The 227,226-nt window shown below is 39.7% G+C and overlaps 2 protein-coding genes and 1 long non-coding RNA gene across 9 annotated transcripts; 1 reads left to right on the top strand and 2 right to left on the bottom strand.

Annotated features, from left to right (window-relative positions):
- The first annotated feature begins 40,188 nt into the window (after positions 1 to 40,188).
- On the top strand, positions 40,189 to 184,063 carry LOC105489147 (uncharacterized). The gene is made up of 5 exons (XR_011612540.1): positions 40,189 to 40,291; positions 43,323 to 43,408; positions 79,191 to 79,326; positions 98,035 to 98,118; positions 183,903 to 184,063. It is a non-coding gene; the product is annotated as an uncharacterized lncRNA (long non-coding RNA).
- On the bottom strand, positions 57,278 to 60,345 carry LOC105489146 (TPD52 like 3). Its single transcript, XM_011753845.2, has 2 exons — positions 59,736 to 60,345; positions 57,278 to 58,528 (listed from the first exon to the last, which is right to left on the bottom strand). The coding sequence occupies exons 1-2, from the start codon at positions 60,268 to 60,270 to the stop codon at positions 58,515 to 58,517; spliced, it is 549 nt and encodes a 182-aa protein (XP_011752147.2). The 5' UTR covers positions 60,271 to 60,345; the 3' UTR covers positions 57,278 to 58,514.
- LOC105489145 (interleukin 33) lies at positions 112,391 to 210,719 on the bottom strand. Of its 7 annotated transcripts, XR_011612539.1 has the most exons (9): positions 175,793 to 175,894; positions 144,481 to 144,582; positions 135,007 to 135,132; positions 134,345 to 134,470; positions 132,662 to 132,787; positions 132,048 to 132,098; positions 131,101 to 131,192; positions 125,828 to 129,670; positions 112,391 to 125,723 (listed from the first exon to the last, which is right to left on the bottom strand). XR_011612539.1 is itself a non-coding variant. In XM_071077761.1 (8 exons), the coding sequence occupies exons 2-8, from the start codon at positions 144,569 to 144,571 to the stop codon at positions 129,470 to 129,472; spliced, it is 813 nt and encodes a 270-aa protein (XP_070933862.1). In that variant the 5' UTR covers positions 144,572 to 144,582; positions 210,699 to 210,719; the 3' UTR covers positions 112,391 to 129,469. The 7 variants fall into 7 exon arrangements, 6 of the variants coding, with proteins under 6 accessions (XP_070933862.1, XP_011752143.1, XP_011752141.1 ...); XM_071077761.1 differs by lacking the exon at positions 175,793 to 175,894 and adding an exon at positions 210,699 to 210,719 and having other exon boundaries at positions 112,391 to 129,670; XM_011753841.3 differs by lacking the exon at positions 175,793 to 175,894 and adding an exon at positions 176,429 to 176,489 and having other exon boundaries at positions 112,391 to 129,670; positions 132,662 to 132,769.
- Between the last annotated feature and the right edge of the window lie 16,507 nt (positions 210,720 to 227,226).

Below are 227,226 nucleotides of genomic sequence, written 5' to 3'. Positions count from 1 at the left end.
TTTGGGAGGCCGAGATGGGCGGATCACGAGGTCAGGAGATCGAGACCATCCTGGCTAACACGGTGAAACCCCGTCTCTACTAAAAAATACAAAAAACTAGCCGGGCGCGGTGGCGGGCGCCTGTAGTCCCAGCTACTCGGGAGGCTGAGGCAGGAGAATGGCGTAAACCCGGGAGGCGGAGCTTGCAGTGAGCTGAGATCCGGCCACTGCACTCCAGCCTGGGCGACAGAGCGAGACTCCGTCTCAAAAAAAAAAAGAAGTCTCAGGATCTCTCCATGTGATCTCTCTCTGTGGGCTAGTTTGGACAGTCTCACAGAATTGCCACCTCAGGGGCAGTCAGACTGCTTACATGGTGGTTGAAGACGTCAAAGAAGGGGGAGAATTCCAGTGAGCAAAGTGCAAGTTGTATGACTTTGTGTATGGCTTAGCTTTGAAAGTCACATAGTGTCATTTCTTTTTTTTTGTTTTGTTTTTGTTTTTGTTGTTGTTCGTCTGTTTTGAGACAGGGTCTCACTCTGACTGGCTGGCTGGAGTGCATGGCGTGATCTCAGCTCAATGCAACCTCCGCCTCCTTAATTCTTGAATACACAGTAGATCATCTTTAGTCCAATAAACATTAGGTTGAAACTAATGACTGTTGCTTTTTGGTTTTGTTTGGTTGGTTGTTTTGTTTAGTTTGAGATATGATTTCACTATGTGGCCCTGGTGATCCTCCTGCCTCAGCCTCCCAATTAACTGAGACTACAAGTGCACACATCACACCCAGCTAATTTTTAAAATTTTTATTAGAGATGAGTTCTCACCATGTTGCCCAGGCTGGTCTCCATTTCCTGAGCTCAAGCAGTCCTTCTGCCTCAGTCTCCCAAAGTGTTGGGATTACAAGCATGAGCCACTGTGCCCAGCTGACTATTGCTTTTGGCAAACTTAATGAGTCCATCTTGCTCCCAATTGCACTGTCATTTTAAGCAGTACTTTCACTTTTTCTATTTTCTACTAAGTGGTATAAGATAATATACACAAAATGCAACAAATTATCTAAGTAATTATCCAAACAAATCCCATCATAATACAATAAAATGATGATATTAATAAAGCTAAACTGTCAGGCAGGCAAGGATTTCAGGGCTTCGACAAAAATGCATTTATAAAAAGGTGGGCAGAATTTTCCTTGCTCTTGTTGATACTCAAATGCTTTCTCAAACTCCTGACCTCAAGTTTTTTTGTTTTTGTTTTTTTTTGAGATGGAGTCTTGCTATTTCACCTAGGCTGCTGGAGTGCAGTGGCACAGTCTCGCCTCACTGCAACCTCTGCCTCCCAGGTTCAAGCGATTCTCCTGCCTCAGCGTCCCAAGTAGCTGGGACTACAGGTGTGTGCCACTGCTTCCGGGTAATTTTTGTATTTTTAGTAGAGACAGGGTTTCTCCGTGTTGGCCAGGCTGGTCTCAAACTCCTGACCTCAAGTGATTCACCTGCCTCGGCCTCCCAAAGTGCTGGGATTACATGCGTGAGCCACCAAACCCATCCTTAAATGCTTTCCTTTATAAATTGCAATACAATTTATAACCCGTCAAACTTGTCTCCATGCACATCTCAGGATCTTCTGGCAGAGTATTTCTCACCTGAGATAATCTGTCAGTGCACCATGTGGGTCTAGCCTAGACTTATTCACACAGTGACTGGATAAGGTTCTAAGAGAGCCAGTGGAAGCCTACAAGGCCTCTTGAGGTCCAAGGCTGGAATTGGCACAGGATCACCTCAACAGATTTTATTGGCTAAAGCAAGTTACAAGGCCAGCCTAGATTCAAGGAGAGGGAAAATTGATTCTTCCTCTTGATAGGAGGAGCTGCAAAGTCTCAATGCAAAGGAGTGTGTATATTGGGAGGGGAATAATTACGGTCACCTTATGTATTTATTTATTTTTTGAGACAGTCTTGCTCTGTCGTCTAGGCTGGAGTATAATGGCGTGATCTCAGCTCACTGCAGCCTCCTCCTCCCGGGTTCAAGTGATTCTCCTGCCTCAGCCTCCTGAGTAGCTGGTATTACAGGCCTGCGCCACCACACTTGGCTAATTTTGCATTTCTTTTTTTTTTTTTTTCTTTTTTCTGAGATAGTGTCTTGCTCTCTCACCCAGGTTGGGGTTCAGTGGCGCCATCTTGGTTCACTGCAAGCTCCGCCTCCCGGGTTCACGCCAATCTCCTGCCTCAGCCTCCCGAGTAGCTGGGACTACAGACAGGTGTCCGCCACCACGCCTGTCTAATTTTTTGTATTTTTAGTAGAGATGAGGTTTCACCGTGTTAGCCAGGATGGTCTCAATCTCCTGACCTCGTGATCCGCCCGCCTTGGCCTCCCAAAGTGCTGGGATTACAGGTGTGAGCCACTGTGCCCGTCCTGGTCATCTTTATAATTAATCTAAAACACCATCTCTTCCTAACCCTAATTATAATAGATTCATAGGTTACCCACTGATAACCTTTTATAGCTTTGGTAACATCTTGTCCTCTATTTTTCATAAGCTTTCAATCCCTCAGTCTACCACAGATTATTGTTGTATGTTTCACACAATTGCTGGCTCAGGCTGAATTTTCTTTTTGGCCGATACTGATGACCAGTTAATGCTGATAAACTCTGATCTACCTCAACCTTTGTGACTCAGTATAATTTTTTCTAAGCCTAGCTAAGGGAAAACTATATACTTTCTTGAGTGACTCCTCAGAATATGTCATAGTGAAAGACATTAGGGATTATTGTTTTGACTGTTTAAAATTAATGGTAATTGCTATGAATAGCAATTCATAAAAATTGCTTTTAAAAAAATCACAATACAGTTGATCCTTGAACAACACAGGTTTGAACTGTATTGATTCACTTATGTGCAGATTTCCTTTTCAATATAACACAGATAAAAAGTACAGTATTGGAGGGACTCAAAATGCACTTATATGGAGGACTGACTTCAAATATGCACAGGGCCTATAGTGGGATTTGAGCATGTGCAGATTTTGGTATACATGGGAGACCTGGAACCAATACCCTGTAAACCCAGGGATGACTGTCTTTAGTTTCTTAAAATGTGTCACAAATAAGTACAATTTTAATAATATGGGTGAACAACAACCTAATTAAAAATAGGCTCAGTGGGAGACGGGCAGAGAAAAAATAGGCGCAGGCCCTTCACAGAAGAGGACATCTAAATGGCCTCCACACCTATGAAAAGATCCTAAATATCACTATCAAGGAAATGTATGTCCCGCTAGAAAGTACTAATGATTAGAAGGCTGATAATATTGAGTGTTAGCAAGGATATAGAGCATCTGGGACTTTCATATATTGCTGGTGGAGTGTGAGTTGATTAAACCAAGTTGGAAACCTGCTGGGTAGTTTCTATATACCTATTCTAGGAGCAGTTCTACTCGTAGTTATACATGCAATAGAAATTAGTGCATATGTCTGATAAAATAGGTATAAGAATGTTTGTAATAGATTTAGTTGTAATAGGCCCAAATTGAAAACCACCTAAATGTCTACAAATATGAGAATGGATGAGCAAATTATGGTATGTTTACATAATGGAATACTACATAGCAATGAAAAAGAATGAACTACTGATACACACCACAACATGAATTACTCTCTAAATCATTACACTGAGTAAAAAATGCACATTCTGTATGATTAACTTCATGTAAAGTTCAAAAATATGCAAAATTAATTCATAGTGTTAGAAGTAAAAGCTTTGGGGAGTGGAGAAATTGGTGGTATTAACTGGGAAAGGTGCAAAGGAACCTTCTAGGTGATCATAATATTCTATATTATGACCTGGGTAGTGACCACAGGGTGGTTTATATATATAAACATTTATTGCACTATACACCTATGATTTGTTTGCTTTAATGTATGTACATTAAATGTTTATGCATGCCTATATTCACATAATTATATAGATATTCTTGTTAGAAAAATGGGACTTTTTATTTTTATCTATTGATGGTATAAATGAAAGCATAAATTCTATCCCTGGCCTCAAGATTGACCTGTATTGAGATATTAAAAAGGAAAAGATTTCTTCCCCCTCTTTCACAGTTTAATTAGGGTGAAAACCAGCATAATAATTTGATGTGGAGGCTGGGGGCAGTGGCTCACGCCTGTAATCCCAGCACTTCAGGAGGCTGAGGCAGGTGGATTACTGAGGTCAGGAGTTCAAGACCAGCCTGGCCAACATGGAGAAACCCGTCTCTACTAAAAATACAAAAATTACCTGGGAGTGGTGGCACACACCTGTAGTCCCAGCTATTTGGGAGGCTGAGGTGGGAGAATCGCTTGAACCTGGGAGACAGAGGTTGCAGTGAGCCGAAATCATGCCTCTGCACTCCAGCCTGGGGATAGAGCGAGACTAGGTCTCAAAAATAAACAACAACAAAAAAAAGTTAATGTGACCAAAGGTAAAGAAAAACTAACTTTATAATCTTCTATAGGTTCTGCAGCTAAGGATATTGATGAGAGATTGATTAGTTCTGATTTTTGAAAGGTATGGTGCTGTGCATACTTGCACACACAGGCATGTATGTATGTATACACTCACATATGTGTGCTGTGTATATGCACACATATATGGGTAGATCTGAATGTGTGAATACGTGTGCTATGTGTGCATGTGTGATGCAGGTGCATGCATGCACGTGTGTTTTCCACCAAATTTACACAGGAGTAAGGAGGCATAGCTTCATTCTAAACTAACAAATATTTTATGAAAGTGTGCATACTTTGAGTCTCCCAAAATCAAACAATTCTGCTGAAGCTTCTGTGTACTATCTTTCTAAACACAATGAAAATTTAGGGAAATGTTTAGCTTCAGATGAATTGCCCTAGGGTGTGGTAGGGCACAAGGCACAGAGTCTAGGACAAGTACATCACTCCTGTGTTAGGGAATAGGATAGTCCTAAAGTGGCAAAGTGTAGAATCTCACTGAGAAGGGTAAAGAAGAAGCTCTCTGTGCAGAGTGAACTTTGAAACAACGTGGGAACAAGTCTAGAAACTGTGGTGCTCACCCTAGGAGACTCATATGAAAGGCTAATTTCCTTTGGACCCATAGCACCAGTTCTGTCTTTTCTTTAATTTTTTTTTCTCAGTTGTGCTTTTTTTTTTTTTTTTTTTTTTTCCCCCAAGACAGACTCTTGCTATGTTGCCTAGGCCACTCTTGAACTCCTGGGCTCAAGCCAGGAATTTAGCCTTGGCCTCCAGCCTCAGCCTCCCCAGTAGCTGGAATTATAGGCACAAGCCACCATACCTAGTTCTATGCTTTTCTTACACTGTAATTCACTCTAGCTTTTTCCCAATTCTTCAGAAAACTGTTAGCCATTCTTCAGCCTCATGTTAGTCCTGTTATGGGTGCAGTGGACAGATAATTAAGAGACAGGCTGTAAACAGCAGAGCAACCTGACCTGCTTCACCTCTCTCCCAAAACCAATATAACTGGAACCACATGATTCAGAGAGGGAAGGTGGTGATTCTAAAATTTACAAGGTACCCCAGGAGTGAAATAAGCTGAACTCCATTGCAAAGAAGTGGTTAGGAGCTATGTGAACACAGACTGCTGCAGCATCGACAAATGCAGGACTGGATGGAGATGAACCCCTTGAGGTGAGACAAGGGTAGGGAAAGTAGAGGAGAATGAGCTTGACTTACAATGTGGTTTAGGTTCTTCAATGAAGGGTCTAAAGGGGCATGTGAAAGAGAAGATAGAAAAGAATGAGACCTACTGGTGTGTGTGTGTGTGTGTGTGTGTGTGTGTGTATTGAAAATATCTGATGTGTGTAATTTTTAAAAGCCAAAATAAAGAGCCAGAATGCATTTTCATTTAGCTTTCTGAAATTGAGATGGGCAGGGATAAACTGAAGCAAGATACAACTTTTTTTAAAAGAGGGGATTATACCTAACATATATTCCTTGAGGATTTCAATTATTCTGAAATTCATAGAGCAATGGAAGAAAAGTCATAGGTTAGGAAATGAATGTGGTTGAAATTGGCACATATCATCAATAACTTTATACAAAAATCAGCAAATATGCTAAATGAATTTTAATTATGAAAAGGTCAAAAGACAGAGTGAATGTAATTGAGGCAGTGAATGTGCAGTTGTCAGATTTTGTATTCAAGAACTTCAGATAAACGACTTTCACTACAACTATGAAAATATCGATAAACAATTTTTTATGTCCCATTGTTTTTTTCATTGTTTTTTGTTTTGGACAGGGTCTTGCTGTGTCACCCAGGCTGGAGTGCAGTGATGCAATCACAGCTAACTGCAGCCTTGACTGCTCAGGCTCAAGCGATTCTCCTACCTCAGCCTCCTGAGAAGCTGCAACTACAGGTGTGCACCATCATGTCCAGCTAATTTTTTTTATTTTTAGTAGAGATGAGGTCTTGCTATGTTGCCCAAGCTGGTCTTGAACTCCTGGGCACAAGCAATCCTCCTGCCTTGGCCTCCCAAAGTGCTGGTATTACAGGTGTGAGCCACCGCACCTGACGGTTCTGTAGTTTTAGAAAGCAAGTAGATGTAGAATAGAGACTCCTGACTGTCTCCATCAAAGAAGAAAGTCTAGTCAGGCCAATATCAGATATAATAGCAGTGCATAGAGGAAATAGAATTCCTCTAATTTCCTTGTATCTTTTCTGGATCAGTTCCAGTCCATAGTGACTAGGATGATAGCTCTGAAGAGGGCTCAGTTCGGGAGCAGTCAATTCAATCATGGTGTCATCATTAAAGCATCCAGATCCATGGTCATTCTACTCTCTATTGTGTATAAACCCATTTATTATAGTCTTCAGTTAGTTACTTTATATTGTAGCACTTGTAAGAAGTTCGTTCGTTCTTTCTCTTTCTCTTTCTTTCTTCCTTTCTTTCTTTCTTTCTTTCTTTCTTTCTTTCTTTCTTTCTTTCTTTCTTTCTTTCTTTCTTTCTTTCTCTCTCTCTCTCTTTCTTTCATCTTTTCCTTCCTCCCTTCCTCTCTCCCTTCTTCCCTTCCCTCCCTCCCTTCCTTTCTTTTTTTTTTTTTTTGAGACAGAGTCTCACTCTGTCATCTAGACTGGAATGCAGTGGCATGATCTCAGCTCACTGGAGTCTCCACCTCCTGGGTTCAAGCAATCCTCCCACCTCAGCCTCTTGAGTAGCTAGGACTACAGGCAAGTGCCACCATGCCTGGATAATTTTTGTATTTTTAGCAGAGATGGGGTTTTGCCATGTTGGCCCGGCTGGTCTTAAACTCCTGACCTCAGGTGATCCACCCCTCTCAGCCTCCCAAAGTGCTGGGATTACAGGTGTGAGCCACCGAGTCCAGCTGGAAGTGTTTCTTTCTATTCTCATTGGCAGGCATTTATCTATGGCTTTAAAATATTGGTGATTTAAATGCTTCAGACATTGTATTGGCTTGCTAGGGTTGCCACAACCAAATACCACAAACTGGGTAGCTTAACAGCAGAAATTTATTTTCTCATAGTTCTGGAGGTTGAATATCTGTAAATATCTTCAAGATCAAGGTGTCAGCAGGTTGGTTGTCTCCTGAGGCCTCTCTCCTTGGCTTGCAGATGGCTGCTTGCTTTCTGTGTCCTCACACAGCCTTTTCTCTGTGTGTGTGCATCCTCAGTGTCTCTCCCTCTTCTTCTAACAACACAAGTCAAGTTGGACTAGGGCCACACCCTTATGTCCTCGCTTAGTCTTGTTACCTCATTAAAGACCCTCTCTCCAAATATAGTCACATTGAGGATTAGGACTTCAACATAATGAATTTGGGTTTGGGGGCACAATTCAGTCCACAATTGATGTCTAACTCCATTTCAGGACTGCCTGGCTTCATTCTTAAAGGCTTTCTTCAGTCTTGGAGACTCTCCTGAACTTCCCTATTTTTCTCCTTTATTTCCTATCCACAAACAGGGATCTAATGTTTGTCCATGAAGTAGGCAGCTAGAAAAGCCAATGAGGTAATGCTACACTCATAAACTTGAAATTCTCTCATTAACCACCTTCCTTTTAGGATTACAACTTACTCCCAATTATAAAGAACAAAATGCCTTAAATAAAGGATGAATTACTATTAGAAAAACCCCTGGAACAAATTTAGGGATTTAAAAATTACTTCAGCCAGATAGATCTTCAGATGGCTAAAAATGGAATAAATTGTAGCCAAATGTTGAATATTGAGCTTAGAAAATTCGGTCAACTTATCTAAACTAGAAATAAGATCATTGGCAAATAACAACAACTGAATAGGAAGCTGACGCTGTGAGAAAGAATACTGATCTTTTTACTTTACAAGTTAAAAAACAAATCTAGATGTGATTATTTTCAAAGCTCCTTTTTTTAGTGGTTCATATTAAATCCTAAATTAGTAAAAAATTTTGCTTTTTGGAAGGCCAAATCGGGAGGATCACTTGAGCCCAGGAGTTCAAGACCAGTCCTGGCACCATAGTGAGACTGCCCTCTTCTTTACAAAAATTTTTTAAAAATTAGCTGGACATGCTGGCACATGCCTGTAGTCCCACCTACTTGAGAGTCTGAGGTCGTGATTGCTTGAGCCTGGGAGTTCAAGACTGTAGTGAACAGTTGTCATGCCACTGCAGCCCAGCCTGAGTGACAGAGTGAGACCTTGTCTCAAAAAAAAAAAAAAAAAAAAAGAGATTTTGCTTTCTAAAAAGCTAGGTAGTTAAGATTAAATCTTTTCCTTGAAAAAACAAAGGACCCAATAATTCAAATGAATACATTCTAAAAGTATGCAGTGAGAAAACAAATATGTAGTGCACACAAAACTCAAAGACAAAGAGTATGCTGAGATAAATTGTTTTGAAATGAAACGTGATTGTTGTTCTGACTTGGCTTTCCTGCTTTATAAATAAACATAGTATAGAGACAAGAGAAGAGGCCTGTGTCTGTTCACGCTGCAGATCTGAAGTGCTTCCTGTGTGCTGGCAAGTTTTGGTGTGCTTGCTCTCAGATAATTCTTCCTCTTTTTAAAAAGTCCAAAGCCGTCATCAGAGTTTCAAATATGATATTATGATCACTTAAAGTTATAGATATAGAAGGCATTCTTAATTTTTAATTTTCAACATTCAAGTCAGAAAAATTTACAATCCGTCCTTTTCCCCAGCAACTATAACCACAGAGTTTATCTACTGTAAATATCTTAATTTTCTTTGAAAATCCAGGTAACATATCTTTATTGCTTTTGCTCTATAATGTGTTCTGAGAGAAAATAAATCTGTATATACATGTATGCCTCACCTTAATATTCTCCAGAACAAAGAATATTTCTCCCCTTTTCCCCCTGTCCACCTCTTTCTCCCCTCTGCACCCTTTCTCAGACATTTTTCTATGTGTATATAACTTTCACTTAACACTTAACAGAATAACCTGAACATTTCCTTCTCATTATATGTAAACCTCTTTTAATATTTTTGACGGTTCTGCATAATATTCCATTATAATACACCTCAATTGATAGACATTTTAGGAAGCTTTTAGAGTTTTGCTACTATAATCAATGCCAACGTGAACACACACACACACACACACGTATATTTATGAACATAAATGATTATTTTCTTAGACTAAATTCCTAGATGTACATGTTTTTTTATTTTGCTTTTTGAAACAGAGTCTTACTTTGTTGCCCAGACTGGAATGCAATGGTGTGATCTCAGCTCACTGCAACCTCTGCCTCCCAGGCTCAAGTGATTCTCCTGCCTCAGCCTCCCAAGTAGCTGGGATTACAGACGCCTGCTACCATGCCCAGCTAATTTTTGTATTGTTAGTAGAGACTGGGGTTCACCATGTTGGCCAGGCTGGTCTTGAACTCCTGCCCTCAAACGATCCACCTGCCTCAGCCTCCCAAAGTGCCAGGATTACAGGTGTGAGCCACCATGCCCAGCCTAGATGTACATATAATTATTGAATTAAAGAACATGAATATTTTGACACAAAGAATAGAAGCTCACTTAACCAAAGAGACAGAAGCTGGTAAATGGTCTGTTAATAAAAAGAACTGGTTAAATAGAGAAATATAATATTTTATAAATATATATATATAACATTCTATTTTAACTTAAAAATACGTTAAAATGTAAATGTACAGTGGCTCATCTTTATAATCTCAACACTTTGGGAGGCTGAGGTGGGAGACTAGCTTGAGCCCAGGAGTTCAAGACCAGTCTGAGCAACATAGTGAAACTCAGTCTTTACTACATAAATAAATAAATAAATAAATAAATAAATAAATAAATAAATAAAATTAGCCTGGCATAGTGGCATGCACCTGTAGACCCAGCTACCTAGGAGGCTAAGATGGGAGGATCTCTTGATTTTGGGAGGTCGAGGCTGCAGTGAGCAATGGTTGAGCCACTCCCTGGGTGACAGAGCAAGACCCTCTTTTTCTCTCACTCTCTCTTTCTGTACACACACACACACACACACACACACACACGCACATTCACTCACTAAAATTAGATGAAATAAAAAATAGTGTTTAATTTTTGTGGGGACATAGTAGGTGTATATATTTATGGGGTACCTGAGATATTTTGATACAGGCATACAATGCATAATAATCACATCAGGGTAAATGGGGTATCCATCACCTCAAGCATTAATCCTTTCTCTGTGTTACAAACAATCCAATTGTACACTTTAGTTGTTGTTGTTGTTGTTGCTTTGTTTTGTTTTGAGATGAAATCTCAGTCTGTCTCCCAGGCTGGAAGGCAATGGCATGATCTTGGCTCACTGCAACCTCTGCTTCCTGGGTTCGGGCAATTTTTGTGCCTCAGCCTCCCGAGTAGCTGGGATTACAGGTGTGTACCACCATGCTCAGCTAATTTTTGTATTTTTAGTAGTGATAGGGTTTCACCTTATTGGCCAGGCTGGTCTCAAATTCCTAACCTCAAGTGATCTGCCTGCCCCAGCCTCCCAAACTGCTGGGATTACAGGTGTTCACCGCTGTGTCTGGCCACTTTAGTTATTTTTAAATGATCGACAAATTATTGTTGACTGTAGTCATCCTGTTGTGCTATCAAATACTTGATCTTATTCATTCTATCAAACTATGTTGTTATACCCATTAGCCAATCCCCTCTTCTCCCAGCCACTACCCTTCCCAGCCTCTGGTAACCATCATCCTATTCTCTATGTCCGTGTGTTCAATTGTCTTAGTTTTTAGCTCCCACAAATAAGTGATAACATGCAAAGTTTGTCTTTCTGTGGTTGGTTTATTTCACTTAAAATAATGACCTCCAGCTCCATCCATGTTGTTGCAAATGGCAGGATCTTGTTCTTTTCTATGGCTGAATTGAATAGTACTCCTTTATGTATATGTAGCACATTTCCTTTATCCATTCATATGTTGATGGACACTTAGATTGCTTCCAAATCTTAGCTGTTGTGAATAGTGCTTCAAGAAACGTGAAGACAATGCAGACATTTGTTCCATATACTAATCTTCTTTCTTTTAAGTATATACCTAGAAGTGGAATTGCTGGATCATATGGTAGCTCTATTTTTAGTTTTATGAGGAATCTCCAATCTGTTCTTCATAGTGGTTTTACTAATTCACATCCCCACCAACAGTGTACAAAGGTTCCCTATTTTCCACATCCTTGCCAGCCTTTGTTATTTCCTGTCTTGGGGGATAAAAGCCATTTTAATGGGTGAGATGATATCTCATTGTAGTTTTGAATTACATTTCTCTGAGGAACAATGATGTTGAGCACCTTTTCATATACTGATTTTCCATTTGTATGTCTTCTTTTGAGGAATGTCTATTCAGGTCTTTTGCCCATTTTAATTGGATTATTAGATTTTTACCTACAGAGTTGTTTGAGCTCCTTTGGTATTCTGGTTATTAATCCTTTGTCAGATGGATAGTTTGTAAATATTTTCTCCCATTCTGTGGGTTGTCTTTTCACTTTGTTGATTGTTTCCTTGCAGTGCAGAAGCTTTTTAACTTGATGTGATCCTATTTGTCCATTTTTGCTTTGGTTGCCTATGCTTGTGGGATATTACTGAAGAAATCTTTGCTCACTCCAGTGTCCTGTAGAGTTTCTCCAATATTTTGTTTTAGTAGTTTTATAGTTTGAGGTCTTAGATTTATGTCTTTAATCCAGTTTTATTTGACTTTTTGTATATGATGTGAGATAGGAGTCTAGTTTCATGCTTTTGCATATGAGTATCTAGTTTTCCCAGCACCATTTATTGAAGAGACTGTCATTTCCCCGATGTATGTTCTTGGAACCTTCATCAAAAATGAGTTTACTGTAGATGTATGAGTTTGTTTCTGGTTTCTCTATTCTGTTCCATTTGCCTATGTGGCTGTTTTTATGCCAGTATCATGCTGTTTTGGTTACTACAGTTTTTGTAGTATAATTTTGCTCAGGATAGTCTTGGCTATTCTGGATGTTCTGTGGTTCCATATAAAATTTAGGATTGTTTTTTCTATTTCTGTGAAGAATGTCATTGATATTTTCATAGGGAGTACACTGAATCTGTAGATTGCTTTAGGTAGAGTAGACATTTTAACAATATTTATTCTTCCAATCCATGAACATGGAATATCTTTCCTTTTTTTGTGTGTCCTCTTCAATTTATTTCATCAATGTTTGATAGTTTTTATTGTAGAGAACTTTCACTTCTTTGGTTAATTCCTAGGTATTTAATTTTATTTGTAGCTGTTGTAAATGATATTACTTTCTTGATTTCTTTCTCAGATTGTTCACTGTTGTCATATAGAAATGCTACTGATTTTTGTATGTTGATTTTGTATCCTGCAACTTTACTGAATTTATTTATCAGTTCTAATACTTTTTTGGTGGAGGCTTTAGGTTTTTCCAAATATAATGTCATATCATCTGCAAACAAGGATAATTTGACTTCTTCCTTTGCAATTTGATTGCCCTTTATTTATTTCTCTTGTTTAATTGCTCTAGGTAGGACTTCTAGTACTATGTCGAATAACAGTGGTGAAAGTGGGCATCCTCGTCATCTTCTAGATCTTAGAGGAAAGGCTTTCAGTTTTTCCCCATTTGGTATAATACTCACTGTGAGTCTGCCATATATGGCTTTTATTATGTTGAGGTAGGTTCATTCTAGGCCCAGCTCTTTGAAGGTTTTTATCATGAAGGGATGTTGAATTTTATCAAGTGCTTTTTCAGCATTGATTTAAATGATCATATAGATTTTGTCCTTCATTCTGTTGCTATAATGTATCGCAGTGATTGATTTACATATGTTAAGCTATCTTTGCATTCCTGGGATAAATCCCACTTGGTTGTGATGAATGGTCTTTATATTTATTTACTTGTTTATTTACATATTGTTTTGAGACAGGGTCTCACTCTTTTGTCCAGGCTGAAGTACCATGGTGCAAACATAGCTCATTTCAGCCTTGACCTCCCAAGCATAAGCAACCCTCCCACCTCAGCCTCCCAAATAGCTGAGAACAGGCATGCACCACCATGCCTAGCTGATTTTTTATTTTTTATAAAGACAGGGTCTTTACAAAACTAGGCTGGTCTCAAATGCCTGGACTAAAGCGATCCTCCCATCTTGGCCTCCCAAAGGTGGGCGCCACCACATCTGGCTTGAATATTTTTTTTGATGTGTTGTTGAATTTGCTTTCTTAGTATTTTGTTGAGGACTTTTGCATCAATGTTCATCAGGGATCTTGGCCTGTAGTTACCTTTTTTTTTAAAAAAATATGTCTTTGTCTAGTTATGGTACAGGGTAATACTAGCCTCATAGAATGAGTTTGGAGGTATTCCCTCCTCCTCTATTTTTTAAAAGTAGTTTGAGTAGGATTGGTACTTACCAAACATCTTTAAATGTTTGGTAAAATTCAGCAGTGAAGCGATTAGATCCTGGGCTTTACTTTGCTGGGAGAATTTTTATTACAGCTTTGATGTCATTTCTTGTTATGTGTCTGTTCAGATTTTGGATTTCTTCATGGTTCTATTTTGGTAGGTTGTATATGTCTAGATATTTATCGATTTCTTCTAGATTTTCTGATGTATTGACATATTGTTGCTCATAGTAGCCACTAAGGATCCTTTCAATTTCTGTGGCATCAGTTGGAGAAAAGCATGTTTCCTTTTTCATCCATAATTTTATTTATTTGGGTCTTCTCTCTTTTTTTTTTTCAGTTAGTCTGGCTAAAGTTTTATTGATTTTGTTCATTTTTTCAGAAAACTAACTTTTTGTTTTATTGATTTTTATATTGTTTTCTTCATTTCAGTTTCATTCATTTCTGCTCTGATCCTTATTCTTTCTTCTCATAATTTTGGATTTGGTTTGCTATTGCCTTTTTTTTTCTTTAAGATACATTATTAGGTTGTTTATTTGAAGTTTTTCTTCTTTTTTGATGTTGGCACTTCTTATAAAGCTTTCTCTTTGCACTGTTTTGGCTGTTTCCCATAGGTTTGTTATATTTTGTTTTCATTATCATTCGTTTCAAGAAATGTTTAAATTTTCTTCTTAATTTCTTCGTTGACCCACTGGTCATTCAGGAGCATATTGTTTCATTTCCATATGTTTGTATAGTTTCCAAAATTCCTTGTTATTGATTTCTAGTTTTATTTTATTGTTGTCAGAGAGGATACTTAATTTCTTTTTTTTTTAATTTTTAAGACTTGTTTTGTGGTATAACATATAGCTTCTCCTTGACAATATTCCATGTGCTGAACAGAAGAATGTATATTTTGCAGCCATTGGATGAAATGCTCTGGAAATATCTATTAGGTCCATTTGGTCTACAGCACAGATTAAATCTGATGGTTCTTTGTTGATTTTCTGTCAGGATGATGTGTCCAATGTTGTAAGTTAGGTGTTGAGGTCTCCAGCTATTACCATACTGGGGTCTCTCTCTCTCTCTTTTTTTGTTGTTGAGATGGAGTTTCACTCTTTTTGCCCAGGCTGGATTGCAATGGCGCAATCTTGGCTCACCGTAACCTCTGCCTTCCGGATTCAAGCGATTCTCCTGCCTCAGCCTCCCAAGTAGCTGGTATTACAGGCATGCCCCACCACGCCTAATTTTGTATTTTTTAGTAGAGACATGGTTTCTCCATGTTGGCCACACTGGTCTTGAACTCTTGATCTCAGGTGATCCACCTGCCTCAGCCTCCCAAAGTGCTGGGATTATAGGCCTGAGCCACCATGCCCAGCCTGGGTCTATCTATCTCTTTAGCTCTAATAATATTTGCTTTATATATCTGGGTGCTCCAGTATTGGGTGCATATATATTTACAACTGATATATCCTTTTGCTGAGTTTACCCCTTTATTATTATATAATGACCTTCTTTGTCTCTTTTTATAGTTTTAGTCTTGAAATCTAATTTGTCTGATATAAGTATAGCTACTTCTGCTTTTTTTTTTTGGTTTCCATTTGCATGTCACAGAATATTATAATACTGTAATTGTGGTGTGTAAACTACTTACGTCTTTCTTGAGTAGAAAGACTAAAAGATGAACCAGTCTATGTGTATCTTTACACAACAGACCATTGGGTCTTTTTCTCTCTCTCTCTCTCTGTTTTCCTTTTTGAGACAGGGTCTCACTTTGTCACCCATGCTAGAGTGCAGTAGTGTGAACATGGCTCACTGCAGCCATGACCTCTGTGCTCAAGAGGTCCTCTCACCTCAGCTTCCCAAGTAGCTGGGACTACAAGCACTTGCCACCATGCCCATCTAATTTTTAGTATTTTTTTTTTTTTTCCAAAAAGAGGGTTTTTGTCATGTTACACAGGCTGGTCTTGAACTCCTGAGCTTAAGCAATCTATTCACCTTGGCCTCCCAAAGTGCTGGAATTATAGGCATGAGCCACTAAGCCCAGCCTCTATGTCTTTTTGTTGGAGAGTTTAGTCCATTTACATTCAATGTTATTGGTAAATAAGGATTTACTCCTGCCATTTTTTTTTCTAATTGTTTTGTAGTCTTCTCCTCCTTCTTTTCTTCCTTTCTGTCTTCCTTTTAGTAAAGGTGATTTTCTCTGGTGGTATGCTTTAATTTCTTGTTGTTAATTTTTTTTTTTGTATACGTTCTATGTTTCTTGATTTAAGGTTATCATAAGACTTGCACATAATGAGACAGCCAGGTGGGAGGTACTACTTGGAGAAACTCCAACCAGCCTTTCCGCTGGCTGGAGTCTCAGAAGGTTCATGCCATTTTCAGCGAGATGGAGGCTGACCCTTCCTCTTCCTGTGTGGAACCTGAGATTCAAACAGTGGGTGGGAAGCACTCTAACAAGGACTCTGTTTTAGCAAGAGTCCCTCTTTCCTCCTTTTCTTCCTTTTCACCCAATAAAACCCCGCTTTACTCACCCCTCAGTCTGTGAGCCTAAATTTTTGTGGCTGTGGGACAGACATAGACCCCATCCTTAGCTGAACTAAGGAAAAGTCCTGCAATATTTTTGGCGCCCAATGTGGGGCTCAAGTGGTGAGTGAAATGGGAACTCAAAATCTCTCACTGTTGCTTCTAAGCCTTTTCATCCTCAGACTTCTAAGGGTAGGGGAAACCATACCTCCACCCCTCATTGCTCCCAGGTCTTTTCATGACCTTTTCCTTCCTTTTTCGGGACTGACTGGTGAACAGCAAATACCCTTCACCCCCCAACTCCCTGCCAGGCTTGGACATATGGCCCAAGGCACCGGGGGCAGCTAACTGGCGTTTTCTGCCATGAGCCATTGGAGCCTTCCCCTTCCCTGGCCAAGAGATTCAGCTCCATTAGAAAATAATTAAACTTTTCTCCTTGGTAGAAAAACCACTTCCATAAGAATAAGGTTCTTCCCCAGTCAATTTTAAACTATATTTTTTTCTTTCCCCTTCTCTATCCCATCCGCAAGTTAACTTTTGACGTTTATTTGTTTTTTCTTTTAGAAGATGTTTTGCTAGGCCAGTCCACCCAACTATCACTGTTTATATTTTCTGCAAAGTTATGGTTGTAAAATCAAGCTTCCATCTTGTTTTACATTCTAAGGGCGTGGCTTGTAACTTTGGTGGCAGGGCTTTGTTTAGCAATCCTGTCTTAGGGAATAAGTTTCTTTCTGGTTTGATATCTGCATGTTTTCCTAGTGCTGTCTCTTAAAGGGCCCCACCCAGTGCCTGAGTTTTCTTCTGTCTATCTGTGTGTGTAATGCGTGTGATGTCTGTAAAAAGAGCTCTAATTAATTTGACCTAAAGAAAGACAAGCACTTAGATCTAATATTTTTTAAAGGGAAGTTAAAAACTGTGGTACTTTTCAGTTCACATGAGTTTAATCTTTTTTTTTTTTTTTTTTTTTTTTTTTTTTTTTTTTTTTTTAGATGGAGTCTCACGCTGTCACCCAGGCTGGAGTGCAGTGACGTGATCTCAGCTCACTGCAATCTCTGCCACCCACGTTCATGCCATTCTCCTGCCTCAGCCTCCCAAGCAGCTGGGACTACAGGTGCCCATCACCACACCTGGCTAATTTTTTGTATTTTTAGTTGAGATGGGGCTTCACCATGTTAGCCAGAATGGTCTCGATCTCCTGACCTCGTGATCTGCCTACCTCGGCATCCCAAAGTGCTGGAATTACAGGGGTGAGCCAGACTTTAGTCTTTAAGAAAAAAAAGCAACCCTAAGGACTATTGGTAAAATGCAAGTCAGATGCAAGATTTGCTAAGTGTTTTGAGATTACAAATTGCTTTTTGGGTTTTGAGAGCTATTTGACTTGCTAGCTTCACAATTGGTAAGGCCTGGGGACATGTGGAACTAACCATGTCCTTAACTAAGAAGGCTAACCTTGGCTGCAGTTGGCACACATTTAAGGCAACCAAGTTTTACCTTAAAGTTAAAAATTGCTAGTAGTTAATTGGAGCTACTGGAAATAGATTTACATTTAAGGTTTGTAAGAACAGTAAAATGTATTTTTTAGTAAAAGGTTATAAGAAGGCATGGAAATATAAACTTTTGCTTAGGGTTAAAGGATTGTTTTGAGTTAAATTAGGAAAAAACTGAAGGTTCAAAGAAGTGGTGGAAGAATTGTGGAAATCTTGCAGAAGAGGTTCTTTGTGTGAACATATTGACTAAATTCAAAAAAGGGCATTATCTGGTTTTTCTGTAAATTGAGCATTGAAATAAAAGCACAACAAGGTTTTCCTAAGGCACCAATCTGCTCTGTGGCAAAATTTGTACAGGGTTATAAGAGGTTTGTGCTCTTTAAAATTTCTGAGTCGTCATTTTGGCAAAATAAATAACTTATGGTAGTCTGGAATTCTATTTCATGATATGAAACCTCAAACACTTAACAACCTTCCCAAAATAAAACTTCAGTTTCAAAATTGTCTTCCCTGGCACCTGGCTTTTTGAATACATCAGAGGGCCCCTGAAGTGTCCAGAAAAGAGACATAAACAGGATTTTTCGACATGTCTAGTTACATGGGATTGCCAAAATGATGCTCAGTCTTCTTTAGGTTATATCTTGGTGAATAATGCTAATATACGTTCCAAAATTGTATGGCATTTCCAAACTTCTAGTGTCTGAGTTTATGCTATTGATCATAATTAAGGTTTTCATGTTGAGTTATTGTAAACCATGGAGACAACCAAACTTCTTGGTCAATTTTGTTTCTCACTGTAACTATCCTGGCTATTTTCCTATTCACAGACAATTTTTGTCTTGTTTTAATCCTTTTGAAAGATGGTTAATAATAAGCTATAGAACTTTAACAGGTGCTGTCACATACAGGCTTCTGATAACTTTAGAGATTTGGAATAAAGGAAAATGTACATGGCTCATAAAGAGCAGAAATGTTCATGAATATCAAGCAAAACAAGATTTAACTAAATGGACTAACTCAGGAAGCTAAAGCAAACCTTTTCTTTTTTTCTTTTTTTTTTCTTTTTTCTTTTTTTTTTGAGACGGAGTCTTGCTCTGTCACTGAGGCTGGAGTGCAGTGGCGGGATCTTGGCTCACTGCAACCTCCACCTCCCGGGTTCAAGTGATTCTCCTGCCTCAGCCTCCTGAGTAGCTCAGAGTACAGGCATGTGCCACCACGCCTGGCTAATTTTTGTATTTTTAGTAGAGACGGGGTTTCTCTATGTTGTCCAGGCTGGTCTCAAATTCATGACCTCAAGTGATCTGCCTGCCTGGGCCTCCCAAAGTGCTGGGATTACAGGCATGAGCCACTGCGCCCAGCCTTAAGCATTTTTTTTTTTTGCTTTTGCTTGGAATATTACTGCTTCTTGTTGTATTTTTCAGAGTCAAGGAAACTTATTTTGAACTATTTATGGCCTTTAATAATTAAGTAAGGTATACACTCCTGTAATCAAAATTTGGAGCATGTTTGTTCCTCTGTGCCTGGTTCCTCTAGAATTTGGAAACTATCTGTGAGTATTCTTATGGCAATATTGTTGTTTGCATTAGTACAGTAAGAATTCATTTTTCTTTTGCAACAGAACACAATTGGAGAAAGTGGTTATTTTACCGAGGCTTTGCCTGGAAGGGTATGCTTCTGTTTAAGGAGTCAATCTCAACTTGCAGAGCCAATAAACGTCCAGTGGGGAAACTGGCCTCATACCTTTGTCTATCCAGTCCCTGCATAGGGTTCCTGACCTGTGGTCAGTAAAGAATGTCACTTTCTAACAGGTTCAGGAGCTCCAAGTTTATTATGGGACCTTAAGAGGAAAGGATCACCCAAATCACAGGTGTTTAAGGATACAAACCCATGATTGGGCTCAACTTTAAAAAGTATTATCTGAGATTACTTGTAGAAGAAAATTCCATCAAAGCCAATCTAAAAGGCCTATGTAGAAATAATTATTCTTGCCACACTTTATGCAAATAATCAGGCCAAGTATAAAACTAAAGTCTATTTTGCAAACCATTCAGTCTTATGATGATTTTTTAACAAAAATGAGGACTGGAGAGAGAGAAATCATGTTTCAAAACTTATCATATATTTATCATTAAATTCTAAACTCATTATTTGTTTTTAAGTTTTCACCTACATTTTAGACTAACCCTGCTTACTCCTGTGAACCAACCAGCAATCCCTGGCTGCAGCTCAGAAAGAACAAAAGGGATGAGAAATGTTAAAATCTGAATCAATATTCTAGTTGAGCAATTATCCTGCAAATCTTGCAAGGTGATCGGAATAAATAGGATACCCAAGACTCGGAGGTTTCCTTTTTGGGAAAGTAAGACCAAAGGAGCTAACCAAAGTCAAACACCATGCACCCAAATCTTAGCAAGCATAACTATAGCCACCAGTTTTCTGGGTGTGTCACAAGACATTCTTTCCTGTCCGTTGTTGGAGGACTTAGTTCCACAGTTTCATCTTAGCATTTGGCTTATGACAAGGAGTCCATGCAACCCCCCGAGACATATTTTTGTCCCAAACTCAGTTCCAAGCTTTGGGTCAAAGCCCTATGAAAGACAACTGGACCTAATGGATCCAGAGCCAAATGACAACAGAGGTTAAAAGGCACAGTGCAGGTGAGCATGGCTGATTCCTGCCAACTAAGCCAAGCCCAAGCTTCCTGTTTCATGGATAAAGGCCACATTAGTATCCATGACATAAATGAGGTCTAGGGAACTCCAAGTCTACTGATAGTAGGACAAATAGAGGCATGCATGAGATTGGATAATTCCTATTCTCTAGGCATACCCTGCTTCATGGGTGGAAGCTGGTTTGGCACTCATGGTGGGACCTGCCAAGGTCACCGGGATTCAGGGATGCAGGGATGGAAGAGGGAAAGAGGACACTCTTCCTTCCCTCCCTCATGTACCTTGGGTATCTGCTAGGAAGAGAAGGAAACCAGGGATACCTGCTTCCCTCTTTCTGGATGGGTAGCCATTCATCTTCAGTCTGTACCTCTTTTGAATGCATCCTGAACCCTGAGACTCCTTAAAAAAAAGCCCTCTTTTTTTCCTTCCTCCTCCTCTGTCCTCTTTTCACAATTAGGCAATTGTGCCTCCAGGACACTCGCCTCAGATGGATCTTCCAAATGGGAAAAAGTAAATTTCTCAAACCTTAAACTGGTTGGCTTAGGATTGGGCTCAGGGGAAGAGAACCCAGAAGCCCAACATGCCGGCAAAAGGATAAAGTTTCTTTGCCAGTCAGCCTTTTGGCTTCCCTCTCTCTATACAAACTGGTAAAAGGCCACGGAATTTTCTAGCTATCCTTACCCCTCCCCTTGTTTCATTTTATACGTGTTTTCTAATAACCCGGTTTGTCTGTTCTTGCCTTCAGGCCATCAAACTCCAAACAGTCATGCAACTGGAGCCTCTGATGATGGCCTTTCTGCTGGGAACCCTTAAATAGGCCTCTGAGGGAACTTTGATTACTGTTTTCCCAAAACAGTGCCCCCTGTCAGCAGGAAGCAGTTAAGATCAGTCTTCGTCCTATCCTTAATCTAACGGCAGTTAGATGTACTTCTTTAGAGAGGGGAATGAGACAGCCAGGTGGGAGGGGTTCCCTGGAGAAACTCCAACCAACCTGTCCACTGAGGTGGAGACTACGGCCTCATGCAAATCCAAAATCCAATAGGGCAGTCATTAAACCTTAAAGTTCCAAAATGATCTCCTCTGACTCCATGTCTTACATCTAGGGCATGCTGATGCAAGAAGTGGGCTCTTACAGCCTTGGGCAGCTCCACCCCTGTGGCTTTGCAGGGCATAGCCCCCTTCCCAGCTGCTTCCACAAGCTGGCATTGAGTGTCTGTGGCTTTTCCAGGCACGCAATGCAAGCTGTTGGTGGACCTACCATTCTGGGATCTGGAGGATGGTGGCTCTCTTCTGATAGCTCCACCAGGCAGTGCCCCATTGGGGACTCTGTGTGGGGGCTCTGACCCCACATTTCCCTTCTGTACTGCCCTGGCAGAGGTTGTCCATGAGGGCCCCACCCTTGCAGCAAACTTCTGCCTGGACATCCAGGTGTTTCCATACATCCTCTGAAATCCAGGTGGAGGTTCCCAAACCTCAATTTTTGACTTCTGTGAAACTGCAGGGTTAACACCATGTGGAGGCTGCCAAGGCTTGGGGCTGCACCCTCTGAAGCCATGGCCTGAGCGCTATACCTTGGCCCTTTTAGCTACAGCTGGAGCTGCTAGGACACAGGGCACAAGTCCCCAGGCTGCACACAGCAGGGGGCCCTGGGCCCATCCCAGAAAACCATTTTTTCCTTCTAGACCAGTGGGCCTGTGTTAAATTTATCTGATAGGGCTAGGTGCAGTGGCTCATACCTGTAATCCCAGCATTTTGGGAGGCTAAGGCAGGTGGATCACTTGAGCCCAGGAGTTTGAGACCCAGCTGGGCAACATGGCAAAACCTCATCTCTACCAAAAAAAACCATACAAAAATTAGCTGAAAATGGCGGCACCCACTTGTAGTCCCAGTTACTTGGGAGGCTGAGGTGGGAGGATTGCTTGAGTCCAGGAGGCAGAGGATACAGTGAACTGGGATCATGCCACTGGGCACCAGCCTAGGTGACAGGGTGAGACCCTGTCTAAAAATAAATAAATAAATAAATAAATTTATCTGATAGGATTCTGAATTCCTTCTCTGTGTTATCTTGAATTTCACTGAATTTCTTTAACACAGCTATTTTGAATTCTCTGTCTGAAAGGTCACATATCTCTGTCTCTCCATAATTGGTCCCTGGTGACTTATTTAGTTCAATTGGTGAGGTCATGTTTTCCTACATGGTCTTGATTCTTGTGGATGTTTGTCAGTGTCTGGGCATTAAGGAGTTAAGTATTCATTGTAGTCTTCACAGTCTGGGCTTGTTGTACCCACCCTTCTTGGGAAGGCTTTCCAGGTATTCAAAGGGACTTGGGTGTTGTGATTTAAGCTTTTGCCTATGGCAGCCATATCTGCATTTGGGGGCACCCCAAGCCCAGTATTACTGTTGCTTTTGCAAGCTCATAGAGGTACCATATTGGTGGACTTGGATAAGACCCAGAAGAATTCTCTAGATTACCAGGCATAAGACTCTTGTTGTCTTCCCTTACTTTCTCCCACACAAACAGAGTCTCTCTTTTTGTGCTGAGCTGCCTAGAGCTATGGGAGGGGTGACAAAAGCACCATTGTGGCCCCCAGCACTGGGATTATGCTGGGTCAGACCTGAAGCCAGCATAGCACTGGGTCTCGCTCAAGGTCTCTGGTAGCCACTGCCTAGCTATACTGCCTATGTTCACTCATGGCACTAGGGCTCTTCAATCAGCAGGTAGTAAAGCCAATCAGGACTTTGTCTTCCCTTCAGGGCAGCAAGATCCCCCCCAGCCCCAGGCAGGTCCAGAAATGCCATCTGGGAGACAGGGCCCGGAGTTTGAAACCCAAGAAATCCACCTGGTTCTCTATCCCACTGTGGCTAAGCTGGCACTGAAACAAGTCAAAGTCCTTCCCACTCTTCCCTCCCCTTTCCGCAGGCATAGGAGCCTCTCCTTGCATCCATCATCACCCCAGGCCCATGGGCCAGGGTGCTATTGATGTTCACTTAAGGCCCAAGGGCTCTTCAGTCAGCTTGTAGTGAATGCTGCCAGGCCTGGGACTCACCCTTTAGGGCAGCGTGCTCCCCTTTGGCTCAAGGTAAGCCCAGAAATGCCATCCAAAAACCAAGGCCTGGAATCAGGGACCCTAAGAGCCTGCTTGGTGCTCTACCCCATGGAGGCCAAGTTAGTACCTAAGCTACAAGACAAAGTCCTCTTTACTCTTCACTTCCCCTTTCTCAGGTAGGAGTCTCTCCCCATAGCCACCACAGCTAGGAATGTGCTGTGTCACACCTGAAGCCAGCACATCTCTGAGTCTTACTGAAGACCCATGGAGAGTACTGCCTGGATATTGCTGCTGATTATTCAGGGATCAAGGGCTCTTTGGTCAGCAAGTGATGAATCCTGCCAGAACTGGGCCTTTCCCTTCAAGTCACTAAGTTCTCTTTTGGCCCAGGGTGTGTCTAGAAATATCATCTGGTAGCTAGAGCCTGAAATAGGGGTATCAGGACTCTGCCCAGTGCCCTATCCTACTGTGTCTTAGCTGGTATCCAAAATGTAAGACAAAGTCCTCTTTACCCTACCCTCTTCTCTCCTCAAATGGAGGAAGGAATATCTCCTGGAGCTGCAAGCTGTGCTGCCTGAGGTTGAGGGAGGGGTGATGCAAGCATTCCCTTGGTCACCCTGGCTGGTGTCTCATCAGGTTGCTTGTCCCCCAAATCCAGTGGTTCCGAGCCCAGTATAGCACCAAGACTTGCCCAGTAATTGCAGTCTTTGTGGCCTAATAAACTTGAAACTGCCTTCAAGTTTGTTTAGGACCCTGGAGCACTTTAGCCTATGGCAGCAAGGCTTGCCATAACTTAGGTTCCAACCACTGGGATGGGTGATTCTCCTCTGGGTATGGCTGGTCTAAATGCTCCTCTGCAGATGTCAGCTAAGTTCTGCCAAGTGTTGCTTTCCACTGTGACAGGGCAGCACTGAGTTCCAATGCAAAACTGTACTCCCCCTCCCTCAAGTGCACAGATTCTCTCCATGCCACACAGCTGCTACCCTGGGATGGGGGAGTAGTGGCCCTGGAAATTCAAAACTGTCTTTCCTAACCTCTTCAGTGCCTCTTTCTGTGATATGAAGTTAAAACCAGGTATTGTGATCACTCATGTGATTTTGGCTCTTATGAAGATGCTTTTTTGTATGGATAGTTGTTTGATGTGGTGTTCCTGTGGGGAGAATGATTGGTGGAGGCTTCTATCTAGCTGTCTTGCTCTGCCTCCTCCTCATTTAAATGAAATTTTAAAATTTATTTTTAGTGCCAAGGAATTTATTATTGTTGACAATGGGTTCCCTGATTACAACGGTCTATGTAATCATTCCTAGATAAATGACATCTACAATAAATTGTCAAATATTTTTACTTTTTCTGTTTTTAAGGCAGAGCAAGAACTGAAAAAATTTATAAAGCAATCTGAGTATACAGTCATTCAAAATTGCTACCCCTCCCCCAATCTTTTACTCCTGATTTGACATGATTTGTATGTGTACAATTTGCCTTTAGAATCTGTCCAAAGTATTCAAATTTCTTTTCCCTGAAACAACTCTTTTTCTTTTATTTTACATAATATTATAAATCAGTCAGCATAAAAGTTTTTAAAAGACACACACAACTGACCCTTAGTTAGCAGATGATTCATGATTTGAAGAGCAGATCAAATAGTAGCCTATTGCCATTAAGAACTTGATGGGCCATGGCCAGCAGTGTGTTTTATAGAGAGAAAAGAGTGTCAGTTTATCTGGTGACTTGGGTAACTTGGAGTTGCTTGAGAGTGTCTACTAAACTGCCTTCCAGGAGAGTTTTGTTGATTTGCCCTCTTAGCAGCAGTGTATGGGGGTGCTCGTCTCCTTTTACCCTGGTTCTCAAACTCTAGTGTTCACAAGAATCACTTAGAGAACTTTGTTAAAAATATGTAGATTCTTGACACACCATACTAACAGATTCTGATTTGGAGCAAGTCCAAAATGTCTGCAAAAAAGCACACCAGGCATTTCTTAAGTAGGTGATTAGTAAAAATGTTTAACTCAAGGATAAGATACTATGATTCTTATTTGCCCACAGTCTTCTAATCATTTGGTTATAATAAGAAAATAACCCATATAGCTAATTCCTTCTCTTTATCAAACCTATTATTCCCAACCTATTTTTTCTAGATAAATGACTCTCAGGAAAAGAATTCTCTTGGCCCATGTTTTCTGGTGATAGTGATTTTGACAATCTCATGTTTAGATTTCTTAGAACAATTGAAGCTAGAGGTTTGAAAAGTCTAAATGCATCTTAGTAGTAGAGGTATAACCTCTGAGGCACACCATGTAGGTTTTTCACAAAGTTGGATTAGAATTTGGAGGTAACTCAGCTAACTTAGATTCTTGACTATAATATTAAACAGTTTCTGAATAGCAACCTCCTCTTAGTTGTATCACAAAGTCACTTTGCCATTAAACTGAATTTAAATAAACCTAAAGCAGATAGACTGAGGGTCTCCCTCCCTCCCTCCCTCCCTTTCTTCTCTCTTTCTCTATCTTTCTCTTTCTCTTTATGATGAGGTCTCAATTTGTCACCCAGGCTGAAGTGCAGTGGCGTGATCTTGGCTCAGTGCAACCTCCACCTCCCAGGGTCAGGTGATCCTCCCACCTCAGCCTCCCAAGTAGCTGGGATTAGAGGCACATGCCACCACGTCTGGCTAATTTTTCTGTTTTTTTCCTTTTTTCTTTCTTTCTTTTTTTTCTTTGGTGGAAACAGGGTTTCGTCATGTTGCCCGGACTGGTCTCAAACTCCTGGGCTCAAGGGATCTGCTTGTCTCAGCCTCTGAAAGTGCTGGGATTACAAGCGTGAGCTACCACACCCGGCCCAGGAGATTGTTTTCTTAAAATCACATATCTAATAAGTCAATAATGCTAAAACCTGAATTTGTAATAAGTAGGAGGTGATGCCTGTTATGCCCTAAATAACAACAACAATAACAACACCCATTTCTCTTTGGACAGTGGAAAACCAGAGCTAATTTACTAACTCCTTTAGAGGTTCAATGGCTTCATCCATCTTGACTAAATTGCAGTGTAGCTATCCAGTGCTTTGCAGAGAAGAGTGGGAAATATTTATGAGGTTTTCTTGCTGGTTTGTAAAGGTTGAGGGAATGGTACCCAGCTGCAAAGGAAGATGCTTTTCTTACTTGGGTGAAGGTTTTTTGAACTTTCCTTTCCAAACCAGGGCCCTAGGACACTGGGTCGGCCTGAAGAGCCAGGGCTGGCCTGCTAGAGTCAATGAATGTTAGCAAGAGAATGCCCAGGGGTCTGGGCAGAGTTGAAATCTAAAGAGAGCATCTGTAGCTCTAGAAGGCCAAAGTAGGAGTCACAGAAGGCCTGACTCCATCTGTGAATCAGGCAGGAAACTGTTAAATGCCCTAGCCTACTCAGAGAAGTGTGAGACAAAATACGTGAACATGAGTCAGAAAATCCAGGGCTCCACTAAACAGGAAATTTGGTGAGGGAATCACCTGGGAAAACAAAGAGTTGGTATCAGAGGATCTCTTAGTGAAGTTTGACAGAAAAGAGAACTAATGTTTATTGATGCTATCTTATATATATCTAATTGAACATAATCATCATTTCTCCAGAAGTTAAAAAATGCTTGAAATAAAAGGCCAAAGAAAGTTAGTAAGTAGTAAGTAAGTAAATTATTGAATGAATGAATAAATGAGTGAAAGGCAGTAAAGGTACTAGCTTTATAAGGCTAACTTTTGCATCTGTGGTATTGTATGACGGTATGGAATATTCTAGACAAGAGAATTGGCTGATGCCAGATAGTGATATGTATTAGACACTATAAAGCCCTTAGTTCATGGATGTCCTGACAAAGACTCTATTTGACCAAACTCAGGCTCTTCTTGACTAAGCCTCAACCTTGGCCTATAAGAGTTGCAGACACTCAGTATAAATGATTTCATTCATCCCCTTTCCCACCTCCCCCCACAGCCTCTTGCCACCTAAACACACACTAAGAGAACTGAATAAACCCTAGCATAGTTCGTTGCTCAAGGTCTTATCCTGGGATGACCTGCAGCCCTCTCCTTCCTTTTAAGTTTCTACTTGGGAAAGCTCAACGCTGCCAAAAGAATTTGTTTCAGTCAACACCTGAAGATAGGGCAACAATCTCCTAGTCTCTGTGGGAGGGTAGGAGCCTAACTTAGATAAGCACCAGTTAGCAAACCCACATGGCTTAATCACATTGACCAACCCACCAACCTAGTTTTTGTAATTTCTCACTTCCCTGACTGCTCAAGCCCCAGCTCGTTTCTCCTCCTTACTCCCTCATTCTCCCTCTAAAACACCAGTGACTTCCATATGGACTGAAGTTGAGCTCTGACTACACTGGACTGTCTTCCCTACTGCAGTAATTACTGAGTAGAATCTGACTTTAGTTTCTTTAACCACCGTGTCCAGCTTTGTTTCTCTTTGACAGCTTTTATAAGTTTGTGTGGCTCTAGTTGTGAGATTTCATTTTCCCCTCACTTGTGCTAGGTTATGTGCCTTTACAGATCCATCTAACCCTGTGGGTTCCATGGTTCTTGGCTGCTAATGGCAGGAACTTTAGACCCCTGTCTGATCCATCTGGAACCAAGGGATGTCCAGAGAGAACATGGAAGTACAGAGGCATTATGCCATATGGGGCAAACTGGACTAAAGAGAGACAGGAGTCAGAAAGGAGTCAGCAGATAAATTGTCTACCTACTTCTCCCTGACAGATGATTTCAAGACACATGACTCATGGGGTCTTTCTTGAAAGATCCCATGACACTGAGTGACTAGTTGTGTGCCTTGTAAAGCTGTGGTCAGCTTAGTAATACATTCCTTTGTGTTTGCCCTTTCTCCTTCCCTGCCCTACTCTTTAATTAATTAACTAATTTATTTATTTATTTTCGAGACAGAGTCTCACTCTGTTGCCCAGGCTGGAGTGCAGTAGCGCGATCTCTGCTCACTGCAACCCCTGTCTCCCAGGTTCAGGTGATTCTCCTGCCTTAGCCTCCCAAGTAGCTAGGAGGTGCCTGCCACTGCGCCCACCTAATTTCTGTATTTTTAGTAGAGACAGGGTTTCACCATGCTGACCAGGCTGGTCTTGAACCTCTGATCTCAGGTAATCCACCTGCCCCAGCCTCCCAAAGTGCTGGGATTGCAGGCGTGAGACACCATGCCCGGCCTGTTTTTTATTTTTATTTTTTTTGAGACAGAATCTTGCTCTGTTGCCCAGGCTGGAGTGCATTGGCGGGATCTCAGCCCACTGTAACCTCTATCTCCTGGGATCAGGTGATTCTCCTGCCTCAGCCTCCCAAGCAGCTGGGACTACAGGTATGCACTACCATGCCCAGCTAGGTTTTGTATTTTTAGTAGAGATGGGGTCTCATCATGTTGGCTAGGCTGGTCTAAAACTCCTGGCCTCAAGTGATCCACACACCTCAGCTTCCCAAAGTGTGGGGATTACAGGCATGAGCCATCACGCCCAGCCTTTTTTTTTTTTAAAGACAGCGTCTCTCTTTGTCACCTAGGCTGGAGCATAGTGGCATGAGCACAGCTCACTGCAGCCTCAAACTTATGGGCTCAGGCAATCCTCTCACCTTAGTCTCCTGAATAGCTAGCACCACAGGTGCATGCTACCATACCCAGCTAATTTTTTTTTTTTTTGAGACTGTGTCTCGCACTGTCACCCAGTCTGGAGTGCAGTAGTGTGATCTCTGCTCACTTCAACCTCTGCCTCCTGGGTTCAAGTGATTCTCCTGCCTCAGCCTTCCGAGTAGCTGGGATTACAGGCACCCACCACCATACCTGGCTAATTTTTTGTATTTTTGGTAGAGATGGGGTTTCACTATGTTGACCAGGCTGGTCTCAAAACTATACAAGAACCTCACCTGAAGCAGGTGCCTAACAAGATGATACTTGCTCGCCTCACAAGCTGCATCCAGCACACCTGACTGCTTCCAGGCCATAACCAGGATTGTACTTCAGCATAGCCTCCGAGGGAAGGTACAGTCCTTGCTCAGGGAAGAAATAGCTTACTTATCAAACAAATGACTGAATTTTACCATTATATACAAGCAGGAAACCCAGCAACATGTGTAGGAGTTGATTTTGAGGATATCGCATTGGGAGAAGAATATAAAGATGAATAGAAGAGAATTCACTGGTTATGGGAATAGTCTCCCATGACTTGGGATTCAATGTTCTGGGACCTAGGGCTGGTCTAAATATACTATTAGGTTGGCTCCTTGAAGCTTGGGCATGATAATGCCCTAGAGTATGTGAGGTAAAGTTGTCAGACATCTTGGCATTATATTGAGTAAAGGGGACATATGAATCAAAGACGTAGGAACTTTAGAATGGATATATCTGAGAACCCATTACTGTCTTCTCTGGAAGGACCCTGAGAAAATTCCAATTTCCAAAACAATGGGAGATATACTAATATTGGGTATATCATTTCTTTAGGAAGCTTGGTGGTACCTGTTCTCTGCAGTTCATGGAATCAGGCTGCCTAATATCAATGGGGATGATGGGATTCCAGAATGATAGAGACCAGTGGCAGGACTTAATTCTTAGAGGTGGGATGGGCATAATTATTGTAATGGGCATCAAAGTCAGGGTGGTAATTAGAGTGTTTTGACCTACATGGATATGTGGCAATTTTTTTTTTTTGAGACAGAGTCTTACTCTGTCGCCCAGGCTGGAGTGCAGTGGCACGGTCTCAGCTCACTGCAACCTCTGCCTCCTGGGTTCAAGCAATTCTCTGCCTCAGCCTCCCAAGTAGCTGAGATTACAGGCACCTGCCACCACACCCAGCTAATTTTTTGTATTTTTAGTAGAGACGGGGTTTCACCATCTTGACCAGGCTGGTCTTGAACTCCTGACCTCGTAATCTGCCCACCTCGGCCTCCCAGAGTGCTGGGATTACAGGCGTGAGCCACCGTGCCCGGCCTGATATGTGGCAATTTTAGGGGCAAGATAAATGGATAACTGACCAGGTTGTTGCCTGATTTGTATGACAAAAGAGAATTGAAAGCTGGAAAGTAGAAAGCTGACATCAATACTGCTATGGAAAAATCACCCAATCCCAAGAACTAAATTGATTTATAGGCCTAGAGTCCATTGACTCAAGAGGAAATCCTCCCCTTGAAGAAGAACCTGGTAATGCCACCAAATATTTTTGTGATCCTTCCCTAAAAGGACCAGTGGCCATTTATCAGAGTAACTATGCCAGAGGGAAGGGGAATATCCAGGCTTCTAAAATCAGTGAGATATAAAGCCTAAGCTGGTACATATATTAGGAGATCCTGGATGCCATTCTGGTCCTCTAGTTACAATAGGAGTCATGGTGGTCAGATGATAAATGGAGTTTTAGCTCCAATTCACTTCACAGTAGAATTAGTGAGTAGTTATTTTCCTAGTCCTTGAATATATAAATGGAAAGGGTATCAAGTGGAACAGATATCAGACCCCTCACATGATTTCCCCACACTGTGTAGATGAACAACTGTTATTTTCAGAAAAGCCAAGTAGAAGTGTCAGAAACTGACTATACCCTCACCCTCAGTCAAGAATGTAAATTAAAACCATATCTTAACCCAGAAAATATTGCAGGAATTAGCACCACTATCAGACTTGAAGAATGTATGCCTGTAGGAGAGGGTTAGGGTGGTCCATCATCCCACTCCCTTTCAATTCTTGCCACTTCTCTTAAAACCAGATGGATCACAGCAGATGATGGTGAGCCCCCATATGAACCGGTGGTGGTTCCACTCATGGTTGGGGGTAGGATATGATGATGATGGTGATGATGATTGTTTTTTGAGATGGAGTTTTACTCTTGTCACCCAGGCTGGAGTGCAATGGTGCAATTTTGGCTCACTGCAACCTCCGCCTCCCAGATTCAAGTGATTCTCCTGCTTCAGCCTCCCCAGTAGCTGGGATTACAGGTGCCCGCCACTACGCCTGGCTAATTTCTGTATTTAGTAGAGACCAGGTTTTACCATGTTGGCCAGGCTGGTCTCGAACTCCTGACCTCAAGTGATCCACCCGCCTCAGCCTCCCAAACTGCTGGGATTACAGGCGTGAACCACTGCGCCTGGTGGATATGATTATCTTTACAGAAGCACATCAATTTATCCTCTAGGATTTATGCAGAATCAGTTTAATGCTTTTGTTTTCTAATTTCCATTAGTAGGAGGAATCAAATCAATTTGCCTTTATAGGACAGGCAGGCAAAGCATGAATTTAATGTCCCATGGGGCAAATTTTACCAACCGGAGAAAGGACATGGGAAAAAGCTGGTAGATAAACTGCTTGCCCTTCAAAGATTCCAAGAGGGCCAGGTACGGTGGCTCACGCCTGTAACCCCAGCACTTTGGGAGGCTGAGGCAGGTGGATCACTTGAGGTCAGGAGTTCGAGACCAGCCTGGCCAACATGATGAAACCCTGTCTTCACTAAAAATAAAAAAAATTAGCCATGTATGGTGGCTTACACCTGTAATCCCAACTACTTGGGAGGCTGAGGCAGGAGAATCACTTGAATCTGAGAGGTGGAGGCAGAGGTTGCAGTGAGCTGAGATCGCACCACTGCACTCCAGCCTGGGCAACACAGTGAGACTCCATCTCAATAAAAAACATAGCAAAACAAACAAAACCAAACCAAAAAACCCCACAAAGATTCCAAGGGACAGGAATTCCAACTAGCCTCTCTGGAGATATCCCACATTACCAAGAAACTTGTTAAATCTCTTTCACAGGTGTGGTCAGCTCAGTAAACACACAATCAATCTTGTGTTATTATTTTCTCCTTTCCTGCCTCACCTGCCTTTTCCCCTCACTCTTGCCTCCCTGGGACTGAATCGCTAACAAAGAATTAGCACAAAGTTTGCTTCATGTTCTGTTTTCTAAGAAAATGGCCCTCACCCTCACCTTACCCAACCAGGTGGTTGACTTTAGAAAAGAAAACAACTATGTAGATAAGCAGAAGTGCGTTTTGAAATACAGTTTCTCTCTGCTATTTCTATGAAAATTAATAGAATGAAGTAAAAATCAAATAGTTTGCTTTTAAAAGTTAAAAGCAGTGGCATTTAGACATACTTGCACAACAGAAATATGAATTCTATTTTCCTCTGGAATAACGAGCCAGATATCTTAGCTTATAAATTGACTTACTATTCCTTAATAAAATTAACATTGCTTGGAGGTATAGAGGCTTTGAATAGCCATGTAGCATCTGATAACTTTTACTTACATTTATTATGTAATATGTGTCAGCAAGCCAGTGTTCATGAACAGTTCTTTTTAAGATAACAAGTACTAAATATTTAAAATCTCTGCACCAGAATCCAAATATGATTGGCATTCTGATTTGGAAAATATTTTAAGGAGACAGTCTCTACCATTAATGATAAAAGTTGGGTTGTAGCATTAGTTTAGCAGCCAACCTGTGAAATGCTGAGTTTAATCCTCAAACCTCTGAGGCGCTGGGCATATTTGGAAGACCTGGAGCAAGTTCCTTGATTTTTCAACAAAAAAGGCAAGAATTAAAGGCCTCTTGGGGGAGACAAGCTCTGAGGTTCCCAGGCTTTCTGGTTTAACAAAGCTTTAGTGAGTTGACCTTCAGGGCACAGCTGAAGGTACAGCTTTTAATTTAACTCTATTTTTCTGAGCAGAACTAACTAAACACATTGAGTAATTTTATTTCTTTGTTTAATTGTCATTTTCCATTTCACTGTATTCCATGATATGCCGTGTAACAGAGTCTAGAGATGTACATACCAGTGAGAGTGGTCTCCGCAGGTGGTTGGACCTAGGGAAGAGGGTTTTGCAGGCCCTAGGAGCATTTTTGAGGCTACTTGGGCAGAGCATTCTGTGGTCCCAGGAAGCCCAAGTGTGATCTGGAAGTGTGGGAGGTATTGGGTCCTGCTAGGCGTGTCCCTTGGCTTGTAGACCTCACCCTACAGTGAGGGAGTTTGCAGAAATAAATACAGCAGGATGGGACCCTATAAAGTTTGGGACTCAGGGCAGGGCCTGGATCTAGAGGTAGTACCAGAGCTTGGCATAATCAGGGAACAAAAAGACTGTTGAGGCTGGATGAAAGTAAGCATAGGAAACTTGGTAATAAGATAAAATTGATGAGCCTAAACCTTGAAGACCATGAGAAGGTGTTTGGATTTTTGTTTTGTTGGGATGGTTGTCTGCCAGTCAGACGGCACTTAACAGCTGCAGACCCTTAAGTGGGAGCTGACTTGGGATCTTGTCTGAGTTTATCTGCAAAGCTTTGAGCTAAGACCTTCTGCAAAAAGAACTTGAGATTTTAACTAGTCTATGGTCAAGTAGAGGTTAAAGTAGGCCACAGTATAAGGATGTAGCCAAGGTGATATCACAGCCCTGAGGAAAGAGCTTTTCTATTATATGACTCACTGATGCACACACTTGGACCTAGAACTGGAAACAGTACCTGTTCCAACTAACCCAAGAGCTGGGCAGGAGGTAGAAGGCTGCACACTTTGCTTTGAGGCTGACAAATCTGGCTGAGTATCCTTTTGTGTTCCGTGATGTCTTCACCTTACTTACAAACACCCTGAGATTTTTTTACAACAATGCCCTTGGACGCCTTCATTTGCCTCTTATCTTTTTATAAACTGAATCCAGTTTGCCTGACATTTCAATCTCTGGCATTTGGGTTACATATTAGTTCTCTGTCTTGTCAGCTTTCAAATGTAGTCTTCTCTAATGGATTCTGACTTACTTGGCCTTTCTGACCTCCTGATGCCACATAGCAAATACTGTTCCACTTCTGCCTCCTTGGAAAGTACCTTCTACCCTAGCTAGAACAACCTCTGCCTCTCAGCAAGGTGAAATTGAATATTTTGTTATGAGCCACTGAATTCAGAGAAATCTGCTTGAAGGCAATGGTCTGTTTTTTTTGTTTTTTTTTTTTTGTTTTTTTTTTTCCCTCCCTGAACCTAGGGAATAAGATATTACAGGGGGGAAAATTCAGACCCCTGAATACAGGCTTCTGCTGGGTCCACCTAATCAGTTGAGGTTGGGATAGAGATACAGCTGGGGCTAGCAGCTGCTGTGGGAAGCCAAGTCTACCTCTATTCACCAATCCAGAGGAATTTAGAGGCAATTCAGCAAAAACTCTCTGAAATCAAACAGTCATGATGATTTATGAATATCCAGAGCTTTGGTTGGGAATGGACAAGGGCATTGGTGTGTGCAAACTGATTATGTTTCCAACATATTGTACTTTAGGAGACATGGAGGCGATGGTCCTGCTCCTGAAGCCCCACAGTCATTTTTAGAGGGGGTAAATGAAGGTCCACCCACAAGAACTGATAGGGATTGCTCATCTACCAGGAGGAAGGGTTAAGACCTCCACAGCTTTTTCAGCTATCCTGGGGGAAGTGAGAGGGGACTAATACAAACTTTCACAGTTCGGCCACAGCCTCAAGAGAGGATTATGCAATGAGCTGGCTCAGGTCACCAGGCTTGAGCTTCCCCATATTAACAAGCTTCTGTGCAAGGCTAACGGTGAGACTGGCACACAACCATTCCTCTTCTTTCTCTTGGGTGGTAGCAGAGTAGTGTGTATGTGCATGTCCATTTGTTTCTGCCTGTCTCCCTACCTCTAAGCAGGTCATCTATATTCCTACAAGATATAATGCCTGTTCTTGATGCAGACTGCATTATTCATACTCTACTTCTAAAAGATGCTTGCTTAAAGAATACCTATTGCATAAAAAGTGTATATTATTTTAATTTTAGAGGTTTTTTTAACTGGTGATAATATTCAAGAATGCCTTCCTTTAGCAAGTGGCCTCTTCCTTATACCAAAAACCTTTGGAAATGCTTTGCATGTGATGTTGCATTATACAGAAGTCCCTGGGCAATCTTTGGTAATAATGGCTAATGTTTAATAGTGGCAACAGAACTTCTGCCATTTGGGAGGCGACAGAGTAGCTAAGAACTTGGCCCTGAATCAGGTGGACCTGGATTCAAATGTCTGCAGTGCCATTTATAAGTTATGAAGACTTGGGCAAGTTCCTTAACATCTGCCTTGATTTTCTCATTTGTCAAATGGGAGTATTAATTCCTTTCTCAAAGGGCTTTACTGAGAATTAAAGAAGATAATATATGTGAAGTCCTTGGCACATAGCAAGTACTCAAATGCATGATATGGACATTTACTAGACTCTGTCACTGTCCTCACACTTATTAATAATCTCTAAATATTTGCAGAACATAGGTGCAGTGCCTGTAAGCCGAGCTACTTGAGAGGCTGAGGTGGGAGGATAGCTTAAGCCCAGGAGTTCAAGTTCAGCCTGAGCAACACAGTGAGACCTTAATTTCTTAAAAAAAAAAAAAGTGCAGGACATTTCTTTTTTCTTTTTTTTTTTTTTTTGAGACAGAGTCTCGCTCTGTGGCCCAGGCTGGAGTGCAGTGGCCAGATCTCAGCTCACTGCAAGCTCCGCCTCCCGGGTTCACGCCGTTCTCCTGCCTCAGCCTCCCGAGTAGCTGGGACTACAGGCGCCCCCCACCTCGCCCGGCTAGTTTTTTTTTTTTTTTTGTATTTTTTAGTAGAGACAGGGTTTCACTGTGTTAGCCAGGATGGTCTCGAACTCCTGACCTCGTGATCCACCCGTTTCGGCCTCCCAAAGTGCTGGGATTACAGGCTTGAGCCACCGCGCCCGGCCCTAGGACATTTCTTACATGTGAAAATGTTTGTTACTGAAGTGTCATATGAAAAAGCCTGTTTCATCTCTTGCTGTTTTCAAATCATGATATGGTTTCTTTTTTTCAGAAAAACTTGCAGTGTGGAAATATTCGCATGTACTAGAAATTGATTGCATTGTTTTGCTAAGGGCCTCCCAAAAAGGATAAGTATGATTTGGTGGCTAGCTTACATATAAACAATGAGCTAGAACTCACTTAGTAATGGCATCTTTTCAGGGTTAACTAGACTTTCAGATTCACTGAGAAGACTGCATGAGTCATTTTCTCTGTCTCTGTCTCATGTGCTCTCTCTCTCACACAGTTATGCTAAAGCAGCTAAAATGCAGTTTAATAATTTGAATTTAGACAAACTTAACTCTCTGAACTTCAGTAAAGAAGTGTATTTGTATCAGATATGCTTTAGTTTTCATGATCAAAAAGCCCAAAGAAGCTAAAATTAAACTTCCTTCCGACTTTTACTCGTTCCTTTACATTTCTAAGCAAGTGAGACTCAAAGTCATTGCTTTGATTCTGTAGGTATCAGTGAATGTGCCAGCCAGAGGCCTCAGAATTCTTTAAAACCTGACCAGAAGGAAGGGAATGTATTTCTTGATCTCCAGAATGATCAAAAGGCAATATGAAAAACTCTCAAGCAAAAAGGATACAGAATTATTCCTTGTCTTATGAATCTAATAGGTCCAAAAGATGTCAGTGCATCTTCCTCCCTCATTTGAGAGTTACACAACAGCCCCCATATCAGAATGGCAGAATTCCAGCAGTTCGTTTGCAGAAGTGAGTTATGTGGGACTTAGAATGCGTTCTCCATAGTAACCATATTATGCCTCTACTTCTAATCCTCTGAAATAGAGTTCCAGAATTACAGGACTTGACCACCTCATGAAGAGTACTTTTTTTTTTTTTTTTTTTTTTTTTTTGAGATGGAGTCTTGCTCTGTCACCAAGGCTGGAGTGCAGTGGCACGATCTCGGCTCACTGCAACCTCCGCCTCCTGGGTTCAAGTAATTCTCCTGCCTCAGCCTCCCCAGTAGCTGGGATTATAGGTGCATACCACCATGCCCAGCTAATTTTTGTATTTTAGTGGAGATGGGGTTTCACCATGTTGGCCAGGCTGGTCTTGAACTCCTGACTTTGTTATCCGCCCGCCTTGGCCTCCCAAACTGCTGGGATTACAGGCTTGAGCCACCACGCCTGGCCCATGAAGAGTATTTTTACAGGAAGACGTGTGGGACCAGCTAAGGATGCCAGGAATGGGGTACTCTTCCTTTCCCCAACTTCCCTCGCTTCTGAGCCTCTGTAGCCTAGGGCAGAAAATTCTCCCTACAAGATGATTAGGAGGAAGGTAATGAGGTGTGGAGCTGGAGGCCTTCGGAGCTTGGGAGTTGGAGGATGCCACCTCGTGAGAAGCTATGAATCTTTCTTGATCAGCTTCAGCAGCTCCTGGCTCACTTCCTTTCTTTTCGTCTGCTGACCCTCAAAATTGATCCTCTTGCTTCTCCCTTCACTGCCACAAACAACCTTTTCCTTGAGAGAAGCATTTTTCTCTTTTCATTTTAGATCAGAATAGAGTCCCCTCTACTTGCCTGACTTGGAAGTAAATACTTGGATTAGTCCCATACTCTATAGAGTTAAAAAATTTCCCTGACCCTTTTCTTGTATTGCAAATTATTCCTACAAGTAAGGTTGAAGCCCTCATTAATGGCAAATATTTTTCTACTTAAGGAGCTGTGTAAAATTCATCCACATTTCAGGGGGAATCCTAGATTTAGGCTTTCATAAACATTTCTTCAAGAGTTATTGCTAATGGAGGTATGGGGGTGAAGAGCATGATAATGAAGTTTGTGTAGTGCAGAATAGTGTAAAACGACCATGTGAGTAGCACCCCCTAGTGTTGAAGAAGAGGTGTGAGTGTGGGAGGTTGCTGGAAGAAGGGGTGTATTACAGATATTCTTTTTATTCCTTTTCACTAAATCCCTTCCTGCAGGGGCAGGAGCCCGGGATGCAGGGTTCGGCTGCTCAGAGACTGCTGAGTAAAGTAATTCAAGAGACAGTACGTAGGAGTAAAAACCACAACTAAGATGCCATCAAAAGTTACCATGGAGAGAGGTGAAATTCAAGTGGCAATGAGATGGATAGTGGGGGAAGGTTGACCCAAGCAAGAGGTTTCCAGTGGAGTCTGAAGAGACTCCTTGAGCTGTCACTTGGAAGAGCACGCTAAGGATTTTGTTTTCTAAAACTCTGAAGCTCTAGAAGGGAAGGAAACTTTTTCTTTTCTTTTAGAGATGGGGTGTCACTCTGTCACCCAGGCTGGAATGCAGTGGTGCAATCATAACCCATTGAAGCCTTGAACTGAGGCTCAAGCAATCCTCCCACCTCAGGCTCCCTGGTAGCTGGGACCACAGGCATGTGCCACCGTACCCAGCTAATTTTTTTTTTGTAGAGATAAGGTCTTGCTATGTTGCCCAGGCTGGTTTTCAGCTCCTGGGCTTAAGCGGTTGTTCTCTCAGCCTCCCAAAGCACTGGAATTATAGGCACTATGCTCAGGCAGAAGGAAACTTTTGAAGGAGCTGAGTAGACATGTATATCTTTCCTTAGATCACCATCAATCCTGCCTGGGCTAAGGTCAAAAGAGTGTCAGAAGAGAATACTTTAAAGCATTCTGGAGGCAACACCCGAGCAGTTGAGGTGAGCAGAGGATTAAGAGCCATGAGGCTTAACAACCAGGTCTATGGCAGAATTAGACTTTGGCTTCCTTCATGCCCTTCAGTTTTTAGCGACTTAAGATGCCTTCTTGGTTTGGATCCATTTGTCTTTCCGACTCCAGCTACCCTGATCTTTTGTTGAAGCTGTAATTTGTCATCATGCTTACCCCATTTCTAAGCACAAGCCAGGTCCCTCTTCTTGGCTCAGCCCTACCTCCTTCCTGTCCCATGGAGTTTGGTCTGAGAAAGACTCAGCCAATTCCTGAACTTTCTTTCTTCCTGTCATTTATTTATTGATCACTTGCTATGTGCCAGATACTGCACTGAATGCTGGGGATTAGGGATTCAACATATAAATTTGGGGAGGGACATAATTTATTCCATACAGATGTGAGGGAATTAGCTGTATGGATATCTGAAGGAAGAACATTTATTTTAATCACATACAAAAAAATTAGGACATCCATTGCCTTTCAGACAAGGCCCAGGTCGATTAGTTGGTTGGAGGGTCAGGTGTTATAAATATGCCATATAATGGATAAGGAGGGTGGTGGTCTAGATTCAGAATCCTTGTTCAAACCCCAGTTCTGCCACTTATTAGCAGTGTGTTTTTGGGAAAGTTACTTTACCTCATAGGGAAGGAAAAATATCTTTCCTTCTACGTATTTTAGGTTCATGGCTAAGGTCCCTGTACAAACAGGCAGATTAATAAGAGAAAAGCCTGCAAATTTACTTAATGTAAGTTTTACATGACTTGGAGACTTCATACAGAAATAAAAATCTGAAGAGACCATTAAACCTGAGGGTTGTGTGTGGGTTTTTTTAATGCTAGGTTTGATGAAGATTGGATAGTTGTGGAGAAATATGACAGGCAAAAAGGGTGTGATCTAATGGTAATAAACTGGGGGAAACTTAGCAAGTCCTTAGAATCTTAACAAGTCAGATTCTTCTCTGTGACCCTTCATCTTCAGAGATAAAGATGTTCCTCTCTCCCAGGCATAGGAGGATACTTCTCACATGAGGGTCTTATAACCTGCTTCAGGGGAAGGTCAGAAAATCCTTCCTAGGTTTTGTGATCTGCTTTATGGGAGAAGGGAGGTGGGGAAGGTGAGACTGGCCTTCCTGCTTCTGCTGTTTTCTCTAATTTCTTTTCTTTCTTTCCTTTTTTTTTTTTTTTTTTTTAAGGGATAGTGTTTCACTCTCTTGCCCAGGCTGGAGTGCAGTGATGTGATCATAGCTCACTGTACCCTTGAAACCCTGGGCTCAAGCAACCTTCTTCCTGCCTCAGCCTCCTGAGTACCTGGGATTACAGGTGGGTGCCACCACGCCCAGATTGTTTTCTCAAATTTCTTCAGCTGAAAATGTTCACAATGCCCAGGTGCCATATTTTTGAGGTAGCATGTCCTGAGCCCCATTAATTTCTTTGAGTCTTGGTTTCTTAATCTGTAAAATAGGAATAATTAAAAACCTATCTTAAAGAGCTATAATAAGGGTTAAATGAATTAAGGCATGAAAAACATTATAATAGTTCCTGGTCCGTAGTAAGTGGCATATAAATGCTAGCTTTTATTTTTATAAATATGTTTGCCTCCTTGACAAATGTACATATTGCAAGTTAGCCAATCTTTGGTGACCCCAAACACGTGAGTTGCCAATCTTCTTCTATAAGATTCTGATGGGCTTATCAGGCTTTCTTAGAGAGCAAGAAGGTCAGAGATCAAGGGGCAAACTAAGTCAGAAAAAATCTGTTAGGAAAAGATAAGAGGCGTTTGATGGGAATACCTGGTTTAAATACCAAGTTTTAAGGGCCACAGGTAGGCTCAAAATTTGGGCTGTACAGAGCCAAAGGTTTGGAGTTAGACAGAAGCAAGGACAGAGTTTAAAGGGAGAAAAAAGGTTCAGCGTGACAGCAGGCCAGGAATAAATGAGAAGGTGTCCACAATGACTGCTGCGAAGGCGCACCCTTTTCTCAGCTCCTCAACCAACCCCATCAGGAGGCTACATGAAAGGCTCTGGTGAGAGTCAAGGGTATGTAAATAGGCTGGTAAATAGTTATGCTGGGTCTTAAGCTTGCAAGGGATATATGGATGTTTATCTTATTATCATTTAATTTACTTCGCCCCTATTGTGAACATAAACTCCATGAAGACAGTTATTTTTTTTTTTTTAAGAGGCAGGGTCTTGCTCTGACCCTGTCTGGAGTGCAGTGGTGTGACTATAACTAATTCACTGTAATCTCAAACTCCTGGGTTTAAGCCAGCCTTCTGCCTCAACCACCTGATTAGGACTCTAGGCATGCACCGTAGCTCCTGGCTAATTAAAAAAATTTTTTTTTTGGTTGGGTGCAGTGGCTCACACCTGTGGTCAATGTGGGCAGATCACCTGAGGTCAGGAGTTCCAGGCCAGCCTGGCCAACACGGTGAAAGCCCCGTCTCTGCTAAAAACACAAAAATTAGCCAGGTGTGGTGGCTCGTGCCTGTAATGCCAGCTACTCTAGAGGCTGAGGCAGGAGAATTACTTGAACCCAGGAGGCAGAGGTTGCAGTGAGCCGAGATTGTGCCACTGCACTCCAGGCTGGGCGACAGAGCGAGGCAGGGTCTTGCTATGTTGCTGAGGCTAGTCTTGAACTCCTGACCTCAAGTCATCCTCCTGCCTTGGCCTCCCATGGGATTATAGGCATGAGCCACCACTCTGCCTAAAACAGAATTTTGGTCTGTTTTGCTCCCTGCTGTATCCCTGGCACCTAAACAGTACCTGACACATAGTAAAAATGCAACAAATATTTGTTGGGTGAACAAATAAAATTTTCATAAAACAACAACGATATGCTATGAACATAGGCTCTTCCTCCTGGTCAGGGTGGTAGTATTTCTCTAGCTTTCCCAGTGGTTCCCAAGACTGCCCTTCTGACCCATAACTTTCTAGTGAGAACAGGTACCAGATTTTTGACAATGGTGACCCTAAATCCAGAACCCTGTTAATGAGATACTCAGGTTCCCCTCACAGGGTTGTTAAGGGAAACTGAAGTGGCATAGGGTTAAGAATATGGTCTGAAGGCACCAGAAAACTGAGAGAGTAGATATACATGAAGATGTTCAGGGAGAATCAGAAGACAAGGATTGGTGATTTCTATTACCTTAACCTTGGTGACCCTTCTCATTTCCAGCAGGGATATGAGATTTAACAAGTAGAGAGGGTTTCTGTGGTAGATAAGTTCATGACCTGATTCATACTCACTTATTTGGAATTGTATCCTGTCCCTAATCCTGGCTAAGGTGTGAGTCTAGGTGGTCACACAAGTCTCTGCACCTTTCTTAAAGGAAATGCTTCCAGTCTTTTGTCATTGAGTGTTTGCTGAGAGTTTGTCATATGTGGCTTTTATTACGTTGGAATAGTTTCCTTTTGTTCCTAATTTGTTGAGTGTTTTTTTATCATGAAAGGGTACTGAATTTTGTCAAATGCTTTTTTTTTGCTTCAATTGAGATGATCATGGTTTTTTTTTTTTTTTTTCCTCCATTCTGTTAATGTGGTATTTATATTGATCGTTTCTATGTTGAACCATCCTTGCATTTCAAGATTAAACCCCACTTGGTCATGATGCAAAATCTTTTCTACTATCCTGCTAAATTCAGTTTGCCAACATTTTATTGAGGATTTTTGCATCAGTATTTATAAGGGATATTGGTCTGCAGTTTTCTTTTCTTGTAGTGATTTCTTGCTTTGATATTAGGGCAATACTGGCCTCATAGAATGAGTTAGAAAGTGTTCCCTCCTGTTCAACTTTTTTATGAAAAGTTTGAGATGGATTGGTATTAATTCTGTAAATGTTTGGCAGAGTTTACCAGTGAAGCCATCGGTCTTGGGCTTTTCTTTGTTGGGAAATTGTTTTCAACACTGATTCAATCTCATCACTAGTTGTAGGTCTATCCAGATTATTTATTCATAACCCAGTCTTGGTAGATTTTGTGTTTCTAGGAATTTGTCCATTTCATCCACTTTCTCCAATTTGCTTATGTAGTCTGTTATAATCATTTTTACTTTTGTAAAATCTATGGGAATGTCTCCATTTTCATTTCTGATTTCAATAACTTGAGTCGTCTGTGTTTTTTCCCCCCATCTAGCTAAAGGCTTGTCAGTTTTGTTGATCTTTCAAAAAATCAGTTTTAGTTTCATTGATTTTTGCTATTGTTTTTCTATTCTCTGCCATTTATCTCTGCTGTAGTCTCTATAATTTCCTTCTGCTAGCTTTGTGTTGCGTTTGTATTTCTTTTTTCTAGTTTCTTAAGTTGTAAAGTTGTATTGTATAAAAAATTTGATATCTTTTTAATTTTTTTTTGTTGTAGGCATTTATAGCTATAAATTCCAACTGAGGACTGCTTTTGTGGCATCCCATCAGTTTTGGTATATTGTGTTTTGGTTTTCATTGTTGGTAAGTATTTCATTTGTTGATAAGTTGGTATCATTTTAGCTCATTGATTATTTAAGAGTATGTTGTTTAAATTCTACAAATTTAAGAATTGTCTAGTTTTACTTCTGTTATTGATGTCTAAGTTTATTCTGTTGTGGTCAGAGAAGATATTTTTTATGACCTCTATCTTTTTTTTTGAAATGGAGTGTCTCTCTGTTGCCCAGGCTGGAGTGCAGCAGGGCGATCTTGGCTCACTGCAAGCTACACCTCCCGGGTTCATGCCATTCTCCTGCCTCAACCTCCTGAGTAACTGGGACTAGAGGCACCCACCACTAGGCCCGGCTAATTTTTTGTGTTTTTAGTAGAGATGGGGTTTCACTGTGTTAGCCAGGATGGCCTTGATCTCCTGACCTCGTGATCCGCCCACCTTGGCCTCCCAAAGTGCTGGGATTACAGGTGTGAGCCACCGCACCTGGACTATGACCTCTATCTCTTAAAATTGATTGAGACTTAACTCGTGGCCCAATATATGATCTATCCTGGAAAATGTCCCATGTGCATTTGGGAAGAATGTGTATGCTGCTATTGTTGGGTAGAGTGTTCTATATATGTTAGATCTAGTTGGTTTATTGTGTTAAGTCCTCTATTTCCTTGCGTATCTTCTGCCTGGTTTTTCTTTTATTTACAGTGGGGTATTTAAGTCCCCAACTATTATTACAGAACTATCTATTTTTCCCTTTCATGCTGTAAGTTTTTGCTTCATGTATTTTGGTGGTCTGTCATTACATGAGTAAATGTTTACCATTGTGTATTTTCTTTCTATATTGAATCTTTTATTAATGTATATTATCCTTTCTCTCTTATGAGCTTTTTTGATTTACAGTCTATTTTGTCTGATATTCGTATAGCAACCCCTGCTCTGTTTTTGTTACTGTTTGCATGGAATATCTTTTTCTATCTTTTCATTTTCAATCTGTTTGTTTTTGAATCTAAATTGAGTCTCTTACAGATGGTATATAGTTAGGTTACATATGTTTTACTTTTATCATTGTTTGTAAATGATACATGATAATTGTACATACTTATGGGGTACATTGTGATATTTTGATACATGTATACAATATGTAATGCTCAAACCAGGGTAATTAGCATATCTACCATCATAAACATTTATCATTTCTTTGTGTTGAAAACATTCCAAATCAATTCTTCTAGCTATTTAAAAATATACAATAAATTGTTATAGTCATTGTATAATGCTATAGAACATTAGAATTTATTCTTCTTTTCTAGCTGTACTTTTGTATCTGTTAATCAACCTTTGTCTATCCTTCCCTCTCTCCTATCCTTCTCTGCCTCCAGTAACCAATATTCTATTCTCTACTTCTATAACATCAACTTTTTTAGCTTCCACATATGAGTGATAACATGTCACGCTTATATTTCTGGGCTTAGCTTATTTTATTTAACATAATGCTATCCCATCCAAACTCATTCATATTGCCATGAAAGAAAGAATTTTGTGCTTTTTAAAGATACTGGCTAAATAATATCTCATTGTGTGTATATACCATATTTTCATTATCCATTCATCTGTTGGTAGACACCTATGTTGATACAATAACTTGGCTATTGTGAATAGTGCTGCAGTAAACCTAGAAGTGCAGATATCTCTTCAACATACTAATTTTGTTTCCTTTGGATATGTATCCAATAGTGGGATTGCTGGATCATATGGTAGTTCTATTTTTAGTTTTTTGAGGATAATTTATACTGTTTTTGATATAACTATATTAATCCACATTCCCACAATCCACTGTTGGTGGGAATGTGGATTAATATAGTTATATCAAACCCTTTCTCTATCAGTGATTTTGGTTTCTTTTTGGTTCTCCTTACTCTGAATCCTCAACAGCATTTTAAAAAAATAATCATTCAAATTGGGATGAGATGATATTTCATTGTGATTTTGTTTGTATTTACCTGATGATTAGTGATGTTGAGCATTTTTTTTCACATACCTGTGGGCAATTTGTTATATATCTCCTTTTGATAAATGTCTATTCAGTTCATTTGACCAGTTAAAAATTGGTTTATTTGGTATTTTTGCTGCTGACTTGTTTTAGTTCCTTGTATTTTCTGGATATTAATCCCTTGTCAGATGACTAGTTTGTAAATGTTTTCTCCAAGTTTTCTGTATGTTGTCTCTTCACTCTGTTGATTGTTTCTCTTGCTATGTCAGTTTGGTATAATGTGATTCGTCTATTTTGTCTTTGTTACCTGTACTTTTGAGGTCTTCAACATGAAATATTTGCTCAGACCAATGTCTGATGTATTTCCCCTATATTTCATTCTAATAGTTTCATAGTTTCAGGTCATAAGTCTTTAATCCATTTTGAGTTGATTTTTGTACATGGTGAGAGATAGGGGTCTGGTTTGCTTTTGCTTTTTTCTTTTTCTTTTTTTTTTTTGAGACAGGGTCTCACTATGTCACTCAGGCTGGAGTGCAGTGGCATGATCTCAGCTCACTGAAACCTCTGCCTCCCAGGCCCAGGTGATCTTCCCACCTCAGCCTCCTGAGTAGCTGGGATTACAGGCTTGTGCCACCATGCCTGGCTAATTTTTTGTAGAGACAGGGTTTCACCATGTTGCCCAGGCTGGTCATGAACTTCTGGGCTCAAGTGATCTGCTTGCCTTGGCCTCCCAAAGTGCTGGGACTACAGGTGTGAGCCATCATGCCTGGCCTGGTTTTATTGTTCTCTTTGTGGATATCCAGTTTCCCAGCACTATTTGTTGACAAGACCATCCCTTTCTCTATCAGTGATTTTGGTTTCTTTGTCAAAAATCAATTGGCAGGCTGGGCATGGTGGCTTACAACTGTAATTCCAGAACTTTGGGAGGCCAACACAAGAGGATTGCTTGAGGTCAGGAGTTGGAGAACAGCTTGGTTCACATAGCAAAACCTCTCTCTAAAAGAAAAAAAAAAGCCAACAAAAAATTAGCTAGGTATGGTGGCCTGTGCCTGTAATCCAGCTACTTAGGAGGTTGGGGTGGGAGGATCATTTGAGCTCAGGAGTTCAAGTCTGTAGTAAGCTATGATCCTTCCACTGCACTCCAGCCTAGGTAATAGAGTGAGACTTTGACTCAAAAAGAAAAGAAAAAGAAAAAGAAAAAAAAATAGTTGGTTTTAAATACATGGATTTATTTCTGGGTTTTCTATTCTGTTCCACTGGTCTATATGTCTGTTCTTATGCCAGTACTATCCTATTTTGGTTATTATAGCTTTATAGTATATTTTGAAGTCTGGTTGTGTGATGCCTCCAGGTTTGTTCATTTTTTTCTTTTTTCTTTTTCATACAGATGGGGTCTTGCTATATTGCCCAGGCTGGCCTTGAACTCCTGGCCTTAAGCAATACTCCTGCCTCGGCCTCCCAAAGCACTGAGACTACAGGTTTGAGCCACTATGCCTGGTTTCAACTTTATTCTTTTTGCTCAGGATGGCTGTTCAGGATCTTCTGTGGTTCCATGCATATTTTAGTGTTTTTTTTTTTTTCTATTTTTAAAAAGAAAGAGTGTCTCTTCATTTTGTGTGTCCTCTTCAATTTCTTTCATTGTGCTTTATAGTTCTTCTTATAAATATTTTTACCTCCTTAGTTAATTTTTTAAGGTATTTTTTGGTAGTGATTGTAATTGGGATTGCTTTTTTGATTTCTTTGTCTGATAGTTCTCTGTTGGTGGATAGAGACATTACTGATTTTTTAATGTTGATTCTGTATCTTGCAAATTTACTGAATTTGTTGATCGGTTCTAAGAGTTTTTTTGGTGGTGCTTTTAGGTTTCTTTACACAGAAGTTCATGGTGTCTGCAAATAAGAACAATTAGACTTCTTCCTTTCCAATTTGGATGTGCATTATTTCTTTATTTTCCCTAATTGCTGTGACTCAGACTTCCAGTATTATGTCTAGTAAAAGTGGTGAAAATAGGAAACCTTGTGTTATTCCTGATCTTAGGAGAAAAGCTTTTAATTTTTCCCAATTAGGTGTGATGTTAGCTTTGGGTTTGCCATATATGGCCTTTATTATTTTGAGGTATGTTTCTCCTATACGAAGTTTGTTGTGGGTTTTTATCATAAAGGGATGTTGAATTTTATCAAATGCTTTTTGAGCATCTATTGAAATGATTATATGGTTTTTGTTTTTGGGTCTGTTAATCTGATGTATTGCGTTTATCGATTTCCATATGTTGAATTATCCTTGCATCCCTTGGATAAATCTTACTTGATCATAGTGAATTATCTTTTTAATGTGCTACTAGATTTGGTTTGCTAGTATTTTGTTGAGGATTTTTACATCTGTCTTCATCAGGATATTGGCTTATAGTTTTCTTTTTTTGTTACGTTACTGTCTAGTTATGGTATCAAGGCAATGCTGGCCTCATAGAATGAGTTTGGAAGAATTCTATCCTCCTCAATTTTCTGGAAGACTTTGAGAAGAATTGGTAATTAGTTCTTTAAATGTTTGGTAGAGTTCAGCAGTGAAGCCACTGGGTCCTGGGTTTTTCTTTGATAGGAGACTTTACTTCTGTGGTATCAGTTGTAATGTCTCCTTTTTTATGTTTCTGATTTTTATTATTTGGATCTTTTCTCTTTTCATGATTAGTCTAACTTGTGGAACTTTACTAATTTTATCTTTTTTTAAAAACCAGCTTTTTGTTTCATTGATACTTTTTTTAGTCTCAGTTTTATTTGTGCTTTGATCTTATTTCTTTCTTTCTCACTTTAGGTTTAGTTTGGTCTCACTTTTCTAGTTTGTTGAAATGCATTGCTATGTTGCTTATTTGAAAGCTTTCTATTTTTTGATGTAGGCATTTATTGCTATAAATTTACTTCTTAATACTGCTTTTTCTGCATCTTATAGGTCTTGGTATGTTGTTTCTATTTTCATTTGTTTCAAAAAATTTTTAAATTTCCTTCTTAATTTCTTTATTGACCAGTTAATTATTCAGGAACATGCTGCTTAATTTCCATGTATTGGTATGATTTCAAAAGTTTCTCTTTTTATTAATTTCTATTTGTACTCCCTTATGATCAGAAAACATACTTAATATGATTTAAATTCTTTTAAATATATTGAGTCCTCTTGTTTTATAGTCTAACATGTAATTTATCCTGGAGAGTGGTCTATATGCTGATGAAAATGATTTGTATTCTGCAGCTGTTGGGTTAAATGTTCTGTAAATGTCTGTTAGACATTGGTCTACAGTACAGCTTAAATTCAATGTTTCTTTGCTGATTTTCTAGATTATCTGTTCAATGCTGAGAGCAGGGTGTTGAAGTCTCCAATTATTGTGTTGGAGTCTATCTCTCCCCTTAGATCTAATAATATTTGCTTTATATATCTAGGTGCTCCAGTATTGGGTGCAGGTATATTTAGAATTGTTATATACTCCTCTTGCTGGATTGAGCCCATTATCATTATATAATGACCCTCTTTATTATGTCAGCTCAGCCCTAACACAACTGCTCAACTTGATCCAGGGTATTGATTCTTCAGGGAGCAACATGCCACTTCAACTCAGGCCTGGTTGTGTGTGATTGTTCTGGGCAGCCCAAGTGCTATTTCCCTGGATGCAGGGTACCACTTCAGGTTAGATACTGGGGTCACGACTACTCTGAGCAACCAAGGCACCATTTCCTGGAATGCAGAGCACTGATTCAACTTAGGCACTGGGGAGGTATGACTGACTTGCGTTGCCAAGGTATCATTTTCCCACGAAGCAGAATACTACTTTAGCTCCAGCCCAAGGGGGCAGTGGGAAGGGTAGGTAGAGTGGCTCCACCTCTGCTTGGTTCTGTGGAAAAGGGTATAACAGCAGCTTGCATCTTGGCTTGAGTGTGTCAGGCCACTGGGATGGGGTGGTTTAGTGGTGGCTTAGCCTCAGAGCTGAAAGGGAACCTTGGCTACTCAACCCCAGAGCAAGACACACTCCAACCATAGTACCAATACTAAAATAGTATAGTGCAGTAGCTGTGTGAGCCACAGTGTCTGCTCCTTCTCTGGGAAGAACACAGCTATGTGGACTCCAGGAATCTCCCTTAGCTGGGTTTAGTGTCTGTGAGGACTCCAGAGGACTCCAGTGCTGAGGTCTGTAGGTGTCCAAGGAGTTGATGGGGGCTGCTGGGAATTTCTTGCTTTATTTCCTCACTGTAGGAAGAAGTTCCTCCTTGTTCCCAGCTGATTCCAGTTGGGGAATGAGATGGTTCAATCCTGGCATTTTCTTGTATTCTTTATATGGCCATCCCAAGTTTCTGTTATTCCTCTGGTGTACTTCTGCTCTCTCTCTCCATTATTTTTGTTAAAATATAGCTTATTTGTTGTTCTGGCTGTCTTTGTGAGGAGGACAAGCACTAGGGCTTCTAGTGAGCCATCTTGCTTAGATCAAGTATTTTTTTTTATTATTATACTTCAAGTTCTAGCGAACATGTACACAACGTGCAGGTTTGTTACCTATGTATACATGTGCCATGTTGGTGTGCTGCACCCATTAACTCGTCATTTACATTAGGTATATCTCCTAATGTTATCCCTTCCCCTCCCCCAACCCCATGACAGGCCCCAGTGTGTGATGTTCCCTGCCCCATGACCAAGTGTTCTCATTGTTCAATTCCCACCTATGAGTGAGAACATGCAGTGTTTGGTTTTCTGTCCTTGCAATAGTTTGCTCAGAATGATGGTTTCTAGCTTCATCCATGTCCCTACAAAGGACACGAACTCCTCCTTTTTTATGACTGCATAGTATTCCATGGTATATATTTTCCATGTAGTTGAGCGGTTTTGAGTGAGTTTCTTAATCCTGAGTTCTAGTTTGATTGCACTGTGGTCTGAGAGACAGTTTTAATTTCTGTTCTTTTACATTTGCTGAGGAGTGCTTTACTTCCAACTATGTGGTCAATTTTGGAATAACTGTGATGTGGTACTGAGAAGAATGTATATTCTGTTGATTTGGGGTGGAGAGTTCTGTAGATGTCTATTAGGTCCGCTTGGTGCAGAGTTGAGTTCAATTCCTGGAAATCCTCGTTAACTTTCTGTCTCATTGATCTGTCTAATATTGACAGTGGGGTGTTAAAGTTTCCCATTATTATTGTGTGGGAGTCTAAGTCTCTTTGTAAGTCTCTAAAGACTTGCTTTATGAATCTGGGTGCTCTTGTATTGGGTGCATATATATTTAGGATAGTTAGCTCTTCTTGTTGAATTGATCCCTTTACCATTATGTAATGGCCTTCTTTGTTTCTTTTGATCTTTGTTGGTTTAAAGTCTGTTTTACCAGAGACTAGGATTGCAACCCTTGGTTTTTCTGTTTTCCATTTGTTTGGTAGATCTTCCTCCATCCCTTTATTTTGACCCTATGTGTGTCTCTGCATGTGAGATGGGTCTTCTGAATACAGCACACTGATGGATCTTGATTCTTTATCTAGTTTGCCAGTCTGTCTTTTAATAGGAGCATTTAGCCCATTTACATTTAAGGTTAATATTGTTATGTGTGAATTTGATCCTGTCATTATGTTAGCTGGTTATTTCGCTTGTTAGTTGACGTAGTTTCTTCCTAGCATTGATGGTCTTTACAATTTGGCATGTTTTTGCAGTGGGTGGTACTGGTTGTTCCTTTCCATGTTTAGTGCTTCCTTCAGGAGCTCTTGTAAGGCAGGCCTGGTGGTAACAAAATCTCTCAGCATTTGTTTGTCTGTAAAGGATTTTATTTCTCCTTCACTTATCAAGCTTAGTTTGGCTGGATATGAAATTCTGGGCTGAAAATTCTTTTCTTTAAGAATGTTGAATATTGACCCCCACTCTCTTCTGGCTTGTAGAGTTTCTGCCAAGAGATCCGCTGTTAGTCTGATGGGTTTCCCTCTGTGGGTAACCCGACCTTTCTCTCGGGCTGCCCTTAACATTTTTTCCTTCATTTCAACTTTGGTGAATCTGACAATTATGTGTCTTGGAGTTGCTCTTCTCGAGGAGTATCTTTGTGGCGTTCTCTGTATTTCCTGAATTTGAACGTTGGCCTGCCTTGCTAGGTTGGGGAAGTTCTTCTGGATAATATCCTGAATAGTGTTTTCCAACTTGGTTCCATTCTCCCTGTCACTTTCAGGTACACCAATCAGATGTAGATTTGGTCTTCTCACATAGTCCCATATTTCTCGGAGGCTTTGTTCATTTCTTTTTAATCTTTTTTCTCTAAACTTCTCTTCTTGCTTCATTTCATTCATTTGATCTTCAATCACTGATACCCTTTCTTCCACTTAATCAAATCGGCTACTGAAGCTTATGCATTTGTCACATAGTTCTCATGCCATGGTTTTCAGCTCCATCAGGTCATTTAAGGACTTATCTACACTTTATTCTAGTTAGCCATTTGTCTAATCTTTTTTCAAGGTTTTTAGCTTCTTTGTGATGAGTTTGAATATGCTCCTTTAGCTCAGAGAAGTTTGTTATTACCGATCATCTGAAGCCGCCTTCTCTCAACTCGTCAAAGTCATCCTCCATCCAGCTTTGTCCCTTTGAGCTATGTTCCTTTGGAGGAGAAGATGTGCTCTGATTTTTAGAATTTTCAGCTTTTCTGCTCTGGTTTCTCCCCATCTTTGTGGTTTTATTTACCATTGGTCTTTGATGATGGTGATGTACAGATGGGGTTTTGGTGTGGATGTCCTTTCTGTTTGTTAGTTTTCCTTCTAACAGTCAGGACCCTCAGCTGCAGGTCTTTTGGAGTTTGCTAGAGGTCCATTCCAGACCCTGTTTGCCTGGGTATCACCAGCAGAGGCTGCAGAACTGCAAATATTGCAGAACGGCAGATGTTGCTGCCTGATCCTTCCTCTGGAAGCTTTGTCTCAGAGGGGCACCTGGCTGTATGAGGTGTCAGTCAGCCCCTACTGGGAGGTGTCTCCTAGTTAGGCTACTCTGGAGTCAGGGACCCAATTGAGGAGGCAGTCTGTCCGTTCTCAGATCTCAATCTCTGTGCTGGGAGAACCTCTACTCTTTTTAAAGCTGTCAGACAGGGACATTTAAGTCTGCAGAAGTTTCTGCTGCCTTTTGTTCAGCTATGCCCTGCCCCCAGAGGTGGAGTCTACAGAGGCAGGCAGGCCTCCTTGAGCTGTGGTGGGCTCCACCCAGTTTGAGCTTCCCGGCCACTTTGTTTACCTACTCAAGCCTCAGCAATGGCGGATGCCCCTCCCCCAGCCTCGCTGCTGCCTTGCAGTTTGATCTCAGACTGCTGTGCTAGCAGTGATCAAGGCTCTGTGGGCCTGGGACCCTCTGAGCCAGGTGTGGGATATAATCTCCTGATGTGCTCTTTGCTAAGGCTGTTGGAAAAGTGCAGTATTAGGGTGGGAGTGTCCCAATTTTCCAGGTACCATCTCTCATGGCTTCCCTTTGCTAGGAAAGGGAATTCCCTGACCCCTTGTGCTTCCCGGGTGAGGTGATGCCCTGCCCTGCTCCATGGACTGCACCCACTATCTGACAAGCCCAGTGAGATGAACCTGGTACCTCAGTTGGAAATGCAGAAATCACCTGTCTTCAGTGTTGCTCATGCTTGGAGCTGCAGACTGGAGCTGTTCCTATTTGGCCATCTTAGAATCTCTCTAGATCATGTATTTTTATGCATTCTGGCAATCTGTGTCTTTTGATTAGAGAGTTTACTCCATTTACATTTAAAGTAATTACTGATAAGGAGGAATTTAATTCGTTCATTTTGTTACATGTTTTTTATATGCCGTGCATCTTATTTACCTTTTGTTTCCTGCATTATTGTCTTCTTTTGTGTTTAGTTCATTTTTGTAGTGAAATATTTAAATTCCTTTCTCATTTTTTGTGTGTACATTCTACAGCTATTTTCTTTAAGGTTGCCATGGGAATTACATTTTATATTTAAAGTTATAACACTCTAGGCTGGGCGCAGTGACTCACACCTGTAATCCCAGCACTTTGGGAGGCTGAGGCGGGTGGATTGTAAGGTCAGGAGATTGAGACCATCCTGGCTAACATGGTGAAACCCCGTCTCTACTAAAAATACAAAAACAAAATTAGCCAGGTGTCGTGGTGGGCATCTGTAGATCCAGTTAATTGGGAGGCTGAGGTGAGAGAATGGTATGAACCCGGGAGGCGGAGCTTGCAGTGAGCCGAGATCACGCTACTGCACTCCAGCCTGGGCAACAAAGCAAGACTCCATCTCGAAAAACAAACAAACAAACAAAATAAAACAAAAAGTTATAACACTCTGAATTTATACCATCTTAACTTGAGTAACATACAAAATCTTTGCTCCTTTATAGCTCTGCCCTCACCTCTTTTGATTGTTAATGTCACAAGATTACGTTATTAAACGTTGTGTGTCCAAAAATGTAAATGAATACTTTCTTTAAATGCATTAGTCTCTCAAATTATTTGAAAATAAAATGTGGAGTTACAAAGCAAAGTTACAATAATGCTAACTTTTAGATTAATATGTTTTTAAATGTGTTAATCTCTTAAATTGTATAGAAAACAAAAAGTGGAGTTACAAACCATTAGCTGATGAATTTGTAAAACCACTGGCTTTTATAAGTGCCTCTGTATTTACCTTTATTAATATCTTCATTTCTTCATGTGGTTATGAGTTACAGCCACAGGTCTAGTGTAATGAGCTAACTCAGCTTTTGCTTATCTGGAAATGTCTTAATTTCTCCCTCACTTTTAAAGGACGGTTTTGCCAAATATAGGATTCTTGGACAACAGTTTTGCTTTTTTTACTTTTAGCATTTTGAATATATTGAACCACTGCCTTCTGGCCTTAAAGTTTTTGATGAAAAATCTGCTGATGATCTCATTGAGTATCTCTTGCGTGTGATGAATTGCTTTTCTCTTTCTGATTTCAAGATTCTTTCTTTGTCTTTGTCTTTCAAAGTTTGATTATAGTGTGTTTTTGTATGAGTCTCTGTCAGTTCATTTTTCTTGGAGTTTGTTAAGCTTCTTGGATGTTTATATTTACATCTTTCCTCAAATTTGTAAAGTTTTCCACCATTATTTCTTTAAATATACTCTCTGCTCATTTCTCTCTTTCTTTTCCTTTTGGAATTCTCACATTGTATTTGTTGGTCTGCTTGATAGTGTCCTATAAGTCCCTTAGGCTCTATTGACTTTTCTTCAATTTTTTTTTCCTTCTGTTCTTCAGACTTAATAATTTTAATTTTATTTTCTCAGATTCACTAGTTCTTTCTTCTGTCTGCTCAAATCTGCTTTTGAATCCCTCCAGTGAATTTTTCATTTCAATTATTGTTCTTCTTAACTCCAGAATTTCTTTTTCTCTCCTTAGGTTTTCTGTATCTTTATTTATATTTCCATTTTGTTCATGCATAATTTTCTTTTCTCCACATCTCCCTTTAGTTCTATGAGCATCTTTAAGCTATTTTTAAGGTATTTGTCTACTGTATCTGCCATGTGTTTTTTTTCAGGACATGTGGTTTATTTTTATTCTTTAAATGGACCATACTTTCCTGTTCTTTGTATGCCTTCTGATTTTTTTTGAAAACTGGACTTTTGAATCTAGTAACATGGTAACTCTGGTAATTAGATTCCCCTCATTTCCCAGAATTTAATGTTTTTTTGTTACTGTTTTTGTTGATTGTTATTATTTTTTATTGTTGTAGGCTATCTCTGTTCCAAGGATTAACCTGAAATATAAATTTAAGGTCTTCTCAGGTATTTCCTGAGCTTTTTCCTGGACATGCACAATCACTTTCTAATTTCTCCCATATATGCAGTTGTTTTTGAATGTCTGGCTCCCAAAAGAGGAAAAAGAGAAAAGTGAAGGGGAGAAAAAAGAGCACTGGCCCTTTAAGTCCCTTAAAAGTCACTTCAGCTAGTAGGGAGGTGCTTGCCACAGTGGGGCTAGGTACAACAACAATGGCTGCCCACCTCTGTCTGTACCTCTGTGAGCAAAAGCAGCAATCAATGATTGATCAGAGCACAGATCTCTACTATTTGGAAGACAGGGTCCTTTTTGCCAACCCTGGCTCTCACAAGCTATGTACAGGTTGTTCCAGAAACATATGCACATTTACCAGTTACAGGGCTGGGACTGGGAATGGGTAGATGGTACTGTGTTCAGAGTACTGAAATTAACTACAATTTATTGTTCAAGCCTTCCCCTGGAAGTTGCAAGCCTTCAGTATATTCTAATGTTCCAAAATTGTTACATCACACTGATTTGCCAGCTCAATTGTTATCTAAGTAGAGAGACAGGTTCCTTGTGCTTCCCACTCTGTCATCCTTCTGGAATCCTCTTTCCACAGTTGTTTCAATAGAGTGATGCTCATCCTTTTTCCTTACATTACAGTCCACAGGCAAGAAACTGAAATTCTGTGCCCAGATGCAAATCCTTAGCAGAATCAACCTGTGCCATCATTGTCCCCTTGATAGGTGGAGCCATCAAGCACATTGCCTGCCACTATCAGGAAACCTGCACAGTTCTGGATCAGTGATTGCTAATCACCTCTCTGTAGTCCACACAAGCCATTAAGAGTAGAGCATGTAATAAAAGTACTTTCTTTCAAATATGGAACTTGGCATTTTGATGAATCAGAAAGCAGAGGAGCCTCTAGAAAATGCTGGCGAATTTCTTTGGGAGCAATGCTAGTATTTTTCCGGGACATGTATGATAGTAATGAACATAGGGATTGGTATTCTATCATCATCCTTGCCAGCAGCATGGAAAGTGTTATCTCTGGGAAGCATAACTTTCAATTCTTGTGTCTTAGTCATCTGGGCTGCTATAAACTGGGTAGCTTGACAGAAATTTATCTCTTATTTTTCTGGAGGTGGATCAAGTTATCTGTAGATTCAGTGTCTGGTGAAGGCCTATTTCCAGGGTTATTAATGGTGCCTTCTCACTGTGTTTTCCCATGGTGAAAAGGGCAAACAAGCTCCCTTTGGCTTGTTGATAAGCCATTTATGAGGGCTAATCACTTCCCAAAAGGCCTCATCTCCCAATACCATCACCCTGTGGTTAGGATTTCAACCTATGAATTTGGGGTGGGAAGACATAAACATCAAGGCCGTGTCATCTTGTCTCAATTTTCTATCCTAATCCCTTCACTCATATGGGCAATTAAAGTCCCAGAAAACTGAGGGCCTCAGGAAATTTTGTTTCAGTGTCATTCCCATCTGGTAGTTCTCAGGTATTGAGCGAAACCTAGGGATGTGAATCTTTGGGTGTACACATATTCTAGGAACTATTGAAAATTGCATCCTGAATTGGCCAAGTTAAATAGACTTAAGCTGGGCTACAAAATCCAAATAGGCCTAGATGAGTGGAGATGATCAAGTTATGAAGGCAGACAGGGTAGAGGATGAAGAAAGCCAATACATAGGAAGGGTAGAAGCAGGTGGAAAAAAGAAATCTCGAGGAAACTTTAGAGCCAGAATCCAAATGTTCATGGAAGCATTTTATTTGGTGCCCATGACCACTGATACAAAAAAGCCAAAGCAAAATGAATGTGCAACTCCAGTTTCAATAATATCAGGCCTTTTCAATGCTACAGCCTTATTATCTTGCAAATTTATCCCCCTCTCCCGACCTCATGCAGTTGGTTCCTAAGTCTGATTCTACCTCTTTAATACTTAATCTATTTCTCTGATGACGAGAGTAATCTAAAACAAAAATTTGATAGTTACTTTTTTAACTTAAGTGCTTCAATGCCTCCCATTTCCTAAAGGCTTAAATATTAATATCTAAGGTAGTATGTAAGACTACTTATGATTTTTGCCCCCTGCTTATTTTTTCTTACTCATGTAACACCATTTCCCCTTCCTCTCTAGCCGCAGTGATGTACTGTTAGTTCCTAGAATATGCCATTCTTATACATTCCTTTGTGACTCAGTTCCTCTGGATGTTGTCTGGAATATTCTATTCTTGTCTGTCTGCAAACTTCTCCTGGTCCTCTAAGACTTTCTGTCTCTCTAAAGGCTTTACTGACCTACCAAGACAGAGTTGAACACCCCTTCCTCAGGACTTCTTTTATATCTGGCACACAGCTCTATTTTAGCACTCACTGAATTATAATGATTTGAAAGTCTGAGTGTTTCTAGAGAGCACATACAATGTCTAATTTACTTCTATGCCTTGAGAACCTGGGACAGCTCTTGATACATAGTAGGATCTCAGATAGGCTTTGAATAAACAATATATTTTTGTTTAAAAGCAAAAGGAACTTGTCAACAAGTTCATGTTGTTGATAATCTCTTAGATTCAATATTTGATGTCTGAAGTATATGATGTTAATTCCTTCCTTGATTTAACATGTGTTTATTGAAGATCTATCCTAAGCCAGAAATGGACAATAATCAACAAAAATAAATATGTACTTTACTACTTTTACAGAGTTGAGAATTTATTGGGGAAACTTACTACTATTTTAGAAATTATTAAAGAAAATATAACATCTCTCAGGTTTGGCCCATGATAATAGTCTGAGATTGTCCCTAACACAAGCTTTCCTGAAATATGTCAAAGCCTTTGCCTGTTGGACTACTTTCATTTCTTGTATGCTGCAGGCTCGCCTCTTGTTCTTCAGCATACAAAGCCATTTTGGTTGATAAACACAACAAATTAAAAATCAAACATGCAAAATAGTAAAACATCTTGTTTTAATCCAAGCAAAATTTTGTCTTCAGAAATGTAGAGGGTTGGGATACATGAGTAACTTTACAGTTTACCAAATGCTTTTATATTTATAGTGGTATTTGGTTTTGCTTATAGGAAAACCAAAGGAATGTTGGGGGAGCATTCAAGAGTCAACAAAACAGAATCATCTTCTTAGGCTGGAGGGACTACTATTTTAGGCAGTGAGAGGTTACTGAAATGTACCCAAGCAAATAAGAGTCCTAGTCTCTGCCCACAGCCAATAAGACACTAACTTCTGTCGCAGGCAGTGTGACTAGAGGAATGAAAGAGGCTCCCAGATCTTGGCATTTTGGAAATGGAAAAGGAAAACAAAAAAAATGTATATTCCTGTGAAAATCAGATATCAGAAAATTGAAACAAACACAGTCCAGGTTCCTACTGTCTTGAGCTCTCCAGAGGGTTATATTCTGCTTCCTTCTCATTTAGGATTACCTAAAAAGAAGGGCAGAGTTAAGAGCAAAAATGTATAGTTAGGTCCATTCAAAGACATAACAGCCAGCTCACAGGGGACAGACATTCTTTTTAAAATGTTCCTTGAGACAGGGGTGTATCTTTCTTGAATTTGGCTATACCTGTTTTCCTCCAGCCCCTCAGCTGGAGGTGGTAACTAACTAGGAATTACTGCCAGAGAAGCAATTTCTTCCTTTTAAGTGAAGTGCTGCTATGGCAAAGACATGCTGCTTCAAGGGTTAAACTTTAAAACACTCATTTTGATATATAAAGAAATTGTAAATAAAGCACAAGGCAAAGTTGCAATTTCAGTTTGTGTGCAAAGTAGTAACAATTTCCTAAACTGATGCTGTTGTTTTGCTTAGTCCAGAGCTTTGAAAACAAACAAGTTTTACAAAACCTGTATTAATAATGTAACATTAAGTGCACTATTACTATTTTCCTCTCTTTTTCTGGGTCTCAGAGAAGATGAAGTTTTCTTGATTATCTTTTTAAATAAAAGTTGTAGGCCAGGTGGAGCTTTCAAGGTGACTTTGTCTGAGACTGAGGGAAGGAAGGAAATGAGGAAGGGAAAAAAACAAAAACCAAAAAACTACAGATTACTTCATACCTCTTTCAAGCTTAAACAGAAATCTACTTTGGCTTTCTAATAGACTAGTTTTCCAAAAGAGAGCTTGGGCTTTGGCTAAGACCCCTCTGGAGTCACTGACTTGTCCATTAGATACAGTCTCAGGAAAGCTAATATAATGACACATTTCGTCTATAAACTTAAGTGCAAAATAACCAGGTACAAAACTTTGGGTTCTCTATCTTAAGAGCAGCAAGTATCTATGTTCTTTTCTCAAAACTGGATCCTGTCAATTTCCGGAATTAACCACTTTACCATTGTGGTTTACTTGCTTGTTTTTGTTGGGCAGAGTTGCAAATGTAATGAGGGAAGGGGGTTCTTGCCCTGGTTTAGTACCAGGCAAGGTTACCAAGGGGGCTCATTCTGGTTCCAGAAAGCAGAGCTGGTCATCTTCATTCTCCAGAACTGGGAGTGGATCATTCCCACTCCCCGGAATCTGGAGTGGGTCTTCCCCACTCCCCAAAACTGAGAGCGGATCATCTCCACCCTCTGCAGAAGAAAGACAGTCAGGGCCAAGCTCTTTGCCCCCTGCCACTTTGGACTTGATTGTCCCCATCAGACCTTCAAAAGATCTGAATGTGGCCGACTTCTTTATGCCTCCAAGCTTCCTGCAGAGGGCAGTGCCCATGGTGGACAGAGCAGCTGACACCTTCTGTTCCACATAGGTGTTGGAGACCTGAACATCAAGCCAGCTCTTGGATAGATTCTGTCTCAGCCCTACCAAAGCTGTGAAGCCTAACTTCCTCTTGAGCTTCCCACAGCGTCTATCTTTGGCTGCTAGTACGTGGCGTAGGGTTACAATTTCAGCCTCCAATTTCGTGAGTTTGGCTTTGAGCTCTCTTTGCTCAGGCTCTGTCAGATCCTCCAGTTCAGAAGTCGAGTGGGATTCATATGTGCCCACAGAGGTCTCTGTCCTGGCATGTGGCATGAACTGGGAAAGAAGATCTTCATTAAGAGAGTCTAGGTTCAATTCTTGGTAGAAAGAGTCGAATTCTTGGGCTGCAGAGAAATAATCTTGGCCAGCAGAGTCGAAATCTAGGCCTGCAGGCTCAGACTTTTGGTGGGTGGAGTCAGATTTCAGGCGGGAGAGATCCATGACCCAGCTGGTACAATGGACCCCTTGGCAGTTGAGTTGATGGCCTGGCCTGTGAAGTAGACGCGCTAGCTCGTGGTGTTCACTTCCGGGTGGTGGGGGTGGGTAGCCGGTCAGGTCAGGGTTGCGGAGGTGGGACTTCCCGTCCAAAGTGCGAGGCTGCAGAATCTGTGCTCAGCTGAGGCGCAGCCCACACTGGCGGCATCTTGGCATCGCAAGGACCTCATGAGGTAGGCAGTGCAGAGATTATTGTCGAAAGGAGATAAATTTCTCCTGACGCGGTAAGTGACAAGCCCTGGCCTTCAAGCCAAAGCGTCAGGCAACTCTTTTCCACACCAGCGGTTTTCCAGCACTTGAAAATCATTTAAACATCATTGTGCTAGTTATGAGTTTTCAATTTTGTAGTTGCATTTTCTTTATTCCCCCCTGCCTCCACTCACATTTCTGGAAGCATGTCTGCCCACATTCAAGGTTACCAGTTGTGGGAGGTAGTCTGCACAGTAAAGTAAAACTAGTTAAATAGGATCTATCAGAGTGTGGATCCACTCTTCCCCTCCAACCTCCCACCCTAACCTCCCCCCAACCCTAATTTTGCCCAGAGTAAACTTATGCAATGGAAAAATCAGGACATTAATCCAGTGAGGTGTTGTGGTCTGGCTTCACTTAACTCATTCTATGGCTGCCTATTCTCAGAGAAATATTCTTGAGCAAGTCTTAGATTCTAGTGATTTTGTTGGATATTCTGGTAGTTCTTGCGAGCATGATCTTGTGGAGCATAATTTGATCCTCAGCAAATTTCACCAGTTTGCCCTACTCATGCCTATGTGGCTACAATGAAGCATCTAGCTATGCATTCAAACCAACTTCAGCCCTCCTTTGAGTTTATGTTCTATAGCCCTTTCACATAATTTAGTAGTGTTTATTATTGTCTTGTCCTGAATGGTGTGTTTCCCTAAGTTAAAAAATGAGAATTGTTCTTGTTGTAAACGTGAAGGCTGATGGGGGATTTGGCTGTGTGTTTAAAGGCGTGAAAAGGGCAGCAAGGGCTCCCTAAAAACCAATTTGTTCTAAAGGCTAGGCTTTTCCTCCATTGCCTGTAGAAACACTGGTGGCTTCAGGAACACTCCCAGACTCTGAATCAGAACTCCTCTTTCAAACCTGAGACGAAAGGGTAAAGAAATCCCTGAATTATGCTACATAATATGGAACATACATTCTCTATTCAAAGTTGAGACTCCAAGTCACCAAATCTGAACTTGCACTTGATTTTACTTCTCTGCATTATTTCAGCCACCAACCTTGATGCCTATTTTCTTTATATGCTTCCTCATCCTTCAATGTAAAATATGAAATATTTTATTAAACCTTGATTCATTTTGATAGAGTAATGGTTTTTTTCTCATAGCAAAACTGAACTTTTCAGATACTTGGTTTCCAGATCCCACATCAAGACATACCCTCTCATTCAAACAGGAAAAGAAGAAGTGGAATTATTTCATTTTGCAGATGATATGATTCCATATCTAGAAAACCCCAAAGGCTCTACCAAAAGCCTCCTGAAACTGATAAATGACTTCAGTAAAGTTTCAGGATATAAAATCAGTAGCATTTCTATATATCAATAATGTTCAAGCTGAGAACCAAATAAAGAATGCAATCTCATTTACAATAGCCACAAAAAAATTAAATACCTCAGACTACATCTAACCAATGAGATGAAAGATCTCTACAAGGAGACCTACAAAACACTGCCAAAAGAAATCATAGATGATACAAACTAATGGAAAACATTACATGCTCATGGATTAGAAGAATCAAAATTGTTAAAATTGCCATACTGTGCAAAGCAATCTGTGGATTCAGTGCCATTCCTTTCAAATTATCAATGTTATTTTTCACGGAACTAGAAAAAAAACTATTCTAAAATTCATATGGAACCAAAAAAGAGCCTAAACAGCCAAAGCAACCCTAAGCAAAAAGAACAAAGCTGGAAGCATGCTGCAGTAATCAAAACAGCGTGGTACTGGTACAAATAGATCAATGGAGCAGACACATAGACCAGTGGAACAGAGACTCAGAATAGAGACTCAGAAATAAAGCCACACACCTATAACCATCTGATATTTGACAAAGTCAACAAAAATAAGCAGTGGGGAAAGGATTCCTGATTCAATAAATCATGCTGAGATAGGTGGCTAGCCATATAAAGAATAAAACTGGACTCCTATCTTTCACCATATACAAAAGCTAACTCAAGATGGATTAAAGATTTAAATGTAAACCTCACACTATAAGAATCCTAGAAGAAAACCTGGGAGACACCATTCTGGACATCAGTCTTGGGAAAGAATTTATGACTAAGTCCCCAAAAGCAATCTCAACAAAAGCAAACATTGACAAGTGGGACCTAACTAAAGAGCTTCTGCACAGCAAAAGAAACTATTAATAAAGTAAACAGACAACCTACAGAATGGGAGAAAATATTCAGAAACTATGCATCTGACAAAGGTCTAATATCTAGAATCAATATGGAACTTAAATAATTGAACAAGCAAAACCCAAATAACCCCATTTAAAAATGGACAAAAGACACGAACAGGCACTTTGCAGAAGAAGACATACAAGTGTCTTCAAGCCAACAAACATATGAAAAAACATGTGAAAAAATGTTTCACATCACTAATCATCAGAGAAATTCAAATCAAAACCGTAATGAGATAACATCTCACACCTGTCAGAAGGGCTATTCTTAAAAAGTCAAAAAACAACAGATGTTAAGAAGGCTGTGGAGAAAAGGAAACGCTTATACACTTATACACTGGTGGTGGGAATGTAAATTCAGCTACTGTGGAAAACAGTTTATAGATTTCTCAAATAACTTAAAACAGAACTACCATTAATCCAGCAATCCCATTACTAGGTGTATATGCAAAAAAAACCAAATCATCCTACTGAAAAGACATGCACTCATATGTTCATCACAGCACAGTTCACAATAGCAAAGACATGGAATCAACTTAGGTACCCATCAATAGTGGATTGGATAAAGGAAATGTTGGTATATATACAGCATGGAATACTACACAGGAATAAAAAAGAATAAAATCATGTCATTTCCAGCAACATGGATGCAGTTGGAGGCCATTATCCTAATTGAATTAATACAGGAACAGAAAACCAGATGCCATATGTACTCACTCATAAGTCAGAGCTAAACATTGGATACTCATGGTCATAAAGAGGACAACAATAGACCCTGGGGACTACTAGAAGGGGGAAGTGGGTGGGCGGGGAAAGGGTTGAAAAACTAACCATTGGGTACTATGCTCAGTACCTGGCTGATTAAATCATTCGTAACCCAAACCTTGGCATCACACAATATACCCAAGTAACAAGCCTGCACATGTACCTCTGAATCTAAAATAAAAGTAGAAAAAGAAAAAGACAATAGCCTCTGGAAGAGATGCTCCTTATTGGCAATGTTCTAATCTCCTGAGTAAACCTGGCTAAACAATCCATTTTATTAGGCGTATGCATAAGCACATACAAAACAACATATATATTTTGAGAACATAGATCTATCAAATGAAAGTTTATTTAATTTATAGTGATAGTAACCAACTGTTTGTATAAGCTATCCTGTTAAGGTGTAAAATACCAAACACTCACCCCATGATTGTAAAATTTCACATCTCTAGATTAGACAATGGAATCCTCTATATTACACAAAAAGGCTCATAAAACTTCATATAAAACCAAAGGCTTTTTGATGCTATTTATTTAAGTACTAAAAATAGCCAAAGTATTTGATTCAGGAACTATAAAGAAAATGCTTGAGATTATTTGTAATCCTACAACGGTTTGATATCCTTTATTTCCAAGGAGGACACCACTGACCCATTTTTGATAAAGAAAGAACTGAGTTATTTCTCTGGTAAGGGTGATGGATTATAATAATCTTTTGTAAAGTAAAGGTAAGTGGTATAATAAAATGATTTTTTTCTCTTTATGTGTAGAAGCCTGTATATGTTATGTTCTATAAATAATTTCCTAAAGCTTGAATATGAAAACAAAGCCATATCCTCCACCAGGTCTGGGTTATTTGGGAATAGAAGTTAGATCATAGCGAGTGATACTCAAGTTTGGATATGATTAGGAACTTGTATCAGTGCCGGCAGTTTTAACCATTTGACTTCTTTTGTTATAAATGATCAATATAGAGCTTTCTGATTACATTGATGATTCAGATTGCTTCTAAATAACTGACAACTCACCTTGCAGTCTGGTCATTTGCACTGCTAGATTTAAGTGAGTTCTCTAAGGCTTTATTTCTAATATTTAAACACTCTTTTCTGGTATTCAACTACCATAATTTTAACTGAATGCAAGGAAAAATATTTAAATATCGAATTGAGCCTGAAAATAAGGCATATAACTGAAACCCTACTCCAGTCAGAATGTTTTTTTTTTTTTTTTTTTTTTTTTGAGACGGAGTCTCGCTGTGTCGCCCAGGCTGGAGTGCAGTGGCCGGATCTCAGCTCACTGCAAGCTCTGCCTCCCGGGTTTTTACGCCATTCTCCTGCCTCAGCCTCCCGAGTAGCCGGGACTACAGGCGCCCGCCACCTCGCCCAGCTAGTTTTTTGTATTTTTTAGTAGAGACGGGGTTTCACCGTGTTAGCCAGGATGGTCTCGAACTCCCGACCTCGTGATCCGCCCGTCTCGGCCTCCCAAAGCGCTGGGATTACAGGCTTGAGCCATGGCGCCCGGCCCAGAATGTTTTAAGAGTAAGAGAAAATTGGTAGTTGGGCTTTTCTTGTGGAAAGTCAGAATATTTTATTTTATTTCAATTTGCAAGTTATTTTCACTATTGTCTCACATCATAGCCCAGCTCCATCAATAATATATGTAGTTAGTCGCCTCTCCATAGATACTCTCCAGCATGAACAGGAATATTGACTGAACTTTATAGCAACAAGCATTACTGCTATCAGTTTTCATATTTCAGTGGTTAAGTTGATCATCATTTAGGATAAGGATGATATTTTCTTTCAGCAGCTCTCCTATTTGAACTAATTAGCTTAAAAATAAATAGGATAGGATTTTCTTCTCTGATACCAAAATACACTATCGGTGTATTAAATCAACATTAGAGCTTATTGCTGTTATTCATCCTCTTTGGTGGTATATAAAGGTGGTAGGGGTACTGGGGGAATCAAATTAAGATTCAGAGTCTGGTTGTGCCTGAAGAACTGTATTCCCCTCCTCTGTCATGCCCACTTACATGGGTTAATATGTAAAGGAGGAAGGGACTTTCAAAGAGGAAGTTTGTTTGTTTGTTTGTTTCAGGTCTTAGAGGTAGAAGAGGAATCATAAGGAGAATGAGGGATGGAAAGAAGGGAAAGAAAAATGATCAAATGATGTAGGAACTTCCCTAGATTAAAAAATGAGGATTCTTCTTGTTGAAATATAAAAGATTTGTATATAAAGGCCTATATAGACTAGTAAGGACTCTGTAAACACTGTATTTTGTTCCAGAGACTGGAGTTTTCCTCCAATGCTTGCAGAAACACTGGTAGATCTAGGTATGTTTCTTTAGTGATGATCTAGAAATTTGGAGGATGCCTTAAAATGGAGCAGGGGATTGAAAAAGGATATGACTGTCACTTGCTTCTCACTCTCCTTCACCCCCTTCAGCCCAACCAACACTCTCCTTGAATTACATGCAGTTACAGCAAAGGCATAGATTGTTGCTATGGTTTGAATGTGTCCCCCAAAACCTATGTGTTGGAAAGTTAATACTCAATGCAACAGTATTGAGAGGTGGGATCTTTAAGAGATGGTTAGGTCGTGAGAGCTCTGCCCTCATAAATGAATTAATGCAATTATCACTGGAACAGGTTAATTATTCTGGGAGTGAGTTGATAATAATTGGAGAGTTTGACTCTCTCTCCTCTCATGTTCTCTTGCTCTTTTACCTTCTTCCATGGTACGATGCAGCAAGAAGGCCCTCACCAGATGCTGGTGCCTTGATATTGGACTTTCCAGCCTCCAGAATCATGAGAAATAAATTTCTATTGTTTATAAATTATTCAGTCTGTGATGTTCTGTTATAGTAGCATAAAACTGACTGAGATAACTGTTGCTAAAAAGTCTGTAGGGGATCCAGATTACTTGAAGGAGCTAGTAGTAGCTTTCTGTATGTATGACCCTTAACTAAGCAGGAAAATTTAGCAAGACATTTATTGGAAAGATGTACAAATTTTGAGTACCAGGAGATACATCTCCTAGATCGGGCATATATATATTTTCTCTCCTGGGAAGGTAGGGTTCTCAGAGTGCAGGGTTAAGAGTGGCAGCAGAAGATACTTCCATCAAGTGGCTGGACACAGAATGGACATCTACAGAGAGGACAGAGCAGAAGCACGTGGAAGAGTTAGTCCTGAGCATAGAGGACTCCCAGAAGTAACTGGGGATATTCAGGAAAGGGAGTCTTGAAGTCCTGAAGCTTGGCACTGAGGGGTTGGAACTAACAAAATGTAGTGGCCAGAGTAATTAGATTCATTTGTATCTACAGGCTGTAGAAGCCTGAGGACAATCAGGTTATTTTACATTTTTATTTTGTTTTATATTTTTGAGACAGGGTCTTGCTCTGTCACCCAGGCTGGAGTGCTGTGTTGCAGGTTCCTAAGCTCAAGTGATCCTCCCACCTCAGCCCTCAGACTCCCAAGTACCCAGGACTATAGGCGTGTGCCACCACATCTGGCTAATTAAAAAATTTTTTTTAGTAGAGACGGAGTTTCACCATGTTGCCCAGGCTGGTGTTAAATTCCTGGGCTCAAGTGATCCTCCTGCCTTGGCCTCCAAAGTGCTGTGATTGTACATACACAACCCTGGCGGCGATCAGGCTATTAATGGAAAAGTTACAATCTTTTTAAAGGTTATAACCATTGTGGTGAATTTGCTGCAATGTAATAAACCTACAGCCTGTACTCTACTCCCTAGGAGCTTAGCTATTTTTGTCTTAAAACAGTCATGCCTTCTATAGCATAATAACTATTTTATTTCCTTGATTCTGAGGCACAATCAGTTGTAAGACATATCTTTGCTTTATTAGGAGGTTTCTAGGAGGAAAGATCTATATTGTACATTTATTTTAAGATACAATCCTGCCTTAGTCTGTTTGGGTTGTTATACAGGAATACGTGAGGCTGGGAAATTTATAAAGAAAAGGGATTTATTTGGCTCATGGTTCTGCAGGCTGTACAAGAAGCATGGTGTCAGCATCCATCTGCTTGGCTTCTTCAGGGCCTCATGTTTCCTCCATTCCTGATGGAAGTTGAGGGGGAAGCTAGCCTCACATGGCAAAAGAAGTGCCAGGCTCTTTTCAACAACCACTTTTCTCGGAAACTAAGGGTGAGAACTCACTCCCTCCTTTGAGAATGGCACCAAACCATTCATGAAGGATCCAACCCCATGATCCAGACACCTCTCACCAGGCCGCACCTCCAACACTGGAGGTCAGATTTCAACCTGAGACTTGACAGGGCCAAACAAACTGTATCCAGGGCTGAGTGTGGTGGCTCACACCTGTAATCCCAGCCATTTGGGAAGGGTGAGAAGATTGCTTGAAGTCAGGAGTTCAAGCAATGACCAGTCTGAGCGAAACAGCAAGACCCCTCTCTACACAAAATTTTATTATTATTACTATTATTTTTATTTTTCCATAAGTTATTGGGGTACAGGTGTTACTTGGTTTCATGAGTAAGTTCTTTAGTGGTGATTTGTGAGATTTTGGTGCACATATCAACTGAGCAGTATACACTGCATCATATTTGTAGTCCTTTAATCCCTCACCTTCCTCACACTCTTCCCCCTGAGTCCCCAAAGTCCATTGTGTCATTCTTATGCCTTTGAATCCTCATAGCTTAGCTCCTACGTATCAGTGAGAACATATGATGTTTGGTTTTTCATTCCTGAGTTACTTCACTTAGAGTAATAGTCTCCAATCTCAGCCAGGTCACTGCAAATGCTGTGAATTCACTCCTTTTTATGGCTGTCTAGTATTCCATCTCATATATGTATACGCACCAGTTTCTTGATCCACTTGTTGGCATTTGGGTTGGTTCCACAATTTTGCAATTGTTAATTGTGCTGCAATAAACATGGGTGTGCAAATATCTTTTTCAAATAATGACTTCTTTTCCTCTGGGTAGATACCCAGTAGTGGGATTTCTGGATTAAATAGTAGTTTTACTTTTAGTTCTTTAAGGAATCTCTGTACTGTTTTCCATAGTGGCTGTACTAGTTTACATTCCCACCAGCAGTGTAGAAGTGTTTCCTTTTCATTGCATCCATGCCAACATCTACTGTTTTTTGGGTTTTTGATTATGACCATTCTTGCAGGAGTAAGGTATCATATGGTGGTTTTGATTTGCATTTCCCTGATCATTAGTGTGTGATGTTGAGCATTTTTTCATATGTTTGTTGGCCATTTGTCTATCTTCTTTTGAAAATTGTCTATTCATGTCCTTAGCCCACTTTTTGATGTGATTGTTTGTTTTTTTCTTACTGATTTGTTAGAGTTCATTGTAGATTCTGGGTATTAGTCTTTTGTCAGATGTATACATTGTGAAGATTTTCTCCTACTCTGTGGGTTGTCTTTTTACTCTGCTGACTGTTCCCTTTGCCGTGCAAAAGCTCTTTAGTTTAATTAGGTCCCAGCTGTTTATCTTTGTTTTTATTACATTTACTTTTGGGTTCTTGGTCATGAAATCCTTGCCTAAGCCAATGTCTAGAAGGGGTTTTCCAATGTTATCTTCTAGAATTTTTATAGTTTCACATCTTAGGTTTAAGTCATTAATTCATCTTTACTTGATTTTTGTATAAGGTGAGAGATGAGGATCCAGTTTCATTCTCCTACAGGTGGCTAGCCAATTATCCCAGCACCATTTGTTGAAAAGGTTGTCCTTTCCACACTTTATGTTTTTTGTTTGCTTTGTTGAAGATCAATTGGCTGTAAGCATTTGGGTTTATTTTTGGGTTCTATATTCTGTTCCATTGATCTATGTGCCTATTTTTATACCAGTACCATGCTGTTTTGGCCTTACAGTATAATTTGAAATAAAGTAGTGTGATACTTCCAGATTTGTTCTTTTTACTTTGTCTTGCTTTGGCTATGTGGGTTGTGGGCTCATTTTTGGTTCCATATGAATTTTAGAATTGTTTTTTCTAATTCTCTGAAGAATGATGGTGGTATTTTGATGGGGATTGCATTGAATTTGTAGATTGCTTTTGGCAGTATGGTCATTTTCACAATACTGATTCTACCCATCCATGAGCATGGGTTGTGTTAACATTTGTTTGTGTTGTCTATGATTTATTTCAGCAATGTTTTATAGTTTTCCTTGTAGAGGTCTTTTGACTCCTTTGTTAGGTATATTCTTAAGTATTTTTTTTTTGCAGCTATTGTAAAAAGGGTTGAGTTCTTGATTTGATTCTCCACTTGGTTGCTGTTGGTGTGTAGAAGAGCTACTGATTTTTGTACATTAATCTTGTATCTGCAAACTTTGCTGAATTCTTTTATCAGTTCTAGGAGCTTTCTGGAGGAGTCCTGAGGGTTTTCAAGGTAAATGATCTTATCGTCAGTAAACAGTGACAGTTTGACTTCCCCTTTACTGATTTGGATTCCCTTTATTTCTTTCTCTTGTCTGATTGCTCTGGCTAGGACTTCCAGTACTATGTTGAAGAGGAGTGTTGAGAGTGGGCATCCTTGTCTTGTTCCAGTTCTCAGAGGGAATGCTTTCAACATTTCTCCATTCAGTATTATGTTGGCTGTGGGTTTGTCATAGATAGCTTTTATTATATTAAGGTATGTCCCTTGTATGCTGATTTTGCTGAGAGTTTTAATCATAAAGTGATGCTGGATTTTGTCAAAGTCTTTTTCTGCATCTATTGAGATGATTATGTGATTTTTGTTTTAAATTCTGCTTATGTGGTGTATCACATTTATTGACTTGCATATGTTAAACCATCCCTTCATCCCTGGTATGGAACCCACTTGATCATAGTGGATTATCTTTGTGATATGTTGTTGGATTCGGTTAGCTAGTATTTTGTTAAGGATTTTAGCATCTATGTTCATCAAGGATATCAGTCTGTAGTTTTCTTTTTTGGTTATGTCCTTTCCTGGTTTTGGTATTAGGGTCATGCTGGCTTCATAGAATGAATTAAGGAAGGTTCCTTCCTCGTTTCTCTATCTTGTGGAATAGTGTCAAAAGGATTGGCACCAATTCTTCTTTGAATGTCTGGTAGAATTCATCTGTGAATCCATCTGGTCCTGGACTTTCTTCTGTTGGTAATTTTTTAATTACCATTTCAATCTTGCTGCTTGTTACTGGTCTCTGTTCAGGGTATCTAATTCTTCTGGATTTAAGCTAAGAGTGTTGTATTTTTCCAGAAATTTATCCATCTCTTCTTGTTTGTTTTTTGAGATGGAGTTTCACTCTATTGCCCAGGCTGGAGTGCGATCTTGGCTCACTGCAACCTCCACCTCCCAGGTTCAAGTGATTCTCTTGCCCTAGCCTCCCGAGTAGCTGGGATTACAAGGCATGTGCCACCATGCCTGGCTAATTTTTGTATTTTTAGTAGAGTTGGGGTTTCCCTGTGTTGGCCAGGCTGGTCTGGAACTCCTGACGTCAGGTGATCCACCTGCCTTGGCCTCCCAAAGTGTTGGGATTACAGACGTGAGCAACTGCACCCAGCCTGTATTTTTTTGTTGTTGTTGTTTCAATTTCATTTAGCTCTGGTCTGATCTTGGTTATTTCCTTTATTCTGCTGGGTTAGGGTTTGGTTTGTTCTAGTTTCTAGTTCCTTGAGGTGTGATCTTAGAACGTCTGTTTGTGCTCTTTCAGACTTTTTGATGTAGGTGTTTAGGGCTATGAAGTTTCCTCTTAGCACCATCTTTGCTGTATCCCAGAAGTTTCTTTTCTTTTTTTTTTTTTTTTTTTTTTTGAGACGGAGTCTCACTCTGTCACTAGACTGGAGGGCAATTGTGCGATCTCGGCTCACTGCAACCTCCACCTCCCGGGTTCAAGTGATTCTCCTGCCTCAGCCTCCCAAGTAGCTGGGACTACAGGTGCATACCACCACACCCAGCTAATTTTTGTATTTTTAGCAGAGACAGGGTTTTGCCATGTTGGTTGGGATGGTCTCGATCTCTTGTCCTCATGATCCACCTGAATCGGCATCCCAGAGTGCTAGGATTTCAGACGTGAGCCACTGCGTCCAGTCCCAGAGGTTTTGATAGGTTGTGTTATTATTGTCATTCAGTTTGAAGAATGTTTAAATTTCCATCTTGATTTCGTTTTTGACTCAGTGCTCATTCAGGAGCAGGTTATCTAATTTCCATGTATTTGCATGGTTTTGAGGGTTCCTTTTGGAGTTGATTTCCAGTTTTATTCCACTGTGGTTTGAGAGAGTGCTTGATATAATTTCAATTTTCTTAAATTTATTGAGGCTCATTTTATGGCCTATCATATTATGGTCTATCTTGGAGAAAGTTCTGTGCGCTGTTGAATAGAATGTATATTCTGTGGTTGTTGGATGAAATATTCTGTATATATCTGCTAAGTCTGTTTGTTCCAAGGTATTGTTTAAATCCATTGTTTCCTTGTTGACTTTCTGTCTTGATGACCTGGCTAGTGTCAGTGGAGTATTGAAGTCCCCCACTATTATTGTGTTGCTGTCTATCTCATTTCTTAGGTCTATTAGTAATGGTTTTTTTTTTTTTTTTTTAACGGGGTTTCACCATGTTGGCCAGGCTGGTCTCAAACTCCTGACCTCAGGTGATCCGTTTGGGGCCAAAATTTTTAAACTTTTTATTATAGAGCATTCACATATATACCATCAGAGTGAACAGGCAACCTACAGAATGGGAGAAAATTTTTGCAATCTACTCATCTGACAAAGGGCTAATATCTAGAACTTACAAAGAACTCAAACAAATTTACAAGAAAAAAACAAACAACCCCATCAAAAAGTGGGCAAAGGATATGAATAGACATTTCTCAAAAGAAGACATACATACAGCCAACAGACACATGAAAAAATGCTTGTCATCACTGGCCATCAGAGAAATGCAAATCAAAACCACAATGAGATACAGTCTCACACCAGTTAGAATGGCCATCATTAAAAAGTCAGGAAACTACAGGTGCTGGAGAGGATGTGGAGAAATAGGAACACTTTTACACTGTTGGTGGGATTGTAAACTAGTTCAACCATTATGGAAAACAGTATGGTGATTCCTCAAGGATCTAGAACTAGAAACACCATTTGACCCAGCCGTCCCATTACTGGGTATATACCCAAAGGATTATAAATCATGCTGCTGTAAAGACACATGCACACGTATGTTTATTGCGGCACTATTCACAATAGCAAAGACTTGGAATCAACCCAAATGTCCATCAGTGGCAGACTGGATTAAGAAAATGTGGCACATATACACCATGGAATACTATGCAGCCATAAAAAAGGATGAGTTTGTGTCATTTGTAGGGACATGGATGCAGGTGGAAACCATCATTCTCAGCAAACTATTGCAAGAACAGAAAACCAAACACCGCATGTTCTCACTCATAGGTGGGAATTGAACAATGAGATCGCTTGGACTCGGGAAGGGGAACATCACATACCGGGGCCTATTATGGGGAGGGGGGAGGGAGGAGGGATTGCATTGGGAGTTATACCTGATGTAAATGACGAGTTGATGGGTGCTGATGAGTTGATGAGTGCAGCACACCAACATGACACAAGTATACATATGTAACAAACCTGCACATTATGCACATGTACCCTAGAACTTTAATGAAAAAAAAAAAGTAATTGTTTTATAAATTTGGGAGCTCCGGTGTTAGGTGCATATATGTTTAGGATGGTGATATTTTCCTGTTGGACAAGGCCTTTTACCGTTATATAATGTACCTCTTTGTCTCTTTTAACCACTGTTGCCTTAAAGTTTATTTTGTCTGATATAAGAATAGCTACCCCTGCTGGCTTTTGGTGTCCATTTGCATGAAATGCCTTTTTTTTTCCCCCACTCCTTTACTTTAATTTTATGTGAGTCCTCTTGTGTTAGTTGAGTGTCCTGAAGGCAGCAGATAATTGGTTGTGAGTTCTTATCAATTCTGTGGTTCTGTATCTTCTTAGTGGAGCATTTGGGCCATTTCCATTCAATGTTAGTATTGAAATGTGAGGTACTGTTGCATTCATCATGCACTTTGTTGCCTGTCAACTTTGTTTTTTGTTTTGTTTTCTTCTCTCTTGTTTTTCCTTTTTAACTTATATTTTTGTTTTATAGGTCCTGTGTGACTTATGCTTTAAAGAGGTTCTGTTTTGATGTACTTCCAGGATTTGTTTCAAGATTTAGAGCTCCTTTTAGCAGTTCTTGTAGTGGTGGCTTGGTAATGGCGAATTCTCTCAGCATTTGTTTATCTGAAAATGACTATATCTTTCCTTCATATATGATGCTTAGTTTCACTGGATACAAAATTCTTGGCTGATAATTGTTTTGTTTGGGGAGGCTGAAGATAGGGCCCCACTCCTTCTAGCTTATAGGGTTTCTGCTGAGAAATCTACTGTTAATCTGATAGGTTTTCCTTTATAGGTTACCTGGTGCTTCTGTCTCATAGCTCTTAAAATTCTTTCCTTCATCTTAACTTTGGATAACCTGATGACAGTGTGCCTAGGCGAAGATCTTTTTGCGATGAATTTCCAGGTGTTCTTTGTGCTTCTTGTGTTTGGATATCTAGGCCTCTAGCAAGGCTGGGGAAGTTTTCCCCAATTATTCCCCCAAATATATTTTCCAAGCTTTTAGAATTCTCCTCTTCCTCAGAAACACTAATTATTCTTAGGTTTGGTCATTTAACAGAATCCCAGACTTCTTAGAGGCTTTGTTCATGTTTTTTTATTCTTTTTTCTTTGTTGCATTGGGTTAATTTGAAGACCTTGTCTTCAAGCTCTGAATTTCTTTCTTCTACTTGTTCAATTCTGTTGCTGAGACTTTCCAGAGTATTTCACATTTCTACAAGTGTGTCAAAAGTTTCCTGAATTTTTTGTTTTTTTCTTTAATCTATTTCCTTGAATACTTCTCCTTTCACTTCTTGTGTCATTTTTTGGATTTCCTTGCATTGGGCTTTGCCTTTCTCTGTTCCCTCCCTGATTAGCTTAATAACTACCCTCCTGAATTCTTTTTCAGGTAAGTCAGGGATTTCTTCTTGGTTTGGATCCATTGCTGGTGAACTAGTGTGATTTTTGGGGAGGTGTTGAAGAGCCTTGTTTTGTCATATTACCGGGGTTGGTTTTCTGGTTGCTTCTCATTTGGGTAGGCTCTGTCAGAGGGAAGATCTAGGGCTGAAGGCTGTTGTTCAGATTCTTTTGTTGCATGAGTTGTTCCCTTGATGTATTACTCTCCCGCTTTTTCTGTGGATGTGGCTTCCTGTGAGCCAAACTGCAGTAATTGTTGTCTCTTCTGGGTCTAGCTGCCCAGTGAGTCTACCTAGCTCTGGGCTGGTAGTGGGGGTTGTCTGCATAGTCCTGTGATGTGAACCATCTATGGGTCTCTCAGCCATGCATACTAGTGCCTGTTCCAGTGGAGGTGGTGGTGGGTGCAGTGGACTCTGTGAGGCTTCGTAGCTTTGGTGATTTAATGTTCTATTTTTGTGCTGGTTGGCCTCCTGCCAGGAGGTGTTGCTTTCTAGAAAGCATCAGCTATAGTACCAGCTGTAGTAGAGTGGAGAGGGACCAGTGGTGGGCAGGGCCCTAGAACTCCCAAGATTATATGCCCTTTGTCTTCCGCTACCAGGGTGGATAGGGAAGGACCATTGGGTAGGGGTGGGGCTCGGCGTGTCTGAGCTCAGACTCTCCTTGGGCAGGTCTTGCTGAGGCTGCTGTGGGGGATGGGGGTGAGATTCCCAGGTCACTGAAGTTGTATACCCAGGATTGTGACTGCCTCTGCTGAGTCTTGCAGGTTGTCAGGAAGTGGGGGAAAGCTGGCTGTCATAGGCCTCACCCAGCTCCCATGCAAACCGAAGGGCCGGTCTCAATCCCACTGTGTCCTCCCCAGCAGCCCCTAGTCTGTTTCCAGGTAGAGAGCAAGATGGGCGTGAAAACTGTCCCGACGCTATCCACCTTCCAGCTGCGAAAGAAAAGGGCTTTAGTTCTTCCCCTGTCTGTGAAGTCTGCACGCTGAATTCATGTCCTCCCCTGTGTTCTGACCAGGAGGCTTCTTACCCCATTCAAATTGTTACAAAGTTCAGCTAGAGAATTCCTTCTCCCATGGAGTTTTACCCCCTACTCCTCTGGCCACCCTCCCAATGAATCCCTGTGGTGCCACACAGGGACGGGCTGCTTGGTGACCCAGCGAGCTTGCAGGGCCTTTCTGCTGCTTCCTCTACCCCTGTATTTTGCTTGGCTCTCTAACTTGACTCAGTTCCAGGTAAAGTCAGAAACTTCTCCTGCAAACAGACCTTCAGCTTCTCCAGTGGGGGTGTGTGTTCAAGAAAGGAGGGTCTCCCTTTCCCACTTCTGCAGTTGGGGCACTCACATTATTTGGGCGTTTCCTGGGTCTTGCCGGAGCAGCCTGCTTTCTTCAGAGGGTCTCTGGGTCCTCTCGGGATTGCAAGTTTGTTCTTGCAGTCAATCTGGAGCTAAAATTCACATTGTGACCCTCTGCGTGCTGCTCTGTCTGGAGCTGCAAGCTAGTCCTGCCTCCCATCCACCATTATCCCAGGAGCTCTCCCTCAAAAAAAATTTTTTTAATTAGTTGGGTGTGGTAAAGCAGGATGATTGCTTGAACCCAGGAGTTTGAAGCTGCAGCAATGATCATGCCACTGCACTCTAGCCTGGGTGACAGAGTGAGACCCTGACTCTAAAAAAAATTTTAAATAATAAAGATAAAATTAAAAACCAAACCATATTCAAACCATGCTATGGTTTGAATCTCATCTTGAATTTTACTCCCGTAATTCCCACATGTTGTGGGAGGGACTTGGTGGGAGATAATTGAATCATGGGGACAGTTTCCCTCATACTGTTCTCGCAGTAGTGAATAAGTCTCATGAGATCTGATGGTTTTATCAGGGTCTTCCGCTTTTGAGCCTTCCTCATTCTCTCTTTGCTTGCTGCCATCCGTGTAAGACGGGACTTGCTCCTCCTTACCTTCTGCCATGATTGTGAGGCTTCCCCAGCTGCATGGAACTGTAAGCCCAATTAAACCTCTTTCTTCTACAAATTGCCCAGTCTCAGGTATGTTTTTATCAGCAGTGTGAAAAACGGACTAATACATTCACCATGCTCTCTTGCCTTCAGGTCTTTGTCAGTTTTGTTGTCTCTCCCTGGAATGCTCATTTCCTGCCTGACTCTTCCCCTCCTTTCAGGTGTCTCCTAGTTAGGGAAGCCTCTCTCCATGACATTCTAGTTTAGGACTTTTCCTTAACAGAGGAGATGTCCTACTGTCATCTTAAGGGTTAGTCAGAGTTGCCTTTTCAAAGTGTCAACTATATTACAGAATAAAACCCCACAGTTGCACTTTGGTGCCGGGAAAGACTGTATGAAAGGTCTGTTTTATATAGTTGTAGTTGTAATGAACAGGAAGCATGGAAATACCGCTTAGAATTGTCAGTACCAACTTTTCAAACCTCTTTAGGTTAAGGCACAAATTACGTACTTGTTGGTGAAAAAGAGCAGGATAAATTACATGTTATTTTCATTTGCTTTCGAGATTTTTATCTAGATTTCAGAATTTTTCTAAGAGCAGCAAGACAAAACCCATCCTCTTTGCCTGGAGTTTGTTCTCTGGCATGGGAAACAAAGTCTCATTTGGTTCCCTCGCTGTGTTTATATCACCCTGGCTGCTTATCTGTTGGACATCTCACCAAAAAATGCTTCAAGGGATGGTGGATATGGGAAGTAAAAACCAAATTAGTTGGTTACGTGCTTTTTAAAAAATAAGCTTTTCTTTTTAGAATAGTTTTAGATTTACATAAAAGTTGCCTAAACCCAACCTGAAGCCAAAGGGTGAGGGAACCTGTTTGATGCAGTCTCTAAAGATTAGCCTTCTAGGGCATGGAATACGGTGGAAAAGAATGGAGAAAGTAGAGAAGGGTACAGTTTGAAGTTGCAGAAGCAAACAAAATATACAGTTCAATATTTAATTGTATAAATATGTAATTGTTTAATCATCTACTTTTGAGCATTTAGATTGAGTCCAGATTTTCTTTTTGCTTATTATACACATTCTTTTATTTAAATCTTGCGTGTCTATTCCAATTTACATATGATACATTCATAGAAGTAGATTGTCTGGGCTCTAATTTTAAGATTTTTGATATATATCGTCTCCAGAAAAATTTTAGCAGTTTACCTTCCATCTGCAGAATGTGAGAGAGCTTGTTTTTCTGTGTCCTCATTAATATTAGGTATTATCATTAGTCTTTGCCAGGTTAATAGAAAAATATCTTGTGGTTTTTATTTATATTTCTTTGGTTATAGTCAAATTTAAAAATAAAACTATCTTTACTGGCCATCTGTGGCTTTGTTAAATTATCTCCTTGTTGTGGTATAAAACACTTGCTTTCATTTATGCCTGGTGCTCTTCAATCCACAGACCATCTGTTTTGCCCTCACCAGAGAATAAACATTCAGCATTCTGCAGTGATCTTTACCATGGTTACTTGACTACAGTCTGGGGAAAGTTGTAGGGTGATCTTTACCATGGTTACTTGACTACAGTCTGGGGAAAATTGTAGGGTGATCTTTACCATGGTTACTTGACTACAGTCTGGGGAAAGTTGTAAATCCTTAACCAGATTTTCAACCAGTGTTTTTAGTCCCACTTTCGCACCACTGCCCTTCTCCCTCTCATTTCTAGAGACACCTGGTGCTGCCAGTTCTTGAGCTTTTTGGTGATTATGCAGTGTGATTTGCTTTGATTCTTTACTTTCTGCACTACCACCTCAAATTTCTTATGTCTTCCAAGTAGGTTGCTACTCTTCCATCTACTTTTCAGCTTCCTCATTTTTGTTGTGGTTGTCTCTTCTCCTAATCTCTTTGTCCTTAAAGATTATACCTTAAAAGTATATAATTCCCTCTACTTCATTTTAATTATCTTATTGGAGGATGTGGAGATACATTCTTGTGTTCAGTCTTCCATCTTTAACAGGAAAACCTGAGTTGAAACTGTTTTACTGGGGCTTGTTAGGTTGGTAAATATTACAGATGTCTCATAGACCTGGAAAGATATAAAGGATCGCTGTGTAGACCAGAGAGCCTACAAGTTGCCTCAGATTAGTGTGAGAAAGATCTCTTTATTGATGAAAATTCTTTCCATGACCTCTTGAAATATCTCTGCACTCATATTTATAAAGATATTAAATTGTTGGGTTGCTTATGTAAAAATATTTGTGAATTTGTCCATTTGCATGCAATCGAATGAATCAGACAGGCATACATATATTCACAATGTAGGTTAAGCCTCTCAGGAACATAGCAAAATATTGAATAACTGATGATGCATGAGCATTAACAACCAGAATGGACAGTGACTGCAGCAGGGTCCAAGAGGCCTTCTGCTGGGCCACATGATATCCCTTTATATGCTGGACCATCTCAGGAGGGACTAAGAAGTGGCAGGGTAAGGAAAGGAGGACACTTTGAGGACTTAGTAGAGCTGCCGTTTGCCAACTAGTAAGGAAGTGTTTTTATATTTTACAGTAGGTATGGCCATAATGGTATGTATAAGTAAGTATCAGTCTTTTCCCTTTTGCTTCAACTATGTTGCCCTTATATGAATTATTTTCCCTTTCTAGCATGCTATACATGTTGTCTGTCACTGTCTTATTTCCTCTGCTCGATGTCTGTCCCAGCTTTCTACAGATGGTGATTCCCACTACAGACTCAAGCCTTCACCAATTCCTGAGGCAGTCCTGAAGATGGTGGCAGTCTAATCAGTAACACCAGCAACCTGATGCTTGCTTTCCAAAAAGATCCCAAGCTGCATAGGTAATCTCTGAGTTGTAGGTTTCCCTCCCATCCCTCAACCTTGGCTTTATGGGTATAGTAGCCTTTGGCCTCAGTTTTCCTCCCCAGTAATTGTACCTCTGATATTTTTTGGTGCCTTCTATTTCCTTTGATTCTCCTCTTCCCCAGTCACTTCCTGTAGTATTGCTGCAAGTGGACAGACATAGCCTAGAGTCATGATATAGCTACCTATGTGGTTTTAGTTACACCTGTTACCTCAGCTCTGCTATCCATTCCTGGATTGCATTCCTTTAGCACTGATACTTCCCCAATCCATGGCAAAGCTTTGCTGTGCCCTTTGGATGCTGTATTATACACTGTTTAGCTGCTTCCATGGGACTATTGCATACTTTGTATTGGACAAATTATCTAAAAAAATCAGTGTTCTATTAGCAAAGATGGAAGGGAGAGTGGCTGACAGGTTAGCTACCAAACAGCTTTTGGCATATCACGTACTGATATTGGAAGTTCCCAACTACAAGTGCCCTGTAGAATATCTAATGACAGAGTTCACAAAGGGAGGTGTTACTCAGTTACTCAGTGCTTCCACTTAGCTTTTTAGTCCCTCACTGTTTTTTTTTTTTTTTTTTTTTTTTTTTTTTTGAGACAGAGTCTCGCTCTGTCACCCAGGCTGGAGTGCAGTGGCCGGATCTCAGCTCACTGCAAGCTCCGCCTCCCGGGTTTACGCCATTCTCCGGCCTCAGCCTCCCGAGTAGCTGGGACTACAGGCGCCCGCCACCTCACCCGGCTAGTTTTTTTTTTGTATTTCTTAATAGAGACGGGGTTTCACCGTGTTAGCCGGGATGGTCTCGATCTCCTGACCTCGTGATCCGCCCGTCTCGGCCTCCCAAAGTGCTGGGATTACAGGCTTGAGCCACCGCGCCCGGCCAGTCCCTCACTGTTAAATATGAGAAGGCAACCGAAGATTATCAGACATTTGAGGAAGGCTTTATATACAAAAGAAATAAAACAAAACATATAAACATAAAAAATAATTTGGAAAAGACAAAGACAATGTAGGGAGAAGAATAACAATTTTAAATTATCATTAATATTCTTAGAGACATGAGGGAAGATATAATAATGAAAAAAGAGAACACTATAAAAGAATATTTACAGAATAAAAAGGAGGTCTTGGAAACTAAACATGTGATCACAAAAGCAGTAAACTCAATAGAAGGATTAGGCAATAAAGTTGAAGACATCTCTGATGATAGAGCAAAAAATAGAGGAAATGAAATATAAGAGTGAAAAGAAAAAAAAAATAAGGCATTCTAGGAGGTCTAACACCTGAGTATAAGGGGTTCCAAAAACAAGAACTGGGAAAATAGAGCTGAGAAAACTGTCAATGTAATAATTCAAGAAAATTCCCTGGAACTAAAAGAATCCATTTCAACCTAAGTTTGTAAGGTACATCACTGTGAAATTTCAGAACTTAGGAGACAAAGAGAAGATTCTATAAATTCCTAGAGAGAAAGAGGTTTTCTTTTTTAAAAAGGTCAAATACAACAGGCTAGGAATCTTAATGGCCTCAGATTTTTCAAAAACAGTAGTAGAATCTAGGAGGCAATGGAGCAATGCCTTTAAAATTTAACCTAGAATTTTGTACCCAGTCAAATTATCAATCAAATGTGAAGGTAGAATAAAGACATCTTAAGACATGCAAAGTTTTATAGTTTACCTACCATGTTGACCTTTTCATACTCAGAAAGTTACTGGAGGATATGCTCCACCAAAACAAGGAAGAGGAAGACTTAGGGTACATGAAACGGGTGATACAGATGAGACCAAAGGAATTCCCAGGATTAATGATGTAGACTCTAGGATGAGGGTAATGCACTAAGGCATTGAAGACAACTTGTCCAGATTGGAACATTTCAGAAGACTCTGGAAAAGGCTTCTTTAAGAAGATGTAACTGATAGAATACGTGATACAAATGAATGTGTTAAACAGAGATTTAGGCTGCTCACAAAGAGGTTAATTCAAATTCAAGCCAGAGAGAAAGCTGAAAATGGATACAGACCTGCAGACTAGTTTAAGCAGGGCAGGAGATGTCAGCATAGGAGAGATACCACCTAATAACAGGAAGGAGATTACTTTGTTCCAAGAGCCAGATGGAATATATGATCTTACTGGGCATTTATTAATATTGATATTTGGTTTCTCTATTCATCCTCACTTAAGAAAGAAGTTACCTCTAATGTCAAGGATATTACAATTATGGTTTTATCTTTTTTTTAAACCTTCTTTTTTTTTAGACAGAGTTTCGCTCTTGTTGCCCAGGCTGGAGTGCAATGGCACAATTTTGGCTCATTGCAACCTCCGTCTTCTAGGTTCAAGTGATTCTCCTGCCTCAGCCTCCCTGGGATTATAGGCATGCACCACCATGCCAGGCTAATTTTGTATTTTTAGTACAGATGGGGTTTTGCCGTGTTGGCCAGGCTGGTTTTGAACAGTTTTATTTTCAATTTCCATTAGCACCAAAAACATCAGCCCTTTAGGCCTCAAATCCTAAAACTCTGTTCTTTCTGTCCAGGCAGTTTCCCCAAACAGACTCAGTTTCATTGAAATACTGTGACATCAGTGACAGGAGTTATGTAACAGGTGAACATTTAGGAAACAATAATATCTTCCTTAGTGACTGTGGGTAGCTAATGGAATCTCTGCTGCAACTGTCAAGTTAGAGAAGCATTACTATAGTCTTGTTTTAGCATGCTACCAGATTTAAGTTGGTCTTTTTCTGTGTCTGTTTATTTTAGGGTTGACTTGCTTATTTTCTTATATCAGGGACTTCATAGTTAAACCATTTCTGTTTCTCCACCTGCAATCACTTCATTTAATTCAGAACCTTCAACAACTACATGGAGATTTGGGGTCTTCTCCCTCCCGCTCTTTTTTTTTTTTTAATTAAAAAAAAAATTTATTATTATTATTATTATACTTTACGTTCTAGGGTACATGTGCATAATGTGCAGGTTTGTTACATATGTATACTTGTGCCATGTTGCTGTGCTGCACCCATCAACTCGTCAGCACCCATCAACTCGTCATTTACATCAGGTATAACTCCCAATGCAATCCCTCCCCCCTGCCCCCTCCCCATGATAGGCCCCGGTGTGTGATGTTCCTCTTCCCGAGTCCAAGTGATCTCATTGTTCAGTTCCCACCTATGAGTGAGAACATGCGGTGTTTGGTTTTCTGTTCTTGTGATAGTTTGCTAAGAATGATGGTTTCCACCTGCATCCATGTCCCTACAAAGGACACAAACTCATCCTTTTTTTATGGCTGCATAGTATTCCATGGTGTATATGTGCCACATTTTCTTAATCCAGTCTGCCACTGATGGACATTTGGGTTGATTCCAAGTCTTTGCTATTATGAATAGTGCCGCAATAAACATACGTGTGCATGTGTCTTTATAGTAGCATGATTTATAATCCTTTGGGTATATCCCCAGTAATGGGATGGCTGGGTCATATGGTACTTTTAGTTCTAGATCCTTGAGGAATCGCCATACTGTTTTCCATAATGGTTGAACTAGTTTACAATCCCACCAACAGTGTAAAAGTGTTCCTATTTCTCCACATCCTCTCCAGCACCTGTTGTCTCCCTCCCGCTCTTGACTTCCCCTCCTAAGGTTTGCTCTGAGCTTTTGTACGTAGGCAGAAGGGGTGTTAGGGCCCTCACCTTCTTGAAAAGAAAGAGAACAGATACCAGGTTTTAAAAAACTGTTGACCGGGCATAGTGGCTCTCATCTGTACTCCCAGCACTTTGGAAGACTGAGGGAGGAGGATTACTTGAACTTGGGAGGTCAAGATTGCGGTGAGCCAGGATTGCACCACTGCATTCCAGCCTGGACAACAGGGTGAGACCCTGTCTTTAAAAAGAAGGCAATCCTGGCTGCAGCTGCTTTGCATTTACTGATTGACTATTTCATGCTCACTATTTATAAAGCAGTGCTTCTTAAAGTTTAAAGTACATACAATTCACCTGTGAGAATTTTGTTACCATGCAGATGATTCCAATTCTGGGGTAGAATTTGAGAGTCGATTTCTAACAATCTCCCAGGCAATGCTGATGCTGCTGGTATATGGACCACACTTTGAGTAGCAAGGATAAATACCCCAAATATTCAAAAGTATTAAGAAATTTGGGAGAAAAAGGATTTGGGCTTTGTTTATAAGTATCAAGCCTGATTATGTGGAAAGGAACAATGGCTACCTACTATCTGTTCAGTATAGCTTAATGTGTTAGAAATCGTATTTTGTTTCAGTAGTATATTAGCTACTGTAGATCTTAGATCTGGAAAGTATTGGCACTTCAGTTGGCCTAATTCTTCTTAGATACTAGAGATCTGTACTTCTGAGCTAGCAACGTGCAAGTATATTCCTTTAGGAGGAGTAAAGAGTAGAGTAAGGATAGAGATAGCGGAGAGGATGTTAAGATAGAGATGGATCAACAATATTACCTGCCAAGAGCTCAAGCTCAAATTTCACCAGGTTTAGGATACATAAGAATCATCTAGGGTACTTGAAAACAGTGCAGATCACTAGGCTGTATGCTTAGAGGTCCTAATTTGGTAGGTCTGGTAGTGGGTTAGGGGAGGCAGGATATGTATTTTAAAGAAGCACCCCAAGTGAATCTGAGGCAGTTGGTCCCCGTACCATGATTTGAGAAACAGTGCATTAGAAAGACTGGTGGTAGTCTCTGGAGGATGAAAAGAAAACAAAACATATAAACACAACCAGGCAAATGATTGCATCTATTTTGATTGGAGTCTTTTTGAGTTATAGGTGAGAAATAGAAGATATCGCCCCTGGTCAGCAGACAGTTCTAAGTTATCTCTAACTATAAATTAGGCAGCTATAAACTCTGTATCAGCACTCTGAGGTGGGACTGATATCCACAATTCATAGGAACATGGAATTTTAGAGCTGATAGGAATCATAGAGCTTTCCAACTCTTGTTTTAAAAAATTTTTTTTTCTTTTTTTTAAATTAGACTTTAAGTTCTAGTGTACGTGTGCACAACCTGCAAGTTTGTTACATATGTATACGTGTGCCATGTTGGTGTGCTGCACCCATTAACTCATCATTTACATTAGGTATATCTCTTAATGCTATCCCTTCCCCTTCCCCCTACCCCACGACAGGCCCCGGTGTGTGATGTTCCCCTTCCTGTGTCCAAGTATTCTCATTGTTCAATTCACACCTATGAGTGAGAACATGCAGTGTTTGGTTTTTTGTCCTTGCGATAGTTTGCTGAGAATGATGGTTTCCAGCTTCATCCATGTCCCTGCAAAGGACATGAACTCATCCTTTTTTATGGCTGCATAGTATTCCATGGTATATATGTGCCACATTTTCTTAATCCAATCTATCATTGATGGACATTTGGGTTGATTCCAAGTCTTTGCTATTGTGAATAGTGCCACAGTAAACATGCATGTGCATGTGTCTTTATAGCAGCATGATTTATAATCCTTTGGATACATACCCAGTAATGGGATGGCTGGGTCAAATGGTGTTTCTAGTTCTAGATCCTTGAAGAATCGCCACATTGTCTTCCACAATGGTTGAACTAGTTTACAGTCCCACCAATAGTGTAAAAGTGTTCCTATTTCTCCACATCCTCTCCAGCACCTGTTGTTTCCTGACTTTTTAATGATGGCCATTTTAACTGGTATGAGATAGTGTCTCACTGTGGTTTTGATTTGCATTTCTCTGATGGCGAGTGATGATGAGCATTTTTTCATGTGTCTGTTAGCTGCACAGATGTCTTCTTTTGAGAAGTGTCTGTTCATATCCTTTGCCCACTTTTTGATGGGGTTGTTTGTTTCTTTCTTGTAAGTTTGTTTTAGTTCTTTGTAGATTCTGGATATTAGCCCTTTGTCAGATGAGTAGATTGCAAAAATTTTCTCCCATTCTGTAGGTTGCCTATTCATTCTGATGGTAGTTTCTTTTGCTGTGCAGAAGCTCTTTAGTTTAATTAGATCCCATTTGTCAATTTTGGCTTTTGTTGCCATTGCTTTTGGTGTTTTAGACATGAAGTCCTTGCTTATGCCTATGTCCTGAATGATATTGCCTAGGTTTTCTTCTAGGGTTTTCATGGTTTTGGGTCTAACATTTAAGTCTTTAATCCATCTTGAATTAATTTTTGTGTAAGGTGTAAGGAAGGCATCCAGTTTCAGCTTTCTACATATGGCTAGCCAGTTTCCCCAGCACCATTTATTAAATAGGGAATCCTTTCCCCATTTCTTGTTTTTGTCAGGTTTGTCAAAGATCAGATGGTTGTAGATGTGTGGTATTATTTCTGAGGGCTCTGTTCTGTTCCACTGGTCTATATCTCTGTTTTGGTACCAGTACCATGCTGTTTTGGTTACTGTAGCCTTGTAGTATAGTTTGAAGTCAGGTAGCGTGATGAGGCTTTCCAACTCTTTTAGCTGTGACCCATAGTAACGGATGTACTCTGATTTTTTTGTTCCACTTACATTTTTAAAAATCTGGTCGGGGGGGGTGGAGCAAGATGGCCGAATAGGAACAGCTCCAGTCTCCAACTCCCAGCGCGAGCGACACAGAAGACCGGTGATTTCTGCATTTTCAACTGAGGTACTGGGTTCATCTCACTAGGGAGTGCCGGACAATCGGTGCTGGTCAGCTGCTGCAGCCCGACCAGCGAGAGCTGAAGCAGGGCGAGGCATCGCCTCACCTGGGAAGAGCAAGGGGGAAGGGAATCCCTTTTCCTAGCCAGGGGAACTGAGACACACAACACCTGGAAAATTGGGTAACTCCCACCCCAATACTGCGCTTTAAGGAAACGGGCACACCAGGAGATTATATCCCACACCTGGCCGGGAGGGTCCCACACCCACGGAGCCTCCCTCATTGCTAGCACAGCAGTCTGTGATCTACCGGCAAGGCAGCAGCGAGGCTGGGGGAGGGGCGCCAAGCAAATGGATAACAAAAAAAGCAGGGGTTGCAATACTAGTCTCTTTAAACTTTAAACCATCAAAGATCAAAAGAGACAAAGAAGGCCATTACATAATGGTAAAGGGATCAATTCAACAGGAAGAGCTAAGTATCCTAAATATATATGCACCCAATACAGGAGCACCCAGATTCATAAAGCAAGTTCTTAGAGACTTATAAAGAGACTTAGACTCCCATACAATAATAATGGGAGACTTCAACACTCCACTGTTAACATTAGACAGATCAACGAGACAGAAAGTTAACAAGGATATCCAGGAATTGAACTCATCTCTGCAGCAAGCAGACCTAATAGACATCTATAGAACTCTCCACCCCAAATCAACAGATTATACATTATTCTCAGCACCACATCGCGCTTACTCCAAAATTGACCACATAATTGGAAGTAAAGCACTCCTCAGCAAATGTACAAGAACAGAAATTATAACAAACTGTCTCTCAGACCACAGTGCAATCAAACTAGAACTCAGGACTAAGAAACTCAATCAAAACCACTCAACTACATGGAAACTGAACAACCTGCTCCTGAATGACTACTGGGTACATAACGAAATGAAGGCAGAAATAAAGATGTTCTTTGAAACCAATGAGAACAAAGATACAACATACCAGAATCTCTGGGACACATTTAAAGCAGTGTGTAGAGGGAAATTTATAGCACTAAATGCCCACAAGAGAAAGCAGGAAAGATCTAAAATTGACACTCTAACGTCACAATTAAAAGAACTAGAGAAGCAAGAGCAAACACATTCGAAAGCTAGCAGAAGGCAAGAAATAACTAAGATCAGAGCAGAACTGAAGGAGATAGAAACACAAAAAACCCTCCAAAAAATCAATGAATCCAGGAGTTGGTTTTTTGAAAAGATCAACAAAATTGACAAACCGCTAGCAAGACTAATAAAGAAGAAAAGAGAGAAGAATCAAATTGACGCAATAAAAAATGATAAAGGGGATATCACCACCGACCCCACAGAAATACAAACTACCATCAGAGAATACTATAAACACCTCTATGCAAATAAACTGGAAAATCTAGAAGAAATGGATAATTTCCTGGACACTCACACTCTTCCAAGACTAAACCAGGAAGAAGTTGAATCCCTGAATAGACCAATAGCAGGCTCTGAAATTGAGGCAATAATTAATAGCCTACCAACCAAAAAAAGTCCAGGACCAGATGGATTCACAGCCGAATTCTACCAGAGGTATAAGGAGGAGCTGGTACCATTCCTTCTGAAACTATTCTAATCAATAGAAAAGGAGGGAATCCTGCCTAACTCATTTTATGAGGCCAGCATCATCCTGATACCAAAGCCTGGCAGAGACACAACAAAAAAAGAGAATTTTAGACCAATATCCCTGATGAACATCAATGCAAAAATCCTCAATAAAATACTGGCACACCAGATTCAGCAACACATCAAAAAGCTTATCCACCATGATCAAGTGGGCTTCATCCCTGGGATGCAAGGCTGGTTCAACATTCACAAATCAATAAACATAATCCAGCATATAAACAGAACCAAAGACAAGAACCACATGATTATCTCAATAGATGCAGAAAAGGCTTTTGACAAAATTCAACAGCCCTTCATGCTAAAAACGCTCAATAAATTCGGTATTGATGGAACATACCTCAAAATAATAAGAGCTATTTATGACAAACCCACAGCCAATATCATACTGAATGGGCAAAAAGTTGAAAAATTCCCTTTGAAAACTGGCACAAGACAGGGATGCCCTCTCTCACCACTCCTATTCGACATAGTGTTGGAAGTTCTGGCTAGGGCAATCAGGCAAGAGAAAGAAATCAAGGGTATTCAGTTAGGAAAAGAAGAAGTCAAATTGTCCCTGTTTGCAGATGACATGATTGTATATTTAGAAAACCCCATTGTCTCAGCCCAAAATCTCCTTAAGCTGATAAGCAACTTCAGCAAAGTCTCAGGATACAAAATTAATGTGCAAAAATCACAAGCATTCTTATACACCAGTAACAGACAAACAGAGAGCCAAATCATGAATGAACTTCCATTCACAATTGCTTCAAAGAGAATAAAATACCTAGGAATCCAACTTACAAGGGATGTCAAGGACCTCTTCAAGGAGAACTACAAACCACTGCTCAGTGAAATAAAAGAGGACACAAACAAATGGAAGAACATACCATGCTCATGGATAGGAAGAATCAATATCGTGAAAATGGCCATACTGCCCAAGGTAATTTATAGATTCAATGCCATCCCCATCAAGCTACCAATGAGTTTCTTCACAGAATTGGAAAAAACTGCTTTAAAGTTCATATGGAACCAAAAAAGAGCCCGCATCTCCAATACAATCCTAAGTCAAAAGAACAAAGCTGGAGGCATCACGCTACCTGACTTCAAACTATACTACAAGGCTACAGTAACCAAAACAGCATGGTACTGGTAACAAAACAGAGATCTAGACCAATGGAACAGAACAGAGTCCTCAGAAATAATACCACACATCTACAGCCATCTGATCTTTGACAAACCTGAGAGAAACAAGAAATGGGGAAAGGATTCCCTATTTAATAAATGGTGCTGGGAAAATTGGCTAGCCATAAGTAGAAAGCTGAAACTGGATCCTTTTCTTACTCCTTATACGAAAATTAATTCAAGATGGATTAGAGACTTAAATGTTAGACCTAATACCATAAAAATCCTAGAGGAAAACCTAGGTAGTACCATTCAGGACATAGGCATGGGCAAAGACTTCATGTCTAAAACACCAAAAGCAATGGCAACAAAAGCCAAAATTGACAAATGGGATCTAATTAAACTAAAGAGCTTCTGCGCAGCAAAAGAAACTACCATCAGAGTGAACAGGCACCCTACAGAATGGGAGAAAATTTTTGCAATCTACTCATCTGACAAAGGGCTAATATCCAGAACCTACAAAGAACTCAAACAAATTTACAAAAAAATAACAAACAACCCCATCAAAAAGTGGGCAAAGGATATGAACAGACATTTCTCAAAAGAAGACATTCATACAGCCAACAGACACATGAAAAAATGCTCATCATCACTGGCCATCAGAGAAATGCAAATCAAAACCACAATGAGATACCATCTCACACCAGTTAGAATGGTGATCATTAAAAAGTCAGGAAACAACAGGTGCTGGAAAGGATGTGGAGAAACAGGAACACTTTTACACTGTTGGTGGGATTGTAAACTAGTTCAACCATTATGGAAAACAGTATGGCGATTCCTCAAGGATCTAGAACTAGATGTACCATATGACCCAGCCATCCCATTACTGGGTATATACCCAAAGGATTATAAATCATGCTGCTATAAAGACACATGCACACGTATGTTTATTGCAGCACTATTCACAATAGCAAAGACTTGGAATCAACCCAAATGTCCATCAGTGACAGACTGTATTAAGAGAATGTGGCACATATACACCATGGAATACTATGCAGCCATAAAAAAGGATGAGTTTGTGTCCTTTGTAGGGACATGGATGCAGCTGGAAACCATCATTCTTAGCAAACTATCACAAGAACAGAAAACCAAACACCGCATGTTCTCACTCATAGGTGGGAACTGAACAATGAGATCACTTGGACTCGGGAAGAGGAACATCACACACCGGGGCCTATCATGGGGAGGGGGCAGGGGGGAGGGATTGCATTGGGAGTTATACCTGATGTAAATGATGAGTTGATGGGTGCTGACGAGTTGATGGGTGCAGCACAGCAACATGGCACAAGTATACATATGTAACAAACCTGCACGTTATGCACATGTACCCTAGAACTCAAAAGTATTAAAAAAAAAAAAAAATCTGGTCATGACCTATTATATTGATTTTGGCTAGTATGTTATAATTTACTACTTCAGAAACACCAATCTATTGCAGTCACTTCATTTAACAAATAAGAAACAAAATTCGAGAGGTAAAATAACGTGTCCAAAATCACACAGCTGTGAATAATAGATCTCAGAGCTAGAAGTCAAATCTGAGGCTTTTAATCCAGTAGCTTGTCCACCATGGTCTAATATGTATCTAAGTGTTTGTTTTGTTGATCTTAGCCTGTTTTTTCCTCAGGACAAAGTGGTTTATTTGTATCTACTAGATTGCCTATCTAGCTGAAACATTTTGAAGAGTACAAATGTCTTTTCACTAAGTGAACCACTAGATGGTAGTGTAAACTCTTCTGATGGTGAACTGTTCAACTGAGCCAGGGTGAATTCTGGTTTGTGTATTTGCACATTTATCTTATAATGCTGTAGATTGCTATTCTGTATATATAAGCTGAGCTTTATGCCTATCTTGAAGAAACTTAGGTAAATTACATTATTGTACAAGCAGGATACATTTTGTTGTTTGGTATGTCTTTTTTTCGTGTCTGTGAGAGATTTAGAAAAACAAATAAGTTTTGGTGCAGTGGCTCACACCTGTAATCCCAGCACTTTAAGAAGCTGAGGCAGGAGTATCACTTGAGTCCAGGAGCTCAAGACCAGCTTGGGCAACAATAGGGAGATCCCTGTCTCTACAAAAAATTAAAAACAAACAGGCTGGGCTCAGTGGCTCACACTCATAATCCCAGCACTTTAGGCCAAGACAGGTGAGTCACCTGAGGTCAGGAGTTCGAGACTAGCCTGGCCAACATGGTGAAACCCTGTCTCTACTAAAAATACAAAAATTAGCTGGGCATGGTGGCAGCGCGTGTAACCCTAGCTACTTGGGAGGCTGACGCAGGAGAATTTCTTTAACTCAGGAGTCAGTGGTTGCAGTGAGCCAAGATTGCACTACTGCACTCCAGCCTGGGTGACAGAGCGAGACTCTGTCTCAAAATAAAAAATAAATAACTAAATAAATAAAAATAAAAGCGAACACACACATATGTTGCCAGTATCCCCCAAGAGCCCTCTTGTTTTGTATTCAACAATTTTTTCTTTTCCAGATTCTTATTTTATAGAACTTTAAATAATCAGTTTCTGTTATTTCTACTATTCCAGGTTGAAAACTAAATTTGTTTTAGTATAGAAAGTCTATGTGGGCCCTTTCAGGTTTGAAATAAGCAAACAAAAACTCCAAACAACTTTATAATCTCCTAAGAAACACTCTGCTTTATAAGATTTGTTTTCTTTAGTTACAGCAAGGTTGGCAGCATAATCTATGCATGTACTAGGAGCTTTTGAGGGAAGTGAATATGAACACAATGCTACTTTGCAGGGGCTTCGGGGTCAGTCAGGCAGGCTGAAGAGTTGAACTCTTCCTTACAGCCTAAACCTGAAGAAAAAGGAGGAATCAGATGGTTTGTTCTTGACACATATCCTTTTATCCCTTTTCCCCTCCTCCTACTCAAATTCTCCTTTTTTATAAAAAAAGAAAAGTAGATTCAAGGACATAGGAAACAGAAAGGATAAGAAATGTGATGGTTTGGCCAGGCGCAGTGGCTCATGCCTGTAATCCCAGCACTTTGGGAAGCCAAGGCAGGGGGATCCCTTGAGCTCAGGAGTTCAAGACCAGCCTCCGCAACGTAGTGAAACCCTGTCTCTGCAAAAAATACAAAAATTAGCCAGACATGGTGATGCACGTCTGTAGTCCCAGCCACTAGGGAGGCTGAGGAGGGAGGATTGCTTGAGCCTGGGAGGTCAAGGCTGCAGTGAGTCATGAATGTGCTACTGTTCTCCAGCCTAGGCAACAGAGCAAGACCTTGTCTCAAAAATAAATAAATAAATAAATAAATAAATAAATAAATAAAAGATGGTTAAGTTTATGTGTCAATTTGGCTGAGCCACAATGCCCAGATATTTGGTCAAACATTATTCTGGATGTTTCTGTGAGGGTGTTTTTGAATGAGATTAACGTTTAAATTGGTGGAGTTTGAGTTAAGCAAATTGCCCTCCATAATGGGGGTGGGCCTTATCCAATCAGTTGAAGGCTCTAATAGAACAAAGACTGAGCAAGAAGGAACTCTGCCAGCAGACTGCCGTTGGTCTCTAATTGCAATTCCTATGTAAGTCTGCAGCCTGCTGTCTATCTCATCCAATTTTGGACTCACTAAGCCTCTATAATCATATGAACCAATTTCTTAAAATAACCCTCCCTTTCTCTCTATCATATTCTCTTGGTTCTGTTTCTCTAGAGACCCCTGACTAATACACAAAGTAAAGGGCTAGGTAAGCTAGGGGACTTCAAAATGAATAACCTAGCTTACAAATGAAAAATGGAATGAAAGCAAATGGAAAAATAATTAGTACACGACTATTCTTCCCTCCGTCCCTCTCCCACAGCTTCCACTCTGAAGCCTTGACAAATGCAGGGACTAATTCTGTTTTCTGCACTATTGTATCCTTGTTGTTCACTATAATTTTTGCCATATCCTAGGCTCTTGTAAGTATTTTTTGGCTGGATAAATGAATTGTTAGGAGTCTTAATTGTAGAACTGGGAGAAGGACTCATGCTAGTGTCACAGGAGCATGAAATTCAATGTAATTCTGATCAAAGTCTCAATTGTGTATTTAAGGTCGAAGAGCTAATTTTAAAATTCATATGTAAATGCAAAAGATCAAGAATGGACAGGCCATTTTTGAAGAAATACAGGCTGGGGGGCTTGTTATACTGGAATCCTGGATATTAAGATTTATAAAGCTACGTGTTCAAAGATAGACAAAGAGACTAATGGAATAGAATAGAGAGTAAGAAATAGATCTTTGCATATATGGAAACTTAAATCTAATCAGCAGAGAAAGAGTAGATGTTTGAATAAATGATGCCAAGGAAGTTGACTATCCATCCATGTGATAAAAATGAATTCTAGGTGCATTAAGACTTATTTTTTTATTTTTAAATATTTTTTTGAGACTGAGTCTTGTTCTATCACCCAGGCTGGAGTGCAGTGGCATGCTCTCAGCTCACTGCAACCTCCGCCTCCTGGGTTCAAGTGATTCTCCTGCCTCAGCCTCCCGAGTAGCTGGGATTACAGGCACCTGCCACCACACCTGGCTAATTTTTGTATTTTTAATAGAGATGGGGTTTCACCATGTTGGCCAGGCTGGTCTCAAACTCCTGACCTCAAGTGATCCACCTGCCTCAGCCTCCTGAAGTGATGGGATTGTAGGCGTGAGCCACTGCACCCCATGTAGGTGCATTAAGATTTAAATGTGAAAGACAAAATTATGAAATTGTTAGCAATTATACAGAAAAATATCTTAATGACTTGAAGTAGGAGAGAATTTCTTAAATAAAAGAAAAAAGGACAAACCATAAAGGAAAAGATTCGTAAATTCAATTCTATTAAGAATTTTTATTTACCAAAAGACAGCAAAGAGAATGAAAACACAGGCACAAACTGGGAAAAGGCATTTACAATTGATATAACTGATGAAAGTTCAGTACCCATGATACACACATAACTTTTATATGTCAGTTAGAAAAAGATTCAATAGGAAAATGGGCAAAATCTGGAATAGGCATTTCATAGAAGAGGAAAGCAGAACAGCCAATTAACCTGTTAAAATATTTTACCTCATTAGTAATTAAGGAAATGCAAATTAAAACCATAATATAATACCATGTTATCCCACACATAAGACTGGCAAAAATTAAATCTAACAATAAATAGTGTTGGTGAGAAGATGAAGCAAGAAGAACACATATACTTTGAGTGGGAATATAAACTGGTATAACCACTTTGGAAAAAATGTGGCATAAAAATGCTTATACCAACCATGACTCAGCAGTCCCACCCCTAGAGAAACACTTGCACATTTGCGCTAAGAGACATATGAAGGAAGTGCAGGAATGTTCATAGCAGTGCAGTTTTTAATAGCAAGAAATGGAAACCAACTCAAATGTTTATTGACAGGTATAAGCCTCCCTGTTCATGAACAAGGAGGAAGGATGTTATGACTATCCCAACTGTTATATAGTTCATGAACAGTGTCTGCCATTTCATCTAGCAGGAAAATTCAAAATAAATTATTTCTTAAACTCAAGAAATGTTAACATGGTTTATCATGTTCCTTCCTTTTCCTTCCACTTTAAAAATAATTCACAAGCCTTTAGGGATAAAGAGTACAGTGTCAACAACTGGCTATAAAAGAGGAATAATTTGCTGAATTGAATCTCTGCATTTTGGCAAGTCTAGAGTGGGAGTACACATGAAAATATTTTAAAAGGCAATTTCAAGGCTGACTTTGAAATCAGTTTGTCAGTCTCTAACTTGCATACCTACTCCATCTTCCTTTTGAAGCTGACTTACACCCTAGTAAAATGAGAACACAAAGGCCATGTGGAGGGTGTGGTCAGTTGTTTCTGCAGTGGTAACAGGCTAATGCCTGAGAGGACTACCTTTCCGTCATAGCTGAACCTACTTCAGTAATTAATGAATAGAACAGCAGTTGTAGGACTTGTTCATTTCCCATCCATCAAATCATAAGAGCTTTTCTAGTGAAGGCAGCAGTGTCAGGGTGAATATTTTCTCCATGTAGCTCACATATTTAACAGCACCCTTAAGAAAACATAATTTTACCCACATCATTAAAAGAATTGAATCTTACTCATCTTTCTTTATTTATGTTCCAGATAGAAGCTATGTTTCTATGTTTTTTAAAAGAAAGAAAGAAAACTCTGGGGGAAAACAGGGAGATGGGGAAGGGGAGGAGAGTCATGTTTCATATTCTAAAGAAAGACAATATGAGAGACATTTTAGGTTGTTACATTATGCAAAACAATAAACCCCAAGCAAACAGTGAAATATTGGAGGGGTCAGACACACGTGGCTTCTAAACCATTGTGCTTTGGGATGCTGAGCAGCAGATTCTTAAGTTATTGCACATTTTTAAAATTATGATTTCATTAAGTTATTAAAATATTTAAAAGTATAATTTCATTATTTCAGAATGGTTAAAATATAAATAGGAATGGGAGATTTGGCTGGTCTTTGTCCCTGATTCTTGGAAAAGACCTCCAAATTCTTGGAAATTTCCTGAGTGATGGACTGGATTAAGAAGCGATGGAATGTAATCCCAGCATTTTGGGAGGCCAAGGTAGGTGGATCACCTGAGGTCAGGAGTTAGAGAACAGCCTGGCCAACATGGCGAAACCCCATCTCTACTAAAAATACAAAAATTAGCCAGTCGTGGTGGTGTGCACCTGTAATCCCTGCTACTCGGGAGGCTGAGGCAAGAGAATCGCTTGAACCTGGGAGGCAGAGGTTGCAGTGAGCTGAGATCTCGCCACTGCACTCCAGCCTGGGTAACAGAGTGAGACCCTGTCATAAGATAAATAAATACATAAATAAAATAAAATAAAAATAAATAAGAATGGCAGTATCAGAGGGCTACAAATAGCAGGACATATAATGGAAGAGTTTATTGCTAATATAATTGTTTGATCAATTAGGAAAACTGATTAGAAGTTAGGGTGCTGTAAAATAATAAAAAAAATTGGGGGTTGCTTACACACAGCTTCTAAAACCCTTAGAATCTCTGGAGTCCTAAGAGTATCGGCCAGGCGCAGTGGCTCACACCTGTAATCCCAGCACCTTGGGAGTCTGAGGCGGGCGGATCACAAGGTCAAGAGATTGAGACCATCCTGGCCAACGTGGTGAAATCCTGTCTCTACTAAAAATACAAAAATTAGCCTGGTGTGGTGGCAGATGCCTGTAATCCTAGCTACTGAGGTGGTTGAGGCAGGAGAATCATTTGGAGGCAGGAGAATCACTTGAACTCAGGAGGCAGAGGTTGCAGTGAGCTGAGATCGCGCCACTGCACTGCAGCCTGATGACAGAGACTCCGTCTCAAAAAAAAAAAAAAGTATCTTTTAGGCATACATAGTGGTATAATGGATGTTGGAGATTCAGAAAGAGGAAGGATAGGGGAAGTGAGGGATGAAAAATCACTGTTTGGGTACAATGTACATTATTGGGATGATGTGTACACTAAAAACCCAGACTTCACCACTCTACAATTCGTCTGTGCAACCAAAACCAGTTGTACTCTTAAAGCCATTCAAATAAAAAATTTTAAAAATAAAGGAAATGAGACATAATATAAACAAAAAACAAAAGCGTTGTTATCGTATGTTCAAAAAGGAAGTTCCCCCACTACTTCTGGGGAAGAGAGAGGGACTGGAGATTGAGTTAGTCACCAATGGCCAATGATTTCTTCAGTCATGCCTATGTGATGAAATCTCCATAAAACCCCCTAAATGATGGAATTCTAAGAGTTTTCAGATTGGTGAACACATCGAAGTGCTGGGAGCGTGGCACTCCCAGAGAGGGTATAGAAGCTCTGCACCCTTTTCCCCATACCTTGCCCTATGCCTTTGACTGTTTCTGAGCTGTATCCTTTGTAATAAACTGGTAAGAGCAAATAAAGTGTTTTCCTGAGTTCTTTGAGTCATTCTAGCAAATTATGGAACCTGAAGAGGGGGTTGTGTGAACCCCTGAACTCACGACTTGTGTCTGAAAGTGAGGGTAGTTTTGTGGGACTGAGCCCTTAAGCCTGTAGAGTCTGATGCTACTTCTGGGTAGTTAGTGTCAGAATTGAAGTGAATTGTGTGACACTCATTTGGTATCTGGAGAGTTGGAGAACTGGTTGGTGTGAGAACCCACCCCCTCCTTCCCCCCATTTGGTGTCAGAAGTATTGTGAGTAAAAACAGTTCAGATGCAGTTTGTGCCCATCGGGTAGAGAGAAGCTGTTTGATCCATATGAGACTTGTATTTGGAACCTTGGCCTTCTTGGTCCCCTGTAACCAGAGCTGTCTGACAGTTTCCCTATAAGATAAGGGCCCTCAACAATAATAGGGAAGCAAGAAAAGGCATCTGTGATGTTAATGTGTCATATTGAAAAAAGAGGGGCCGAAAGGTAAACTAAGCATTTATCTGATTTTTTTTTTTTTTTTTTTTTGAGACAGATTCTCCGTTGCCCAGGCTGGAGTACAGTGGCACAATCTTGGAGCCTCTACCTCCCAGGTTCAAGTGATTCTCCTGTTCCAACCTCCTGAGTAGTCAGACTTACAGGCGTGAGCCACCACGCCTGGCTAATTTTTGTATTTTTAGTAGAGATGGGGTTTGCCATGTTGGCCAGGCTGGTCTTGAACTCCTGACCTCAAGTGATCAACCTGCCTTGGCCTCCCAAAGTGCTGGGATTACAGGCATGAGCCACTGTGCCCGGCCACGAACTAAGCCTTTGTCTGATTTCAATTGAGTTTATTAGAGAGTACTTCTTTGCTCTAAGGAAAATATGAAAAGATAATTAATATTCAAACACACATATTTATCAGCCTAGCATGCTAAAAAGATGTGAGCTGTGGGTCCTAGGTGGCTCAGGATAGCTGATTACAGGGACACTCCTCACAGAAGGAAGGGACAGAAGAAAATGCACAGGGACTCTTAGGAAGGTAAGTTGGGCTGGAGGTCAGAGACTGACCCATGGATCATCCATGAGTGTAAGTCACCTACCCTGGATACATGTGTAAATTTCTGGTCTCTACCTGAGTTGGAGACTGCTTTAAAGTTGTCTCAAATGGAGTCCTCTCCAGGAGAGATGCCTGCTGAGAACTCAAAAGAAGGTTCCAGCTATAGTTATATATAGTATAATGGTTCCTGGTCAGGGTGGCTGGGATTAAGAAATTCTTAAAGGTAAAGAAAATAGCAGTAGTACCTGCATGTTAAACTGGGGCTCTGGTATGCTTTATTCCAGGGGCCAGAGCTGGACCATTTTCACAGATGAAGCTCAACCAAGCTGTTTAATGCTTCCCTCATATGTTTGGAAAAGTAATAAAAGGTATGATTGGCCCCCAGGCCACTAGAAAATTAGCTGCTCACTCTGGGGTCAGTCTGACCTTCAGAGAAACTTTTCTAATTGGAACTTTGCTATGTTTTTCCAACATAGACTTAAATCAGACCCTTCCGGAAAAGAATGGTTCAAGGAATTGTTGCTATATAGTCATCAGCTGGAGTGAGGATAGATTTATTTTGTTCACTTATTACTGCATTCATTCAACAGATAATTTTTGAGTACCTACCATATTCTTATATTCTGCTGGAGCTAGGGCTAAAATGGTGAACATGACTGGTGTGATGCCTACTCTAACAGAGAAATGGACAATTATAATACCATCTAAGAAGAGTAAAGGAAGCATATTGCCATGGCAGTATACAGGAGAGGTATTCAACCAGACTGGAGAGGTAGTGAAGATGATCAGAATACTTGTGTGTGTGTATATATACTTTTTTAAAAACAGTAGTGACTATTGTACTTTTTTTTTTTTTACTGTCTCCATAGTTTTGCCTTTCCAGAATGTCATATGGTTGGAATCATATGGTATATAGCCTTTTCAGATTAGCTGCTGCTTCTTTTTCCCCTCCCCTCCCCTCCCTTCCTCTCTCCTCCCCTCCCCTCCCCTTCTCTCCCCTCCCCTCCCCCTCCCCTTCCCTCCCCTCCCCCTCCCCTTCCCTCCCCTCCCCCTCCCCCTTCCCTCCCCTCCCCCTCCCCTTCCCTCCCCCTCCCCCTCCCCCTCCCCTCCCCCTGCTCTCCCCTCCCCTCCCCTCCCCTCCCGTTCCCTTCCCTTCCCTTCCCTTCCCTTCCCTTCCCTCCCCTCCCCTTCCCTTCCCTCCCCTCCCCTTCCCTTTCCGAGATGGAGACTCGCTCTGTCGCCCAGGCTGAAGTGCAATGGTATGATCTTGGCTCACTGCAACCTCTGCCTCCTGGGTTCAAGCGATTCTCCTGCCTCAGACTCTGGAGTAGCTGGGGTTACAGGCGCTTGCTACCATGCCTGGCTAATTTTTTTGTGTTTTTAGTAGAGACAGGGTTTCACCATGTTGGCCAGGCTGGTCTTGAACTCCTGACTTCAAGCTATCCACCCACCTCGGCCTCCCAAAGTGCTGGGATTACAGATGTGAACCACCGTGCCCAGCCCAGATTGGTTTTTTACTTAGTAATATGCATTTAAGTTTCTTTCACATCTTTTTGTGGCATGATAGCTGCTTTTCTTTTAGTTCTGAATAATATTCTATTGTCTGGATGTACCGAAGTGTATTTACCCATTCATCTACCGAAGGGTTTCTTGGTTGCTTCCAAGTTTTGGCAATTATGAATAAAGCTGCTATAAACATTTGTGCAGTTTTTTGTGGGGGCTTGAGTTTCAACTGGCTTTATATTTTATATCTAGTTTACTAATCCATTTGGAGTTTATTCTTATATGTCATGTGATGTATGCATCTAATTTTATCTTTTTCTAATGGCTACTTAGTTCTCCCAGGATAACTATTAAAAAACCCATCTTTACCTTAATGATTTGAGGTGTCACCTTTATCAGATCTGAATTTCCAAATGCTCTCAAGTCTGTTCTGAGCTTTCTATTGTATTAAATTGGTGTATTTGTATATTCATGTACCAGAACCACCCTATTTTTGTTATAGAGACTTCATAGTATGATATAGCGTCTGCTCTCTTATTATTATTTACTTGCTGTCTTTTGCTTTTTGTTTTTTTTGTATTCTTCTGGCTAATTTTTTATATTTGTTTTTCCATATAAGTTGTAGCTTTTATTTTTCTTTCTTTTTTTTTTTTCGAGAAGGAGTCTTGGTCTCTCGCTCAGGCTGGAGTGCAGTGGTGTGATCTTGGCTCACTGCAACCTCTGTCTCCCAGGTTCAAGCGATTCTCATGCCTCAGCCTCCTGAGTAGCTGGGACTACAGGTATGTGCCACCATGCCTGGCTAATTTTTGTATTTTTGGTAGAGACAAGGTTTTACCATCTTGGCCAGGCTGGTCCTGAATTCCTGACCTCAGGTGATCCACCTGCCTTGGCCTCCCAAAATGCTGGGATTACATGCATGAGCCACCATGCCTGGCTAAGTTATAGTTTTAACTTGTCTGATACTATAGAAAAGCTTATTGTTATTTTTATTGAGATTTTGTTGAACTTATAAATTAAAGTAGGAAGAGCTGACAATTTAATATTTAGTTTATTTTCCAAGAACAGGCAATGTCTATTTGTTCAAGTCTACTTTGGTGTCTTTTGAAAGTATTTAAAAAATTTTCCTCGTATAGGTTTTACACATCTCATGCTAAGCTTATTAAATATTTAGTTTTCTTTGTTGTCATCACAAGTGGTATTTTCTCTAACTGGTTGTTTGTATATGTGAAGGCTGTTGATTTTTGTTTGTTAATTTTATATTCTGCTACCTTATTATATTTTAAAATGCTTAAGTTGGTTTTATTATACTTTAGGGTCATCCAGGGATACTGTTTTTCATTGGAATGTAGAAATATTTTTACTTATTCTTTACCCATTCTTATGCTCTGAAGTAATTTCTCTTGTCTAACTGCATTGACCAATATCCCTAATTAAGTATTGAATAGTAATTGAGATGGTGGGCATCCTGGTCTCTTTTCTGATCTTAATGGAAATGCTTCTAGTCTTTCCCAATTAAATAAAATATTGGTTCTAGGATAGATAGATGTAGATTTTAGGTATATATGATGTACATCAGGTTTAGGTACCAGTGCCACTTGCTTTATAAAGGGAATTGAGATGTTTTGCTTGTTTCTTAACGCTCTGGAACAATTTATAGAGCATTGGGACTATCTGCTCTTTGAAGGCTTACCAAGCCTTCCCTGGAAGACCATGTGAGCTTGATAGTTTTTGTGTAAGGAACGATTCTTTCTCTATGTTTTTTCTATGGAAAGTGGTTTGTTTAAGCTAATTATAATTTGGTAATCTGTATTTCTCTAGGAAATGATCCACTCCATCTAGTTTTTCAAATTTATTTGCATAGAGGTATGTAACAAAATAGTATCTTATAATTTTTAAAATTTCTTCTTTCAATAGTTATTTTCCCTTTGTCACTTCTTATTTTGCAGATTTGTGATTTCCTTTTTTTCTGGATCACATTAATTAGTGGCTTGTGTATTTTCTTAGTTCTTTTAAAAACCCAGGATTTTAATTTATTAATTAGGTCTACTGTAATTTTCTATTCCCTCCTCATTAATTTCTGCTTTTATTTGTGTTAGTTCCTTCCTTATGCTGCTTTTTTTTTTTTTTTTTTTGAGACAGTGTCTTGCTCTGTTACCTAGGCTGGAGTGCATAGCATGACCTTGGCTCACTGCAACCTCCACCTCCTGGGTTCAAGTGATTCTCATGTCTCAGCCTCCTGAATGGCTGGGATTACAGGCACCCACCCCCACACCTGGCTAGTTTTTGTACTTTTAGCAGAGATGGGGTTTTGCCATGTTGGCCAGTCTGGTTTCAAACTCCTGACCTCAAGTGCACCGCCCGCCTTTGTTTCCGAAAGTTTTGGGATTACAGGTGTGAGCCACTGTGCCCGGCTCTTCCTTGTGCTTTATCTTGGCTTATTTTATTGTTCTGTTTTTGCTTTTTTTTTAAGCTGAAATTTTAATTGATTTATCTTCAATCATTTATCTTCACTGATTAAAAGTATTCACTGTGCAAAGATTCTTTCCTTGGTAAAATTCTAGTTAGATTCCTTTCAGCTGTTTTTTCAAGTAGACACTGTCTTTAGGCATGTCCTCAAGAGCCCAGTTTTAGCAAGTATCCTGCTAAGTCAGCTTAGCTAGAATCCTCCACCCTCAATATTTGATTACCCTTGAATATATGATCAAATTCCTCATTCTCCACCATCTCCCAGGTAATATCTGATTACTCTGGCCTGTCGTTAGCAATATTCATTTTAGATTAGTTTAGCAAGGATTACCCTACCCTCTTAGTAATTTTCTATCTACTGACCTCCCCTCACCCCCAGCTCTGCTCCCTGACTATAAATTCCCCCTTTTCCTTATTCTTTTTGGAGCTGGGCCCAATCACCCTCCCGTACTTCAAAACCTTACTGTAGTAGTCCCTGTAACTATTGCAATAGTCCTGAATAAATTCTGCTTTACTGTTTTAACAAATGTCATGGGTAATTTTTTTTTCTTAACATCTGCTGTGGATTTTCCTCTGATGGCTGTTATTATGTATCCCACAGATTCTGATATGTAGTTGTTTTCATTGTCATTGTTTGAATATTCTATAATTTCAGTTGTATTTCTTCTTTCACCCAGAGTTGTTTAATAGTAGAAGGTTTTAATATTTCCAGGTAGAAAGACCTTTCTGATTTTATTTTTGTAAGTATTTTCTAGTTTTATCATATTGTGATCAGAGTGTTGTTTGTAATACTTCTACATTATGAAAATTAGTAGTATTTTCTTTGTGATCTAATATATGATCAGTATTTGTGTCACATAGGCTCTTGAAAAGTTGTATTCTCTATTTTGAGGTATAGGGTTCAACATAAGTCTAAAAGATATATGTTATTACATATGTTGTTTGGATTGGCTATCTCCTTACTTTTAATGTTTACTTGTTTTGTGCTGAGAGTTAGTGTTTTAAAATATTCTATTATTAGCATGTTTCTAAGTCACCTTGCAGCTCATGTAGATTTTGTTTCATAAAGTTGGTTTCTGTAGTATCTAATGCATAAATATTCTTGTTATATCTTTATCATGAATTATGACATTTAGCATTAAACATTGTAGATTTGTTAATTTTGCTGTTATTTTTGTTGTATTGAGTGTTTTACAAGATTCTTAATCTAATAATGCCCTGTCCTGTCAATACAGGACAGAAGTGGATTTTTCTCTACTTTGTTTTGGAGTTGGGGAAGGATGTGAATCCTTAGGCTATGGTTAATACTGAGTGTCAACTTGATTGGATTGAAGGATACAAAGTATTGATTCTGGATGTGTCTGTGAGGATGTTGCCAAAGGAGGTTAACATTTGAGTCAGTGGGCTGGGAAAAGCAGACCCACCCTTAATCTTGGTGGGTACAATCTAATCAGCTGCTAGCACAGCTAGAATATAAAGCAGGCAGAAAAATGTGAAAAGAGAGACTGGCCTAGCCCCGGAGCCTACATCTTTCTCCTGTGCTTGATGCTTTCTGCCCTCGAACATCAGACTCCAGGTTATTCAGTTTTGGAACTTAGACTGGCTCTCCTTGCTCCTCAGCCTACAGATGGCCTATTGTGGGACCTTGTGATCGTGTGAGTTAATACTTAATAAATTAACTCCCCTTTTTATGTATATCTATTCCATTAGTTCTGTCCCTCTAGAGAACCCTGACTAATACAGAGTTTGGTACCGGGAGTGGTTCTTGAAGAACAGAATATTAAGGATGGAGTTCTTTCATTGGTTTGGGGGTTTCTGGAGTTGGCTGCTTAATATAATTAGACCCCAAAATGCTAAGGACTCTACTTCTAATAGTATAGAGAACACTGATAGTCCTTGGCATAAATGGGTTAGAGAGTTATGCAAAATAAATACATTTGACATTCCTGATTCATCACTCATGAGAGGCAAGGAGTTTAGTGACTCTATACACAAATACCTTTGACCATATATGGAGAACCAAGGAACATAATGAAGCTGATTGGTTGCTCCTAAGTTTAGTGGACAAAGTGATGAAAGAAAATGAACTCAGGGATTCTGTCTCCTGGCTTCAGAAGCAGATACTGAGCCTCAAATCTGCTAAGATTGCCCTGAGTTGAGAATCTTATCTCCTGTAGAGAAAGAGCTCAAATTGTGGAAAAACACACAAGCTCTTATTGTGCAAGTGGCTGACCTGCAATGAAAGGTGCATGCACAGCCTCACCAGGTGTCTACTGTTAAAGTGAGGGCATTGACTGGAAAAGAATGGGAGCCTGCAACTTGGAATGGGGATGTGTGAGAGGACCCTGATGAAGTTGGAGACACTGAGTTTGTAAACTCTGATGAACCTTTTTTTCCAGAAGAAACAGCTTCCCCATCCCCAGTAGTGGCAACATCCCCTCCCCAAACCCTGCTGCAATCAACCTTTCCACCTTTGTCTGAGGAGATAAACCTTGTGCTGCCTGAGGCAACAATAATGGCCTCCCTTGAGGCACTTACCAGGCAATATGTTGATTCTCCTCAGGAACCATCCCCCAATACCCCTGTTTGCTTCTAGACGTGTAACTAAAGTTCCAGCAGGTCCCTAGAGGTGAAGCTGGGAGTGTGACTCATGAGGAGGTGAACTACACTAGAAAAAGAACTGCTTGAGTTTTCTAATTTATATAAACAGAAATCTGGAGAACAGGCATCAGAAATGGATATTAAGGGTGTGGGATAATGATGGAAGGAACATATAAGTGGATCAGGATGAATTTATTGATTTGGGCCCACTAAGTAGGGATTCTGCATTTAATGTTGCAGCTTGGAGAGTTAAAAAAGGTTCTAATAGTTTATTTGCTTGGTTAACTGAAATATGGATTAAAAGATGGCTCACTGTGAGTGAGCTGGAAATGCCTGATTTCCCTTGGTTTAATGTAGAGGAAGGGATCCAAAGGCTTAGGGAGATTCGGATGGTGGAGTGGATTGGTCACTTTAGACATACTCATCCCAGCTGAGAGGGTCCAGAAGATGCACCCTTGACCAATACCCTTTGAAATAGATTTGTGAGGGCAGTGCATGTATCTTTGAAGAGCTCTGTAATTGCTCTGCTCTGTATGTCAGATCTAACAGTGGGGACCACAGTCACTCAACTAGAAAGTTTAAATACAATGGGAATAATTGAATCCCGGGTGGCAGGGTCCAAGTCCCAGCACTCAACTGTCAAAGGCAAGCTGGGCATAGCAGAGGCAAAGTGGCAACCAGAATAGTCTGAGTGCCGTAGAGCTCTGCATTGGCTAATCATGGTGTTCCTAGAAGTGAAATTGATAGGAAGCCTACTACATTCCTACTTAATTTATATAAGCAGAAAACTTCTAGGTTGAATGGATGAATGACTAATTTGAATTCTAAAAACAGAGAATCACAGCCCCTCAGTCAATTTCCAGACTTGAGCCAGTTTACAGACCCAGAAACCCTTGAATGAAGGGGAGGCCCTGTCCCCTTGAGGAAGGACCCCACTACATTACCAACAATTTATGCAGTGAACCTTTCTCCCATCCTTCCCCAAGGAGACCTGTGGCCTTTTATCAGGGTAACTGCAAGGCCAGCAATATACTTCTACTGTCCTACCTCAGGGATATATCAACTCTCTGGCTTTGTGTCATAATGTTATTCAGAGAGACCTTGATTGTTTTTGCTTCTGTGAGATATCACACTGGTCCATTACATTGATGACATTATATTGATTGGATCCAGTGAGCAAGAAGTAGCAAACACTGGACTTACTGGTGAGACATTTGAGTGCAAGAGGATGGGAAATAAATCCAACTAAAATGCAGGGACCTTCTAGTTCAGTAAAGTTTCTAGGGGTCCAGTGGTGTGGGGCCTGTCAAGATATTCCTTCTAAGGTAAAGGATAAGTTGCTGCATTTGGCCCCTCCTACAACCAAGAAAGAGGCACAACACCTAGTGGGCCTATTTGGATTTTGGAGGCAGCACATTCCTCATTTGGGTGTGTTACTCTGGCCCATTTATCGAGTGACCCGTAAGGCTGCCAGTTTTGAGTGGGATCCAGAACAGAAGAAAGCTCTGCAACAGGTCCAGGCTGCTGTGCAAGCTGCTCTGCCACTTGGGCCATATGACCCAGCAGATCCAATGGTGCTTGAGGTGTCAGTGGCATGTAGGGCTGTTGTTTGGAGCCTTTGGCAGGTGCCCCTAGGTGAATCACAGTGAAGGCCTCTAGGATTTTGGAGCAAGGCTCTGCCATTTTCTGCAGGTAACTAGTGTCCTTTTGAGAGATAGCTCTTCACCTGTTACTGGGCTTTGGTGGAAACTGAACTTTTGACTATGGGTCATCAGGTCACCATGCAACCTGAACTGCCTGTCATGAACTGAGTGCTTTCTAACCCATCTAGCATAAAGTGGGTCGTACACAACAGCATTGTATCATCAAATGGAAGTGGTATATATGTGATAGGGCTCAAGCAGGTCCTGAAGGTGCAAGTAAGTTGCCTGAGGAAGTGGCTCAAATGCCCTTGGTCTCCATTCCTGCCACCCGGACTTCTCTCCCTCAGTCTGCAGCGATGACCTCATGGAGAGTTGCCTATTTTCAGTTGATGAGGAAGAGAAGACCAGGGCCTAGTTCACACATGATTCTGCATGATATTCAGGCACCACCCAAAAGTGGACAGCTGCAGCACTATAGCCCCTTTCTAGCACATCTCTGAAGGACAGCAGTGAAGAGACATCTTCCCAATGGGCAGAACTTTGAGCAGTGTACCTGATTGTGCACTTTGCTTGGAAGGAAAAATGGCCAGATGTATGATTATATTACTGGGCTGTAGCCAGTGGTTTGGTTGGTCAGGGACTTGGAAGAAGTGTGATTGGAAAATTGGTAACTAAGAAATTTGGGGAAGAGGTATATGGATGGACTTCTGTGAGTGGTCAAAAATTGTGAAGATATTTGTATCCCATGTGAGTGCTCACCAATGGGTGACCTCAGCAGAGGAGGGTTTTAATAAGAGGATGGGATGACCCATTCTGTGGACACCACTCAGCCTCTTTCCCCAGCCACTCCTGTTCCTGCCCAATGGGCCCATGGACAAAGTGGCCATGGTGGCAGGGTTAGAGGTTATGCATGGGCTCAGCAATGTGGACTTCCTCTCACCAGGGCTGACCTGGCTACAGCCACTGCTAAGTGCCCAATTTGCCAGCAGCAGAGACCAACACTGAGCCCTCAATGTGGCACATTACTTGGGGTGATCAACCTGGTGGCAGGTTGTTTATATTAGACTTTTTGCATCATGGAAGAGACAGAGGTTTGTCCTCACTGGAATAAACACTTCGGATAGGGGTTTACCTGCCCTGAATGCAGTGCTTCTGCCAAGACTACCGTCTGTGGACTGACGGAATGCCTTGTCCACCATCATGGTATTCCACACAGCATTGTCTCTGAACAAGTCACTCACTTTATGGGTAAAGAACTGCAGCAGTGTGCTCACGCTTACCATGTTCCCCATCATCCTGAAGCAGCTGGATTGATATAATGGAGAAATGGCCTTTTGAAGTCACAATTTTAATGCCAAGTAGGTGACAGTACTTTGCAGGGCTGGGGCAAGGTTCTCCAGAAGGCCATGTATGCTCTGAATCAGTATCCAATATATGGTACTGTTTCTCCCATAGCCAGGATTCATGGGTCCAGGAATCAAGGGGTGGAAGTGGGAGTGGCATCACCTACCATCACCCTTAGTGATCCACTAGCAAAATATTTGCTTCCTGTTCCCACGATATTATGTTCTGCTGGCCTAGAGGTCTTAGTTCCAGAGGGAGGAAAAATGCCAGCAGGAGACACAACAACGATTCATTAAACTGGAAGTTAAGATTGCCACCTGGACACTTTGGGTTCCTTCTACCTGTAAGTCAACAGGCTAAGAAGAAGGGAGTTACAGTATTGGCTGGGGTGATTTACCCAGACTCTCAAGATGAAATCAGTCTACTACTGCACAATGGAGGTAAAGAAGAGTATGCATGGAATACAGGAGATCCATTACGCTGTCTTTTAGTATTATCATGCCCTGCGGTTTAGGTAAATGGGAAACTACAACAGCCCAATCCAGGCAGGACTGCAAATGACCCAGACTCTTCAGGAATGAAGGTTTGGATTACTCCACCAGGAAAAAAACCATGACCTGCTGAGGTGCTTGCTGAAGGCAAAGGGAATACAGAATGGGTAGTAGAAGAAGGTAGTTGTCAGTACCAGCTACGACCACAGGACCAGCTGCAGAAATGGGGACTGTAATTGTCATGACTATTTCCTCCTTCTTTTGTTAAAACATGTTTGTGCATGTATACACTTGTACTAAGAAAATATCTTCATTTTATTTCCTTTCTTCTTTATTATGTGACATAAGATTTATTGACTTCACATCAGCATTTAAGTGTTGTTAACTTTATGTAATAGTATTTGGGTTGGGGATTGGTGCATTTCTGGTTGTACGTAGGATAGTTGTGTTAGGTTAGGTGTAATTATGACCTCATTATTGTCTTTATTTGGAGATTATGTATGATCTCAGGAGATGTGTATGTGTTGAAGTTGACGAGGGGTGGACTTGTGATGGTTAATACTGAGTATCAACTTGATTGGATTTAAGGGTACAAAGTATTGATATTGAGTGTATCCATAAGGGTGTTACCAAAGGAGATTAACATTTGAGTCAGTGGGCTGGGAAAGGCAGACTCACCCTTAACGTGGGTGGGCACAACCTAATCAGCTGCCAGCACAGCTGGAATATAAGCAGGTAGAAACATGTGAAAAGAGAGACTGGCCTAACCTCCCAGCCTACATCTCTCCCATACTGGATGCTTCCTGTCCTTGAACATCAGACTCCAAGTTCTTCAGTTTTGGAACTCGGACAGGCTCTCCTTGTTCCTCAGCCTGCAGATGGCCTATTGAGGAACCTTGTGATTGTGTGAGTTAACACTTAATACACTCCCCTTTATATATATATAAAGTGGTGACTTAAGTGTATTAAGTGTTAACTCACACACTACACACACACACACACATATACACACATTCCATTTGTTCTGTCCCTCTAGAGAACCCTGACTAATACACCATATAAAAAAAAATTAGAGAAGAACAAGGAGACATTAAAACTGATACTGTAGAAATTCAAAGGATCATTAGTGGCTACTGTGAGCAACTGTATGTCAATTAATTGGAAAATCCAGAAGCAATGGATAAATTGCTAGACACATACAACCTGCCAACATTGAACCATGAAGAAATTCAAAAACTGAACAGATCAATAACAAATAACAAGATTAAAGGCATAATAAAATGTCTCCCAGCAGAGAAAGCCTGGAGTCTAATAGCTTCACAGCTGAATTCTACCAAACATTTAAAGAACTATTATCAATTCTACTCAAACTATTCCAAAAAATAGAAGCAGAGAGAATACTTCCAAACTCATTCTACAAGGCCAGTGTTACCCTGATATCAAAACCGGACAAAGACACATCAAAAAAGGAAGACTATAGACCAATGTCCCTGATGAATATTGATGTAAAAATCTTCAACAAAATAGTAGCAAACTGAATTCAGTAGCACATTAAAAAGATCATTCATGGCCGGGCGCGGTGGCTCAAGCCTGTAATCCCAGCACTTTGGGAGGCCGAGACGGGCGGATCATGAGGTCAGGAGTTTGAGACCATCCTGGCTAACACGGTGAAACCCCGTCTCTACTAAAAAATACAAAAAACTAGCCGGGCGAGGTGGCGGGCGCCTGTAGTCCCAGCTACTCGGGAGGCTGAGGCAGGAGAATGGCGTAAAAACCCGGGAGGCAGAGCTTGCAGTGAGCTGAGATCGGGCCACTGCACTCCAGCCTGGGCGACACAGCGAGACTCCGTCTCAAAAAAAAAAAAAAAAAAAAAAAAAAAAAAGATCATTCATCATGACTAAGTGGGATTTATCCTAGATATGCAAGGATGGTTTAACATATGCAAATCAATCAGTGTGATACGTCATATCAACAGAATGAAGGACAAAAACTATGCAATTATTTCAATGGATGCTGAAAATGCATTGATAAAATTTGACATCTCTTCAGGATAAAAACCCTCAAAACCTGGGTACAGAAGGAACATACCTCAACATAGTAAAAGCCATATATGACAGACCCAAAACTAGTATCATACTGAGTGGGGAAAACTGAAAGCCTATTCTCTAAGATCTGGAACATGACAAGGATGCCCACTTTCACCACTTTTACTCAACATTGTACTGCAAGTCCTAGCTAGAGCAGTCAGACAAGAGAAATAAACAAAGGGCATCCAAACTGAAAAATAATTCAAATTATCCTTGTTTGCAGATCATATAATCTTATTTTTGGAAAAATCTGAAGACTCTACCAAAAAAAAAACTGATGAACAAATTCAGTAAAGTTGCAGATTACAAAATCAACATACAAAAATCAGTAACTTTTTAAAAAAATTTTTATTTATTTATTTATTATTATTATACTTTAAGTTCTAGGGTACATGTGCATAACGTGCAGGTTTGTTACATATGTATACTTGTGCCATGTTGCTGTGCTGCACCCATCAACTCGTCAGCACCCATCAACTCGTCATTTACATCAGGTATAACTCCCAATGCAATCCCTCCCCACTCCCCCCTCCCCATGATAGGCCCCAGTGTGTGATGTCCCCCTTCCCAAGTCCAAGTGATCTCATTGTTCAGTTCCCACCTATGAGTGAGAACATGCGGTGTTTGGTTTTCTGTTCTTGTGATAGTTTGCTAAGAATGATGGTTTCCAGCTGCATCCATGTCCCTACAAAGGACACAAACTCATCCTTTTTTATGGCTGCATAGTATTCCATGGTGTATATGTGCCACATTTTCTTAATCCAGTCTGTCACTGATGGACATTTGGGTTGATTCCAAGTCTTTGCTATTGTGAATAGTGCTGCAATAAACATACGTGTGCATGTGTCTTTATAGCAGCATAATTTATAATCCTTTGGGTATATACCCAGTAATGGGATGGCTGGGTCATATGGTACATCTAGTTCTAGATCCTTGAGGAATCGCCATACTGTTTTCCATAATGGTTGAACTAGTTTACAATCCCACCAACAGTGTAAAAGTGTTCCTATTTCTCCACATCCTCTCCAGCACCTGTTGTTTCCTGACTTTTTAATGATCGCCATTCTAACTGGTGTGAGATGGTATCTCATTGTGGTTTTGATTTGCATTTCTCTGATGGCCAGTGATGATGAGCATTTTTTCATGTGTCTGTTGGCTGTATGAATGTCTTCTTTTGAGAACTGTCTGTTCATCAGTAGCATTTTTATATGCCAAGAGTGAATGATGTAAGAAAGAAACAGTGGAGCAATTCCATTTACAATAGCTGCCAATAAAACAATTACCTAGGAATTGATCAAAGAAGTAAGAGATTTCTACAATGAAAACTATAAAATATTAATGAAAAAATTGAAAAGGACCTTAAAATTAGAAAGAGATTCCATATTCATGGATATGAAGGACCAATATTGGTAAAATGTCCATACTATCCAAAGCAATCTACAGATTCAGTGCAATCTCTATCAAAATATCAATGACATTCTTCACGGAAATAGAAAAAACAATCCTAAAATTTATACAGAACCACAAAAGACCCAGAATAGCCAAAGTTATTCTACACAAAAAGAACAAAACTGGAGGAATCACTTTACCTGACTTCAATTTATACTATAGAGCTATAGTAACCAAAACAGCATGGTACTGGCATAAAAACAGACACATAGACCAGTGGAACAGAATAGAGAAGCCAGAAATAAACCCATACATCTACAGTGAACTCATTTTCGACGAAGGTACCAATAACATATTTAATACATTGTGGAAAGGACAGTCTCTTCAATAAATGGTACTGAGAAAACTGGATACCTGTATGCATAAAATGAAAGTAGACCCTATCTCTCATTATATACAAAAATAAAATAAAAATGGATTAAGACTTAAATCTAAGACCTCAAACTATGGAACTACTAAAAGAAAACATTGGAGAAACTCTCTGGGACATTGGAGTGGGCAAAGATTTCTTGAGTAATACCCCACAAGCCCAGACAACCAAAGCAAAAATGGACAAATAGGATCACGTTAAGTTAAGAAGCTTCTGCACAGCAAAGGAAACAATCAACAAAGTGAAGAGACAATCCACAGAATGGGAGAAAATATTAGCAAACTATCCATCTAAAAAGGGATTAATAACTAGAATATCTAAGGAGCTCAAACAACTCTGTAGGTAAAAATCTAATAATCTGATAAAAATGGGGAAAATATCTGGATAGACATTCCTCAAAAGAAGATATACAAATGGCAAATTGATCATCAGAGAAATGCAAATCAAAACTACAATGAGATATCTTACCCCAGTTAAAATGGCTTTTATCCAAAAGTCAGGCAATAACAACCGCTGTTGAGGACGTGGAGAAAAAGGGACTCTCATACACTGGTGGTGGAATGTAAAGTAGTACAATCACTATCAAGAACAGTTTGGAGGTTCCTGTAAAAGCTCAAAATAGAGCTACCATGTGATCCAGCAATCCCACTCCTAGTTATATGCTCAAAAGAAAGGAAATTGATATATTGAAGACATATTTGCACTTCCATGTTTATTGCAGCCCTATTCACAATAGCCAAGATTTGGAAGCAACCTAAGTGTCCATCAACAGATGAATGGATAAATAAAATGTAGCATATATACACAATGGAATATTTTTCAACCATAAAAAAGAATGAGATTCTGTCATTTGCAACAACGTGGATGGAACTGGAGGTCATTGTGTTAAGTGAAATGAGCCAGGCACACAAAGGCAGACTTTGCATGTTCTCACTTATTTGTGGGAAATAAAAATTAAAAACAATTGAACTCATGGAGATAGAAAGTAGAATAGAATGATGGTTACTAGATACTGGGAAGAGTAATGGAACAGGGAGAGTTGGGGAGGAGGTGAAGATGGTTAATAGGTACAAGAAAATAGAAAGAATGAATAATACCTGGTATTTGCTAGCACAACAGGGTGACTATAGTAAAAAATAATTTAATTGTACATTCAAAAATAACTAAAAAGTGTATAATTGGTTTGTAACACAAAAGATAAATGCTTGAGGTGATGGATACCCCATTTACCCTCATGTGATTATTATTATTATTGCATGCTTGTATCAAAATGTCTCATGTAACCCATAAATATACATACCTACTATATACCCACAAAAATTAAAAATTTATTTTTTTTAAAAAAACAAAGGCATCTGTATGGAGGACGGTTGCTTTAGCAAAGAGTTCAGTCAACTGTGGTCTTATTCACTAGAATTTAACTGACACATTATAAATCTTTGGCACACTGAAGGAGCCTTTGTTTTTGAGCATGAGAATGGAAGCTGTGATGGCAATGTCTGGCAGATTGTCAGTATCCTCTCAGTTTTGGCAAGTTGCTTTGTTAGAATTTTAGATTGGCCAAGTCCTAGTATTGTCAAAAACAACCCAACCATGAAGAGTAATGGCTAAAGAGGTTTCCTGGTTGAGAGAGTTCTTCTTTTCTTTTTTTAATTTAATTTTTTTTTTTTTTTGAGACAGAGTCTCGCTGTGTCTCCCAGGCTGGAGTGCAGTGGTGCAATCTCAGCTCACTGCAAGCTCCGCCTCCCGTGTTCACGCCATTCTCCTGCCTCAGCCTCCCGAGTAGCTGGGACTACAGGGGCCCGCCACCATGCCTGGCAAATTTTTTTGTATTTTTAGTAGAGACGGGGTTTCACCATGTTAGCCAGGATGGTCTTGATCTCCTGACCTCGTGATCTGCCCACCTCGACCTCCGAAAGTGCTTAGGGTTACAGGCTTGAGCCACTGTGCCTGGCCAAGAGAGTTCTTTTTTTTTTTAAATGACCATGTTCAGTAGCTTCACTGGCTAGTTTGATGTTTGGGTAAAGTAGCTGCTAACTAATGTGAGGACTGGGGCAGACAGCAAAGGGGCAAAAGAAGATATAAGACAACAAGAGAGAGGAGGAGGGGTTTAAACTGGTTTGCTGCCTTTCTTGGCTTGCCTCTGCCCTGACTTCTAAGTCCAGGAACAAAAATTCATGGAGGAAGTAGAGGTTAAAAATCTCTGGGAGGCTAGGATAGAGCTCAGATTTTATTGTGCTTTCCTCAGAGGCCCCATGTTGCATGACTAGGGAGAACCATTCACATGAATCAGTGCAATAATGTGTGTATAAGTAGTCTGTATATCTCATTAAAATGCTGATTCAGTATGACGAAGATGAGGTGTGAAATTTTCCATTCTCTTTCTTTTTTTTCTTTTCTTTTTTTTCTTTTTTGAGACAGGGTCTTGTTCTGCTACCCGGGCCAGAGTGCAGTGGCAGAATCACAGCTCACTGCAGTCTTGACCTCCCCAGGCTCAAGCGATCCTCCCACCTCAGCTGGGAATACTGGCACGGGCCACCACACTCACTAATTTTTTTAATTTTTTGTAGAGATGGGGTTTCTCCATGTTGCCCAGGCTGGTCTTGAACTCCTGGGCTCAAGCGATTTGCCTGCCTTGGCCTCCCAGAGTACTGGGATTATAGGTGTATAATCCCAGCTGAAATTCTCCATTTCTAATTTGCTCCCAGGTGAATGAGAATGTTGTATGTCTAAGAACCATATTTTAAATAGCAAGTTTCCAAGGAAATTACGCATATTAATCCTCAAAACAATCTTATAATGTAGTAGTCACTGCAGTATTTCTAATTTATACACAAGAAAGTTGAGATTAAATCACTAGCCTAGTTCATCCAACTAAGGAACAAAGCCAAGATTTAAACTCAGGTAGTCTGCATCTATCATCCACATTTACAAATATATATATATATAAATTAATAAAATTTATTTTTAGAGCAGTTTTAGGCTTATAGAAAAATTGAGTGGAAAGTAGAGAGAATTCCCACGTATACTGCTTCCCACCTCCCAACAGCTTCCTTTATAATTAGCATCTTGCGTTGGTGTGTTACATTTGTTATAGCTGATGAATCAATATTGGTACATTGTTACTAACTAGAGTCTGTAGTTATCAATAATGATAATAAACAAACTATTGTGCTTGTTTATGTATCTACCATACTAGGCTTTTTATTATTTTAGTGTGCTCTTTCTATTTGTTTTTTTAAGGGTAACTGTGAAACAGCCTCAGGCAGATTTTTCCAGCTATTCCAGAAAAAGACATCATTATCATAGAAGGTGACAGTTCTGTGTGTGTTATTGCCCCTGAAGAACTTCCAGTGGGACAAGATGTGGAGGTGGAAGACAGTAATATTCATGATCCTGACTCTGTGTAGGCCTAGGCTAAGGTGTGTGTGTCTTAGTTTTTAACAAAAAAGTTTAAAAAGTAAAAAAATTAAAAAATGTAAAAAAATAGAAAAAAGCTTATAGATAAGGATATAAATGAAATATTTTTATACAGCTGTACAATGTTTGTGTATGTACATAAAAAAAGTTATGTACATAATTGCATGTGCTCTGGTTTTATATGCTTGGCAGTGCAGTAGGTTTGTTTATACCAGGATCATCACAAACATGAGGAATGTGTTGTGCTAGGATGTTATGATTATGTCATAAGTAGGTAATAGGAATTTTTCAGCTCCATTATAATCTTCTGTGATACAGTGATATATATGGTCCATCGTTGACTGAAATGTCATTGTGTGGTGTATGACTGTAGTTGGGATCAGAGTATGTAGCCTTTCAGACTAGCTTCTTTCACTTAGCAAGGTAGGGATCCTCCATATTTTTTTGTGACATAATAGCTCATTCCTTTTATTGCTGAATAGTATTTCACTGTCTGGATTGCCCATTCATCTATTGAAGGGCATTTTGGTTGCTTTTAATTTGGGGCAATTATGAATAAAGCTGCTATAAATGTTCATGTGCAGGTTTTTATGTGGATTTAAGTTTTTAACTCAAGTATTTGACTAGAATTTAAATAAGTATTTGAGTAATTATTTGGGAGCATAACTGCTGGATTATATGGCAAGACTATGTTTCATTTTCTAAGAAACTGTCAAATTGTCTTCCAAAGTGGCTGTATCATTTTGCTCCCACCAGCAATGAATAAGAATTCCTGCTGCACATCCTTGCCAGCATTTGGTATTATTAGTGTTTTGGATTTTGGCCATTTGAATAGGTATGTAGTTGTATCTCATTTCAATCATGTTTTCTTTTTAGCCATTATATTCTACCACCTCTCACTATAAGCAGCAGTTCATCTTCCTGTTATTCTAGGCAAAACCAAATTCCATTCCCACTGCGGAATTTAGCATTGCACCAGACTTCAAACTGGTTAATAACAAACAAACAAGGAGACCCTATAAAAACCATTGTACTTTCAGTCCTCTCTAAAAATGTCAAAAGGTTTCACTCACAGGCTAGTACATGAATTCCACACTGCATGGAATCAGTCTGGCTGCCATTCTACTTTACTTTTTAGTCAGGTTTATTGAATGATAATTTTAATACAGTAAAACTCATCATTTTAAAGTATATAGTTTGATGAGTTTTAGCAATATACGGATGTATAACCACCACCACAACCAAGATATAGGACATTTCCATCACTGCAAAAGGTTGTCCTTTTGTAATCCATCCCTGCCCTAGGCAACCACTACTGTCTATATAGTGTTTGGCTTTTTAGAATGCTATATAAATAGAATCATAGAGTGTGTACCCTTTTTAAATAATTTTGTTTCATACTAGTTTTTCTAGGGGTTCCAGTTTCACCTCTCAGTAGATTTTACATATTTCTCATATGCCTCTGTGCTTATTAATTCATCTAGTTCTGAAGGGTTATTCAGTGTCATCTTGATCCACCTACCATCTTCATAACACGATTTGTTGACAAGTCCTGGATTTTCTGCAAGAGCTTCACTAATTTCAGTAACTTCTTCTGATATAGGAGAGTAAAGTTCAGTAGCAGCTTTCACACTTTCCAAAGCACTGAACTAGTTTTGTTTGTTCGATTTTGTCCCAATTTCAGGCAGACTACAGTAAACATCTCCCAAAAAGTTTCCTGTGCAAAATTGCTGATTCCCACTGTTCCAATACCATTTTCTCTTATCCATTCATTATCATTATTATTATTATTATTTTTTGGTGAATTTATGCAACAAGGGCTGAACCTGGCCGTGGCCGCGTCCGTAGTGCCCGCCCTCAGCCCTCAAGGCGGCCGCGGGTTCCTAGGCCCTGTGCAAGGTGCAGGCCATGTCCCATGCTCGGCTGCTCAGTGTCAGGTGCCGATTTTTTCCTGTGTTTTCTTAGGGAAGTTTTATAGTTTTAGCTCTTATATTTAGGTCTGTGTCTTTTTAAATTAATTTTTGTGTATAACGTGAAATAAAGACAGATGTTCATTTTTTCCTTTGCTTCCTTACCTTTTCTTCTTTCCTCTCCTTCCCTTTCCTCTCTCCATGCTTTTGTCCTGCTTCCCTCCCTATCTCCCTCCCTCTTCTTTCTTACAGATGTCCTTACAGATTCTTACAGATGTCTTCTTTCGTACATATTTTTTTCCTGCATTTTCTTAGGGAGGTTTTATAGTTTTAGTTCTTATATTTAGGTCTGTGTCTTTTAAAATTATTTTTTGTAATATTTTATAGTTTTTGTGGTATAGGCCTTGAAATATTTTGTTAAGTATATTCCTATATATTTTTTGTTTTGATTCTATTGTATATATTTTTTCACATTTTAGTTTATAATTATTTTTGATAGTATATAAGAAATGTATACTGTATACATTTTTGTATATTGGCCCTATGTCTTGTGACCTTACTAAATTTACTTGTAAGTTCTAATAGCTTTTTTTCGTTGCTTCTTTAGAATTTTCAATATATAGGATCATGTCATCTGCAAACAAAGATAGTTTTGCTTTTTTCTGATCTATTGCCTTTTATTTCTTCTTCTTGCCTGATTGTGCTGGTTAGTATCTCCAGTACAATATTAAAGTAGACATGGTGAGAACAGACGTCCTTGCTGATTGCTATAGAGGGAAAGCATTCAGCCTTTCAGAATTGAAGATGAGGTTAAATTTATGTTTTGTGTAGATGATTTTTATCATGTTGAGGAAGTTCCCATTTATCTCTAGTTTGCTAATAGTTTCTAATCCCAAATGGATATTGAATTTTGCAAATCTTTTTCTGTATCTATTAAGATATCATTTTGGTTTTGAATTTGTTGATATGATGAATTTGACTGTGATTGATTTTCAAATGTGGAACCAACCCTGCATACTGGAATAAATCACATTTAATGATGTATTATGTTTTATATATTACTGGTTTCAATTTATCAATATTTTGTTAAATATTTTTGAGTTGATATTCAGGAAGGATATTGGTTGTTCTGTTTTAGTTTCTTGAAACATATTTGGTTTTGCTATTGGGGATAATGCTGTCATCATAAAATGAGTTGGTATTTCCCTCCTTTCTATTTTTCTGGAAAAGTTTGTGTAAAATTGGTATAATTTCTTCCTTAATTGTTGGCTAGAATTCACCTGTGAACTCATTTAGGCCTGGAGTTCACTTTGTGTCAAAGTTTTAACTATGATTTCAATTTCTTTAATAAACATGGCTATTCAAGTAATCTATTTCTTCTTCAGTGAGTGTTAGTAATGATTCCAAGGAATTTGTCCATTTCATCTAAGCTTTCAAATACATTAACAAAAATATTTTAAAAGTATTCTATTATTATCTGATGGGATTGATGGTGATGCCTCTTCTTTCATTCCTGATATTGATAATTTACATCTTTTTGTTGTTGTTGGTCAGTCTAGTGGCAGGTTTGTCAGTTTTTCTGAGCTATCCAAAGAACCAGGGTTTATTTATTTGTTTTTTTGTTTGTTTGTTTTCTATTTCACTGATTTCTCCCATTTATTATATCTTTTCTTCTTGCTTTGGGTTTAATTTGCTTTTCTTTTGCTAGTTTTTAAGGTGGAGGTTTATAGCATTGACTTGAGACTTTGCTAAAATAAGCATGTAATATTGTAAATTTCCCTTTAAGCATTACTGTAGCTGTGCCCCACTCATTTTGACATATTTATTTTCATTTAAATAAAATATTTTCTAATTTTCATTAGAAAATTAGTTATGGAAAAGTATTGTTTGATTTTCAAATACTTGCGGATTTTCCAAATATCTTTCTCTTATTGACTTCTAATTTAATTCCAATGTGGTCAGATAATTTTTTTTTGGACAGAAACTTACTCTGTTGCCCAGGCTGGAGTGCAGTGGCATGATGTTGGCTTGCTGCAACCCCTGCCTCCCAGGATCAAGAGATTCTTGTGCCTCAGCCTCCCGAGTAGCTATGACTACAGTCGTGGGGACCACCATGCCCAGCTATTTTTTCTGTATTTTAGTAGAGTTGGAGTTTAGCCATGTTGGCCAGGTTGGTCTTGAACTCCTGGCCTCAAGCGATCTACCCACTTCAGCCTCCCAAAGTGCTGGGATTACAGGTGTGAGCCACCGCCCCTGGCCTGAGAACATACTTAATATGATTTTAGTTGTTTTGTGTTTCTTGGTGAATGTTCTAGGTGCCTTGAAAATAATGGATATTGTTAGGTAGAATGTTCTGTAAATGTCCTACTAGGTCAATTTAGTTGATAGTGTTGTCAGTCTTCTCTATCCTTAATGATTTTTTTTTAGTATAATTATTCTGTCAAATACTGAAAGAACAGTCTTATAAAGTTTCTCAAACTGTTATTGTGACCATTCCATATTCTTTCCTAAACATGCCTTCCCTGGCTCAGTAGTACTTGGGCAGGGCCTGTAGTAGAGCGGGTACCACCCAAGTAATCAAATATTAGTGTCCTTTGGCTGGCTCCCTAAATTTAGCCATATTTTACGATTTTATGGGAAATGTTCACTTTTGGTTTCCAAGAAATAAAGGGAAGGGAAATTTTTTTCTCTTTGCAAACTTGGTGTTCCTCAAAAAGATGACTTTTTGGCCAGGTGCAGTGGCTTACATCTGTAATCCCAGGAATTTGGGAGGGCAAGGGGGTGGGTCACTTGAGGCCAGAAGTTCAAGACTAGCCTGGGCAACATAGTGAGACCTCATTTCTACAAAAAATAAGAAAAAAATTAATCAGGCGTGGTGGCACATACCTGTAGTGACAGCAACTCAGGAGGTTGAGGCAGGAGGATCATTTAATAAGGTTGGAGGTTGAGGCAGCAGTGAGCCATGATTGCCTTTCTGCACTCCAGCCTAGGCAACAGAGCGAGACCCTGCTTCAAAAAAAAAAAAAAAAAAAAAAGTAACATGACTTTTCTATCACCTCCTAGTGCTCTTTTATACGGAAGGGGAAGGATGTGTCATAGGAGAGATTGCTGCCCCAAATAGCTGAATTTCAAATATTGGATACTTTATTGTTTTAGTTTCCAGCAATGGGGTCTTGGTGATAGTTCCAGGGAAAAATAGGAAAAGTTCTATTAAATAAGTTATAGTTGCCTGAAACTGAATTACTAAATCAGTTTATCTTGTTCTCCTTAAAATGCTTTACCGTAATTACTTAAGATTTCTCACTGAGTAGACACTGTTTAGGCCAAACTGGCAGTGTCCCAGCTAAGGCTCATTCCAAAATTCCAAACTGTTTGTTTAATGTCATAGAATAAAATAATTCTTTTCACAGAAGCAAAGGCCAGTATTGTACAATATCATATTATCAACACCAACAAATAGAAACATACTTAGCTCTCTTGGCTGTGTTTAACTTAAAAAATACTGTTTGAGGACTCATACAGCTGCAACGTTCTGACCTAAGGGAACATCTGGCCAGTTCCTCTGAGCCTAAGCAACAGGAAACCTAACCAGTTTTGTTTGTTTTCCTTGAGTGTGACTCTTTGATAAGTAGGCCTCTTTTGAGGGGAAAGAAAAAGGCTGGTGGGTTTTAAATTATAAATGAATGTGGAGGAGGAGAAATAGGATTAACATTGGTTGACCTAATATATGCTAGGCTTTGTGATAAGTGCTTACGGCCATGTCCTTATCCCATCTTCTCAAGATCTCTGTTTAAGTGACATATTAGCCCCATTTTATAGGCAAAGAGACTGAGGTTCAGAGTGGAATGAAGTCCCATAGCTGGAAGAAATTGAAATTAGAACCAGGATCTCTCTAGTGCCAAAGTTCATGCTCTTTGTTGTCCGTCATGCTTTTACTAATATGGAGGCCCATCACAAAAGTAACCCACAATCCATGGCTGATTTATTGATTAGGTCTGTGGTTTCTGGAATGGTCCTGCTCAAATGTGATTGGCAGTTGAGTCCATAAAAATGCCACATTTCTCTTTAGGTTCAGTGTGTTAGGGAAGCTTTGATCATGTCATGTACTTTAAGCAGAACCTGAGTATTTTTGTCTTAGATAAATTTGACCTTGTACAATACTGACATCTCTTTGGACTCCAGCCTTTGCAAATATTAGGCTTGATGTCAGGATTGAACAGTGAGCAGCAGCTTAGGGCTTCAGCCTAGGCAAGAAGGGAGGACTAGGAAAGTCCAAAGATTGACAAAGAGAAAGCTTACAGGCAGACAGGCAACTCCAGGTGTCAGAATTCAGGATAAAACAAATCCTTTTGGGTCTCAGATATTATAGACCCAAAAGGTCTTGCTATGAGAGAGAAGATCATGCAAAGAAGTAACCTAAAGTCCAGGTGATCAGTGACCATGCATCATATCTAAATGGTGCTGTCCCATAGGCAATTGGAAGCACAGTTGACTTGCAACTCAGGAAAGATATCTGGTCTGGAGAGTTATCAGTCAATAAAGGGGCAGCTAAAACCCTGGGAACTGATGATCTTGGGCAGGGGAGTGTGGAAGGCAATGTGGAGTGAGGAATGAAGAGGGTCGGGGTCTAAGAGTCTTTGATGTCTGTTAACTACTCCTTCCTCAACCGGCAGCAGGCTTCCAGCTGTTCTGAACACTTCCTATCCACTCTCTTAGTTAAGGGAAAGGAGGACCTTGAGATGGCTGAACACACAACAGCCAACACCGGTCAGATGAGATTGGCAGTGGTTTATTAGTCACAGGTACACACAGGGTGGGGAAAGAGCACCCCCACATGCCATCAGGGGCCACATAGAGCAAAGTGAACCAGCAGAGGCTTTGGGAGGCTAAATTGAGTTCAGAGGTTTGTCTATTCATGGAACTGGACATTCTAATTATTGAATTGAGGCTATATTTGCAACTTAATATGACAGCAGGACTGTCTACTACTTAAGAATGAATGGAAAACTATAAGAGGGAGGAGTTGAATAAAGGGATAGTGGAAGATAACTAATGTTCTGATTACCAACTGTGCTTCAAGATTTTCGAATGTACCAATTATATTTCCAACTGTATTTCCATTTAATAATCCCATTGTCAGTTCACCCTCAACCTGTCCCAACAAACTCATTATCTTCCTTCGTACTTATTTGTTTCCCACCTCCTCATTTCTGTTTCTGACAGTGTCATTTTCTCAAGCAATACTCCTGCCTCAGCCTCCCGAAGTTCTGGGATAATAGGTGTGAGCCACCATGCCTGGCTGCTAAAAATTTTTATGGAATTCTGTAGAATTCTTGTGTCTATGTTGATGAAAAACATTGGTCTGTAGTTTTCTTGTATTGTTTGTTTTTGATGTCAGTGTATTTTGCCTCATAGAAAAATTCAATAAAACTTCCTCCTTTTCAGTTTTCCTGAAAGAATTTGTGTAGATTTCATATTATTTCTTCCTTAAATGTTTGGAAGAATTCACTAATGAAGGGTGAAGTTTTCTTATGAGACTTTGAGCTTTACATTTAATTTCCTTAATAGATAGAGGGCTATTAATGTTTCCTGTTTCTTCTTGAGTGAATCTTGGTAGTCTGTGCCTCTCAAGGAATTTGTGTGTTTTCATTAGGGGTGTCAAATTTATTGATGTAGTGATGCCTATAATATTTCCATCTTATTCTTTTTAAAATCTTTAGAATCTCTACTCATGTCAACTCTGTTATTATTGATAATGGTAATTTGTGTCCTCTTTCTTTTTTTTTTCCCTGATCAGTCTGGACAAAGGTTTACCAATTTTATTGATTTTTCTTCAATATACAGCTTTTGATTTCTCTATTTTTTTCTGACCTATTTAATATTAATAAATTATTATATAAATTTTTAGTTATCCAATTCCTGTATCTTGGAACATCTGCACTTTTGTCCAATGATCTTTTGAAGGAATATCAGTCTTTCATTTTTACTATTAAATTTTCTTATATTTATAATGTAATATTCGATGCCTATTGTTATGGTCTGAATGGTTGTGTCCCCCCATGTGTTGAAATCCTAACCCACGAGGTGATGGTATTGGGAGGCGAGATCTTTGGGAAGTTATTAGGTCATGAAGGTGGAGCCCTCATGAGTAGGATTTGTGCCTTATAAAGGAGACCCCAGAGAGTTAGGTGGCCTCACTCTGGCCATGTGAGGTTATAACCAAAAGATGCTGTCTAGGGAAAAGGCCCTCATGAGACAATGAATCTGCCAGTGCCTTGATCTTGGATTTCCCAGCCTCCAGAACTGTGAGAAATAAGTTGCTGTTGTTTTTAAGCTGCTCAGTTAATTTTGTTATCGTGGCCTGAATGAACTAAGACATATATGACAGAATTTATGTAACCTATTTGTAGGGTGAGAAGTATAAATAAATACCTATTTGTTTCATAGATTTGTTTTGTAGATTAATACCTGGCAGATTTCATCTTCTAATTTCTGCCTCCTACTTTACCTCTCAGAAAATAAATTCTCTTAAAGTTGTGGAGTCATTTGATTGTCTTTCTGTGTTCTAATTTTACCTAAGAAAAGTCATTATCCTTATCAGTCAGGTTGGTTTGTTTTTCTAAGCTAACTTTCACTGAGTGCTTGCTATGTTCCAGGAAATTCTTATCAGTGGCCTAAGGAGCAGGTGTTAACATCATGTCTTCTATGGGTAAATTTTGCTTTAAGGCATATTCAGCAGAAAACTCAACACTAGCTTAAGCAGACATGGGTTTATTTTTCTCTCTCAACATAAAGTTTGCAGTTAGTACTAGAAGATTGATATGGCAGCTCTCCAATGTCACCTGTGACCTGGTATCATACATTAGGTTCCCCAGGAGCAGATCCTGAGTTAAGGATTATGATAATGTGACTTACTAAGGAAGTATCCCCGAGAAATACTGATAAGGCAGTCAGGGCAGGACAGGGCAAGACAGGGCAGGAACGAACAGGAATCTAAGAATGTGATCTCATGCTAAAGTGCAGCACAGGGCAGATTCAGCATGAGCCCCATAGGAGAATTTTTGAGTGAAATTTAAGACAGAGGTATTCCACCCAAGAACTGGGGAGTTGGGCTTTCAAAAGCCTTGTGAGGCTGGTGGGAGTAATGCACACTCATAGACATTTTCATCTCTCCGTGCAAGGGGGCAAAGCAGCATCACTACAACAAAGGCAATCCTTGTAAGAGCTGCAAGTGCTGGATATTGAAAGAACATGGAAGATGGTGGTGGTATGGGTGTGTGGCACATATGGTAATGGTATCAAATAATCCAATATAAAGAAATTCAAGGGAATTTGAGCAGAGTACCAATATCATCCACTACACCAGGATTCCTTTATCTTTCCCTCCTGCCTTTTTTTTTTTTTTCTAATTTTTTTGAGATATACTCTTGCTTTGTCACCCAGGCTAGAGTGCAGTGGCATGATCTCAGCTCACTGCAGCCTCTGCCTCCCAGGTTGAATCGATTCTCCTGCCTCAGCCTCCCGAGTAGCCGGGATTACAGGAGTGCACCACCACACCCAGCTAAGTTTTGTATTTTTAGTGGAGATGGAGTTTCTCCATGTTGGCCAGGCTGATCTCGAACTCCTGACCTCAAGTGATCTGCCTGCCTTGGCCTCCCAAAGTGCTGGGATTATAGGCGTGAGCCTGGTCCAGCTCCTCCTGCCACTTCTTCTAATGTGGAGGCCTTTGTCCCCATGCTCTTCACCTTGTGGTCAGAAGTTGGCTGCTCTGCATTCAGCATCCTATCTATGGCTCAGGCAGGAAGAGAAGAAGGGGTAAAAGACTGAAAAAGGGCTTGCCAGTCAAATATGTCTTTTTAAAAGAAGTTTTTCTTAAACCATTATCCTGCTTATATTTTATTATCCAGAACTATGCCAAATGGTTACCCTATCTAGCTGCATTGGAATCTGGGAGTGTATTTTTAGTTATGTGCACTATTATCTGATAAAAAAAAATGAGGATCTATTGGTAAAGCAGTAAGGGTGGTGGTTGTGGATATTAGGTAGACAATTACAATATTTGGTGCTCCCTATTTACAGAGGAGAAATAGATATCGAGAGAGGTTACTTACCTTGCCAAAGTTGCACAGCCTATAAGCAGCAAACCAACCCTGTTCTTAATCCACTGGACACTGATTCACGTAATCTCTTTGTGGGAGCATCCTCTGTGCTAGGGACTGTAATTAAGCTTGGATGAGTGTTTCATCTTTGTATTAGTCAGGGTTCTCCAAAGGGACAGAACCAGTAGGATATATATATGTATGTATGTGTGTGTGTGTGTGTGTGTATCTATATATGTGTGGATATATATATACACACATACGCACAATGTATATATACACACTCTATCTATCTATCTATCTATCTATCTATCTATCTATCTATCTGAGTTTATTAAGGATAATTGGCTCACACAATTACAAGGTGAAGTCCCAAAATAGGCCCTCTACAAGTTGGGGAAAAAAGAGTAGCTGGTAGAGTGGTTTAGTCCAAGACCGAAAGTCTCAAATCCAGGGACGCTGAAAGTGTGGCCGTCAGTCTGAGGCCAAAGGCCCAAGAGCCCCTGGGAGGCCACTAGTGCAAATCTGAGTCCAAAAACTGAAGAATCTAGAGTCTGATGTCCAAGGATAGGAGGAGAGGAAGCAAGTACCTGGCAAGGGAAGAGAGTATGAGAAGACTAAGTAAGCAAGTTTATCACCCTTCTTCCACCTGCTGTGTTCTAGTTGTGCTGGTGACTGATTGAATGGTGCCTACCGACATTGAGGGTGGTTCTTCCTTTTTCAGTCCACTGACTCAAAACTCAATCTTGGCAGGATACGGTGGCTCAGCCTGTAATTCCAGCATTTTGGAAGACTGAGGCAGGTGAATTGCTTGAGCCCAGGAGTTTGAGACCAGCCTGGACAGCATAGTGAAACCCTGGCTCTACAAAAAAATACAAATATTAGGTGGATGTGGTGGCACATACCTGTAGTCCCAGCTACCTAGGAGGCTGAGGTGGGAGGATCGCTTGAGCCTGGGAGGCTGAGGTTGCAGTGAGCTGAGATTGCTCTACTGTACTCCAGCCTAGGTGACAGAATGAGACCCTGTCTCAAAAATAAACAAACAAAAATGTCAGTATCCTTTGGCAACACCTTCACAGACATACCCGGAAACAATACTTTACCAGCCATGTAGGCATCCCTCAATCCAGTCAAGTTGACACCTAATATTAACCATCACAGTCATCTTGGCACTTCAGCAGGAAATAATTAATCGATTCTCTCTCTACCAACTTGCATTCACTTTCATCTCTTGATTTATTTCCTCAGATTCCTAAGTCCCTATACCAAATCCTGACCACTAAAGGGGTTAAAACAACTGAATTTACCCCTTTTACCTAAGACCTGCATGAGGAACCTGCTTAACAAGACCTTGAGAATGGATATAAGAATAGATCAGGGTAGGTTTTAGGGTATGGGGATAGACAATTCAGTTATATTTCTTTCCCTGATGACAAACCCACACTGATCTTTCTCACCTTTGCACAACTGTACTGCAGAATTGGAGTTATAATACATATGGTACATGTTTTAGGGGGCCGGGCACGGTGGCTCACGCCTGTAATCCCAGCACTTTGGGAGGCCAAGGCAAGCGGATCCCAAGATCAGGAGTTCAAGACCAGCCTGGCCAATATGGTGAAACCCTGTCTCTACTTAAAAAATACAAAAATTAGCTGGGCATGGTGGTGGGCACCTGTAGTCCCAGCTACTCGGGAGGCTGAGGCAGGAGAATCGCTTGAACCCAGGAGGCGGAGGTTGCGGTGAGCTGAGATCATGCCACTGTACTCCAGCCTGGGCGACAGAGTGAGACTCTGTTTAAAAAGAATAATAATAATACATATTTCATATGTTTTAATTTCCATGTGAACAAGGAGCATGGCTTAGGTTTCTTTTGTGCTGTCATGGTGCCTAGCAAAGTCCAGTACATATGGCACCTATTTGATGTATAACTGCTAGAAGATGAGATTTCAGGGCTGTATAGGCTTATACTTGAAGGGAGAAGGAGTTTTGGGACAAGCCTACTGCTCCAACTCCCACTGGAGTACCACATCTGAAGATTTCTTTTTTTTTGAATTAATTTTAAAAAAATTTTTGTTATAGGTTTGAGGGTACTTGTGAAGATTTGTTACATAGGTAAACTCATGTCATGGGAGTTTGTTGTGCAGATTATTTCATCACCCAGGAATTAAGCCCAGTACCCAATAGTTATTTTTTCTGTTCATGTCCCTCCTCCCACCCTCCTCCTTATCTACATAAGGAGTCAGAATAATAAGATCAAGGTTCTGGTGCAGGTACCTGTTGGCTGTTTGATCCTGAGTAAAAGTCACTGAACACCTTTGTGTCACCCACCAGTATGGGCACTGACAGTACACAGGTGAAAAAGACGCAATCTCTTCTCTTGAAAATGTTACTTAGTTTTGAATCACCAAAATTATCAGGTAATGACCTACTCCGGATACCAACATTGGTAGGTTGGAATATGCTTGCTTTCACTTAAGAATTTCAGAATATTGAGTCATCGTATGATAAAATCATTATAGTCTCACATACTTTTGGAAAATATATTTTATTCAATAATATAAACAATGTAGTAGATATATTTGGTTATTTAATAATCATTTTAAGTTTATCGTACAGATGCACACATCAATAATTAGTGTTTTTCAGAAGGGATGATACACATTCTGCTTTTATTTTTATCTCCTTGGTAACAATTATTGACAAAACAATGAAACAAAGATATATTGTTTTACAATTGTAATACCCTGGTATAGTAATTCTCAGCCTCTTTTATCTTATATTCTACCAGCACTTACATCTAATAGGTTTCAATATAGTAGAAATTTAAAAGTACATACTTTCAGAAAAGGTCATATTTCATATTCTGTTACTATGTTAGTCATTTATCATAACTATTAAGTCTAAGAAAAATTGCAAAAGAAATTGCTAAGACTTTAAAAACTATTCCTTTAGTAGTTAAAAAAATGTTATATATTTGAGTATAAATGTTATTGCCCTAGTGACAGTAAAAAACAAAGATGTTTAGCAAAAAATATTGCCATTAATAGGTTTATCTAAAACTCTACAATAGAAAAAGCAGAATAAATGTGTTGGCATCCAGAGGTCAGGTGATACAGAAATGAAATTCAGGGGGTGCAAAAGGTATATCAAGGACATGGTAGTTAAAAGAAATGAAAAGAGACAGATGTCAAATGAATATTCCACAGTAAGCAGGGTTATCAGGAAGCTGGACAACAAAAAGACTTGAGCACATGGGAAGCAAGGATTAAAAGCAACTTCACCCAGTGTGACTGCGAGTATATCAAAAGACATAGGTCTGTGGAAGCCAGGGTCAGAAGGGATGGTAGGCCATGAACATGAGGGACAGTCAGTTACTGAAATGTTAATGTTAATTCGGTGTCTCATCTAGGCTGTAGTAGGTTAGAGGATTTCTGGCCTTACCATGGATTGTAATTATGTGGTACCTGGATGCTCTAAAACATGTTGTGGCTTAGTACTTTAAAAAAAAAAAAAGTTTTAGCATGTTACATATTCCCAATAAATGAAATTTTATGTCTGAACTAAAATTTACTTCACTTCCTAATGTAAGAATGCCTTGCTTAAAGTAAATTCAATATATAAAAATCAGAATTTTAAAAATTAAACAATTAGAAATGAAGTTATTCACTTTATAAATACTGAATTTATTTGTCTTAATTTTTCAATTATGTTTACTTTTTCACACATTTACGTTACCTGGCTTGCCATGTGGGCCTTTGAAGTTCCGTATCCCCTGACAGTAAGGGACAGCTGCTCTGAGTGTTGCCTAAGACATCTACAAACAAAGCTGGTGTTTTATTCCAGTTGAAAAAATGATAACTCTGTGAAGCATCTGGTCTTGTTTTTACTAGCAGCTCTAGTGTTTGAGCCTATTGTTTGGAACGGGGGAAAATTATTTCTCTAAGTAGCTCTTTAAAATGGATCCCTGTCTACAGAGAGACAAGCTATGGCTCTGTCTCTCCTCAGTGGCCTTAGCTCTAAATGTGAAGTTCTTTCTGGACTGAAACTAGAGAAAAGTGAAAGTCAGATTGTATCTCTTTAGAATGTTGACAGTTTCTTTACCAATACCCTATTTAATATACTGATACTTGCATTGAATATGCAGTTATACAGAGGGAAAGAAAAAAAGAACTGAAGCATTAGAAAAAATATTTTTATGTATAATAAGGAAAACATTCCACAGCATGCTAAGCACTCTTCGTTTCCCTTAGATGTCACTGTCTCTTTCTTTATCTTTCATTCCTTCTCCAGTGGTAGCATTTGGGTACTCAACCCAAGACCCACAAGTTTCCATCAACTAAATTTCAGAGAGCTTAAACAAGATATTCTCACTACCCAAATTCTCAGAATAGTCTACTTTAATCAGAGCAAGATGATTATCCTTTACACCTATAAACACTCCAGGATCAGTCTTGCATTCAAATGAAACACAGTTGAAGGGCCTATTATGAAGGACAAAGAAGGCCTGGTCTGGCAGTGGTTTTTCACACTTATGGAGCTGAGGAAACAAGAGAGAAAGCAATCCATATGTGAATGGGAAGTTCAGAGTCAACGTTACCTGCCTGTATTGGAAACTACAGGGGAATACTTATGTATGACTTGATATTTCTAGCAAGCTTGCTTAGTGAGTAGCGGAGGGGAGATGGGGAGAAGTGAGTACAGGGCCAGAGGGGTGGGGGGTGGATTTGATTTGATTCACTGATAGTCAATATAGTTAGAGAGGCAGTATGGATTGGGGTGATTGGATCTGGATGCAGCAGTTCTGGATTTGTGCCCTTCTTTTGACATGTACTATCTCTGAGACCTTGGGCATGTTGCTTTATCTCTCAAGCCTCATTTTTTTAGTCTAACTAGTTTTCTAGATCAGTCAATCCTCAAAATACCTACAGACATATGAATAAATATAAATGATTATTATTTTGGGTCACTGAGTTTTGGGATGGTTTGTTGCATAGCAACAGTTGACCAATACAACAACTCCATTGTAGAGTTACCGTATTAAATAAAATAATATTTGTAAAACATTTAGCACAGTGCTTGCTATATAATAGAGCTCAGTCTAAGTAGCTCTATTATTGAGTAGTTATACATGCCAAACACTAGATTATATATGTTTAGGAATGTTTTGGTTAGGAAGATGCTGGTTACTATCCACTGTTTATGTTAATAAGGCCTTACATGGCTGTGTTAGTTAGCTTTATAATTTTGTGTATTTACATAATTTATCTTCTATATTATGCTCTTCTGTTTTCTTCCATGCCTCTACCTTTGACTTGTTTGTCAAAATAGTTATAATTACACATCATGACCAATATAATAATGCCATTTACTAACTAAAGAAGAATATGCAATGAATCCTATGTTCAGAATGTAGATGTTAGATTATTTATAAATCTTGGCACATGGAAACACTTATGACCCTCCCTTAAGCAGGCTCAGAATGGAAAATTATTTTTTGATATTTGTTTAAGAAAACGATATTATACAAAGAAATGTTTCCTAGAGGAACATAGTAGTTCCTACAGCCAAATAGCAAGGATTTGAGATCATTCTATATAACAGTGCTTCTCAAACTTTAAGGCACATATGAATTTCCTGGAGATTTGTTAAAATATGCTGATTCCGATTTATTTCTGGGAGGCTTAGAATCTTGCATTTCTAACAAGCTCTCAGGTGATGCTGTGCTGCTGGCAGAGAGCAGACTTTAAGTAGCAAAGCCATACATGCCACTTTCCTGCCTTCCTTACTCTAGAAGAAAGTCATTTGTAGTAAGTGATTGTGCTTTATATACAATAGCACAAAAAAATCCTTCTGCAAAATACCCCAACACCCAAATCTACACAAGTTGGTGGAGTCATTCATGACAGTTCTGTAATCATTTATATATGTATAATTTTTTTCTTTTTTTCCTTTCTTTCTTTTTTTTACCTCCACAGAGTGCTCCTTGTTGTTGGCTTGCAACCAGAAGTCTTTTGTAGGACTCAGGGTTACCATTAACATCTTACCATCAACACCATCACCTTACAATTAAGAAAGTATAAATGATAAAGTTAAGAACTGTAACTCATCTTTATTTAAATGAATTCAGCACCCAGGAAAAGACTCTAAGACATTACATTAAAATAATTACTTCATTCACTAACAGGTAACTTAGAAGTATTTGTACCCAAATTCAAGAGGCACTGATAAGCAGAGGGTGCTTATAAACCGGAGAGAAATTAGTTTTTTTATATGCTTTTTAACTGGAGAGTTGTGACCCTAATGGGTACTTCTTTGGGCATCAGCTTTCCTGTCTGCATGTAAAGCCACTCATAGTGTCCCCCAATATTCATTCCTCTTTTGGGATGGTAATACGACATTCCCCAGCTTGCCTTCCTATGGCTAAGTGTAGTAATACAACCGAGTTTTGACCAATGTGAGATGAGAGGAAGTGTTAGATGCAACTTCTAGGTTGTACCCTTAAAGGGAAATAGAATGCATGCATTTGTTTTTCTCTGTCCTGTTGACCGGACATTATCATGCTCCCAAGTACTCTTGAACCATGTAGATGTTGGCAGAACCACAAGACAGAAGGAGATGGGTTCCTTGGACAACTTGTTGAGCCATTCCAGCCGTGGCTAAGACAGAAAGTTTTATCTAGCATAAGCCACTCTTGTTTTGGATCTCTATTAAGTGTAGCCAAAACTTTATCCTAACGATTAAGCTGTAAAATGGATGAGAATGCATCCTCTGAGAATCTAAGGTTTTACCATGAGCTTGGGTTGGAGATAACCTACTGAGACTATCTTTTTTCCTATGGGGTGAAAAGGATTTTATTTATCTTTACCCCATACTTAAGAATTCAAGCATTATAGCTACCCAGCCCTCCAAATTACCTGATTCACTTGAGGGGTGTTGAGACTCATAGTAACTCAGTAACACCTTATCTGAAAGAGAATACAGAAAATCCCTCTGGTGAGACACAATTTTCTTAAGTTTTCAGTTCCAACACATATATAACATCAGAAAATATCCTCCCATTTTATTATATATCAATAAAAGCAAAACTTTTGTGGTTTTGAGAAAGGTCTCAAAAATGCATGAATATGCTCTGATGAATTCTCCAATATAGTTGTTATTAAAATATTTAAAATATTTTTCATAGCATTGACAAAGAAGTTGTACTTTGGTGATACTAATAAGGCTAGAAAGATCTATTGGATAATTTAGAGATAGCAAATACCTGTGGTCCCTCTTTCCATCTTTCACAACAAATACTACATTTCAATGTCAGCATTCTTTGATGAACCTGACAAAACTTCTGAATCCATCTTGACATACAAGTGGATTCAGGCATCCACTGCCAATGCATTAGAGTTAGCATACAGCATGACTTGTTTGCCATGTCTAAGTTAATCCATTGTTTAAAGTTTGGTAGATTTAGTTTTATTAAAACATTTTACTTTTATTAGTCATTATTACATCGTTATAGAAAAAGAAAATAATCTACCTTTCTTTTTATCTTTTTTCAAGTCTTCAACATATATCTCATAACTTTCATCCTCCAAAGCAAAAGTAATGGATTGATCATTGTATGTGCTTAGAGAAGCAAGAGATTCTGTAATAGGTGAAATTCCTGTTGTTAAGAATTCAAAAACTTGTCAGGTACAATTCTTTTGGCAACCTTTTTAAAAAATGCTCTCTCAAAAAACATTTTTGCAATTTGAGTTGCATTTTGTTTGTCACTGTTGGCTAGATGAAAGCCTTTGGCACAAGTTTTACATAGCTCAAAGGCTGAGATGTGACCCTTGAATGGGATTAAAGGTGCTAGTGTCGTGCACAAAGGCCCTGGGAGGCCATGTGAGTGTGCTTATGGGAGTGTTTGGTGGGGAAAAAGAAAATGGAAACCAACAGACATTGCTTGAAGAAACCTTCACTTCATGACACCACGTGGTCTGGGGACTGTGGTAAAGAAGGAACTGTATTTTGATAGATATGGATAAATAAATGTTCATCTATAAAGTATGGAGTTACCCAGAAGTTTCTGACAGTCCTGGAGAATGTGGGTATGAACCCTGTTCTCTCCTCTGGCTAAATAACAGGGACACTTAGTGCAGTGCTCCTAACTTTTAAAAAGTGTCAAAATACACATAGAAAATGATAATATTTTTATAGCCTGCTGAGGTAAACTGGAGCAGATTTAGGGACTACCTATATGGGGCCTGGAAAAAAATAGTATACAAAATATTAAGGAGAATGTTACATACTGAATTTGTACATGAACTTCTAAAGTAAATGATTTAGAAATACTGAATGAGAAACTTCAGTGTTGCTTCTGGGAATTTAGGACATTTATAGCAGGAATAATGCTTGAAATGGCAACTGCAATTCCAGGAAAAGTTTTTTTTTTTTTTTTTTTCCTGAGACAGCTGCTCTTGTTGCCCAGGCGAGAGTGCCCTGGCATGATCTCGGCTCACTGCAACCTCTGTCAGGGTTCAAGCGATTCTTGTGCCTCAGCCTCACAAGTAGCTGGGATGATGGGTGCACATCACCATAACTGACTAATTTTTCTAGTTTTAGTAGAGACAGGGTTTCGCCATGTTGGCCAGGCTGGTGTTGAACTCCTAACCTCAGGTGATCTGTCAACCTCAGCTTCCCAAAGTGCTGGGATTACAGGTATAAGCCACCACGCCTGGTCAAGTTTTTTTTTTTTTAATGATGATCTCTTCACTTCCTGATAGTCATCATCAACTTGGAACCTTGTACAAGGATGTGATAAAATTTAAAACCATTGTAACTACTACTTAAAGTGTATAAAGTGTTAGAATTACATTTAAAAATACAATAGCTTTTTTCTTTAATGGTCAAAATGTTGAAATTTGGGGGGGAAATGTGTTTTTTTCCCAAAAGATAACATATTTTCACCAAAACTAATGACCATGGGATTCCAATCCATAGCAAGTATTTCAAAATAATGGTGGTGTGCTAACTAGAGAATGCCTGTGCATTATTAGAACAGCTCCCTTGTGCCACTTTGCATACTATTAGATGGGTACATCAGCTACGAATGGGCAGAAGTTTCTGGTACACATTAAAGACACAGACTTGGGACTGCTACCTGGAGTAGCACTTTCCAGGGTCCTGTGTCACACCTCCCTCCTCACTCCCACGTCACTCCTGTAACCAGTCATACCTGTGATACTTGAATCATGAAGTGCTCTAGTATATTTCGGGACCCCTGATATACCAAAGGCAAAGCACTCCACAGTAGACTGCTGTTGACAGGCAGCGAGTACCAGATGTCCTTTGTGCTTTCCACCTGCAGACCAGATGGGATTAGGGATGGACCATCAATCCCCACTCTGCACAAACACCCCTTTGAGAATTCCCAGTTAAGGTTGCTTGCTGAGAGTAGTGCTTGACTCCAGGGCTTTGGCCACTCCGTGGACCAAAGGGATTGATACCTCCTGGTACACTTATACCCCAGTAGAAGCACATTCATTAGAGATCAGGAGGAAGAAAACTAGTCACCCACAATCTCAACACCCAAAAGGTAAGCACTATTAACACTTAAGCCTACTTCCTTTAAATTAAAAAAATTCACTTAAAAATATTGTAAACATATTTATACATAGTTGTGTATCTTTTGTTTTCACTTAACATTATAACATAATCATTTCTCTCATGCAAATTCTTTGTATGCCCTTTTTAAAATAGCTAAAAACCAGTTCGTCTTCCTTAATATTTTCTAAAAGGAACCTTGGAGTGAGGAAAAATAATTGCATATTTAGATGTGGTAAGCAAAGGCAAATAGATACCTACCACTATTGCCAGAGAATGTACGGTTCCCCTTACCTGTTTTCAGTGAAGGCCTTTTGGTGGTTTCTCTCCTAAAGTAACAGGCCTCCTTTTTTATCATAAGGCCAGAGCGGAGCTTCATAAAGTACACGTGGCAAACTTCTTTGGCCTTCTGTTGGGATTCTAAACAATTGAAAAACTTGTGAGACTGTTACATTCCATTCATCTTTATCCTTCTACAAATCGTGAGTGTAGCAGACCCAGAAAGCAAGTACTGATTCACAGTATCTTATCAGAAACCCTTAGGTCAGCTGTGTTTCAAAATTCAGAATTTTTTAGGTTTTAGGGTTGTAATATAGAGCATATACTATATATATGTAGCACCCCAGAAGAGAGGGGGGCAGCACCCCATAATCAAAATTAGTTAATTTTATGTTGAAACATAGGAAAATTTACACAAAGTGAAATAAAGACCTCATGTTAGTTCACATCAGGAGTTAACTAAGAAATGAGTTTAGGTCATATTTTGCTGTCAAATAAGTTCTGAAAAACTTTAGGTCTTTAGAAAAAAATTTTGGTTTTCAGAATTCCATATGAGGGAGTGCGAACCTGTATCCAACATATATCAACCTTTGCCTAATTGAGGGGGATCTTTTACTCATATGAAATGTGCAATCTTTTCTCCTTATCTAGAATACACCTTTAATAATTTTGGGGGGATTGCTGAAGTCTACGAAGGTTATTGATATTAAAATAACTACTGTTTACTAAGTGTCTACAGTGAGCCAAACACCGTGCTAATGATTTTACATATGTCTCCATTTAATTCCTCATAATAATCTTGCAACATAGGCATTATTGTCCCCATTTTACAGATGATAATCTGAGGCTCTCAGGAGTCAGTCATGACACTTGCCCAAGATTACAGGGCTGGCGAGAAGTTGTGATTGAAGCGTGTCTAAAATCAAACCTATTCTTTCCATTACCATCCACTTACCGCCATCTAAGAAAATGCTACACTACAATTTGAGGGACTAACAAAATGCAAATTCAAATTAAATCAGTTGAAGTAAAAAAGTTAATTGATTATTCAGTAATTATTTCATTTTGCTAAAGAAAAATCTAAGTCTCAAAAGGAAAATTAAATTTGCTACTTGGAAAATCATAAAAAATCTTTCAGAATCAGGTAGAAAAGAAAATTATAACACATGAGTCATAGGACCTCAATTTTTAACATTATGTAGTAAATGAATTATCAAGCAATTTATACAGTAAAGTCAAATTTCAATTAGTCACAGTAATTCAGAAAATAAAATGATTATTTGTGACTTTGGGATTCATTTTATGAATTAAAAAAATTCTCCAGAGGATTTGCCTTCCTAAAATAATGCTTTTCAAAGATAAGTGGAAAAGCTTTTATTAGCTATTATTTTGAATTAATCCACATCTTGCCTCCAATTCAGATGAGTAGGTACCTTTAACTATCTTCAACTGATTTAACAAGGGCAGACCACTTAATTATATTCACACCCACTCTGGAACTCTTTACCATTGATTCTCAATTCAGAAATATCAACTGTGGTATCTTGTATTTATATTTTAGTGCTTTTACACTTACAAAGATAATTTATAAAGAAAACTAGTGCTAGAGCCAGCATTGTACTTATTCTCCTAGCAAGTAATTTAATGCAGTACTTTACTGACCCTTGTATTAATTCGTTTTCTGCTACTATCACAGAATACCATAGACTTGATAATTTATAAAGCAAAAAAATTTGTTGGCCAGGTGCTGTGACTCACACCTGTAATCCCAGCACTTTGGGAGGCTGAGGCGAGAAAATCGCTTGAGGCTAGGCATTCAAGACCAGCCTGGGCAACACAGTAAGACAGTAAAGTCAAATTTCAATTAGTCACAGTAATTCAGAAAATAAAAAAAAAAAATTAAAAAAAAAATTAAAAAAAAAATTAAAAAAAAATTAAAAAAAAAAATAGCTGGGCATGGTGGCCTGCTTCTGTAGTCTCAGCAACTTGGGAGGCTGAGACCAAAGGATTGCTTGAGCCTGGGAGTTTGAGGCTGTAGTGAGCTATAATCATGCCATGGCACTCCAGCCTGGGTGACAGAGTGCGACCCTGTCTCTAAAAAAAGAAAAAACAGAGAGAAAATTATTTATTACACTTCTGGAGGCAGGCAAATCCAAGAATATTGTGCAGGCATCTGGTGAGGATCATCTGATGGTGGAAGGCAGCAGTGAGTACATGAGTCAGAGAGGAAATCCGGCGAACTCACTTTTATAACAAACCCAGTCTCTTGATAACCAAACCACTCCCATGATAACAGCAGTAATCTGTTCATGATAGTGGAGTTCTCATGACCTAATTACATCTTAAAGATCCGACCTCTCCAGAGGTTGCAGTGAGCCGAGATAGTACCACTGCACTCCAGCCTGGCGACAGAGTGAGACTCTGTCAAAAAAAAAAAAAAGAAAGAAAGAAAAGAAAAGAAAAAAAAGATCTGACCTCTCAACACTGTTACAATGGTGATTAAATTTTAACATGAATTTTGGTGGAAACATGCAAACCATAGCAACTATACCACATTGTCTTTTCAAAGCTAAAAGGCATAATATGATAACTGAAAGAATGCTCACTCCTTATATTCTTTATATTTTAGTCAGCATCACATGGGAACATGATAGGCATGCCTAATACTGAGTGTGGACTCTGGGGGAACAGGATATCAGTCTGGGTAGTTAAAAGTGAGGGTCACAATACTGAGGAAGTACTAAAGATGTAGAAGACTTTTGGAGATAAGAAGAGAGTTAAAGATACAGGTGTGAGGGCTAGCATCTAGTAGGACAAGCACTGGTTATAGTTCAAGGATGGGGGTTACTACATTTGAAGTATTGAAAACACTTTGCATCAGGAGAATTTTGAAGAACATATACTTTGGTGTTTTGGGAAGCTGAAAGTGTGAGTGTTGTGTTCTGGAGAGGAAAGTGTAAAGCTGGCATGGACATGTGGACTTTGCAGGAGAGAGCATTCCACTGGGGTCAAAGAGCCAGCTCAAATGTATATAAAGGCTGTTACCACTTTCTATGTTTCTATCCTGCCTGCTCCCTGAGGGCAATAGCTTAGTATGAATTTTAAGAAAATTCCCATAGCTAATTTCATCATAACAGCAGCATAAATCCCTCAGGGATTTCTGGTGAGTAAATAGGAAGGACCCTGGAAATCTTTCTATAATTCTGCCATTCAGAGAACAAGACTATGGCTGATAGAAACCACAGAGGTGAAGTACTCCATCTTTCATTTCTTCCCCAAGCACGGATTTTACCAAGGTGTCTTCTTACTGCTTACTACCCTTTACCTGTCTGTGGCAATGGACTCTCAGGACTACTTCTTTCTTTGAACCCCTCTTTCCTTATGCCATGTCACCAGTTTCCCTAGGTTCTTCTTGTTTCTCTCTGACTAGTGCACCTTGTCTCTTTGTTAGTTATCCCTCTTCTGTCTGCTCATAAATGTTGGTGTTCCTCAGGGTTTCGACTTTTTCTTCTTCTCTCACTCTAAACTTTCTTCCTGGGCAATCATACTTGCTTCAATGATTTCAATCACCTTTTTAGAGGCTGATGACTCCCCAGACTGTAACTCTATCTTTGGCCTTTTTCCTGAGCTTTCTATCGGTTGTTCTTTCTCCACAAGTCATTTTGACCCAGCTACTTCAAAGCATCACTGTCTCTTTCTGTGTATATCTTGTGAATTCTGGATATCTCTACCTGGATGACCTATAGCTACCTTAAACTAAGATTCACTGGTCTTAGTCTCTTTTCTGCTGCCATAACAGAATACCATGGACTAGGTAATTTATAAAGAAAAGAGTTTTATTTGCTGTCTGGTTCTGGAGGTTGGGAAGTCCAAGATTGAGGGGCTGTAGCTGATGAGGTCCTTCTTGCTGTGTCGTCACATGGTGGAAGGCATCACATGGTGAGAGTGCACATGAGGCAAAGAAAGGATGGGGACTGAACTTCATCATTTTTATCAGAAACCCAATCCTGCAGTAACTAACTCACTCCCACGACAATGGCATTAATCCATTAATGAAGGCAGAGCCCTTATAATCTAATCACCTCTTAAAGGTCCCACCTCTCTTCTTCTTTTTTCTTTTTTTTTTTTTTGAGATGGAGCCTTGCTCTGTTGACAGACTGGAGTACAGTGGTGCAATCTTGGCTCACTGCAACCTCTGCCTCCTGGGTTCCAGCGATTCTCCTGCCTCAGCCTCCCGAGTAGCTGGGACTACAGGGGTGTGCCACCATGCCCAGCTAATTTTTATATTTTTAGTGGAGACGGGGTTTCACGATGTTGGCAAGGATGGTCTCAATCTCTTGACCTTGTGATCCACCCGCTTTGGCCTCCCAAAGTGCTGGGATTACAGGCATAAGCCACTGCACCCGGCCGGTTCCACCTCTTAATACTATCACAATGATAATTAAATTTCTACATGAGTTTTGGAGGGGACATTCAAACCATAGCAGTACTTACAATAAAAAATTTCTTTTTCTTTTTCTACCCCCAATATATTTCTCCTGAATTGCCTATCTTGAGAAATAGTAGAACTATCTATCATTATCCACCCATTTCTTTTTTTTTTTTTGGTAGATGGAGTCTCGCTCTGTCGCCCAGGCTGGAGTGCAGTGGCACGATCTCGGCTCACTGCAAGCTCCTGCCTCCCGAGTAGCTGGGACTACAGGCACCTGCCACCCTGCCTGGCTAATTTTTTGTATTTTTAGTAGAGATGGGGTTTCACTGTGTTAGCCAGGATGGTCTTGATCTCCTGACCTTGTGATCCGCCTGCCTCGGCCTCTTAAAGTGCTGGGATTACAGGTGTGAGCCACCACGCCTGGCCTCTACCCTATTCTTTAATAAAAAAGCTGAGAATCATTTATTTTTCCTTCTTTCCATTCTTACAATTCATTCAATCTGTCATTAAGTCTTTTTGATTTCACCTTCTGAATATATCTAAAATCTAGTCTGTCCTGTCTATTCTGTTGTCTTAGGTCATGCCTTGATCATTAGTCCCTTAGATTAATGCAGTAGACTTCTAACCAGTTTCTGTTTCTACTCTTGCCTCCTCACTTTATCATCACACTACTATCATCACACTTCACCAATGTGATATCTGTAAAGGAAAAATATTTTATCATTCCTCAGTTCAACATTTTCAATGATTCCCTACTGTCTACAGGATAAAGTCAAATCTCCTTTACTATAACAGAAGATCTTCTATGGATAGACTCAAACTAAAGGGGTTGATCTCTACTCAGATCTAGCTAACTATTGCCATGCAACATATGGACCCAGTGTTTCTAGATTTTTGGATTTTTTAGAGAAACTATACACATTTAGATTTTCATTTAAAATATCCTATTTTTAAAAAATTGACTCAATTAGAAAATATCAATAACACTGTTCAGTCCTTATAAAATACTCCTGCTGGATGGATCTATCCCAAGGCTCCCATATTGTGACCTCTGGCTAGATCCATGAATGAAGACGGCTGGATTTTTAGGGAAGAGAAAGTGTTGACAGATGTGGGGGGGAGAAAGTGGGAGAAGAGAAAAGCCTGACCCTGGGAAGTAGCTTCCTGTAAACTGGGAAGGGAAGGGTTGTGAGAGAGGCTTTCCTCCAGGCCATGAAGTCCTGTACCCTGTTGACATTAGAGGCAAAATGCCCTGGGGGTGATCACAATGTGGGACTGACTGTGGGGACACCTGCAGTGGTTGGCTACTAAGTTTTGTGGCATTGTGAACTGTGACTTGTGTCAGATCCTGGTAGCTAAAGAGAAGAGAAGGCATTAAATGTGCTTTCTTGCCTTGTTTCTTGGGATCTTAGAGAAGAAGCTTATTTAGAAAAACAAGATATGACACATCTTTTGCATTTTGAGTTGAGAATCAGTTTACACCTGTCACATACCCCAGAGATATCGGTCAGATTTTTCACCTGGATTGTTTAAATAATCACAGTTTTAGTGCAGTAGCTCTATCCCACTCGCCCCCATCTGTGAGTTTACTTTCCATGATTTCAGTTGCCCACAGTGAAATACAGTAAGATATTTTGAGAGAGAGAGAGAGAGAGAGAGCAGACATTCACATTGTTTTCATTATGGTATGTTGTTCTAATTGCCCTACTTTTTTATTAGTTATTGTTAATTTCTTATTGTGCCTAACTTATAAATTAAACATTATCATGGGTATGTATCTGTAGGAAAAAACATAGTATATGTAGGGTTAGGTACTATCCATTGTTTAGGTATCTGTTGGGTGTCTTGGTACATATTCCCTGCAATCCAAAATTGGTTGGTAGAAGTACCTACTGTCAGTACCATCAGTAGATTTACTTATCACATGGTAAGTGGAATGTCACTCAGGGCACAGGTAAATTATTTATAGGACTTTTCTTAACAAAGATCATTAAAATTTAGGCCTAAATGAAAGCCTTGCCCCAAAGACATTCCAAAAAGATCAAAAGGCACAGAAGTTTTAGTTTGAGAAGAATGTGTGGCCAATAGTGTGGTGATATTATAAAACAATGAATTCGGAACTATTATAGATTGGGCACCTTGAGGTCAATCCCACCACAATTGCACGGACAAACTCAATTGTGTCCCAGTGCACAAGTGAGTCCAGCTATTGATAGTGACTTAACAAAGTTTAGACGAACATAAGCACAAAAAATTACAGTCTTTCTACCCTTGGGAATGGGGAGAAAAAGGAATCTCTACCCCAAGACCAAAAATAATAAGTCCTGTTTCTGGCCCTGAACATCCAGAATTATGGAGGCATACTGTGGCCTCATACTGCATTAGAATTTGGTCTGGAAATCAAGCTATAGAAACAAGAGATCAAGAGATCGTAAGCCATTTTATACTATCGACCTAAATTCCAGTCTAACAGTTCATTTGCAAAGTTGTATAAAGCCCTCTTATATTCTAGTTCTAGGAAATATAGTTATTAAACCAGACTTCCAAACTACAACCTGTGAAAATTGCAGATTGTTTACTTGCATTGATTCAACTTTCAATTAGCAACACTGTATTCTGCTAATGAGAGCAAGAGAAGGCGTGTGGATCCCTGTGTCCATGGACCAACCGTGGGAGGCCTTGCCATCCATCCATATTTTACTGAAGTATTAAAAGCCATTTTAAATAGATCCAAAAGATTCATTTTTACTTTAATTTCAATGATTATGGGATTAATTGCAGCCACAGCTATGGCCGCTGTGGCAGGAGTTGCATTGCACTCTTCTGTTCAGGCAGTAAACTTTGTTAATGACTGGCAAAAGAATTCTACAAGATTGTGGAATTCACAATCTGGTATTGATCGAAAATTGGCAAATCAAATTAATGATCTTAGATAAACTGTCATTTGGATGGGAGATAGGCTCATGATCTTAGAACATCATTTCCAGTTACAGTGTGACTGGAATATGTCAGATTTTTATATTACACCCCGAGTTTATAATGAGTCTGAGCATTACTGGGACATGGTTAGATGCCGTCTACAGAGAAGAGAACAAATTTTTGAAGCATCAAAAGCCATTTAAATTTGGTACCAGGAACTGAGACAATCGCGGGAGTTGCTGACGGCCTCGCAAATCTTAACCCTGTCACTTGGGTTAAGACCATTGAAAGTACTACTATTATAAATTTCATATTAATCCTTGTGTGCCTGTTCTGTCTGTTGTTAGTCTGCAGGTGTACTTAGCAGCTCCGAAGAGACAGCGACCATCAAGAATGGGCCATGATGACGATGGCGGTTTTGTCGAAAAGCAAAGGGGGAAATGTGGGGAAAAGAAAGAGATATCAGACTGTTACTGTGTCTATGTAGAAAGAAGTAGACATAAAAGACTCCATTTTGTTCTGTACTAAGAGAAATTCTTCTGCCTTGAGATGCTGTTAATCTGTAACCCTAGCCCCAACCCTGTGCTTGCAGAGACATGTGCTGTGTTGACTCAAGGTTAAATGGATTTAGGGCTGTGCAGGATGTGCTTTGTTAAAAAAGGGCTTGAAGGCAGTATGCTTGGCAAAAGTCATCACATTTCTCTAAATACACTGCTGAAGGCTGCAGGGACCTCCGCCTGGGAAAGCCAGGTATTGTCCAAGGTTTCTCCCCATGTGATAGCCTGAGTTATGGCCTCATGGGAAGGGAAAGGCCTGACCGTCCCCCAGCCCAACAGCCGTAAAGGGTCTCTGCTGAGGAGGATTAGTGAAAGAGGAAAGCCACTTTGCAGTTGAGATAAGAGGAAAGCATCTGTCTCCTGCTTGTCCCTGGGAATGGAACGTCTTGGTGTAAAACGTGATCGTACATTTTATTTATTGAGATAAGAGAAAACCGCCTTATGGCTAGAGGTAAGACATGCTGGCGGCAATACTGCTCTTTAATACACCGAGATGTTTGTGTAAAGTCAAACATAAATCTGGCCTACCTGCACATCAAGGCATAGCACCTATCCTTAAACTTATTTATGACAGAGAGATCTTTGCTCACATGTTTTCCTGCTGACCCTCTCCCCACCATTACCCTATAGTCCTGCCACATTCCCCTCTGCGAGATGGTAGAGATAGTGATCAATAAATACTGAGGGAACTCAGAGACCAGTGCCGGCACGGGTCCTCTGTATGCTGAGCGCCGGTCCCCTGGGCCCACTGTTCTTTCTCCATACTTTGTCTCCATGTCATATTTCTTTTTTTAGTCTCTTGTCCCACCTGACAAAAAATACCCACAGGTGTGGAGGGGCTGGCCCCCTTCATGTTTCATTTGGTGAATCTCATTTTTTCTGAAATAGACAATGCTGATGGTAGTTCTGTTTAGAAATAACTCCAAGAACAGTTTTTATATTCTGTTTTTGCATTGAAAATCAGATTTGCTTCTGCTTCAAAGAGATGTTTATGTAAAATTAAATAAGGACTGGCAGCAAGCTACACTTTTTTTTTCTAAATGAGAAAAGGGTTAAATTACCCAGCTTCAGGTATATTTTTATGGCAACACAAATTGACTGAGATAATTATTCAGATATCTTCATCTATTATTCTCTTCTTCATCAGTAGTTGCAAGTTAAGACCACATGCCTGATATCACCAAAGGTCTTAATGAATATTTGTTGAATAAAAGTGGACCTGCTTAAAATTTTGCTAGTTTATCAGGGAAAAGGTTTTGGGGGTTTGGCGGCAGGACATGTGTGGAGCAAGAAATGGTTGATATAAAAGGCTATAACTAAGTGTATCACTATTCACAGGTTCAGATTATCTCAGCTATTCCTGCCTGGTGATGTATCAAATATGCCAAAGTTGGCTATATATGGTCTGTTCAAAACCAGTCTGCTGTATTATATCCTTATGTGCCATCCCTTTTTATTTCAGTTCTTCTATTCTTAGTAGATTTTGATAAGAGAGCATGTATAAACATTGGAGTAGTAAACATTTGATAACAGATAAAAATGTGTGTAAAACATTCAGAGATAAGTAACTTAAGTCCTTACTTCCCAGCTTGAAACACAAGGCTTTGCTTGCTGTGTTCTTCCGCTTTGCTGTGGAAATTTTGTTGGTTGAATACTTCATTTTAGGCTTCATTTTTCAGGCTTCTATTGGATTAAAATATAATATTAGTTCATTTGTCTCAACTTAAAAACAAACAGGAACAACTGTGGCTAGCTTACTACCAAATTGGTAACATAAACATATAGAGGAAATAATTATTTCAGTAAAGTTTGAACATAGTATTCTAACTATGTATTCATGCTAGGATATGGTACTCTGCACTGCATAATGAGGCTTTGGTCAATGGACTGCATATACAATGGTGGTCTCACAAGATTATAATGGAGCTGATAAATTCTTATCACCTAGTGGTGTTGTAGTCATTTTAACATCCTAGAACAATTCATTACTTGCGTGTTTGTGGTGATGGTGGTGTAAACAAACCCACTGCACTGCCAGTTGTATAAAAGTGTAGCACATACAATCATGCGTAGTATATAATACTTGATAACAAATGACTATGTTACTGGTTTATGTATTTGCTATACCATACTTTTTATCATTATTGTAGATTGTGTTCCTTCTATTTATAAAAAAAATAAGTTAATTGTAAAGCAGCCTCCTGCAGGTCTGTCAAAAAGGTATTCCAGAAGAAGACATTGTTATAGGAAATGACAGCTCCATGCATGTTATTGCCCCTGAAGAACTTCCAGTAGGACAAGATATGGAAGCGAAAGACAGTGGTATTAATAATCCTGACCCTGTGTAGGCCTAGACTAGGGTGTGTATATTTGTGTCTTAGATTTTAAGGAAAAAGCATAAAAAGTAAAAAATTAAAATTAAAAATTTCAAAAATGGAAAAAAGCTTATAGAAGAAGGGTATAAAGGAAGACATTTTTGTACAGCTGTACGATGTTTGTGTTTTAAGCTAAGTGTTATTATAAGAGTCAAAACGTTAAAAAACTTAAAAGTTTATAAAGTAAAAAAGTTATAGTAAGCAAGGTTAATTTATTATGGAAAAAAGGAAACAATTTCAAATGAATTTAGCTTAACCTAAGTGTACAGTGGTCATAAAGTCGATAGTCATGCTCAGTAATGACCTAGGCCTTCACATTGACTTACTACTTACTCATTGACTCACCTAGACTAATTTTCCATCCTGCAAGCTCCATTCATGGTTAAGTGCCCAATACAAGTGTACCATTTTTTAATCTTCATACCATATTTTTACTTTACTTTTTCTGTGTTTAGGTATGTTTAGATACACAAATACTGCTGTGTTAGAATTGACATTTTATAATCTATTCTCTCTGAAGCCTGCAACCTGAAGGCGTTCTCTGCAAATAAAAACTTTGGTTTCCACAATCCTTTATTTTAACCCAGACATTCCTTTTTATTGATCTCAGTTGACTGTAGCCTTTTATCCCTTACCCATCTCCCAGCTGAACCCCTCCATCCCCTGCTTCAAGTTATCCCACCCTTTCTGGACAAAATGAATGTATTTCTTAAATGTATTTGATTGAAGTCTCATCTCTCCCTAAAATGCATAAAACCAAGCTGCACAGCGACCACTTTGAGTACCTGTTCTCAGGATCTCCTGAGGGCTTTGTCACAGGCCATGGTCATTCATATTTGGCTCAGAATAAATCTCTTCAACTATTTTACAAAGTTTCACTCTTTTTGTAGACAGTGGAAATATTGGTACTGCAATTCTGAGACTGTTTTCTTATACTTTAGTATAGAGGAAATAAGTAGATATATTATGTTACATGGTTTTGACTGTAGGGGAAAGGAGATACAAACATAAAAGAAGTCATGAGAAAACCTATGGAATGTTAAATTTGAGTCAGCAATGTCAGTGTGCCCACATCTTAGTTTCTTAATACTTTCTGCCCTGAAAGGAACAGTGGCTCCAGATCTGGAGCTGTAAAATAGTGGTGAACATGGAACATCCTGCTACAAAGCAGAGTCACTAAAAAACTAGTGAGATTGTGTCAGAAGCATATACACAAGCCACCAGGAAAAATCTCCTGCTGGCCAAACTTGATACAATTTAAGGATCAAAAAGAATAATGGTGATAATTGACCATAAAGCATTTAAAGAAACCCACAAGTTCATAGCATTTCTCAGGAATTGAATGAATAGGGAGGGGTCTAGTCATTACAGAAGGAATGATAGCATTGAAACTGGCCTCATTGGGGTGCCACCTGGAGTTCTTGGTCTAATGACTGAGGAAATCAAGGAAGGTGGACACACCAAGGGTGAGGTTAGAGCAGAAGTTTAATAAACGAAAGAAGGAGAGAAAGCTCTCTGCTGCAGAGAGGGGTCCTGAGTAAGGGTTGCTGTTCTATAGTGGAATATAAGGGTTTTTATAAATGAACTAGTGGGGAAGGGGTGCTTTATTTACATAAGATGTGAAAAACTGGTTAGGACTAGGTGTGTCATTTTCAGAAGGCATGAATTCCTGACAACAACACCCACCCTGTCCTTCCAGTGTGTATGTGGGCTCATAGCCTAAGTTACTTCATGTTGTTTGACTTCCCTTACTGCACATGTGTTGGGAGTAGAATCCTCCATTGTGGACATGCCTAGCTCAGTGTAACTCCTCTTCTCTGTGTAGCTATAGGCATGTTCCAAGCATGTCCTCCTGAGCAAGCTTCCTTTTTTGAATATATCCAAAGAAGGAAAGGAATGTGTTCACTGAGGCCAACTGAATGTATATGAAATTTGCTGATTACACAGAAGGCACTCTTTTGTACCGGGGCTTGCTTCGTTATCTATGTTTGTGGCTTGATCTATTTGCCTAGCTGGTTTCTTCTTTCTTTCTGTCTCAGAATCAGACAAAACACCATCTTGCAACCCCCAATTTAATATTTGATTCAAGCAAGGGACATCAATTGATATGAAACCTTGATGGTCAAGCTGGGTCACTGTATCATACTGAAAAAATATGGAGTTCTGTATCATAAATTGAAGAAAACTCCATATTCTCTTAGTATGGTTCTACAGTCTGGCTTCAGCATTAGGGTATGACACTGTGCTGTGGTTTGTGGAGGGAGCAGGACTTCTTCTCCAGTCTTAAACTCTCTGACATTGCCTGCAATTCTATCAATAATTATTGCTTCTTCTTTTTAAGTATTGGCCTCTTGTTTTGCTACACTACAAACCAAACAAACAAACCAAATTATGCCAGCAGTGGTTACAATGTAAATCCCTTACGAACTTCATATGAACAATCTCTTCTAGCAGTTAAAAGAAGAGCATTGAGTTCTTGGGTTAGAGGACTCATTAGAAGGTAAACTTTATGCACCCTTATTTTGTTCCTGGACAAACTTGTGGAGGCTGAAACTCCAAATGATCTTGTCTAGGTAGAACTGCTATAACCTTATGTGCATGCTACCTATTTACATCCAGTCCCATGGGCAAAATCCTCGGTCAGCCAGTTAAAGACTACCTATTCTGCCCCTCAATCTTCTGCCATGGGAGTAAATGTTGTGCTCACACAGCTTGAAGACTTCACATCAACCCTTATTTTCTTCCTCTGATTCTCCCACCTTTGTTGGTCAAGAGTGCTTAGAAACAGAGGATCTTACATATCATTTTACTGAGCCCCTAACTTACAGATGAGTAGACTGAAACTCTAAAGATTAAGTGCCTTGCCCAGGATTATGAAACAGAACCAGGAACAGAATCTAGCCTCCTGACTTCCATCTTGATGCCAGTACTTCCCCATCCTGTCTGCCTCTGTTCTTTCTCCCTTTCCTGCTCAAAATAGGAAGAAAATAATCAGAACTGGGAATTTAACTCCAAACACTCAGCCTTTCTTATACACAAAGCAGTTGTACAACTTCTTTGAAATAATAAGTTTCTGAATATGGTTGTTAATTTGTAATCACACATTTGGAATAAAAAGATAGGGAATCCAATTGTAGTTACATTTTAAGTTGTACATAAAATAATTTAAATAGTAAACTACACAGAGTAGATAATGAAGTAACACTTTACTAACATAAAAACTGCATTTCCTTGATGTTGTTTGTTTTCTCTTCTACCCAAGGATACTTACATCCTAGAAAAAACAATTCCTGGTCATTTAAAAAAGTTACTTTTTCTTTTGTTATAATCTTAGAATATTTTAATAAAAAGAAGTTACATTCAAATAAATATGGGAAACGTTCCAATCTACATTCTATCTCTAGGAGAGTCAGACTCATGTTAGCATAGAAAAGGTGTTGATAGTCCTTTATTGAAGAATCATGGGTACCTTTGTTTAACTATTGTTTTCAGTAGTTATTTGATCTCATAACCTTTTTCTCCCCTCTAACCACCCTCATGGACTAGTTTGAGAGAATGCACTTGGAAGAACTTTGCCATAAACCAGTATTGGCTTGCATAATTGAGCAAGATAGAGAAGCTGAAAATACCACATTTACAATGGAGTCATTGACACAGAGAAAGTCAACACCCTTTATAGAACCGCATGATGAGTCAAAAGCATAGTATTTTCAAATTCTATTCTGAAAAAGTATTTTCTTCAAATAACCTGCAAATTCTTTGCCTTGATCACTGTTTTCACCATTTTTTTCCAGACTAAAATTTACTCATTACTCTCCTATTTTTATGTCAGAAATATTTCAGAACATATGGCAATGGAAACATCACTGGTTCTTTTTTGCTGCTATTCCCAGTGATATACAGCAAATATCCCTGCACACTGGTTATGATACTCACCTAAGTTATAAAGTGCTGGTCTCAGATGATGTGGTTTCCTGTAGTCAGCATTTGTAGTATTTAAGGCAGTTACATCTCAGTACTACTTATATAGACACACACATGGATTAAGCAACATTGGATGACAGCATTTGATGTATGAGGCAATGCAGATGGAGCTACTTAAATGCATTAGAACATGTGGGAGCTTATCTTTTTCCTACCATCAGATCCTAAACAGAGATTATTTTAGCTGCAGCACTTTCATTTTATTTTATTTTATTTTTGAGACAGAGTCTCGTTCTGCTGCCCAGGCTGGAAATGTGTAAATGAGAGGAAAGTGTATGTGTGGTAGACCCTGACATTCTTTTTTCTATGTAAAAAATTAGGAGGACAGTTCCAAGATGGCCAAATAGGAACAGCTCCAGGCCACAGCTCCCAGCATGAGCAATGCAGAAGATGAGTGATTTCTGCATTTCCAACTGAGGTACCAGGTTCATCTCACTGGGGTGTGTCGGACAGTGGGTGCCAGACAGTGGGTGCAGCCCACCAAGCAAGAGCCAAAGCAGGGCAAGGCATCGCCTCACCCGGGAAGCGCAAGCAGTAAGGGAATTCCCTTTCCTAGTCAAGGAAAACCATAACACACAGCACCTGGAAAATCGGGTCACTCACACCCTAATACTGTGCTTTTCCTAGGGTTTTAGCAAACGGTGCACCAGGAGATTATATCCCGCACCTGGCTCAGAGGTCCCACGCCCACGGGGCCTCCCTCATTGCTAGCACAGCAGTTTGAGATCTAACTGCAAGGCTGCAGTGAGGCTGGGGGAGGGGTGCCTGCCATTGCTAAGGCTTGAGTAGGTAATCAAAGCCACCAGGAAGCTCCAACTGTGTGGAGCCCACCACAGCTCAAGGAGGCCTGCCTGCCTCTGTAGACTCCACCTCTGGGGTCAGGGCATAGCCAAACAAAAGGCAGCAGAAACCTCTGCAGATTTAAATGTCCCTGTCTGACAGCTTTGAAGAGAGTAGTGGTTCTCCCACCACAGAGTTTGAGATCTGAGAATGGACAGACTGTCTCCTCAAGTGGGTCCCTGACCCCAAGTAGCCTAACAGGGAGGCACCCACCAGTAGGGGCAGGCTGACACCTGACACGGCCAGGTACACCTCTGAGACAAAGCTTCCAGAGGAACCATCAGGCCACAACAATTGCTGTTCAGCAATATTCACTCACCTGCAACCTCCACTGCAACCTACCCAGGCAAATAGGGTCTGAGTGGACCTCCAGCAAACTCCAAGAGACCTGCAGCTGAGGGTCCTGACTGTTAGAAGGAAAACTAACAAACAGAAAGGACATCCACACCAAAACCCGATCTGTACATCACCATCATCAAAGACCAAAGGTAGATAAAACCACAAAGATGGGGAAGAAACAGAGCAGAAAAGCTGAAAATTCTAAAATTCAGAGTGCCTCTCCCCCTCCAAAGGAATGCAGCTCCTTGCCAGCAGTGGAACAAAGCTGGACAGAGAATGACTTTGACGAGAAAAGAAGGCTTCAGACGATCAAACTTCTCCAAGCTAAAGGAGGAAGTTCAAACCCATCGCAAAGAAGCTAAAAACCTTGAAAAGAGATTAGATGAATGGCTGACTAGAATAACCAATGTAAAGAAGTCCTTAAATGACCTGACAGAGCTGAAAACCATGGCATGAGAACTACATGACAAATGCACAAGCTTCAGTAACCGATTCAATCAACTGGAAGAAAGGATATCAGTGATTGGAGATCAAATGAATGAAATGAAGCAGAAGAGAAGTTTTGAGAAAAAAGAGTAAAAAGAAACGAACAAAGCCTTCAAGAAACATGGCACTATGTGAAAAGATCAAATCTGCATCTGATCGGTGTACCTGAAAGTGACAAGGAGAATGGAACCAAGTTGGAAAACACTCCGCAGGATATTATCCAGGAGAACTTCTGCAACCTAGCAAGGCAGACCAACATTCAACTTCAGGAAATACAGAGAACGCCACAAAGATACTCCTTGAGAAGAACAACTCCAAGACACATAATTGTCAGATTCACCAAAGTTGAAATAAAGGAAAAAATGTTAAGGGTAGCCAGAGAGAAAGATCGGGTTACCCACAAAGGGAAGCACATCAGATTAACAGTGGATCTCTTGGCAGAAACTCTCCAAGCCAGAAGAGAGTGGGGGCCAATATTCAACATTCTTAAAGAAAAGAATTTTCAACCCACAATTTCATATCCAGCCAAACTAAGCTTGATAAGTGAAGGAGAAATAAAATCCTTTACAGACAAGCAAATGCTGAGAGAATTTGTCACTACCAGGCCTGCCCTACAAGAACTCCTGAAGGAAGCACTAAACATGGAAAGGAACAACCGGTACCACCCACTGCAAAAACATGCCAAAATGTAAAGACCATCAATGCTAGGAAGAAACTGCATCAACTAACGAGCAAAATAACCAGCTAACATCATAACAACAGGCTCAAATTCACACATAACAATATTAACCTTAAATGTAAATGGGCTAAATGCTCCAATTAAAAGACACAGACTGGCAAATGGAATAAAGAGTGAAGACCCATCAGTGTGCTGTATTCAGGAGACCAATGAGAACAAAGATGAAACATACCAGAATCTCTGGGACACATTTAAAGCAGTGTGTAGAGGGAAATTTATAGCACTAAATGCCCACAAGAGAAAGCAGGAAAGATCTAAAATTGACACCCTAACATCATAATTAAAAGAACTAGAGAAGCAAGAGCAAACACATTCAAAAGCTAGCAGAAAGCAAGAAATAACTAAGATCAGAGCAGAACTGAAGGAGATAGAGGCACAAAAAACCCTCCAAAAAATCAGTGAATCCAGGAGCTGGTTTTTTGAAGAGATCAACAAAATTGATAGACCGCTAGCAAAACTAATAAAGAAGAAAAGACTGAAGAATCAAATAGACACAATAAAAAGTGATAAAGGGGATATCACTACCGACCCCACAGAAATACAAACTACCATCAGAGAATACTATAAACACCTCTACACAAATAAACTAGAAAACCTAGAAGAAATGGATAAATTCCTAGACACATACACCCTCCCAAGACTAAACCATGAAAAATTTGAATCCCAGAATAGACTGATAACAGGCTCTGAAATTGAAGGAACAATTAATATCCTACCAACCAAAAAAAGTCCAGGACCAGACAGATTCACAGCCGAATTCTACCAGAGGTGCAAGGAGGAGCTGGTACCATTCCTTCTGAAGTTATTCCAATCAATAGAAAAAGAGGGAATCCTCCCTAACTCATTTTATGAGGCCAGCATCATCCTAATACCTGATCCTGGCAGAGACACAACAAAAAAAGAGAATTTTAGACCAATATCCCTGATGAACATTGATACAAAAATCCTCAATAAAATATTGGCAAACCAAATCCAGCAGCACATCAAAAAGCTTATCCACCATGATCAAGTTAGCTATATCCCTGGGATGCAAGGCTGGTTCAACATACACAAATCAATAAATGTCATCCAGCATATAAACAGAACCAAAGACAAAAACCACGTGATTATCTCAATAGATGCCGAAAAGGCCTTTGACAAAATTCAACAGCCCTTCATGCTAAACACTCTCAATAAATTCGATATTGATGGAACGTATCTCAAAATAATAAGAGCTATTTATGACAAACCCACAACCAATATCATACCAAACTGGCAAAAACTGGAAGCATTCCCTTTGAAAACTGGCACAAGACAGAGATGCCCTCTCTCACCACTCCTATTCAACATAGCGTTGGAAGTTCTGGCCAGGGCAATCAGGCAAGAGAAAGAAATAAAAGTTATTCAATTAGGAAAAGAGGAAGTCGAATTGTCCCTGTTTGCAGATGACATGATTGTATATTTAGAAAACCCCATTGTCTCAGCCCAAAATCTCCTTAAGCTGATAAACAACTTCAGCAAAGTCTCAGGATACAAAATCAATGTGCAAAAATTGCAAGCATTCTTACACACCAATAACAGACAAATAGAGAGCCAAATCATGACTGAACTCCCATTCACAATTGCTTCAAAGAGAATAAAATACCTAGGAATCCAACTTACAAGGGATGTGAAGGACCTCTTCAAGAACTACAAACCACTGCTCAACAAAATAAAAGAGGAAACAAACAAATGGAAGAACATTCCTTGCTCATGGATAGGAAGAATCAATATTGTGAAAATGGCCATACTGCCCAAGGTAATTTATAGATTCAATGCCATCCCCATCAAGCTACCAATGACTTTCTTCACAGAATTGGAAAAAACTACTTTAAAGTTCATATAGAACCAAAAAAGAGCCCGCATTGCCAAGACAATCCTAAGCCAAAAGAACAAAGCTGGAGGCATCATGCTACCTGACTTCAAACTCTACTACAAGGCTACAGTAACCAAAACAGCATGGTACTGGTACCAAAACGTAGATATAGACCAATGAAACAGAACAGAGCCCTCAGAAACAATACCACACATCTACAACCATCTGATCTTTGACAAACCTGTCAAAAACAAGAAATGGGGAAAGGATTCCTTATTTAATAAATGGTGCTGGGAAAACTGGCTACTCGTATGTAGAAAGCTTAAACTGGATCCTTTCCTTACACCTTATAGAAAAATTAATTCAAGATGGATTAAAGACTTAAATGTTAGACCTAAAACCACAAAAACCCTAGAAGAAAACCTAGGCAATACCATTCAGGACATAGGCATGGGCAAGGACTTCATGTCTAGAACACCAAAAGCAATGGCAACAAAAGCCAAAATTGACAAATGGGATCTAATTAAACTAAAGAGCTTCTGCACAGCAAAATAAACTACCTTCAGAGTGAACAGGTAACCTACAGAATGGGAGAAAATTTTTGCCATCTACTCATCTGACAGAGGGCTAATATCCAGAACCTACAGAGAACTGAACCAAATTTACAAGAAAAAGCAACCCAGTAAAAAAGTGGGTGAAGGATATAAACAGACACTTCTCAAAAGAAGACATTTATGCAGCCAATAGACACATGAAAAAATGCTCATCATCACTCGCCATCAGAAAAATGCAAATCAAAACCACAATGAAATACCATCTCACACCAGTTAGAATGGCCATCATTAAAAAGTCAGGAAACAACAGGTGCTGGAGAGGAGGTGGAGAAATGGGAACACTTTTACACTGTTAGTGGGACTGTAAACTAGTTCAACCATTGTGGAAAACAGTGTGGCGATTCCTCAAGGATCTAGAACTAGAAATACCATTTGACTCAGCCATACCATTACTTGGTGTTTACCCAAAAGATTATAAATCATGCTGCTATACAGACACATGCACACGTATGTTTATTGTAGCACTATTCACAATAGCAAAGACTTGGAACCAACCCAAATGTTCATCAGTGACAGACTGGATTAAGAAAATGTGGCACATATACACCATGGAATACTATGCAGCCATAAAAAAGGATGAGTTCATGTCCTTTGTAGGGACGTGGATGCAGCTGGAAACCATCATTCTGAGCAAACTATCGCAAGACCAGAAAACCAAGCACCGCATGTTCTCACTCATAGGTGGGAATTGAACAATGAGAACACTTGGACACAGGAAGGGGAACATCACACACTGGGGCCTGTCATCAGGTGGAGGGAAGGGGAAGGGATAGCATTAGGAGATATACCTAATGTAAATGACAAGTTAATGGGTGCAGCCCACCAGCGTGGCACATGTATACATATGTAGCAAACCTACAGGTTGTACACATGTACCCTAGAACTTGAAGTATAATTTAAAAAAAATAAAATGATAGGAGAAAAAAATTATACACATCTCTTTTGTTTAAAAAATAGAATCATACTGTGAATATATTATAAGCTGTTTTTTCCATTTTCCAATTAACACTATATCATAAATATTTCCACATATTAGAAACATTCTTTTCACAAGTAACATTATACGTAGTATTCAATCATAGAAATAGATCTTAACCAGTCTTTTATTGATTAATACTGGCTTTCCAGATTTTGTTTTTGTTTTCTAATATTGCCAGTGTTGCAACTGAGAGTTGTGTGTGTGTGTGTGTGTGTGTGTGTGTGTGTGTGTATGAGTTTATGGGTGTGGGTGGGTAGGTGTTGTGATTCTTTGAAAATATTTATAAGTTCGTTGGTAGCATAAACTCCTAGTAGTGGAATTGCTGGATCAGAGAGTACATGTATCTTATAGCTTGACAGATACTAATGAGTTGACTTCCAAAAGCTTATATTTACAGTTTTGTCAACAATCCCGGGGAGTGCCCTTTTCTCCATCCTTCTAGAAACAATGAGTGTCGTTACCTTTGAAATGTTTGACTTTCTAAATAGTGTAAAATATCTTATAGTTTTGAATTTTACTCCTTTATTTCGTAAGATTATCTTTAATAAAAGTGTATTGTCAATTTCTATAAATTATTGATTTTTAAGGACTCTATCTAAACTAAGAAATTAGACCCTTGTCTGTGATATGTGTTACAACTTTTTCCCCTGTGTCATTTATGTTTAGATTTTGCTAGTGGCATTTTTTTGTCATACATAAGTTTTCAGATATTATGTGGTAAAATATAATCAGTATTTTCTTTGAGAACTTCTGGTTTTGTGTTCTGCTTCAAAATACCTTTACTCTTCCAAGATTATAAATAAATTTACTTATGATATTATCTAAAACTTTATTGTTTAATACTTTACACATAAATCTTTGATTGACTCACTATTACTTTTGGTATAAAGAATAAGTTAGGGCTGGGTGTGTGTCTCATGCCTGTAATCTCAGTGCATTGGGAGGCCTAGGCAGGAGGACCACTTGAGACCAGGAGTTCAAGACCAGCCTAGGCAACATAAAGAGACCCTGTCTCTACAGAAAAAAAAAATTTAAAAAATTAGCTGGGCTTGGTGGTGTGCATGTGCAGTCTTAGCTACTTGGGAGACTGAGGTGGGAGGATTACCTGAGCCCAGGAGTTTAAAGTTGTAGTGAGCTCTGATAGCACTATACTCCAGTCTGGACCACAGAGTGAGACTCTTATCTCCAAAAATGAAAAAAATAAAGATAATGAAAAAAGAATACGTTTGGGATTTTTTTTTTCTTCCAAATACATACCCCAACTACATTTGAAATTCAATTCAGACGAAGTGAAGTTTCACATGTTATTTTGGGACCAGTATGCAGAGCGCTATGAATGCTACAATAAGGAGTTTGAATTTTATCCTATGAGCAACATGAATCTTTTGAAAGTCTCTAAAGCAAGTGAGAAACATCATCTAGAGAGTGTTTTATGAATATAATTTTATGTCTGTGTGAAGCACCATCTGAAGGAAGGAAAGAAGGGAGAGGGAGGCGAAATGAATGAATAATTAGGAGGCCAATTAAAATATCCCGGGCAAAAAGCAATGAGGACCTAGTGAGGGCAATGTTAATGGGACTAACGAGGAGGGGATGGAATGATGAGTGCTACATGTACTTCTTAGAGTCCTTGCAGGTTGGTGTGAGTAAGAGCCCCAGAGATTCCTGTTCTAGTTCCACTAAGTCATGCAGTTACTGGGTCGCTGAGTCAGGATTAAAACCCAAGTCTCACTCCCATTTTAGGGGCATATGTGCCACAATACCTCTTCAGCTCTTTCTGGATGTGGGTGTACCTGCTCTGGACTGGGGAAGAGGGGAAACAGGGTGGTGAAGGGAAGTGAACATAATTCTAGTGGTTAATAATGGGAAACTCAGGTGGGGAGTTCAGTGACAGGGACAGGGAATGAGTTTGATGTGGGGCTGATGGAGTTTGAGATACTTGAGGAACAGTTATATGGACATTTCAGCAGGGAGTTGGAACTAGGTGGCCAGAGGCCAAAATTAGCCTTGTGGATTTGCTCTTCATTTGTGAAGGCATGGTAGTTGATTGTGTGGGAGTGAATGAGATTGTCTTGGCTGAGTGTGGAGCAGGAAGAGAAAGCTCTGAGAAGATAAAACTCTGGGATATCTAACATGTAAGGGGAAAGAGGAGAAACGAAGTTAGTAAGAACACCAGGCAGAGAAGCAGAAAAAAGAAGAGTTCATGTTATGAAGACTAGGAGAGAACACTGTCTCAAAAAGCAGGAACAGTTGGTAATGAGTACTTTAGAGACTTGGTTGGAGATTAAGAGACATTGGAGGAGTCATTTAAGTATGGTGGGACTCTCAAAACAACTGCACTGGACTGCACAGTGGAGAAGGAGGAAGTACGACATTTCCAAGAAGTATAATATAGTAATGAAAGGGAACAAGGAAAGAAAGAATGGTATCTTTGGGGCCGGGCGCGGTGGCTCAAGCCTGTAATCCCAGCACTTTGGGAGGCCGAGACGGGCGGATCACGAGGTCAGGAGATCGAGACCATCCTGGCTAACACAATGAAACCCCGTCTCCACTAAAAATACAAAAAAAATTAGCCGGGCGTGGTGGCGGCGCCTGTAGTCCCAGCTACTCGGGAGGCTGAGGCAGGAGAATGGCGGGAACCCGGGAGGCGGAGCTTGCAGTGAGCCGAGATCGCGCCACTGCACTCCAGCCTGGGCAACAGAGCAAGACTCCGCCTCAAAAAAAAAAAAAAAAAAGAAAGAATGGTATCTTTACATAGTGGTGTGGAGAAGGGAAGATGCTACTTACTAGCTAGGTGACCTTGGGCAAGTTACTTGATGTCTCTGAAGCCTCAGTTTCTTAATAATAATGATAATTTTCATCATAATAACTGTTATATTACCCATAATAATTTCATAATAATTTTAGCTTATTAGGTTGTTGTGAGAATTAAATGAGAAGATGTATTTTCAGCACTTAGCACAATAGCTGGTGCACAGTAGAAACTCAGTACGTTTATTATTATTGTCATTAATATTGAGGTTTATATTGGGATGTGATAGACTCTTGAGTATGCTTCAATGCAGAAAGAAAGTAGCCAATGAAAAGAGGAAAACTTATATAATATTTCCAGAGGAGACAGAGAAGAGAGGGGGAAAGAACACGAGTGGAAGGATCAGCTTGGAAAGGAAGAGGCACACTTCTTCCTGCAGGAGAGGAGGAACTAGTGAGAGAATGAGAGAATATGTGAGGTTTTAAGGTCTAGGGATGTGAACTTAAGGGTCTTATAAAATGGCTTCAATCTTTGTAATGTAGGTTCTGAAAGAGTTACAGAGATTAACAGAAATAAGCATTGGTTTGAAGTTTTAAGGATAAGTGGGAAAAATCTGAAACAGATCCTTAGAGAATATAAAATAGAATTAACTTTGGAACGTGGTATTATTGTTCAGTGAGCATAGAAAATTTCAGTTTTGGAAGATAAAAAAATGTTCTGGAGATGGAGGGTGGTGATGGTTGTACAACAGTGTGAATGCCGCTGAACTGTACACTTAAAAAATGGTCAAAATGGTAAATTGTATATTATGTATGTTTTACCACAATTTAAAAAAATGGTTCAAAAAAGAGTTTTTTAAATGGGAGTGTAAGAAGTAGAAAAATGGGAGTTTGTTCATAAATGGAAGAATTCCAGTGTTCCTTGTCTTAGAGAGAAAGATGTTCTGATGATGATGGTGGTCAGAATGAGATTTTTTGGGTGAATGCTGAGGAATGTTAAAGAGTCAAAGCAATGACCGAGAGTGACAACAGCAATGAAGTTGCCAAGGGTGACAACAGCAGAGGCAACAGCGAACAGAAAAGGAGGTCAGGGTCCCTAGTGACCGCAAAGGAAAGACATTAGTATAAATAGTTGGGCCCTGGGTTGGGGATGGGGTTAGAAAGGCCTTCTCTACTAGCCCTGGGAAATGTGCACACAAGAAAATGGAGTGGGTTTTCAGAATATGGCATCACCAGGGGAAAGTCACATTTTAGATAATCAGGAAATAGTGCTTTTGAAGGAAAAGGAGGGAGAGAGTAAGGTGTATGCATGTGGGTGGGTAGGGAACATCCCAGAGGAAATGACATACATTTAAATTAGGGAAACAACATGAAAGATTTTAACCTGTCAAGAAATGATAATTAAATAAAATAATTTAAATAGAAATTTATTAGTTGGTCATTCACCTCTGAACAACAACAACAATGAGAAATATAAGAGATACTGTCTTTTTCAAAGTTGCAAATTCGCATAGTTGTCTTTTTGGCTGAAGAAATCTTCCAGAAACTTACATTCAAGAAATATTGAGCACCCTTTACATGCCAGGGACTATGTATTCCACCAGCATTAACTCATGAGGTGCTGCATGAATATTTTCATTGCACATTGTCATATTATCTACATCTGATCAGCTGGAAAATCATTTATTGAATCACTAACCTTTTATATGCCGGACAATGCTCTTTGATTAGCAATTTTCCACTTTTAAATGCTAATACATTTAAGAATGTTAAGTTGGCTATTGGCTTTTCTTTTTTTATTCTGAATTTTACTTTCAGAATAAATTCATTTAATCAGATTGATTTGCTGTGATGAGTCTTGTTACAATGCAGAGTTTATGAGAAATTCTTACTAAAAATACATACTCATTATGGAAAATTTAGATAATACAGAAAAGAGAAAGTTTGACCTTTGATGTCCTAGGGAGTAGTTAAATTATCTGAAAAGAGACACAACTGGGAATCATTGTAAGGAAATCCTAACCTTCCCGAGATCCTGAGGGCACAAATGATGCTGGATTTGCCTCTGTTTGTACTATAGCATGGAGTGCTGCCTAAAAACATTAATAAATAAAATACTACTTCTAGCACTGGGCTAGGTGCTGGGGATACAGTACTGAACAAAGCAAACTGTCTTGCTCTCCTGGAGTTTACTTTCTATTGGGGAGAAAGAAGTTGCTCACATAGTAGTACAAATACGTTATTAATGAACAGTGATAGATAAGAATTGGACTGGTAAAGAAGATAAAGTAGAATGCTACTAAGGTAGTGTAGTCAGAGAAGGTGACATTTAAACTGCACCCTAAAGGGTACGAGGAACATATGAAAGGGAAGAGACACAGGGAAGAGAAAACCTCAGGGGCAAAGGCCTTGAGATGGACAGAAGCCGCAGTGCTCAGTGAACAGAGAGTGCTAGTGTGGCTGGAGCAGAGTGGGCAATGGGGAGAGTATAATGTGAAGGGGTTGCAGACAGAAAGGGACAGAAGCTCGGTTGGGCTGGGCCCTGGAGGCCAGAGGAAGAAGCTTGGATTTTATCCAGAGTGTATTGAGAAGCCATAGATGAGTTTTGAGTAATATGGGATGTGATTTGATTTTTATTTTTAAATTAGTGCTGTGACTATCATGTGAGAAACAGATGGAGGGCAATAAGAGGGAAGAGATGAGACCAGCCAGGAGTCTGCATTAATTCAGATGCTTAATAATGGTGGTTGTGGTGATGATGATAATGATGTAGTACTAGCTGCAGTGTTTGGTGTCTTCTGTAAGACTGATGCTCTACATATATTATCTCTAATGTCACTGTGATTCTGGAGTTTGGGTATGATTGTCTCCCTTTTAGAAGTGAAGAAATAGTGGCTCTTGCAAAAGGTCACATAGGTAAGAGGTAGCAAAGCCAGAATCTGATATTAGGGCTATCTGGCTCTTTCTCTTAGTTCATGGAGAACATTGGTAGAATGGGGCATAATTGAATCCCAGGACCTTATATTTCATTCACCTCTTTGTCAAGCTTGCTTTTCCTTGAATGGGAATAGGATCTATGGGGATATACTGGGATGAATGAACATATTGCTGGGTACTGGAAGCAATACCAGTGGAACCAGTGGAAGAAGACTGGTCCTGGCTGATAGGGAGAGGAAATGGGGATTATGACTAAGTTTGCCAACACAATATGACTTCATTCTGGGAGATTTTGCAAAGGGGCAGAAGTGGAGAAGAAGCAGGGGGTGGCAGCACAGAGGAGGGTGTCACACCAATCCTCTCCTCCCTTGGGTGTAGCAGTTTCACTTCTTTCTTAAGGGAGATTAGAATACGTGATATGGAAGAAGGGAAGATTGAAGTTTGGGGAACAATGAGACAGCACCCTCCTCACCCAAACTGGATCACTTCCAGTCCCCTATCCACTACCCTGAAAGTTTCCGTCTGCCACTTTCCTGGACCCTGGGGAGAAACTTCTCCCAGAGAAAGGAAATACTCTATAAAGATATCTAGTTGATCAATCTATGAGTCAAGCCAAACTCCTTGTGAGAAGAGGGAGGAATGGTGTGAGATTTTAGGGAAACTTTCTTTTATGTCTTTAAGGTAAACAGTACTTATCATTTGTAAAGCACGTCTATGCTTTGCCTTGGTTTTCCTGGATGCGGTCTTATCTAGTCATTTTTATACATTGGCACTACCTGCCCCATCAACCTTTCCAACCTTACTTACCCCTTCCTCCATACTCTCTACATTTAGACCGATTAGACTGTTTACTGTTCCTCAATTCACCATGCACTTACACCTCCATGGCTTTGCTCAAACTATTCCTCTTGCTAGTGCTACCTCTTCCCTTTGTCTGGGAAACTTCTGTTTAACCATTGGAACCCAATTCAAATGTTTTGATCTCCCTGACAACCCACAATCAAGCTGACTTTATTGTTTCCTCTCTCCCTTCCTTATATATTATATACATAATATATCCAACTCTGTTTTCCTGCCTCCTCCACTGCTAGGTCCTTGGGAACAAGGGTTGTGCTTTAGTCATCTTTATTTCCCCAGAAATTATCCACAGCAGGCACTCAGTAAATGTTCTGTAATTTGGATCAGTCCTTACAGAAACGCTATAAACTAAGTAAGGCAGGCATCATCCACTAGGCAGATGTAGGGATCCTACCCAAATCCCAAAGATCTGCAGAGAAATGGAGCTAGACTCCCTGGTTGAGCTGTTATGAGGTTGGCACTACTTCACCATTTTTGACCTACAGAAATGACAGTCTTATATGCCTCAGTCTACTAGGACTCACATCTTCTTGTTCTTGGGTCAGTGCTCTTTGTAAAGCATTTTTAAAATCTGACTTTCCAGCTGGCCTGTGGCTCTGCAGTTTTAGTGTGACTGAACATTTCAAATTATTCAGTTCAAGTTGTTTTATTCCCCTCCTGGGCCCCCACCCATGCCTCACATACTTTGGGAGCCCCAGTGGATCAAGTCTGTAGTACTCTTTAAGAAGCAAAGGTAGATTGGCGTCCCCTTCCCAAGCTTAGACCCAGGATTTTCTCCCTTCCCTCAAGTCCCTGCAGCTCTCCAGGTCTCAGTTTCCTTGTCTTCAAAACAAGGAGGGTATGCTAAAGCTAGCATTTTCCTCCCTGTTTCCTGTGTTCCTGTACAGGTTCCTCATTTAGCCCATTTCTTTCCTTCTCCCAGGGCCCCTTCTATCCTGGCAGCTCCACTAACACAAAGGGTGCCATCCTCAGAAAATATACAAATTCTGCCTCAGTCCTGTGATCTCCTCTTCTCCTTTCTACTAACCTTACAGCAGGACAAAATTACAGTGAAAAGAAAAGTCCACAGAGTCTGCAGCATTTTTTTTTTTGTTTTTTTGTTTTTATTTGTTTTTTTCTTTAGTACCCAAATATCTGAAAGCTGATTTTTTTTTTTTGAGTCAGTGTTTTGCTGTGTCACCTAGGCTGGAGGACAGTGGCATGATCATAGCCTCACTGAACTCCTAGGTTCAAGGGATCTTCCTGCCTCAGTCTTCCAAGTAGCTAGGAATACAGGCATGTGCTACCACGCCCAGTTAATTTTCATTTTTGTGGAGACAGGGTCTCGCTTTGTTGCCCAGGTTGGTCTCAAACTCCTGGCCTCAAGTGATACTTGCATCTTGGCTTCCCAGAGCACTGGGATTACAGGTGTGAGCCACCATGCCTGGCTGTTGTTTAATGGATTCAGAAAGCTCTCAGTGCTGGAAGAAAGCAATGTATGGAAAAAAAAAATCCAACATGGTGCATAGAGACCTTTGGTTTTAGTTTAACTCTAAAGTTGAGATCATTTTTTTCTTTTACTTTTTAAATGCATTTTACATAAAATTGGACAAGTAATGTAAAAATTCAAAGGAGTATGAAATATTTAGCAAGAGTATGTAGAGTTAAATAAAATTTCTCCTTTTTTTGTTGTTTTTGTTTTTTATTTTAGAGACAGAGTCTTGGTCTGTAATCCAGACTGAAGTGCATAGCTGATTGCAACCTTGAACTCCTGGCCTCAAGTGATCCTCCTGCCTTGGTCACCCAAAGTGCTGGGATTAGAGGCATGAGCCACCATGCCTAGCTCTCCTGTATTTTTTATAATTAGCCCTTATATAGTGTTTACTATGTGCCAAGAACTGTAGTAACTGCTTCACATATTTAAGTAATTCAATTATTACTGCAATCTTGTTAGGGTACCATTATTATTATCCCTTTTTTATATATGAGGAAACTGAGGTACAGAGGAATCAAGTAAATACCCAAGGCCTCATAGCTGAAACCCCAAGCAAACATTTTCAGAGTTCATGAGGTGCTTCAGGAAACGGTTGGAGGAATCCAAATCCGTTGCATTCCAGATCTTCCTCCCTAGCCGCTGCATCCAGAGCAGAAAACGCCTACCTAGAAAGTTTTCTAGATAGAAGAGGTTTTACTGGTAAGAAAACAAAATTAAAACTTTGAAAATATGTCATTAGGCTACCTTAATTATTTGACCCTATAAGGAGGATGATAGAGTGAGACCCAGCTCATATACCATCAGTGGTAGTCAAGCTAGAGAAGATTTAGTAGCATCATAAGGAGAAAGCATTACACTTAATGATTGGAAGAAGTTTTCAAAACTTTGTAAAGAGTAGAATCCTTTTCTGAAAAAAAAAATATTGCATAGGAAGCCTAATAGATAAGACAAAATCATTAATTTATTAATATAAATATGCTTCATAAGTTTACATTTATATTTACTCATTATAAAGTTATTTAATGAAATATACTGTTTCCACTATAATAATGGATTAATTGCCATGAACAGCCCTCCTGATAAAACAACTAAAATGCTGCAAGAAGTATTTTAAAATATATTTTCAAACAACATTGAGGGGGCATGAATGGGAGGCTAGCAACCTTGGCTTTTTTCTAAAGTTGTCTACTATATCCTAGAGACAAAGAGGAAGAATTATGTAAAGAACCAGGACCAGGAGATAAAGCTCAGGATATGTCTAAGATGGGGAGTCTAACAGGAAACTGCTGCATAAACCTGGACTCTCAAAGGACCACATTCACAATAGAAGGGTGATCAAGATAAATAAACTCCACAGAAGGCAATAGCCAGAAACCTTGTCTGTCTTAACTCCAGCCCTTGCTGGAAGGAAACACATATCTCTAAGAATTTATCTTCTCAGGACAAGTTAGCCCCTACATGGGTTTGTAGTCTGAAATCATACTAGTTGTGTGCTTCTGAAAGCCTGAAATAGAGAATTAAGTATAACATAGTTTTAGGTTGGCAGTGCCCCAAGGCAAATACAAATCTTATCTTGAAGAACTCAGCTGCTACGCAAACCACCAAGAATTCCCACAGAAAAGCCTTCAGGACAAATGAGTAGTCTGCAGTCAAAATTTGCAAAGCAAACAAGAATACTAGACACCATGGTGAGAACCCACAAAACGAACAGGTAGCAGAAACCAGGCACAAAGCCTTTGTGTATTGGAACAAGCAGAAATAACATATAAAATAACTGATTTTAATATTGTTAGATATATTTCTAAAAGATTGAAAATACAAACAATAAACATGTATATTTGTAAAAGATCCAAATAGAATATCTAGACATAAAAGATGTATTATTGACATTAAAACTCAATGGTTCAATTAAACAGAAGATTAAACACAAATAAAAAGAGTCAGTGACCTAGAGAACATGTCTGAAGTATTCCACAGAATACAATCCAGAGATACTTGGAGGTGGAAAATATGAAAAGAGGGCAAAAGACTTGGAAGAAAAATGAGACAGTTTTATGTCTATTTGGAATGGTAGAAGGAGGTGCTAGGACAGAGATGGAACAATATTTGAAGATGGAACAATATTTGAAGAAATAATGGCTGACAACATTTCAGAATTGTTGAAAGATCCTAATCCTCAGATCTAAGAATTTCAATGAATCCCAAGCAGATAGAGAGAAAGAAAGGACTGGGGGTGGTGGCTCAAGCCTTGTAGTCCCAGCACTTTTGGAAGCTGAGGTGGGATGATCTCTTGAGGCCAGGAGTCTTAAGACCAGCCTGGGCAACATAGCAAGACCCCATCTCTACAAAAAAATAATAATTAAAAAAATTAGCCAGGTGTGGCGGACACCTGTAGTTCCAGCTGGTAGGGAGGCTGAGGTGGGAGGATTGCTTAAGCCCAGGAGTTTGAGGCTGCAGTAAGTTAGGATTATGTCACTACACTGCAGCCTGGATTACAGAGCAAGACCTTGTCTCTAAAAAGAGAGAGAGAGAAAAGAAAAATCCACATCTTGATATATTAGTTATGCAATTGCAGATTATTAAAGAAAGAAAGACCAGCCAGAGCACCATAATGAGCCCTCATCTCTACAAAACATAAAAGAGAAAAATTAGCTGTGCATAGTGATATGTGCCTGTGGTCCCAGTTACTCAGGTGATTGAGGTAGGAGGGTCGCTTGAGCTAGACAAGTCCAGGCTCTAGTTAGCTGTGATCACATCACTGCACTCTAGCCCCTGGGTGACAGAGTGAGACCTTGTTTCAAAAGAAAAAAGAAAAGAGAAGATTGTAAAGTCAGTTATTGAGGACAATAAAACTATATGGAGGAGGAAAAAAATCACCCATCCATATGGATGGAAGTTTACAGTCTTAGAGAGTAGCCCTAGAACTTGTGAAATAAACATTTGATATTTGCAGAACCAAGGTGCACCTTGTAGTCAACTGAGCATTATTAAAAACTGCAGAGGTGGCTTAAAACTCCTTATTTTACAGATGAGGAAAGTGCCACTCAGAGCAGGCAAAGGGTCTTCCCCAAGGTCACACAGCTAGTGAATGGGTATGTGGTGGAGCCAGGACCAGAACTCAGGTCTCTTAACTCACAGAGCAATAGTTGTGACTGCTCTTCCCTCTATCCTGCTGCCATTTCTTTATTCAGCAACAAAGAAAAAATGTGAAGAAAAGTAGAGCTTCAGTTTACATTGGAACTTTTTGGTGATTCCTTATGTTTCATGTATAGAATTTAATAACTGAATACATTCTTACACAGTGCAATATCCCATCGCCAGGAACCAATGAAACTGCTCACATTTTTGGATGGGGGTAAGGGGATGCAGTCTTGATTTGTTTCCTTATAGCTTATAACATAGTATGAGGGGAGTGTAAGAAAGTTTTAGAAAATGTGATTAAATCTGAGTCATGGAAATCAGTTATGGCACAGCATTCTGTAGAAGGTGGTAAGGGTAACAAGAGGTAGGTGCAAATCTCAGCACATACAAAGACTGCTGAGAAATACATAGGGGAAAGACAGGTGCCAAGCCACAGCATGTATTATATATACCTGAGTCAGTAGGTCAAATAAATTCACAAAACTGTAAAATAAAAGCATCTATTCTGCCTGAGTTCACTGCTTTGGATCTGGCTTGGTTTGCTTTCTGAAAAGTTCGTACCTTAGATCCACAAAGGAAAACAATTTGCAAGGGTAGGTAATGCCTATGTATCAAAATGTATCACCCTGTTTATTCATGAAAAGATACTATTGCATGTATGTGCATGCATGCATGAAAAATTATTTCTATACATAATTCATCACAAATACATGCCAAAAAGTAAGAGAGCATTTGTAATTGGCAACAGTACAATTAAACAAATTGCTTAACCAAGGATGAGAACTTGCCTATTAAGTCACTTTTGATTCTGGGAATAGTACCCAGATTCTAAAGCCTAAAGTGGTTTGCATGACTTAATTACAAAAGCTAACAACAATAGTTCTTTGGGCAGTACTCTAAATCCTATCAGCTGATTTGCTGTTTGTTTTGAAAGAGAAGCATGAGATTTTCAGATGGCAAAGCTTTGGATTTTGATACCCATCTTCGAAACAGAATACAATATATATTTTTAAATTAGTTTCTTTGTAGGAAAGCAGGCTAATTTGGGTATGGCACATTTTTCAAACACATAAAACATTAATAAGAGATTTATTCCAGATTTTACCGTTATATAGTTAGAGCCAGTGAAAGTGTGCCTAAGTTCTATTCCCACTACGTAGAGATGCCACTAGATGCCTCTGGAATTGATTCTGGGAGACTTCATCTGAAGGCAGCTTTAGGAAATAACAAGGAATAACAAGAGGAGTTTCTGAAAAGATGAATTAGATGCTTATAGAAATAGGGAAAGAAGGGCCGAGCGCGGTGGCTCAAGCCTGTAATCCCAGCACTTTGGGAGGCCGAGACGGGCGGATCACGAGGTCAGGAGATGGAGACCATCCTGGCTAACACGGTGAAACCCCGTCTCTACTAAAAAAAATACAAAAATTAGCCGGGCGCGATGGCGGGCGCCTGTAGTCCCAGCTACTCAGGAGGCTGAGGCAGGAGAATGGCATGAACCCGGGAGGCGGAGCTTGCAGTGAGCTGAGATCCGGCCACTGCGCTCCAGCCTGGGGGACAGAGCGAGACTCCGTCTCAAAAAAAAAAAAAAAAAAAAAAAAAAAAACCAACTTAGGACCAAGAGAAGGGGTTGGCCTGGGACTTCTGGGAACATTTTTCTGCTTGAAATAAGGGGCATGTGAGGAGTAAGTGCTTCTTGGCCTCTACTCCTTCGGCTTCTCTGAGTATCTGATGCTCAGAGCTGGGCCAACCATCTTTTACCATGAAGAGAGATTGTAGATGCTCTGAGGATGGTAGAGTAGAAGGGTGGGAAGACCCTGAGTCCTTGATGATATCCTTGATTTTTGACACCAACTCTGAGACTGCCCGACTAAACTTCTGATTAAGTGAGCAAAAAGTGTCCTTATGTTTTAAGCCTCGTTCAGTTTTGTGTTCCCCAGTTGCAGCTAAAAGTATATCAAGTGATATAAATTCTCTTTATTTTTTGTGTAAGTGTAATCTGCGTTGGCTTTTTCTAAATCCTAAAAAGAAATGGCAAATAACTAATGTATTCTGGACATTGCTTTAATAATGTCTTTATTATAGTTGAATTGTTTAAACATTTTAATGTTTAAATAATGTTATGTTTTAAAGAAAATTTTAGTATAACATGGATATGTAAATTCCTGTGCTAAAAATCAAGAAAATAATATTAAATATGATAGAAAAGCATGATATATCAAAAAATAGAAAAAATAAACTGAAAATCTGTTGTATCAGAACAAGATTTTAAAAACTTATAAGTAACTCTTTGAGGTACTCTTTTAAAAAAAAAAAACAAGTGCAGATTACCAGTAATAGTACTGTTATTACTATTTTATTTTTGCAAAACAGTAAAACATCAGTTATGTTTGTTTACAAAACATTTAGTGTATTTAAATTTGTCTACAAAATGATTATGAATATCATATACATGTAAGTCATGCCTTAAGTCATCGTGGGACAAATAGTGACAAAATGAAATGACTTGCCAAGACTTTGAAAATCAAACTTCATAAAATCATAAAGCAAAGGAAGGAATAATAAACATAAATTCTTGGTTGTTACGTCTGGGGGAAACCAAAGGAGATGCAATTAGGTAGTGACACAGAGGAGCCTTCAAAGGTATAAGAAATATTCTATTTTTTAAACTGCATGATAAATACACAGGTATTTGTTTTCTTATTTTTCTCCAGAACTTACACTTACATATACATTCCATATATTAGTTTATGTGTATGATATATTTCTTAATTAAAAAGCTTGAAAGAAAGAAAATCAATCTTCAGTTAACATTCTACTCATAAAGTCAACTGTTAAGCAGACTTCCCTATCCTCCAGGAACAAATGTAGCTACCAAGTTAAAAAAAAAAAAAAAATCAGTTAATACAACATCAACACTTTCAAAATTAAAAAGAAATTGCTGCCTGACAGCAGGAATGCATTATTTAAAATTCTGTGGTTATATTTTAAAAGAACAAGTGGGCTAGTATAAAGGGGATTCTATGTGCTAAATGGTGACAATTTGACTAAAACAAAAAAATATGTGAAAGTTTTTCCTTGTGCCAAGACTAAAGTTACAGATAGCATAACTTTTGCAGGCTTTTCTTCTTGTGTTTGAGATATGCTTATTGAATAGTGACAGAAATAACTGATATTATAGCACAGGTTATTAAAAGTTTTGTAAAGCATGTAATATATTCCACAACACTTTCACTGCCACACCATCCAACTTATCTGGCATAGTCAAAAGCCAAAATGAGAGTCCCTCCCAATGCTGCTATTTAGCTGGTATGCTGCAAGGCTGGTTCCTTTCTTATTTGTCTTTGCTAATGCCATGCCAGCTATTAAATATTTTGAATATCACCTGAGTAGAAAGCATGAGATTTTCTTGTACAACCAAATGGCTGCCTGCTAACACACAACATTATTAGATGAAATTAAATGTGATTATTACAAGCCATTTAAAACTTAAGAGTATAGAGGCCTTTTTCTCATAGATATGAAACTTTCTGGCCATTTATCTGAATAAAATAAGCCACAATCTACACCCTGAATATTTCATTTCCATAAAGTTTTAACAGAACTGCCTTGTGCGGTGATCTGAAAATGCAGCTCAAACGTCTGGAAGCTTGAGCACCATAGTATGACAAGCTTTTCACTTTGCCTCCTTCATGGGCTGCTCCAGCTATTCCCCAAATTGCTGACTTCATTATTTCTCTGTGGAATTCTTAGTTGGCTCAGCCTTACTTACCTGGTAGCTGGGCTTAGTGGGAAATCTACTAAAGTGAAAAGACTGTTAAACCCCAAAGATAAGACTAAATTATTTTCCCACTGTGGACAGATGACTTCTTCTTGAGTGTACCCACTGATGTACAGAGAAATAAATATAACTGGTAGCCTTTCCTTTGCCAAGAGACTTTTCATAAAATAGGTACAGTGAACTGCCATTCTAGAGGTTACTAGTTGCTGCATGGTTCCACCTAGACAGTAGGGAGAACCAATGGGTCTAAACCCAGATGCCCTTTTACCAGCTTTTGCCATAAATACCTAGAAAAAAATTGAATGCTGACAAAATAATAGACTTCTAAGTTTTATGCTTTTATGAATTAAGAAATATAAAGACTTAAAAATTTTTTTTCTGTCACATCACAGTGCAAATGACTTTAAATGCTTCTAAATGTTGAATCTGCTTTCATGGGCCTTATAGCACTGAGCAGAAATTCTTCCACTTGACATAATGAAAAGTAATAATAATTGGACAGCCAGATGTAAGCATTACCTGTCACATCCTAGGCATGGTATCCTCCAAACATTTTTTGTAAAACAGCTTATACTCCTTTGATTTAATAGCATCTAATTTATTATATTAAATGACCACTACATACTGACAATTATGATTAAGGTTCCACACACCATATGGCTCTTGAATAAGTCAGTGAAGAAAAAATAATGCCGACATACATTCAGGTAGTATGGACCTTTTTTCTTATGGGGGAAAAAACAGGAAGCTGGTGATAGTCATTAAATTACATAAGAATGAATATTGGCACTTATTTCTGTGCCTGAAACTTGTTCAAAAGTTTAGGATGAAATATTACTAAAGGAAACTTTAAAATTATGTATCAGGCACAGTGGCTCACACCAGTAATCCCAGCACTTGGAGAGGCTGAGGCAAGAAGGTCACTTAAGCCCAGGAGTTTGAGATCATCCTGGGCAACATAGTGAGACCTCATTTCTACAAAATGTAAAAAAACTAGCCAGGTGAGGCAGCACAGGCCTATGGTCTCAGCTACTTAGGAGGCTGAGGTGGGAGGATACCCTGAGCCCAGGATGTGAAGGCTGCAGTGAGTTGTGATTGAGCTACTGCTCTCCAGCTAGGGTGACAGACTCTGTCTCAAAAATAAATAATAATAATTATTATTATTTACCAATATGAAGTAGTTATGCTGACTACTGATCAAGTATTGTTAAACAGGATTGTTAAAGAACGTGGACAAATAATATATATGTATAAGAGATAATGGAAAAATAAAATTTAGGGGGGAAAATCTTTGAAACTAGTAAATTCAGATTTGAGGAAGTTCATGTTTGGGTCTAATAATTCTCCAAAGAAAAGAACAAGTGAAGAAAAGCATATAGTCCTCTAAAAAGAAATTATAAACAACTTAAATAGCATTTCTTAAACAATTGCCATTAATAAGTCAGCAGGCTAAGAAGTTAGAGTGGCTGAGATTTGAGCACAGCAGACACACAAAACTATGAAGTTCTGTGAAACTTTTTAAGGAACTATTGAATATTTGCTAGGAACTACGTGGGAAATAGTGAGCAAAACATTCTTACCATTGCAAAAGGTCTCAGATGCACTAATATGGCTAGGGAAAATTATGACAATCGTTTAATTTATGGAGTGTTCAAAGTGGAGGGGAATTAGATGTAAACTGGGTGCTGATTAAAAGTAAAGCACTCAGCCAAGTTTGTAAGTGAACTTCTCCTTTGTTCTGAAAATAGCAATGGGAATGGCAAAAAAAAAAAAAAAAAAGTTACAGAAGAGAACGATGGCTGGCAGAAACTCTTTCCCTCACACAACAGTGAATGTAGCCCTGAAGGAAATAGATAGAAGATTTTAATGTCACCTCATTAATATTTTCATATTTGAAAATGATGGAAACTTTGAGTAAAAAAAATAGCTTCACGAAGAGGATTAGAGATGCACTAAATTAAGTAGTTTGGAATTGTTCTTTAGTTCTTTTTTCTTAATGGGACCTGACCCTGGACTTTAATCTCTGGTCTGAAATTTACTGACTTTATGATTTTGGGTTAGTACTACAATCTTTTCAAATCCCACTGTCTCAATTTCATAAATGGAGATAATATTTACCTCACAGAGGTGCTGTGAGGGATAATGTGGAAGATAAAAGTCTCACTTTTAGTAAATGGTCAGGGATTACTAAACTACCTTTGATGACTGCTTCTAACTTGTTTTACCCACCACAACACCTGTCTTGAGTGGGATTTTGTTGCTTGTTTGTTTCAGATTTTACACAGGAGAAAAAAATTCAGGCTCAGGAAAGTTAAGTAAGATCCAAAATTACACAGCTGATGAATGATGGATGATGGACTGGAGGCCTGACTGCCTCTAAAAATTTGTGTTTTTACTATTATGCTATATTGCACTCTTCACTTAAAAACATACGAAACAAAAATAAATACCTTCATAGGTATAGTGTAATCTACCAATAATAACATGAGCAGCATGTGCCAGGAGTCCGCTATAGGCAGGAAGCACCCCCAATTCCTCACTCCCCCTTACCACTCCCTGCATACTGAACTTTGCCTGAACTTTTTGAGGCCCACTAAGGTTGTGTCCCCTTAAAAGTTACTTTTGCTTGCAGATGTCAGCACCAGAGAACCTACAGGAAACCGAAGAGATTAGAGGTTCTACCATGATTTCCTGAAGTTCTTGAACCCAACCCAATCATTTTGTTGTTGATAGAATTAAGGTCCATTTCTTTCTGCTGTTCCAGGAGTTCATATTTGGTCTTAATGTTTCTAAATGTTCCTGCTACAAACTGAGATACAAAGAAGGTGAATTCCAATAATCCTCTTGATTTCCACCATGTTTGCCAAAATTTCAACTTGAATGAAAGATACATTGATTTTGGCACAGTCTCACTCACATCTCCAGAAAAACCCTTATGGTATCAGATTTACTGACATATGTATTTTCTGATGTAGACATATATATACACACACATATATATGGAGAATATCTATATGGATATCTATCTATCTATCTATCTATCTATCTATCTATCTATCTATCTATCTATCTATCTATCTATATATCTATCTATCTTTCTCCCAATGCTGACCCCTCTTCAGTATTTCTTTGTAATGATTTAATTCCCTGATGGAGCTTAACTTTTCACAATTGAATTTCATGCCTATTTCCCCGAAGTTAATTGTAAGCTTTATTTCCTTAATCCCTGGGAAACCCTGGCCTAGAGTGACATTTCCTGTTTCTCAGTCTCTTCCCTTATTTTCAGTTCTGGCTATTTCAACCCCTAAGTGAAAGTTTGCCTCAGGATTCTTTTCTCTCTATAAATGGGAAAGGGAAAGAGGTACTTTCTGGCTGTAGATACTGTAAGCTAGACAGTGATGGGAAAGAGATAAATATCTAGGTTGCTTAGGAAATCAATTATGAAGTAACCAAAGATTGGTAGAAGGTCCAGGATCCTTTCAGAGAAGAATGGAGAAAATGTGAAATTTGAGCTGAGGGAAGTGTGATGCTTGTGCTAGAAGTTCTTAACTGTTTAAGACACTACCGAGCTGTGTGATTCAGTTCAAGCACCCTAAACTTTGGGAAATAGAGGATTCTGAAGTTTTCGGTACATTTTCTGGGTGGAAATCAAAAGAGGACCATTAAGTATTCAAAAAACAAACTTGAGAAGCAATAAGTAAGAATGTTGGAAACAGTATAGGACCTCAGTGTGGCACAGAAGGATGCTTCAGGTGGGAGAAGCACAGTGCAGAAGAGGAAGTACAGGTCTTTGCCCTAGATGCTTCACTCTCAAGTCTCGGACTTGTATGCAGCCACAGGACATACTTTTGGATTTGTGCTATTTTCTTAATTAAAATAGTATGGAGGCATATATTCATGTGTGGAAAGAAAAGGCAGAGAAAATTGTGAGGAGGCAGAGAGCAAGGAATAAAGAAAAGAAAACAATCTTCAAAAGAAAGTCTGTAAATGAAGAATAGTAGCAAAACTGATGAGCTTTTGAGTTTCTCCATTTAGGGTATCAATTCCTTATTTTTCCACAAAAGTTTATTTTTGAGGGGATGGTACCTCTCAGTTCTTGTATTTGAAACTGAAAGTGAGAAGTAACGGTGAGAAAATTATGACAGTGAAAGAGATCAGACATAACCAACCCCCATCATGCTTTTAACCTCCAAATTGCTTGGTCATTCCTGGGCTTGGGCCAAGCTAACTTTGGGAGAAATTTAGTGTATGGTTTAAAGGATAATAACCCTTCCCCAAAAGTAACCATCATGGTAAAACTAATGAAAGACCACCAAGTTAGGAGTTAGAGAGGGGCCTGAATTCTGCCAAGATGTAGGCATAGAAAAATGATTACCAACCATTATTCTGGAGGTCACAAGATTTGCAACTTCCCCAGTGACTACTGTAAATAACATCACTATTGCATAAGCCAAGATTGACCTTTAGAGATGTCTGTTCAGGTTTTTGCATTTCTGATGACCAGTGACTCCTCTGTGGCCCCCACACAGAAATAGACTCAGCGCACACACGAGGACTATTTTTCACTTGTCTATGATTTTATTCCCAACCAATCAGCAGCACCTATTCCCCTAAGCCCTTTGCCTGTCGAACTAACCTTGAAAAACTCTAGCCTCCAAATTTTTGGGGAGATTTGAGTAATAACTTTAAATCCTCTGTGGCATGGCTGGCCTTGGGTCAATTAAACTCTTCACTGCCATGCCATGGTTTCAGCGAATTGGTTTTGTCTGTGCAGTGGGCAGGAAGAGCCCATTGGGCAATTACATGTTTGTTCCACTTTTACTTTTTTTTTTTTTTTTTGAGACCAGATTTAGCTCTTGTTACCCAGGCTGGAGTGCAATGGCATGATCTTGGCTCACTGCAACCTCCACCTCCTGGGTTCAAGCAATTCTCCAGCCTCAGCCTCCCGAGTAGCTGGGATTACAGGCACCCGCCACCACACCCAGCTAATTTGTGTGTGTGTGTGTGTTTTTTTTTTTTTAGTAGAGATGGGGTTTCACCCTGTTGGCCAGGCTGGTCATGAACTCCTGACCCCAGGCGATCCACTGCCTCGGCCTCCCAAAGTGTTGGGATTACAGGCTTGAGCCACCACGCTTGGCGGTGTCCCCCCTTTACTGAAAACCACTTGTAAACAATTGCAAGCATGTTTGTCTTAAGTAAGCATTAGGAGTTTGAAGTAGAATTATCAACTTGCTTTATAAAGTTTCCAGCCTGGCAACAAAGCAAAGACCCTATCTCTACATAAAATAAAAAAATTACCCAGGCACAGTGGTGTGTGCCTATAGTTCCAGCTACTTGGGAAGCTGAGACAGAATGATTGCTTGAGCCCAGGAGTTGGAGGCTGTAGTGAGCTAGGGTTACACCACTGTGCTCCAGCCTGCGCTATAGAGCAAGATCCCTTCTCTTAAAAAACATAAAATAAAATAAAATAAAATAAAATAAAATAAAATAAAGTGTCATGGAGGGGGCAGAATTTACTATAAAAACCATTATAATCTCTTTTAGCAATTTATTAATTTTAGAAATCACCCAAAGGAAAGCAAATGGAATTATGTTAGTAACAGCTATTTTCATCGACTTTTATTGCTATTAGCAATAATAACAAACTGGCCTTATCATTTATTTTTCAGGAAAAAAAACAAAAACAAAAACACAGTTCTCCATGGTTCCCAAGGTTTTACTTTGCAAAATCTGACTAAAAATCTCCCGGAATATTCAGTCTTACCTTGTGGTCTTGTTTTGATTTCTTCCCTGAAGAGCTGCAGCTCTGTGTTCAGAGGAGTCTAGATTCTTTTTATTAACAAAAGTTTGGCAGAGAACCAAATTGCCTTAGAAGGGAGATCTGGGCGGGTGAGATTTTAGCAGGCTTGAAATCTCATGTAAAGAGCCAACAGAGTTGCAATTCTGTCAACTTCTAAGGCTCATTACTTTCTGCATCCTCCCTCCATCTTAATATTTTAAACCAGCAATTATGATTCTTCTGCCCCTAAACTTTACGTTTTGGCTCTCTTTGGAGTTAAACTAAACTTTAACTTCAGCACTGTTCATTTTGAAATTCTTTTGCCATTTATATTTTCACTTTTGGCCATTGGCTTCTTAATTTACAACCTTCATTAAGAGATCAGTTTATTCCAAATTCCTTTATAATAGAAATTTGCGACCCTCTTTGGCATATCAGTAATAAGCAGCTCATCTGCAAATAAAAGCTGTCAGATACTCTGTATTCCAACATATCTGATGTGTCTTCCTGCTCCCCACTGTTCATCTTTTCTTCCTATTCATCTCAAAAATCTCACAGAAGATAATACTTTATTACAAAAGCAAATCCTGTACTGTAGATCCCATGAGAAATTGTTCTTACCTCATGAGAAATTTTGCTCCTACTCACCCTCTCTCCATTTCGTTTGGCATCTGTAGCAGAAATAAAGGGGTGAGGTAATGCTCTTTTAAGACTTGGACTGATTCTACATCCTAAGATCACTCATTGGAAGGAAGACTGCTGCTGTACTTAGAAGGATATTGTGATGGACTGTTACCCTAGCAAGCCCCTACAGCCATTCAGTCTACAATATTAGAAGGGTGAGCTTGAAACAAAGGGACAGCAGAAAAAAGTTTACTGTAAAATGAATTAGGAATTTTTTAGTTTTTCTCATGGCATTTTGAGGGATAGAATGTTAGGGTTCTGAAATCCAGGGGAAAGAGAAAATGAGACAGCAATAGATGGCTGACCAGGCTTGGAAAAATGTGACTGTGGTGGAGTCCCCTTTGGGAAAAACAACTAAGGAACTCTGTTATCTTGTTTAAAGTTGTTTCATTTTCTGTGCAGTAATCCCCTTTAATCATCCCCAAACCTGAGCAATCATCTGCTACAAGCGATAGTGTTGTGTTTGTGAGAAATGAAGAAAGATGGCTGTGTCCGCCCTTTGGATAAAGCAGTGAAGCAAGCAGACAGGATGCCAACATGACAAAAGTTAATCAGGAATTGAACTGTGTGCAATAAATAGGAGGGAGGGGTGACGAGTAACAGCCCAGGGAATATTAGCATACTCTACTCTGGGAATTCTTGCAAATACTGAGGAAATTACAAAGGATGAATAATGTATCTTTATGATATGTATTGAACCCTCCTTCATTGTTTCAAAAATTTCTCTTTTTATCTCTAGTTATGCTTCATGCCTTAAAGTCTGCTTTGTCCATTTGTCTGCTTTCTCCATTAGCAGAGTTCTGCAAACATTCTTTTGGTTAGTTTTCACATAGTGTTTCTCTTTTCATGTTTTTTTTTTCAAACTTTCTGTGTCCTTATATTTAAGATATGTCACATATATGAGGTATACAGTTTTTTGTTTGTTTGTTTGTTTACCAGTTTGACAATCATTTGTCTTTGAACTGGAACATCTGTTGTAATTATTGACAAATTTTAATTTGTTTCTACTATCTTGCTTTCTTCCCCCCTATTTTGTCCCCCTGTCTTATGCTCTTTTTTTGATGAAACAATTTTTTTTTTTTTTGAGACAGAGTCACGTTCTGTCACCTAGGCTGGAGTGCAGTGGTGCGATCTCAGTTCCCTGCAAGTTCTGCCTCCTGGGTTTATATCATTCTCCTGCCTCAGCATCCCGAGTAGCTGGGACTACAGACACCCGCCACCATGGCCGGCTAATTTTTTGTATGTTTTAGTAGAGACGGGGTTTCACTGTGTTAGCCAGGATGGTCTTGATCCCCTGACCTCGTGATCCACCCGCCTTGCCCTCCCAAAGTGCTGGGATTACAGGTGTGAGCCACCGTGTCCGGCCTGGACGAAATAATTTTTTAAAAATTATTCAATTTTCTCCCAGCAGTCATGAACTATAACTCTAGTCTCTTTATGAAACAAGAACAAAAGCAAAAAGCCTGCCAAAACCACAGCTCTGCTTTTAAGAGGCTTTCTGATTTTTTTTTTTTTTTTGCCTTTACCCCCATGCAGCTGCATAATTCGGCTGGTGTTTTGAAGAGGAAACTCATTATATGTAGGTTGAGTTCTCCAGCCCTCTCTTCTTGATGGGGGCTTGGCCCTTCTAATTTCCAATTTTGTCTCTTCATTCCCACAGCACCAATCAACAGTGATTTCTCTATCTCCTGGCAGTGACCTCCTACCTTGGTAAAATACAGATTCCCTGCCTTGGCAAATGCTCTTGTAACTGTTATGAAAAGTAGCCATAACTGTTAGCTAATCTCTCCATGGAATCTTAGCCCCTCATCCTTAGTGCTTCAGCAGCTCTCTCTCCTTATCTGCCTTTCTGGTTATTCTCAATGGTAACATTGGACTGCCACAAGTTACTCCATGCTACTCAAGTAGCTAGTTGAATGAAGATGGAAGCATGGCTCTAGAAGGCAGGATGACTATGGGTTAGATCGTACAGACTTTATTCTAGTAACCATATAACTTGTTATCTGAATCGTAAGTGTTTGAGAATGAAAAGAATGTTGTTAATCATTTGACCAGAATAGTAGGAAAACACTGAGATATGGTCACCCCAGGTTTTATGACTTTTATAGTTCCTCATCCCCAACCCCATTACTTCCCAAATCCCAAATCTGCCTTACTAACTTTCTCCTTTCAGGGTAGATGCAAGCTATATGGGTGACTGTCTAAAATTTTGCTGACCCATAGACATATACTTGATTTGGTGGCACTATTTTATTACCAAAGAAAAAAAGTTCAAATTGATGTTTTGTGCCAATAGACCTTAAAAAAATGAAAATTTAAAGGATATACTTCACATGGAGGAAGGTGAACCTAAATAGGGTCTGAGATATAAGCAGAATTGAAGAATAAAAACTATGATAAATATTGAGGTAATGCTAACCAATATTAATGGTAAATACTGATGATAATATCTTGTAAGTTTAAGAAAAACAAACTAGAACTAAATACATTACAAAAAATAGCCTGTACGTCTGGAGAGATGATGATAGGAATGAGAGTTCCCAAGTATATTGTATTGCTCAGGAAGAGGGTAAAAATATTGCTGAGTTTTGGGCTCTGTATTCATTTTTAAATTTCTAGAAAAAAATTCAGAATAATAGAAATTGGACATATAACTAACTTCCAAATGATTAGAGGAGAAAAATAGAACGAGAAGAAAACAGCAGTCTATCCAGCAGAAATCAAGAAAGAAGAGACAACAAAGCATAGGAAAGGTAATACCAAGAGAAAAAACAAAACATGATAGATTTAACACAAATATATCAGTAATCTCATTACATGGACTAAAGGCACCAGTCGAAGAAACTAATATACTTAGACTTGAAAAGAAAAGATCCATGTAGTGCTGTTTTAAAGAGACATATACTAAAGATACAAAGAAGTTACTGGCCAGGTGTGATGGTTAATACTGAGTGTCAACTTGATTGGATTGAAGGATACAAAGTATTAATCCTGGGTGTGTCTGGGTGTTACCAAAAGAGATGAACATTTGAGCCACTGGACTGGGGAAGGCAGATCCACCCTTAATTATGGTGGGCACAATCTAATCAGCTTCCAGCAAATATAAAGCTGGCAGAAAAATGAAAAAAGAGAGACTAGCCTAACCTCTCAGCCTACATCTTTCTCCTGTCCTGGATGCTTCCTGCCCTCGAATATCAGACTCCAAGTTCTTCAGTTTTGAGACTCAGACTGGCTCTCCTGCTCCTCAAGCTTGCAGACAGCCTATTGTAGGACCTTGTGATTGTGTAAGTTAATACCTAATAAACTCCTTTATATATCTATTCTATTAGTTCTGTCTCTCTAGAGAACCCTGACTAATATACCGGGCATGGTGGTTCCTTCCTGTAATCCCAGTGTTTTGGTAGACTGGGGTGGGCAGATTGCTTGAGCCCAGGAGTTTGAGACCAGCCTGGGCAATATAGTAAGTCTTTGTCTCTACGAAAGAAAATTTTAAATTAGCTAGGCATGGAGGCACATGCCTGTAGTCCCAGCTACTTGGGAGGCTGAGGCAGTAGGAGTGCTTGAGACCAGGAGTTTTTTGTTTTTTTTTTTTTGTTTTTTTTTTTTTGAGACGGAGTCTCACTCAGTCGCCCAGGCTGGAGTGCAGTGGCGCAGAGTGCAGAGATACTTCTCGGAGTATCAGAGATACTTCTCGAGGAGTATCTTTGAGTTGTTCTCTGTATTTCCTGAATTTGAATGTTGGCCTGTCTTACTAGGTTGGGGAAGTTTCCTGGATAATATCCTGAAGAGTGTTTTCCAGCTTGGTTCCATTCTCCCCATCACTTTCAGGTACACCAATCAAACATAGGTTTGGTCTTTTCACACAGTCTCATATTTCTTAGAGGATTTGTTCGTTCCTTTTCATTCTTTTTTTTCTGTTCTTGTCTTCACGCTTTACTTCATTAAGTTGATCTTCAATCTCTAATATCCTTTCCTCTGCTTGGTTGATTCGGCTATTGATACTTGTGTATGCTTCATCAAGTTCTCGTGGTGTGTTTTTCAGCTCCGTCAGGTCATTTATGGTCTTCTCTAAACCAGTTATTCTAATTAGCAATTCATCTAACTTTTTTTCAATGTTCTTAACTCCCTTGCATTGGATTTGAACATGTTCCTTTAGCTCAGAGGAGCTTGTTATTACACAGTTTCTGAAGCCTACTTCTGACAATTCATCAAACTCATTCTCTGTCTAGTTTTGTTCCCTTGCTGGTGAGGAATTATGATCCTTTGGAGGAGAAGAGGCATTCTTGTTTTCGGAATTTGCATCCTTTTTGCACTGGTTTCTCCCCATCTTTGTGGATTTATCTACCTTTGGTCTTTGATGTTGGTGACCTTCAGATGGGGTCTCTAAGTGGATGTGCTCTTCCTTTCTGTTAGTTAGTTTTCCTTCTAACAGGCCCCTCTGCTGCAGATCTGCTGGAGTTTGCTTTAGGTCCACTTCAGACCCTGTTTGCCTGGTTATCACCAGTGGAGGCTGCAGAACAGCAAAGATTGCTGCCTGTTCTTTCCTTTGGAAGCTTCATCCCAGAGGGGCACCTGCCAGATGCCATCCAGAGCTCTCCTATATGAGGTGTCTGCTGAAGAATGCCCATTTTCAAACTTTTGTTCAACATCATGCCAGAAATTTTAGCCAGAACAATTAGGCAAAAAAAAAAAAAAAAAAAAAAAAAAAAAAAAAAAAAAGAAAGAAAGAAAGAAAGAAAGAAATAAAAGGCAGGCAAATTGGAAGAGAAAGAAATAAAATTATCTTTATTGCAGATGACATCATTCTATATATAGAAAATCCCAAAGAACCCACAAAAAACTGTTAGAGATAATAAATGAATTTAGCAAAGCTGCAGATACAGGAGCAGCACTTAAGAATCAATTGTACTTTTATACAATATAAATGTCTCAAAACAGAAAATTAAGAAATCAATTTTATTTACAATTGTGTCAAAAATGAAATACTTAGGAATAAATTTAACTAAGGAGGTGAGAGAATTGAATACTGAAAACTACAAAATGTTGTTGAAATAAATTTAAAAAGATTTAAATGAATGGAAAGACATCCTATGTTTATCACTAAGAAAGCTTAATATTATTAAATAGTAACATGCTTCACATTGATCTAAATATTCTACACATTCTCTAGGCCAAATTTCAGCTGGATTATTTGTAGAAATTGAGAAGCTGATTCTAAAATTGATACAGAATTTTAGACCCAGAAAAGCCAAAACAATCTTGAAAAAGAATAAAGTTGGAGTACTCACGTTTTCCAATTTCAAACCTTACCATAAAGTAACAGTAATAAAGTATGATACTGACAGAGGATGTGCATATAAATAAGTGAAATAAACTTGAGAGTCTAGAAATAAACCTTCACATCTATGATCAACTGGTTCTTGACAAGGGAGTAAAAATCAATGAGGAAAGGAATTGTCTTGAGCAATAGTCTTTTTGACAGATAGTGTTGGGACAGCTGAATATCAACATTCAAAAGAGTGAAGTTGGACCTCTGTTTCACACCATATACAAAATACACCAAAATGGATTAAAAATCTAAATGTAAGAGTTAAAGCTATAGAACTCTTAGAAGAAAATATAGGAGTAAATCTTCATGACTTTAGATTTGGTAATAGATTTTTTTAGATATGACAACAAAAGCAGAAGTAAAAACAAAATAGGTAAATTGAATTTCATTACAATTATTTATTTATTTATTTATTTATTTATTTATTTGAGACAGAGTCTTGCTCTGTTGCGTAGGCTGGAGTGCATGGCTTACTGCAGCCTTGACCTCCTGGGCCCAAGCAATCCTCCCACCTCAGCCTCCCAAGTAGCTGGGATGACAGGTGCATGCCACTACACACAGCTAATTTTTGTATTTTTTTATAGAGACAGGGTTTTGCAATGTTTCCTAAGCTAATTGTCTCAAGTGATCCTCCTGCCTTGTCCTCCTACAGTGTTGGGATTACAAGCATGAGCCACCACATCTAGGCTTCAATACAATTAAAATATTTGTGGTTCAATGACACTATCAAGATAGTGAAAATACAACCTACAGGATAGAAGGAAATATTTGCAAATCATATATCTAATTAGGATCTAATATGCAGAATATATAAAGAGCTCTTATAACTCAAAACCAAAAAGGTAACCCAATTTTAAAATGGGCAAAAGTTTTCAATGGGTATTTCTCCAAAGAAGATATACAAATGGCTAACAAGCACATGAAAACATGTTCAGTTTCATCAGTCATTGGAGAAATGCCAATCAAAACCACAGTGAAATACTACTTTTCACCCACTAGGATGCGTGTACTTTTTTTTTTTTTTTTTAAAAAAAAAGGAAAAATAACTATTGTTGAGTATGTGAAGAATATGCAACCCTCATATATTCTGGTGGGAATGTAAAATGGTGCAGCCACTACATAAAACAGTTTGGTGGTTCCTTAAAAAGTTACATATGAGATTACCATATGGCCCAGCAATTCCATCCCAAAGTGTATACTCGAAGAATTGAAATCAGGTATTTGAATGAAAACTTGTACCTAAATGTTTACAGTAATGCCATTCACAATAGCCAAATGGTGGAATCAATTAAAATGTTCACCAACTGACGAATAAATAAACAAAATGTGGTATATCCACATAATAGAATATTGTTCAGACATAAAAAGAAATAAGGTAGTTATACTTGCTACAACATGAATAAAAACATTATGCTAAGTGAAAGAAGCCAGACACAAAATATCACATAATGTATGATTCCATTTATATGAAATATCCAGAAAGGACAATCTACAGAAATAGAAAGCAAATTGATGGTTGCCAGGGGCTAGAGGTAAGGGAAAATGGCGAATGGATGCTTTATGGATACAAGATTTCCTTCTGGAGTGATGAAACTGTTTGGAACTAGACACAGGTAATGTTTACACAATATTGTGAATGTACTAAATGCTACTGAATTGTACATTTTAAATTGGTTAATTTTATATCATGTGAATTTTACCTCAGTTTTAAAAAACTACTTTTAAGTGGACATTTTTTTAAAAGCTGTTTCAAACAAACCATGTTCTCTGGTCACAAGGCAATTAAGCTAGTCCTTACAATAAAAAGATTATGATAAAACACCATTAATTTGAAAAATCCAGGTCGGGAAAGAAGTCAAGTATTTTAGGATCATTAGACCAAGGCGATTATTTTACAAGAAGTCGGGTCACAATCGAGATGATAAAGATCTATGTTCCTCACATAGACCAGAACAGCTAGTAGGAAGAAGAGAGACATTCTTTCATTAATAAGTTGTGTTTGCCTTCTTGTGAAGAAACTTTAGTGGAAAGAGACTGAGCTGAAATTGAAGCACCACCATTTCCTTTCTGTCCCTTTCAAAGGTACCAGAGCTTCCTCGTGGAGGACACTGAGCAGAAGCCAAAGTAGATCCCCTAGTGACAGGCATATGAAGTCTCAGGTGACAGGTTGCAAGATTCTGGACGACTTAGGACTGGAATCTACATTGTATTGTGGAGAGGTAAGGATGGTATGTCTTGAGGAAGGGAACAGGGATGCCAGGAAGTGACACATAGTGAGAGTTCTGTGAGGGGGAGATGATTGGATTGAGAAGAAGAGGGATGGGGAGAGGAGCTGAGAGATAGAGGGAAGATATTCTAGAATGCCTACCATCCCCACATGGTATGAAGAGTGAGTTACATGCTCCGTAGCCAATTCTGAAAAATTTTACTTCACACTTTTTTTTAGCACACGTATTTAACCCTTTTTAAAAATAATCAGTGAATCCTCCATTAGAAGTTTGCTCATTAGCATCCAGTATATAAAAATGAAAATCTCTGGAAAATGTAGTCTGCCTGTGCTCCTCATGCCCCTTATTCAGTGATCATTGGACAGATACCAACCTGCTGTATTGTGGATTTATGTGTGAAGAGAAGTGCTGGGCAGCAGACAACTGCCCTTCCTGGGAGATCATCAAGCCAATGTTTGATTTTACTCTCAACCTCTTTTCATTCTTTATTTGAAAAGAGATGCAGCTAGAAAGGAAAATGCTGCCTGTTAAATGAATGGTGCCAGGATTTAGAACAGTCTAGTCTGCTATACACCAATAAGCCTGGTTTTTGTTTGTTTTGTGGAAATCACAGAGGTAAAGTTCCCTCTCTGTTTCCATCCCTGGTGCCTAGAAAAGTAATCCATAAGCTGCACCAATTGAGAAATAGCAGGTACAGTACTCCCTGCTTATTTGCAGTTTCACTTTCTGCATTTAACAGTGGTCTGAAAATATTACAGTATTTTGAGAATGAGAAAGAGACCACATTCACATAGATTTTATTACAGTATTTTGTTATAACTGTTTTATTAATTATTAATCTCTTACTGTGCCAATTTATAAACTAAACTTTATCAAAAGTATGTATATATGGGGGAAAACGATATAATATAGAGGGTTTGGTACTATCCATGGCTTCAGGCATCCACTGGGCGTCTTGGAATGTATCCCCCATGGATAAGGGGGACTACTATACTTGGCATCAAATGCCCAGTCTTTTCTACAGTGAGCTCTCAGGCAAGTCTGGGACAGAAAATATTCTCTCCATGTACTACTAAACTTGGTTTAGCTCAATAGTTTTCAGATTTTTCTTAAAAGAACAAACTTTCATCAAATAAAATCTTAACACAGAATTCATACATGTCAACATATAGATGCAGAGCTCCTACAGTGGAAGGAGAAGTAGAGGGAAGATCACTATTGCTTAAACTATCCCAGTTGTGGGAGGCCTCGAGATTCTAGGATTCTGCAGGAGAGATTTGAGAACCACCAATCTATAGGCATGTCCAGAATTGGTTCATATCTGAGAAAATTCTAAGGGAAACAGCATATTCTAAGAGAAACAGCCTTCAGTCTTCAACTCCCAGGAATTTATGACAGGTGCATATTACAAGCCAGGAGAGAAGATACGTGGGAGCTACACCAAAGATGTGTTCTTCCTTGGAGTATTGCTGGACTGAGCATGGTGAGAAATGAGGAGGGAGATGATACAGTCGAGGATTTGTAGTCTGACTTTGGGTACACCTTCTGCACCAGCCTATGGTCCTTTTCTTCCAGACCATCTATTGTTAGGGTAGTTACTTTGGGCAACTTCATCCCCACCATGGAACCCACCCTACTCCTTTCCACTAGTGTTGTTTTCCCATGCCACTCCCCTATGCAGAGGCATTTCCCACTTGGGCTGCCCCAACTCACATTATTTTTCCTTTTACACAAGGCCTTATTGTTTGACTGATTGAGCAATGAGTTTTACCCACTGTAGGGGATATTTTATAGAGTCTGCAAATTTCCTTATTTCTAAGGTAAATGTCTTGAGCAATGTTTACAATCTCAGGAAGAGTGGTTTACAACTCAGGAAGAGCTAAGCGGATGATGCTAAGCTACTTGGCATACTCAGTGTTTGCATTCTTTTCATCATCCCAGGAGTGTGCCCCTCAAGGCTCAAGATTTCATCTACTTCCTGAAAACAGAAGAGAGAGAGTTTATTACTTTTCTATTGCTTCCGTAATAAATAGCCACAAACCTAGTGGCTCAAACCAATACAAACGTATAATCTTACAGGTCAGAGAAGTCCAACACCAGGCTCACCAGACAAGGATCACAGTACTGGCAGGGCTGCATTTCTTTCAAGGATGGTGCTACTTTCTGTAGCCAAGAGTCAAGGACGAGCAGAGACTGGGCCTAGAGAACACAGCTCTAGGAAGGGATTGTTAGGCAGCAGCTAAGGATTCAGTACAGGGAATCTGCCAACCACAAAATCCTGGTAAGGAGGAAGCTCAGGAAAGGAAAGCTCTAACCTCAGTGTATGCCCCAGGAGTGATTGATCCTTTACCAGGGGTCCCTGGATGAGAAGACAGACGTATGGAACAGACCTGCGGTGTCACCACACTGCAGCTGAGCCATAGAGCCACAGATGTACCACCTACCCCAAGCCCTTATGTAACATGAAACAGGAAGAGATATTAATTGTAATAATTTGAGGTTGTTGGCCGTGAAGCATCGCTTGGTGAAAGCTCACTAAATCCTACCACCTTGACTTGACAGCAAGTTTGCCCAGTGGAGCAGCCTAGAAAGTCAGCCTCTCTGGTCATAAAGCAGGGTTGTGGGAGGTGGAGAGTGGGCCCAGAGGGGTGCACAGAGGCATCCAGCCCAAGGGCCAGGGGTTTCCTTTTTTAGGCTACTGCCGTCAGCAGTCATGTCTCTCTGAAGGCCAGGAATCTAGACTGAATTGAAGATGGTGACATGATCCCTGGGTCACTGGTGTCTTCCTAAAGTGACACTGCCTTCTGGAGGAAATCCCTGATGGTGCCTCATTTTTGTTTCTATTTTTTTGCATCCTCTGTGCCCAGTACCTGCTCATAGGAGACATAGTAAAGATGTAGGTGTTAACCAAGTGCACATGGAAAACACATTGTTGTTCTGCATCGGTGATTTTAATTTAAAAATATGCTTCTGAAAGAAAGAAAGTTCACTGGTTTGTAGTCCTTTAAACAAAGTAATGTGATATTTAGTTGAGGGTAAGTTATTGCACCATGTCTCTAGTACAGTTCACTGTCTTTCCATTTTTAGACAAAGGTAAACCTTGTTTTTGTTTCCTTTTAGAAGGGGTATATCCACTGAGACCAGAGGCCAAACTCTGTTTTTACTTTTATTTTTATTTTTTGAGATGGAGTCTCGCTTTCATCACCCAGGCTGGAGTGCAGTGGCATGACTGGAATCAGTGCAACCTCTGCCTCCCAGATTCAAGCAATTCTCCTGCCTCAGCCTCCCGAGTAGCTGGGATTACAGGCACACGCCACCACGCCCAGCTAATATTTGTATTTTTAGTAGAGACGGGGCTTTGCCGTGTTGGTCAGGCTGGTCTCAAACTCCTAACCTCAAGTGATCCACCTGCCTCGGCCTCCCAAAGTGGCATGAGCCACTACACCCCACCAAACTCCGTTTTTCATGAGTTGGTTTTACTTTTGAGTTTAATTCTCTTCTTGTTGCAATGGTATGTCTATGTGAGACTTTCATTGCAGACCTTTTGCCACAGCCAGGATAGTCACACAAAAATAGGGGCCTTTCCTCATGAAAAGAGAAGATATGGCTCTGTAGATCAAATACAGTCATGTGGGTTCTACCACAGCCTTCTCTTGGACATTGGCAAATATTTCTCTCTGGAGCAAGAGTTTTCATATATTGCTTAAGATAATCTTTGTGTTTAAAAGTTTTCTGCCATATTCCCATGTTATTTCCTCTGTATGGGTTTTTTGCCTCACATATTTTGGAAGTTCAATCCATGTTTTTGCCACAAAGGAACATCTGTTTTGACATCTAGCCCTCCTGGACCTCCCTGTGTTGTTTTAGCCTGCTGGGTCAGGCAGTATTTCCCACATCCTTTCTGGGTTCGTTGGTATGCTGGCACTGATGGATTTTCAGCTACTGATCCTTAAAGATCTTTTTACAGCCTTCAAAATTGCATGCATGTTGTTTGCTGAATCTCATCTTTATGTTCAAAATATTTCTTCAAGTTTGATTTTGTGTTGAATTTTCTATCACAGCCACTAGTGCATAAACAGCTTTTCTCCTATATGAATCAGGATGTTGTGACTCAGGCGGTACACCCTGAGGAAAGTCTTGCCACACCCTTCATAATCACAAATGAATGGTCTCTTCCTCATGTGCTTGCATAGGTGCTCTTCAAACATCTGGACCTTATTGTAATTGGTGCTACATGCAGTCCTGGAAGGAGCAGATGAACTTCTTAGAGAGTGCAGGGGAGGGAGGGTACAAGGGCATGGGACTGGTCTCTAGCAGGCCACGAGAAATGCCTAGGCAATGGTCAGGGATGACAATGCCTCAGGCTCCCTAGCCTTAGCACCCACCCAGATCAGGTATGCAGCCACATGGGTGCACCAGCATATGGACCCAACACACAAAGCCAGCCACTTCCAAGAGCTCATTCTGTTGCCACCAGGCCCTGACCTGTAAACACTTATTTCTGACCCACTTGTTTCACAGAACCATCATATATCATTTTCCTATTGCTTTTCCACCCCATACAAGACCTTCTGGGGTTATCTCTTTAAAAAATTAATTTGAAAAGGCCGTTTTTCCCATTTTCAAAATATTTGTTGATCTAACTCTGGTATTGAAACTGCCTTTGCAAAAATTGTAACAGTGAGAAAATTATGATGTGAAAGAGATCTGACCTAACTGACTCCATCTGATTTCCAACCTCCAAACTGCCCTTGTTCATTCCTGGGCAAAGGTCAGACTAACTTTTGGGAGGACTTCAGTTTGTGGTTTAACTTTGAAACAAAGATGATAACAGCCTTTTCCGGAAATGAATGTCCTTCTTGCCAGGGGACCAGATTGCCTTTGTTAGTCTAACAAATTGGCAACAAGATTAGAAATTATGGTTTAGGAGTCATGCAGCCAGGGGCCACATGATTCCAAACCTCCCCAATTGCTCCTAGGAATAACACCACTATTGTAAAACCTAAGATTGGTGCTGGAAATATTTTTCAGACCTTAAAATTCTGATGCACCAGCTAGCACCATCCAGGCCAGTAATCTGGCTAAATCAGTTCTACAATCCTGTCCAGAAACCGAAGACAGCAAGAAGAACCCACTTTGACCCCCTATGATTTCATCTCCAACCCAACTAATCAGCACTCCTCATTCTCTGGCCCCCTGCCTGCCAAATTGCCCTTAAAAAACTCCAATCTCTGAATTTTCTGTCTCCTGTTTAGCTGGCTGTGCATGAATTAAACTATTTGTCTATTACAATTCCTCTGTCTTAATACATTGGGTTTATCTGGGCAGCAGGCAAAATGAACCCATTGGGCAGTTACAGTGTGACTTCAACAATGTACCTACTGTAAATAGGTACATTTGAGTCTCTAGTTCTTGGTTTATTTTCCACTAATTCCACAGAAGATGGGATTGTTGAAAGACCTATCTTCATTTAGTGAAAAACAATAGAAACCAAATACCCTGGGTCGAGTCAGGATAGAAAAATCTAAAGCTTAGCCCTCATATCCTGTCTCATGTATCTATTAATTCTCTCCTCCTCCAATTTTCTTTTAGCTTACAGCTATTGTTAGGTAATCTGACTCTATGTAAGCACTCAAAGATGAAGTTGTGTAAGTGGCAAAATGCAGAGACTTATATGTGTGCCCTCTTGAAAGACATTTTAGTAAATACATGTGTGGTTTCTGGCTCCTATTATTATTGAGGCCAGGCATTCCTGCTCCCATTGGTACTGCCATGAAGTACAATGTTTGGTTTCCATTTCATCTATAAGCTATAAACTCCCTAGTGAACCTCATTATACTCAAACTTGTATTTCTGTGCCTAAGGTAGGCCCTGGCACATAGGAAGGTTTATTTCCTTTTAGACTAGAAGAATTTACTTCAGTTTTGTTGTTTGTTTGTTTTGTTTCACCACAGATGCGGTGGTTATAAATTCTCTTATTTTTCTTTCTCTGAAACTCTTATTTCACCTTCAATAATGAAAGATATTTTTGCGGAATACAGAATTCCAAGTGGACAAGCTTTTCTCATGTACTTTAAAGATACTGTTTCACTGTCTTCTGACTCCCCTTCTATTGCTTCTTATGAGAAAGCAGCCATCATTTTAATTGTTTCCCTGTATTCAATGTGTCCTTTTTCTTTGCCTTCAAATATTTTTCTTCCATAGCTTGATTATGATGTAAGTAGGAGTGTTTTTTCTACTTATTCTTTCTAAGCTTCATAAATTTGTAACTCTATGTTTTATGCCACATTTAGGGAATTTGGGCCATATTTTTTCCTCTCAGTTCTCTCTCTCTTCTTCTTTCAGGTCTTCAATTTTGAATTGTCTCACAGATCCATAGGATTTTTTAATTAAAATTTATTTCTCTGCAGTTTTCAAATCAGATAATTTCTATTGACTTTTAAGTCCATTGTTTCTTTCCTGCATCATTCCATTTTGTTCTTAAGCTTACCCAGTTAATTTTATATTTCAGCTGTTTTTTTTTTAGTTCTAGGATTTCTATTTGGGCTTTAAAAAATAATCTCTTTTCTTCTGCTGAAATTTCCCACCTTTTATTAGCTGTGAGCATATTTTCCCTTTTACCACTGAGCATCATTTTAATATACACTTTAAAATAATTGTTGGCCAACATCTGGGTCATCCTAGCTTGTTTTCTGTTAATCTTTCTCTTATGAATTGGTCATGTTTTCCTGCTTCTTTGAATGTTGTATAATTTTTTTTTTTTTTAAGATGGAGTCTTGCTGTGTCACCCAGGCTAAAGTGCAATGGTGCGATCTCAGCTCACTGCAACCTCCACCTCCCGGGTTCAAACGATTCTCCCGCCTCAGCCTCCTGAGTAGCTGGGATTACAGGAACCCACCATCATGCCCAGCTAATTTTTGTATTTTTGTAGAGATGGGGTTTTACTATGTTAGGCAGGTTGGTCTTGAAGTCCTGGCCTCAGGTGATCTGCCTGCCTCAGCCTTCTAAAGTGCTGGGATTACAGGTGTGAGCCACTGCGCCTGGCCTGAATGTTGTATAATTTTGGATTGCATCCTCAATATTGTAAATAATGTGTTGTAGAAGTTCCAGAATCTGAATGTTCCTCTGAATACTACTGATTTTAAGCATATATTTAACTTTTATAGAATCAAACTGTAGCACTGTATCTCCACTGTGATGAGTGTAGCTGAAATTTTACTTCAATTCTTTTAACTTTAACTAATTTGCTTTGAGTCTTTCCCCAATAGTCATGTTTAAGGATCACGCAGAGATTTGGGAAAATTTTGTACCTAGAGTATGAGACCCATTCTTTGGCTCTATCCTTTCTGGGAGTTCCTTCTTCACTTTGCAATGGATCTAGTTCTCCAAACACAAATCCTTTTCTCTGATTCTTAAGCCAGTAAAACTAGGATTTTCTATCAGAGTGTTAGTTACCCCACGTGGTGAAAACCCACACACACAAAATGGGAGCTGATGTTTGTTCTTTTCTGCGCAGCATTGACTTCCCTCAGTATTTATCTGTTTTTTTTCTCTATTTGGTACCTTCAAGTATTGGTTTTGGTGGAAGAAAAAAATCTGTAAACTTGAAGAGAGACTGAGAGAGATTATACTATCTCAAGAACAGAGAGAAAAATAACGGGAAAAAAGTGTCAGAACCTCAGGGAAATGTGGGACACCACTAACAGTGCACACATAAGTGTAATTAGTGTACTATAAGGAGAGGAGACAGAAAATAGAGCAGAAAGTATTCAAAGAATTCATGGTCGAAGAGTCCCCAAATTTCATACAAATTATTACTCTACATATCTAAGAAACTCAATGAATTCTAAGTGAGATAGATGCAAAGAAATCCACACACAGCACATTACTGTAAAAATGTTCAAAGCCAAAGCCAAAGCAAAAATATTGAAAGCGTAAGAGAAAAAGGACTGATCATGTATAGTGAAATGCCAATGATACTTATAGCTGAATTCTCATCAGAAGTAATGGATGCCAGAAGGTAGGAAGGTAACATTTTGAAGGTACTGAAAGACAAAAAGTTGTTAATCAAATAATTTATGTCCAGCAAAACTATCTTTCAATAAAAGGCAATTTCTCAAAGAAAATATGCAAATAGCCAATAATACATGAAAAGAGTCAATATCATTATCTATCAGGAAATGCAAATCAAAACCACAGTGAGATATCACTTCATACATGATAGGATGGTTAAAATATAAAAGAGACATAATAACAAGTATTGAAAAAGATGTGGAGAGTTGCAACCTTCAGATCTTGCTGGTAGGGATGTGAAATGGTGCAGCCACTTTGGAAAATAATCTGGAAGTTCCTCAAAAGATTAAACGTAGAGTTCTGTATGACCCAGTTATTCACTCCTCAGTATACACTCTATACAATGGAATATTATTTGACAGTATAAAGAAATGAAGTACTGGTACATACTGCAACATGAAGGAGCCTGTAATATATTATGTTAAGTGAAAGAAGCAAGATACAAAAGACTGCATATCAGTGATTTTTTTGTGTGAGTCTATTTATATGCAGGGTCCAGAATAGGCAAATCCAAAGAGACAGAAAGTAGATTAGTGGTTGCCAGGGTCTGGGGTGGGATGAAGGGAGAGAAAGGGAGGAACTGCTAATGGGTATGGGGTTTAATCTGAGGTCATGAAAATATTCCAATATTCTGGTGGAAGTTACACAACTCTGTGAATATAGTAAACACCATCGATCTGTTCACTTTTAAGTGAGTGAATTGTGTGTCTGTGAATTATTAGTGTATTTCAAATAAAGCTGTTTTTTTTTTAACTAGTCGTTAAAAGCAACCACAACAGCCACCCACATACCTGATTTCTTTTTTTTTTAAATTTATTTATTTTTTTTGAGACTGAGTCTCGCTCTGTCACCCAGGCTGGAGTGCAGTGGCCGGATCTCAGCTCACTGCAAGCTCCGTCTCCCGAGTTCACGCCATTATCCTGCCTCAGCCTCCCAAGTAGCTGGGACTGCAGGCGCCCGCCACCTCGCCCAGCTAGTTTTTTTGTATTTTTTAGTAGAGACGGGGTTTCACCGTGTTAACCAGGATGGTCTCGATCTCCTGACCTCGTGATCCGCCCGCCTCGGCCTCCCAAAGTGCTGGGATTACAGGCTTGAGCCACCGCGCCCAGCCTCACACACCTGATTTCTTAAGTTAAATGCTGGTGCGATGTCTCCTCTTCACTCTCCTTGGCCTAGCCTAGGTCTTGTGAGAATGACCTCTCTGTATCACTTGTCATCACATTCAGTGGCAACAGCAGGAGCTAAATTTATTTTTTGGTTATCTTTTCATCCCTCAAATTGTCACATCTATTTTTCAAACTCTCCAAAAATGGTAATTCTATGATAATCCTTAGTAACCATTAGCATAAAATTAAAACATTTACCTTAGGTTCTTCTACTGTGCCTGCTAGAAATTTAGACTACTTATTACTGCTCCCTTTTCAAGCAAGAACAAAATCTGCCTTTTGGACCCATGTAAGGCACTATATTTTAATACCTTTGAATACTACTATTGTTTTGGGGAAACTGGAAAGACATCGGACTAGATATCAAGAGACCTGCTTTCTAGGCCAATCTTTGTCCCTTGCTAGGACAGAGAAGAGCCATCATTCTTCATTTTATGTATATTTTTCAAAAGTAGGGAATTTTTGATAATTTGTAGTTATGACAGTTGTTAATATTATGATGAAATATGTTGAAGGAGATATGTAAAATCAAGTGTCCATTTACTCAATACTAGATTGTAACATCAGTGGCTGCACTCAAAGGGTGGCATATTTTTATGTGGGAGCTCTCCACCAGCCAATGGCACAGACCCACCACTGACCTGGCTCCATCGTCCAGTCCCACTCTTAGAGGAGAAAGCCTCTGGCCAAGACTGTTCCAGAAGGATAACACCTTTTTTGGGTCTCTTTCCCGGATATAAGAAACCTAGTGACATTTCTGCCTCCAAATTTTTGTGTAATTTAAGAACAGTTTCCTCCTCTGAGCTTATGTTTTCTCATCTAAAATATGTGTGGGAGGTGAGAGTCTTTAAAGCATCATCCAGTACTATATCTTATAATTCTATTTCAGCATAGGCATCTTTAATTCCTAATCTTTTCTCATGAAGACACCGTCATGACCTCTTATCTTATTTATATCTTTTGGACTCCAAATACTTCATTTTAGAGATGTAGTGCTCTGAAGGGTCAAAGGGGCACCTTGTGAAAAGCCATATTTGTCTCTTAACATTCACCATGACTTATACTAAATTATAGTAAGTGTGAAATATCTCCACAGACAGATACAAAATGATTTTGTATCTTCTGGCCAGGGTGCGGTGGCTGAATGCCTGTAATCCCAGCACTATGAGAGGGCAAGACAGGCAGATTGCTTGAGCTCAGGAGTTCAAGACAAGCCTGGGCAACATGGTGAAAAGCTGTCTCTACAAAAAAACAAAAAACAAAAAATTAGCTGGGTGTGGTGGCATGCCTGTAGTCCCAGCTACTTGGAAGGCTGAGATGGGAGGATCACTTGAGTCTGGGAGGGTGGAGGTTACAGTGAGCCTTGATTGTGCCACTGCATTCCAGCCTGGGTGACAGAGTAAGACCCTGTCTCAAATAATAATAATAATAATAACAATAACAACAACAACAATAATCTGTTCCATCTTCCAAGTGAATTACAAAGGTATCCACAATAAGACCAGCGGCCAGGGTTTCTTTCTTCCAAAGAATGTCTAATTCCCATGCTTATGTAGGAACATAATTTTTCTGAGTATAGACCTATGTTTGTGATTTGAACTAGGTTGTCACTAAGTGAGGGTTTAAAAATTTTTTTCCATCATATTTCTCTTCTGAGAAGTGTCCTTTCTGGAAATCCCATTTAACACTCCCTGTCAGCAACTACTTAATTTTTCCTCCATATCTGACTTCTTCATGTGATCCATTTCTATTGTACCCTAGTTCCTGATAGAAGCTTGATGGAGATAAACATCTCTGGAATGTGCCTGTGTTCATGCACCCAAGCCATAACCAAGCAAGTGCTGGGTGAAAGAGATTTGGAAACCAAAATTTATTGAATGCCTTTGTGCCAGGTACTTTTTACATACATTATATCATTATATATAAAACATTATGTCATAATTTATGTAACATTCCTATGAGGGATTCTATCATCCCTATTTTACAGATAAGGAAAACTGAGGCTTGGTTGAGTTATTTGCCTAAGATGACACTGCTAATAGGTGGGGGAGCCTGGTTCAAACACAAGTCTGTTCAATTGGACTGCATTTACTGATTGTACTCATGTGTTAACATTCCCACCAAAAGTTTACTAGTAAATCACTCTCAGTTATTAACTGGTGTTCAATTAGAAAAGCAGAATTTCTCTAGGCATTCAAACAGAAAATAAAATCCAAGGAGGGGCAAAAAGAGCCAGTGATGGTACCCAGAATTCAAAAGAGCTGTGTTGCTAAGGTTGCCAGCATCCTTTTGTGAATGCTGCTGCTGTTGCTATTGAAACCACTGCTGCTGTTACCTTTCAAGAGGCTGAGAATTTGTACATTTACAGAAGCTGCAAGAACTTGGGAGCCCATAGTCCGCTTGATGTTACTGGACTCACTGCCAAGACTTCTGTATCCCATGGCTGCCTGTGGCTACTGCCGGATCCAGAAACAGAAAATGGGGGAAAAAAATAGCTTCTCTCTTCCTTTTGCCTGCTGGTCTTTCTCCAAGACCTGCCTTTGGGAAAATCTAACTGGAAACCACCTAGTTAGGAAACTTGGGAATCTAGTTTGTAAATTGTTAGCACCTTACAATATAGAGAATATTGAAGGGCAGGAATTAAGCTAAAAGTCAGCTTTCCCAGGAGTTGTTATGTGTTTTGTTATTTAGTTATTTGTTTTGTTATGTTTTGTGACAAAGTCTCACTCTGTCACCCAGGCTGGAGTGCAGTGGTGCAATCATGGCTCACTGCAGCCCCGATATCCTGGCCTCAAGTGATCCTGTGGCTTCAGCCTCCCAAGTAGCTGGGACTACAGGTGTGTGCTACCAAGCCTGACTAATTTTTAGAATTCTTTTTTTTTGTAGAGACAGAGTCCCACTGTTTCTCAGCCTGGTCTTGAACTTCAGGGGATGGTGAGCATCCCCTCTTTTCATATAAACTGTGTTGTGAGTCAGTGTCCCAGGGATGAGTCTCCGTCTTTTACTTACTTAAGCAGAAAATGGATTTGTTGGAAGGATATTGAGCAATTCACAGAACTACAAGAAACCTGGAGAATCTAGCATAGGAAACAACAGGATCTGGTAATAAGGATGGAATAGGGGCTTGGCAAAGCACTCCTGCTCAGAGGAATTCATACTGACCATTTTTCATTTTTAAATATCTCCTGAAGATTCAACATTCAAAGGAAGAAAATGAATCAGTCAGTCTTGGGAAGGCCTGCACCTTCACTAGGAGAGGTAATTTTGGCAAAGTAAAATACGGATCTGTCACCCAAATATATGGAAATTGTTCCTGGGAAGCAAACACACACACAAAACCAGCTACCCCTGCAGTCCCTGTTGCCAGGTACTGTTCTCTAGATTCCTCCCTCCACCCTATAGAGTATAGCCTGTTCTATATTCCTCTGGGATAATGGCTTCCATTCTTCCTTCCTGGGAATTGCAGCCTAACTCTTGTCCCTAGTCTGGTGGTCTGGAGCTTGGTGACCCACCCTGGACAGTCCTTCTGAGTCTCAGACCTGTTATCTATATACTTATTGAATTATCTAGTTACTTTAACTTGCAACTTTTGAGAGTAATCATTAAGAGGAGGTTTTGCTCAAATGTAAACAGAAGTTTTAATGAACTTTGAACTCTCTTCTTCAATCAGATGAATATTTCTTGGCATCCTCTGCACCCTGGACAGCTCCCCAAGTGACCTTCTGTTACTCACAATCTCTTCTAATTTCCACGAAAAGTGAATTAAAGCCATGACATTGTCTTCCCACTTGGTCTATATCTTTCTTTCCCTTCTTTCTTCCTCCCAAAGTCTGACCCGCTTCATAATAAATATCATTGTGACTACCACTTATTGACCACTTACTATGTTGAGCACCTACTATGTGCCTGGGGCTTTATACACAATGTTTTGTTTAATCCAGACCAGAACCCCAAAGAAGTTTTCATTACAAAGATAGAAGAATTAAGGCTCACATATCTAGTTAGAGATGAAGTTCATATTTGAGCCCAAGTCAGCCTGATTGCAAGTCCTGCATTCTTTTCATAGAAGTATGATATCTGTAATACATCCAATATGGGTACAGGAGATGCAAGAGAGGTCAGAGTCTACTTGGCCTTCTTTCCAGGTCTTTGTTTCAAAAGAACACTTTAGACAAAACAGGATGTAAAAATATAAACAGAATGAGAAAAGCAGGAAATCCCCATCTTTATGATTGCTTTTTCAGCCTTTCAGGATAAACTTACTGATATGATATGGCTGTGTCTCCACCCAAATTTCATCTTGAGTTGTAGTTCCCATAATCCCCACATGTCATGAGAGGGACCCGATGGGAGGTAATTGAATCATGAGGGCAGGTTTTTCCCATGCTGTTTTTATGATAGTGAATAAGTCTCACAAGATCTGATGGTTTTATAAAGGGCAGTTCCCCTGCACATGCTCTCTTACCTGCTGCCATGCAAGATATGCCTTTGCTCCTCCTTTGCCTTCCACCATGGTTGTGAGGCCACCCCAGCCATGTGGAACTGTGAGTCCATTAAACCTCTTTTTCTCCTTCCTTCCTTCCTTCCTTTTCTTCTTCTTCTTCTTTTTTTTTTTTTTGTGACAGAATCTCACCCTGCCACCCAGGCTAGAGTACAGTGGCATGATCTCGGCTCACTGCAACCTCCACCTCCCAGGTTCAAGCCATTCTCCTGCCTCAGCCTCCTGAGTAGCTGGGATTAAACTTCTTTTTCTTTATAAATCACCCAGTTTCTAAACCTCTTTTTCTTTATAAATCACCCAGTCTTGGGCAGTATGAAAATGGACTAATACACTTACATATAGCAATTCCCGTATTTCTGGAGACTGTGGAATGTAGCCTCTGCTTTGTTTTACCTTACTAATAGAAAATTAAAATTTTAAAGTTTCAAAAAAATTATTCTACAACTTTACTCAGAGGCATGATTTCGTTTGGTTTGGTTTGAAGGTGGTATCCTTTGCTGTTTAGGATAAATAATATGTGAACCAAAAGAATCCTTTACAGTAAATATGTAAAACTCATTATTTAAAGAAATATGGCATCTGCAAGTATGATAGCAGCTGCTTTCATTTAGACATAGCTTTGTCTTTAGCCAGGAACCTTAATTAACTCAGGATTCTTAACACAATCCTGAGAAATATACAAAGTTAGAAAGGAAGGTTGTACACATTTATTGAGTATCTATAATGTTCCAAGCTCTGTCATTTATCTACATTTTATCTACAAGCTCTTTAATTTATCTTCATTTTCTCATTTAATACAGTAATGTTATCAAGGTAAGTGCTACTACTATTCCTGTTTTCAGATAAAATAAAGTTCAATGTTATCAAGGTAAGTGCTACTACTATTCCTGTTTTCAGATAAAATAAAACTCAAAGAGTTGAAATCAGTGCATCTGGACTCTAAGTTTTGGATCTCCATTGTAACCTTCTGTCTCTATTTTATTCAGTAAGTTTAAGAAAGGTTTTGAGAGGGTCATAGAAAAACATATCATTAGGGAATTATCTAGAGAACCAAAAGAGGACACGTTTAAAAAGAGACCATGGTAAGCCTCAGTTTCAGGCCATCTTTTCTTCTCATTCTATGTATTCTCCCAGCTCCATTTTATTCATGCCAATATCTATACTTTCCATTTATTAATGAATGATTCTCAAATCTACATAACAATTCAGACATCTCCGCTAAATTCCTTTTTACATATCTAGCTGTTTTCTGAATATCTGCCTTGGATGACCCACAGGCTTCTCTGAAGTATCATGCCCCAGATGAAAGTATTTTCCTGCCACTCAACTCCTGTTCCTTGTTTCATGGTCCAGTGAATGGTACCATCCACTCTATTGCCCAAATCATTTATGCAGTTTCCTTGGCTTTTTATTTTCCCTCACTGTTCTCTATCCTAGCCCATCCCCCAATCTAATCAATGGCCAAATTCTGTCAACTCTGTCGTCCAAATATCTCTGGAATCTACATGCTTCTTTCCATCAGCCACTCAGCTGAGCTTTCAGGTGTTAGAGTAGCTGATTAAAAATGAGCCAAAATGAAAGTAACAGTCAAACCTTGATCCCCCTTTGTTTCATTTCCCCCAATGGAACAGTGTGTTGGTAGAGTCAACTCACTGTTTAGGGATCTCCAACCAAAAGGCACCTGCAGTTTTATGAACGCTGAAGCCAGAAGTGAGGAAGAATGGGAAGACTAGAGGTAGAAAATACCGAGTATTGATTCGGAGTGGGTAAAGTGTCTTCAAGGTTCCCTGAAAAGAAGATTTCCAAATGGAGATGCCTAGGCCATGAATGCAGATGTGTATAAGAGCACAACTGACCAGGGGGCCTGAATCTTTGGCTGCAACTCTCTTTAGACACTCTAATGCATTGGCTCTGTACTAAGTCTGGTGTGGGAATGGCAGCTTTTCCTATGAGGCCTTCCAGGCAAAGCCTTTGTAATTGCCTGTGACTGGGCCTGAAATATCACACATGTGATTTTGGCCAGGAGTTAGACTCCTCACTCCTGAACCCCGGTTCTGCTACCTGAGCCCAGGCCACCATCCTCTCTTACCTCCAGAATTACAGCAGCCTCCTTACTGGTCTCCTTGGAGCCAGTCTTTGCCATCCTCCAATCTGTTTTTCCATAAAGCAGCAAGAGGGATTGTTATAAAACACAAATCTGACCTAGTCATGCCTGTATCAGTCAGGGTCCCAAAAGGAAATAGACTTTAATTCAAATGGTTCAAATGAAAAGCTTTGATGAAAGGGCTGCTTACAGACGTGTGGGCAGAATTAAAGAGACTAGAAACAGAGGAAGCCATATTTATCTGTAGCCTGAAGAGACAAGAAATAGTTACTCAGTGAAAGCTGGAGCCACAAAGGGGCTGCCTGGCAGGACCTATGTTCAAGGAGGGATGCATTTACTATCAGGGGTATAGCACTGAAGCAAGGAGACCCAGGGAAAAGGCACCACATTGACTGAACCCATCTGGAATCCAGTAGGCAAGGGAGAGTGGGTGACAGACCCTATGGGGATCTGATTTCCAGGGCGGAGAATGGATCTGGAGGTATGGGAAACAAAAGAACTAGTGCAACTCTTCTACTTAACACTCAGCCATGTCTTCACACTGCATGTAGTGTAAAGTCCAAGCTGCTAGATTTGGCTTCCAAAGCCTTCCTGATCTGGGCTGAGCCTTTCTCAGCAGTTTGTATCACATACTTCATCCTGAGCTCTTGCTCTGTACTTCTGCCATACTTGACTTACTTTGGTTCTTTCCTATCCAGGCCTTTGTAAGGGTTATTCTGTATCCCAGAAATATTTTCTCCAACCAACCTCCCTTTAATCTGTATACATCTTTCTCACTTTTCAGATCTCAATTTAATTGTCACTGTCTGCAGGAATTCTATTGTCACATGGCCCTGACTGAGCTTACTGTTTTCTCATGGGTTTCCATATCCTTCTTCCATGTCAAAGCCTCCAATAAATTTCCAGTTACTCCCACTGTACTGTAAGCTTTGCAGAGCACAGACTGTATCTATCATGTTCACTTTTGTATCACCAGTGTGTGCCCAGTACTAGGAACTACTTGAATATATTTTAAATTAATGAGAACTTACTATATCTCATGTATTTGCCATTCATTGTTTTTTCATTGATTTCCTTCTATTTCTATGTTGAGATTTTATTAGGTGAGATGGATGAATTTTATCAATACCTTTTCAGTAAGAATTGATATGATTATGTAGTTTACCTTTCATAATCTGCTGTTATAATGAGTGATAAGTGATTGATTTTAGATCATACTGTGTCTGGAATTGGTGGGTTCTTGGTCTCGCTGACTTCAAGAATGAAGTAGTGGACCCTCGTGGTGAGTGTTACAGTTCTCAAAGATGGTGTGTCTGGAGTTTGTTCCTTCAGATGTTCAGATGTGTCTGGAGCTTCCTCCTTCTGGTGGGTTCGTGGTCTCGCTGACAGGAGTGAAGCTGCAGACCTTCGTGGTGAGTGTTACAGCTCATAAAGGCAGCATGGACCCAAAGAGTGAGCAGCAGCAAGATTTATTGCAAAGAGAGAAAGAACAAAGCTTCCACCAGTGTGGACGGGGACCCAAGCGGGTTGCCTCTGGCTGGCTCGGGCAGCCTGCTTTTATTCCCTTATCTGACCCCACCCACATCCTGCTGATTGGTCCATTTTACAGAGAGCTGATTGGTCCATATTACTGAGAGCGGATTGCTCCATTTTGACAGAGTGCTGATTGCTGCATTTACAATCCCTGAGCTAGACACAGAGTGCTGATTGGTGCATTTACAATCCTCTAGCTAGACATAAAAGTTCTCCAAGTCCCCACTAGGTCAGCTAGATACAGAGTACTGATTAGTGTATTTACAAACCCTGAGCTAGACACAGAGTGCTAATTGGTGTATTTACAAACCCTGAGCTGGACACAGAGTGCTAATTGGTGTATTTACAAACCCTGAGCTAGACACAGAGTGCTGATTGGTGCATTTACGATCCCTTAGCTAGACATAAAAGTTCTCCAAGTCCCCACTAGACTCAGGAGCCCAGCTGGCTTCACCTAGTGGATCCCGCCCTGGGGCCGTGGACAGAGCTGCCTGCCAGTGCACCCATACTCCTCAGCCCTTGGGCAGTTGATGGGACTGAGCGCCGTGGAGCAGGGGGTGGCACTCGTTGGGGAGGCTCGGGCTCCGCAAGAGCCCATTGCAGGCGGGGATGGGTGTTCAGGCATAGCAGGCCGCAGGTCCCGAGCCCTGCCCCGCAGGGAGGCAGATAAGGCCCGGCAAGAACTCAAGCACAGCGCGCTAGTGGGCTGGCACTGCTGGGGTCCCAGCATACCCACCACAGCTGCTGGCCTGGGTGCTAAGCCCCTCACTGCCCTGGACTGGCAGTGCCTGCTGGCTGCTCTGATTGCGGGGCCTGCCGAGCCCGCACCTGCCAGAACTCGCGCTGGACCATGAGCGCCGCCCCCAGCCCCTGCTCCTGCCCTCACCTCTCTCTCCACACCTCTGGGCAAGCAGAGGGAGCCGGCTCTGGCTTCGTGCAGCCCAGAGAGGGGCTCCCACAGTGCAGTGGTGGATTGAAGGGCTCCTCAAGCGCTGCCAGAGTGGATGCTGAGGCCGAGGAGGTGCTGAGAGTGAGGGCTGCTAGCACATTGTCACCTCTCAATACATTCGCATTCCTAAAATATACACAACTTAGTAATATTCATTTTATTAGAGGCTAGATTTTGTTTACTAATAATTTATTTGCATTTTTATATCCACATTGGTTTGTAAGAGTTTTACATTTTTATACTCTCCATCTGGCTTTGGTATTAGGATTATGCTAACTTCATAAAATAAATGAAGGAGTTTAAATAGGATTAGAACTATCTGTTATTTAAGAGTTAGAGAGAGCACTTTTATGAAGCATGTGGTCCTGGCACCTTGTTTTAATGGTAGATCAATATTCACCTGTGTTAGTTTCCTATTTCTACTGTAACAAATTACCACAAATTTAGGGGCTTAAGACAACACAAATTTATTCTCTTGTAGTTATAGAAGTCATAAGTACAAAATCCGCTTCACTGGGCTAAAGTCAAGGTGTCAGCAGGAATGCACTCCCTCTGAAAGCTCTGGAGGAGAATCTGTTTCCTTGCCTTTTCCAGCTTTTAGGGGCCATTTGCATTACTTGGCTCATGGCACCTTCCTCCATTTTCAATGGTAGCAGTATAGCATCATCAAATCTCTCTGCTTCCATGATGACATCACCCTCTACTGTGGTCAAATCTCCCTCTTTCTCCTTCTTACAAGCACACTTGTGATTATATTTAGGGCCCACACAGCTAATACAGGATAATCTCTTCATCTAAAAAAATTCCTAATAGAATCACACCTGCAAAATCCCTTTGCCATATAAGGTAATATTCATAGGATCCAAGGATCAAGACTTGGATATATTTGGGAGCCATTATTCAGCGTACCACACTCCCTCTTGTAAAGACCTTTGCGATTACATCACTGGGGCCACCTGGATAATGCAAGGCACTTTTCCTATGTCTAGATCCTTAATCACAACTGTGAAGTTCCTTTTGCCATATAAAATAACATACTTTATTCCATACTCAGGGATTAGAACACAGACATCTTTGGAGAGCTATGGTTTATCACCTTTCAAATCTATTCTATGGAAATTGGCCCTTTAATGTTTTCTATTTCCTAGGTCAATTTTAGACATTTGTATTTTGCTAGGAAATCAGCAGTTTCCTCCTAGTTTTCAAATTTGTTTCTATAGATTTGCATATAATATTCATATATATATATATATATATATATATATTTTTTTTTTTTTTTTTCCTTTTTGAGACAGAGTCTCACTCTACTACCTGGGCTAGGGTACAGTGGTGCAATCGTAGCTCACTGCATCCTCAACCTCCTGGGCTCAAGCAATCATCTTGCCTCAGGCTCCTGAGTAGCTAGGTCTACAGGTATGAGCCACCATGCCTGACTAATTTTTTAGGTTTTTTTTGTGGGAGGCAGGGTGTCACCATGGTGCACAGGCTGTTTGAATTCGTGGCCCCAAGCCATCCTCCTGCCTTGGCCTCCCAAAGTGCTGGGATTACAGGCATGAGCCATCATACCTGGCTCTTAAACAATTTGTTAAAAATCTTTATTTCTTTGATAGTTATCATTTTGCATACCTAATCATGTATATTTTTTCTTGTGGGCATATTTTATTTTTGCCATAATCAGGCTCTGAAGCTTGTTGTTTTTATTGGTTTTCTCAAAGGAATAGCTTTTCAGTTGATGCATTCTTCTTGCATGTAAAAAAATTTCTGTTTCATCAATTTTAGCTTTTATTTTCTTAGTTTGGGTTTTTGATTGCTTTTTCTGATTTTTAAGATCATATTTATATTATGTATTTCTTTTATCCAAATAGAAATTTATTTTCCTTTCATGAGTGTTATGGTTACTCCACAGTCATTAGCACTTACAGGTTTCTTTTTGAAAAGTATTTTTTGATTTTTAAGTTTTAAAAAAATTGATATATAAAATTGTATATGAGATATTTTGATACCTACATATAATGTGTAATGAGCAAATCAGGGTAATTAGGATAGCCATCACTTCAAACATTTATGTTTTCTTTCTGTTGGGAGCTTTATAAATCTTCTCTTCCAGCTACCTTGAAATGCACAATAAGTTATAATAAGTTAACTTTCCCTACTATACATCAAATACTAGAACCTATTCCTTCTATGTTTTTGTATCCTTTAACCAACTTCTCTTCATCCCTACCTCTCTCCCCTTTCCTTTACATCCTCTGGTAAGCACCATTTTAACCTCTACATCCATGAGATCCACTTTCTTAGCTTCCACATATGAATGAGAACATGCAATATTTGTCTTTCTGTGCCTGGCTTACCAATGACCTCCAGTTCCATCCTTTCTCACAGTCTTCCTTTGTGGTTAAGTGATTTTCTAGCATGTTTTAATTCATTGCTTTTTATTTTCAGTATATCTATTATAAGTTTTTGTTTGGTGGTTAGCATGAAGATTACAAAAAATTCTATAGTTATAACAAGTTACTTAAAACTGATTCTAACTTAGTTTTGATCACAAAAAAACAAAAAGAAACAAACAAAATAAAACCTTATACATATTAATTCCCCTCTCCTCACACATTTTGAATTTTTGATACCACAATTTACATTTTTATATTGCTAATCTCTTAATAAATTGTTGTCATTATTATTTTTAGTAGTTTTATCTTTTAGTCTTCTTAGTAAAGATTTAATTGATTTATACACCACAATTACAATATTAGTATAACAATCACATTGGTATCCTTTTGACCTAAATAGAACTCTCATTAGCATTTCTTATGGAACAGGTCTGGTAGCAACAAATTCCCTCAGCTTTTGTTTGTCTAGGAAAGGCTTTATCTTTCCTTCATTTTTGAAGGATAGCTTTACTGGAAACAGTATTCTTGCTTTGCAGTTTACTTCTTTCAGCACTCTGAAAATATCATCTCACCTCTCCTGGCCTGTACTGTTTCTACTGAGAAGTCTGCTGCCAGGCATTTCAGATCTACCTTATCTGTTATTTGCTTCTTTTTTCTCATTGCTTTCATAATCGTTTCTTTGTCTTTCACCTTTGACAGTTTGATTATAATACATAAGTGTATTCTTATATGGATTGAAAGTGATTGGTGACCCTTGACCTTCCTGTACCTGGATATTTATATCTTTCTCCAGGTTTGGAAGGTTTATGTTACTATTTCTTTGAATAAACTTTCTACCTTCTTGTCTTTCTCATTTCCCTCTTTAACTAAATAACATGAATGATTGCTCTTTTGATGTTGTCTTGTCATTTCTGTAAGCTTTCTTTATACTTTTCATTCTTTTTTCTCCTCTGACTGTATATTTTCAAATATTCTGTCTTCAAGCTCACTGATTCTTCAGCTTGATCAGTTCTGCTGTTGATAATATCTGTTGCATTTTTCCTTTCATTCATTGTATTTTTCAGCTCCAGGATTTCTGGTTGATTTTTTAAAAAAATTATTTTAATCTCTGTTAAATTTCTCTGATAAGTTTCTGAATTGATTCTGTGTATTTTGTGGAAGTCAATCAAGCTTCTTAAAACAGCTATTTTGTATTATTTGTCTAAGAAAGTGCGTATCTTTATCACTTTAGGGTCAGCCTCTGGCACCTTAATTTTTCCATATGATGAGTCATATTTCCTTGAATGTTTTTGATGCTATGAACATGAAATGATGTCTGTGTATTGATAGATTAGGTATTTATTTAATATTTTAGTCTTTGTAGTCCAGCTTTGTTTATGTCTATCCTTGTAGGGATTCTATACAGTCTGACTATTGTGTTCCCTGGGCTTCTGCCCTCTGTAGCTGTCTCAGCACTAGAAGATGCTCTAAGTACAGGCTTGCTGCAAGTCTTGTGAGGGCTATGAGATTGGCACAGCTTTCCAGCCCAGATGGATCGGGGAAGACCCAAGAAGGGTACTTGGGCTGTGTGGGAATGCTGGCCAGGGACCTGAATCCAGAAGACTGTCCTGGTGGCCAAGATGGATGGCTATCCCCACTTGGGGACCCATCTCACCTGTGCATGACTCTCAGCAGGTTTCTGCACATGTGGGATGGGTCCCCAACTGCAGCAAGGGAGGCTGGAGTTGAAATTGGGCCCTCTCAGTGTAGCAGAATGAGTCGCAGACAAAACTCCTCAGACACTGAGTTAAAGAAGGAAGTGGTTTATTTGGCCAGGAGCATCGGGCAAGACTCCTGTCTCAAGAGCCGAGCTCCCCAGGTGAGCAATTCCTGTCCCTTTTAAGGGCTCACAACTCTAAGGGGGTCCACATGAGAGGGTCATAATCGATTGAGCAAGCAAGGGGTACATGACAGGGGCTGCATGTGCCGGTGGTCAGAGTGAAACAGAACAGACTGGGAAGTTTCACAATGTCTTTTCTATACAATATCTGGAATCTATAGATAACATAACTAGTTAGGTCAGGGGTCGATCTTTAACCACCAGGCTTAGGTCAGGCAGGCCCAGGCCTGGTTTCAGGTCTGGTTCCTTGGTTTCAGATCTGGTTCTTAGGACCGGGCTACCTGTCTTTTGTTTTGCTTTTCTTTTCTTTTCTGAGTATAAAACAATATGAGAGGGTCTGTCTCTCTTCTCTCATTTCCCCGCTTTGAGACTCTCACATTTTATTAGTGGGAGTTCTCACTCTTATTTTTGCTACTTATGTCTTCCTGTGCAATAGATTGATAATGATTCATATAGTACACTTGTGCTGATACATAACATGAAGTGACATTGAGAGACTGGGCTATATGCTCGGCTAATTGCAAAAACAAATTTCTTGTTTTTCCTGGAATTTCTGGTACTGGCACATTCAGTTCATCATAGAAAGTTTGAAATACTGGCTCAGGAGAGCGTTTATAAACTTTTTCTCAAACCATGATATTTACTTGAAGATCCAGTCTAGCTCTATCAATTTTTAGGGTTATACATTCTCTCTGGTTGATGAAATGCCAGGGTGAAAGGGATAGCCAAGTGGACTAATGCACAAGTGCCACTCTAGTTACTGGGCAGAGTGCCCAGTAAAGGTCCACCACAATACCACCACACATCCGCTCAGGGATGAACAAGGGCTGACTGATTGATAAGCTCTTGAAAATTCTTAAGCTCATTGCATCCCTTCAGGTCTCCAAGGAATGCTAAGTTTCCTTCCTGTTGTGAGAGACATGAAGTGAACTTAGTATTGGGAGACAGAAGCTGGATGGCCCTCGAGGGACTGACCCGCAGGGTGCCAGACTTTGTGATATAGCAAAGAGAGCTTGGCATGACTTATTACTCCAGGCTGTAGAATTCTGGAAAAGAGCTACCATGCAGCCTATGCCTGGTCGACTGGAGGACCACCTTAGTGGAAGGGGGACAATTTGGGCCTCTGGCCTGCCATGTGCCCAAGCATAACAATTGCTTTTGTTTAACGTGCAGATGGAATATTTGATCCATTTTAACCAGGCATTTGCATCTTGGTATCCTGTCTTAATTTCTAAAGTTGGTTTTAAGTCTTTAACTTCTATGATCTTCTAGTAAAATGAATGTATGATTTTAGGAAATTACAAAAACTGGTTGGGGCAGTCCATCCTTGCTCTTTAGAGGTCCACAGAATGTTGGACCAACTACAGCATAAAAGCTCTATATTGGGGGCAAGACTGTTGATTGGCACTGGGGTCTTTATCAAAATCTCCCCAGATTAAATGGTCCTAGTTTACTAATGCCTAGTCTGAGGAGCGTCAGGAGGGACAGAATTACTTTTCTGAAGTAGAAAGCTGTCTTTGACTAGGCAAGTCTCCACAGGGTATAACAAGGCAAGCATTAAATGCAATAGTTTGAGGTGAAATTGACTTGATATGTTAATAACTAGATGGTTAGCAATAGAACAAGGAAAGAAGATAGAGTAATAGAATAGATGAAAAGAGTTACATTTTTCTTAGCTTTAATTTGGTAGGGTTTTCCCCTAGGACTATGGCCCACAACTCTGTAGGGGATGGCGCTTTCTTGACTCGGATGTGATGAGTCCCTCCTTTTTTGCTGTACGAGCAGCAGTCTTGGTGGTTAGCAGCACAAGGTAGGGTCCTTACCAGGCTGGCTCGAGTTTTTCTTCTTTCCACCCTTTGATGAGAGCATGATCTTCAGGCTGGTGCTAGTTTACCGGAAATTCTAGGGGTGGTACATGTGCTAAAAGACTTTTAGTTTTCGAGGGAAAGGAAAGTGGAAGATAAACCAAGTATATAATTTTTAAGAAATGGACCTTTTGTTTTAAATGTGGGAATCTTCGCAGTGGACTTTATAGTCCTTAGTGCCTTTTTACTGAGTAATTTCTTTTAGCACCTATTTTAATTAGTTTTTAAACCAAAGAAAACCAAGTACCATTTTATATTTAAGCAATGCTTTTTGTATGATTTTATACTGGATAAGCTAAATTTTACCTTTATATTAGTGTGCTTTAATGTTAAACTTAATTTTAATAAAATCTTGTAGACGTATTTATCCAATTTTTAATGTTTGACCATAAGGTAAGATTTTATAGACTCTTTTTAACCTTTTATAATTTTTGCTAAAGAGCAGGTTGGTGCTTTAGGAAAAGCCTACTTTGCTTTTATTTTAATGTCCAGTTTACAGAAAAACTGGATGATACCTGTTTAACTTTAGCCAACGTTTACACACAGAAACACAGAATTTTCTTTCCAATTAACATTTTAAAACTTGATTAAACCTTTAAAATAATATACACATATTTTTAACCTTTTAATGTAGGTAAAAATTTATATTCTATGCCTCCTTATAATTCTTTTACCAAAGGTATATTTTACTTTCCTTATATACCTTACACATAAACTATTGTTTTTTTGTTTGTTTGGTTTTTTTTTAGTTTTGTATTAAGGAGGCCTAGTTACTTTTAAATTATAGAACATTTCTTGCATAAAGTTTTTTTTATGACATTTTTTTCTTTCACGACTTTTGCAGACAATTATTTGACATACTTTAACTTTCTAACTTATTACAAATAATTTTTTCTTTAAACAACCAGTTAATTTATTTCAGGACAAGAATTTACCATATAATACTCTTTTTACATAAATTCTGCCCCTGCCCCGCCTTTTTTTCCTTTTTTTTGAAGATGATAACCATTCTTTTCTAAAGCGAACTTCTTTTATGTCTGTGGGCTAGACTGTCTAAGGCCACAAGAATAGAAGTTAGTATAATACATGTTACACTGTTAACTTTTAGCAAACTTTACTTTTGTTGAAAACCTTGTAAGTTTGGGATTTTAATTATCCTTTGCTATTAATAAGACCTTATTTTGTCTAAGTTAATTTGGAATTGGTACAGATGGCTTTTAAAGGAATAGGGTACACTGTTTTTTTTCTTAACTACTTGTATATATCTCTTTCTCTTTCTCTCTTTGACGTTGTCTGTCTCTCTTTGACTTTGTCCCTCTCTCTTTGACTTTCCTTTTACCTCTGTCTCTTTCCCTCTCTCTTCTCGCTTATGCTGCAGTTCTCTCAGCTACTGTGGAGAGATCTAAAACCAGCTGTAACCAAGCGTCTATGTATGGAAACTGGTCTGGGTGCCCTGGCTTTACAGGTTACCTTGTGCCATACCTTTGAAACAAGGGACCTGTCCAAGCTTCCTTCTGATGGCCAACCTACCTCTAATGCTGGCCAGTCTACTTTACACAAAGTTTTAAGTTTTCCTGGTGTCACAGTACTCCATAGTCTCCCTTAAATCCTTTCTTGAAATTTTTCAACATAGTTCCTAGTAGGGTGGGCTTATTTGTGCCTGACCCATGCTTTTTCAAGACAAAACACCATGCTCATGCTAACACCACACACACATCACAAAACAAAGAATGGGTTAAAAGGACACACACACACTTTTGCAGTTTACACCAAACCAAAATCAAAACCAAAATCAGAGTATTCAGAAATCCAAGCCAGGTCAAAACCAAAACCAAAGTATCAAGCAATCCAAGTCAAGTCAAAAACAAAAACCATAGTGCCAGTACAGGCACACTGTGGGTGATCAGGCCACACTTCCACTCAAATGGAGTAGGCAAGTTCCCAAGACAAGTCTTCTGTCAAGCAGTTCAAACCAAGTCAAAACCAAAGTGCTGATAAAGGCATGCCCTGGGTGATCAGGCCACGCTTCCACTCAAATGGAGTGGGCAAGTTCCCAAGACCGGTCCTGCCAAGCAATTCAAACCAAGTCAAAACCAAAACCAAACCAAAGTGCCGATAAAGGCACGCCATGGGTGATCAGGCCACGCTTCCACTCAAACGGAGTAGGCAAGTTCCAAAGACTAGTCTTACCAAGTTTCAGATGTCCAGACTTCAAGTACCAGTTCCTTCCCAGTGTTCAGCCACTGTGTTGATCTTCCATGGGGGCCTGCTACACACTGCTCTGTCGAGGCGTCCCACAGCGGCAAATGCCTACCCGGGCGCGCTCTCAGGATCCGCGTCGCTCAGACTGGTCGGTCCCCGCAGGGATGTTCCACAGGACAGAAAGCCACCTAAGGAGCTGCCTCAACCATCCGCCAATCACCTTGCTTCCCAGTCAGGGAACAAAGAAATGTAGCAGGAAGGACTGCAGACAAAACTCCTCAGACACCAAGTTAAAGAAGGAAGTGGTTTATTCGGCCAGGAGCATCGGGCAAGACTCCTGTCTCAAGAGCTGAGTTCCCCAAGTGGGCAATTCCTGTCCCTTTTAAGGACTCACAACTCTAAGGGGGTCCGCTTGAGAGGGTCGTGATTGACTGAGCAAGCAAGGGGTATGTGACAGGTGCTGTATGCACTGGTAATTCAGAGTGAAACAGAACAGACCAGGAAGTTTCACAATGTCTTTTCTATACAATATCTGAAATCTATAGATAACATAACCGGTTAGGTAAGGGGTTGATCTTTAACTACCAGGCTTAGGTCAGGCAGGCCCAGACCTGGTTTCGGGTCTGGTTTCTTGGTTTTGGGTCTGGTTCCTAGGTGCCGGGCTACCTGCCTTTTGTTTTGCTTTTCTTTTCTGAGTATAAAACAATATAAAACAATGTGAGAGGGTCTATCTCTCTTCTCTCATCAGGATCTGTTATGGGAAGGAAGCTGATGAGCCTATCTTGTTGGCTCAGACATGTATGTATCACCCAGCAGTAGTTCTTTGCAGCAGTAAAAGCCAAAGCTGAGGCTGGACCTCCAAGGGACCTGCTGTGAGACAGATACTGGCATGCCTATCCCAATGGTTTATATGGGTATGCATCTTATAGTAGGTCTCTGGATAGATGGGATAGTTCTATGCAGCAGGAGGAGTCAGAGCGGTTACTGGGGCCCATCAGGAAATGCTGTGGGACAGAAGCTGAAGAGCCCTTCTCATTGGTTCAAACAGGTATACATCTCCAAGCAGGTCTCAGCATAGATGTAATAGTTCCCCAACTGCAGCAGGATGGACTGGAGCTGAGATGGGGCCCCCTTGACATCTGCTGTGGGGCAGAAGCTGGAGAGCCCTGTCTCATTGGCTCAAAGAGGCACATTCTCCTTGCAAGTTTCTGTACAGATGGAATAGTTCCTTGGTTGCAGTATGAGAGGCCAGAGCTGAGACTGGGCCTCCTTGGTATCTGTTGTGGAACAGAGGTTTATGAGCTCTAGCCTGTCTGAGAGGCTCAGACTACTGAGCGACAAGTTATGGACAAGTCTCCCTCTGGGTCCTTGTGTGAGCAGCTCTGTGCTGGTACCTCACCTGAGGGGGCTGGAGCAGAACCAGACAGCAATGTTCAGATTGACTGCCAACACGACTGTCAGTGGGTAGATGAGCCTTTCTACTAGTGTGCACAATTTGTTCTTGACTCCTTGGCAGATGGCTTTGGTTGCAGGATCAAGGCCAAGTAGGGATGAAACCAAACCCCTTGGGAGACTGGGTCATTTTCTGGCTTGAACCCAGGAACAAGCTTGGTGGATCAGCCACCTATGTGTAGGTCTTCCCTCTGCAAGTGATCCTCTGATGTCTTGGACTTCACTAGGGTTTTGCAAACTCTTACCTCAATCCTGAGGCTCCTGCAGAGTGACTTTTTACCATAGATGGATGCAGAATTCTTGTAGGGAGATGTGAGTGGTTTACCTTCTATTCTGCCATCTTGGTCACTTCATTTTTATATGATATATTTCTGATTTTATTGGATTAGGATCAGAGTTTGTGGTTTTAAAAATCTTTACTGTTTTATATTTTAATGTTTTCTGCAGCAAATATAATTTTTGTACAAATCATGGTCATATAAAATATATATTGTTAATTCTAAGGATATATGCATTTATTATATCAAGTTTTATTTGTGTTATTGTAAAAATAAGTAATTCAAAATCAAAGCTGTTGGAACTCTAAATTATTGTGAGCCTTCAAAAAAATGTGAATTACGAGGCTTGAGTCACATCATAGGCTGCTGTAATGCAGGCAGTTAGAACCGTTTTTCCTCGTTATGGGTGAAAGCTTTTCCCTTACCTGCATTGTTTTGTAAAATGTTGTAAATGGTTGAAGGATGCTGGGGATTTCCTCTACACTATCAACTTTCATTATAAATTAACCTACCTCTTTCCTTTCTCACGCAAAGACTTCATGGTTATCACATTGCCTTAACATGCAATGTTAAATACACTCTTTTAAATTTGAAAGGAAATGAAAGCCAGCTGTAAAGAAAAGAAAACAAGCCACACAGAAAAGAAAAGAAACTGTAACTAATTAATTTGTTGTTGGAATGCTTTTATTTCCCATAATCTGTTTTCCACCCACTACTATCAAATCCTGGAGTTTTTTAAAATTGTATTTTAAGATCCAAGTATTGAAATATTTATTACTCTAAGACCCAAAGGTTTTTATATTTTTTCTTGCAGTATGTAGTTTTTGTTTCAAAAATCCTTATTTATAATTAAAATTATAATTTCTTGGTCACTCTGCCACTATTCGCTTATATTTTTCTACATATAGAGACAGATGTATGCTTACTACTTCTCCTCTCCCCATTTTGAAGTCTCTGTTCTAACATTTGTAGTTTAGCAGTGTTTTTCTCACATGAAGTATGTGATTAATGTTTTCTGAATTCCTGAGTTTCTGCAAATATATATATTTTTCTCCTGACTGGGCTAGAGAGTGAATTTTTGGGTTTCAGCTCATTTTTGGAGGTAGCTTATAGAAATAACCTAATTAGTTTTTAGATTTTAGCATATATTCGGGAAGTTTGAGGCCAATCTGATTCTTTTTCTTTTATAAGTGTGGCAGACACTCTTGGTTACCCACTCAACATCTACTGGCTTCCTAACATCAGCACTGATTTTCTCAGGTATTATCCCATTCTCCATGGTATTTATCCCATTTCCTGTTCTGGAATTGTGGATTTTGATTTGTTTAAGTCAATCATGGAAAGGTCATTTACTTCTAATTAGCTTAGAAGTGAGCATGTGACTGTGCTCTAGTCAATGATACATCAAGGAAAGTCTATTAAGAAATATTTTTTAGAAAAGTTTTGTAGCATTTGAGATCACTACTCTATCAATTAGGAAAGTTTTCAAATCAAAATAACATAAAACAAAAATGACCTTTAAAAATTGGGGAATAGTTTTCTCATATAGCAAAAAAGCCCAGAGGCAGGCAGTTGCTGATGTTGCATTTCTGATACCAGGGTATATATATCTGCAGTTTCTTTGACCTTTCCCTCATAGTTGCAAGACGGCTGCTGCAGTTCTAGCTCCAGTCATCACTTCAAAGCAAGAAGGAAAAATAGGTAGGATAATGTCTATACCACATGCTACTGTCCTTTCATATCAAGAAGGCTTATGGTTTCCCAGAAACCATTTAGCAAAATATATTAGATTGGTCAGGGTTCTTCAGAGAAACAGAATATATATATGGAATATTATACATATATGTATTTACATATATATGTGTGTATGTGTGTGTACATATATATGATGAATAAATATAAATAAGGAATGGTTCACAGTATTATGAAAGCTGGCAAGTCCAATCTGCAGAGTGGGTTGCAGACTGGAGACTCAAGGATAGCTGATGTCCCCCTTTAAAGGTCATCAGTCAGAAGAGCTGATATTTCTGATGAAGTCCAAAGGCTGTCTGGCGGAAAATTCTCTCTTACTCAGGGAAGAGTCAGACTTTTTGTTCTATTTAGGCCTGATAGAATAAGGCCCAACTACATTATGGAAAGCAATCTGCTTTACAGATTAAAATGTTAATCTCATCCATAAACACCCTTGAAGATATACTCGGAATAATGTTTAAACAAGCATCTGGGGACCCCATGGTCCAGTCAAGTTGACACATAAAATTAACCATCACACAAACTTCTGCTTACATTTTATAGTCCAAAATTATATCACATGGTCACCCTTGACCAAAAGGAAGTCTTAGAAAGTGTGTTTAGCTGGGCATAAAATCAAGGTTCTTTTAGTGAAGAAGAGGATGGTGGATCTTGGATATGTAATCAACAACTACTGCCACTAAGACAGGAGGAGAGACAATTCATTTGCTGCTTTTGGAAATTGTGATGCTATAACTTTTGCCATGAAAGAAGGTAGTGTGAGGATAAAGGCAGATTTATTAGTTTGAAAAAAACCTGATCTTTCTTTACTAATGCAGTTAAGCCACTGAATTAACTAACTCTAGAGTGGTTTTACCCTGGGCTTTGTGTGTATATGTGTGCACGTGTGTGTACATGAGATATGCATATATACAGTTTCCTTATTTTTAAAGTCACTTTGATGTTTCTGATACTTGCCACCACAAAGCATCTTTATTAATATAATAGTGTAGATTCTTTCTGTCTGGAAGTTTTAAAATTTATCCTAAAAGTTTAGAAATTTTATCAGGCTTTTTTTTTTTTTCAGCATTCCTATACATACTTGAATACTTCAAACTGCAGATTTAAATTTTTCTTAATTTCAGGAAAATTGTCTTCTAATAGTTTAGTATTATTACCTTGTCTCTATCTGTTTTTATTTCTCATTCTAGAACTTCAGTTATCCGTGGGTTAGGTTTATCTAGCCTGTAGTCTAGTTCCCATCCTTGGGTATTTTTTACTGTGTGTATTATGTCTCCCACTTGATCTTGCAAATACTGCCTTTTATGACACCCCAAATATCACAGTTCAGCCTCTCTACCAAGCTGAATTATCCAATAATTGCTTTATGTCAAGAAACAATGAGAGGTAAGACCTACTAGTGATATATGATACAGGGTTTCAGTTTTCAACTTTTTTGCCTCCTAGTTATCCACAGACGTTACAAATTTGAATACTTTTCTTTAAAGATAGATTGAACTTTTAGCAATTTTTGTTTCTGTGGGGTTAGAGGAGAATAAGAATTCTAAGAATCCAGTAACATTAAGACTGTGACTTTGCGATAGATGTTTTAGTGAGCTAATGTGATTCAAGTGGCCTTACAATCTGTTCAACAAATATTTTGGTATTACAAAAAGAACCTTTTCAAGTTTATTTTTTAGTTTTCTTGGCAAAGTGGTTAACCAAAAGGATCTTCTGTGGGTGGACAAGGATTGAGAAAACTAAGTAATTAGATCTATTGAACCTATTGTGGCAGAAATGCAGTGGTTCTATATGGATCTAAACAACTGCAATGTGCACTGTGCTGCTTAAAGCAGAGAGGACACAAATAAACATGATGCACAGTCCCTGAGTTCATACAATCAGAAGGAGTGTGGAGTCTCATGCACTTGACTTAGGAAAGGAAGAGCGTTGAGCTCTGACATGTTCCCTCCTGATGCATCTTTAAAGGAGGTATCCCTAGGTCCCAGAGAATGCAAATTTGAGGAGGTATATCTGGGAATTGGGTATAATCATTTTTTGTGTCCTAGTATCATGTCAAAATGCCACTTGAAGTATTTTCTTTTCTTGATAATGGATTCTTCTCATAACCCCTCTGACAGGAAGATTAGACTTTGAGGCTGAGGTTTATTGCCCTAGAAAAGGAAAGGCAGATACTGTCTAGGCAGAAAGGAGTTGCTTAGCTCTGAGTTTAAAACCAGGCTTTTGAAAGTCCATGGTGAGAAAAGGGTTAGTCTTTACTGAAATCCCAAAGCTAGGGTTATACCTGTTTAAAACAGAACCTGGAAGGTTGAACATAGATTAAATCTTAGACTGGGGACATCCTACCACACATAAAGGAGGTGACTTGGGTGGGAAGGGAGGTTTACAAATAATGGCTTGTTAGCCCCCCAATATATTTTGATTTTGCTATATTTATATGTCTTTAATTGCCCTTGTTATTAGGTCAAATTGTTGTCTATTTCTTCTAGCAGCTCTGCTCAGTTTTCACCTATGGCTCATCTCTACCCTCTGGCTCCAGCAGCTTCTAGGCTCTGAACAGTTCTATAGTATGGATTGCAGTTGGGGCACTGGAACACAAGGATGTTCACAAGGATGTTCAGCAAGTTTTTTTTTTCTTTCAGCCACTTTTATTTCCTTTTAGAGATAGGATCCAGCTATCTTGCCCAGGGTAGTCTCCGCCTTCTGGGCCCAAGCAGTCTTCCCATCTCAGCTCTCCAAGTAGCTAGTAATACAGGTGTGTGCCGCTGCACCTGTCTCAGGCACTTTTAAACAATTACGTTCTCACTTGATACGTAATTTTTGCTACAGTAGACGCTTAGTTTTTATGAATTTAACTTTTTCAATGATAACTCTTCTGCAAGTGATCACACCTTCCCATCATGTGTGTTTGAGATCACACCTTCCCATCACGTGTGTTTGAGTATTTTATATTTATTGTTTCACTTATTTACATATATTTTCTTTAGTTTTTTGGAGTCAGGCTCTCAGTCTGTTGCCTAGGCTGGAGTGCAGTGGTGCAATCATGGCTCACTGCAGGCTCAACTGCCTGGGTTTGAAGCAGCAGTCCTCCTGCCTCAGCCTCCCAAATAGCTAAGACCACAGAAACATGTCATGATGCCTGGCTCATTTTTCAATTTTTCTTTTTCTTTTTCTTTTCTTTTTTTTTTTTTTTGAGATGGAGTCTCGCTCTGTCTCCCAGGCTGGAGTGCAGTGGCATGATCTCGGCTCACCGCAAGCTGCACCTCCTGGGTTCACGCCATTCTCCTGCCTCAGCCTCCCGAGTAGCTGGGACTACAGGCACCCGCCACCACGCCCAGCTAATTTTTTGTATTTTTTAGTAGAGACGGGGTTTCACCATGTTAGCCAGGATGGTCTCTATCTCCTGACCTCGTGATCCACTTGCCTTGGCCTCCCAGAGTGCTGGGATTACAGTCGTGAGCCACTGCACCCGGCCTCAATTTTTATTTTGCAGAGACGAGGTCTTGCTATGTTGCCCAAGACCTATTTAGGTCCATGCAAAACCACTGCATTTCTGTCACAATAGGTTCAATGGATCAAATTACTTAGTTTTCTCAATCCTTTTCCACCTACAGAAAATCCTTTTGGTTAACCCCTTTGCCAAGGAAACTAAAAAATAAATTTGAAAAGGTTCTTTTTGTAATGCCAAAATATTTGTTGAACAGATTGTAAGGCTGCTTGAATCATATTAGCTCATTCCTGGCCTCAAGTGATCCTGAATCACAGGTATTTTAAAACTGGAGTTATTTTGACAAAGAGCATGCCTAGCTGACCACTCAGCTGTGTCTCATCTTGCCTTTGCTGAATTCCACTCATTGTAGCATACTACATTTGTGAAAGATGGAAACGAGTTTTCACATGTGAAAAATAGCTATCAGAGGACAGGAAAACTTTAGTAGAAGTTGAAAGGGAGTTAACACCTGTGGCTTGAGAATATGCACAGAAAACCGGAGACTCTCAGTGGGATCTATGATTTGAGAGAAGGTCAGGCATCTGCCTAAACATTTCTGTGTTCACAAATATGCACATTCGTGACCGTCTTGGAACATGTTCATGTTGTGTGTTGAAGTTCTATTGTTTTGAACCATGATTTCTTAACAGTTAATTACCCTCAAACTCAGAACAAAACTGATTAAGTTGCTCATTAACAGCATGTGATCACTTTCCAAATGTGTCTTTCTCACTTAGTTTACAAAAAAGAATGTGTTAAAATTCCGCCTTCCAAGTCAGTTTTGATCTGGTAACTCACATTCTTTTTTTTTTTTTTTTTCTTTTTTGAGACGGAGTCTCGTTCTATTGCCCAGGCTGGAGTGCAGTGGCGCGATCTCCACTCACTGCAAGCTCCGCCTCCTGGGTTCACGCCATTATTCTGCCTCAGCCTCCCGAGTAGCTGGAACTACAGTTGCCCGCCACCATGCCCGGCTAATTTTTTTTTTTTTTTTTTTTTTTGTATTTTTAGTAGAGAGAGAGTTTCACCGAGCTAGCCAGGATGGTCTCGATCTCCTGACCTCATGATCCGCCCGCCTCGGCCTCCCAAAGTGTCGGGATAACAGGCGTGAGTCACTGCACCCAGCCTGGTAACTCACATTCTTGTTCTTCACAAAGGAAAATACCTTCCTGTGCATGTGATTTATTGCCTCACTGAAGCCTACCCCAGCAATAATTGAAATAATATTCTTTTCATGTCACTCCAAGACTAATAGAGAAAGGTCCAAGTGGCAGGATACTCACAGATATCAATTTCAGTCAAGTTCTTAACCAATATAAGAAGGTCACACAACAATGAAAAATACCTTTTACTTTCTGCATCTCCTTATAGGTAGAATACACCAGCTTTAGCAGTCTGAGTTTGGAGCTGTTTTGTTTTAAATGAGGGCACATGGTTAATTTTCTGTGTGTTTCAGGGCAGAAATTGTCATATGATAGGATGACGGATTTCATCTATGTTTTTATGAGGGTAATCTCAACCGAATGAGAGTACAGAGGATTGGGATGGAAGCTTATACTGTGAGTTGATAAAGGGAAAACAAACCTTATCAGGGAGTGGAAGAGTTAGCTTCGCCAACACTGAATCAAGGTTTTCATGAATGATAAAAATCATCCCCCAGTTGCTCATAGCACCCTCAGCGTGGGGTGGCTAGGAGACACCTGAAGAAGCAACCACTAATTATTCTGATCTTGAGAAAGGCAGTGAAAGCCTCCATGGCCATGCCTGTGGTCAGTGGAAAGGGCCACAATGGGGCTTTCTCTGAGCCCACCCAGAGCAGGAGATGATAGGTAGTGCAGGACCAGGCCTGAGAGCAGAGACATTTAGCCAATATAGACAAAGAGCTGGACCCTCTTTATTGCCTGGTTAAGTAACTTGCCCATGTTCTCACAGTTAATAAGCATAGAAAGAGCCTTGAATAATAGGTTGAGCCAAACAGCATTTCCAGTCAACACACTGAAGCTATACAAATGGCAATTTAATATGGCTCAACCTAACAATTCTGAACAGTATTTCAAAGCTTGTGCTGTTACAAAGAAGTTGGAAGAGTTTAGTATTTTCAAACTTTAGTAACTTAAGAATCTATTTTATGACTTTCGCTATTTCTATGTACTGCTTTTACTATTATTATTTTCAAGATTGACTCTTAAGAAATTAGTCTCATCGTAATGATCTAGGTCATCATAGCAAACACTTACACAACACTTATGATATACCAACACTTTACACATTAATACATGTGACTGAAATCACAGTTTTGATATGTTAGCTATATTTTCTACTATACGTTAATATAAAAACATACATATTACTTTTAAAATGTTTATTTCTACACCCCTTAAAGTCACCTCTTATACCAGATAGGGATATATATTGCACTTTGAGAAATTTTGGATTAGGGAACTCCTAAGGCTCCTTCCATCTTTAACATTTCTAACTGGTTGACCATTACCACACAGAGAAGCTGTGCCATGTAAAACTGTACCATTAAGTGTGTGGGCTTCCTGGATTCACTCTGGCTCTGTCATTTGTTACCTTAGTAAACTTGGGCATGTCATTTGAAACCTTTTGTTGCTGGGTGTAGTGGCATGCACCTGTAGTCCTAGCTACTTGGGAGGCTAAGGTAGGAGGAGTGCCAGCATGGTCAACATAGAGAGACTTGTCTCTAAAAACAAAACAAAACAAAAAAACTGCACACACAAAAACCTCTGGCATACGTTGGCTCCTTCCACCTCACTGGGTTGCTGTGAGTTAAAGAGATAATAAATGTTAAGTGTAGGTGCTAGCCCATTGCATGCACTTGAAAACTCTTCCTTATTATTGAATCACAGCTAAGGCAGGGTAATTAAGGCCGTGCTCTAGGGAAGTGAGACTTTAAGGATGCCAAAAATTAACAAATTTAAAAGCTAGTGGGGAAAAAGAGTTAATGCTTACTTTTTCACATGCTTTTCTGTCTTGGGAAAGCTGCCTTGTCATTTCCACTCCACCATTGTCTAGATTTCTCTGGACCCTGAGCCAGCCCTCTTGACATCAGGAGGAAATGGACAATGTCAAAGACTCAACTTTAAGGATAGTGACTTCAGTTCAGATACCTTTTTGTATATTATGGAACCATTTCCTCCCCACTATATGTAATATAGCACCACTGATTTGCAGATATGTTTCTTTCTGTTTGTCAGTATTACTAGTTAGGGCTAGTTCTCTTATCTCCTAAGACTGGACTTGGAAGGCCAAGTAAGTTTTAAAAAGGCAGGGTTTTTTTGTTTGTTTGTTTGTTTTGTTTTGTTTTGCTTTTTTGTGGGAGTCATTCTACAATTCAGGAAAATTGCCCCATGGTGAATCAAGGTGTTTTAATAAAAGTTATCATTTATTTGAAGGCTTAAGTATTTAATAATTGGCCCTAATAGCATTATCTAAAGTAGGCACTGTTATTAACCCTGTTTCACAGATAAGAAAAGTGAGATATAGAAGTAAATCAAATAACCCAAAGCTACAGGGTTGATAAGTAGCAAAGGTGGGATTTGAAGCCAGACAACCTGACTTAGAACATGTACTCTTAGCCATATTTAACACAAGGTCTCAGCAAAATGTAACCTTCCTACTTATCCTTGCTCACAAATCAATTTAATCCCAGTTTCAGAGAAATCATATTGCATAATCATCAAAAGCAGACTCTGGAGCCTACCTCTACCACGTATAAAGTATCTGACCTTGGGCAAGTTGCTTAAGTTCTCTGTGCCTTAATTTCCCTATATACAAAATGTGGGTAATAATAGTACCTACTTCATAGGATTGTGAACAATAAACTGGTTTGTATATATAAGATGTCTAGAACTCATAGTAAGCACTATTCTCTATTAATAGAGAATTGGATAAATGAATTATGTTACATCCATAATGTGGAATATAAGGGAGTCATAAAAACTTGATTAACGTAGAAACATGTTGAGTGAAGAATGCAGCTTACACAATTGAATAAAATATTGAGGTGGAGCAAGATGGCCGAATAGGAACACCTCCAGTCTCCAGCTCCCAGCGCGAGCGACACAGAAGATGGGTGATTTCTGCATTTTCAACTGAGGTACTGGGTTCATCTCACTAGGGAGTGCCGGACAATCAGTGCTGGTCAGCTGCTGCAGCTCGACCAGCCAGAGCTGAAGCAGGGCGAGGCATCGCTTCACCTGGGAAGTGCAAGGGGGAAGGGAATCCCTTTTCCTAGCCAGGGGAACTGAGACACACAACAACTGGAAAATCGGGTAACTCCCACCCCAATACTGCGCTTTACCGAGTCTTAGCAAACGGGCACACCAGGAGATTATATCTCATACCTGGCCGGGAGGGTCCCATGCCCACAGAGCCTCCCTCATTGCTAGCACAGCAGTCTGCGAGCTAACGGAAAAGCAGCAGCGAGGCTGGGGGAGGGGCGCCTGCCATTGCTGAGGCTTAAGTAGGTAAACAAAGCCACTGGGAAGCTCGAACTGGGTGGAGCTCACAGCAGCTCAAGGAGGTTTGCCTGTCTCTGTAGACTCCACCTCTGGGGACAGGGCACAGCTAAACAACAGCAACAACAACAAAACAGCAGAAACCTCTGCAGACACAAACAACTCTGTCTGACAGCTTTGAAGAGAGCAGTGGATCTCCCAACACGGAGGTTGAGATCTGAGAACAGACTGCCTGCCTGCTCAAGTGGGTCCCTGACCCCTGAGTAGCCTAACTGGGAGACATCCCCCACTAGGGGCAGACTGACACCCCACACCTCACACGGTGGAGTACACCCCTGAGAGGAAGCTTCCAAAGCAAGAATCAGACAGGTATACTCGCTGTTCAGCAATATTCTATCTTCTGCAGCCTCTGCTGCTGATACCCAAGCAAACAGAGTCTGGAGTGGACCTCAAGCAATCTCCAACAGACCTACAGCTGAGGGTCCTGACTGTTAGAAGGAAAACTAACAAACAGGAGGACACCCACACCAAAACCCCATCAGTATGTCACCATCACCAAAGACCAGAGGCAGATAAAACCACAAAGACGGGGAAAAAGCAGGGCAGAAAAGCTGGAAATTCAAAAAATAAGAGCACATCTCCCCCTGCAAAGGAACACAGCTCATCGCCAGCTGGACGGAGAGTGACTTTGACGAGACAAGAGAAGGCTTCAGTCCATCAAACTTCTCAGAGCTAAAGGAGGAATTACGTACCCAGTGCAAAGAAACTAAAAATCTTGAAAAAAGAGTGGAAGAATTGATAACTAGAATAATTAATGCAGAGAAGGCCATAAACAAACTGACAGAGATGAAAACCATGACACGAGAAATACGTGACAAATGCATAAGCTTCAGTAACCGACTCGATCAACTGGAAGAAAGGGTATCAGCGATTGAGGATCAAATGAATGAAATGAAGCGAGAAGAGAAATCTAAAGAAAAAAGAAGAAAAAGAAATGAACAAAGCCTGCAAGAAGTATGGGATTATGTAAAAAGACCAAATCTACGTCTGGTTGGGGTGCCTGAAAGTGAGGGGGAAAATGGAACCAAGTTGGAAAACACTCTTTAGGATATCATCCGGGAGAACTTCCCCAATCCAGTAGGGCAGGCCAACTTTCAAATTCAAGAAATACAGAGAATGCCACAAAGATACTCCTTGAGAAGAGCAACTCCAAGACACATAATTGCCAGATTCACCAAAGTTGAAACGAAGGAAAAAATCTTAAGGGCAGCCAGAGATAAAGGTCGGGTTACCCACAAAGGGAAGCCCATCGGACTAACAGCAGATCTCTTGGCAGAAACTCTCCAAGCCAGAAGAGAGTGGGGGCCAATATTCAACATTCTTAAAGAAAAGAATTTTAAACCCAGAATTTCATATCCAGCCAAACTAAGTTTCATAAATGAAGGAGAAATAAAATCCTTTACAGATAAGCAAATGCTTAGAGATTTTGTCACCACCAGGCCTGCCTTACAAGAGACCCTGAAGGAAGCACTAAACATGGAAAGGAACAACCAGTACCAGTCATTGCAAAAACATGCCAAAATGTAAAGACCATCGAGGCTAGGAAGAAACTGCATCAACTAACGAGCAAAATAACCAGTTAATACCATAATGGCAGGATCAAGTTCACACATAACAATATTAACCTTAAATGTAAATGGACTAAATGCTCCAATTAAAAGACACAGACTGGCAAACTGGATAAAGAGTCAAGACTCATCAGTCTGCTGTATTCAGGAGACCCATCTCACATGCAGAGACATACATAGGTTGTTCAAAATAAAGGGATGGAGGAAGATCTACCAAGCAAATGGAGAACAAAAGAAAGCAGGGTTGCAATACTAGTCTCTGATAAAACAGACTTTAAACCATCAAAGATCAAAAGAGACAAAGAAGGCCATTACATAATGGTAAAGGGATCAATTCAACAGGAAGAGCTAACTATCCTAAATATATATGCACCCAATACAGGAGCACCCAGATTCATCAAGCAAGTCTTTAGAGACTTACAAAGAGACTTAGACTCCCATACAATAATAATGGGAGACTTCAACACCCCACTGTCAACATTAGACAGATCAACGAGACAGAAAGTTAGCAAGGATATCCAGGAATTGAACTCATCTCTGCAGCAAGCAGACCTAATAGACATCTACAGAACTCTCCACCCCAAATCAACAGAATATACATTCTTCTCAGCACCACATCGTACTTATTCCAAAATTGACCACACAGTTGGAAGTAAAGCACTCCTTAGCAAATGTACAAGAACAGAAATTATAACAAACTGTCTCTCAGACCACAGTGCAATCAAACTAGAACTCAGGACCAAGCAACTCAATCAAAACCGCTCAACTACATGGAAACTGAATAACTTGCTCCTGAATGACTACTGGGTACAGAACAAAATGAAGGCAGAAATAAAGATGTTCTTTGAAACCAATGAGAACAAAGATACAACATACCAGAATCTCTGGGACACATTTAAAGCAGTGTGTAGAGGGAAATTTATAGCACTAAAAGCCCACAAGAGAAAGCAGGAAAGATCTAAAATTGACACTCTAACATCGCAATTAAAAGAACTAGAGAAGCAAGAGCAAACACATTCGAAAGCTAGCAGAAGGCAAGAAATAACTAAGATCAGAGCAGAACTGAAGGAGATAGAGACACAAAAAACCCTCCAAAAAATCAATGAACCCAGGAGTTGGTTTTTTGAAAAGATCAACAAAATTGATAGACCACTAGCAAGACTAATAAAGAAGAAAAGAGAGAAGAATCAAATAGATGCAATAAAAAATGATAAAGGGGATATCACCACCGACCCCACAGAAATACAAACTACCATCAGAGAATACTATAAATACCTCTACGCAAATAAACTAGAAAATCTAGAAGAAATGGATAATTTCCTGGACACTTACACTCTCCCAAGACTAAACCAGGAAGAAGCTGAATCCCTGAATAGACCAATAGCAGGCTCTGAAATTGAGGCAATAATTAATAGCCTACCAACCAAAAAAAGTCCAGGACCAGATGGATTCACAGCTGAATTCTACCAGAGGTACAAGGAGGAGCTGGTACCATTCCTTCTGAAACTATTCCAATCAATAGAAAAAGAGGGAATCCTCCCTAACTCATTTTATGAGGCCAGCATCATCCTGATACCAAAGCCTGGCAGAGACACAACAAAAAAAGAGAATTTTAGACCAATATCCCTGATGAACATCGATGCAAAAGTCCTCAACAAAATACTGGCAAACTGGATCCAGCAGCACATCAAAAAGCTTATCCACCATGATCAAGTGGGCTTCATCCCTGGGATGCAAGGCTGGTTCAACATACGCAAATCAATAAACGTAATCCAGCATATAAACAGAACCAAAGACAAAAACCACATGATTATCTCAATAGATGCAGAAAAGGCCTTTGACAAAATTCAACAGCCCTTCATGCTAAAAACGCTCAATAAATTCGGTATTGATGTAACATATCTCAAAATAATAAGAGCTATTTATGACAAACCCACAGCCAATATCATACAGAATGGGCAAAAACTGGAAAAATTCCATTTGAAACCTGGCACAAGACAGGGATGCCCTCTCTCACCACTCCTATTCAACATAGTGTTGGAAGTTCTGACTAGGGCAATCAGGCAAGAGAAAGAAATAAAGGGTATTCAGTTAGGAAAAGAGGAAGTCAAATTGTCCCTGTTTGTAGATGACATGATTGTATATTTAGAAAACCCAATTGTCTCAGTCCAAAATCTCCTTAAGCTGATAAGAAACAGACAAACAGAGAGCCAAATCATGAATGAACTTCCATTCACAATTGCTTCAAAGAGAATAAAATACCTAGGAATCCAACTTACAAGGGATGTCAAGGACCTCTTCAAGGAGAACTACAAACCACTGCTCAGTGAAATAAAAGAGGACACAAACAAATGGAAGAACATACCATGCTCATGATGAGGAAGAATCAGTATCGTGAAAATGGCCATACAGCCCAAGGTAATTTACAGATTCAGTGCCATCCCCATCAAGCTACCAGTGAGTTTCTTCACAGAATTGGAAAAAAACTGCTTTAAAGTTCATATGGAACCAAAAAAGAGCCCGCATTGCCAAGACAATCCTAAGTCAAAAGAACAAAGCTGGAGGCATCACGCTACCTGACTTCAAACTATACTACAAGGCTACAGTAACCAAAACAGCATGGTACTGGTACCAAAACAGAGATCTAGACCAATGGAACAGAACAGAGTCCTCAGAAATAATACCACACACCTACAGCCATCTGATCTTTGACAAACCTGAGAAAAGCAAGAAATGGGGAAAGGATTCCCTATTTAATAAATGGTGCTGGTGCTGGGAAAATTGGCTAGCCATAAGTAGAAAGCTGAAACTGGATCCTTTCCTTACTCCTTATACGAAAATTAATTCAAGATGGATTAGAGACTTAAATGTTAGACCTAATACCATAAAAACCCTAGAAGAAAACCTAGGTAATACCATTCAGGACATAGGCATGGGCAAGGACTTCATGTCTAAAACACCAAAAGCAATGGCAACAAAAGCCAAAATTGACAAATGGGATCTAATTAAACTAAAGAGCTTCTGCATAGCAAAAGAAACTACCATCAGAGTGAACAGGCAACCTACAGAATGGGAAAACATTTTTGCAATCTACTCATCAGATAAAGGGCTAATATCCAGAACCTACAGAGAACTCAAACAAATTTACAAAAACAAACAAACAAACAACCCCATCAAAAAGTGGGCAAAGGATATGAACAGATATTTCTCAAAAGAAGACATTCATATAGCCAACAGACACATGAAAAAATGCTCATCATCACTGGCCATCAGAGTTTGATTTTGTGGCCAAAATCAAAACCACAATGAGATACCATCTCACACCAGTTAGAATGGCAATCATTAAAAAGTCAGGAAACAACAGGTGCTGGAGAGGATGTGGAGAAATAGGAACACTTTTACACTGTTGGTGGGATTGTAAACTAGTTCAACCATTAT

This window comes from Macaca nemestrina, chromosome 14 (genome assembly GCF_043159975.1).
Source record: "Macaca nemestrina isolate mMacNem1 chromosome 14, mMacNem.hap1, whole genome shotgun sequence".
NCBI classification, from domain to species: domain Eukaryota; kingdom Metazoa; phylum Chordata; class Mammalia; order Primates; family Cercopithecidae; genus Macaca; species Macaca nemestrina.
Note: the sequence above shows the minus strand (reverse complement) of the source record. Positions and strands in the feature narration are given on the sequence as shown.

Bases quoted from the DNA above. Each gene is read 5' to 3' on its own strand.
- LOC105489146 (XM_011753845.2), bottom strand. From the start codon at position 60,270: ATGGATCTCTCCCGCCTGAAATCTGACTCCACCCACCAAAAGTCTGAG.
- LOC105489145 (XM_071077761.1), bottom strand. From the start codon at position 144,571: ATGAAGCCTAAAATGAAGTATTCAACCAACAAAATTTCCACAGCAAAG. The intron at 135,133-144,480 runs GTAAGGACTTAA...TCAATTGTTTAG, and splicing joins CTTGTGTTTCAAGCTGGGAA to AATCCCAACAGAAGGCCAAA. The intron at 131,193-132,047 runs GTAATTTGGAGG...CTTAATTGTAAG, and splicing joins ACACCCCTCAAGTGAATCAG to GTGATGGTGTTGATGGTAAG.